This window comes from Panthera tigris, chromosome A3 (genome assembly GCF_018350195.1).
Source record: "Panthera tigris isolate Pti1 chromosome A3, P.tigris_Pti1_mat1.1, whole genome shotgun sequence".
NCBI classification, from domain to species: domain Eukaryota; kingdom Metazoa; phylum Chordata; class Mammalia; order Carnivora; family Felidae; genus Panthera; species Panthera tigris.
In genome coordinates this window covers 102,218,340-102,426,413 of record NC_056662.1, presented here as the reverse complement: position 1 = coordinate 102,426,413, position 208,074 = coordinate 102,218,340, and the positions used below count along the sequence as shown (strand labels likewise).

Sequence of the window (208,074 nt, the reverse complement as noted above, 5' to 3'; positions counted from 1 at the left end):
CAAAAACGTAGCGTGCAATTTCTGAGCTTCACAGACACTTCTATGCGATTCATAGACCCAGATTAAGAACCCTAGTTTTTATACCCCCGCCCCCCGTGTGGATTCAACTGTACAATACCACACTTACAGAAACTAGAAAACTTTCTTGAGCTCTGATCTCCCATTGCATGATATCTCTAGGTTAAAAGTATTGATAGGCGTCCTATTGCGTAAAAAATAGTTCAAGTTCTTTATCCAGAAATGTAAAGTTGGCTGAAACTTTATGTACACTAGGGTTTCCCCAAACACACTTTGCACTTCGTGGTCTGGTATCTCGTCTTTTTATTTAGAATGTTAGCCTTCAGGGTTTGGCTCAAATGCCTTTTCTCAGAAGCCTTCACTCCAACAGGAAAGCGGCTACTGAGGACTGAATGTTTGTCCTGCCAAAATTCGTACGTTCAAACCTAATGCCCCATGTGATGGCATTAGGAAATGAGACCTTTAGGAGGTGCCTAGATCATAAGGATGGAGCCCTCATGAATGGGATTAGTGTACTTTTTTTTTAAATTTTTTTTAATGTTTATTTATTTTTGAGAAAGAGAGCACAAGTGGGGGAGGGAGAGAGAGAGAGGGAGACACAGAATCCAAAGCAGGCTCCAGGCTCTGAGCTGTCAGCACAGAGCCTGACACGGGGCTCAAACTCACAAACCATGAGATCATGACCTGAGCTGAAAAAAGGCACCCCAGTGTGCTTTTTTATGAGACTTCACAGAACTCCCTGTCTCCTGCCACCCACCAAGCGAAGTCACAGTAAAAGACAGCTATCAATGAAACAGACAGCAGGTGTCACCAGACACTCAATCTACCAGTGCCCTGATCTCAGACATCCCAGACTCCAGAACTGTGAGAAATAAATGTTTGCTGTTTGTAAAGCCAGGCAGTTTATGGTATTTTGGTTATGGCAGCCCAAATGGACTCAGACAGAGACTCTCTTAGAAGTTTGAGGAGATCTGCCTTTCACTGTAGTCATTTACTTGAAAACAAAATATCCCCAGACTTCCCTGGCCTGATACAGGGATCAGATTTTGATCAAGGCAAATTGGTCAGTAGGAACGAGGCAGGAAGGAGCCACACAAATAATTCCCTTTTCCTCTCCCTCAAACGACTGTAAGGAGTGGTTTCTCTGCATCACCTGTCAAGACATGTCTGTGGCTGAGTGGGCCACCTGCCAAGGAGACTACTGATGTGTAGGCAGCCCGTTGTGAAGCAGCATCCATGCAGGACTTCTTAGCCTTCCCTGCTCCTTCCCTTCATTCTCTCCAGCTTGGAGGAAAGCATCAGCACTCATCACCCTTGCCTCTGGCTCTATCTTTTAGGGAACACAAGCAGCACAATCCATAAAAGAGTTTCTCATGCTGCTAATGATCCAATCTGTAAACCAAGTCACTGAAAGCATTCACTCAGCTCTCCCTCCTGGGTGTTCCCCTGTTGCTCGCAAATTCTCAAGATGTTTCTCTGTGGCCTCAGCGGATGTCCTCTGTGAGGACACCAAGGTCAATGTGGACATTTCCCCTCCAGTACTCCCAAAGACCATCCTTCCTCAGGTGCACCCCTGTAGCACTGCAGTGTCAATGACAGCATGGCTTGGACTCATGGTCTGACAAAGTCTCCTAAGAGAGGAAATCTTCTAGCTTCTGCCATTAACCTCTGCTCATAGGGGTCCAAACCACAAATCCAGGAGTTTTAGAAAATGGTCATCTGTTACCTCCATTATCCTCCCATTTTCTTCTGGCGTTTGAGGCATCCACTTGGCTCAGAACACAGAGCCCTGGTGTAGACTCCTACAGGCAACCAACTCACCACACTTCTGTCATGTCCTCCAAATGAACATGGATTATCTGTAGGGCTCCTGAGATTGCATTTTGGATACAGATACAGATGTATCCAGTATTATAAAGTAGACCTCTTCTGTTGGTGTACTTACCCAGTAATTAGCAAAATTCCCCATATATAATTGGCACGCCAAAAAAATTGAGTAAAATCCCCATTTCTCACTTTTAATCTATTTGTGACACACAAAAAAATGCAAGTCTCTGCATTAGTAGCTATTGCTACATAATAATATTACCACAAAATGTATGGGCTAAAATAACATGTATTTATTATGTCACAATTTCTATGAGTCGGGCGTCCAGGCCTAGATGGGTCTTCCACTTGGGGTCTAACAAGGCTGCAATAAAGGTGTTGCTTGGAGTATGGTCTCATCCAAGGCTCTACTGGGGAAAGCTTTGCTTCTAGGCTCACTCAGAATTCAGTTTCTTGTAGTTCTAGGACTAATGGCTTCAGCATTTTGCTGGCTGTCAGCAAGAGGCTGTCCTCGGCAACTAGAAGCCACCCACAATCCCTGTGGTATTCCCCAATATCATCAAAGCATGCAAGCCAAGAAGGCAATAGCATTTACTAGCAAGAAATCACAACTTTAGTCACAAAAGTGACATCACCTTTGAGGGTTAAAAGGAATCACACTCAGGGCTGGGGAAGGATTACATAAGGAAGCAGGGATCACTGGGAGCCTTCTCAGAAGCAGCCCACTACAGTCTCCAATATCTATCTGGTAAGTATAAGGCTTTAGACTACCCATTTTGGCGGAGAATGAAATGTATGCCAGGTTCTCCCTCTCTTCTGAGCCCTTACAGCAGCCCCCTCTCTGCCCTTCCTTTCTGGGCCTGCACAGGGCCCTATATCTGCCTCTCTACCAGACCCACCCTGGGCCCACAGCTGACTCTGTCTCACCCTGTAGTTCTCCACAACCTCATAGTCTCAGAAACCACAGAAGGACTTTGGTTAAAGCCAAGTTTTCTGTGTTTTAACTATTGCAGAGGAGACACAGGAAAAACAAGCTGCTTCTCAGACACCTGAAATCATACTTGATTTTTATACAGGTGAAGAAGAAGGACCCAGAAGGTCAGGGGACAGTTAACCAGTTCATTTACATGGTTAAGTGAATAACAAGAGGTATAATTAATGAGCTATCACGTAATATTTTCTGAATGTATTCAATTTTCCAATACATGGTTCACAAACTTGAAGATAATCCAAGCATAGGGGTTAGGATTTATATTTGAAGTAGGGTAACCAATCATCCCAATTTTCCCAGAACTGGGGTTTCCCAGGATACAAGACTCAGTTTTAAAACCAGACAGCCCATGCCAACCGAGACTACTGGTCAACCTAATTTGAAATGACAAAAGGCAGGCTTTATACACATGTGAGTAAACCCTTACCTTCTGGGGTTTGGGGACAATTCAGGGAAATGAACCCCTCAGCACATGAAACACAATGTCTTCTCCATTTCAAACGTATGGCTAGCCTGGCTGGTCCAACTTAAGTCTCACAATGTAGTATGTCCCATCTTAAAGAGAAAGTTCTTATTTCTGATCTAAAATTTTTCTCTATCAAACGGAATGTTTACAATATTTTGATTTCACAATTTAAATGCAACCTTTTCAAAAAATAACCCATGTTCCCCAAGAAAAACACAACAATTTTAGAGAACTGTAATTAGAGATTAAGTTGAGAGTAGGTAGGGACACTGGGATGGCTCAGTTGATTAAGCGTCTGACTTCAGCTCAGCTCATGGTCTCGTGGTTCATGGGTTCGAGCCCCATGTCAGGCTCTGCTGACAGTATCAGGCTCTGTGCTGACAGCTCAGAGCCTGCTTTAGATTCTGTGTCTCCCTCTCTCTCTTCCCCTTCTCCACTCACACTCTCTCTCTCTCTTAAAGATAAATAAACATTTAAAAAAATTGAGAGTAGGTGGCATGTGGAAACTAAATTGTAAAAGATTGGGTTAGACAATCTTTTTTTTGTTTTTTTCAAAGGCAATTCAGGGTAGTTTGATTAGTACATTTTATATCAAGCCCTTCCTTCCCAATTTTGATTTTAACCAGCAGTACTTTCCTATTTTAAGCCTCTGGGTCTTATAATTGCTAAATTAGTAGGCCACAAACCTTGAAATGATGACAGTAATAAATTTCGTCACAGTACAGTGAATATGTTATTGTGTGGTACTGAATGGGGACCTAAAATACAAATAGCACCAAGCTATCTGTGGATGGGATGACAGCCCCAGTAACGTAACAAGCAACAATTAAGGTAGTGTTTTCTAAAATCCCTCCACGATTGGGGCGCCTGGGTGGCTCAGTCGGTTGAGCGTCCGACTTCGGCTCAGGTCATGATCTCGCAGTCCGTGAGTTCGAGCCCTGCGTCAGGCTCTGTGCTGAGTGCTCAGAGCCTGGAGCCTGTTTCAGATTCTGTGTCTCCCTCTCTCTCTGACCCTCCCCCGTTCATGCTCTGTCTCTCTCTGTCTCAAAAATAAATAAACGTTAAAAAAAAAATTTTTTTAATAAAATAAAATAAAATCCCTCCACGATAAAGGTATTCTTAGCCATTGTTCATGCCTAATTGATCTCACGTATGGAGAATTTACCAAGTGAGGGTGAGTAGTTGAGATTAGTAAAGAAGGAATGACACCATATGCTGAGAATGAAGAACTACAAGGCTTGAATTCTCACTTGCCTCCTTAATAGGTTCAGGGGTAATTTTGTATAGTATTTACATTTGCACCTCTGGAAAAAAAAAATATATATATATATGTATGTATGTATATGTGTATGTATATACATACATATACATATATATGCTTTTCGATTTCCACAGGCAAATGTGTGTTCTGCATCATTCTCTGTAACTTTTTTGTCTTTTTTTTTTTTTAATGTTTATTTTATTTTTGAGAGAGCGGGGGAAGGGGCACAGAGAAAGGGGACAGAGGATCTGAAGCAGACTCTGCTGGCAGCAGGGAGCCCCATGTGGAGCTTGGACCCATGAACTGTGAGATTATGACCCAAGCCGAAGTCAGACACTTAACCAACTGAGCCACCCAGGGGCCCCTTCTGTAGCTTTTCAAGAACTCTGAGGGGCCTGCAGTTTTACTCTATCTGCCTGCCAGTTCCATGAATGTTGGTAGAAGCCAGAAAACCACTGGGTCAGAGATGAAGGATAATTTCTTACAGCAGCAGCAGAGTATGAGCATTATTGTGCCTGTGCCCTGAACCCCAGTTTCCACCGAGTGACATGAAGAAGGCCAGATGACATCTGCATACACCTTGGATTGCAGCAGAGGGAAGGCACGGTGAGGTTAGGAAAATCTTTAGTAATAGGCAGAAGAGACATGATCTCTGTCTTCAAAGGCTATAAACAAACCTGCCCTTTGCTCCAGGGACAGACACTATCTCTATCTTCCAATGTTTCCTAACAAAGGAACAAGGACAGGGTGCCCCCCGTGTAAGATAAGAGGAACTGTCTCCTAGTATGGCAAAGTGTAACTCTCTCCAATATCAAAGTTTCTTCCATACCAGTAAATTGTGTACAGAATCTGGGTCACCTGGGTGGCTTAGTCAGTTAAACATCCGACTCTTGATTTTGGCTCAGGTCATGATCTCACAGTCATGGGATTAAGCCCCACATTGGGGTCTATGCCCGGCTCTATGCTGGGTGCGGAGCCTGCTTGAGATTTTCTCTCTCTTTCTCTTTATCTCTCAAAAAAAAAAAAAAAAAGACAATCTAATTGCACAATGGTTACATGTTAGTCGCTTCTCGCTGAGTAACCACATTACTACAAACCTAGTGGCAATCCACATTATTATCTCACAGTTTCTCTAGTCAGAAATCTGAGTGTGGCTTAAGTAGCTCCTCTGGTTACGATTGCATGCAAAACCACACTCAAGATTTGGCCAAGATTGTGGTCTCATCCCAGATTCTACTGCAGAAGGATATGCTTCCAATTTCACTCGGGTTGTTGGCAGAATTCAATTGCTTACAGTTGTAGGATTGAGAGATTTGGTCTCTTGCTGGCTGTGGGTTGGAGATGCCCTCAGCTCCAAGAGGCCTTACCAGATAGGGTTCCCCAACAGGGCCCCTTGGTCCCTCAAAGCCAGCAAGAGAGAGAGCAAACAATTCCAGCAAAATGGGCACTAGAGTCTGTAAGAATCACACAATTACGTATATCCCATCACATTTTACTTACTCTGTTGGCTTGTGTCTTCAGATGTGTTTGTGGAGGGGACTGGCTGTTGGCTACTTCAGATCATTTATCTGACAGAGTGAGGAAAACTCTTTCTGAGGAGAGGACCTTTTGGTTGAGAACTCAAATGATGAGGAGTCAACAGTGCAAAGATGAGGTGTGAGGAGCATTCTGGGAAGAAGGAACAGAAAATGGAAAATGTAGCTACACCCACAGACAAAAAATTACCATGCCCTTATAACATTGTGGTTTATTTGTTTCTGTGTCTGTTTTCTCCAGGACCCAGTGAACCGTACAAATGATCTCAGAAACACCATTACCTATTACACAGTAGACAGCAAATCTGTTTAATAAATGGATGGACTCATTCATTTAGGAATTATTTTATTATGCTTCCATGTACTTGAGAAATACAAAATGACTATGTGGGAGCACCTGGGTGGCTCAGTCAGTTAAGCGCCCGACTTCGGCTCAGGTCATGATCACACGGTTCATGGGTTCAAGCCCCACATCGGGCTCTGTGCCGACAGCTCAGAGCCTGGAGCCTGCTTCGGATTCTGTGTCTCCCTCTCTCTCTGACCCGCCCTGCTGGCACTCTGTCTCTCTTGCAAAAAGAAATAAACATTAAAAAGTTTTAGAAAAAACAAAAAACAAAATGGCTATGTGAAGGCCTGTGCCATCAGTGAACTCACGGTTGTGGGGAGCAGAGTTACAAACAGTTATCAATAGAAGGTGGTCAGTGCTGTTGGGCCTACTACAGCATTGGAAGAAAGAATGGAGTTTCAAGTCTAGGGGGATTTAGGGAAACTACATAAAGGCGGCGACATTGGCCCTGAGTCTTGAAGGATACCTAAATTAGTTGGGGGGCATAAGTAGGAAAAAGCATTTTATTTAATTTTTAAAAAAAAATTTTAATGTTTATTTTTAAGAGACAGAGCATGAGTGGGGGAGGGGCAGAGAGAGAGGGAGACACAGAATCTGAAGCAGGCTCGAGGCTCTGAGCTGTCAGCACAGAGCCCCATGCAGGGCTAGAACCCACAAACCATGAGATCATGACCTGAGCCGAAGTCAGAGGCTTAACTGACTGAGCCACCCAGGCGCCCCAGGAGAAGGCATTTTAGCCAAAGGCATCAGCTTGAGCAAAGGCTTGGAGATGACAAACTGAATGGCTGGTTTGCAAAAGCCTCAAGAAGCTTAGGAGTAGAGAAAATAAAATCAGGAGTCTGTGTGGAAGGAGGAATAGCCCCAGGCTGCTCATTCAAGAAGCCTCAATATACCAGAAAAAAAATAAGGAAGCTCACTCTAAGGTATGCCCCTAGCCCAGTGGGATAATCTGGATAATGATCATAACAGACTAAAACACATCAGAGACGTAAAAATGTGTGTATTTGTAATGATGCTAAACAAACAAAACCTTCCTGGTTGACACTGGAGATTGCCTAGTCCATCAACTCACTTCTCTGAAATTTGATAAAGTGAAAGAATCCAGCATGTATCCAGTCCTTCCTCTGTGATCTCTGTTTCAGAAGAATTAATGGATTGGTGAAAGAAAGTTCTTTTTATAGAAGAATCCCAGGTAATAAAGAGAATTCCTGAAAGTATTAGAAATGCACTGTTCTAGGATAAAAAACTTAAGAGACAAACCAAAATACAGTGTGACAACTTTTCTAAAATTAATTTTATTTCTTTTTTTAACATTTATTTATTTTTGAGAGAGTGGGGGAGGGGCAGACAGAGAGTGGGACAGAGGATCCAAAGTGGGCTCTGTGCTGACAGTAGAGAACTCGGTGAACCCTGCGATCATGACCTAAGCCAAAGTCAGACACTTAACTGACTGAGCCACCCAGGCGCCCCGAAGACTTGTTGATCTTTTGACCCCAAAAACCAACTATTAAATGACATCTTGGATTCGACTAGGGAAATTTGAGTATGTACTGAGTATTAGATGATTTGAAAGAATTATTAACTTTGTTAGATGTGATAATGGTGATTAAGCTTAAAAAATCCTATCAGTTTAAGATGCAGATTAAGGGTAAAATAATATGTCTGGGACTTGTTTTAAAGTACTCAAACAAGAAGTGGGGGGGAGGAGATAGATGAAACCAGATTGGCAAAATGTTGGTAATAGTGGATTCTTTTTTTTTTTTTAATGTTTATTAATTTTTGAAAGAGAAGAGACAGAGTACGAGCATGGAAGGGGCAGAGAGAGGGGGACACAGAATCCCGAGCAGGATCCAGGCTCTGAGCTGTCAGCACAAAGCCCAATGCAGGCCTGAAACTCACAAACTGTGAGATCATGACCTGAGCCAAAGTCAGACACTTAACAGACTGAGCCACCCCTGGCGCCTGATAATAGCAGATTCTTAATGATGGGCACATAAAGGTTCATTATTAAAAGTGGAATCTCTCTTGCCAATGTTTAATATTTTCCATAATAAATAGTTTTAAAAAGCAAAGTAAATAAATAAACAAATGCTCCCTTTTCAAAGAAAACTTCTCTGTCCACCGTATCTAAACTTGGTACCCCAAGTCCTCCTCTGTGATCCAGTTTACTCCTTTTATAAAACTTTTCACAAACTTTTAAACTGTTCTTCTTAAAAATGTATTTACTTGTCTGTTAACCCCCCTCCAGAATATAAACTCCATCTTATTTAGGACAGCGGTACAGCACCTAACCATTCAGCCTGGTACATAGTGGATGAGAAATATGTATTTCTTAAATGAATGAGTGAATGAATGGATGAATGAATGACTGAATGAATGAATAACAAAAGCAAATTTTGGTGAAGGTGGGAGCAATGAGCATTGTTAGAGTGTAAACATGCATGCTTCTCTGGAAGACAGAAAGGAGAGCAGACAGAAATGGACTAGGCTATTTATATCACAGGGGGAAATGGAAACAACCTACATATTCAACAAGAGGGGATTTCTATGTAAAATTAACGTTGAATAAGTGCCCAAAATGGCACTTAAATACAACAAAGGATTTTTGTTTTAACCCAGAAATTTAGGAGGATTGGATACATGGGAAAAGACAATAGCTCCAATATTTTGGAAGCTGTAAAGCAGCAGAGTGATTAAGTCATTTAAGAAAACTAAATATTAACAATGGGGGAGAGGTAAGAATTAAGCCAGATTTTATCATAAAACCTCAAAAGTCTCAGGAATTGGTGGCATCAGATACCCCTAGATGTGGGTATGAACATAGAGATGACAGAGTGAGAAGGTTGGGCTGAGGATCCATTTTTGTAGCCCTTTTCTACTCTGACTGTGGCCTTGACCATATGACTTACATTGGTCAAAGGGACAGTGGTGGTAAGAACACTTAAAAAAAAAAAAAAAAAAAGGAAAATCATTGAGTTGATAGATGTGTTAATTAACTTGATGGAAGAATCCTTTCACAATGTATACATACATCAGATCATCATGTTGTACACTTCAAATATATTACGTTTGTAGTTGTCAACTCTGACTCTCAATAAAGCTGGAAAAAAAAAAAAAAGAGAGTGGGTTATAGGAGAAAGGATAAACACCCGGATCCATGGGGCGTGTAGAGTTGAGAAACAGATACATACAAATAGAGGCAATTGATATTTTTAAATCAACTTTATTTTTTCGAACAGTTTAACAGAAAAATTGCAAAGCTAGTTCAGAGAGTTCCCATAGTTCCCACACAGTTTTCTCTATTAATATTTTACATTTATAAAATGTAAGGTGGGTACATTTAGTAAAATTGATGAAGCAATATCAGTACCTTATTAATATAAAACCATGCCTTATTCAAATTTCAGTAGTTTTTACCTGAAGTCCTTTTTCTGTTAAAGAATCCAATTCAGGATACGCTGTGTTTCCGTAAGCTTCTTTTGTTGTTTTTAAAAACCTTGATAGTTTTGAGGAATGCTGGTCAGGTATTTTGTAGCATATTCTTTACCTGGAATTTCTCTGATGTTTTTCTCCTGATTAGACTGGGGATATGGATTTGGGGGAGAAAGCTTATAGAGATAAAGTGCCGTTTCATCCCATCATGTGTATACCAACCACATGACTTACCATTAGCTGTGTCACCTGGCTAAGGTAGTGTTTGTAACTCATCTACTTTATATACCTGAAATTACTGTTCCCCCTTTCCATATTGTACTCTTTGGAAGGAAGACAATATGTGCAGCCCTCATTTAAGGAGTGGGGCCAATTGATTTTTTTTTTCAAAGTTGCAAAATAATTCAGCAGAGGAAAGATAGTCTTGTTGACAATTAGTGCTGGAAGAATTGGATATCCATATGCAAAGAAAGAAAGAAAGAAAAGAAAGAAAGAAAGAAAGAAAGAAAGAAAGAAAGAAAGAAAGAAAAGAAAGAGGGAGGTGGGGAGGGAGGGAAGGAGAAAGAAAAAAAAAGAGGAAGAAAGGGAGGAACTTGATCCATACCTCATACTAGTTACTCAAAATGGATCAAAGATATAAATGTAAGAGTAAAATGATAAAACATTTAGAAGAAAGCAATGTAGGTGTGCATTCTTGTGACCCTGGATTTGACAATGATTTCTTAGGTATGGCACCAAAAGCTTAAGGAATCAAAAAAAAAAAAAAAAAAAAAAGGCAAATTTGACTTCATAAAAATTTTATGATTTTGTGTTTCAAATGACACTATCAAGAAAGTGCAGAGGCGCCTGGGTGGCTCAGTCGATTAAGCATTGGACTTCAGCTCAGGTCATGATCTCATGATTCAAGGGTTCGGGCCCCGTTTGTGGGTTTGGGCCCCACATCAGGGTCTGTGCTGACAACTCAGAGCCAGAGCCTGCTTCGGACTCTGTGTCTCCCTCTTTGTCTGCCCCTCCCCTGCTCACACTCTGTCTCAGTCTCTCAAAAATAAATAAACGTTAAAAAAATTTTTTTAATTAAAAAAGAAAGTGCAAAGACAAGCCATAAAATGGGAGGAAATATTTGAAGTCATATATCTGTATTTATTATCTAGGATATATAATGAACTCTTATAACTCAACACAAAAAGACGACCCAATTTAAAACTGGGCAAAGGATTTGTTTTTTGTTTTTTTTTTTAATGTTTATGTATTTTTGAGAGAGAGAGTGAGACAGAGTGTGAGCGGAGGAGGGCCAGAGAGAGGGAGACACAGCATCGGAAGCAGGCTCCAGGCTCTGAGCTGTCAGCACAGAGCCCGACGCGGGGCTCGAACTCACGGACCGTGAGATCATGACCTGAGCTGAAGTCAGACGCCCAACCGACTGAGCCACCCAGGCGCCCCTGGGCAAAGGATTTGAATAGACATTTCTCCAAAGAAGATAAATAAATGGGCAAAAAAAAAAAAAAAAAAAAAAAAAAGATGTGAAAAAATGATCAGTATCATTAGTTATCAGGGAAATGCAAATCAAAACCACAGTGAGATACCACTTCACACCCACTAGGATGGCCATAATCCAAAAGTTGTACAGTAACAAATGTTGATGAAAATGTGGAAATATTGGAACCCTCCCACATTGCTGGTGGGAGTGCAAAATGGTGCAGCCACTTGGTAAAACAGTTGGACAGATTCTCAAAAAATTTAAACCTAGAGCTACCATATGACCCAGCAATTGTTCTTCTAGGTATATACCCAAGAGAACTGAAAGTGTATGTTTACACAAACACTTCTATATGACCATCCGTAGCAGCATTGTGCATAATAGCCAAGAAGTGAAAGTAACCCATAATGCCCTTCAACTGATGACTGGGTAAACAGAATGTGATAAATGCATACAATGGAATATTATTCAGCTATAAAAGGGAATTAAGTATTGATATGTGCTACAACATGAATGAACCTTGAAAATATTATGCCTAATGAAAGAATGCAGTCACAAAAGGCCACATATTTTATAATTCCATTTATACGAAACGCCCAGAATAGGCAAATCTATAGAGACAGAAGTAAATTAGTGATTGCCGGGGGGTTGGAGGTTGGGGTAGAGGGTGGGATGGGGGAACAGAAAATGACAGCTAATAGGTATGTGGTTTCTTTTTGAGGCAATGAAATGCTCTAAAATAATGGTGCTGGTTGCACAAGTCTATGAATATAGAAAAATGGCTCCCTTATATACTTTAAAAGGGTGAATCTTGGGCTATGTGAATTATATCTGAATAAAGCTGTTTTTTAAAGTTCTTAGATAAGACACCAAAACCACAATCCAAAAAAGAAAAAAAAAAAAACAATAATGAATTGAATCTCATCAAAACTAACATTTTTTGCTCTGCTAAGGACATTGTCAAGAAAAAGAAAAGCCAAGCTGTAGACTGGAAAAAATATATATATTGCAAACCACATTACTGACCAATGACTTTTTTTTTCTTTTTTTTCTTTTTTTTCTTTTTAATTGACATCCAAATTAGTTAGCATATAGTGAAACAGTGATTTCAGGAGTAGATTCCTTAATGCCCTTCCCCATGTAGCCCATCCCCTGTCCCACAACCCCTCCAGTAACCCTCTGTTTGTTCTCCATATTTAAGAGTCTCTTATGTTTTGCTCCCCTCCCTGTTTTTTGTATTATTTTTGTTTCCCTTCCCTTGTATTCATCTGTTCTGTGTCTTAAAGTCCTCATATGAGTGAAGTCATATGATATTTGTCTTTCTCTGACTAATTTCACTTAGCATAATACTCTCCAGTTCCATCCACGTTGTTGCAAATGGCAAGATTTCATTCTTTTTGATTGCTGAGTAATACTCCATTGTGTGCGTGCGTGTGTGTGTGTATACAATATACCAGCATATATATATAAGTATATAATATATAATTATATATATAGTATATAATATACATATGTATATATATACCACATCTTCTTTATCCATTCATCCATCAATGGACATTTGGGCTCTTTCCATACTTTGGCTATTGTTGATAGTGCTGCTATAAACATGGGGGTGCATGTGTCCCTTCAAAACAGCACACCTATATCTCTTGGATAAATGCCTAGTAGTGCAATTCCTGGGTAGTAAGGTAGTTCTATTTTTAGTTTTTTGAGGAACCTCCATACTGTTTTCCAGAGTGGCTGCACCAGTTTGCATTCCCACCAGCAGTGCAAAAGTGTTCCTCTTTCTCCGCAACCTCACCAGCATCTGTTGTTGCCTGAGTTGTTAATGTTAGCCATTCTGACAGGTGTCAGGTGGTATCTCATTGTGGTTTTGATTTGTATTTCCCGGATGATGAGTGATGCTGAGCATTTTTTCATGTGTCAGTTGGCCATCTGGATGTCTTCTTTGGAGAAGTGTCTATTCATGTCTTTTGCCCATTTCTTCACTGGATTATTTGTTTTTTGGGTGTTGAGTTTGTGACCAATGGCTTTTATCCAGAATATATAAAGAATTCTGAAAACTCAAAAAAAAAGAAAAAAAAGAAAAAAAAAGAAACCTACAGCTTTGTTCCTTGATAAAGCTCTTATCACACTTAAGTGAGATCTTCATCATGATCATGGTTACTAATTGATTTATCCAATTGTAACCTGGTGAAAAGGAAGACAGATTCATATTGAAACAATGCGAAAAATATATATGTATATGGCTATGAAAGAAAAGAACTGGGTAAAGATACTTTATATAATATTTCACCAATACTACCACTATTCTGAGTGGTTTTGTAGATAACACTAATCGATATATATCATTAATCATAACATAATCCTTACTGGGTGTTTTTTTTTACTTGTTAGCTTATGATCTATGTTACACTCTTTTATGGGATTGCTTATTCTGAATTCCAAGGGGTCAGTTGGAATAAGATCCTATTTAAAGGATGTCTTATTCCAGTTTGAACAAATATGGCAATAAGATTGATGGCTAGCGATAAAGAAAAAGCTTTTTAATATGCTTATTAAAAGAAGGATATTACCTATAATTAGATCTAAAGTAGGTTTTGTGGCTCCTGGGTTAAGCAGTGCGCTTATGCATTTGCCTCCTTCTGGACTAAAGAGTCTGCAAACCCTACCCCAGTCCTTTAGTGCAGATTGACAGCAGTCTATGTTGACAATGCCAGTCCATTCTGTATCTATGGTACAGTTCTCAACTGTGGTTCTTTTGATGTTTCTTCCGGAAGACCAATTACTCTCAGGCAAGCGGGGACTCTCAAAAGGAGCTAATAGCTGGATTAACTCCAGCTATTTTGCTATGTGCACTTAGCTGTAGCATTTGTCTAGGTAAATTGTGGCTGAGGTTAGGGGCACAGCTTTTAAGACTTAATAACACTTTATTGTTGTACATGGAGCTTTCCCCTCAAGTTAGGAGACAGAGAGATGCAGAAAGAGGAAAGAGTCATTGACAAACAAGACATTGTAAAAGATTAGCACACTTCGCTTTTGGGAAGAAAAGACTTATTTTCTCTCTTGCGTCCCTTTTTCAGTTTTCATTCCTACAAAAAGAACTACCAGCTTAGATTTAACAACTTCAGCCAAGGGTCAAAAGGAAACATGGAACTCAAAAACACCAACCCAGAAGCTCCAGCACACATACACACACATGCGCTCACACATGCACACATACACCATTTTTGCACTCCCAGTGCCAACCAAACCCCTCAAAGAGCACAGAGAATGCAAGGAGGTAACAGAAGTACAAGTGTCCAAACAGGCAACCAAAAACTATTATCAATCAGATTTCTGTTGTCTGCTACCTTGCAGATCCACCAGTCATCCGTTCCCAAGGAACTACCAGAACGAGCCCCCTGTGATTTCAGTACATTGTTCAGCAAATGGAATCTCATCTACTTACCATCGCCCATCCCGCCAACAAACTGCAAGAACTAGAAACTTCTTATTTCCAGAATGGTTTTGGCAAGCAAAATGGAGTCTTTTACATGCACTATCTCAATTACCCTGCAACTACAAAGGCAAAACTCTTAGACTACTAGTATTTTGTTGAAGGAGCTAAATGGAGTTGCTTACCAGCATCAGTTCAGTTTCTCATTGAACTACAAAATCTAGATCTCCATGCTTACAATATGTTCTGAAGCATGCTGAACAAACCCCTACATCCACCATCTCAATTTCTTCTAATCTTCAAGTGTCAGACACTTGTACTTCCAGAACAGTTTTCAGTGCCTCGGTGAACTCTAGTGTCTGGATATTTGCACATCCCCAATGTTGTTCAGCATGGTGAAAGAATATCTCATCAATATCATCTCAGGTTTCCAAAAGCGTCAAGGGCTAGACACTGGTCCGTCCAGTTTGTCACTCACCCTTTGAAATGCCAGTCACTTACATGCTCCAATACTTGAGCTTCCCAAATGTTGTTGACCTTGGTGATTTGAGCCTTTTAAACACACAGTCTGAATTTGCCTTCCCTGCCCCCACCACACAAGTGCCAGCACATGCGAATACATGAACTGGATAATTTCCAATCTGTTGTTCAGCACATGGAATGAGGCATTTTGTATGCTCCGTTATCATACCCCAGCAAATTCAAGAACTGGGCACTTGGCATTCTGTTACGTAGTTCAGCTTGCTGGCTGAATGAAGTGTCATGCCAGAATTCTCTCAGTCCCATAACAAATAACAAATACCAGATAATACTACTTCCATTTCTTTCCACCGCGGCGAAAACCTACACCATCCCATTTTTATAACAAATTGTAACACTTAAATACTTGCACTTCTACTCTTTCCGGGACACCCAATGGGTTCTCCTAACATGCACAACATCACTTCCCCCAACCAACTACAAAAGCCCAACAATCATTTTATACAATGTTCAGTACACTGAGGGGCATCTTTAAACAATACTATCCCTTTTTTGAGCTAGACAGTTTTGCTTCCAGTAAGTTTTTGGGGCCTGGCAAATGGATTTTCTTGCAAAAGAGTCCCCAAAAACCACAAAAAGAAATGCCTTTATTTCACGATGATAATCACTATGCTGAATGTAAACTTTTATGTACCATTTCATTTTGCAACAACTACAAAAGCTATTGTGCTGTGAGGGTCTGGAATTAGCCTGAGCTATTTTGTTAAAGTTCCTGCATGGCACTGACTCCTGGTCAGGGCATGAAGCATACCGATTAATAATGTTTCTTTGTAATCATGGGTTTGTGGAGGTTTAAGGAGATTTGTACCAACTTGTCAGCATTGCTTATTGAAAACAGTGAGGGGGATAATTTGCACCTGGTCTCAGCAAGACCCCAGAGGGCCCTGCTATGGAGGCTGATTATGCCTCACCAATATGCCTAGGTGACCAGCAAAATTTAAAAATCCCCAGCTGAGCCACTATTTTGTGCTCCCTGTCTCCAAGGTGTCCCAAGTGGTTCCTGACCCAAGAGAGAAAGTGTATCTGGCCACATGCTTTGCGGAGGGAGGACGAAGGACCCTGTACCTGGCCTCTCTGGACCCTTTACCATGAAACAACCTTTAACTGTGATGCATATTCTTACTTTATTGTTGTTCCTATATCGTATTCTCTTTTTGTAACAAACTTTAGGATTTTGATCTGGTGAGTTTTCTTTAGCAATGGATTTCTGTGTACCTGCTACTTAGCAGTTATACAAGTGCAGCGGTAGGCTTGTGTTAGAGTCAGTATTCCCAGTGAATTACCTTCCCTACAACATAGTCACCCGAGAGGTATACACCTGTTGAGCTCACTGAATGGAGACCCTTCCATGCACCATCTATGTTGCCCAAAAAACTACAAGATGTTGTGTTTTCCTTAAGATTTGGAGTATTCTGAGTTGCCTTTTTTTTTTTTTAACTTTATTTTTGAGAGAGAGACAGAGTGTGAGCAGGGGAGGGGCAGAGAGAGAGGGAGACACAGAATCTGAAGCAGGCTCCAGGCTCCGCGCTGTCAGCACAGAGCCCTACGTAGGGCTCAAACTCACGAACCGTGAGATCATGTCCTGAGCGGAAGTCAGATGCTTAACCAGCTGAGCCACCCAGGCGCCCCTGAGTTGCCTGTCTTATTGGCACCATCCCAGTCCCCCTGCAAATTTCAAGAGCTTGGCATTTCTATTTACTTTTTTTTTTTTTTCTAAATTTTTTTTTTTATACGTTTATTTTTGAGACAGAGAGAGACAGAGCATGAACGGGGGAGGGGCAGACAGAGAGGGAGACACAGAATCAGAAGCAGGCTCCAGGCTCTGAGCCATCAGCCCAGAGCCCGATGCGGGGCTCGAACTCACGGTCTGTGAGATCATGACCTGAGCTGAAGTCAGACGCTTAACCGACCGAGCCACCCAGGCGCCCCATTGGCATTTCTATTTACAACATGTTGCTCAGCACACTGAATGGAGGACAAGAGATCAAGGGGCTTAGAATACTAGTGTTGGAATGTCATTATGTGGTACTGAAAGCACCAAGAATTATGACAGGGATAGTGTGAAGGAGTGACTGTGGAGCAAGTACTAAAATCTTCAAGGAGGGGCCCCTCGGTGGCTCAGCTGGTTAAGTGTTTGACCAGCTCGGGTCATGATGGTCTCGAGGTTGATGAAAATTCAAGCCCTGCATCCGGCTCTGTACTGACAACGCAGAGCCTCCTTTGGATCCTCTGTCTCCCTCTCTCACTGCCCCTCCTCTGCATTCTCTCTCTCTCTTTCTCAAAAATAAACATTAAAAATAAAATACAATAAAATCTTCAAGGAATATGAGAGAGAGAGAGAGAGAGAGAGAGAGAGCGCCCTAGGGGTCTGTAGATACCTGCCGCAAACAGGGCTGGTAACATAACATTCAAGCTACAGACTTTAGAGGGGAGGGACAGGAAATGGTCTTAGGGCAGCAAGAAGAACCCCACCTCCGGGCTCAGGGGCACGAGGGGACGTGAGTGTGGGAGCCATGGTTCTGCAAAGGAAAACCAGGGTGCTGGGACTGGAAGAGCATGGAATGGCTGCCGGGTGGGTGAGTCCAGGCTGTAACAAGCACGAGGGGCCATGGGATGGCTCCCTCATGGAGGTGCTGTGCATATGTCCCAGGTATTGGTATTACACTTGGAATGGAGCATGAGCTCAGCTGATTTCTGTGGAATAGTGAATGAATGAATGGCTCTCTGGCACTGAAAGAGGGATGGGGCCATTTCCCAGCACACCCTCATTCAGAGCATGCTGAGGCCAAGCCAGCTGTGTAAATACTTTATCGGGTGGTCTGCACTACGTTAAAGTGGACAGGGGGAGGCCTGCCCTGAATGAGGGGGCCATATGCTAGACTGGAGGGGGGAGGGGGGAGTAAATTACAAGCCACGTCTGGGGACAAGGCTGAAAGGGTAAGAGGGGGGATAGCAGAAGGACAAAGAGAAATAAGACGGCTTTCCAATGGGCTGGTTGAGAACTGAGTCTCTACACAGTTCATGTGGGGAGTTCAACTGGAAGTCTTAAACCTTCTCATTGTTATGTTGAACATGATCAATTTACCGACTGGGATCACAATGCCACTACATTTGGGGCGCAGCCCTTCTACACTCAAGTCATTGGGGGTAGTCTTCCCCAACCCCTGAATGGATGCTACTGCAGGCCCTTGATACTCCTTCTTTTTCTTAGGGAATAAACAATAGGGTTCCTCCCTGTAACACACCAAGTCTTAGGAAATGCACAATACGTTGTGGGCATTCAAGTATGGGTTCCAGGATGGTGTTGCCCTGTTGAAGTTGCACAAATGTGTATAGGCAGAGGTCCTATAAACATGGAAATAGTTGTTTAATATGGGAGTCTGATTTTTTTCTTTTTGGCTCACATTTCCCTTCACATATCTTGATCCTGTGAGGAACACGTTACATGACAATGTCATTTAGGGGCATGGCATGTATGAAACTAATACGATAGAACTGATATCCCACATTTTCACCAAGTTTTCCTATTTGTGGAAGTTAAAAAACATAGCTGCAAATTCTTTGACACTTCCATTATCAGGAGTTGTGGGGGGGGGGTGTGTCTCTGGTTCTTCCCTGGGACAGTGGGGTTGTGACTGCTTCCACGGAGAGAGTCTGGTGAAGTGGAGCTAGGTGACCTCCGAAGCTAGGTTACAAAAGGCCAGACAGCTTCTCCCTCGTTCACTAGAATGAATGCCTGCTTTTGCCAGCCCAGGTCACCATGCAAGACTTCCAAAAGCACTGAAGCCACCATGGAGAAGCCTCATTAAGTGCTCTGGTCTGCGGCCCTAGTCTTCAGGTCATCCCAGGGCAAGTGCCAGCTATGTGAGGGCACAAGCCTTTAGATCAGGGGTTGGCCAACTTTTTTCTCAAAGGGCCATATGATCTCTGTTACAGCTCCTCAGCTGTGCTGTTACAGCACCAAAACAGCCATAGATAACATACACACAAATGACTGTATTCCAGTAACATTTACTTGCAAAAACAGGTGATGGGCCGGGAGACTGTTGTTTGCTGACCCCTGTTCTAGATGATTCTAATCCCCAGCCATTTGAGCCTAAGATCCCAGCAGAAATGGGAGAGCAGAGACAAACTATCTCCCTTGCACTGGTCCAAATCTCTGACCCACAGATTCCATGACTCTAATACAGTGGCTTTTGTTTTATCCCCATATGTCATATGTCACACAGAAATGGATAACTGGAACAGTTTCATGCAAGGTAGAGAAAGAGATTTGAGCAAACTTGAAGGAGTAGAGTTAACCAAGAGGGTGTGAGTCTGGGGGAAGAACATTGTGCACAGTGGGAACAGTTGGTACAATACCCCAGGGTGGCAGAGTGTCTAGGATACGTGAGCCATAGCAAGAAAATTGTAGAACGGCCCCACTGAGGTGTCCTGCCACCTTGCACATCTCCGCATAGGCATGTAGGCAGGACTTGACTGTCGTCTTACCCAGGTCTAGACAGACTGTGTACGGTTCCTCCTGGAGCACGAGGAGGTAAGCCTGATGAGCAGCTATTTGAAGGCAGCTTCATATCCCTTTCTTGCAGGAGACTGCAGGAACGTGTTTTTCTTCCTCCTCCATAGTTGTAGTTGAACACAGAACTTTCCATCTCCTTGCCTCCATGCCGCCTCCTCCCCTGAAGGATACAACTGCAGGCTCAGTATCAGTCTGTAAAACTGCCTGGGAGTATGGGAGTAGTTTAGAGTTGGCTGCTCAGCGAGTGACCCGCTGTTCCCTCTGGCTTGGTGTCCTCCCACGGGGCTGGGGATGCAAGGAGCCGGCATGGTGCTGATCTTGCTTTTGCTGTCAGTGTAAGTCATAACCTGTCTAAATCCATTCCATTTGGGTTGGTTCTCTCTGTACAGCCAAATCTACCCAAAGAGGCCAGCCAGCCTCAGGGTCAGGGACTATTTGACGGGAAACCAGCATAAATTGAAGCAGAGTAAGGAGATGAGGTCAGAGAGGATAGGGGACCAGGTCCCATAGGACCTTGTAGGCCTTTGGCCTTTTGCAGCAAGAAAGCAGGAAACATTGGAGAGTTTTGAGAGTTCTGAGCAGAGAAACGACAATGATCTGGCTCATGTGGTCAAAAAGGATCACATTAAAATAAATTAACCCCAAAAATGTTTCCTTTAAGAAGTTATGTAAGTTACTGTTGTAATTATTAGTAAAAGTGGCTTTGATTTCTTTTATGATTAACTTTCTCTGCTGCTTACCTCTGGGCCCCTCCACACTTCAGAGCTACGGAGCTCCCTCCCTGAGCTTTGCCTCTCTCAGACTTGTCGCGGGCGGGCGCAGCAAACAATTCCTGTCATCACCAGGAACCGCTCCCCTGGAGGCAGTGCGCTCCCCGCCACCAAGGCTGGTCTCACACCTTTGGCCAGGTATCCAGGGAGCGCTCAGTAGGGAGCGGTGCCACGATGGCCTTGGCCTCTGGGAGCGTTGCTGCCAGGGTTTTCTGTGTCTTGCACGTCTGGATTGCGGAATCGCCGCGGACCCTCCTTTTGGGTCTGCCTCGGGAGCCCTCCACGCGTCTCCAACTTTTTCCCTGTCTCAGTCTCCCTCCCACCCACACGTGTTGAACTCCTGGCCAGCCCAGAGGACAGGGCTGCTCTCTCCTCCACACCTCCAGCCGCCCCTCCCCTCTACTGGTTTCTAATTCCCTCCCTTTCTTGCAGTCCCCTCCCTTTCTCTCCACCCCCGTCCCCCATCCCTGGCCGCCCAGCTCGGCCCATGGCCCGCCCCTCCGCACCCGTGCTGTCCAGCTCGGTTCCCTTCCTTCCCCTCGGCGGCCCGCCTCTCTGCCCTCCTTCCCGCCCCCTCCCCACCCTAACTGGCTCGGGTCCGCTCGGACTCGGCCCCCGGCCCGCCCCTTCCAGCACTAGGCGCCTCCTGCCCGCGGCGCGGCCCCGCCACTTCGGCGCTAGCTGCCCCGCCGCCGGGACTGGGCTGCTTAGCTGGCGTGCTCGACCGGGGACTGGGCAGGTTTGGGACGTCCATCTGTCCGTGGATCGGGAGAGAATTTCCAGACGCGCTGCCCCGGGATGGGGTGGGCCGTGCTACCGCTGCTGCCGTGGTTCTTCCTACCCGCGCTCTGGAGCAGAGGTGAGTGCGCGGGGCCCAGAGCCAGGCGCGGGGGGCCGGGGGCTCGCGGCCGGAGCTCGGTGAAGGGGGCGCGCCGACGGGGACGCGCCCGCCTGCCGGGCAAGTTTGCAAACACCTCCGCACGCCCCAGCGGTGCCAGGGCGTGGAGCGCGGGGGTCGACACCAACTCACTGATAGAGCGCCAAGGTCGGGTCGTGGGCGCGTGTCCCGGTGGAGCCAGCTAGGGGGTGGGCGCCGAGGGGTTCCCCTATACTGCAGAGGAGGAAATGGAGCTTGGCCCGGCCCGCTGCAGGTCGCCAAGTTTTCAGCCCCCGGGAACGTTGGTCGCAGATCTGGTCGGGAACGCTCTGAAAACTTTCCCCTAGACAGCGCTGCGTGGTTGGACCCCTGCTCTGTCAGTAGTCCTGGGAGCCGCGGGCTCCATCTCCCAAGGGACCGGTGCCGGGGACGAGCCGCCTGGGGAGTTGGAGTCACATTCTTGGTGCTGCGATCGACCCGGGACGGGAGTCCGCCAGGGAGGGACTGCCTGCCGTCCAGGCTGCTCCCACTGGGCCCTTATGGGCAATGTTAGCACCCCTTTACAGGGACACCCTGTGAGTGTGGGGGCCCTGGACAAAGGGGAAGCATTCTTTTAATCCCTGTTATTGCTGAACAGAATCTAATGTGCTCGGACAGCGTCTGAGTTTGTCCTGCAAATGTCGCATTCTAATGTAAGATAGTGGATTGATAAGTAGAGGCCAAGTAAGGCAGGTTCCATTCTTCAGCAACTGTTTGGAGAATACGTTTTTAACACGCTAGAAGTTTGATTGCTGATGGCATTTTTTGACTAAGCTGGGAGAGAGTAACCAGGCTTTACCCAAAAGAAAAAGAAATGGTGGGGGATGCCACATCCCTGGCATTTTTCCTTAAGCTAAAAGTTTTCTATTTCAATTCAGCATGTGGTTTTTGTCTCTTTTGCCCATGAACATGACTGAATAGCTTTTACCTAATCACAAAGAACTTTTTTAAAGAATACCTGGAAAGTTCGATTAGAGTTAGGCAATTTACTTAAAATTTTTTCCTTTGAGGTTTTCCTTTGAAAGGTCAGTTGCTCAACTAAAAAATTTTTAAGCAGTGAACATTCTTGTTTTATACATTAAATTACATATGCAATTTATAATTTGGGACCACATAGTAGTTTGAAGCAAACATCAAAAGCCAAACCAATCAAAGAACTAAAACAATTCTGCTCTACATCCCCACCAAAACCCTTCAAAATTCGTCAGCATTTCTGTCAGATCCTGCTTTTCATAATCTGCCGCAAATCTCTATTTTGCTACTAGTGAGGATAGCCATACATAGTCTTGGAGGTAGTGAACGTGGTGACAATTATGGGAAAAGTAACAGAAATGATAGTTTTGGTGCTTATAAGATATTTAAAAATGAAGCGTTTCTCTAAATTTTTTAAAAACCATAATCAAAAAACTCTTGTAGCTGACAATCAGCTTTAGTCAGATAATCATAAAACGTCTGCTAAAACCCACCCAGAAGGAAGAATGAAAAATTTCTGTTTTTCTTCTGCCTTTTGCTTTTTATCTTGAATTTACCTGTGAGATGTGTGACAGTGTTGTATATCACTTTGCAAAAGCTTAAGCGATGGAATTAGAACAGAAGTAAAAATGCTATGGGAAGAGAGAAATTAGACTCTGTCCAGTTATAAGATTTCAGAGAGGGAGAGAGAGAGACAAGGTGAGGGATGTGTGTGTCTACAATGGAGAAGAATTGGTAAATAATTAAAATTCACATAGCACTTTAACCCAGGACTGCCCGCCCCCATGCACACACATAAACACCATCCCATAAAGAATTACCCACATGTAGAACTGAAACTGCTGAACCAGAGGCATCAGGCTTTCCAATCTTTCCTTTCCGCTCAGTCTCTGATGGGGGAGCCAGTGAGCAGCAAAACCAGGCAAAGGGTGGCTCTCTAGAGGGCCAGGGAGAGGATAGAAGAGGAAAAATATAAAAGTGGATTAAAGTGAGCGAATCAGCCCATGATAAAACTGTACATGCAGCTGAACACAGTCCTTAGAACAAATTGGGCTTTTAAAACCCTTCAACATTAGCATTTTTACCCCAAACTGATGCCATAACAGATATTACAATATATTGTAAACGTTTTCCTGGGGAGAACTTGAAGTTGTCCTGTTGCTGACAGGCTTTTTGACAATAGCCTTGAATGCTTTTTGGAAGTAAGCAGGGCACATTTTAAAGATAATTTTTTAAAAGGGGCGCCTGGATGGCTCAGTCAGTTGAGCAACCGATTTCAGCTCAGGTCACAGCCTTACGGTCTGTGAGTTCGAGCCCCGCGTCGGGCTCTGTGCTGACAGCTCAGAGCCTCGAGCCTGCTTTGGATCCTGTGTCTCCCTCTCTCTCTGCCGCTCCCCCACTCATGCTCTCTCTCTGTCTCAGAAATAAATAAACATTAAAAAAAATAAAAATTTTTTAAAAGTCATTCTGGGGGCACCTGGGTGGCTCAGTCAGTTGAGTCTCAGACTCTTGATTTTGGCTCAGGTCATGATCCCAGGGTTGTGGGATCAAGCCCTGCATCGGGCTCCATGCTGAGTGTGGAGCCTGCTTGGAATTCTCTCTCTCTCTCTCTCTCTCTCTCTCTCTCTCTCTCCCTCTCCCCCTCCCTCTTTCTCTCTTTCTTCCTTCTCTCCCCCACTCCTCTTTATCTCTCTCTCTCTCTCTCTTAAATGAAAAAGCAAAGAAATAAAGTCATTCTGATCTACTTTCTTTTTAAAAAGAATTTTTTTAATGTTTATTTATTTTTGAGAGAGAGACAGAGCACAAGTGGGGGAGGGACAGAGAGAGAGGGAGAAACAGAATCTGAAGCAGGCTCCAGGCTCCAAGCTGTCAGCACAGAGCCTGATGCAGGTTTGAACCCACAAACTGTGACATCATGACCTGAGCTGAAGTTGGACGCTTAACTGACTGAGCCTCCAGGTGCCCCCGATCTACTTTCTTTTTTTTTTTTTTTTTAAGTATTTTTTTTTTTAATGTTTGTTTTTGAGACAGAGAGAGACAGAGCATGAATGGGGGAGGGGCAGAGAGAGAGGGGGACACAGAATCGGAAGCAGGCTCCAGGCTCCGAGCCATCAGCCCAGAGCCCGACGCGGGGCTCGAACTCACGGACCGCGAGATCGTGACCTGAGCTGAAGTCGGACGCCCAACCGACTGAGCCACCCAGGCGCCCCATACTTTCTTAAAGTGATGACTGAAACACAGATATGTTTAAAATTTAACAGTAACTATGTTTTTCAATTTTAATTTTAGAAATAATTTCCAGATTGGGGTGCCTGGGTGACTCAGTCGATTAAGCATTCAACTTCAGCTCGGTCATGATCTCACTGTCCGTGAGTTCAAGCCCCGCATCAGGCTCTGTGCTGACAGTTCAGAGCCTGGACCCTGCTTCAGATTCTGTGTCTCCCTCTCTCTCTGCCCCTCCCCCACTCACACTCTGTTTCTGTCTCTCAAAATAAAAATAAACATTAAAAAAAATTAAAAAAAAAAAGAATTTCCAGATAATCTGAAGAGCAGGGCCAGTGAGTTGCCAGTCAGAGCTGGTTACGAACAGGTTGAATCTTAAGATGCCTGTGAATTGGGAACATGCTACCAGGTAGAAAAGCTGAGCCAGGATGTTGGTTCCCTCCCCAACCTGCAAATGGACACATATTTGTAACTGCTGCTTCCTATGTAATAGCCAGGATGAGCTTTTGAAGATGAACTGGATTGTGTTGTCCCCTGGTTTAAAATCCTCCAGTGGCTTCCCATTCCTGACCAGGGTTTGCAAAGTTGCCAGGAGCCCCCTCCCCACTCCCCCTGCCTCATTTCTAGTTCTGATGTTCACTCTGCTCCAGCTATAAGCGTCTGTCTAGCATTTTTGCATTGGCTGTTCCCTCTAGCTGGACTCTAACCCAAGATCTCTCTATGCCAGCTCCTTCTTATAGTTTGGGTTTCAGCTCAGATGTCCCCCTTGAAGAGGCCTTCCCTCACTCCCACCCCAGCCAGAGCTGCGCGCGCGCCATTGGGTTTAATTTCCTGATAACACTTTTCACGACGTGATGGTGAGATGGTGCCCTGCTCCACCCATTTCAGATGCTCTGTGAGTGTGTGTGAATGGTATCAGAGAACCAGGACCCTGTGGGTCTCACCATGTGCTCCTCCCCCTCTGTCTTTCTGCTGGCTCACCCAGAAACAGAATTGCTGCAGCTCTCATGCCCTTGTGCTTGGGGCTTGGTTGACAAAAAACAGCCTTATATTTTGCTGTGATGTCAAAGAAAGATTTCATTACAAGGACACTTAAGACATTGAAAGAAGATAGATTTTTGGACTATATTAACCCAATATAGCACTATTAACATTTTATATTCTCTTTACTGTTCCAACTAGAGGGGAAAAAAAGTCCAAATCTGATTTTTCAGTTTAAAAACACAGTGTTAGCAGCTCCTTGTTGGGGGCAGCTTGTCTGATCTCTAGTTAGCTGTGATCCTGAGTGCCTTGACTTTGACCGGTTGTCACTAGTTTAATCTTAACCCAAGCATCTGGGTTGGTATGCATCTCAGCGGGAGGTTAATGAGTAAAAAAACTGAAAAAAGCTGGTTCACCACCTGAGCTTCTTTGGACTGGGATGAAAATGTTAACGGGGTGCTGGGTGGGCAGTGAGCTGGGCTTCATGTCCCACCTACCTGGCCTCTGTGGAGCCCTGGGGGCTGTGGGTAACTGTCAGGACCTCAGTTTCCACTCTGATATTCACAGAACTGGCGGAAGGATGAAATGAGCTAAGGGGACACCAGGAATGCTCCAAAAATGTTCGCGATCACTGCTGATGGTTCCCTTCTGTTCTTTTGAACTCAGATTTTGTAGAACTGTTTTTCCTAGACAAAAGGCATTGGGGGAAAGGTTCTTGTTTTCTAGCTGAAATGAAGCCTAAATTACAGCCCGAAATATGAGAACGGAGCCGTGGATCACCCTCCACCATTCAGAGCACTTTCGTGAAGGGGCTGTCCGTATCATCCTAGAGCCCTATAACAGCCAGCTCCCTGCTACCGCTCTTGAGGGCTTTGTCCCCAGTAGTCCTGCCAGCAGAACCCAGGCTTGTCACTTGTCACCTGAGGCAGGGCCTGCCTGCTGCCACCCCCTCCTGCCTCCCCCCTCCCCTTACCTTCACTTGTGGAGTTCAGACTTAACAAAGTACAGGAATAGCTTCTTGTCCTGTGCCTCTCAGGAAGGTATAAAAATGAAGTCCAATTCCAGCTCAACTTTTCCCACAAAACTCTACTCGCAAGTGGGTATGGTTTGTTTTCATTTTTGCATTTGTCTTAGTTTTGTTGTTTTTGAATCTGAACATCCAGGTAATCCCTTTCCTTTCTATCCCCGAAAACTAGGTCTCCCAATTGATACAACATGGATGCAACATGAGGCTCAGTTTCTTAGATTAAACTGTGTGCGCGTCTGAGCCTGTGTGTGTGCAGGTGGTCCTCAAGCAAATGGAACGGGCAGGGAGCCCCAGATGCACTCCTGCTCCCAGACGCTTCCTGTTTGGTGGTGGCAGGTGTGAGCCATCCCCCAGGCACCCTGAGGGAAGCCCTGACTCCTCTCTGCCTCCTACACTCTGGGCATTTGCTAACCCCTGATGGGGAAGTAACCTGTTCTGTCTCTTCTACACCCTTTCCCTGTTCTACTCCCTCTGCCTCCAGCTGAAGGCTGAACGTGCAGCCTGGCAGGGGGTGAGAATTCCATCAGGGTCTGTGGGCCCCTCTTGGACAGCAAAAGTATTGCAAGTACCTGGCCACCCTGGCACTTCCTCCCTGGGAGGCCTTTGCCTGACTTGCAGCCGTTGAACCGTATACAAGATTCTTTTTTTATTTTTTTAATTTGATATCTTTTTTTAAAAAATATTTATTCATTTTGAGAGAGAGAGACACGCACAGAGCACGAGTCGGGGAGGGGCAGAGAGAAAGGGAGACACAGAATCCAAAGCAGGCTCCAGGCTCTGAGCTGTCAGCACAGAGCCCAACACGGGGCTCAAACTCACGAACTATGAGATCATGACCTGAGCCGAAGTCAGATGCTTAACCGACGGAGCCACCCAGGCACCCCAAACTGTGTAGAAGATTTTTAACTGCAGCAAGGTCCAGGCTTTCCCCAGTTTTGTGAGACCTCTCGACTCGGCCGCAGCAGCACTTGGAATAGCTGGGCATCCCTCTCTTCTTGGCAACACTGCTGTTTACATTCTCTGGTCCTCTGCAGTCTGCAGGATCCAGCAGGCATGACCTGTGACCTGCTGGGGAAGCCCTAGGCTGCCACGTCCAGGTCACCTCCTCAGTTTCTGGTGTGTGGCTTTTTTTTTGTTTTGTTTTTTTAATGTTTATTTATTTTTGAGAGAGAGAGAGAGAGAGAGAGCACTCACAAGCAGGGGAGGATAGAGAGAGAGGGAGACACAGAATCCAAAGCAGGCTCCAGGCTCCGAGCAGTCAGCACAGAGCCTGATGCGGGGCTCGAACTCATGAACCTTGGGATCCTGACCTGAGCCAAAGTTGGACGTTTAACCAACTGAGCCACCCAAGCACCTCCCCCCCCTTTTTTTTTAAATTTAATTTTACTTATTTTGAGAAAGATACAGAGAGCAAGCGGGAAGGGATGAGAGAGAAGGAGACAGAATCCCAAGCAGGCTTCATGTTGTCAGGGCAGAGCCCGATGAGGAGCTCGAACTCATGAACCATGAGATCATGACCTGAACTGCAATCAAGAGTCATATGCTCAACCGACTGAGCCATCCAGGCGCCAGTCAGTTCCTGGTGTTTTAAGGTGATAAATGAAGAAAGGGCAGTGTTTTAAAAATGTTTATTTCCTTTTGAGGGGAGGGGGAGGGGGACAGAGGATCCAAAGCAGGTTCTGTGCTGACAGCAGAGAGCCAGAGGGGCTGGAACTCACCAAACATGAGATCATGACCTGAGCTGAAGTCGGACCCTTAACCGACTGAACCACCCAGGCATCCCAGGGTGATTCTGTCTTATACATTTCATAGAGAAACCTATACTTAATTCTTTCACTTAATGGCAAAATGGATTTTCTGTGAGTTTTGGGGGTGATGGGGGAGGAGCAGAAGGGGAGGAAGAAAAAGAGGAGGCAGATGTTGACTTTAGGTTTGAATCAAGATCATATAGGAGAAGTTTTACGCCCCAGACTTAGAATGTTTGAGAGACTTCTGCTTGGAGAAAACCCGTTTCATTACATATCTCAATGTATGTATAGGTTTTTGTGGCAGGAAATTTTGTGCTCCTATATGTCCCCTTGTACCCATTCGCTAGTGGTGTCTTCTGGGTACTTCTCAGTCGGTTCGTGCACTGCCCTGGCTCACTTGGGGTCTCAGGTTGTCGTTTGACGATCAGGCAAATGCTCTCAGACAGATCTCTTTTTGTGTAATCTGCTGTTTTGGGAGGGGTGGGGGAGCTCCAGTTACCTCAGCATTTAGGGACAACAAACAGCTTAGAATGTGCCTTAGCTGTGGTCTTGCCTCTCATTAGACACACAAAGGAAAGCCTTGTTTATCTTGGAGAAGCGATTGTTTTGCTATTTTAAGCTTCAGGGCGTATTAAAGCTATTAAGAGTAGACTGGCCTCATTATGGTTTTTGAAAATGACCTTTTTTTTTTTTTTAACAAGTCAGAACAAGCTGTCTTGGTGGAGAATATTAGAACATGGACTCAAACTTGCTGAAAGTTGTTTTCTGTCCCGGCACTACTTGGTGAATGCACAGTGAGGTGATAAATATTCATGGGCTCCCTAGTGCTGCCTGTTTCTGCAGGGCTGGTGTTCCACTGCATTACATGGCAGGCTGCCTCCACACAGGAAGTGAAACCCGCTTTTAAGCCTTTTTTTACCATTCTGGCTCATGATTTGAGGATTTGTTGATGGAAACAATGTTCTTTGAAAGTTTTGTAGCAAAGCAAAAAGGAAGTTCATTGGATTTAGTATTACATCTAAAGCATGAGTTAAAAAACATAACCACTTTGGGAGTCCAGAGGTGTAAATTCTCATCTCCGTTTTGATATTAACTTGTAGGGACACCTTTCTGAAACTCCAAATCCCCACTGATCAAATGGAAGGGCAGATAAGGGATTCTGGGGCCCTTTCTGGGCAGAAAACAGATTCCATCTGAAGGGCAGAGGTGGGGTGGGACCCTTGCTCACTGTGGTTCTAGATACAGTGCCTTAGCATGAGTGTCAACCTCTCAACCCGGTGCCAGACTCTGGCTGTGAGTGTCCTCAGGCCCCAGCCCAGAAATGGGGCCAGAGGCAATACAGAGTATTTCTTAAAAATGAGTCATGGCAGTGGGTTCTTTTCTGTGGGCAGATGCCATTCCCTGCGGCCTGAGATGTCTGTGCTCCCGTGAAATTCCCCCTCCAGCCCTGTCTGGGTTAATAGAATAGTTTAGAAACGTGGATGTATATTTCTGAGAATACTGGACCTGTCCAAACAGATTATGGCTTCTTCCTGTCAAATCTGCAGGCAGTGTGGACTCTTGGGTTCTGGAAGGCATGGGGATAATTAGGGAGTCTTTCTGGGCTGGGTAGAGTAGAGCATGTCTCCCCAGGGTGCACAGCAGAATCCCTAGGGTCCAGGGGGAGTTCTGTATCATTTTAAAAAATTCTGTTCATTTAATATCATGATGTCATTTTATATCTGGAAATTAAATAAATATTTTATAATATGAATTGTAGGATGTAAAGCTCCCAAGCATTTTGGCTGGGAGGATAAGGAGAAAGTCAACTAGGAAGCTTTTTCAAAATACAGAAGCCCAGGCCCCACCTAGGACCTATGGACTCAATCTTTAGGGTGCAACCCTACTCAGTAGAAGGCTGAGCCATTCTTTTTTTTTTTTTTTTTTTTTAATTTTTTTTTTTTAACGTTTACTTATTTTTGAGACAGAGAGAGACAGAGCATGAACAGGAGAGGGGCAGAGAGAGAGGGAGACACAGAATCTGAAACAGGCTCCAGGCTCTGAGCTGTCAGCACAGAGCCCGATGCGGGGCTCGAACTCACGGACCGTGAGATCATGACCTGAGCCGAAGTCGGACGCTTAACCGACTGAGCCACCCAGGCGCCCCGAAGGCTGAGCCATTCTGTACACATCTCTTGTTCCACTCCACCAATGCGGTGCATCTGATCCTCAAGGAAGAGTGGGGAGCCTCGCACCTTCCCCCCACTGGAATCCCCCATTGCTCCCCACTCCAGTCTCCTCCCCTCGCCTCACCTCCCCCAGAGAAGACCACTCCCCCACACCGGGTGATTTAATCCCCATGCACCTCTTTACCCTTTGACCACACATAATTGAATTGGTAACACTTTCCAGTGTTGTTTGACACCATGTCAGGTAGGGTCTCCTTCTGGTTGCATGTAACAGAGAACTTCTCTTCAGTGGCTCAACCAAAAGGAAAGTGTTTCTCTCTTGCCATGAGCAGTCTGAGGATGGCCAGGCTGGGGTTGGGACGGAGGCTCCACGATGTGGTCAGGAACCTGGCTCTTCTGGGCTCTTTATTCTGCCTTCTTTAGTGGCTGGTTTTCGTGCTCATTGTCTCCATGTGGATGGTGCCTTCCTGGGCCTTCCATTTGCATTCCAAGAAGAAAGAATCGGGGAGGACAAAAATGCAACCTGTTTCGTACCAGCCCAGTCTGCCCTTTTCAGGCCATAAGAAGATGACGGCTTTATGCGAAGCCCCAAGCGGTGGACTTCAGCTTGGCTTTCCTGGCTGGGCCAAGCTGTAAGGAATAGCAACGTATTTATTATGTGTGTGCTTTCTTTCAGCTTGCTTTCTCACTTTGTGTTAAGTTTGCTAGTCTCCTCTGGGTTGAACAGTGCTGCCCCAGTTTATTTACCTTCATAGGCAACTATGCGGGTAACGGTAGTTTATTTATCCCATCTCCTTTTTTTGGGCACTGAAGAGTTTTGTTGTTGTTGTTGTTGTTGTTGTTGTTTTTGTTGTTGTTTTCTGTTACAAGCAGTGTTGCCATAACTATGCCTGTTTTTAATCTTGTGTTTATAGAGGTTTAATTCGCTATAGTAAAGTGTCCAGTTTGATGAATTTTAGCAAACATGTATCAAAACCACTACCCCAGTTAAGTTAGCCAGGAACTTGGGTGCGTGTCTCACTGTGGACATGCGTGAGTCTCTAGGGGTGGAAATGTTGAGTTGTAGGATAGATGCATTTCAGCCTCAAAGTATACTGCCAAATGATTAGAGCGGAGAAAAGCCTTCTTTCTGCACGTCTTACAGGTATGTTATTGCCGTGGAAGATCTCGGTTGAGGCGTTTCTCCAATATCTTGAGAATTCTCTAGATAGGTCAGGTAATGCTGCTCAGGGCTGGTAGTAGTCAGGTTGCAAAGCAGGCTGAGACCATCTTGGCATCACCCACTGGCCCTCCAGGCTCACCACCCAGCGCCCCATCCCCAGCCTTGCCTCTGGCACACTGGAGCCCTGTTCTGCCCAGCCCTGAGAAACAACCACAAGCAGGGGCTCAGGATCTGGGCTCTGAATGTGGCCGGTGAGGTGAGGATAGGTGGCACCGGGAGAAGTCCCTTCATTTCTTCCTGTGTGTGAAGATCTGCGTGAGTTGTTTAGCACCTATGAGCCTCAGTCTGCTGCTCTGAACTGGGAACAGCAATACTCCCTGCCCAGGATCAGAGAAGATTGTGTAAGTGGAAAGGCTGGCAGAGAGTGAACGTTAAGGAGATAATAATCAAGTGCTTGCCTCTTACCCAATAGAAGATGCTAAACATAGTTGGATTTTTAAAATTAAACTTTTAATTTTGAGATCAGTTTAGATTCTCATGCTACGTCTAAGAAGAAGTAATACAGAGAAGCCCCCATGTACCCATTACCTAGTTTCCCCCAAAGAGTAGCATCTTAGAAAACTGTGGAACAAGCTCACAAGCGAGATATTGACGTCGTGTACTCCACCGCCCCAGGACCCCTCGTTGGTGCCCATGTCCCTCTGTCCGCTCACCTCCCTCACTCCTGGCAATCACTAACCGGTTCTCCATTTCTGTAGTTTTGTCGTTTCAAAAATGCTATACAAATGGATTCGTACTGTATTCATTTTCCATTTGCTGCTATGACAAACTACCACCAACTTAGTTACGCAAAACGACAAAATACTGTATCATGTTGCATTTCGGTAAGTCAGAACTGTGACATGGGCCTCCCTGGGGCTAAAATCAGGGGGGCCGCAGGGCTTCCTCCCTTTCTGGAGTCTGTAGGGAGAGTCTGTTCCCTTGCTTTTTCTCACTTCTAGAGGCCGCTCACAGTCCTTGGCTCCTGGCCCTTTGCTCCAGCCTCAGAGCCAGCAAGCGTGGGCTGGATCCTTCTCGCACAGCACCACTGATGTGAACTCTTCTGCCTCCCTTGGAGGCCCTGGAGATGGCACGTTCTCCACAGCATCTGGTGATGTCACTGTTTTTAATTTTTGCCATCCTGACAGGTATGAGGTGATATCACACTGTGGTCTTAATTTGCATTTCCTTAATGATTTACGACGGTGAACACTTTTTCATGAGCGATCTGTCATCCATGTATGCTCTTTGGTGAAGCAATTTTTCATGTCCTTGCCCATTTTCTAGTCGGGTTATTTGTTTTTTATTGAGTTTTTGAGGGTTAATTATGTAGATACTAGTGCTCTGTCAGATACATGGTTTGCAAATAATTTCTCCTAGTCTGTAGTCGTGTTTTTTTATGCTTTTAACAGTGTCTTGTGCAGAGTGGACATTTTTAATTTTGATGAAATTCAATTTATCCGTTTTTCTTGTTATGAATTACATTCTTGGTGTCAAGCGTGAGACTGTTTGCCTAACCCTAGATCCTGAAATTTTTCTCCTCTTTTTTCTAAAAGTTTTACAGGCTTATGTTTGACATTTAAATCTGTGGCCCGTTTTTAGTTCATTTTTGAATAAAGTGTAAGACTTGGGTCAAGTTAAAATTTTTTTGCCTATACATATCCACTTGTTCCAGCATCATTTGTTTAAAATGCTATCTTTCCTCCATTGAATTGCTTTTGACCTTTGCCAAAAACCAGTTGGGTATATTTGTGTGAATCTATTTCTGGTTCTCTTCTGTTCCATTGAGCTGTGTGTCTATATCTCTGCCAGTACTATCCAGTTTGATTATTGTAGCTATGTAATAAGGTTTGAAATTGGAGAGACTGATTCCTCCCATTTCATTCTTCGTTTTCAAAATTGTTTTAGCTATTCTAGATCCTTTGCCTTTCCACACAAATTTTAGAAATATATTAGTTTTATCTACAAAAAATCTATCTGGGAGTATGTGCTTTTTGTGACTGACATCAAATATGTTGTTTTGACAACAACAAATTCTCCAATTCTTGACATCAACTGGGTGCCCTACAATTCAATTCAGTTCTGACACTAACTGCCTGGAGTTAGTGTAGACCTTACAGGTTAAGGACTCAATCTCATAAGACCACCCCCACTGCAGACACCAACTCAAATGAAATATGTGGGCTGCCCACATTTCTGCCCAGCTGACTACAAATTCAGTGGTTCCCATGCCACTCTTTCCCCTTCAGGTTTCATAGTTCACTAGAATGACTCAGGAAAGCACTCTTCTTATGATTACAGCTTTATTATAAATGATACAACTCAGGAAAAAACAAATGGAAGAGATACATAGGGCAAGGTCGAGGGGAAGAGGTTCAGAACTTCAATACTTTCTCTGGGTGTACCACCCTCCCAGCATATAGACGTGTTCACTAACTCAGAAGCTCCCTAAACCTTGTTGCTTAGGAATTTTATATGGGGTTTCATTACATGAGCATGACTGTTTAAATCATTGGTCATTAGTGACTAAACTCAATTTCTAGCCCCCGTCTCCTACCCTGAGGTTGAGCATGGGGCAGAATATTCTAACCCTCTAATCCCATGTTCTTCTAATGACCAGCTTCCATCCTGAAGCAATCTAAGGGTCCCACCCTAAGTCACCTCATTAGCATGAACTCAGATGTGTTCCAAAGGTGCTCATTATGAATAACAAGAGACATTCCTATCATCCAGGAAATTCTAAGCATTTTAGGCTGTGAGGAACTGGGGACAAGGACCAGATATATGTATTTTTATTATACTGCAGTCTGTGTATCACTTTGAGGAGAATTTATATCTTTACAATGTTGAGATTTCCAATTTATGAACACAGTATGTCTCTCCATTTATCTAGATGTCTTATTTCTCCTATCAGTGCTTTATACTTTTCAGGATATGCGTTCTGTATGTGCTTTGTTAGATTTATACCTAAGTATTTCATCATTTGTGAGTGATTGTAAAAGGTACTGTATTTTTCATTTTGATGTCTATGTGTTCTTACTTAGTATATAGAAGTAAAATAACTTTTGTATATTTATCTTGTATCCTGTGACATTGATGAAATTGGTTTAGTCTCAAGGACCTTTTTTTGCAGATTCTGTGGGATTTTCTATGTAGACAATCATACCTGCAAATGTGACTGTTTTATTTCTTCCTTTCTGGTCTTTCCTTTCCTATACTTTTTATTTCTTTTTCTTGCTCTACTGCATTGGCTAGAACTTTCAGCACTATGTTGACTAAGAATAGAGAAAGCAGACACCTTGCTTTGTTTCCCCCAAGAGGGGAAGTAAAATGATAGCTATTGGTTTTTTGTAGATGTTCTTTATCAAGTTAAGCAAATTCTCATCTCCTATTTTCTTAAAAATCATGAATGGGTGTTGAATGGCTGCTTACTTTATTAAATGGTTGATATGATTATGTTGTTTTTCTTCTTTAGCCTGTTAATATGGTGGATGACACAGATTGATTTTCATATATTGAACGAACTTCCTATCCATGGAATAAATTCCACTTGGTCTTGGTACATAATTCTTTCTATAAATTGTTGAATTCCATTTGCTGATATTTTGTTAAGGAATTTTTGCACCTATATTCACAAAGAATGTTGATCTGTACATTTTCTGTACTGTATTTGTCTAATTTTGATATCAGGGCAACAGGACTAATATATTGGCAGTTGTCCTCTCCTCTTCTAGTTTCTGGAAGATAGTGTGTGGAATTTGTGCTAATTCTTCTTTAAGCATTTGGTGTCATTTTCCAGTGAAACCGTGTGAGCCTGGAAATTTGTTTTTGGGGGAGTGTTTTAGATTATGAATGTAATGTCCTTAATTAGTTATAGTGCTATTCAAATTATCAGTTTCATGTTGGGTGAGTTATAGTAGTTTGTTTTTGGTGGAATTAGTCCATTTCCTCTATGCTGTCAAATTCATGTGTAGAGCTGTTCATAGTATTTAGTTACTTTCCTTTTGATGTCTGTATGGTCAATAGTAATATTCCTTATTTCATTCTTGATATTAGTAATTTGTGTCTTTTTTTTTTCTTTGTAAGTCTTACTAGAGATTTATCAACTTTACTGATCTTTTCAAACAACCAGCTCTTTGTTTCACTAATTTTCTCCATTGCTTTTCTTTTTTCAATTCCATTTCTCATATTTACTATTTTTTGTTTTGCTCTTCCTTGTCGGTGTTCTGAGCTTAGATTACTGAATAAATTTTCCCCTCAGCATTGTGCTGTGTTTCATAAATTTTGATATGTTGCATCTTCATGTTCATTCAGTTCAGTATATATTTGTTTACTTCCCTTGAGACATCCTCTTTGATCCATAGATTATTTAGAAGTTTCATTTGCAAGTATTTGGAGAATTTCCTCTTACCTTTCTGTTATTTGTAATTATTTCTGTTGTGGTCAGAAAGCACAGAGATTTTAAATCTTTTAAGTTTGGTGAGATTTGCTTTACGGCCCAAGATATGGTTTATCTTGGTTTATATTCCAACATCATTTGGAAAGAATGTGGATTCTGCTGTTGTTGGGTGGAATGTTCTATAAATGTAGACTAGATTCTTTTCATTGGCAATGTCATCAAGTTCTTCTGTATCCTGGCTTATTTTCTGCCAGTTATTTGATCAGTTCTTGAGAGATGGTGACGTCTCCAAATACAATTCTTGATTTGTTTATTTCTCCTTTCAATTATATCAGTTTTTGCTTCACATATTTTTCAGCTCTTTGGTTTGGTATATATTTATTTAAGACTGCTATGTCTTCTTGGTAGATTGAGTCTTTTATCATTATATAATGTGCCTTTGTGTCTGTGGTAATCTTCTTTGCTTTGAAATCTACTTTATGTGATATCATGTAGCTATCCTGCTTTCTTTTAATTAATGGTTGAATGATATATCTTCTTATGAGTTCAACTTACCTACATCATTATATTTGGCATAAATTTCTTATAAACAGCAGATAGCTGGGTAATGTTTTCTAATCTACTGTGTTAATCTTGGTCTTTAAATGTATTTAAATCATTTACATTTAATGTAATTGTTGATATATTATGTGTTGAAGTTTTACCAGTTCAAGGGAATTATAGAATCCCTACCTCCTTTTAAATTCCTTTGCTTCCCCATTTAAACCATAATTATCTTGGGGCGCCTGGGTGGCTCAGTCGGTTGAGCGTCCAACTTCAGCTCAGGTCATGATCTCACAGTTCGTGGGTTCGAGCCCTGCATCGGGCTCTGTGCTGACAGCTCAGAGCATGGAGCCTGCTTCAGATTCTGTGTCTCCCTCTCTCTCTGCCCCTCTCCTGCTCACACTCTGTCTCTCTCTCCTTCAAAAATAAATAAACATTAAAAAAAATTTTTTTAAACCATAATTATCTTAAATATCTCTTCCTCATTTGTAGAACTATATCAGATAGTGTTACAATTTTTCTTCAACCATCAAGCATAATTTAGAAAATTCAAGAGGAGGAAGGTCTGTCGCATTGACAAATATTTTTGCTTTGTGTGTTTTTTTCCTCTCTTCTGATGATTCAAATTTCCTTCTTTTATTGTTTTCTTTCTGCTTAGAGAATTTCCTTTAGCTATTTTTTTTTTTAATTTTTAAAAATGTTTTGTTTATTTTTGAGTGTGAGAGTATGAGCGGGGAGGCGGAGGGAGAGATAGAAAGAGAGGCCAACAGAAGATCTGAAGCAGGCTCTGCGCTGACAGCAGCAAGCCCGATGCAGGGCTCCAACTAACAAACTGAGATCATGACCTGAGCCAATGTCGGACGCTCAACCAAATGAGCCGCCCAGGCGTCCCTACTTTAGCTGTTTTTTAAGAGTAGGTCTGCTGTTGACAAATGCTTAGGTTTCCCTCATCTGAGAATATTTTGGTTTCCTTTTCATTTCTGAAGAATTCTGAGTTGACAGTTCTTTTAGTACTTACAACATTATGCCATTTCCTTCTGTCTTCCATGGTTTTTGATGTGAAATACACTACCATTTGAGTTGTTTTTTTCCTCTATTGGTCAGGCATCATCACCCTCTCTCATTTCTTTCAAAATGTTTTCTTTGTCTTTACTATTCAGAAGTTTTGACTATGATGTATCTTGGTGTGGATATTTTGGGGGGGGGCTATCTTATGTTCACTCAGATGTTTGCCTTTGTAGGTTTATAGTTTGTGTCAGGTTTAGGTAACTTTCAGCATTATTTCTTCGAGTCCTTTTTCATTCTTACTTTCTTCTTTTTCCTCTCCTTCCAGGACTCTGATAATATAAATGTTAGATTTTTAGTAATAGTCCTACAGATTCGAGAATCTCTGTTTGTTTTTTCTCAGTCTCTTTTCTCTCTGTTCTTCACATTGGATAATTTTCTATTGTTCTGTCTTCCAGTTCACCGATTCTTTCCTCTGCCCCTCTCTTCTGCTATTGAGCCCATACACTGAGTTTTTTATTTGGGTTATTGTATTTTTTAGTTGAAAGTTTACATTTTTTAAATATGCATCTTTGATTTCTTTGCTGTGACTTTATATTTCTTTGCTGAGGCTTTCTATTTTCTCATGTGTTTCATGTTCATACTTGCTCATTGGAGTCTTTTTATTATTCTTTCTTTAAAACCTTTTTCAGAGGTGCCTGGAAGGCTCAGTTGGTTGAGTGTCCTACTCCTGATTTCGGCTCAGGTCATGATCTCATGGTCATGGGATAGAGCCCCATGTAGGGCTCTGCTGAACATGGAGTCTGCTTAGTATTCTCCCTCTTCCTCTCTCTCTGCCCCCTCCCCCAAAAAGTCTTTTTCAGACAATTCTCTGTCACTTTGGTATTAGTATCTCATTGAGTTTGAGATTGAATTTTTTATTGAAACCTAAAAATTTCCAGTATTATATTATGAGACTCTGGCTCTTGTTTTTATCTTTTATTCTTTTGTTATACCTGGTTTCCTCTCAACTGCTCTGGCTGGGAAGAGGTATGCTGCTTCTGTACTGCCTGGTGAGGGTAGAATTCTGGGTTCTCCATTCAGCCTCCATTGGCATCTGAATGTGAGTAACTGCTGGTCAGAGGTGGGTGGGAGTTCTGGCTGTCCATTAGGTTTCTACTGATACCTTCTGTCTGGGAAGGGATGGAGTGCCTTATTACTTCCCAACTGTCCCCCACCTTACCCGCACTGACAGTAGGGGGAGGGGAGGGATGGCCTCACTGGGTAGCAGTGAAAGCCCTGACTCTCTATTAGGCCTTCTCTGAAACCATCCCAGTGAGGACCGGGAGGCATGCCTCATTACTGGCAGGTGGGAGTAGAAGTCCAGGCTCCCCACAAGCCAGTGAGGATGAAAGTCCCAGCTTTCTACTTGGCCCTTTCTGATACCACCCAGTGGAATAGTTGTGGCACCGCCTTTCAACCTGATAAGGGTGCAAGTCCTGGCTCCTCATTTGACCTGTGCTGGCATGAGTGGAGATGGGACCATAGTTTTTTCTGGGTGGTTTGCCTGAAGGAGAGCAGTTTGTGGTCTGTCTTCTGTCTTGATGGGCTGCCCCTTTCCTGGTCTTTTGACTCTGGAGAACTGGCTTTTGTTTTCGATTTTGTGTTTTTGTTTGTGTGTTTTGTTGGTGGTGGTGGTCTTTGCCTGTGAACATTTCCAACTTGAGACACGTGGAGCCGAAGGAAAACCCAGGGAAATCGTCATCACAGTGTTCTAGCACCTTGAAGTCCTTAGTCAGTTTGCCTTCTCTCCACTTTTCAGGGTTGTTGGTAGTGGCTTTGTTTGTTTAATGTTTGTTTCCATTGTTTTTATGTGTACTTAGTGGGAAGAGTAAGGAAAAGTATATCTGTTTTTGGACAGAATTCTGTGCCCTCTGTCATTTGGGAAAGAGATTAACAAACTATTCTTGTTAGGTGTTTGCTGTTCCAGAAATAGTCACATTTTATTTATTCTTTTTTTTTAAGTTTATTTACTTATTTCGAGAGCGAGATAGTGCAAGTGGGGGTGGGTGAGGGAGGGCAGAGAGAGGGGGAGGCAGAGAATCGCAAGCAGGCTCCACACTGTCAGCACAGAGCCCGATGTGGGGCTCAAACTCACGAAACGGTGAGATCATAGCCTGAGCCGAAACCAAGAGTCGGATGCTTAAATGACTGAGCCACCCAGCCGCGCCTAGAAATAGTCACATTTTTAAAGGAAATAATTGTTTCTTTAAAATAATGCCTTTTCATTAATAGGCATTCAGGTATTGGTGGGCCGGAGCATAGTGTCGGGGGTGGCATGATGGAGGAATTAAACTTGGAGACTGAGAGTCTCTCCTATATGTTGTGAAAGCCACATCTGGTCCTTGGGGAGAATCAGCCCCAAACCCCCAGGGGACAACTGCTTCACCACTCTGGCCAGAAAGCGTTCCTTCAGCCTTTCCGTGATACTTGGTGTCCTGCCAAAGGGGGAAGAGAAGGAAAACCCTTAGTTAAGTAAACATATATTCATATTTCACTGCAGGAGGCTGCATGGTCTAAGTCAGCATAACTGGTCCCATATGTTCAGCACTGATGGTCCAGACATGACTAGTTGCACCTTCAAAACAAGACGGATCAGATGTTTCATGTTATGAAAATCTTAACTGCCATTCATTGCATGTCTGTGCATGCCAGGCATTGCACAGAGCTTTACGTGTAGTGTTCTGCTATTATCTCTGACAGAAGGAGGTGTTATGTGTCTTGCTTTCCAGATGAGGAGACTGACTCTCACATGGACAAGTGACTTGCACAGGTCATTTGGCCTCTGCGCGGGGCTAAATCTTGCTTCTTTGACTTCAGGGTTCTTTTTTTTTTTTTTGAGAGAGAGAGAGAAAGAAAGACAGAACATGGGAGGGGAGGGGTGGGGGGGGGGGACAGAGGATCCAAAGCTGACAGCAGAGAGCCCAATTCAGGGCTTGAACCCATGAACCTGAGCGGAAGTCAGACGCTTAACACACTGAGCCACCCGGGGCCCCCCAGGGTAAAGGGTTTACATTTTTCTCTTATTAAGTATTGTTGTTCCTCTTTATCAATTGAGAAACCTTCATGTTTACATAAAGTGACACAAAACTAAGTAGCAAGGTTCTGTTTGTTCTTGGTTTGGCCTCAGCCGGCCATGGGGGTGGGGAAGGAGCCCTTAAACTAGATGACAGGGAAGCTGCCGAGGGACGTGATTCAAATAGCAGCCAGAAGGACGGGGGTGAGGCTGGGGCGGTGGGGGTCCAGGTATGGCCCTTTCTCTTAGAGGCGGACACAGGGCGCTGCAGGGGAAGGGACGGGGTGCGGCCTCCAAAAGCCTTTTTGTAAACTGCAAACGCACTCCTGAAGGAGGCCTTTCTCCCAACTACAAGGGGGCTGCTTGATAGCAAAGCCCACACACAGCAGACAGCCAGGCCAGAATGGAGGCCTTAGCTCTCGGGCAAAGGGCATCCTCCCCTCTGTCTGTTGCTGCCCCCCTGGGCCACGTAGGTGGCAGGTGAGAAGCAAAGAACCCCCAGGAGTTCAGGAATAAGCCCTCACTCTTGTACCCGCCTCTGGGCTTCCTGATTGTGAGGCTGACCTTCAGAGAGCTTGCTTGATGCCTCTGTCCGTTTTGTTGTTTGAGGAAGAGTAGAAAGAGCGGAGTAGTGGGTCCCACCGGCTGGCACTTCAGTCCTGCCCTTATTCCAACACTCAAGCCAAGGTGCTTCCCTTGTCGCTTTCCAGGCACCCAGGGTTGTAAGGCAGATTGATGGCACCTGACACCCAAGGCAGGGCTGGATAGGCTCGCCCACCCGCACTCTTCCTCCTGCAGGGCTGCTGCCGGCCCAGTCTTCTTCCCGTGGTTTGGAGGGCGTCCAGGGCCTGGGGGCCTGCTCTGCTACCATTCCACCTGCTGCCCCTGGACCTCAGAAATCCTACTTTAGGGTGGCTCAGGCAGTTAGGCATCCGACTCTTGGCTTCAGCTCAGGTCACCATCTCACAGTTTGTGAGTTTGCGCCCCACGTTGGGTTCTGTGCTGACAGTATGGAGCCTGCTTGGGATTCTCTCTCTCTGCCCCTCTCCTGCTTGTGCTCTCTCTCTCCCTCTCTCTCTCTCTCTCTCTCTCTCAAAATAAATAAGTAAACTTAAAAAAAAAATCCTACTTGGGGCTCCTGGGTAGCTCAGTTAAGCATCTGACTCTTGGTTTCAGCTCAGGTCATGATCTCACGGTTCGTGAGTTCAAGCCCCACATCAGGCTCCGCTCTGACAGCATGGAGCCTGCCTGGGATTCTGTCTCTCTCTCCCTCTCTCTCTCTGCCCCTCCTCTGCTCTGTCTCTCAAAATAAATAAACTTAAAAAAATTAAAAGAAAAAAAATCCGACTTCAGGGGTGCCTGGGTGGCTCAGTCTGTTGGGCGTCCGACTTCAGCTCAGGTCGTGATCTCACCGTCCATAGGTTCAAGCCCCGCATCGGGCTCTGAGCTGACAGCTCGGAGCCTGGAGCCTGCTTCGGATTCTGTGTCTCCCTCTCTCTCTGCCCCTCCCCTGCTCAAGCTCTGTCTCTGTCTCTCTCAAAAATAAGTAAACATTAAAAAAAAAACATTAAAACATTTAAAAAAATCCTACTTCAGGTGGCCAACAGGCCCAGTTCAGATGCAATGCAATGACAACAGCATCAGCCAAAATCTGTAGAATGTGCTGGCAGACCCTATACACCCAATCATGTCCTACCACTGAGGCACTCTTATCCTTGCAGGGGACCAGAGAGGCTAAAGAGCGTTTCTGAGGTCATGTCTCAGGCACCAAGGCACTTTGCTGGGCACCACTGAACAATACTGACCACCAGCCCACCTACCATCATGCACACTCAGCAAGCACTGAGCCATTAGTCATGGATTTAAAGGTGGGATGTGCTAGTTGATCGCACAGAAAGTGGCCTATTTACTAACATCCCCTCAGTGACCAATTCTGAGTCTAACAGACTAAGGTCCCTAAATGGCTGGCTCACTGCGGCTATGTGTGCTTGGTGGAAGAGGGGCTGTTTCAGAGGCATGCCAGTGTCCCCCCTCAGTCCCAACCCCAGCCCCAGCAGTGTCCCTGCCTGGACCACGTCTCTTCCCAGCTCACCCTTCAGAACTCGGCCCACGTCATCACACCCATTTTTTCCGTGAATGTTCACTGCAGAGTAAATCCATGTTTCTCATCCTGCTGGGTTCAAAGGATGTCACCTCCAGCTTTCGAGAAAGCTACAAATTTGTTCAGAAAAACAAGGCAAACCTGCGGGAAACAATGGACAGTATATTGAACCAATTGATTTGTGGGATGAATAAGCATTTGCTAATTGTGTCCCATAAGCCTATCCCTGTGCTTGGCACTGGAGGCCGATGACGGAGGCACAATCCCTGTCTGTGCGAAGCTGACGTTGGAATCTGGGCAAGGGCCGAGTAGTGATTGGGAATGGGCAGGGATGCTCCATCATGCAGCTCCCAGGCTGGGGGCTGGGCGGGAGATGGCAGCTTCTGGAACAGTGGGACAGCTGCTGTCCGACCTGGGTGTGAGGCCGTTTATCCAAGGCTGCTTAGTAGCAGTTACTTATGTAAGGCTCAACCTCCCACTTGAGTAGCTTATCCAGTCCACAGATGGAAACAATCTTGAAAGAAGGAAGAGAGGGGTGGGGAGGGTGAAGTTTCTTGTGACTTCCACCCAAATTATAGCCAGAGGCAGCCCACTTTTCCATGTATGCTATGTAGAGAGTACAAAATTCTCATTCAGTCTCTGTGGGCTGTTTTTGGTTTTGTTTTTAATGTTTATTTATTTTTGAGAGAGAGAGAGAGAGAGAGAGAGAGAGAGAGAGAGAACATGAGCGGGCGAGGGGCAGAGAGATAGGGAAACACAGAATCTGAAGCAGGCTCCAGGTTCTGAGCTGTCAGCACAGAGCCCGATGCAGGGCTCGAACTTGTGAACCGCGAGATCATGTTCTGAGCAGAAGTCAGACACTCAACCGACCGAGCCACCCAGGCTCCCCCAGTCTATGTGGGCTTTTAATACATCTCTCACCTTGACTAAACATTGTCTCAAATGTTTATCCATCTAACACCAAGGCCACCACACTCCCTTTTGCCATCGTAAAGATGAGTTAATGGGAGCATGTTAGTGAGAACGAAAAGGTTTGCTGTATAAGCAGGCCTTGTTGGTCCGATCTCCTCCTCCTGCCATAACTCTCCCAAAATAATCGTAAAGCGTTCCACTTCTGGAGGCACCTGGGTGGCTCAGTCCATTCAGCGTCCAACTCTTGATTTTGGTTCAGGTCATGATCTCACAATTAGTGAGATTGAGCCCAGCGTCTAAGTAAATAAATTAATTCGTTTTAAAAAATCATTAATTTTTTTTTAAGTTATGAAAAAAATATAATTTCTGATCGGTCATTGCCCTGACCCCTGGGTCCAAAACCTTGGATTGGTTTTTATTTTGCCCTTTTCCACATTATCCGAAATCGCTCAGGGCTCCCTGTGTGCACTGCAGAGCTCTAGAACAGCATTTACACAGACTGCTCGATGAACGGCACCCCCTCCGGCCCCCAGCAAAGTTGTGCAGCGGAAGCCTCACCAGCACCATCATCCACGAGGAGTTGGGCAGCTCCCTGTATCAACCCTTGTAAATCAGCCCCTCTCAAGTATTGGGCTGTGTGCGGCAGGTGTTTACTGATTAAGAGTAAGCTGGGAAAATAATAAAAAAGTAATAGCTAACAGTTATTGGAGAGCTGACGATGAGCCAGAGATAGTGATACCTCCTTTGTTGCTGACAGCAATACCCTGTGGGGCACCATGGTTACCATCCCCCTTCCCCCTGTGAGAAAACTGAACCGGAAGCAGCCTCCCGGCCTGCCAACAACAACCAGTATAATGACCACTCCTGAGAACTCTCCTGTGTTCTGAGGTTATATCCTTCCTAAATACTTAGTGTTAGACCGACCTTTCTGTTGTGGGATGATGGCCATAGTGGGAACACTGTTGGGGTCAACCTTTCTTCTCTCTCCAGCATCCTTCCTGCTCCCAGCCACTCTGGTAGTTAGGTCTTTGCCATCTTCCTGGTGCGTTCCCTTCTTCCTGGCCTCCTCCTTCCTGCTCCTCGGGCTCCCACTCAGCCAGATGTCAGTGCCGGAGTCGAGTACGGCTCTGATCTCCCTCCCCTGCTCAGAAACTTTCCAGGAATCACTGCTGCCTCGGCCAGGATCCGGGACTCTCCACGGTCAGCTCTATCCACTTGCTCTGGCTCTTTGATGTTAGCACAGGAGCACCACCCTGCAGCTGCACTCATGTTCCCAAACTATTAGGGCCACTTCTTTCTCTGCAATTTCCCACCGCCCCAGCCCCTAGAAACCCTGTCCCCCCTCCCACATCCCTTCTCTAATTCATGCCTTTACTTTTATTCATTCAACACGCCTATTTTGAGCGTCTTCTATGACCCGGCTAGAGTGTGGGTGCTAGCCCTCTTGGGGCTCCCAGTCCAGCAGGAGAGAAAGAACCGAATGAGGAATTCCAGGAGACGTTACGAGGGGAAGAGCCCCAGCACCCCAAGTAGGAGGGCTAAGTAGTCGAGGGTGGGGAGGGACCAGGGAAAGCCCCGCTGACATTTGTCAGGACAGCTCTTTTGCCCCACTTCCCCATACCCCTTCTTCCTTTTAACTCCTGGGACCCTCTGCTGCTCCCCGTCTGGGGCAAGTGCCTCTCTGTATCCCATTACACTATCACAACAAATCTTAGACCCGGTAGGTGCGAGGTAAATGCTTACTGGCAGTTGAATCATTCTGCCAACTCCTGGCAGTTCAGCTCGTGGAGCTTAGCTATCTTTTAAACCAGCCATAGTGATTATAGGGTGGGTTTGCCCCTCCGACCTCTGAGTGGGTGGCCCTGTCTCTAGTTTGCTCACTTAGCAGCTTGGCTCCGAGAAAACTGAAGGCTAGACCCCAGCTGTAACCAGAGGTTATCTTGCAGGCTTGGGATTAAAAACAGGTTCCCATTTTATGTTCTCTGGGCTTCTGTAAACATGTGAATTTTCCACTACCAACTTGGGTTACCCTTATAATTTGACATTTTAAGTGTCTTTAAGTAAATTAAACAAACCAAGGAATTATTTGCTTCTCCCACTCCACTTTTTTTTTTGCCTTTAAAGAAAAACACGGTTATTTGGACAAACCCCCTGCCTTCCCAGTCTCATGGATGTCCGTGAATAAGGACTCTCGATAAATTTGCTGATCTGAGAGGCAAAGGTGAATTATAAGTGCTTCAACGCCTCAAGAAAAAGAGTGTTCTTGCACAGGGTCTGCAGGCATAAGATAAATAGCCAGAGCATTCATAACTGCAGAAAGTATCCCCAAATTCAGAGGAAGATGATGGAGCTGGATGGCGCCCAGGCAGAGCTTTGCCGTTTCCTGCTAAGAGCACAGGCCCACACTTGTGCCTAAGATTTGCCTGGCGTGGTGGCGACAGGAGAGGCAGGGGCCTCTCTCTGCAGAGTCACCCTGACCTCCACTCCCTGGAATAAATGAATGTTTCTATCACAGCACACTCATCTGTCTGGATGGCCGGGCTCAAGGCCAGCCTGCGGCTGACCCACATAACCTCCCCAAAGCATGTGGAGGGCCCCTGCTCTCCCACAGCCACTGAGACCTCAGGCTGAGGACAAGCAGTGAGCTTTCCCTGACTTCTCTCTCTCTCTCTCTCTCTCTCTCTCTCTCTCTCTGTCTCCTTTTAAGTTTTTTTCTTTATTTTGAGAGAGAGAGAGAGTGGGGAGGCGCAGAGCGAGAGGGAGAGAGAGCATCCCAAGCAGGCTCTTTGCTGTCACCGCAAAGCCTGATTTCGGGCTAGATGACGAACCTTGAGATCATGACCTGATCTGAAATCAACAGTTGGACGTTTGACCAACTGAGCCACCCAGGCACCCCTTCCCTGGTTTCTGATAGTGAAATCTCTTTTTCTCCAACCTGGCATTCACCCTGGAGGCAGTTCCCAAATGCAGCAACCACGAGAGCCGACCTGGCATGAAAGAATCACATAGAGAAGACTCCCTAACAGAAGCCGTGACCTTCAGTTGAGGGAGATGTGCAGTCCAGAGCGACTTGGCAGGCAGAAAGCCAGAGGAACAAATTCTCAGATCCTTCCTTCTGCTCCCAGATTTCCTGATTGTATCTCCATTGGCCAAATAAGTGCTTAGTTGACTGTTTATGCTAAAAATTATTTCTTGTTTATCTGAAATTCAATTTCAACTGGGTGTCCTGCATTCTTACTTGCTAAATCTGTCACAACCGTAAGCAGAAACCATCCTACTCTCCCTGCACATACACACCCAGGAGCCCAGGAGGGTGCAACATCCTGAGTGTGGCAGAGGGACAGCTCTGGAGTGGGGATGGGCACCTCTGTGTACCCCCAGTCACTTTCCCACACAATGTCTCTTCCATTCTCTGCCTATCTCAACTGTGGCCAACGTGTTTGAATACGTAACAACCAGCATAGGATGTATGCTCCAAAAGTGCTATTAAAAAAGCCAGAAGTACAACTATTGTGGGCCAATATTTCTAGAAATACTTGTGGGCCAGATGAAATCAACATTGCCAGGTTCATTCCAGCAGGCAAGCATTTTAATGGAAGCTCTAAGTCATTCTGTTGTTGATGACATAAGTGGCATTGATTTTTTATCCCCCCATACCTAGAGATGGGTCATGTTGAGGCACCAGAATTGTAAACTCATATCTTTGTGACCGGTAGCAGCCTTTACAAGACCATTGGTCAAATTTGTGGCATAGTCTGTGATTGAGAACACAGTGAGAAAAGTGATCTCAGTTGCCATCACCTTCCTGCCATGCTGTTGAGTTGGATATGAAGGACTTTGAATGAGTCACAATTTTCACAAATGGGGGAAGGTGGTCAAAGGATACGAATTTCCAGTTATAAAATGAGTAAGTCCTCGCAATGTCATGTACGGTAAGGTGACTACAGTTAATAATACTGTGTTGTACATTTAAAAGCTGCTAAGAGAGTAGATCTTTAAAGTTCTCAATACAAGAGGGGTGCCTGGGTGGCTCAGTTGGTTAAGCATCTGACTCTTGATTTCAGCTCAGGTCATGATCTCACAGTCATAAGGTCAAGCCCCACATTGGGCTCCGTGCTGGGCATGGAGCCTGCTTGGGATTCTCTCTCTCTCTCTCTCTCTCTCTCTCTTTTTGCCATTGCCCCACTCACTCACAGGTGCACACTCTCTCCCTCTCTCTCAAGAAAACAAATAAAAATAAAAAAAAATAATAATAAAAAGTAAAGTTCTCATCACAAGAAATAAATTTTGTAACTGGTAGTCAACTAGTTAATTAGATGCCACATATACAAATATCAAATCATGTTGTACACCTGAAACTTAATATAAGTCAATTGCATCTCAATAAAAAAGAAAAGAAAAGAAAAAAATGGGTGGGAAGAGTTCTATTTCTTAAACATTCTTTAGGAGGTATGTGAACAAATGAATGAATTTGTGAATGAGAATATATGTCCAGATGTGTGTGTTAAATACATTTTGCTCATGTTTTCTGAGGACCCTGAGGATACCCCCTGTCTGTCATCAGAGGCTTAGAGATTGGGAACCTACTTGGAAAATTCCTTTATTTAAAAGGCTAAAAATTAGGTGTTCTGTTTTGCAGCTTTTGCAGAGGTGAAGAAAGAAACCAAGCCTGACCTGCCATACCCAGGAAGCCTGCAAACTGACCACATGCCATTTTCCCTTCCTCACACCAGTGGGTACCAGCCTGCCTTGATGTTTTCACCAACCCAGCCCGGACGACGGCATACGGGCAATGCAGTCCATCCTGGAGTGACCTCTGCTGGGTCAAAGCTCCCGCCTCTTGCATTTAATCATACGATTGGCCACATAATACTTTCTGAACATAAAGATGTCAAATTTAATTGCTCGATCAATATACCTAATATGTACCAGGACATCGCAGTTATTTCTTGGTGGAAAGATGGGAAGGAGTTGCTGGGGGCACATCATGCAATTACTCAGTTTTATCCAGATGACGAAGTTACAGCAATAATCGCTTCCTTCAGGTACGTGTTCTCTCTTCCTTTCTCTTGTTAAATGTTGTTATGTTATTGCTGATTCAAAAGCAAAAACCTCATAAGTTAAAAAGCTTTTTTTTAGTTTCTGGGTTAGCAACTCACTGATCCACTTACAGTGTAGATTAATAGCTGCCGGTCTGTATTGTTGATTTCTTTTACATTGATCTTGGCCTCACTGGAACTGCTGGTTATCAGAGGCTCTGGGTTCTGGGGAACCACTTCCCACCTGACCTACAAGTCATGTCACGCTCTGCTTGACTCAAGAGCTCTCCCAGTGAGTGGGAACGACGGACGTTTCTTACCCAGTATGTGGAGGCGTCTAAATCGCACCGTGGGGGTGGAGGTTTTAAAACAAACAGGCTTCCCACCGCTTTCCTTTGCCTTATCCTCACTTTCCCCCCTCCCCTACACCCCCTGCTCCTGCAGATCATGGTACTGTGGTAGTCCTCGTGTCACCGTGTCACCATCTCATTGTTCCACTTTGTTTTGACAGGGGCCAGCCGAATGCATTGGGGGTGGGGGAGGGGGGGTGACAGAGCCAAGTCAGCAGGTATCTGGAATAACCCATTGTCCCTAGGACTGAGTCATCGTATTTCAGAGTACTGCTGACAGTGAGACAGCTGCTTCTCTTCTCCCCATCCCTTTTTTCTTCTCTACTCGCTCCTCTTCAGCCAGGACGGGTTTGAGTGTTTTGTTTTGTTTGGTCTTGTTTATTTGTCCTTGCATGTGCAGTTCTAGAATTCGGTGGACCTGTGGTCATTAAAAGCTCAAAATGAGGTCAGGGCCGTACAGAGTTGGCGCCAATGCCTGTTCCCTAGGATTCCTGCGCTCTGAGCGAGGGGAGCCCTCTTTGATCTGGTGTGTTTTCACTTTCCCTGGCCTGATGCTTGGGGCAGTCCCGGACGGTCCCGTCTTTTGGTGAATCATTTGATGTTTCCTTTTCAGAAAACTGCCTCAGAGATACCACAGTACTGACAGCTCCCGTTAGAATTTAGTGTGTCAACATTTCCAGAAGATGCACCTTGGGGGTTTGTTTTTTTTTGTTTTTAGGTTGTTTTTTTTTTTTTGCATAGTTTTTCCAAGTTATAGGCTTGGTTAGCATCAAAGCAAAGAACACAACTGTCACGTTTTCCGTTGGTTGATTTAAATTTGGGCTGGAACTGTCAGGCTGCCACCCTCAGCCGGTGGCTGAGACCACTCAGGAGATTTGATTACATTTTTTTTTCTGCATCAACTACAAGACACAGATGTTTTACCATGATAGAGACACAGCTTCTAATGACCCATTTAATAATGAATAAGGAGCAGTTTAATGGCTTAAAAAAACGAAGAGCCGGGACATTGGTCCCATCAGGTATCATTAGGAGGAAAACACTGCCCTGCTGTCTCTGGGCTGGGAGTCCTGAATGGGGGTCCTGCCACTGGACAGCTGTGAGAGCGTGGGTGAGTTGCCTTCTTGCCAAAGAGATAGGTTTGTATCACGTGATCAGCAGCTTCAAGTATGTTCTAAAGGGCCATGGGATGTTTAAAGGACTTAAATTGGAGAGTTTTAATTAAAAAAAAATTTTTAATGTGACACTCAGAATTTTTTTTTATTTGAGAGAAAGAGGCAGTGAACAGGGGAGAGGGGCAGAGGGAGAGAGAGAGAATTTTAAGCAAAATGCTCAGTGTGGAGCCCGACTCAGGGCTCAATCCCGTGACCCTGCGATTATGATCTGAGCTGAAATTAAGAGTTGGATGCTCAATTGACTGAGCCACCCAGCTGCCCCAAATTGGAGAGCTTTTAAACTTAGAACAGACAGTGTCTTATCTTGGACTTGTGTCTTTAGAGTTCAGAAGGTGACCTGGGTCATATTTTCAGAACTTGAGAACAAAAATTTATACTTTTGCATGTACTCAGGTCCAGTCTCATAAACTCATTCTGAAGGGGAAAAAAAAATCTTATTTGACCTCCAAACTAAGCCATACAGCAAATTTAGTGATCAGAATTCTCGTAAACCGTGGACACTCAGCTGAATTGAGTAGCTTTGGGGACAGTACTGAGTCCACCATTACAATATTCTTCAAGTATATTAATGTTCAGGTGACACAGGAGCCGTATGAAGGAAATTGTAGTGACTGAATCAAGACTGTAAATATCTGTGTAATTTCTCGGCAAGAGAGAAGGATGTTGGAGACCCTAAATATGGTATCTTCTAGATGATGACTTTGAGGTCCCTCTGAGTAGGGTGACTTGCCCGGGGTCACTGGAGAGTAAGCTGTTACCCTTAAACGGGGGGCCTGGTTTGCACACTTGCAATGTCGTCTCTTCTCCTATCTCATGGGCCCTGAAAGAAATCCACTCTGGTTGCCAGGAACAGTGAAGAGTTAAAAACTAGTTCTAGGCCTTCAACACATGGAATTCATTAGCTTGTAATTTTCTTGGAGTTGCCCTTAAGAATACCTGTATGGGCCACATGTATTTAAGGGAATGTACAAAATACATATGTGTATATTGGCAGGGGTCAGAGGAATATGGGGAGAAACACGAGGTGTTTGGAGTTAGGACATAAGCCAGTTTTGTATAAGGTGTTATTATAAGAAAGGGTAATGAATTTCGAAAATGGATGGGGTCTCCAGAGAGAGGCCCCCACAATTCGTACCAGCATGCGTCCTTTTTTTTTTTTTAATTTTTTTTTTTTTTTAACGTTTATTCATTTTTGAGACAGAGAGAGACAGAGCATGAACAGGGGAGGAGCAGAGAGAGAGGGAGACACAGAATCTGAAACAGGCTCCAGGCTCTGAACTGTCAGCACAGAGCCCGACGCGGGGCTCGAACTCATGGACCACGAGATCATGACCTGAGCCGAAGTCAGACGCTTAACCGACCAAGCCATCCAGGCACCCCAGCATGCGTCCTTTAAATATGAAGCAGTTGTGAGTTGCTAGAGACTGACCAGGATTGTGGATGTGATTTAACTTTCTGAGTTTTTGTCGGTTCCACATTTCCTCTTTCATATCGGGCAGACCCCACACTTGAACCCCCAAATGCCCCATTCTAAAAATAAGGGTCAGTCAGCTATCTGGTCTTTGACCCTACAAGTAGGTTAGGAGATGTGCATACTTGTAGATTTGGCCTTGAAGTATCGATTTAGGGGAGAGGACCCGGCATCAGGACTGAGGGGGCACTTCTGCCACTCAGGACCCAACCCATCTTTCGGTCAAACCTCAGTTTATTGAAACCGGGGATGGGGGTGGATGTGGAAATGATAAAAGAAGAAGTTCATGTGCATTTAAGTACAAGCCCCACCCTACTTGGGAAAGGTTAAAGCAGATTTAACATCATGAGTAAGAGCGTTCCTAAAAGGTTTTAGAAACTGCTTGGTCTTAGTTCCTCTATGCGTATATTTTAAATTTATATTAAGGGCACCTGGGTGGCTCAGTTAAGCGTCCAACTCTTGATTTCGGCTCAGGTCGTGATTTCACGGTTCATGAGTTCAAGCCCCACATCAGGCTCTGAGCTGAACTTGGAGCCTACTTGGGATTCTCTGTCTCCCTCTCTCTGTGCCCCTCCCCTGAGCCCTCTCTCCCTCTCTCTCTCTCTCTCTCTCTCTGTCTCAAAATAGATAAATTAACTTAAAAAATAGTTATTTTAATAATAATATATGTATTTTGTTAAATACTTAGAAACTACCAAACATGTACAGAGAAAGAAACCATGGCCCACAACCCTGAGAAAACTTTTCCAAGCACATATGAAATTAATATTCCTGAAATGAAATTAGCATTTTATGACACAGATGATTATATATCTCGTTCCCCCCATGTAACATCCTATTATGAATGTTCTCCTATCTTATTAAACGCCTTCAAAATACTGACTGCTCTATGCCACTGTAACCTACTGTTGTAAAGCAGAAGCAAATACAGAAGGATGTATGTGAAATTGTAAAGGGAAAACCTTAAGAATTGTTTTTGCATAATAATGAATAATGGGGCATATACAAGGGAAAAAATAACTGATCAGTTATTTTTTCCCTTGTATATGCCCCATTATTCATTATTATGCAAAAACAATTCTTTGCTAATAATTCACATGTTTTCTTCTTTCACTTGGACGTCTATTGTAGGTGTAGGGAACACTCTGTGTCCGCCAGCAGGTTGGGGTATTCCTAATTGATGGCTTGGTGATTAACACTGAAAATTGCGCCCCTGCCCTCCCCGGACCCCATATTCCTGACCTAGTCCTGGATGGTGCACACCTCAGGCTCTATCTCTCCAGGGCTTGTAGCAATTCTCCTTTGTGGGGCTTAAGCCACCAGGCTTAAGCCAAGCCACCTCGGCTCTCCGACTGGTATCTTGCCTCATTTGCACTTGATATCAGCTTGAAACTGTAGCTCATCCATTTGTGCAGATCCCGGGATGCTGTGTAGCCGGGACCTTTCCCTGGAGTCTCTAAAGGAGGGGGTACTTTTTGGGATACAGTTTGCTCTAAAGTCGGGCATAAGGTATAAGGAGCTCTCTGGCTTGGGTAGAAACACTCCCGGGTCAGGTAAAGCATTCCAGGGAGGCACCAGCCATCAGGCCAGAAGACTGGGGGGACCAAACTCTCAAGCAGAAACAAAAGCCAGTGTTCCTGTAGGCCAGCCGGCCCTGCACATTCAGTTATTGGGGTAATTTGTGGCAAAGGAAAAGTATTTTGACATGTTTTTTGTGTAGTCTAGGGATTCCCCACTGGGAATTCAATTCTAGCTTAGTTCTCTGTAGCTAGAGCTGGAAGGATTTTATAGTTTTCTAAAACTTGTATTTCTCTACAACTGTTTTTTCATTTTTAATATTTTTATCATGGTGAAATATACATAGGATAAAATGTACCATTTTAACCCTTTCCGAGTATACAATTCAGTGGCATTTAAGTACATTCACTTTGGTGTGGCACCCATCACCACCATCCATCTTCAGAACTTTCTCAGCCCCCCAGAGGGAAGCTCCATGCCCATTAAACACTAACCCCTCATTCCCTTTTCCCCCAGTCCTTGGTGACCTCTATTCTTTCTTTCCCTGTGACTTTGACTACTCTACGTACCTCATGTAAGTGGAACTGTACCCCCTTTGTTCTTTTTTGTATTTCTTTTTTTTTTTTTTATTTTTTTTTAACGTTTATTTATTTTTGAGACAGAGAGAGACAGAGCATGAGCAGGGGAGGGTCAGAGAGAGGGAGACACAGAATCTGAAACAGGCTCCAGGCTCTGAGCTGTCAGCACAGAGCCCGACGCGGGGCTCGAACTCACGGACCATGAGATCATGACCTGAGCCGAAGTCGGCCGCTCAACCAACTGAGCCACCCAGGCGCCCCTTGTATTTCTTTTAAGAAGCCTCTAGAATGTAGCTGCTACTTCAGAGCCATGTCTGAGCAGGCCAGTCTACATGTGATAGGTCTGAGAAACAAGGAGGCTCTGTGTCCTTACAGGACGTACTGCGACTCACCCAGCTGAGGCCACCCTGGTGTGATGGGCTTTTGCAGATGCAAAGAGCCCTGGGGCTCTGTCCAGGTGGTTCCTGTCTAGACGCGGTGGCTGAGTCTGTATGGTGGCTTTGGTTTTCCCCGGTTCAGATGTTTGTATTTGACCAGAATCTGACACAATTTTTATACCTTTTTTAAAGCAGTGCATACACGTGGCAAAATACTCCAACTGTTCAAAAATCCTCTCTTCTGCTCCAGCCTCCAGCCCTTCCCCAACGAGGAGCTGTGCTTATCCACTTCTTGGGTATCTTTTGTAGTATTCAATCCTTATGACTCGTGTGTGTGTGTGTGTGTGTGTGCGCGCGCGCCTAGCCTGGAGTTCATCTAATAGAACGTTACAACTCTGGTTAAATCGGTACCCAGGACTTCACGTTTTTTGTGGCTATGTAAATGCTGTTTTCAGCTGAGTCATACAGTAGGCTGTGGTTACATCTTACTTCTTCACAGCTCTTTGATTGTCCTCAGTTTAATAGTTTCCTTGCTTGTTAGTTTGCTCAATTTTCTAAGTGTCACTCTCATTTGTCCCTAAACTCTACATACATCTCCTCTCAAAGTGATGCGATTACCAGGCCTGATCTTTTCCTAGGAGATGCCTGTCCTGTCCTTCTCCTGCTCCAGTCTGGGCAGGTTGCTCCCCAGGTCTGGGGTACAGCTCTGTCATCTTAACCCTTGTTTCTCCTATTTCCTCCTGGAGCCCAGGTTCCGCACCGCCCCCAACCCCGCCTCTTGGCTTTTACTCCTTCGCTTTGGCACAGAGCCCATCCTCCACCAGCATGGACCTTGCATGTCTGAAAATGCTATTGTGTTTTCTATCCTCACATTGAGGTAGCTTGTCTGGATACAGAACTCAAAAAGAATAATTTCCTGTTGTCATTTGGAAGTCATTGATATATTTCCTTTTTGCCCCCAGATGTGTTCTTGAGAAGTGTGGTGGGGTTCTGATTCATTTGTGAATGACTCACTTTACTTCTCTCTGGAAGCTTCTGGACCTCCACTTTATCTTGGAGTTGTGACACCTACTGATGAGAGATGGGTGGTCTTGGTGGGTCTTTTCTCTTCCACTGTGCTGCCCACCTACAGGCCTGGTTAAGAAAGACCTAGAATCCAGCCCTGGGGCATTTTCTTGAATTATGCTTTCCTTCCTGTGTTCTTTCTGGAACTCCTCTTACTCAGTTGTTGGAATGCCTAGATTGCTATTCTGAGCTCAGAGCCTTCACTGGGGAGCCTCTAGAGACTGCACCTGCTGTTTCCTTTAGGAAAGGGGAGAAGTTGGGGACAGCAACTCTTCTCCACCTCACCCCCCACCCTGCTCTCAGCATGGCAGCCTTTACTTGCATGTCTAGGAAGCAACATGTAGAATTATTTGTGGAAAATCTGGGTCTGGACTTGCTAATTAATGCAGGCACGTAACCCATCTCCCCAGGCGATTGCTGACCTCTTCCTGATATGAATGACTAAAGACAAAGTTTTGATCATGTTTCCTTTGAGCTCTCCTTTTCTCCTCCTGGTTGAATTTTCCTTCCTTGCTGGTTGGCTTAAGATGCTCCTAGACTTTTCATGCCCTTTGCGTCTGATTTCTGAAGTCCAAGCTGTGCTGCTAAACTATTACTTCCACCCGATAGTTTCTCAGTCGGCCGTCCCCCCCCCCCCCCCCCAACGCACACAGGGGTACTTTGCATCCTTGGGCTGCCTTCCTCGGCCTTGCCCTGCATCCCTCTGTGGCCCTCACTTGCATTCTGGCTCCTGACTACCTAAGTCATGTGACAAGGCTGCTGCAACACTGGGCTTCTGGACCCTGAGCCAGAGCCAGGTCTTCAGAGGCACAGCTGTCCTCAGCCTATCAGATCTTATCATCAGTCCAGCTCCTGGGCCTGGCCTCAAGACAATGACTCCTCTTCTAAAATGAACCTGTGAAATATGTGGAAAGGACCCCCTCTTTGGTAGCCATGACCTTGTTTTTTGGTTTGTTTTGTTTTATTTTTTTGTTTGTTGGTTTGTTTTTGAACTGCAAAGAAAACTAGACTGCTCAGCCATGCAGAATCTTCAAGAGCTCCTAGAAGCAGGTGCACCATTCAGCCCCTGGCTGATACTCATGCTGGTCCGGGCACCATTCTAGACACCTGCTTCTCTCCCTCTTTCTTCCTGCCACCATGACATCCAGGGAGATTTATTAGAGGAGGGTCAGCTAACCCCTTATTTGGAGATATTTGTCCTGTGAAGTCTCTTTCCATGTTCTCCCAGTGACCTCTAGACATTATGACCTTCAGTCCTGCCCTAAAGCATGGAGAGATCTGGCCTTTCTTTGAAATCCTGAGTCCTCCCCAAGTCCAACTTCCGTTCATCAGGTGCAGTTCCAAAATTATATCACTCCCGCACAGAAGTGAGGGGAAAGGGGAAGGCAAAGTATTCTGAGTCAGTGGGGCACTGCTCAGATTGGCACATCAGAAAGGGCAGGTGACAGACGATAGTCACATTATTGGGCCTTGGGAACAGTAAGGAGGTAATATTAACCCAAGCAGCTCTGGTTCTCCTCATTCTGATTGACACCATTCTTTTTTTTTTTTTTTTTTAATGTTTATTTATTTTTGAGACAGAGAGAGACAGAGCACGAGCAAGGAGGGGCAGAGAGTGAGGGAGACACAGAATCGGAAGCAGGCTCCAGGCTCTGAGCTGTCAGCACAGAGCCCGATGCGGGGCTCGAACTCACGGACCGCGAGATCATGATCTGAACCGAAGTACCAACTGAGCCACCCAGGGGCCCCTGATTGACACCATTCTTGATGTGTATTTTACTTACTCTTTATCAGAAGCTAAAAGGGAACTGCAACATGGTATCACTGGGGAGAAGTTGTAATTTAAAATGTTCTATGTTTGTTCTGAAAACCGTGTGTTCAAAACCGTGTGTTCAACCTCAAGTCCAAGGGGCCTTGCCGTGGCAAATTGGCTCCTGATGCCGCTGTGCTGTTTGTATATCCTGGCAGCTGCCACCTGTGGGCCAAGATGGCGTCCCCTCTGACCTTGCCAGCTTCCTGGTCTCTTTTAAGCATTAAGCTTCAGGCCTTGATGGGTTGAGGGATGGGTCTTATTTTGCTTTGGGATAAATAAGTTGTATCAGGGAACAAGCTACTAGAAAGGAAGATGGACCCCTCCACAGTTTTCTTCTTTTACTTTCTTTCTCTAGCCACAGCCTTTGCTCTGTCTGATCAGCGCAGTAGAAGAAATCCGTGCCTTTGGGTCAGTGAAGGTGTCCCCCCCCTTTGAGAGCATTTGAGGGCATTTCAAAGAGTTCCTTATGCCCTCGCCCCTTCCCACACCCAGCTAAGGGCAGGTTTTGCCTAACTTCTTGTGTGTAAACATGTCTGAAGGGTGGAAAGCAGGATTCTGAAGCTCTTAGAGCTAAGGCCACCTGTTTATAGCAGATACTTTACAACATGTAGTGTTCAAACTATAGTATAAGGAAAACGAAAGAAAGGTGATCTATAATAAAATAATACGAATGTGAACATGTAGATGCCTGGCATGACCACTCTAGGAGAGATCATAGAATACACAGGGACTTGCACCGTGGCACGCCCCTCACGCACGTGGCAGCTGCAAATAGGGAGGTGCTGTCCGTGATCTGAGTCATGGCCAAGTTCCAAACAGGACAAAGGGATTTTCAGGTAATTGCAGTCCTGGGAATTAGGTGGATATTAAGACCAGACAAATTCTTTGTGTGTCTATAAATGGAATTGGGTTCTAGTCTCAGAAAGTCATTTGGGTTATGGAACAGTTGCCCCTAGCCCCTAAAAACCATGGTGCCTCCTAGTTATTGTGCCCACATAAAGCAGCCCTACAGGGGCGCCTGGGTGGCTCAGTTGGTTAAGTGTCTGACTTCGGCTCAGGTCATGATCTCGCGGTCCGTGGGTTCGAGCCCCACATCGGGCTCTGTGGTGACAGCTCAGAGCCTGGAGCCTGTTTCGGATTCTGTGTCTCCCTCTTTCTCTGACCCTCCCCTGTTCATGCTCTCTCTCTGTCTCAAAAATAAATAAATGTTAAAAAAAAATTAAAAAAAATTAAAAAAAAAAACAACCCTACAAATTTGCAGCAAAATGCCTTGATGGGGCAATAACCCAACATAGAGAACCCTGGTACAGAGCCTTCCATAGAAGGCAAGAGGAGGGACAGCATATGTGTTAGTCATGTTTCTTCAGAAAAAACAGAACCAAAGAAGGAACGAGAGAAAGTTATTTTAAGGAATTGGCTAATGTGATTGTGGGTGCTGGCAAATCTGAAACAGGCAGGGCATCAGCTGGAGACCGAGGGAAGAGTTGATATTATAGTCTTGAGTCCGAAAGCAGTTTAGAGGCAGAATTCCCTCTTCCTTGGAGGACCTCAGTCTTTGCTCATAAGTATGGCTCTCAGCTGGCTGGATGAGGCCCACCCGTGTTGTGAAGGGTAATCTTTACTCAGAGTCTACTGATTTAAATGTTAACCACATATGGGCGCCTGGGTGGCTCAGTCAGTTGGGCGTCCGACTTCGGCTCAGGTCATTATCTCGCAGTTTGTGAGTTCGAGCTCCGCGTCGGGCTGTGTGCTGACAGCTCGGAGCTTGGAGTCTGCTTCGGATTCTGTGTCTCATTCTCTCCACCCCTCCCCCACTTGTTCTCTGTCTCTCTCTATCTCTCAAAAATAAATAAATGTAAAAAAAAAAAAATTTAAATGTTGACCACATCTGAAAAATACTTTCACAGAAACATCTAGAGTAATATTTGGCCAACTATCTAGATGCCATGACCTAGCCACGTTGACACAGAAGATTAACACTCAGAGCATATGATAAACAGGTTGAAGAATGTTCTGTTCCTATAGCAGAAACTCAAAGGGTATTCAGTGTAAATATCTCTATGTGTTTTCTTTGAAGCATAACCAGTGTGCAGCGTTCAGACAATGGTTCATATACCTGTAAGATGAAAATAAACAACGAAGAGATTGTGTCTGACCCCATCTACATCGAGGTGCAGGGTAAGTCCAGAGGCTACAGAGTGACCTGTATTTATCGCTTTGCATATAAAACTCTAGAGTTTAGCATGCTCATTTATAACTCTGTAATCAAACTTTGCAAATTCATAAGCACTGACATTTTATAAGGTGATCCTCTTTTTAGACTTTAGGTAATAATAAATAAATGGCGTGAATTCAATTCTCAAAGTTTTAGCTCTATCCTGAGCAATAGGGCTGAGATAAAAAACAGATTATGGACTCCTTTGTCCTCAGGTTATTTACAGTTTAGAAGCCTGGAGACTTTTCTGGAAGCGGTATGCATTCCATTATCCGGTTCTCAGTGCTGGCACCAGGTACCCTTCGCCTGGTCTAGGGATGATTGGCCTATTATTCAACATCGGTACATGTGGATGGTGAAGCCAGGAGGGTGAGTGGTTTTCCTGAACTGGGTCAGCAGCTCAATCTGGGACTCATTTTGGGCCCTAGGATTTGTCAGGTAGATGGTTCAGTGCAGTTCCATGATGTGACATAAGACGGGCTCAGTGTGGGTCCGAATGAGACGTCGACTAGAAGAAGGCGGTCTCTGCCCTCAAGGAACTTGAACTGCAGTAGGGGATGTGAGCTGATGGCTAGGTGAGCCCAGGTCCCAAGGCCCCGGGTCTTGGGGCGCATGCCTGGTTCTGCAATGGCGGTGCCTGTCGAGGAAGCCTTCAAGGAGGAAGCACCTCTATTCTCACCACAAGCTGTCATTCCTCACCAGCCCACGGGCTGCCTCCAGGGCCCTTGCATCTTGGCTTTCTGAGATACCCCTGCCAGCAGAAGCACCCAAACACCTTTCTTTTCTACTTTCTCCTGACCCGCCTTATCACAGGCTTTAGAAAAAACAAGTGGTTGGCTTTTCAGGGAAGTTCAACCAGAACTGTCCCGCAAGGAAAGCCTCTTCTGCTACCCATCCTTTTGCAAACCTAAACCTCATACCCACTAATGCTGTAGGAGGCCTGAGGTGGGGAGGCCCCTCAGAGGAGTCTGTGTTAGCGTTCTGCTCTAGGCCCATCCCAGGCTGGACAGCTAATGCCTCCTCAGGGTTATGTCAGCACCAGCCCTAGGGGAAAGTGGGGGGTGTGGAGGATGGTAGTGTTCCTACATTTGCTGTAAATGTTGGGAAAATGTTGAGAGGACATTTAACTTGTCAGAATCCCAACAAAATGCCCAGGGCAGGATCACATTAGGTCCAAATGGAGTCTTGCAAAACTTTGAAATAGGAATAAAGAAGCCCATTATGCCACTCCCACATCATTCCTTCTGGGACCAGATCTGTGAGTTCCCAATCCTCAAAGAACATGGTTTAAGTGCCTGAGGACAGTTAACTTGACTTGTTAATTTTTTAGCATATGCTCCAAGTACGTAGTCACTGGCTTTCTCTGAGGTATTTCTAAAGTTCCCGTCCTTATGGCCTCGATTCTGAATCACAGTCAAAGATCTTAGGAGTGGAAGTATGTAACTGTGTCTGCACTGTTATCATTAGAATGCACTTTGAAAAATGGCCAGCCCTGTATAAGCCCTGTGCAAGTGTGCAGATGTTTAAATTCATTATCATTCATCTTAAAGGGACACACGCAGTGGATTGTCCTCAAAAACAGGTGGACCTATTACGTGGCTTTGTTTTCACTCCATGTGTAATTTGGTAAGAAACACTGAAAAACGTGCCAGCCTGTCCCAGGAGTTGGAATAATGCCTGATTTCAACACCGCCAGGCCTCCCTTCTGGTAAAACCAGTTCTGAATCACCATCATAACCCCTTTGAGAAAGTGTCCTAGAAAGCCGGCTGGAGCTAGTTGGGTAAGAATTAGCTTCTATTCTTTCTCAGCCAACTTTCAGAAGGTGCAAACTAGCCATTTCAGACCAGAGGTGGTATATAAAGACATCTATTGCCAAGTTCTAGAACAGTCTCCATTCCCCTTGGGGCTCTGCCTTTGCTTGAAGATCTGAAACATTCTTTCACTGAACTCTTTCTCCGCAGGACTTCCTCACTTTACTAGACAGCCTGAGAGCATGAATGTCACAAGAGACACAGCCTTCAACCTCACCTGTCAGGCCGTGGGCCCTCCTGAGCCCGTCAACATTTTCTGGGTTCAGAACAGCAGCCGTGTTAATGAACAGCCAGAAAAATCCCCTTCTGTTCTAACTGTGCCTGGTAAGTCCGAGTCGTGTGACTTATTTATTGCTTCCTTTCTAATAGTGAGAGGGATCACAAGTTTGGTGACCACTGCCTTGCACTAGCAGCGGATAGAAGAGAATGAAACACAGGTGTGGCAGCTGAGGTGAGGGTACGTGGAAAAGAAACCCCGGGAGTGAGAATTCACAGGCCAGGGCTGGGAAGTGGGTGAATGCCCTGAAGGGTGTCTGTGGTTTAAGTTAGTGAAGTGGCCGGAGTCCCTGAGCCCGGGCAGTGGGAGTCTTGCTCATACCTCCCATTGCAGCTGGCGCTTGGCTGGCCTGGCAGGCCATGCACTTCAGGAAACCACTTGACGCAAAGACCCCTGATGTGAGGTTTGACAGCAGGGAACCCCACTGGTCACGCGGCACTGCTGTGGGATGACTGAGTCATTGTGGATTGTGGCCGCTCTGACGGTGGTCATCTTGATTCTCATCCGAATGGAAGTATCTCGGCTTCGTTCCCGTCACCTCCCTGACAAGGCTCTTGGAGTCAATGCCCTTGCTGTTTCCCGTGCTACGAAAGCCGGTGGACTCCTCTCTGGCTTCTCTCATGGCATCTTTTCAGCAACATCTAGCAAGGGCACCACCCCCAAATCCTTCCTTTCTTCGTGCATTCAGCGACCATTTTGCCAGGGAGTGCTGTATCCCAGGGGCTGTTCTAGGTTCTGAGAACACAGGGGTGAACCTCTGGCAACAGTCTTCCTGGCTTCCTTCCCACCCCACCGCTTCTCCTCTGCCCTTGACAGGCGCATCCCTGGACCCACTTATTTTCACTCTGAGACAGTCCCGCCACCCTGGGAGAGTTCCTCTCTGTCCTTGGCTTCAATACTATCTGTGCAACGGTGGCCTTGGGCTTTGTGTCCTGGCCCAGCCCTCTCTTCTGAGGTCCAGACTCATGTATCCAAGTGCCTCCTTGGCATTTTCACTTGCTGGTACATAAGTATCTTAAAATGAAACTCCTGTTCCAGCTCCTCTCCACACTCACTTTGCCCCAGAATTCCCCATCTTAGTAAATGGTATCACCATTGGCCCAGCCTTCCTCTTTCTCATTCTTCATGCCAAATGCATCAGCAAGTTCTGTCCATTCTGCTTCTACGGTGCATCCCGAATCTGTTTTCTCTCCTTCCCTGCTCCACACCGCTGCCAGTACCCTACCAGTGCAGTAAGTAGCTCCCTAACTGGTCTCTTCGCTTCCAGCCCTGTCCCCACTCCAATCCATCCTCCTCAGTGGCTCCCTGTCATCTTAGACTGTCACTCAGACTCATTCCTGTCCCTGCCCATCGGCCCTGTGAGCTCTGGCCTCCGCCCGACTCTCCAACCCACCCCGACGCACCTTCTCCTCCCTGCTTATTAAGCACCGGTCATCCTGATTGTCTGTCATTTCCTCAGACACATTGCCCTCCTTCCTGCCTCAGGACCTTTGCATCCTTTCTTCTGTCTGCCTGCACTGTTCTGCCCTCTGCCCTCTGCCCCATGACACAACTCAAATATTACTTCTTCTGGGAAACCTTTCCTGGTCATTCAACTATTTTCGGACCTTCCCACCTCTTTATGGACTCCCAGTCATGTGTTGTACTCGCCACAGTCTATAATCACCCTATTTATTTCTGTAGCTTCCTTGTCTGTCTTCTCAGAGAGTATATGCTCAGCAAGGACAAGGACTTTGTCTGTCCCAAGGCAGTGCCTGACTCATAGAAGCACTCACTGAATATTCATGGCAAGAATAGACCAGCAAATGAATGCCAGCCCCTCGGTTTTATCTCTGGATCATTTTCCTAACTCCTGACTCCACGAGGAATATTATGGTTTTCTCTCCCTCCATCTGAATTATTTTTGAGTCTCCCCAAGAAGCTGATAATCAAGCTACTTTTTAGTTTCAAAGTCAATTTGGAAAATACACCCCACCCCTTCTAGGATGGTAGCTGTAAAGACATTTGTTTTTATTGAGGTGAAACTGACATACCGTTAAGTTGTGTAGAATTTAAATGCACAACTCAGTGAGTTTTGGTAAATGTAGACACGCATGTAACCACCCCTTCAATCAAGGCATAGAACATTGTCATCACCTCAGAATGCCCCTCAGGCTCCCTTCCCATCAGTCCCCACCTCTCATAGACAATGGTGTACTGATATCTGTCATCACGGATTACTTTTGCTAGTTCTTTTTTTTTTTTTTAATGTTTATTTACTTGTTTTGAGAGAGTGCACGCTAGCTAGCCGGGGAGAGGGAGAGAGAGAGAATCCCAAGCAGGCTCCTCGTCAGCATAGAGCCCAACACGGGACTTGATCTCGCGAACTAGGAAATCATGACCTGAGCCGAAATCAAGAGTCGGATTACTTAACCAACTGAGCCACCCAGGCCGGCGCCCCTGTTTTGCTAGTTCTTGAACATTAAATAAATGGAGTCGCGAAGTGTATATTCTTTTGTCTCAGGCTTCTTTCCCTCAATGTGACATTTTTGGGATTCATCCGTGTTGTTGTAGGAGTACTTTGTGCTCACTGCTAATAGCACTGTTATGGTATGGATATGCTACATTTTGTTTGTCTGTGTGGTGAACGTTTGGGATGTTTACAGGAGTTGGCTATGATAAAGCAGCTACAGATATTTGTGTGCAAGTTTTTTGGGAGACATGCGTTTTTATTTTGTTTCGGATAATACCTGGGAGAAGAATTGCTGGATCGAATACTAGGTATATGTTTAACTTTTAAAGAAACCACCAAACTGTGTTCTGAAGTTACACCAAGTTCTATTCCTAGCAACAGTGGATGAGCATTCCAGATGCCCTATCTACATCCTTGCCAACGTTTGCTATGGTTAGTTTTTTCATTTTAGACACCCTAGTGGATGTGAAATGGTAAATTTTTAATTTGCATTTCATTTCCCTAAAAAATTTCATTTTTTTCTTGTGCTTATAGACCAGTCACGTATCCTTTAGGTGAAGTGTCACTTCGGGTCTTTTGCCTATTTTCATATAAATCTTAGAATCAGCTTGACGGTTTTGCAAGAGTCTGTTGTGATTTTGTTTGCAATTTTTTTTTAACGTTTATTCATTTTTGAAAGACAGACAGTGTGAGTAGGGGAGGGATGGAGAGAGGGAGACACAGAATCCGAAGCAGGCTCCAGGCTCTGAGCTGTCAGCACAGAGCCCGACGCGGGGCTTGAAGTCACAGATTGCGAGATCATGACCTGAAGTCGGACGCTTAACCGAGCCACCCAGGCACCCCGCAACTGTATTTTTTTTTTAATTGTTTTTTTTTTTGAGAGAGGGAGAGTGCATGCGCGTGGAGCGGGGGCTTAGGGGGCAGAGGGAGAGAAAGAATCATAAGCAGTCTTCACACCCAGCATAGCGGGGCTCGATGTCACGACCATGAGATCATGACCTGAGCCAAAATCAAGAGTCAGATGCTTAACCAACTGAGCCAACCAGGCACTTCTGCAATTGTACTGAATTTCTAGATCAATTTAGGGAGAGATCACATCTTAATAATATGGAGACTTCTGATCCCAGAACACACACTGTCCATTTATTTAGGTCTCCTTTAATTTCTCTCAGGAATTTTTTTTATAGTTTTTGATGTAGAGGTCTTATAGGTCACTTGTTAAAGGGATTCTTAAATATTTTATGTTGCTGGTGTTGGTAAGTAGCACATTTGATTCCATTTCCCAATTGTTTACTATTAGTATATAGAAAATAAATGGATTTACGTATGTGGATCTTACATCCTACAACCTTGTGACATTGATGTATTAATTCTAAGAGGGCTTTATTGTTGTTGTTTTGTAGATTCCTTGGATTTTCTATGTAAACATGTCACCTGCAAGTAGAGACAGTTTTACGTCTATCTGTCCAATCCTTGTCTTTTTATCTCTGTCCCTTTCCTTATTTTAGTGGCCAAGACTCCAGCACAATGCCGAATAAAAGTGGGGAGAGTGGATGTATCTGTCCCAGTCACCAAGTATGAAATAAACTGTGGGTTTGGGACAATGCCTTTCACTAGGTTGAAGATGTTTCTTTCTATTCTCACTTTGCCAAAAATTGTATTTTTTTATCATATGATCATAAGAACTCAGGAAATATTTACAATACTTAATGATTACAGTTTTGTTACAAGACATACGCCTTGGGTGATATCTGGGAGGGTCCTCAATGCAGAGCTTCTGTGCCCTCTCCTCTTTGAATTAGGGTGTTTCACCCTCCTGGCAGATCCAGGAAAAGGCCACTCTACTAAGCTTTGGGGAGCAGATTTTTTTTGTGGAGGTTTCCTTACATAGGCACTTCTGATTAGATCACTGGCCATGTGGGGGCACTTGGGTGGCTCAGTTGGTTGAACATCCGACTTCAGCTCAGGTCATGATTTCACGGTTTGTGGGTTCGAGCCCCGCATTGGGCTCTGTGCTGACAGCTCAGAGCCTGCAGCCTGCTCCAGATTCTTTGTCTCCCTCTCTCCCTACCCCTCCCCTGCTTGCCCTCTGTCTCTCTCTCTCTGTTTCTCTCTCTCTCTCAAAAATAAACAAACATTTAAAAAAAAAAAAAGAAAGAAAGAAAGAAAGAAAGAAAGAAAGAAAGAAAGAAAGAAAGAAAGAAAGCCTAAACCATTGGCCATGTGATTGAACACAATCTCCAGACTCCTCAACCCTCTTATCACATGGCTGGTCATTCTCTTGACCAGTTTCTGTAGGGGCCAATTGTGAGTCACCTCATTAGTGTAACAAAGCCACTCCTGTCACTCAGGAAATTATAAGGGACAAAAGCTAAATTCCTTATTGTACAAAAATGCTTATGAGGGAAATGGGCTGTAATTTTGTTTTTGTAGTGTCAGATTCTGGTATCAGGGTATTGTTGATCTCATAAAACTAGTTAGGAAGTATCCCTACCATCTCTGTTTTCTGAGAGAGTTTAGTGATGTTGGTGTTGTTTTGAATATTTATTTTATTTTTGAGAGAAAGAGAGAAACAGAGCATGAGCAGGGGAGGGGCAAAGAGAGAGGGAGACACAGACCTCTAAGTGGGCTCCATGCTCCGTGATGTCAGCACAGAGCCTGATGCGGAGCTCGAACTCATGAACGGTGAGATCACGACCTGAGCCAAAGTCAGATGCTTAACCAACTGAGCCACCCAGGTGCCCCGGTGTTGTTTTGAAAAGACACCCATAAGTTCAGTGGAGGCCGCGGTGATGTGTTTTGGACACAATATTCTTGGTAATGCAGTTTGCATTACTTTTTTGATGAAGGCTAATAGTTTGAGGTTAACTGAAATCCTTAGGTCTTTTATCTCATCAGTTACTCCAAAGTCAAAGCTCTCCTGGTTCTTTTTTTTTTTTTTTAATGTTTATTTATTTATTTTGAGAGAGAGAGAGACAGAGAGAGAGAATCCCAAGCAGGCTCCAGGCTGCCAGCACAGAGCCTGAGGCGGCGCTTGAACTCAGGAACTGTGAGATCATGATCTGAATGGAAATCAAGAGTCAGATGCCTCAGGGCGCCCGGGTGGCTCAGTCCTTTGAGCGTCCGACTTTGGCCCAGGTCATGATCTCACAGTTTGTGAGTTCGAGCCCCGCGTCGGGCTCTGTACTGACAGCTCAGAGCCTGGAGCCTGCTTCAGATTCTGTGTCTCCCTCTCTCTCTGCCCCATCCCCCACTCATGCTCTGTCTCTCTCTGTCTTAAAAATAAATAAAACATTTAAAAAAAAATTTTTTTTAAGAGTCAGATGCCTAACCAACTGAGGCACCTAGGTGCCCCAGAGCTCTCCTATTTCTTGTGTATATATTATTTTTGGAATTTCAGCCTACCATTTATCCTTACAAAAATTTAAGCCATTGACTCAGCCCACTGAGGCCATTTGGAACCTCATTTCCCTCGTTGGTTAACAAATCATCCCCCTGCTTTGTGCCAGCTGCCGTTTGTGTCTCTTTCAAGTTGTTGATGAAAATCTAGATTTTATTCTAACCAAGGGCAGAGTCCAGTGGTCTGTTGATAAAGGCAGCCTCTGAGTTGACATCAGTTCATTAAATCAACTTTCTTGGCCACTGTTTAACCACTAGTAAATCTGCTTTGTTTTCTTTTTCACCCCATTTATTTCTGCAACTTATCTTCTGAGATGTTCTCGATACCTTGGGCTAATAACTATCACAGAATGTCTGGAAACCAGCTTGGAACTCATCTTGAAATCAGACCTGATTTGTTGGTGAGCCTAACTCCTAGATGTGACAGTTTTCTGCATTCTTACAGGCACCAGTTTGATAGCTCTCTCTCCCCCCCCCCATTTTTTTTAATGTTTATTTATTTTTGAGAGAGAGAGGGGGTGCATGTGGGGGGGGGGGCGAGGGGAGAGGCAGAGAGGGAGACAGAAAATCAGATGCAAGCGCTGTGCTGACAGCAGAGAGCCCGATGTGGGGCTTGAACCCAGGAACTGTGAGATCATGACCTGAGCCAAAGTCAGATAGTTAACTGACTGAGCCACTCAGGCGCCCGTTGATAACCCTGTCTTAAGTTTTGCTATGGATTTCTCTCTCTCAGTGATCCTGTCCTTACCAGGATCAGTAGCATTTGATGAAACTAGGGACAAAATCTGTCTCTGTTCCTCTGCAACTTTTCCTCATTTGTGTTTTCTTAGAAAGTAGAAGTGTGTTTCTGTGATAATATCTGCAAAATCTTTTTCATATCCAAGGCTGTATATAATTTGTCTGTGATGGGAGATCTGATTTATTTCTAAATGGTGGTATACTCTTAGAACTACAACCTATCTTGGGTTTCAAGTTCACTACAATTTTTATTTTACTTTTTTTTAACTTGAAGATTTTTTTTCTTTGGTAGAGAAGATAGGAGTAAAATAGAAATAGAGCAGTTTGGGGGCACCTGGGTGGCTCAGTTGGTTAAGCGTCCGACTTCAGCTCAGGTCACGATCTCGCGGTCCGTGAGTTCGAGCCCCGCGTCGGGCTCTGGGCTGATGGCTCAGAGCCTGGAGCCTGCTTCCCATTCTGTGTCTCCCTCTCTCTCTGCCCCTCCCCCGTTCATGCTCTGTCTCTCTCTGTCCCAAAAATAAATAAACGTTAAAAAAAAAAAAAAAAAAAGAAATAGAGCAGTTTGTAGCCTAATAGCGTGTTTTTAAAAATGACATGGAACTGTTAAGCTGCATATGTGATTAACTTACATAGAACTACATGCATGCACACGCACACGCGCGCGCACACACACACACACACACACAAACGAGTCTACGTATGATTGGTAAAATCTAAGTAAGCTTGTACGAATGTCAATTTCCTGGTTTCGACAATGTGCTATGGTTATATAAGATGTTAACATTGGGGAGGTAGGGTGAAGGATACATGAAACTTCTCCCTATATTTCTTTAAATTTTTTTTAATGTTTATTCATTTTTGAGAGACAGAGAGAGCATGAGTGGGGGAGGGGCAGAGAGAGAGGGCGACACAGAATCTGAAGCAGGCTCCAGGTTCTGAGCGTGATGCGGGGCTCGAACTCAAACCGGGAGATCATGACCTGAGCCGAAGTTACATGCTTAACCAACTGAGCCACTCAGGTGCCCCACCTTCCCCCTATATTTTTTTATACCTTTCTGTGAATCCATAATTAGTTCAAAATGAAAAGATTTTTAACTTTATTTTACATAACTATTAAATGCTTCCATGTTTAAAATGTAGAAAATTCAGAAAGTATTTTTACATCTCATTACACATTTATAATTATGACGAAAACACTGATGTGTTTCCTTTCAAACTTTTTCTGTGAATATATACCCTTGGGTGGATGTATGTATATAAATTATTTTCCTTTCAATTGGAGTGATAAGACACGTGCAGATTAATTTCAGCCTTTTTGTTACACAAGTAATATGTGAACACATGTTCACTGTAAGACATTCAAACCATGGTTACATACCAAAGCAAAATGGTCAAGTCTCCCTTGAATCTCCACACATTCACTCTCCATACAGATGTCACACACAATGTGAGCCATTGGTTCACTTCCTTCTAGGCCTTTCTCCCTTAAGTATACTCACATATGTACATATACACATAGATAGATCACCAAGACTTGTAGATCTTTCCATGTAGGTACTCATGGGCCTCTCATTGTTTATGGCAACTGCCTCAGTGCATGAATGGACCATAATTTATTTAACTACTCCCTTGTCGATGAGCATGGAGGTTGTTTTATTCTGGCGGTGGTTGTTGTTGTTGTTACTTATGTGGACATCCGTGTACCCATATATATTTCTTTTCTGAAAACCTTTCTGGACACCCTGTCCTTGTCTGTGTATCCACAGTGCCTCTTCCATAACACTTGCACCTCCTCCCACATGGAAGCACAGCCATCTACATGTCTCCCCACCCCGAATTATTAATTAGTGTGATTATTACACATTAGTTATTAGTTATCTTAGCACCATCACCCAACATAGCGCCTGGCACATCAGAACTGTGTGAATGAATGAGTCAACTAATGAACAAACACATGAACAAACAGACTCTTGAGTCAGAGATCCCTTCACTGGGACAAAGGAACATTGTTATAATGAAGTAACTTGTATTTGCATGATGGCTTTTGCACTTACATACTCCTCATCTCTTCTCATTTATATTTCTAACCAGTTCTGTGACATTAATAGAGCAGATTTTTTTTTTACACCCGTTTTGTAGACACAAAGGGCTTAAGGAAGTCCAGGGAGAAAGGTCCAACAGTGTGGGCTTCCCACCATGGGGCTGGTGCTGGACTCATCAAGTTCCATCAAATCAGCTCTATCTGTGGACCAGTCCCAAGCAGCTGAATTTTGTAACATTGTAAAAGAACTACATAAAACAGTCTTCTTCTTCTTTACATCTGTGTTTAATTTTGAGGACACTTTAGTGATATCTGAATCTATCTCAAAAGTTCATGTTGGGGAACGAGGTACCATCCTGACCAGAGATGTGTGGGGAGTTTTATGCTTCACATGCTGATGCAAAACCGCGTTTGCAGGGAGAGGCCGTTGTATTTTGAAATTAACTCAAGTAAACTTTCCCAAGCCCTTCTACAAAGAGAGTGCTACGTAGATAAGTGGTTTAAAGAGTCTTGATTGTTGATACTTGCTTTGAGCAAGCACATTCGTGAACAAGAAGGCCATGTGCTTTTTCCCTCTTGATTCCACTTGTTTCCTGCCCCCCTCTATGACGTAAGAGCTGTCTTTAAGAGACATGAGCGAGGAAGTACTTTGTCTAAAGGGCATTATTCTGAGTCAACAAAGTCAATCTCAAAGGTTACACGCTGTATGATTCCATTTATATGACATTCTCAAAATGACAAACTTACAGTGATGACTCTAGTCAGGGATTAGCTTGGGTAGGATGTTCCTAAAGCATGAGGGAGCACTTTTTTTTGGTGTTGAGGCAATTCTGTAATTGTATACAAATCTGTACCTGTAATAAAATTTCATGGAACTCTATACCAGAACCCCTCCCCCCAATAAAACAGAACAAAAATTGGTAAAATCTGAATACAGTCTGTATTTGGGTGAATAGTATTGTACTAAAGTCACTTTCCTGGTTTTGGTCATTGTACTATCATTATGTAAGATCTTATCATTAAGGGAAGCTGGTGAAGGGTGTACAAGAACTCTGTACTATTTCTGCTGAAATAGGAAATAAATTGTACTGTCTCTTATAAATGGAAAATAATTTCAAAACAGTTTGATTTTTATTTATTTTTAATTTTTAAAAAATGTTTATTTGTTTTTGAGAGACAGAGAGAGACAGAGCACAAGCGGTAGAGGGGCAGAGAGAGAGGGAGACACAGAATCCGAAGCAGGCTCCAGGCCCTGAGCTGTCAGCACAGAGCCTGACGTGGGGCTTGAACTCATGAGCTGTGAGATCATGACCTGAGCTGAAGTCAGACGCTCAACCGACTGAGCCACCCAGGGGCCCCAAAGTTTTGTTTTTAAAAAGCACTTTGTCGGGGTGCCTGGGTGGCTCAGTCGGTTAAGCGGCCGACTTCGGCTCAGGTCATGATCTCGCGGTCCGTGAGTTTGAGCCTCGCATCGGGCTCTGTGCTGACAGCTCAGAGCCTGGAGCCTGTTTCGGATTCTGTGTCTCCCTCTCTCTGACCCTCCCCCGTTCATGCTTTGCCTCTCTCTGTCTCAAAAATAAATAAACGTTAAGAAAAATTTTTTTAAAAATAAAAAAGCACTTTGTCTTGGGCAAAACCCAATCCCAAAATAAAGAACAGAACTGCCAAAGGTTTTGCTGTATGGTATTTAATGGCAGAGTGCATTGTAGGTTAGTGGTTGGGATTCCTAGCTATGACATATGCTAATACTGCTTCACTGTTGTGTGTCCCTAGGCAAATTATTCTACTTTCTTCTCTAAAATAGGGTAATAACAGTGTCTACCTCATAGAACATTTATGAGAATTCAGTGAAATAATGAGGGTAAGGCCCTTGGTACAGGGGCAACCTACAGGAATAACTCAAATGTTACCTGTTACAAAAATTTTTACATGAGTGGTTACTATCTCATTATATGCAGTGGTTACTATCTCATTGTCAATTCGGAGCTACCTTTCTGTCAAGAGTGGTGGACTTCTGCTGATCTGTCTGGTTTTTATTTTTTAAAAATACTCATTTCATTTTTAAATCCACATTTAGGTAACAGCTAAGGCAGCTTTAGGTTTTAGTGGGATAGAGTTAATAGTATTCATTGTAATAATAATAATAGGAAATAAATTCTAAAATAACTACAATTTATATATCAGTTCATAATTTTCACAATGCTTTCTATAAAGACTGACTTTGAACTTCATAGCAAGTTGGGATACAGTTAGGCATTTTTGATACCCGTTTTCAGATCAGGAAAAAATTTGGAGCTATTAAGGGACCTACTTGCTTTAGGTGTAGTCTGTGTGGCAACTGGAATGATCTTGATAAAACACAAGTTAGATCATGTCAGTCTCCTGCTCACAGCTCCAGGTTTCCCATCCTACTTAGAGGACAGAGCAAAGGCCTTTTCCCTTTGCCTAGAACCCTCCACCCCACCCCTTACATTGGGCCTTTCCCTCAGGAGCCACCTCTGACCTGAATATTTAAAATCACAGCCCACTTCCCCACCCACCCCTGGATCTCTGATCCTTTTCTCTTTTTTCATAGCATTAACCACCTTCTGACAGAGCTTGCAGCTTACTTATTTATGAAGGTTATTATTTCCCACCTACTTCCCTCTGTGAGAATGTGAGCTCTGTAAGGGCAGGGATCTCTTTTATTCATGAATATACCCCAAGTCCCTGGGAAAATGTCTGACACCTAGTAAGTACTCAGTAAATATCTGTTGATTGAATGAATTCAGGGCAGATAGGATGTTCCAAGTTAATGAGCAATTTCCTTTATGCGGGGTCTGCTTCTGTTGCTTTGCCTATTTTGCTCTGGGGGGGGGGGGGAAATGAAAGGGTTGCTTAATCCAGAACTCAAAGAATTGGCCCAACTGGTGCTCTTACAAGTTGCTTTCCCAGCAACACTGATTGTCCTTTCCTCAAGAAAACATCCTGTTACTGAATGTTCTTTAAAATATCCTTCAGGGGTGCCTGGCTGACTCCATGGGTAGAGCGTGCAACTCTTGATCACAGGGTTTTGAGTTCAGGCTCCACATTGGGCATGGAGCCTACTTAAAAAAACGAATAATAATAAAATAAAATATCTTTCAAACCTTATGCCAGAGGCTATCTTTTTTTACAATTTTTTTTAACATTTATTCATTTTTGAGAGAGACAGAATGTGAGTGGGGGAGGGGCAGAGAGAGAGAGAGAGAGAGAGAGAGAGACACAGAATGCGAAGCAGGCCCCAGGCTCTGAGCTGTCAGGACAGAGCCGGAGGCGGGGCTCAAACCCACAAACCGTGAGATCATGACCTGAGCCGAAGTTGGACACTTAACCAACTGAGCCACCCAGGCGCCCCAGAGGCAATCTTTTTTTAAACCAGCAGAAGACCAAGCAAGAGGGGCATGAACAATTGTGATGAGTTAGGTGAGACGTAACAGTAAAGTGGATGGCCCACTGGGAGAGGACCTGGCTCAAGAGAGATTAGAGGCTCCAGTGCTGGAGTCACTCGGGAGAGAGTGGGTGGTAGGGTGGGGATTTAGGGGAGTGGATGATTTTTTCCTCTGGAAAGCCACAAGGACTCAGACTATAAAACTTGAAGGTCTATTCCAGTCTGGTGGTTATTGTTCATCCAGACAGAGAAGAGGAAAGTGACAGGCAGCGGTCTTTCCCAGCACACACTAGTTGTTACATTCAACCCGGGCTTATGCGTGAGTCTCTAGCTGGGAAGCTAGTGCCATTACGTAAAGGAAGTATATATATTTATTTATTTTTGAGGTGGGGGGGGGGAAGGGCAGAGAGAGGGGGAGGACCCAAAGTGGGCTCTGTGCTGACAGCAGAGAGCCCGGTGTGGGGTTCGAATTAACAAACGGTGAGACCGTAACCTGAGCCAAAGCCTGACGCTTAACTGACTAAGCCACCCAGGAGCCCCCAAAGGAAGTATACATAACTGAATACATTAAGCGAAGAAGACTATATTTGCCCTTGAGTTTTGGCCCACCTGCTTTTGGAGAAAGTTAACTTTGGTTTGAACCAGGTTCTACTTTTTCCTGCTGGCGTCTGGCCTATGGGCATTAACCACCCCAGGGCGCAGGAAGTACTGCTATAATAGGTGGTTTAGCTATTTCTGGGCAATTCCATATTAATGTGGATGTCTTGTGCCAGAGAATTTGCTAGAGATTGTTTTCCTGACTTTGTGTGCACTTTGAAAAGAAACACAGAAAGGAAAAGCGACTTCCCACTTAACCTAACATCATGGTCCTGATCAGCGGTTTCACTTTCAGCATTGATAAACCTTGCAGCTCTGAAGGGGCCCCAGTTGTCTTACTTAGGGATCTGTTGCTAGACCACGGGTCTCACGAAATGAATCCACCCTCTTGTTTTTCTCCAGGACCTTCTGACCAGTTTGGAATGTGATCTGTATTTTGTACTCAAGTGTTTCCCAAGCATTTTGACAAGAGTAATTGAAGTCAAATAACTGTGTTTAGCTCAACTGTATTAAAAATATAAATTGCACGGCAGCTCTCTGTATTTTCTGATTGAGCCAAAGCAGATTTTTCTAAATATAAGCCAAGTTTTGCGTGTTCATGGAGCCTGTGAAATGGGCATCTTACTTGAGAGCTTATGACTTGGAAGGTTAAAGGTGATGCTTCAGCATGAAAACCAAAGCGTCACAGTCCGGACTGTGAAATAATGGTTGGCTGTACGGACGCCATGCAGTGGCTTAGAAGGATAAGGTCTAAATCCTCATCTGGGACATGTCTATCCTCTTTTGTAAAATCAATGCCTGACAAGAGTACCCAAAGTCCCAATGCTATGTCAATGCTTCTTTTCCAACTCTTGCTTCCCAGTCATCTCTCCCTCATTTTGCAAAAGAAGAAAGACCTCTCCCTGACTTATCTGGAGTCACTACGGGGTATCAATTCTCAAATGCTTTGGTCTCAAGATCCCTTGACAGTCTTAGAAATTATTGAGAACCAAAGAGGTTTCGTTTATGTGAGTTCTATCTATTGATAAGTACTGAATGAGAAATTAAAACAAAACTTTTAAAGCACAAAAATAAACAAGCCCATACTCCATTAGCTGAGAGAGCTAATGGCATCATCACACAACATACAGCTTCTGGAAAATTCTTCTGGAAAATTCCATCATGCATTTCTGAGAGAATGAAAGTGGAAATGGCAAATAACATCTTACCATTATTATTAGTATTGTTGTTGTTATTATTATTATAAAAATAGTTTTCATCTTAAGAGCTCCTTAAAGAGCCTCTGGGATGCCCAGGAGTTTCTAGACCACACTTTGACAGTGGCTGCTATAGTGTTTTGGCACTATAATGTTAAGAAATTTCCAGATCGTTACATAGAAAATTCCAAATTTTGTTCAGCAAAGGAGTTGCCCCTCCAGTAAAATTTTACTGTTTACATTTAAGAATTATATATATTGTCTTGATGAGTTGTGCCCTAATAATAATGGTAAGGATCATCAATCTATATCTCAACCTGCATGTGTATTTTTGTTGCCAAGAAGTGCTTCCAAACCCTCACACTTATGCCATTAGGGTAAAAATCTGCAGGGGAAGTAGAAAATCATGATGGAAAACTTCTGGCAGCTGGAGGAAAATTGTTTCCGTTTTCCCATCCCAGTCTTGAGTATGCTACATAGGTACCTTCAAAGGAATTTTACTTTAAAATGTCTGAGTACCTGAAATTATATTCTTTGCAGCTGTTTAAATTATAAAAAATTTAAGATGCAAACCTCAAAATATATGAGAGGCTGCATGTATTTTTCAAAATTATTTGAGAGGAATACAAGCAAAATACCTAAAGACACCTAAGGCAGGGTATCCAAGGGTGTCCTTTCATAGATGCGGCTAATGGGTTTGAGGTAAATATTCCTTTTCGGTGAAATAAATATTTCTTAAACGATCACACAAACTATTAGCAGTTTCATCCGTCAGCCAAAAGGGAATGACCAAAAATGTGAAGAGCGATGGCTCCGACCTGGGATTTTAGTTTCTTAGCTCTTGGAATTGTCAAGGGAATCTAAGAGGATTTTCCTCCAGTCTGAAGGCAATACTCCTTACCTCAGAAAATTAAAATACCTGAAGTGGCTGTCACATTCTGACAGAACATTATTTTCGAGAAGTGAAAAGTCACTGTGGGTTTGTAGGACAGAGATACGCAGGTTCGTTTTTTCTTGAGAGATTTGTCTAGTCAGCAGAGTTCAGGTGCCTGGACTAATTTCTGGATGGGAAAAAAAATGAACCCCAGAGGCTCTGATTTTTCATTGCACTTGTAACCCTCAGGAGAAGCACCGACATAAAAGGGATTAGGTTCGCATTTCTTCCTAGAACTTCTTGCAGACGCAGTTCTCTGGCCACTTGGCCCAGCCTTGGCACAGCATTTACCACGTGGACACCCAACATGGCACGGCCTTTCTGAGCTGATGCCCAGCTGGCCTTCCCTCAGCAACTTGTTCCTCTGAATTTTCAAATATTTAATTACTGTTAATGACAAGCTTTGGATTTTAAAATGATCAGATGGAGAATTTCCTATACAAGTAAATGGATAGAAGAAAACAAAATAAGGTTTTCAGGCAAGAAGCAAGTGGAGGTATATTTCCAAGAATTTTTTCTGCCTTTCTCCAGTTCATGATGTGAACTCTGTGCCAGATGACATCTGTGTGCCAGAGGCAGAGAAGTTTCCAGATTCTACTAGATGGTATTTATGACTGTACGTTAAAAAAAAAAAAAAAGGAAGCGTGCCTGGGTGGCTCAGTTGGTTAAGCATCTGACTTCCGCTCGGGTTGTGATCTCATGGTTCGTGGGTATGAGCCCCACATCAGTCTCTGTGCTAACAGCTTGGAGCCTGGAGCCTGCTTCAGATTCTGTGTCTCCATTTCTCTCTGCCCCTCCCCCACTCACACTCTTTCTTTCTCTCTCTCTCAAAAATAAATAAACATTAAAAATTAAAAAAAAATTTTTTTAACGTTTATTTATTTTTGAGACAGAGAGAGACAGAGCATGAACGGGGGAGGGCAGAGAGAGAGGGAGACACAGAATCTGAAACAGGCTCCAGGCTCTGAGCGGTCAGCCCAGAGCCCGACGCGGAGCTCGAACTCACGGACCGCGAGATCATGACCTGAGCCGAAGTCGGCCGCTTAACCGACTGAGCCACCCAGGCGCCCCTAAAAATTTTTTTAAAAAGGAAAAGCAAACAAACCTGTTTTTAAATTTTAGAATAGTTTTAGATTTTAGAAATCATGGAGATAGTACAGTTTTCCCATCAACCCCATTCCAAGTTCTCCTATTGTTAACGTCTTAAGTGTGATATATTCATTACAGTTAATGAACCAATATTGATATATTTTATTAACTCAAGTCCATACATTATTCAGATTCCCTTAGTTTTTACCTAATACCCTTGTATTGTTCCATGGTTTCATCCAGGATTTGGTTGTCTTGTCTCTTTAGGCTCCCCTTGGTTGTGACAGTTTCTCAAACTTTCTCTGTCTTTAATGGCGTTGATAGTTTTGAGGAATACAAGTCGGGTTTTTTGTAGAATGTTCCACCGTTTGAACTGTCTGATATTTTCCTCCTGATTAGACTTGGGTGGTAGGTGTTTGGGAGGAAGATTGCAGAGGGGAAGTGCCATTTTCATTACATCATATCGAGGGTACATTCTGTCAACGTGACTTAGTGGTGTTAACCTCGGTCACGTGGCCAAGGGAGTGTTTATCATTTTCTCCACTCTAAAGTTTAAAAAATAAATAAATAAAATAAAGTTTTGCTTTTATTTCCTTTTCATACTGTCCTCTTTGGAAGGAAGTCATTACATGCAGCCCACACTTAAGGGGTTGGGAGTTACGGTCCTCCCCGCTGAGGGCAGAGTATCCACATAAATTAATTTGGAACCCTTCTGCATGGGAGATTTGCCTGTTCTTCCCCATTTATTTAATCATTTATTTACAGCAGTGTAGACTGGTGGATATTTATTTTATACTTTGGGTTACAATCCAATGCTACTTCCTTTATTTTCTTGTTCAAATTGTTCCAGCTTTGGCTATTAGGAAAATAGCCGTGTGTGTGTGTGTGTGTGTGTGTGTGTGTGTGTGTGAGTGTGTTGCATGGTGTTTGTATTATATTCCATTCCAGGCTCATCTTACAGGTTTCCTGCTCCAATCTGAGAATCAGCCATTTTTCCAAGGAGCTCTGGTTCCTTTTGTTGGCAAATAGTATTAGAAACCAAGATCTGGGTTGCCTCTCTTCCTTTCTATTTAAAACTAATAAACGGACTAATTTTTTCATTTCTAAGATGTCTTCAAACCTCTGAACTGATAGAATTTTTCTTCATTCAGCCCTAGTGTCTTCCCTGCAAGTAATAATAGTGTCTTATGTTTATATAATAATTCTGCATGAACTGACCGATATTTACCATTAAAAAAGGATTCATTACAACAGATCGTCTGAAATTTTTAAGCACTGTGACTTTTCTCCTGCTGTGTTTGGTATTCTGACATGTCATCAGTGTGTGATTCTGTACTGTGTGGCTAATCAGCTGGGGAGTGACCAGGCGAGCCTCAAAAAACATTCTTTTTGATATTGGGGCCAGCAATACCCATACCTCCTGGCAGAAATTTAAAAATCTAAATGTTACTGCTTTGTTACCTAACATCCCACCATCAGGGAAAGATAAAGGATGCAAATGAAGACAGCTGCCTTGTAGCCCCACGGGTGGCTTGCTCCTGGTAGCTAGGGTTTAATCCCAGGTTTGTTTTTCAACCACCCGCATACTTTTCAAATTAACTTGGCATTTATGACTTGAAGCAATGAACCAAAAAGTAAAAGATTGCTAAGACAACCGTAGGGTTCTGGTGAACCGCAGCCTGTTTCTCGGTGACTGGTCTCATGAGTCCCCTTCCATTCCAGGTCTGACCGAGATGGCTGTCTTCAGTTGTGAGGCCCACAATGACAAAGGGCTGACCGTGTCCAAGGGTGTGCAGATCAACATCAAAGGTAAGCACCAGGGCCATGTCCCCCAAGCCCCTGAGCTCTGCAGCCAGCTACCTGGGTTTGAGCCCTGGCTTCCCCACTGACTTCCTTTGTGACCTTGGACAAGTCACTTAACCTCTCTGGCTTCAGTATAAAATCGGGATAATTACAGAATCTACCTGTTTCTGAGGCTTAAATAAGACAGTGCAAGTAAAAGCTTTCATAACAGCGCCTGGTGCTTACATCTTTGATAAACATGAGTTCATATAGTTTTGCTTAGTCTGAGAAGAAACTAGGCTGTGATGTCTACCCTTGATTTTCTTAGCTCCTGTTTTCATCTTTCCCTCTGCCACCTTGAACTAGTCCCCATTGCCCCTTGAAGAGCCTGCAGGGGTGGGGGGGCGGGTGGCTTAGGGCATTGATTGAAGGAATGGGCTCTGTCCTTCCAGGGCAGCTGGAAGCTGGGGCTGAAGCAAGTCTCCCCCGGCTGCTGCCCTAAGAGGGGCAGAAGCAAGGGAGAGCCCAGAGCCCCTGTGCCTCTTCCTCCTAATCTTCTTGTCGCTCTCCCTTCCCCTGAGCTGGGATATAACAACGGAAGAGTTGTGTTTGAAGACCCCTGTGCTAGTAGAGATATTACAATCCAGTCGTCTGCCTCATCCTCCTCTCTCCATGGGGTCAAGGTTATCAAAACCTGGAACCTGAAAGTCAATACTGTCATTTTATGCCTTTTCAAATCATATTTCTTACCTTCTCTCATAGAAACTCAAGCAAATTTTATGTTTATTTGTTCTTCATTTAAATAACGAGAAGCAAATATTGAGTTCATATTCCTTTTGGTCTTAATCTTGGGGAAACAACACAAGCAAAAAGCAGAATGTGTTTAATAATGAGTTAAAAGGTAATATACAGTGGGGGACTCAAAATTGCAAAAGAAGTTACACTTTCATTTTGGCAAACAACTAGATGAAGGTGATGAGGGAGCATTTTCTGAAAGTTCATTGGAACAAAACAAAGAAAAGAAAAGAGCAAACTGAAACGTACTCCCGGAGGAACTGTATAACTTCCTTCCTCATTTCAAGTCTCATTATGACAATTTTCAAAAGAAATGTTGGGAATTTCAGGAATTCATGAGTAGGCGTGAAGTTATAAAGACATTTTCGTAAAGTGCAAACACCTTATAATGTAAAAATTTATACGAAACGAGTGACAGTTTTTGACATTTTCTGTTTCACACAGCATGTCAGCTTTTTTTTTTTTTTTTAAATCAATCCCATTTCTAAAACTTATGCTTTGGGCTTTCATTTTTTAAAAAAATTATGCCAAAGCAACCAAGCCTCCCTTCTTATAATCTATTATTAACTATAATACACATGGCCAAATGATGATCCAGAAAGGCAGACATTTGAGGGTGATTCTACAAATAGTCTATTCAGGGAAGTGAGTCAAAGTGCCGATTCTTTCCTGTTCACGAAGCTGTGTGTCTATTAGTAAACAGAAACTCCTGAATATGGTACCCAGTGCACTTTACATGGTCTCAGCTCTCCTTCCCCCATCTCCTGCCCACCCTGTCTTTGCCTTTATGTCTCCCACACGTTCCCCAACCCTCGTCCCTGTGTTACCTTATTCGGTCCTCACCACAGCCCCATGGAGCAGTGCTGTTACTATCTTCATTAATAGAAAAAGGAACAGAGTTTAGAAAAGGCATTTAAACTGTGGCCTGGGCCATAGAGCCGGCTAGGTGGTAACCAGACTCCCCAGTGCCTGCTGGTGCCCACAGTAATGGGCTTACTGCCCCCTGCGACCAGCCTCCAGTGTTCTGCTGAGGGACAGACAGACCTGACAGCTCTGGGGTCAGACAGACCTGAGTTCAAGTCCCTGTTGTACTGCTTATGAGCTCTGTGATCTTTGGTGAATTTTTAACTTCTGTGATCCTCAGTTTCCTCATCCATCAATGAGGATTGGAAGACTACCTGTCTGATAGGGTTCTAGCAACGAATAGATGAAGCAAAGTCCGTAACTACGATGTACATAACTACTAGGTACATAACTTACTATGCCAGACCATAGTAAGCACTCAAAAACAACAGTCCTCGGGGGCGCCTGGGTGGCTCAGTCAGTTAAGCAACCGACTTCGGCTCAGGTCATGATCTCGCGGTCCGTGAGTTCGAGCCCCAAGTCGGGCTCTGTGCTGACAGCTTGGGACCTGGAACCTGTTTCGGATTCTGTGTCTCCCTCTCTCCCTCCCTCCTTCTCTGACCCTCCCCTGCTCATGATCTGTCTCTCTCTGTCTCAAAAACAAATGTTAAAAAAACAAAACAAAACAAACAACAGTCCTCATTTTTGCTTATAAATGTGATCATCACTACTAATTAAGAATTAAATTTAGCATAAAATAAGATTCCCCAGACTTCAGATCTTTCTTAGATTCTGTGTTGTTTTTTTTTTTTTTTAAGTTTATTTTTGAGAGGGCAGGGGAAGGGCAGAGAGAGAGGAACAGAGGATCGGAAGCAGACATTATGCTGTCAGCACGGATCCCGATGTGGGGCTCAAACCCACAAACCATGACATCGTGACCTGAGCTGAAGTCAGATGCTTAACCGACTGAGCCACCCAGGCGCCCCGGTCCTTCCTAGATTCTAATTAAAGGGCCTACTCATGTCCCCCATGTGGCCAGGATCGTTGCACACCTATGGTATTACCTGCCTCCACTCTCAGGAGATGGAGTTGGCCCTTTTGCCTGAACTGACTCTCCCCGACTAGAAAGCTTCTCCCCACTCAGCCACACACGCACACTCATGCTACCATAACACTCTCTCTCCTCGGCTCGGGGCTCTCTCGATCTCAGGTAATGTGGGTCTCCCCTTCTCAACCCAGAGCTGCACAAGCCTTTGATCCCATGTAGAACACTAGCACCCAGGGACGTGCCCACGTACAGTAGAACAGTGAACACCAGCTCAGTGAAGGAAATAGATGTCTTGACATCCTTCCCCAGCTAAGTTCTCACATCATCAGTGGGTGGGAAAGCAGGTCTCTGCTCCACTCCTCTGGCCCAGGCAGAACCATGCTATCAAGGGAAGCCCTGTCTGTAAGCTCATATGTATTACTCTCAAGCATAACCTGGCTTCTTTTTAAAACTTGGGTTTAATTTTCCTAATCTTAAGAAATGGAAACAGGTTTGGTATTAATGTGTTTGTTTGGTAGCTGTGGCCGCCTGTGGTTTATAATTGTGTTTGTTTGTGTGTCTTTGTTTTTACGTAGCAATTCCCTCCCCACCAACTGAAGTCAGTGTCTACAACAGCACAGCACACAGCGTGCTGATCTCCTGGGTCCCGGGTTTTGATGGATACTCCCCATTCAGGAATTGCAGCATTCAGGTAAACTTCCAGGATGAAGAGGGAAGTGGCCGTTTGGTGCTCTGAGGGTCTACCTGATTCTTCTTCCTCCTGAGGATGGGTGCCGAGGCCTTCAGCACCTCTGTCCAGGGTCCATTGACCTCCTTCCCACTCAACGTCCACCGTACATGCCCCACTTTATGGTGCTCTGCCCCGGGATGCTGTTTCCTTTCTGCTCAAAGTCCAGGGCCCATCCAGAAGGGAAACAGGTTTCCAGGATAGAATGTCGTGAGACCAAGAGAATTAATTGTTTTTAATTAATTTTTTAAATTTACATCCAAGTTAGTTAACATAGAGTGCAACAATGATTTCAGGAGTAGATTCCTTAATGCCCTTCCCCATTTAGCCCATCCCCCCCTCCCACAACCCCTCCAGTAACCCTGTTTGTTCTCCATATTTAAGAGTCTCTTATATTTTGTTTTTATATTATTTTTGTTTCCCTTCCCTTATGTTCATCTGTTTTGTATCTTAAAGTCCTCATATGAGTGAAGTCATATGATTTTTGTTTTTCTCTAATTTCGCTTAGCATTATACCCCCTAGTTCCATCCACGTAGTTGTATATATATACACACACACACACACACAATGGAGTATATATATATATATATATATATATACACAAACATATATATATATATATACACACATACATACATATATGTGTGTGTGTGTGTGTGTGTATATATATATATATATATATATATATATATATATATATACATACCACCTCTTCTTTATCCATTCATTCATCAATGGACATTTGGACTCTTTCCATACTTTGGCTATTGTCGATAGTGCTGCTATAAACATTGGGTACATATGCCCCTTTGAAATAGCATACCTGTATCCCTTGGATAAATACATAGTAGTGCAATTGCTGGGTTGTAGGGTAGTTCTATTTTTAATTTTTTGAGGAACCTCCATACTGTTTTCCAGAGTGGCTGGACCAGTTTGCATTCCCACCAGCAGTGCAAAAGAGATCCTCTTTGTCCGCATCCTTGCCAACATCTGTTGTTGCCCGAGTTGTTAATGTTAGCCATTCTGACAGGTGTGAGGTGGTGTCTCGTGGTTTTGGTTTGTATTTTCCTGGTGATGAGTGAAGTTGAGCATTTTTTCATATGTCGGTAGGCCACCTGGATGTCTTCTCTGGAGAAGTGTCTATTCATGTCTTTTTGCCCATTTCTTCACTGGATTATTTGTTTTTGGGTGTTGCGTTTGATAAGTTCTTTATAGATTTTGGGTACTAACCCTCTATCTGATATGTCGTTTGCAAATACCTTCTCCCATTCCGTCAGTTGCCTTTTAGTTTTGTTGATTGTTTCCTTCACTGTGCAGAAGCTTTTTATTTTGATGAGGTCCCAATAGTTTATTTTTGCGTTTGTTTCCCTTGCCTCTGGAGACGTGTTGAGTAAGAAGTTGCTGTGGCTGAGGTCAAAGAACCTGGTGTAAGAAAGTGGTCCAGGTTCATTCTTCTGCATGTCGCTGTCCACTTTTCCCAGCACCACTTGCTGAAGAGACTGTCTTTATATGATTGGATATTCTTTCCTGTTTTGTCAAAGATTAGTTGACCATACGTTTGTGGGTCCACTTCTGGGTTCTCTATTTTGTTCCACTGATCTGTCTGTTTTTTGTGCCAGTAACATACTGTCTTGATAATTACAGCTTTGAAATACAGCTTAAAGTCTGCAGGAGAATTAATTTTTAAGGTACAAAAACACATCCCTAAATTAGGACTGGCTTGTGACCAGGAGTTTGGAAAGTCAGGTACTTGTCAGCCTGGCTCCTCCTGGGCTAGTGGCCATGAAGGACATACAAGCATGAGATGGGTCATTTTTGCTGTCAGGTATAGCACCTTGGCCCATGGGTCCCTGGACAACCTGGGCACTACAGGCCTTGCAAAGTCTTCACCCTTTTTTTTTTTAATTTTTAAAAAAAGTTTTATTTATTTTTTGACAGAGACACAGGCAGAGCATGAGTGGGGTAGGGGCAGAGAGAGAGGCAGACACAAAATCTGAAGCAGACTCCAGGCTCTGAGCCATCAGCACGACACGGGGCTTGAACTCACCAACCACCAACTGAGCCACCCCAGCACCCAAATCTTCACCCATTTTTAAGCACTAACTAAAATTGGTATAAAATAATGCCATAATAAGTATACAGCCTAGCCATCCTAAAATGGTACCTTTCCATGATGTAGGCTTTGCTTTGAGTGTTCATTTCATTAAAATGGAAAGGGTAGCAATAACACTGTTTACCGAGTGCCCACAATGACCCAGAGACTTTGCGGACATTATCTTACTTAAAACCTATACCATGGGGCACCTGGGTGGCTCAGTCGGTTGAGTGTCTGACTTCAGCTCAGGTCATGATCTCACAGTTTGTGAGTGGATTCCATTGTGTAATGGTTAGCATTCTGGACTCTGATCTCACGGTTTGTGGGTTCGAGCCCCGCGTCAGGCTCTGTGCTGACAGCTCAGAGCTTGGAGCCTGCTTCGGATTCTGTGTCTCCCTCTCTTTCTGCCCCTCCCCCGCCCATGCTCTGTCTCTCTTTCTCTGTCAAAAATAAATAAAAATTAAAAAAAAAACCTACACCAGCACTGCAGGTGCTCACAGAGTGCTCACAGCCCATGAGTGGCAAAATCAGAATTCAAACCCAGAAAGCTCTGATGCCAAAGCAGTGCTCAGAACCATCTGCTCTTCTGTGTCTCAGAAGAGACATTGCTTATGGGAGCAGGTAGTTGAACATGTTTGGATTATCCACTGAAAACATGAATGCATTCTGCCTTGTACTTCCTCAAACAGTAGGGTCAGAAATTGTTCTTAGTTTCATAAGCGTCTGGTCTTACTAGCCAAAAACATGTTAACCTGACATAGGTCACTCGTGCCAGTTCAACTTGAAGCAGTGAATTCTAAAGAATTTTGTGTGTTGACAACCAGATGTTTTTAATGCCAAATGGAATTAGTTTCTGTGTTTTTATTGCCTCCCACTCTTGTCTAACAGCTGTTCCTTCTCTGAAAAGTGAAAACATTCTATTATCCCCAAAATAGCCTCCACCCTCACCCCACCAACTCCAGCTTTTCTTAATTCTTGCCCACTTTATTTGTAAACCTCCCAAGGGCTGGTAAGTGTTAGGAATTCTTGTGTCTACAAAGTCCTCACCAGGGGTATCCTTTTTTTTTTTTAAGCATATATTTCACAGACCATAATATTCGCCCATTTAAAGTGTATAATGTTTTTTTAGTATGTTCACCGAGGTGTGCAACCATCACCACTGTCTAATTGTGTCTATATTCATAAAAAGATGTTGGTCTGTAGTTTTCTTGTGTTAGCTCTTTCTGGTTTTGGTATCAGGGTGGCACTAGCCTTATAAAATCAGTTGGGAGGGGTTCTCTTCTCTTCTATTTCTTGGAAGAATTTGTGGAAGATTGATGTTAATTCTTTAAATATTTGGTAGAAATCACCCGTGAAGCTATCTGATCCCGAGCTTTTCTTTGTGGGTAGTTTTTAAAATACTGCCTCAATCTTTTTACTTAGTACAGATCTGTCTAGATTTTCTATTTCTTCTTGAGTCAGTTTTAGTAGTTTGTGTCTTTCTAAGAATGTGTCCACTTCCTCTGAGTTCTCTAATTCATTGGTGTACAATTATTTATAATATTCCATTACAAGCTTTTTTTCTTCTGAGGATAGTAGTAATGTTCCCTCTTTTATTCCTGATTTTAATCATTTGAGTCTTTCCTCCCTTCTGTTTGCTTTGGGTTGTTTGCTATTTATTTATTTATTTATTTATTTATTTATTTATTTATTTATTTTAAGTTCCTTAAAGTAGAAGGCTAGATGATTTTATATATACTATATATTTCCTTCTAAGCACTGTGTTAGCTGCATTCCATAGGTTTTGGTATTTGGGCGCTTTTTTTTCCCCATTCATCTCAAATTTTTTGGTCATTTTCCTTGTGATTTCTTTTTTTTTCTTCCTCTTCTTGGTTATTCAGGAGTGTATTGTTTAATTTTCACATAGTTGTGAATTTCTCAAATTTTCTTCCTTTGTTTCCAATATTATCCCATTGCGTTTGGAGGATATACTTAAATGATTTCCATCCTTTTAAATTTACTGAGGCTTGTGTTTAATGGCCTAGCATTAGTTCTGTCCTGGAGAACATTTCAGGTGCACATGAGGGGAAGTTATATTCAGCTGTGGTTGGGTAGAGTGTTCCATATGTCTAGGTCCGGTAGATCTAGTTAGTTTATTGTTTCGTTCACTTCTTCTGTTTCCTTGTTGATCTTCCGCCCAGTGGTTCTATCTGTTATTAGAAGTGAGGAATTGGGGTCTCAACTACTGTTTTTGAATTGTCTGTTAGCCCCTTCAATCCCATCAGTTTTCGCTTCATGTATTTCAGGGCTCTGTTGTTAGGAACACCCAGGGCCTGTTTCCTTCTATACATGTAGATGAAACTGAAGCACGGACCAGCTCTTTTTAAAACTGCTGCTGAGCTGTATGAAGAGTTTAAGACCTGAGGCTCTTGCCCATGGTTACCCTCAGGGAGACTTTGAGGACCAGTACCGCCCCCACCTTGAGAGAACAGGTCTCCAGATGGAGGTGAGATAGAGTATGGCAGTAGGAAGATCTGAAAACACCAGCTCACTCCTGAAGGTAGAAGATCACACACAAGCTTCACTTGCTTTCTCTCCTTTTGCCTTGGCTTTGGGAAGCCATAGCATGAGTGAAAAATCATCCAGTGATTGGCAAATGGCAGGCCTTCCTTGCCCATCTTGGATCCTGTGGTGCCAGATGTGGTTATTCTGTCTTTGCCCCACCAGCTAGCTCCACCTCCCTTTACCCATTCTCCTTTCCATCTCTGGTAGGGTTACCAGATTTAGCAAATAAGAATACAGTTATTTTACAAGTTAAATTACAGGAGTAATTTTGTGACACACCTGTACAACTCATTACTTGTTGTTTATCTCAAATTCGGACGTAACTGGCTGTCCTCTGTCTTCTCTGACCAGTCCTAGCAGAGTTAGTCAGGACCGGCTCTGGAAGTTATCCTTTTATATGCTGCAGATTAACAATGTATTCCCACTTTTGAAGGAACCAAGCCTAATTTTGTAGCAGGTCCCCAGTCCGTTACAATTTTAAACTCTGACTTGGTAGCAAATGAATGTTTTGGACACGATTCAGATCCACGCGCTAGCAGGACACACCCTCCCACTTCCTTTGGCCCTGATGTTAGTTCCTTTCTTCACCCATTTTTGGGCTGCATACTCCATTTCTATTTTTAACTCTCCCACGTACTTCTTGCTATTTCGTGCTCTCCTGTCCCCTAGGACCCACTGGGAAGGACGGTTATAGAAACCCCGTCTTCTTCCAGCAGTGTGTGCTCAAAGAGCATCCCTGTGCCTGGAAATGCTCCACATGTTGCTCCGGAAATGGGGCAGGGGTGGAGAGCCAAAGGTTCCCTCCACCTCGGTTTCAGGGATTGGTCACCAGGAAGTAGGTGCATACTCGAAAGCGTAGAAACAAAAAGTACATTCTGCCAACAGCCACCACCAAGATAAGCACGTAGCTCTTTGTTTCTCCTCTGGAGGCTCCTCAGGCCAACTGGTGCTTTCTTGTCACCCAGTGGAGCCTGTGGGTCTGAGTCTGAGGTGAGACTTGGCCCCAACACCACCCTCTTGGTATCCACTAGGGGATTTAGAATTCTAAAATGTTTGTGGCCCCTTGGCCTAAATTTCAACACACGTATCCTGAAATAATGGCATTGTGTATCCACACCCAATGACTACCAGCATGTTATTATCAGGAATACATGGAGGGTTTAAGACTTTTTTCCTCCATTCTTGTGTTTTAGATATCGTTTTCTATTTTCCGATTTTATGAGTACTACATATTGTAGAAATTTTGAAAAACGTAGTGAAGGGGTGCCTGGATGGCTCAGTCAGTTGAGCGTCGGACTTTGGCTCGGGACATGATCTCGCGGTTCGTGGGTTCGAGCCCCGCGTCGGGCTCTGTGCTGACAGCTCAGAGCCCGGAGCCTGCTTCGGATTCTGTGTCTCCCCCTCTCTCTCTGCCCCTCCCCTGCTCGTGTTCTGTCTCTTTCTCTCAATAATAAATAAATGTTAAAAAAAAAATGAAAAAGGAAAAGAAATGTGAAGACCATTTTAGGTATTTAAGAAAGAAAGAAAGAAAGAAAGAAAGAAAGAAAGAAAGAAAGAAAGAAAGAAAGAAAGAAAGAAAGAGAAAGAAAGAGAGAGAGAAAGAGAGAAAGAAAGAAAGAAAGAAAGAAAGAAAAGAAAGAAAGAAAAACGTAGTGAAAAAAGAAGCTCTCCCTTATCCGCACTCCCAGACAGGAGGCATGCTTAAGAAAAAAAGGTAGAAGTTTGGCCCAGGATTAGATTTTTGCTTGTGTGTACAGAGAACATGGATGTGGAGAGATTGGTAGAGCTTATGGAGGGGAGGTTGAAAAGAAAGAACTCAGAGGAAAGAGCTGAGATGTTTTAATAAGATTTGGAGAAAAGTTTGGCGGGTGAGGTGCAAATGACTCCTCCCTATATCTGCTCACCAAATGATGTCAGAAAATCTACCTTCTCTGTCTGTGTTTGGAGTTGAATTTATACTGGGATGGGAGCAGGGGTAAGAAAAAAGGACACACTAGAATTTACCTCAAAGCAAGAGCAGAGGTCGAAATGACAGAGAACCACCTCAGTTCTTATTTCATATTATTTATCTTACTTTGTATTCTCATGATCATTTAGTTGCTCTGTTACCTGCTACAGTGAAAACACTTATTTTAGGCATTTTCCTCAGGTCCTCAGTGGCCGCTCCAGTGGCATGAGTAACACACAGTAATGCTGGGGGGGAAATTAGTGTGTGGCCCAAAAGGAAGCAGGTACTTCCCCCCCAGGGGAGAGGAAGGGCCACGTGCACCGAATACATGAGTGCCCTGTGTCTGACATTCCCCTCACCTTACTAACGCCTGGTCCACATTTTTACTCTTCCTTTAGGTCAAGGAAGTTGATCCGCTGAGTAATGGCTCAGTCATGGTCTTTAACACCTCTGCTTCACCACATCTGTATCAAATCGAGCAGCTGCGAGCTCTGGCTAATTACAACATTGGTGTATCCTGCATGAATGAAATTGGCTGGTCCGCAATGAGCCCTTGGATTCTGGCCAGCACGACCGAAGGAGGTAATCCCTGGAGCTCAGAATAAATATTGCCCCTAATGGCATGTGATTAAACAAATCCTTCCCGGGGTGGCCTGATGGAGAAGTTTAAACTTTGCTTTGTTTGGTCTTTGTCCCTGGAGGAGAATTTTATTTGAGGTAGCCAATGAAAATGGGGGGGGGGGGGGGGAGAGGGAAAAAAAAAAGAAAAGAAAATAGGAAAGAAGATTTTCCCTCTGTTTAGTGACAAAACTTACACTTAATGTGTATAGGTAATATTTTCTTTTACACAGGGAGGCATTAATAGCACACTTTATGACATGTTATTTTAAGATATAATAATATAAAAAGTACTAATCATAGAAATTTGATTTCTTAAATCAAATTTAAGAAATAATGAACACACACACAAAAAAAGAAATAATGAATGTGAAGATGGTTAATATTTACCAAACACCACGTTCCAGGCACCACATTAGGTGCTTTGCATGGATTATTTTATTAGATCCTCATTGAAGCCCTATGAACTAGGTTCTCTCTATGCTGTCTTGCTCATAGCAAACTTTATTTATATCTTTAAACTTTAAGGAATTTTCTGTGTGCTATTTCTGATTTCTGAGATTTTTTTTTATCTTCTGTGAATATTGGAATGGATATTGTATTTCTTTTAAATTCAAATCCACAGTTTCTATTCCTTCCCAACAGAGCTCTAGATCAGTAGAACCTCTTTCCTGCCCTTACCTCTGGCCTCATTGAGTCAGTGCCCTAGTCTTCATACAAACTGTGGGACAGGTCAGGATCAGAAATCTTTAGGGTGTAAGCCTTGCACAAATGAAACTCTGGTGCCAAAATTGTAAAATATCTTCTCTCAAATGATAAACAAAAGCCTTTGAGAACAATTTCATATGCTGTGTCTCATTTTTATCCAGTTCAAAAATACCTTTCTGACTTTTTCGTGGTTTTTTTTTTTTTTTGTCATTTTAGTTAGTTAGTTATTTATTTATTTTGTTTTTTATGAATATAATTTATTGTCAAATTGGGTTACATACAACACCCAGTGCTCATCCCAACAAGTGCCCTCCTCAATGCTCATCACCCATATTTCCTCTCCCCCACCCCATCTGACTTCTTCTTTGACCCATTAGTCATTTAGGTGTGTAGCTTAGTTTCCAAATATTTTGGAGTTTTCCAAAAATCTTTGTATGACTGATCTCTGATTTCAGTCTATTGGTGCCCAAGAACATAATCTGTATCACTCAAATACTTTTAAATATATTGAGATTCTTTTAATGGCCCAGAACATGGTCTTTCCTGATAAATGTTTGGTGTGCACTTGGAAAGAATGTGTATTCTGCTCTCATTATAAGGAGTATTCTATAAATGTCAACTTGGTTGAATTGGTTGATTATATTCTTACTGCTTTTCTGCCTACTTCTATCAATTATTTAGAGAGAGGCATTGAAATCCATAGTTATAATTTTGGGTTTATCCATTTCCTTTTGTAGTTCTAACCAGTTTTGCTTCAAATATTTCAGAGGTTATTTTGTACATAAATGTTTAAGATTACTATGCTCTCCTAAATAATTGACCACCTTCCCATTATGAGATTGTTTTCTTTATCTTTGATAGTACTATTTTTTGTGAGCTCTACTTTGATATTAATATAGCCACTTTAAATGCTTTCTTTTGAATATGTGATATATCTTTGATTCCTCCTTATTTTTAACTTATTTATATTTTCTAATTTAATGGGCAGTGACCTAAGTGTTTTGGTTTGGATACCCCTAAGAGTCAAAATTGGTTTCCTTTCCTCTGGGACCACTTACTTTCTCTAGTAAAGTAGTCTCCTGTTTCCTGCCTCAGGAATGTAAACATGGCTGCCAATATCACGTGGGGAGGAGGACTGAGGTGGAGTCCTCCTCATTCAGTGTACAAACTTACACTTGTTTCCCCAGTTGTCCATCTGCCCCCTCATTGTGTCTTCATCCTGTCCCAAGACCAGAGGCTTTTCAATTTGGAGAACAGGGCATCCTGTCTCCTGTTTTTGTGTTTGCTTTTGTTTCTGTTTTTGTTTTTGTTTTTGTTTTGAGGGAGTACCTAGCAGGTGTGTGGGAATAAGTTAGAGGGATCTTGAGGACTAGCTACTTCCTGATCGCTTTCAATCTTCCAGTTTTAGTACCTGGGTGCACAGCTTCTGAGCCTGTCCATGGTCCTTTGGGGAGAATAGGCTTGTTGAATTAATCATGCCTTCTTCATTTCTTTTTCAGCTTTTGAGTATATGTTGACATTTCTTTTCCACTATCGACTCTGCTTTATCTTATGGGTTAATATTGTTTTAAATTCCTTACTGTCATTTTAGAGGGGCTTCAGGAAAAGCAGACATAAAGACATGTTGAGTTGGCCATGTTTATCCATAAATTCTACAATATATTTGAAACTATACGATTCAGTTCATAGCACAACTGTAGCTGTATGACGTTTCCTAAGCTGAAATTCATTCTAATTGCTCCTAGAATCAGCAGAAATGAAGGTTAGAATACCCTTTTGTTTTCTTTTTAGGCATATCAGAAATAAATAATTTGATCTTCCAGAAATACAACTATAATCAATGGTTTGGTATATATTATTGCAATTGTTTTTATTCTTTCTATACATAAAGCATTTTTTTTATTTCTAAAATGGATAGGTGGTACATGCCTTTTTGCAATTTGATTTTTCCCTCCATTAAATATTTTTTCATATCAGTACCCGTGATCTACCTAATTCTTTCCAGTGGCTGGGTAGGAAGTATTTCATCAGAAAATGTATCAAAATGTATTATGTCATAATTATTGACTGAGCATTACATTTATTCCTTTTATTCACTATTATGCCTCAATGAATATAATACCACCTATAGGAGAATTTTTTAGATTAAATTTCTGGAAATAAAATATTTGGTCAAAGAGCGTATTATTTTCAGTTTGTATAGATATAGTCAAGTTCCTCACTCCCAAAAAATAATCTAGTAATGACCTTAACCTGTTCCCAAATTATTTTGTGTGTGTGTGTGTGTGTGTGTATACACACACACACACACACACACACACACACACATACACATACATATACATATACATATAACACAAACATACTTTTTTTCCAAAGTATTATAACTTTTATCCTCGTATCCTTGTGAGAGATAACAGACATTTTGACATAAGTGGGAATGTGACTTAAGCAGAATTTTCCTATAAACCAGATAGTGAAAACCAGGGTTAAATTCTACATTTTGACATCTAGCAATTAGCATTTGACCCTCTGGTCTTCAATAATAATGAGATGTCTTATGTATACACGTATATGTATATGTATATGTATATGTATATGTATATGTATACACACATATATATATGTACATGTACATTTTTAAAGACTTATTGTCTGATTAACTCTGTTCAGACCATCAGTAACCTGCCTTTGGACTTTAAAATGGTGGCTTCCCTTTGAGCTCTGCCGTGTTCCCTGCCTGGTACGTCTCACCCGACACAGGACTGATCTCCAGTCAGTCTGGTTGCCCTTCCATCCCACAGGCGTCTAGTGGAAAACCCTGTTCAAGTTGTATCTGCTTTGCTTCCCCAGGAGGAGTCCGTGAGTGCCACTCACCTCCTTCCCTGCCTTTCCTCATCTTCGTGATTTTAGTTTAGGAAGTGCTTGCTTTTAAAAACTCATGTAGTATTTCAGGGCACCTGGGTGGCTCAATCAGTTGGGAGTCCGACTTTGGCTCGGGCCATGATCTCATAGTTCATGGGTTTGAGCCCCACGTTGGGCTCTGTGCTGACAGCTCAGAGCCTGGAGCCTGCTTTGGACCCTCTGTCTCCCTTTCTCTCTGCTCCTTCCCTGCTCATGCTCTGTCTTTGTCTTTCTCTCTCTCTCAAAAATAAATATTAAAAAAAAAAATCCAGGTAGTATTTCAGTGCTCCTTAATTGAAAAAAGGGTGAAAATCTGCTATTAATCTCAACCTCATTTGAATGCTTTCCACAGAACACTGGAAAACCAAACATTCAGAAACTGAGAATAAGCCTCTATGTGCTTTTCTCTGTGGTTCTTCATCATTGTCTCTTTTTCCTTTTGTAGCCCCTTCAGTAGCACCTTTGAACGTCACTGTGTTTCTGAATGAATCTAGTCATAAGGTGGATGTCAGGTGGATCAAGCCTCCGATTAAGCGGCAGGATGGGGACCTGGTGGGTTACCGGATATCTCACGTGTGGCAGAATGCAGAGACTTCCGTAAGTCTGAACTCCGAAAAAGTGCACTTGTCTCCTTAGATTTGCTCATTTATACTGTGTTAGAAGCTTTCTTTTTAAAGTTTATTTATTTTTGAGAGAGGGAATGGGGCAGAGAGAGGCAGACAGAGAATCCCAAGCAGAGTCTGATGTGGGGCTTGAACTGATGACCTGTGAGATCATGACCTGAGCCAAAATCAAGAGTTGGACACTTGACTGACTAAGCCACCCAGGTGCCCCTAGAAGCTTTTGTTTTGTCGTGAGAAGACAACAGATTTTTTTTTTTTATTAAAAAAATTTTGTTTAACATTTATTTATTTTTAAGAGAGAGAGAAACAGAGTGCAGGCAGGGAAGGAGCAGAGAGAGAGAGGGAGACGCAGAATCTGAAGCAGGCTGTAGGCACTGAGCTGTCAGCACAGCACAGAGCCTGACACGGGGCTCAAACTCACGAACTGTGAGATCATGACCTGAGCTGAAGTCGGAAGCTTAACCGACTGAGCCACCCAGGTACCCCGACAACAAACTATTATTATTGAATGAGGTCCCTTTCACTGGGATGTGAAGAATATAGTAAAAACTAGAGATGACTGAATAGTTAACAAAATTCCAAGGAATCTTTGGGGCTTTTCTCGCTCACTCACTCACCCATTCGTTTATGCATTCGGTAAATAGGTGAACTCCTCTCTGTCACCACTTGATTCGTGCCTTCTGGGAACTTGGGCTCTTGTAGGAAGATAGTTGAGAACTACCCAGATAACCAGAGCAGAAGGTCCAGAAGCTATATGGCTTAGCAGTCCAACAATTCATAGCCTCTTGGAAATTCCAGAGGATGCTTTTCTGAAGATTATCAGGGAAGAACCCCAGCCTCATAGAGAATGAAAAGGGGTAACCAGACTCCAGAGGACAAGGCTAAGCCAGCAACAGGTTGCCTTAACACAGCTCCACAGGAGTAGGGGTGATGCCCGAATGTGGATGGGTAGGCAGCTACCAGACAGGTCCCCTTCCCACTTGAGAAGATAGTTGAGGTGACACTGACTTCTTTGTGACATAGAGCATCCTTGGAAAGGCAGATGTACTGGTTTCATCATCAGGACTGTCTCTTTACTGCCATCATGCAAAGCACGCTGTTTTGTGTTGTTACATTCCTGATCGACCTAGCCCTGGGGACAGATCAGATTTTAGCATCCTCATGGCATTTGTTGGGGGTGCCACGTGACAGCAGTACAGCTTCTTGGCAGGAGAGAGGGACAGAGTCCACAGCTGCCCCCATTGACGACATCCGATCTTTGCTTCAGTCGTCGTCAGCTTCATGACATCCAGCTCTTACGCAACTGCTGTTGTTTCCAAAAGGACAGGTGGGATTTATTCTTTGTCTTTTCCTGCCTCAGTTTACCTATCAGGACGCTGACTCTTGGAAGCGGTAGGTGATGGAAGTAGAGGAAAAAGAAGAGAGTTTGGAAGTGCATGAGTTTTTGTGCCTCAGAGTGATGATAGGGTGTTGTTTGTACAAGGCACAACCCTGCTTAGGAGCGTTGTCCTACGATAAAAGCCTCTCGTTTCTTGGTCTTTTGTCCCAAGGCACCCGTGCAGGGTCCTTATTAACTGCGTTTCCACACCGGCTGAATCAGGGGAATCAAATGCCTGTCTTAGAGGCAAGCCCCTTTCACCATGGTGAATCGTGAACAGCCCCTGAAGGTGCAATAATTGTGTTCCGGTTCAGTAAGGATTTTATTTTTCTCTGGTTGGCAGAAGATTGTAATTATCAGCAGACACTTGAGAGGTCTAAACAGAAAACACCCCAGTTTGTTTAAAGAGTTCAGGTCATCCTTTCGACTTCTTCTGGCGTGGGTGAAAGCTGCCTCTCCGGAGGGGACCTGAGCTGAGGCGTGCTGAAGGGCAAGAGTGGCGAAAGCCTCATGGATGACGCAGCTGGAGAGCCTCACGCACTAAATGCCACCAGCGCTCCGCTGCACTGTGCATTCTGGTTGCCTTTTGTTCGGCATGGTCCCCTCTGCAGTGAGAACAATACTGCCACAGTGAGAGCTGTGACCTTTCCAGTCATTACCTCCTTGGTGCTGCTGGATCATCCTAGTGAGAACCTCATTTGCGCTGTACTCACACCGCACTTTGTGCATCATGAGGGTCTCGTGACAACAAAAGACTTGGCGGCTTGCTTTCCTTAGGATAACCATTCTCAGATGTAGCCATGCTTCAAGCTCATCGTGGGCTGCAACCAGAGGCAAGTAAAAACGCTGGAGAAGGGGCGCCTGGGTGGCGCAGTCGGTTGGGCGTCCGACTTCAGCCAGGTCATGATCTCGCGGTCCGTGAGTTCGAGCCCCGCGTCAGGCTCTGGGCTGATGGCTCGGAGCCTGGAGCCTGTTTCCGATTCTGTGTCTCCCTCTCTGTCTGCTCCTCCCCCGTTCATGCTCTGTCTCTCTCTGTCCCAAAAATAAATAAACGTTGAAAAAAACTAAATTAAATTAAATTAAAAAAAAAAAAAAAACGCTGGAGAAAAGCTGACCCAGGGAGGATCCTAAAACCCCTGCCCAAAGTGAAGTTTTCAATGACCTCCGTACGCATCACCTCTGTTTCCTGAACTCCCTTCTTTTCAGAAGGGCAAGAGTTAGATACAACTTCATCTCTCAAAATTGTTCTTTCATTTCCATTTTTAGGAAACTGATACTAAAGGTATACCTTCTTTACGCAAGACAATGGAATTGGATATTTTTGAAAGCTATTCCCAGGAGTTACTGTCATAAGGGTGGGTTTTTTGTATGCGGCTTCAGAACTTTCTTGGAAGTGATCTTTGGGTGGGCTATTGTTTATACCTTTATTATCCCCGCATGCTATATCGCTTTCAGACTAAAAAACTCCTGATAGTTACTGTACACACATTTACTATATCTTGATGAAGATATCGACCTTTTTTTGTTCTGTTTTTTTTTTTTTTTTATATCCCTTGCATTTCCTAATCCAAGCTCAAAATCCAAAAGTCAGAAGCAAGTGCAATCTATTCTCCTTGAAGTTGGGGCCATGTCTCGCTCATCTTTGTACCGTCTGAACAGAGGACCTTGAACTTACTTTCTAGGCATTTATGGGGCTTGATGCATGGGCCTAACTGACATCCATACTGGCTGGAGAGTTTCACTCTGTGATGAGACAGGCTTTTGATGAGTGTGGACTAGTGTTTCCCATCTATTCCCGTTCCCAGAAGTTGTCAGTAGACCTTCCATGAGAGAGGAATTCAATGAGCAAATAAGTTTATAAAATATCACATAGTATACTCCTCTCTGGAAGATCAATAAGGTTTATTGGTAAGCTCAAGCCTCTTTGACATTTTACAGTAAATAAGTCTGTTTCACTTTGACCCAGAATGGCCCACATGTCCAACAGATATAACTCATCGTTATATGTGTTACTTATACAAAACTCATTATTATAGGATTGTAGTTCTAATGCTGGTTTAATTGTATTTGGAAGGGCTAGAGATGTTAAATCAGAAGGTAGTTTCATTATGGGCAGATTATTTTGGGCCTAGAGACAACAGGACATGTAGAAATAACTTCTTTAAAGACCTAGAGAAGCCACAGTACCTTCAAGGATTCCTTCCTCAGGCCTAGACCACTGCGTCCTAACAAGCTTGGATTCGGGCATGAGCGCACTGGCTCTTCCTTTCCTTATTGCTCCCTCTCGCTCACTCTCAAAGGAGGGCAGGGCATCTGAAGCAGGTGTCATGTTAAAGTATGAGAAATGGGCGAGGTCCTTGTGGGATAGGTCAGCCAGGGGTCTGGAACACTGCCGAAACCCAAGAATTAATCAAGGGTGATATGCACAGCTTGGAGGAGAAACCTACAATGGACGTAAATCGCATGAACTAGTCAAATAAACTTCTTGGTGTGAGGCATTTAGGCAGCCTTGGTTATTTTCTCTCCTGTGCCAGGACTTGAAAGACACTACAAGGTCACTTCTGTAAGAGGACCTTGCATTTATAGGGAAAGACGATCCAAATATGGCACCTTATAGGTAGAAGAATATAGGAATAATAATAACCACCATTGATTACTTACAGTGTGCCAGACTGTGTGCTTCATGTTGTGCGTGTAGGAATTCATTGAACCCTTACAAAAACATCATGAGACATTAAAAAAAAAAGAGAGAGAGAGAGAAAGGTATTATTACTTTCAACGTTTACTTGAGGAAACTGAAGTTCAGAGATGCTGAGTAACTTACCAGAGTCACAAAGCTTGGAATTGGCAGCACTGGGGTAGGAACCCAGGCCAGACTGACATCCAGAGCTGTGCTTTTCAGAGCCCACTACCCCTTCCCAGATTCCTTTGGCTTTCATGATACAGTGTCTCTCACTCAAATTCCACACTGTGGTCTCTTTTTTTTTTTTTTTAATTTTTTTTAATGTTTTATTTATTTTTGACAGAGAGAGAGAGACAGAGCATGAGCGGGGGAGGGTCAGAGAGAGAGGGAGATACAGAATCCGAAGCAGGCTCCAGGCTCTGAGCCATCAGCACAGAGCCGGACGCGGGGCTTGAACTCACAGACCGCAAGATCATGACCTGAGCCAAAGTCAGACGCTCAACCAACTGAGCCACTCAGGCGCCCCCATACTGTGGCCTCTTAGCAAAAGGAAGTAAGAACAGGACACGTTTGAAGAGTAAGATGTGAGTTTTGCATTGATGAATGCAAAATGAGTCCTGTGAATGTGAAGCCTGTTGAACAAGCTACCTTTGTTGGCGTAGCATGACAGAAGCTCTTATCTGGTGGTGCTTCCCTCGTTGACTGTTACTGTTCTTCGAGGCGATAAACAGGGTCTACATGTATGTCATCAGATGTCATACTGTAAATCTGATTTCGTTACCTGAAAATACTCTTAGATTTTAAGTCCTCAAGGCTACGGGCCTTTGTTGGTGAAGATGAAAACTCACAGAATGAGAAATTGCAGTTCACCCGTGGCGTGTGCCCCAGAACCAGACCACCTCATGCCAGGGAAACGGCCTCACCTTCTATGCTCTGCACCTGACCGTGAGAGAGAGAATACACACCTGGGTGGCTCCTACATGGGTCTGGTTTTAAATGGATTTCTTTGTCAAATTTCAAAATCAAAATGAAAATAAGTATTTGGGGATATAGATATGGTCGGTCCTACGTTTGCTTACGTATTTGGCATCAAAAGAATTTGGATCAATTGCATCGATTTTTAGAAACAGGGATCATCTTTATCATTTAAGGCAATTCCTAGAGAAAACGGTTATGCTCCACTGAAATAGTTATCATGTATCTTTCTAATCACTACTTCAGCATTTATTATAGCTCCACCCCTAAAATGGGAAAATTCTTTATGTATTTCCAAAACATGTTACCTGTAAGCGGTGGCTGCCATCGTTTTCGTACTTCAAGATTCGGAAAAATGACAGCAGTAACCAGGATGATTGCCATTGTTGATGCACTTAAGGAACAGGAGGTGGAAATTTCAAAGTTCCTTCTCTGGGTTTTCACGGTGACTTATTATAGGCCCTAAGCGAATAGATCTTATCAACTACTGTTATGTTTGTTTCCAAAAGGATGATTTTGTGTTAGGATTTCTCTTCTTCTAGGAATTTAATTCATTCGCAATTATGCATGTCCTCTAACTTAGAGATAATTCTCACAAATGATATATTATACATATCTTTTAATTTTTTAAAATGTTTTATTTGTTTTTGAGAGAGAGAGAGAGACAGAGCATGAGTGGGCGAGGGGTACAGAGAGAGGGAGACACAGAATCGGAAGCAGGCTCCAGGCTCTGAGCTGTCAGCACAGAGCTCGATGCGCGGGGCTTGAACTCATGAACTGCAAGATCATGACCTGAGCCGAAGTCGGACGCCCAACAGACTGAGCCACCCAGACGCCCCATGATATATTGTATTTGAGTCCTGGCAGATGAAAAGCGTGAAGCTAGAAGCAGACCCAAAAGCTGTTGTCAGGCAGGACATCTTTTGTACGTTCAGGAGCTGTTAGGTAGTAAATTGTGAAGCAGACATGTTATTTCTCAGTGGCCAGCCGGACTCACTGCAGGGCTCCATGACTGTGTGGGTTCGAACCATAGAGTTGCTCTGCTTGATGAGTTCCTGTCCCCCACCCAAATTAAATAGAGAATGACCAACTAACCCATAATCAAAACTGGGTTTGCCATAACTAAAATGCTCTATTTCTAAAAAAGATATTGCCTGAATACCCCCCCCCAGTTGTTAATTATTATTTTGCTTACTTAATTAATAAAAAAAAAATCTGTGACAAATCTCCTTAGCATACAGTCCAGTGGGGTGGAAAAACCAGAACATTTTAAAGCCATATTTTCCCCTTTTATCCCTTGTCTAAGATTATTTCTGAGTCCTGATGGTCACTGCTTGTTTACATTTAGGAAGTCTGTGGGTGGCTGACCCAGGTTCCCCCTTGGTCACCAATGACTGGCCTGCCCTCTCCGTAAGGGCTGAGCTGGCCCCACCCTGCCCCACTGTTAGAAGGAATCAGAATGACACCAAGTGACCAGGAATAAAGTTACCAACCCAAACCAGGCGCCTGCTCGTCAGTGATCTGTGATATCTGTGCGCCACCTGCGTGGTGTGACATGTCTCTTTCTGTCTGTGAAATCAGGTCTCCAAACTGTAGACATTAAAGACGTGTTTCTGGGGTGCCCGGAGAGCCCACTCAGTTAAGCTTCCGACTCTTGATTTCAGCTCAGATCATGATCTCACGGTTGTGGGGCCGAGTCCCGCATTGGCCTCTGTGCTGACAGTGCAGAGCCTGCTTGGGATTCTCTCTCTCCTTCTCTCTCTCTCTCTGCTCTTCCCCCTCCCTCCCTCTCAAAATAAATAGTCCGAAGGCTGAAATGAGGTCCTAAGACAGTCTTTTTAAAAAAATAATTATTTATTTTGAGAGGGAGGTTTGGAAACAAAGGGAAAAGTGTTATATAAACACTGAGTTCTGGGGTTTTTTGTTTTGTTTTGTTGTTTTGTTTTGTTTTGTTTTGTTTTGTTTTCAAAAATCACTTACTCCTGGGGCACCTGGGTGGCTCAGTTGTTTAAACATCTGACTTCAGCTCAGGTCATGTTCTCGAGGTCCATGAGTTCGAGCCCCGCGTCGGGCTCCGTACTGACAGCTTGGATTCTGGAGCCTGCTTCAGATTCTGTGTGTGTGTGTGTGTGTGTGTGTGTGTGTGTCTGCCCCTCCTCCACTCACACTCTGTCTCTCAAAAATGAATAAATGTTAAAAAAAATTTTTTTTAAATCACTTTCTCCTGTGTTTTAATGGCGCATGGTGCATGGCAGTGGTTATAAAACAAAATAAGTAAAAGTGAAACCAGATTTTTAGAAATTGAGAAAATTGTGCATGTGTCACACTAGAGGGGAAAAAAAAACATGCCAGTGCCCTCCTCAAGGTAGATTTTAGTCAAAATTCTTATAATTGTAAAGAAAAGGAGCCCATGCATGCTGGTTCAGGGGAAGTTGGCAGGTGGTCAATGTCAAGGTATAGTTTGGCTCTTGGGCATTGTACTGTGGGAGTTCTGAGGGCAGGGGTCTCCCAGAGCCAGCCTTGCTCTTGCCCTCTGGCTGCCTCTGCTACATGCTCCCTCTCTTCCAGAGACATCTTCACTGACCATTCTGAGTGCCATGCCTTCACAGACTCACTTGGGCAAGGCCCTAAGGCCAGAGGTTGCAGCCAGCCCGTTCAACATCCCTGCCCACCCTTGGGTTCCGTTAGCTGTGAGCTGAGTAAGGAAGGGATGCGGTAGAGACACAGCCTGTGCCCCCTGGGAGGCGGGTGGGATGACTTCCCTCAGAAGGAATTGTGGGCGAGCAGGCGACGTGCCCCTGGCAGCTCACTGTTTCATCCCCTTTCCCTCCTTCTCTGTTCCCAGAAAGAGCTGTCTGAAGAAGTTGGCCAGAACGGCAGCCATGCTCAGATTTCTGTTCAAGTCCACAACGCCACATGTACAGTGAGGATTGCCGCCATCACAAAAGGGGGAGTCGGGCCGTTCAGCGACCCAGTGAAAATGTTCATCCCTGCGCACGGTGAGAGTCGGGTTCCTTATCGTCTGATAGAATGTGCCAGTCCAGGCAATGCAGAGTGCCAGAGAGTAACCTGTGGGATGGGTCTCTGGTTTAAGAATGAAAGACAAAGACCAGAAGGAATTTTTGCTCTGAGAAAGGTAGTTGATATGTTAACTCACATCACAGAGCACTGATACCTGTGAGTCCTCCCACTGCCATTACTATTGGTGGTACTGAGTTACTGGAAAGATCAGTCCTTCCAGAATAGCAAATTTGACTTGACTTACTGAATTTAGTTTAAATGACGTATACGTGACTGAATGTTGGAGAGCTGTAGTATGGCTAGTCTTTAGGTCTCTGTAATGGGCACTGTTTGTTTATGTGCTAGTGTTTGTTTTGTGTGTTTTAAGCAGTAAAGCTTACCACGTTATTACTCACTCAAGCCTTGGTGCCGTGCTTCGTGATTGATCGGCACAAAACATAAAGTGTTTCCTATTAAAGCTCTCCTTACACAGCATTGGGCTCACTGAGCTAAATGCTCAGCCCTGCATGCTGTCTTCTTTATGTTGTTGGAGTATCCTTTGGCAAGGAGCCACTGTGGTGTCCCATGTGGCCCTAAATGCTGTCCATGCTTCCATAGACCAGTGGAGCCTTTGTTCTGACTCTCACTGCCCTGGGTTGTTTGATATTAAACTGCTGTCGTAGACTGCATGCACAGGCATCTGTATCAGTACGATTTTTGCATTTACAAGGTCTTGCCAGATATGGTCTTTGTATCCATAGCAAATAGGACTTGTAAGTAGACCATCGAGTTCCTGTCTGTTCCAGTGACCCCCAAACATGCTGAACTGGAGCCATATTACAGTTCCTGTAGCCCTCGGCTCTGTATCTGGGGAACATTAGTAACTGGTGATGGCAAGCAAGACGTGTCTACCTGGTTGAAATTCTGAGACCATGAGATTCTGATGCTAAGGGCACAGGTCAAAAAAACATCAGAGTTTGGGAAGACAGGGCTTTCATCTTTATATATAATAAACTCTCCACCATTTTAAAATGCTGTGCTATGCTGGCAGTCCTTGCTTTTTTGCACAATCCCAACATGCATACTTTTCAGCTGCCACGGTTTGGTTACATAACACTAGTTCCCCAATGACATGGTCTGAATTTGAGTTACCGTCATGTGTTACTGTGAGTAATTGCATGAAGTGTAAACTTTGCCGCCAGTGGTCCGGTCCACAAACCACTACCTAAATAACAGATGTTCATCGATGCCCATGACGGGTCTTGTTGCTTGTTTCAAAGTTCTCGGTAGTTGGACACGCACTTCCATTATTCAGATCACATGCGTCTAGCAAGACCCATAGCTGCGTTGCCTCCTTATCTCCCAGGGACACAGCCACATGACACTTCCTAAAAATAAGTAATTGAGGGGCATGTGGGTGGCTCAGTCGGTTGAGCATCCACCTCTCGATCTCAGCTCAGGTCTTGATCTCAGGGTGGTGAGTTCAAGCCCTGTGTTGGGCTCTGCGCTGGGCGTGAAGCCTACTTAAAAAATAAATCAATAAATAAAAATAAGTAATTGAAAGAGGGAGTTGGTGAACAAAGGCGAAGTGCAGAAAAGAAAGGAAGAGTGATAGTGTTGGAAGAGAAATTTGAATTGAATGTGGAGTTACGGAAGAAACAGCTGATATGGGAAGGCAGATATTGCCACCATTGGTTAGACCCGCTATGCAGCCACGGAACAACGGTGAATGAATGAATGAATGAATGAATGAATGAATGAATGAATGAATGAGTTCACATAAAGGAACTCTCAGAGATAGCTCACAACGTGGAAAGCACAGGGGATAAAATGTTGGGGATGAATCCAGACCCAGAGAGGAGGAGGAAAATTCTCCACAGCACAGAAAATATATTCTCTCCATATCATAAGTTATGTGACCAGAAGACAGTACCATTCAAACTCCTCTTGAGACGTTTTTTACAAAGACATACAATCTTTTATTTCTCAATATTTCTCAATGTTTTTGAATTACAGTGTATCAGATAAACACTAGTTTTACCTTTTTTTTAAATTCCTTATACATTCATAACTGATATGAAAAGTGTCACCCATTGATTGTTAAGATCACTTTGCGTGGTCTCAGCTTGCACCATCAGAGTGAGGACCGTCTGCGTATGTAGATCACAGAATATAAAAGGATTAGGTTCTAGAGCTTTTGACTGTCTTCTTCCCTATTACAAGCTAATGTTTCTTATGTGTTTCGGATCCCAAAGAGATGTTTTCAATTGGGTCTGTTGGTATTTTACTAGGTTGGGTAGATTTTGCCCCCTCGTCAACCCCGGCACCTGGCAACACAGATCCTGTGCTCATCATCCTTGGTTGCTTTTGCGGAGTTGTTTTGATTGGGTCAATTTTATATATTTCTCTGGTCATCAGAAAAAGAGTCCAGGAGACAAAGTTTGGGTAAGTTTCCCAGTTTAAACTGTTCTGCCCCGTGTTACCCTGTGCTTCTCATGCCAAGTAATAATGCCTCTCGTGCTGGCCCAGCTCCTCACATTGTACCTGGCTGGGTGCCCCGTCTTATGCACATCCTGGGGACAGGCAGCTTCCTTAGTTAGGCCAATGCTGCAGAGGCAGCCAGCAGTGAAAGCCAGCCTTGAAAGGGCTCATTTACAGAGAAGAGCATCCATAGGCCTTCAGTACTCAAACTTTGTTGCTGTAAAGTGAGGATTTTTGTTAAAACTCTTAAAAATAATCCTAATTGTTAAAAAAAAAATGAGGGGCGCCTCAGTCAGTTAAGTGACTGACTCTTGATTTCGGCTCAAGTCATGATCTCATGGTTCCTGAGTTCGAGTCCTGCATCGGGCTCTGCACTGACAGCATGGAGCCTGCTTGGGATTCTCTGTCTCCCTCTCTTTCTGCACCTACCCTGTGTGCTGTCTCTCTTTCTCTCTCCCTCTCTCCCTCTCTCTCTCTCTCTCTCTCTCTCTCTCAAAAATAAATAAATAAGGGGCGCCTGGGTGGCTCACTCGGTTGAGCGTCTGACTTCAGCTCAGGTCACGATCTCGCGGTCCGTGAGTTCGAGCCCCTCATCAGGCTCTGGGCTGATGGCTCGGAGCCTGGAGCCTGCTTCTGATTCTGTGTCTCCCTCTCTCTCTGCCCCTCCCCAGTTCATGCTCTGTCTCTCTCTGTCCCAAAAATAAATAAACGTTAAAAAAAATTTAAAAAAAAAAATAAAATAAATAAATAAATAAATAAACATTTAAAAAAACGAAATGTATGTATAGATAAAAATACTAGAAGGAAATTCACCAAAGCATTAGCAATTCTGAACAGTATAAGTGTGGATAATTCTGTGTTTTCTTTTTTTTTTTTACTGTATTTTATACATTTTTTCTAATAGAGAAAAGCTTTGTATTTTCACATTCAAGTGTAAAAGAAGATCTTGTTCTAATTTTTCTATACATCTGACTTTTATAACCAAACAGTAGTTAAATATCAACAAAAACGGGAAGGCGTGTTAAGGCAACTTATGATAAGAAAGCTATGTGTAAATTTGTTTCTGGAACTCAGTTTTCTACTCCAGTGACTCTGCAGCGCGTTTGGGTTTCTGTGAAACCCAGTTTATCACTCATGGGGTAGAGGAAGTACTTTGTAAGATGCGGGTTGTTGACAGCCTGGAATAGGACAGAGTGATGGAAGGTGAATGACTGCGTTTTGGCAGGAGCTGAGCAACCTTTATTCATTGCTGAGTCTTAGGAATGCTACTGGAACATTCCACTCCACTCCAAAACTTTTCACTGTCATGGAGAAGAAGCTTGAGAGCAGAGGCTACCCTGCCCATTTTTTGTGTCCATCCTAGTCCTAAGGGTCGGGTACCTACAGTACTTACTAACTCTATCCTTATAATTATTATATCTCAGTATGTAAATTCTAAGAATGCCTATTTTGAAGAAATGACAAAATCTGACCCAAATCCTGAACATATACTTGACCGAAATGCATCCCAGAGTCTAGATGTGGTTTGCAGGCTCTGCAGAAGTTGTAAGAGTAGCACAATAATATGTATTGAGAGCCTTCTAGGTGATAGCCTGGGGTACAACGCTGAACAAAAGCAGGTACTACTTGCCCTCAGGGGTGCTCACAGTTCATGGAGAATCAAGCAATAATCACACAAGTGATTACACATAAGTATAAAATGGCAACTGTGTGGGGCGCCTGGGTGGCTTAGTCAGTTAAGTGGCCGACTTCAGCTCAGGTCACGATCTCGCGGTCCCTGAGTTCGAGCCCCGCCTCAGGCTCTGGGCTGATGGCTCAGAGCCTGGAGCCTGCTTCCGATTCTGTGTCTCCCTCTCTCTCTGCCCCTTCCCTGTTCATGCTCTGTCTCTCTCTGTCTCAAAAATAAATAAAAACGTTGAAAAAAAAATTAAAAATAAAATAAATAAAATGGCAACTGTGTAAATCCTATATAAAGGGACATGTAAGAGTGTATAACAGGAGAATTTGACTGCATTAGGAAAGTCGGAAAAGGCCTCCCTGCAGAGGTGATACCTGAGCTAAAATCTGAAGAAAGAGCAGGTATTAATTAGGTGAAAGACAAAAGGAAGAGCATTGCAGCCAGAAGGCACAGTACATGCAAAGGCCCTGTGGTGGTAGTGGCCTGGCATACAGAGGGGAAGGCACTGGACTGGAAGATGTGACACCTGGGTTCTAGCATTAATTTTGTCACTTGGATGTGACACAGTTATTTTTCTCCCTTTCCTTTTTGGAAACAAGTCAACAAGCGGAGCCCACACAGGTGAGGAGTTATGCTTCCTACACCCTTCAGGGCAGAGTGTCTACATAAAATATTTGGAATTCTTCTGCATAGATTTGTCTCTTCACCTCATTTAACTATTCAGTCATACATATCAGTATGGACTCATGGACATTCACTTTATACTTTGGATTAGAATCCAGTACTACTTTATTTGCTTGCCCAGGTTGTTACAGCTTTGGCCATTGGGAGCTTCTCAGTTGTTTTGTGTTCTCTCTCTCTTTGTTTTTTTAAATGTTTATTTTTGAGACGGAAAGGCAGAGAGAGAGAGGGAGAGAGAGAATCTCAAGCAGGCTCCATGTGAGGCTTGAACTCACGAATCAGGAGATCATGCCCTAAGCGGAAACCGAGAGTCAGATACTCAACCAGCTGAGCCACCCGGGAGCCCCATGTGTTCTGTTCTCAGTGGTATATTGCCAAGTAAGCCTAAAACAGAGCTAAGGAAAGAAGTCCATTTCTCCCAGTGGGAGGGGTCTTTGCAGTCAAAGAGGCCTTTCAACAAGCAACAGCTTGGTTACATCCTTGTGGAATCAGCATCTGCCCCAGCAGCCCTTTCCTAATAGCGGGAGATGTCTTTATTTTTATTCGCCCAGGAACGCCTTCACAGAGGAGGATTCGGAGTTAGTCGTCAATTATATAGCAAAGAAGTCCTTCTGTCGGCGAGCCGTTGAACTCACCTGTAAGTTAATTTTCATCTTCCCTAAAGTAGTTAGAGCAAAGAAAGAACAGCAGATTAATTGATAGATTTCTAACAAAAGGCAAAGGAGTCAAAGGAGTTATTTTTAACATGCAAAATGTCTTCAGAAACCGGCAAGCAGATAGATAGTGAGACATTGCCAAGTGCTTTCCTGCTGGCTCGTGTACTAGAAATCTGGAAGTGGACCTGAGGTAAAGCGGCCTGTGTTAAAGACTCCTAACACCAAGAAATGCGGAAGGAAGAAGGAACTCACCACAGTGATAGGAGGAGATGTGGTTAGAGGTCAGGGATTTAAAGAAAAACAGCAAAGCAATTGACAGAATCTCTGAGCTTATTTCCTGCTTTTTTGTGGCAACGGGCTCAGAGAACAATTTGCCAACATACTTGACAACAATTATGGTTTGAGTTTTGCTGATTCGGAGTGGAGCCTTCCAGTTTGAAGAGCGAGAATACACAGATGGCTGTGTTCTTGAAGAATTCAGAAACCATGTACAAAGTACGTGCAAATATCAAGTTCAAGCTTCAGGATGTTTGCCAAAACAAGAGCACCAAAACAGATATAAGAATGATAGAATGCAGGGTGCCAAGAAACAAAAACTCACTCAAGGTACAATGTTACTGATTTCTTTACGTTTCTGATCTACAAGTTTTGACCTTTAGAGATCTGTTCTTGCATTAAAAAAAATTCTCCATTTAGACCCGTTCTTTCCTTTATTAGAGGACCATCTGGGTAAAAACAAAATTTTTTTTCTTTAAGAGCTAATGTATCTTTTCTAATTATCCACATTTTTTTTTCTTTCAAAGGCTTGCTCATCATAACTATGGTACAAACTGCATCATTTGCCAAAATGTTATTGAATTGGTTAATTCCTCTTATTGATAATGCTTATGGTCAATGCTGCATGCTGACACCTTGTTATAGAAGATCTTCTCCACTTGCCCCCACGTACTCAATTTAGCACGTTCTATGTCATATTAATGAGGTTCCAGATGCCATAGGCAGAATAGGAGGGAGCCTGTTCTCTTAGTGTTTCCTGCGGTTTCTGCACTTCCTTCCCTGGCCTAGGACAGGGGAGGGAACCCAATAGCTGTTTGGTATCCTATAGTTAGCGATAAAATAGCAAGTACTCCACTAGAAAGCAAGAAAGTTCCTAGCGACTCTCTTCCTTACTCCTTTAAATCAAGGGCAACCCCCACCCGCCACGTGAATCTGCTGGCTGCTGCACCATGGGAAGAGAAATATGGTTCTGATTTTTATAAGCCTTCAGAATTAATCTTGCCCTGAAGGATTCATTTTACTCACGTAAATCATAGTAGCATCACCGTGTGATGTTTTATTTACCGACATTGTGCGGGAAGAGCCATGGGTACAAAAGGAAGAAAACGTTTAACTCTTTGATAGGACCATCTGTATCATTTCAATTCTGTTCGAGCAAAAGGGAGCAGACTGGCAACTCTTACACGTACTTCGTCACTCCCTTACAGTGCGCAGCTTGGGAGTCAGCGAGGAACTGCAGAATAAACTAGAAGATGTCGTGATTGACAGGAATCTATTAATTCTTGGGAAAATCCTGGGTGAAGGTAAGCAGTTCATTTCTTTTAAAATGTGAGGTTAGCATAACAGACTCTTAGATACAGAGAACAAACTGAGGGTTGATGGAGGTGGGGGAGAGGGGAGAGTGGGTGATGAGTGCTGAGGAGGGCACTTACTGGGATGAGCACTGGGTGTTGGATGGAAGCCCGGGTGACAATAAATTATGTTAAAAAATAAATAAAATAAAATGTGAGGTTAGAAAGGAAGCAGTTTACAGTAATGTTTTAAATGTGTATTTATTGGGGCGCCTGGGTGGCTCAGTCAGTTGGGCATCCGACTTTGGCTCAGGTCATGATCTCGCGGTCTGTGAGTTCGAGCCCCGTGTCGGGCTCTGTGCTGACAGCTCAGAGCCTGGAGCCTGTTTCGGATTCTGTGTCTCCCTCTCTCTCTGACCTTCCCCCATTCATGCTCTGTCTCTCTGTCTCAAAAATGAATAAACGTTAAAAAAAATTTTTTTAATGTGTATTTATTATGTAAAATACCATTTTGTGACTTCCAGTTACAATACAAGTAGTTCTGTTTTATAATTTATTACAATGAAAAAGTAAATGGTGGTTTTTGCCACTCAGATTTCGCATATGGAAAGGGCCTCTATGGTGTCTTACACGTACCATAATCCCTTGAAAAATATTAATTCCCTTCCTTCATTTGAAAAGCAATTATTTGGGGCGCCTGGGTGGCGCAGTCGGTTAAGCGTCCGACTTCAGCCAGGTCACGATCTCGCGGTCCGTGCCGGTCCGTGAGTTCGAGCCCCGCGTCGGGCTCTGGGCTGATGGCTCGGAGCCTGGAGCCTGTTTCCGATTCTGTGTCTCCCTCTCTCTCTGCCCCTCCCCCGTTCATGCTCTGTCTCTCTCTGTCCCAAAAACAAATAAAAAACGTTGAAAAAAAAATTTAATAAAAAAAAAAAAAAGAAAAGCAATTATTTGTTCGGTTTCCTATATGCTTTAAATACCTCTGGTTCTAAGGTTTACTGTTTGGGGCACCTTCCTATTTAGTTCCATAAGAACAAAAGTGAAAACGCGTATAGGTTTTGTCAAATTGATGTTAGGATGAATGATAATGGTATGAAGAATTTCTACTTTATACATTTCAGTAACATTTCCCGTGTTGTTCTGTAAGTTTCTTGGATCAGTTCTAATGCTTAATAAAATGATGAGCTGAGCCGAGCCTGAGCCAACCAAGCTTGTGACAAATAGGAGGCTAGTGCATGTCCTGCGTCCCTGGTGTGTGAGCGTGGGTGGCCCCGGCAGGCTCTGCCCGGCTGCCGCGTGTGGGTCACTCTCAGGCCACCTAAAAACAGCAGCCCAGGAACTGTAGCATTTTTTATGGTCAGGGGAGATTTTGCAAACTCTATGGAGATGTTGTTCTTCTTTACAGGAGAGTTTGGGTCTGTGATGGAAGGAAATCTTAAGCAGCAAGATGGGACCTCTCAGAAAGTGGCAGTGAAGACCATGAAATGTGAGTTATCACGCATTAAACCCATCCCCCTGGGGCTGGGTAGTTGCTTCAGTAATCTGGTGCTCTGTACGGCCAGTGATGGAGTTCATGTGTCGTGATCTCGGTCACTGATGGGTCAGAAGACCACCCAGAACACTGTGTGGTTACAGACAGAAAGTGAATGTAATGAGGTCCTTATAAGTGCATTATACATTCCTTACCCTCAAGGTAGTTACATTTGTAATTTTTACCATACCTCCCTCTCTGTCTCTTTCTGTCTGTCTCAAACGGTCTCTCCCTCTCCCCTCTCTCTCACCTAGTAGAGTGAATGTCTCCAAAGTAAAATATGAATTCCCGAGACAGAGCTGATCTGGCGGCAGCCTCTGACCCCAGGAGTTGGTCTGGCTGATCTGGCCAGCTTGGTGGGGTCACTTCCTCACTTGAGGATGCTTGCATATTCCTCAGGAAGTTGCGGGCTGCCTGGAAGGTACATTTCCCAGAGAGAGGAGACATATTCCTTGGTCAAAGGCATATGAAGAGCAGTGAGCCGTGATCACAGGCTGGAACTTCTAAGCAAGCTGAGAAGAGAGTTTGCAGCTGGGTCAGAAAGGGCCTCATAAGTCATCACAAGGAATCTGCTTTTATCCCACAAGTTGCAGAGCCACTAGTAAGAGTCTTAAGCAAATGAGGAACAAAAGCAGATTTCATTCTAGAAAGTTCACTCTGGTGGCAGTGTGGAGGAGAATGAATTACAACGTTGACAAAAGTAAAGACAGATGCTGACTAGGGCACTCCTGAATCTGTGCAAATGACTGTCTAGATAAGGAAACTAGGCTCAGAGACATGGCGACTTGTTGAAGTCAAATAGCTTAAAAAGGGGAAGATTGTGCTGGATCTTTTCTATCACCAAGCACTGACCAGGCTGCAGTGGCAGAGCATGATAGCATGTGCCCTCCTGCCCTTCTCCAGGAAGTGCATTTCCAGGGCCTGGGGGACACAGGATTGTGGTTTAAGTTTTATTCTTCACGTGTCAGCTGGGCATCCATAAAATAGACCGTGATTGTCTGGCATTTTATCTACAGTTGTTTTCATGATTCATATGGAGAGAGATGATTTGATGCTTCGTTTGTTAATGTTTTCAACATTGCTTTCTCATTTACCCTTGTATATATTCAATATTGTTTTTGATCAAGGAGTAAAATTGGTTTCTTCCTAAAATTTAAATTCACTTTTACTGGGAATTAAAACATAAGTTAGCTTATAAGCATGTATTGAGACTTTTTAACCAGAACCGGAGACTGAAGTTTTAAGTCAGTGATGAAAAGGAACCCTAATAACCTACAAGTCACATGGACTGTTGTTTTCTGCTCTCTGAAGCTTTTTATGTCTCTAATAATGACCAATACTTATGTAATACTGTGTGCCAAAGGACACTGCAGTCACTCTTGAATTTCATAAGGAAGACAGGAAGAGGAAATCAGTGCAACTCGGAAGCAGGTTCAAGGATTATCCCCTGGGGGTGCCTGCATGGGTCAGTGGCATCCGACTCTGGGTTTCGGGTCAGGTCACGATCTCATGGTTCATGGGTTCCAGCCCTGTGTCGGGCTCAGTGCTGACAGCATGGAGCCTGCTTGAGATTCTCTCTTTTCTCTCTCTCTCTGCACCTCCCTTACTGGTTCGCTCTCTCGTTCTCAAAATAAATAAATAAACATTAAAAAAAAAAAAAAAGTATCATCCCCTGGAAACCAAGACAGCCTGAAGTTAGAGTATTCAGTGGAGCTAAACCCAGTACATAGTCAAATCTGGGTGCCAGCCACATTCAGGACCATTCCTGCCTCTTGCATTATTTTATTTGAACCTCACAAGGGTCCCTGTGAAGGCTCCTTTCCATTGTCCGCATTTACTATGTGGAAGGTTTAGGGGACCTTGTAAAAGGAGCTAGGCCTGGGCTCTCTTCTCTCTGGCCTTGGCTATGCTCTTCTTTGACTTAATTAGAATAAATTGCGGGGCAGCCGGGTGGCTCAGTCAGTTAATAATCCAATTTTGGTTCAGGTTATGCTCTCACGATTCCTGAGTTTGAGCCCTGCTTCAGGCTCTGTGCTGACAGCTCAGAGCCTGGAACCTGCACTGATTCTGTGTCTCTCTCTGTCTCTCTCTGACACTCCCCTGCTCGCACTCTGTCTCTCTCTCTCTCAAAAATAAATAAACATTAAAAAGAGAGAATAACTTGCATATGAATTACATCTGTGCTAATTTTCAAAAATCGAAAGGCTAGTCTCTGGCCTCTGCATTCCAGGCTCATCTGTCTTTGCCTCTGATCTTGCCCCCTTGGGGGAGGAGTTTGAAGGCAGACCCTACCCTTTCAAAGTTCTACCCGCCTCGTTGTCTGAGCAAAGGTATTAAGTGAGAGCAAAGGTGGCAGACATTTTGCAGATCTATATATTTTTTTTTCTTAAATTTGCTTTAATAGGAAAATTAATGTATACAAAGCCCAGAGAATGTACAGACACTATGCTAGATGGCTCTCATCTGGGATTTCAGTCAAAACTTATACCCTATTAAAGCAAATTCCCTAAGGCATGCCCGGCTTTGATTTTAATTGTTTTTAATTGTGGCAAAATACAACATAAAATGGTTTTTTTTTAATGTTTATTTTTGAGAGAGAGAGTGGGGCGCCTGGGTGGCTCAGTCGGTTGAGCGTCTGACTTCGGCTCAGGTCACGATCTCACGGTCTGTGAGTTCGAGCCCCGCATCGGGCTCTGGGCTGATGGCTCAGAGCCTGGAGCCTGCTTCCGATTCTGTGTCTCCCTCTCTCTCTGCCCCTCCCCCGTTCATGCTCTGTCTCTCTCTGTCTCAAAAATAAATAAATGTTAAAAAAAAATTTTTTTTATTTTTGAGAGAGAGAGAGAGTGCACAAGTAGACGAGTGGGGGAGGGGCAGAGAGAGGGAGACAGAAGATCCAAAGCAAGCTCTGCGCTGACAGCTCAGAGCCCGATGTGGGGCTCGACTCATGAAGTTCTAGATCATGACCTGAGCCGAAGCTGGATGCTGAACCAACTGAGCCACCCAGGCGCCCCCCATCCTAACCATTTTTAAGAGTACAGCTCATGGCATTAAGTACATTCACATTGTTGTGCAACCATCCCCACGATCCATCTCCAGAACTGTTTTCATCTTGCAAAACAGAAACTCCCTACACATTAAACAACTTCCCATCTCCCCCGCCCCTCCTTGCCCCTGGCTACCACCATCCTTTCTGTCTCTAAGTTTGACTACCCTGAGTCCCTCATGAGAGTGGGATCACACTGTCCTTATCCTCCTGTGACTGGTTTGTTTCACTTAGCATAATATAGAATTCTAAATGTCTCTCACAAGTTGGTTTAATCCCAAAATGGTACCATGTGAAAGTTAGGAAAGTATATCCAGTTCACAAGGCATGATTGAGCAACCAGTCTTGCAAGAGAGAGACAGAGATGTGAGTTCTTTCTCTTTTTTTCAGTTAAAAATCATTGCAACAGATGATGCATTTGACTTTCATTTTTTAAACTAGTATACTTTAATTTTTAGAGCAGTTGTAGGTTTATAGAAAAATTGGGCAGAAAATACAGAGAATTCCCATATGACTCCCTCTCCCCTCCCAGTCTCCCGTATCCATTACATCTTGCATCAGTGCATTTTTTTTTTTTTACAACTGATGTACCCATATAAGACGTTATTACCTGAAGCCCAGGGGTTACATTAGCATTCACCTGCTCTTGAACATTCCTTGGGTTCTGACAAATACAGTGTCATATGTGCACCATCACAGTATCATACGGAAGTCCCCCTGCCCTAAAATTTCCTGCGTGCAACCCCTTCATCCCTCCCCACCCACCCGTCCCTGATAACCACTCATCTGTTTATGATTGCTGTGGTTTTGCCTTTTCCTGATTTTACTTTTAGAGGACAAAATTGCTATCACCTCCTTCCCCTTCACTGAATAAATCATCAGTGCCTCACGTTTTTCTGTCTTCTCTTTTAGTGGACAACTTTTCTCAGCGAGAGATTGAGGAGTTTCTCAGCGAGGCAGCATGCATGAAAGACTTCAACCACCCAAACGTCATCCGACTCCTAGGTACCTCCGAGAAATGCAGGATTGGGGGGCCGTGGGGCTTGGCTAATCCACTCCACACCACAGGAGAAATCTCTGGGGTAGATAAGTTTATCATCTTGTATAACTCCACAGTGTTATGCCCGAAGTTCTGAAACCTCCCACAAAAGACCACCAGAGTCGTAAGTCAAAGCCAAGCGGCAAGGGTCGTTTATTGCAGGTTTGAACCTGGACCTCTGCGCACTCGTTGCCAGTGACGCTGAGAGGCAAGGCCGACCGATCAGGACCAACACTCTTGATAAGAGTGTGGCTGACCGATCGGGACCAACACTCTTGAAAAGAGTGTGGCTGACCGATTGGGACCAACACTCTTGAAAAGAGTGTGGCCCTGAACAGCCGGGATACAGAGTTTTTAAAGCCGATCACATCGTTTTATCATTATCTGGGAACAGAACAGAGAAACAGTTGCCAGATGAGTCAGAAACAGTTATCGAATGAGGTGATTATTTTAGACTTTCTGTTGCTAAGTTTCAACCAGTGGATCTCCTTGACCTTGTCTCTGATGCTCTTTTTGAGGTTTTGTGTCCTTCATTGGTAAAGCCTGATTCACAAGAGTATGAAGTATGATTTACAAGAGTAAAAGCAAGGTTGTTATCTTTTGACCTTCAGTGTCAGAACAAAGTTGTTATCTTTCAAGCTAAGCGTTAGCTTTACAGTACAATTTAACCCTTACACACAGTAATTTATAACATCATGTTTTTCGCCCCAAAGACATCTTACAGTTATACTTTCTGAGGCTGATGGTAAAAATGGGCCTGCATTTCCTAGACACCCCAAGGGCTCGGGAACATTTAGTGTCCACAGAGTTCTAGTTGACTGTGGATTAAAATGGGGCTCCCCAGTTACTCAAAGGCAAGACCAAAGCTTATGTTAAATTACAATGTTAGTAACTTAAGGTTATCCGTGAATCAAATACCAGTGAGGTAGGGGCGCCTGGGTGGCTCAGTCGGTCAGGCATCCGGCTTCGGCTCAGGTCATGATCTCACGGTCCATGAGTTCAAGCCCCACGTCGGGCTCTGTGCTGACAGCTCAGAGCCTGGAGCCTGTTTCAGATTCTGTGTCTCCCTCTCTCTCTGCCCCTCCCCTGTTCATGCTCTGTCTCTCTCTGTCTCAAAAATAAATAAACGTTAAAAAAAAAAATTTAAAAAACAAACAAACAAATACCAGTGGGGTAAAGCAGTCAAAGTGGACACATTCCATAGATCATCTTTGAGAAACAATTTATTAACATATTCAAGTACCGATTTCCTAGAATCTGTGCTGACCGTTTCATGGGTCATGATTTAATAGAATTTGGTTTTGTGGCCCTGTAGCTATCATATCAAGTGGTTGCTGTGTAAGTGCCACTATTCCAAGACAGAAGAACAACCTAGAAACAATTGTATATTCTGACTTTTTTCTGTCCCGTGATTTGATAAGTGCTCAATAGTTGGGGGAACTTTCAAAGTTTTATTATGATCAAAGCTACAGAGAGATGTGGAAAATAATGCTTGGATACAACATCATTTTGAAAAAACTACTGTTACTCCTTTGCAGCTAGTGATTTTCACAGGCTCTGAGAACAGTCGCCACTTTACAATTGCACTGTGACGTACAGGAGCTTTGCAAGCCTGACTTCAGGTGACAGGCCCTAGTTCTAGCTTTTCATGATAAGTGGTGTTTCCTGTGTTAACCATGAAGATTTAGAGACATGATTGGCCGTCAAAATTCTTTTATTTTTTTTTTTTATTTATTTTTGAGAGAGAGAGAGAGACAGAGTGTGAGCAGGAGAGGGGCAGAGAGATTTGGAAACACAGAATCTGAAACAGGCTCCAGGCTCTGAGCTGTCAGCACAGAGCCCGACGCAGGGTTGTAACTTGTGAACTGAGAGATCATGACCTGAGCCGAAGTTGGCCGCTAAACTGAGCCACCCAGGCGCCCCTCGAAATTCTTTTAATAGTTTTAAGCATTTGATTGCACTGGGCTTTTTCACCTGGTAAGGTTTTTAACTATTACATGAAACTAGTTTGCCCTTGAATTCTACTGCAGTTACAACCCCTCACTTAGGCTCAGTATAACAAAAACTCAGTGGTTTTCTAGATGGCTACACTTGTTACAGATTAATTTTTTGAGAGCTCTCATGCAGGGTGGCACTAATCTAGGGCACCTGGGTGGCTCAGTTGGTTGAGCGTCTGACTTGTGACTTCGGCTCAGGTCATGATCTCATGGTTTTTGAGTTCGAGCCCTGCATCAGGCTCTGTGCTGACTGAGTCTGGAGCCTGCTTTGGATTGTGTCTCCCTCTCCCTCTGCCCCTTCTCTCTCTTTCTCTCTCTTTCTCCCAAAAATAAATAAACATTTTTTTTAATTAAAAAATAAAAAAAGATTGGCATTAATCTGAAAGGAAAAAAATACCGAGAAGTGGGCCTAGGGTGTATTCCATATTCTACTATGTAGTGAGTGTGTGAGTTATGGGTGTTTTTTTTTTCTTCTTTAATCGTTACCTTGAGAGCACATGGTTTCAATTTGGCCAGTGCTCCTGCAATGCTTTTCTGGTTACTGGTAACAAGGGCTCTTTGTAATAACCTTCTCTGGTTTTAATTTCAGGTGTATGTATAGAAATGAGCTCTCAAGGCATCCCAAAGCCCATGGTAATTTTACCCTTCATGAAGTACGGGGATCTGCATACTTACTTACTCTATTCACGACTGGAGACCAGACCCAAGGTAATTTACCCAGTCGTGTTGCCTCTCACAGTCCTCCAGGCTTCTGTGACAGGGCCTGGGGAACCTCAGCATGTAACCTCGAAAATAAAGGAGGGAGGGGGAATACATGGCCTTTGTTCAGCGCTCACTGTGCACCCTGGATGCTGAAGTGTGGGATCTGTCCTCACAGCAGACCTGCTCAGAAGTCTTATTATTCCCATTTTATGGGAGGAAGAAGTCTGGCTTGGCACACAGTCTCCTGGCCCAAGCCTCATCACAATGGAGCCAAGTGGGTCCCCCATGCTGACCGAGTGGCCTCTTTCTCTTAAAGTCTCCTCTTTCTGACTTGTTCACTCCGAAATCACTGGAGGCAGGATCTGTTTCATTTCCAGAGGCAAGCTGCACTGAGCTGTTTTTCTGGACACTGAGCATGAATGTCCTCCATCCACCTTTCCATTTATCAAGGGCCCCTCCATCCTCAGGATTTGGAAAGCGTGTTGTGAATTGGTGGGCCAGCATACTTTCCTTCAATAGTGCCTGTAAGAAGGGCAGTGACCCCACAGGGCAAACCCTGCCCTGAATCCCACAGCACAGGGAAACCAGACAGAAACAGGAGCTTAGATGGAAGCACCATACCCACCGGCATGCAGCCACCGGTCCTACCCGGGTGATTGACCAAGAATGCTGAGTATGGGGCGTCATGGGGAAAGCCCTGGGGGCACCTGGGTGGCTCAGTTGGTTAAGCATCTCACTCTTGATTTTGGCTCAAGTCATGATCTCTCGGTTCAGGGGTTCGAGCCTGCATCAGGCTCTACACTGCACACTCTCTCTCTCTCTCTGCCCCTCCCTTGCTCTCTTTCTCTCTCTCTCCCTGCAAATAAACATTTTTTTTTTTTTAATGGGCAAGTCCTTATCCCAAGAGACAGGCAAATCTGCAGTCATTACCATTTGTTAAATTTGGCAAGGCACTTGAAAAACAAAAACAAAAACTTGAGACCCAATTTAGGGTAAACATATTCTGGAACCTTCTTTCCTATGTCCTGCTGACACTGTGTGTTATGGATATAACACTGTTTGTTATGGATATGGAAGGTTATTTTTTCTTTTCTTTTTCTTTTTCTTGTTTTGTTCCTCCCAGGAAGATGTAAGTGGCCGAAGCAGGAGAGTGAGCCCCTTTCTTTTTTCACTTCCCCTTGGTCTCATGCTCAGATTTTTGTTCTCTTCCTCATGACTTCTTTTAAGTCTTCCACCCACCCAGATACTAACCAGAGTTAGGAAATTGTAGCCACATCTCAGAGCTATTATAAAATCACTGAGGTTCCTCCAAAGAAGTGAAGGGCCCAATCGAAAGTAAGGGACTCGGCATGGCTGAGCGTTTTCCTTCCCTTTTCCACCCAAAAGAAAGACAATATTATAAGAAGCCTAGAAAAGAAGGGAAAAAATACCTACAATTCCCAACATCTTAGCACGTTTCATTGGCAGCTTCAGACATTCCCATCACAACTGCTTATTCTGTGCCTACGTGTTTCACAGGCCGGTGCTCACTATCTGTGCACCTATCCACACGCCATCAAAGGTGCTAACATTTCTCAAGCATAAGTAGAGGCCAGCCTATATTTTGCATATATTAATGCAGTAATAGCGTAACAGCCATAGGGAGTAGTTACTAACAGAATCTCCGGTGAGGAAACGGAGGCACAGATCAGACAATGGTGGAGGCTGGACTGGCCCCCAGGCTGCAGACCCCCTGTCTTCAGCTCTTCTCCGATAGCGCCATCTCCCGTGCACCCTTCCCAGCAGGGCAGCAGCCTCCAGACTGTTGCCTGTGAATGGCTGCACAGCATCCTCTTGAATGGATCTTGTTCCACATTGATGGGCAATTTCACTCATATTTAATTTTCTGGTATATGGGATGATTTTTCTAATAATTTTTGGAGGGATGGGATTATCATGTTGCATAAGAGTGAATTCTATAGTTTAAAATTAAAAAAAGGGGGGTGCCTGGGTGGCTCGGTCGGTTGGGCATCCAATTCTTGATTTTGGCTCAGATCATGATCTCAGGGTCATGAGATTAAGCCCCATGGCAGTCTCCGCACTAGGCATGTAACCTGCTTAAAATTCTCTCTCTCCCACAGTGTGGAGGTTCCTCAAAAAATTAAAAATAGAACTATCCTATGACCCAGCAATTGCACTACTAGATATTTATCTAAAAGATACAAAAATGCTGATTTGAAGGGGCACATGTACCCCAGTGTTTATAGCAGCACTATCAATAATAGCCAAAGTACGGAAAGAGCCCAAATATCCATCGACTGATGAATGGATAAAGAAGATGTGGTATATATATACAATGGAATATTACTCGAGGATCAAAAAGAATGAAATCTTGCCATTTGCAACAATGTGGATGGAACTAGAGTGTATTATGCTCAGTGAAATAAGTCAGTGAGAAAGATAAATATCATATGATTTCATTCATTTGTGGAATTTAAGAAATAAAACAGATGAACATAGGGGAAGGGAAGGAAAAATAAGATAAAAAGAGAGAGGGAGGCAAACCATAAGAGACTCTTAAATACAGAGAACAAACTGAGGGTTGCTGGAGAGGTGGTGAGTGGAGGGATAGACCAAATGGGTGATGGGCATTAAGGAGGGCACTTGTTAGGATGAGCACTGGGTGTTAAATGTAAGTGAAGCATCACTAAGTTCCACTCCTAAAATCATTATTACACCATATGTTAACTAACTTGGATTTAAATAAAATTAAAAATAAGATTCTCCCTTTCTCTCTGCCCCTCTGTTCACTCTCGTATACCTAAGTGCTCTCTCTCTCGCTCTCTCTCTCTTGCCCGCGCGCGCTCTTCCCCCCGCCCTCCCCAAAAAAGTAAAAATACACTGGGCTGTTTGATGGCCAAATATCATCTGTCTTTACTTGTGAAGTTTAACTCGCTTCCCCTTTTGGGTCCCTTTGCAAATGTAACCTCTTACTGGATTTTTTTCCTTGAATTGTTGTAGAACAGATAGAGACCATTTATAATCTTTATAATTTTTTTTTAATTATCATACAGTATTATAGACTCTTTTTCCATTTTGGTGTGCAGTTCTATCAATTTTAACACATGAATAGATCCATCTTCACAGTCAGGATACAGAACAGCTTCATCACCCAAAAACACCTCCTCCTGCTACCCCTTTTGTAGTGATGCTGTGCCCCCATGGCTAATTCCAGGTAGCCATTCATCTGTTCTCCATTACTATAGTTTTGTCTTTTTTTTTTTTTTAATTTTTTTTTTTAACGTTTTATTTATTTTTGAGACAGAGACAGAGCATGAACGGGGGAGGGGCAGAGACAGAGGGAGACACAGAATCGGAAGCAGGCTCCAGGCTCTGAGCCATCAGCCCGGAGCCCGACGCGGGGCTCGAACTCACGGACCGCCACGGACCGCGAGATCGTGACCTGAGCCGAAGTCAGACGCTTAACCGACTGAGCCTCCCAGGCGCCCCTAGTTTTGTCTTTTTGAAAATGTTCTATGAATGGAATCATACAGTTTGTAAGCCAGTTAGAAAATGAACAAGGGGCACCTGGGTGGCTCAGTCGGTTAATCGTCCGGCTCCTGATTTCAGCTCAGGTCATGATCTCACTGTGAGAGCGAGCCCTGAGTTGGGCTCTGCACTGAGGGCGAGGAGCCTGCTTGGGATTCTCTCTCCCTCTCTCTCTGCCCCTCCCCCACTCATGCTTGCTCACATGCTCTCTCTCATTCTCTCAAAATAAATAAATAAATATTTACAAAATAAAATAAAATAGGGGTGCCTGCATGGCTCAGTCGGTTAAGCATTTGACTCTTGATTTTGGCTCAGGTCATGATCTCAGGGTTTGTGTAATCGAGCCCCATGTGGGGATTCTTTCTCTCCCTCTCTCTCTGCCCCTCCCCCACTTGCATGTGCACACTCTCTCTGTTTCAACAATGAACTAAATAATTAATTCATCAAGCAAAAGACTTTGACACTCACCAAAGAGGATATAAAGATGGCAGATAAACCCAAGAAAAGATGCTCAGCATCATTAATCATTTAGAGACCTGTAAATAAAAGCCATGATAAGGTGTCACTACCCACCTATCAGAGCAGCTTACAACCAAATCAAACCCAGCCAAAAAACTACTAATACCACGTGCTAACAAGAACGCAGAACAACTGAATCTTTCATACACTGCTGATGGGAATGCACAATTCCAGAGTACAGCCGCTCTGGAAAAGAATTTAGAAGTTTCTTATAAAACATGGTGTTTTATAGCAACTTCATCCATACTTGCCAAAAACTGGACACAGCCCATGTGTCCCTCAGCAGCTGACTGTGCAAGCAAAGTAGGTACATCCATACAATAGAAGATACACGTCAATAAAACAAGGAACGCAGTATTGATACGGGCAACGACCTAAATAGATCTCAAAGGCGTAATGCTGAGTAAGGAAGCCCAGAGGTGGGACAGCTGCAGAGTTGGTCAGCTGTACCTTGAAGGACAGCATCAGGTGTCCACGGTTGTTTCACCTTTCTGCGTTTTCAGCTACAGCTGTCCCTCCACGTGTTATGATGGTGACATGTCTCCAGGCATGACATCCTCACCCATCAGCCTCTGGAGACAAAAAGAGAAGTCTGTCTTCTCCCTTTCCTCTTCCCCCTTGTCTTTCTTTCCCTGGAAGAGTGATTGTTTTTTTTCTTTTGGTAACAACTTTACTGAGATATAATTCAAACACCGTACAGTTCTGCCATTTAAAGCGTACAACTCAATGGTGTTCAGTACATTCATAGGGTTTTGCAGCCATCACCACAATAAACTGTAGAGTGCTTTCATCACCTAACAAAAAGTCCCATACCCTTTAGCAATCACTTCCCAATCTCACGTCCCTGCCTTGTTTCCAGCTCTAAGCAAGCTGCTTTCTGTCTCTCTCTAGTTACCTATTTCCATTTCAATGGAACCATAATTTGTGGTCTTTTGTATCTTTCACTGAGCCTGATGTTTTCAAGGTTCATCCACGTGGTAGCTTGTATCAGTACTTCATTACTTTGTTATCAGTACTTCATTACTTTGTAAGAGCAAATAATTCTCCATTGTATAGATATATTATGTCGTTTATCTCTTGATCTATTGATGGACATTTGGGTTGTTTCCACTTTTTGACTTGTAGGAATAATTCTAAGAATTTTATACTTGAGCGCTTACATTTAGGTCATTGATCCATTTTGAGTTAATTTTGTATATGATTTCAGGCTGGGGTCCAATTTCACTCTCTAGCATATCCCACTCACTGGTCCCAGCACCACCTGTTGAAAAGACCACTCTTTCCCCCACTGAATGATCTCGGCACTCTGTTGAAAGTCATTTGACCATATATTCATGTGTTTATTTCTAGACTCTCGATTCTGTTTCGTTGCTCTGTGTATCTGTCCTTATGCTGGTATCACATTATCATGATTATAGTCGCTTTATAGTAAATTTTGAAATCAGTAAATATGAAGTCTTCCAACTTTGGTTTTCTTATTCAAGCTTGTTCTGCATATTCTGAGCTCTTGAAGTTTCATATGAATTTTAGGATCAGCTTGTCAATTTCTACAGAAGCCAGCTGGGATTCTGATAGGGTTTATGTTGAATCTACAGATCAATTTGGGGAGTATTGCTATCATAACAATATTAAGTCTTCTGATCCATGAACACAGGATATCTTTCCATTTATTTAGATCTACTTCGATTTCTTTCAATGTCTCGTAATTGTCAGAGTATAAGTTTTGCACTTCCTCTGTTAAACTTATTGCTGAGAAATTTTAATTCTTCTTAGTTGAAAATGATTTCTTTTTTTAATTACTCTTTTTTTATTTTCTTTTTGATTTTTTGTAACGTTTATTTATTTTTGAGAGAGAGAGACAGAACACAAGCAGCGTAGGGACAGAGAGAGAGGGAGACCTAGAATCCAAAGCCAGTTCCAGGCTCTGAGATTCAGCTCAGAGCCTGATGTGGGGCTCAAACCCATGAACTGTGAGATCAAGACCTGAGCCGAAGTAGGATGCTTAACTGTCTGAGGCACCCAGATGCCCTTAATTACTCTTTAAAAAAAATGTTTATTTATGCATTTTGAGAGAGAGAGAGAGAAAGAGCAGGGGAGGGGCAGAGAGAAAGGGAGAATCCCAAGTAGGCTCTGCACTGTCAGTGTAGAGCCTGATGCAGGGCTTGAACTCACAGACCATGAGCTCATGACCTGAGCCAAAATCAAGAGTCAGAGGCTTAACCAACAGAGCCACCCAGGTACCCCAGTGAAATGGTTTTCTTAATTTTATTTTCGGATTGACCATTGGCAGTGTATAGAAATACAGTTAATTTTTGTATCTTAATTGTATATCCTGTAACCTTGTTAAACTTATTTCTTAGTTCTACCACACAGTTATCTTTTAAATGACTTTTGGTCATAATCTACAAGAAGAACATAAATGCTCTAGGAAAAAATAACACAAATGAATAGTACCTAATATTCATTACAGCTTCACAGTGTCAACAGGATTTTATGTCTCGTAGCATCCAAATCCTTTCCTGGAAACTATCATCCAGAAAATCACATGCCTCAAATGTATAGAATAGAGGCAAAAGACTTTCATGCCTGATTTGTTTACACTTTTTTTTTAATTTTTAATTTTTTTTTTTTTTTTTTTTTTTTGAGAGAGAGAGGCAGAGTGCAAGCCAGGGAGAGACAGAGAGAGAGACAGACACAGAATCTGAAGCAGGCTCCAGGCTCTGAGCTGTCAGCACAGAGCCTGACACGGGGCTCAAACTCACAGACTGAGATTATGACCTGAGCCAAAGTCGGACGCTTAACTGACTGAGCCACCCAGGCACCCCTGTTTACACTTTTTTTGTTTACATTTTTTTAACAACTCCAGTATGTAAGAGTAAAGAATGATTAAAGCATATTATTATATATACAGAATGTGATTAACACGTATCTTTGCTGGGAAATATAAACCATGGAATCATTAAAAATTCAGTGTCTTCATGAATACCACTTTGGAAGACTCATGTTCCATAGAGAATAAACCATGACAAGTCCAAAGCTTTGGGGAGGCTATGTCATGGATGGACCCATTCATGACTGCCAGGAACTTGTGGTTTTCTTCGGGGCCCTGACTATGCTAAGACATTTATTTATAGCATAGAAGTCTTCATCAGTCATCACCCTCATCGTGAATTCCATCGTGGCAGGGTTTCTAACATAGCCATGCAGTCTGATTTTTACAGGATAGACTGTTGAAACTTACAGGAGGGCTCTAGAGAAACAAAAATGAAAAGCCCCAAATACTTTCTTGTGGTCCTTTGGTGCTATGATAAGAGGCAAAGACTATCCTAATTTCTGTCTGGAAGAAAAGTATCTTTCCAGACATTTCAAGGTAAGATGATAGCATATGGGTGCATAATTGGAAACAGCTCCTTGTAGGTGGGCTTTTTGTCCCTCCCCCACTGAAAGCAGACCACGCCTCTTTTCCCCTCTTTTCCTGGCACAGGTGCTCTGCCCCACTGCCATTCCAAAGGACACAAAGAATCCTATTTTATCTCATAACTTGCAAAAAGAATGTTATTCACTGTCAATATTTGTATTTTATTTATTTATTATTTTATTATTTATTATTTGTTTTATTTTATTTTAGACAGGGGTGTGGAGTGTGAGCAGGGAAGAGGGGCAGAGGAAGAGAGAGATAGAGAAAATCTCTAGCAGGCTCCATGGTCAGCATGGAGCCCGACTTGGGACTTGATCTCATGACCATGAGATCATGACCTGAGCCGAAATCAAGAGTCGGGCACTTAACCAACTGAGCCACCCGGGTGTCCCTCACCGTCAATATTTTTAAAGACAGAAAGAATGTGAAATTTGCCAAGAGGTTTTATAGTTTGTTGTTGTTGTTGTTGTTATTCCTTTTTTAAAAACCATTTTCTAAAATATTTTTAATGTTTTTTTATCTTTGAGAGAGAGATAGCGTGAGTTGGGGAGGGGCAGAGAGAGAGGGGTACAGAAGATCCAAAGCCAGAGCAGACCATGCTGACAGCAGAGAGCCCCATGCAGGGTTCAAACTCATGAACGGTGAGATCATGACCTAAGCCAAAATTGGACACTTAGCGGTGAGATTATAACCTGAGCCAAAGTTGGATGCTTAACTGACTGAGCCATCTAGGCGCCCCTTAAAACCTTATTTGTGAAAAAAATGATGTGGGAATTAAAGGTGTGTTTCCTTGCTTCAGGGCCCAACTTTTAAGAAATATAAACACTGGGGTGCCTGGGTGGCTCAGTCAGTTGGGCGTCCGACTTCGGCTCAGGTCACGATCTCGCGGTCCGTGAGTTCGAGCCCCGTGTCGGGCTCTGTGCTGACAGCTCAGAGCCTGGAGCCTGTTTCAGATTCTGTGTCTCCCTCTCTCTCTGACCTTCCCCCATTCATGCTCTGTCTCTCTCTGTCTCAAAAATGAATAAATGTTAAAAAATAAAAATAAAAAAAAAAGAAATATAAACACTATTTTCCCACTTCCGGTGGAAATAACGCTCCAAGTTTTCCTTTTATAAAAAAGACTTTGTCTTCTTGTTTCTTCCCTCTTCCCCCACCCCCAGCACATTCCGCTGCAGACCCTACTGAAGTTCATGGTGGACATTGCCCAGGGGATGGAGTATCTGAGCAACAGGAATTTTCTTCATCGAGATTTAGCTGCTCGAAATTGCATGTAAGAGCCCTGGTCCGACTTGGAAGGGGTTAGACCTCATCATGTTAGACATTTGGGGGGACAGGGTAGGAATAGGGGGTGGCCTGTTGCTATGAAAATATGGAGGAAGGGCAGATTTGGGAGGGGAGCGTGTGGCTGGCTCTAGAGATGGGATTTCTATGGTTCTGCTATAAAACTGGGTCTTTTCACAATTTCTGCTTCCAAGAGTCTGGTTGACTTCTAAGACTTTCATCTGTGATTCCTTTTTTATTTTCGCACTCTCAGCTTGGAGTGTGTGCTACTTCTGATCTTTGTGATCCTTCCCCCTTGCCGTCGGCTAGTTTTGGACCCAGAGTTATATGTAAGTCAGCTAATCCTGGAGACAGTAAGGAAATTGATAAAGGTTTTGCCCCTCAAGTTTCATGATGCCTCCTTGTGCATATGTACTGTGAACCCGCACCAAAGCTTTCCTTTTGCAGCAGATAAGGACTTCTATGAAAACTCTGAACTCAAGTTCCTCTATCTCTTCATCCTGCTTCAGCAGAGTCGTTATCTGCTGTAAATCTTCAAGAATAATAACTAGTTCTTGATTTTAAGTTTATTATTGCAAAATGAGAGAGTGTTCCTTAAATGTATTGCTGTTATTTGTTTTTCTGGGCTGCAGATGGGGCCCCCTCACTCCTTACCTAGCCTCCCACCGGCCCCCTACCACCTGCACCTCATTTTTGAAAACCCAGAAGGGGCTTGTTTGTGTTTCTCGTTTAAGTAATTTTTTCTGCCATGGAGGGAAAATCATGAAAAGCTCTCTTTGCCCTTCCTATTTGCTTCATGTTTTTCCCATCAGGTAAGGTGATCAGCTGTCCTCTTTGCCTGAGACTGAGAGATTTCCCAGGACATCGGACTTGTCAGTTTTAAAAATCAGTGCCAGGCAGACAGGAACAAGGCAGTTACCCCACCTCCAGACCACTCATCTCTCCCCCTCTTTCTCCTTCCTCTTGTCTAGGATCTGCCTTAACAACTTGGGCTCTAAATGGAATTGCATCCCTTTCTACATGCAGTTAATTCCTCAAGTACCACCTGGCTACCTTAGCAGGAAGTCCAGGGTCCCCCTCTTAGAGCTTGTACTTCCCCAACTCCCTCAAAGTGGCAGGAGCAGTGCTGCCTCCAGCAGGACGGCCAGTGGGCACTGGATGAGTCCCCCTGGGGGCCCTGGGTTTGGGCTGCTGCTCTCTCTCTCCTGTGCACCATCTGTTCCCTGCACACGGCTCCACCCTCTGTGCACAGATCCCCACACGGACCGCGGGGGCTGCAAGGTCATAACTCTTCTGACGCCCCCGGCACTGGCTCTGCCATTGGTCCCAGAGCAGGACCCTCACAAGCTGATGGGGTCTTTCAGTTACTTATCATAAATGTTTCAGCTGCATCTGGTTTAGGCTTTGCCTCGGAGGTCGCTGAAGGCACGAACTCGCTCTCTGTAGGTTACGAGATGATATGACCGTCTGTGTCGCGGACTTTGGCCTTTCTAAGAAGATTTACAGCGGCGATTACTACCGCCAAGGCCGCATCGCCAAGATGCCTGTGAAATGGATTGCCATAGAGAGTCTGGCAGACCGAGTCTACACAAGTAAAAGTGACGTGGTACGTACAGAGTTTTGACGTGGAGACCCACGTGGCAAAGATGAAGGGTCACGGAAAGGAATGACTTACACCAGTTTGGCAAGACATTTTACTTCTGATTAACTGAGGATTGGGAGCATGGTCACACCTCCTATTTACTGCTAGATGCTCTTCCTTAACTGGAACACTCGCTTCCGGTGAAGCAGCTTGACCTTCAGAAGATCTGTCTTTGCCCAGGCCTTTCATTCATTCCCATCTTTTTTTTTTTTTTTTTTTTTTGTGCTACAATATAGTGACTTACTGACCACCACAAAGATATGTCATATTCACATTAAATTGAATGGGCTCATCCAGTGGCTCTTTGGAAGCAAAAGGTGCTGTGTACAGGCACCTGGGTGGCTCAGTCGGTTAAGCGTCCGACAGTGACTTGGGTCAAGATCTCACGGTTCCGGAGTTCAGGCCCCGCGTCGGGTTCTGTGCTGACGCCTCGGAACCTGGAGCCTGCTTCAGACTCTGTGTCTTCCTCCCTCCCTCTCTCTGTCCCTCCCCTGCTCGTGCTCTGTCTCAAAAATAAACATTAAAAATTTTCAAAATAAATAAATAAAAGGTGCTGTGTAATTATACCCTTCCCCAGAGACTGGGAAGAGAAGACACCTGACAACAGCAGTGGAGCAGAGCATTACACAGAGAAAGAGAGAAGGCTCTATCTGCCTTTGTCACAACAGCTTTTATGCAACTGGGCAAGCGTGGCTCTCTGACCCCCTGGTTCTTGCCGCGTCGGGAGAGCAGCATGTCCCTGGCATAATTGTCAGCTTTGTGCACCACCATCGGGCTTTAAGGAAATGACCTTTCTAAATGAAAAAGTCCATTCAGCCTCTCTGAAAAGACTCGCATCCTAACTTGTTGTTGCTTTGTTCTCAGTGGGCATTTGGCGTGACCATGTGGGAAATAGCAACACGGGGAATGACTCCGTACCCCGGCATCCAGAACCACGAAATGTATGACTACCTGCTCCACGGCCACAGGCTGAAGCAGCCCGAGGACTGCCTGGCCGAACTGTAAGTGAGCTTCTTGGTGACGCGGGGCACTCTGCACGGGCCGCTCGGCTGGCTCCGGGAAGCCCGGGGAGCTGGCGTGTGCGCCTCTCCGGGGAGCCTGCACGTGCCCTGAGGTCCATAAGCACCAGTAGGAGATCTGTCCTGTAGACCAGTAGGTTGACTCTGTAGTGCATGAGGGCATCTGTGTGATTACCTGCCCTCTCACAGCGGCAGTTTCCCTTCTGTGCGGCATTTCCGACAAACCCCATCGTTTGTGACATTGATTGTGACTGACCACAATCGTATCTCCAGTCAGGAAATCTGGAAGCCTGAGCCCGTGACACTGAGGTCAGCCTGGTCCTCGGACTTGCTGGGGAGATAGTCTAGCAAAGAGATTCCTCAGCGCTGTGCCCGGAGATCGCGATTCTGTTGGTACAGAGCGGGCCCAGAAATGCATGTTTTAAAAAACCAACCCTGCGAAACGGGGCACCTGGGTGGCCCGGTCGGCTAAGCATCCAACTTTGGCTCAGGTCACGATCTCGCAGCTCGTGAGTTCGAGCCCCGCGTCCGGGCTCTGCGCTGACAGCTCGGAGCCTGGAGCCTGCTTCGGATTCTGTGTCTCCCTCTCTCTCTGCCCCTTCCCCACTCACGCTCTGTTCCTCAAAAATGAATAATCGTTAAAAAAAAAAAAATCTTTTTAAATAAATAAATAAATAAAATAAAACCTGCCCTGGGAGACTGTGCCCCTGAGGGGCCCCGGCTCCAACGTGCGGGACCACAGCGCACATCTATCCTGACAGGCCCTCTCTCTTCAGGGTGGGCACTGTGGGAAGAGGCCCAGGAGTTGCAGTCAGAGACAGGCCTCTGCCTCCCAACCAGCTACGTGTGTGGCCATCACAACTGACTTGACCTCCCTGTGCCTTATTATCCGCCACAAAAAAAAAAAAGTAGAGTCACATATTCTTCGGAGAGGGATTGGGAAGAAAAGTTGCAGAAGATAATGGGTGGCATGCTTAGCCTGCGGGAGTGTCTCATCATGGTACCCATTATTAGTAGCATCACTGGTGGTTTGAACCTTCCTGATGTGGAGTCTCCTCCCAACACAACAGGGGTCATGGGCCTAGAGAGGGCATTTTCACCGTGGTTAGCGAGAACGCTGCTGTGTCACGGGACACCATGATGGGCCACTGACATGAGGAGGCACGTGTTGGATGCCTTCCGGGGCCCCTCCCCCTCCCCCTCCCAGGTCCCTCCCCCCCCCTCCCCCTCCCCCTCCACATGCATCCACTCTGGCCCTGCTTCCTCAACACGGGTGACAGGGCCCAGGCCAGTCTGCATGCAGGCCTCCTAGATCCCATCCAAGCCAAACAGAAGGAAACTTTGTTGATCCCTCACCCTGCTTTGTGGGGGTGGCGGTGGTTGTCATTGTGGCTGTAAGTATATAACATTAAGAACAGACACAAAAAAAATCAGCCCTTGAGAAATACCACGAAATCCTAATTAAATTACATTTGGGGTTTCATGGTAGTTTTTAAAGGGAGCATGTTAACGAAACGTTTGCTTCTGAAAATGAGGAAGCAGTCTCAGCCAAACATTATTGAATGAAGAGTTTTGTCGCCGTGTCTTTCTTCGCTTCGCTTGTGCTCCCAAAGAGGTTGGTATTTGCAGTGATTATCTGGGGTCTTAGCAAGGTCTAAGCTGCTGTCACATGGTGGTTTTGAGAGATTTCACGTAGAGCCAAATGGGGAATGCTGAGCCGCTTTTCTGTAAGAACTTTTTTTTAAATGTTTATTTACTTTTGAAAGAGCGAGAGAGTGCAAGTGGGGGAGGGGCAAAGAGAGGAGGACAGAGGATCCAAAGCAGGCTCTGTGCTGACGGCAGTGAGCCCGATGTGGGGCTTGAACTCACGAACTGCGAGATCATGACCCGAGCCGAAGTCAGACACTCGACCCACTGAGCCACCCAGGCGCCCCTTCTGTGAGAGCTTTTAGAGGAAAGAGCCTTAGACGCTGCATGTCGGGGAAGTCAGGCAAAGCAGATGACTCCGTGGTCCCCATGCTGCAGGCTTGTGGGGTCTCTGGTGGACCTTCTTGCCACGTCCCCTCTTGCATCTGATGCTGGAGAACAGTGTCTCCCAAAGAGGCCTCTGTGTTTACATATCTGCACGTTTGCTTTTAAAAATGAACAGATACCTCTGAGCTTCTCCATGTTTGCTGTCTAACCTTAGTTGAGATGAGCTCACTCCTGTGTTCAGTCGCCCCTTGGTCTTTTTAAACTCAACTCCGAGTAGGATAACAATGTAAATAACAGAGGGCACTTTGTGCTCTCTAATCCTGCCCCCCTCCCCGAGGACCACCTCTTCCCACAGCATCACCCCCACCTGTGAATGACTAAGCCCTGTTCCCCGGTCACCTACATGGGACATTTCCTTAGCTGAGCTCATGGCCTCCCAGCAGCAGCCCTCAGGGCACCCCCTACCAGCTGACCAGTTTGGTTCATGGCACTTACACTGATTCCCCTCGTCTTCCAGAGAGACACCTGGGAGCCACCTTGTTCTTTCTTTATCCTACCGATATCCTTCAGAGCCCCCCTCCATTCCTACCCCTCGCACCATCAAACCATGGAAGACCAGAGCTGGCCAGCAACTGGGGCCACCTACTTCCACTTTCCCTTCACACATGTGGACACAGTGGCCCAGTGACATCCCAGTGCATTTAAGTGATGAGCGGGTGAGGGTCATTGTTGTTTCCCATGGAATCGCACAGGCCCTTTTGTCTCCTGTCTCGTTTTTCTCCTTACCCCCAGGATCCTACCACATCCTTTGAGTGGCAAGCAAAGCCATCTTTCTGAAATTAGTCTGATCATGGGATACCCTAAAGATCATCGTTCTGTGTACCCCATTGCCCATAGGGCAAAAACGGACCCATGACAGGCAGGGTGGCTGAATGGTTAAGAACATGATCAGTGGTGCTAGATACTCCTTGAGTTGGGCCACAGCCTCACCCTCAACCTGGGGCCAAATATCACCCTCTTAGTGTCCTCGTCTGTAAAATGGGGATATTAGTACCTGCGTGGTAGGGTCATGCTGGTTGAGCAAGCTAATATCTATACAGGTACTTCACAGGACGGCCATAGGGTACAGAACAGAAACAAAAGGTCGGCAATTATTATTTTTACTGAAGCAGGTTGTCATGAACAAGAACAGGGGCCCTGGGGTTGGGCAGATTTGAAGCTGCCACTGACAGCGTGACTTCAATGAGTCCCTCTCCTCTCCAAGCCTCTGTAGCCTCATATGTGAGTGGGAATGCACTTCTCCACAGAGCTGCTATTGATCGAGCAACATCAGAGGGTCGCGGCCCATTAGCCTCACACACAGCCGGCACTTGCAGAGGTGTCATCCACGTCAGCAGCCCTGAAGCTGTGGCCACCCAGCATCAGGGGCTGTCACTGCCCGAGGCTCACCTGCCGCTGTCACAGCACTGCCTCATTCTGTCCATACCTGACCACCCCGACCCGCACCTCCCAGGGCCTGGAATGACAGCAGGTGAAGAGCCGGCCCTGACTTGTACCTGCCGCTCATCTATCTCCTCCAAGGACCCCGGCTCACAACCACCTTCTCCCTCTCAGAAACCCTGCTTTACTTCCCGATCAGTCAGTCCCTCCGCTTCTACCTGAGGCAGCCTAGGCCCTGAGCAGAAGAGAGATGGGAGAGATGGGGGTTGGCTGGCTGAGCTAGGATCAGACCGTGGCTCAGTGCTGTAGAGAGACACGTGCTGCTTAGGAGACTCCCGCCTTCCGAGCATCATTTCCCTGAGCAGACTGGAAACGCCGTACTCAGCTTCAGAGCCAGGGACAAAGCAGGTGCTTGACACATATGATGAATTCAAGCATTTATAAATGTAACAAATTTGCATGATTGCATCTTTTTAAACTCCTTTTTTAAATAGTGGTACAATTCACATAATGTAACCATGTGTAAGTGTGCAGTTCAGTAGGGTTAAGGGCATTCACGTTGTTGTGTCCATCTCTCCAAGCCTCTTCTCATCTGATGAAACGGAAAATCTGTACCCATGAAACAACTCCCCCCTTCTGCCCTGCTTCAGCCCCTGGCAACCGATAGGAGTATCTCTTTTATAAAATCTCAGCCGAAAAACAAAAGGGACCATTTACAAAGGCAACTACCAAACTATTTTTTCTTCTGTCCACAAAATTGAAATTACTAAACCTCACAGTCCCTGTTACTCTCCAGGCCAAGGCTCTCTCTCTTGCTCCTTTCCTTGGTCCACTCATACAGCGTTGCCCTTTTAGGGGAGCAGCTTAGACCATATACATGCTCACATGACTGTAAAAGCCATAGCCCTATTTTTAGGTATTTCACAAAGTACTGAAAGTAATAACAATAATAATAATAAGTTTCAAAGTGACATTGTTACTTTGCCACATGAAAAAATGATAGATTATTGAAATGCTTTCTCCTAAGACCTGGAATAAATGAAAATAAATTAACACAGCGCCTTGGTGAAGTAATGGAAAGGAGAGTATGTCTCCATGGACAGAATTCCTCCAAGCTCATCTCAGAGTGTCAACAATCCAGGCTTTGTGGGGGGAAAAAAGGAAGTCGTGCAAATTGATTTATACCATAAAAACCTCAAAAGTGGAAACAAAAACTGTTTGCCTTGTCTAAGTGACCATCTACTGAAGGTAAAACAGGGAGAGTATAAAGCACTCCTCACTCAGCCTGAGGATCCAAGTGAGGATTGGGATTATCAGAGGAATGTGCTCCTGCTGTGACCTTACTGTTCTGTGTTCAGAGCCGGCCCTTGATGGAGGCTGAAAAAGCAAACAAATGAAAGATGATGTTATATGCCTACATAAATGAGATCTGGACGTGTCTGTGAAGTACCACAAGCCAGCAGAATTAGTCAAAGGATCTATATTATGTGTTCAGTGTAAATATGGGAATTGCATTTTTTTATTTTTTTAATGTTGATTTTGTTTTTAATTTTGAATGGTTATTTTTGAAAGAGAAAGAGAGAGACAGAGCGCCAGCGGGGGAGGGGCAGAGAGAGAGAGGGAGACACAGAATCCAAAGCAGGTTCCGGGCTCCGAGGCGTCAGCACAGACCCCAACGTGGGGCCTGAACCTATGAGCCGAGAGATCATGGCCTGAGCTTAAGTCGGACACTTAATCGACTGAGCCACCCAGGTGCCCCAGTGTTTATTTATTTTTGAGAGAGAGAGAACACAAGCAGGGGAGGGGCAGAGACAGAAGGAGACACAGAATCTGAAGCAGGCTCCAGGCTCTGAGCTGTCAGCATAGAGCCCGACGTGGGGCTTGAACCTATGAGCCAAGAGATCATGACCTGAGCCGAAGTCAGATGCTTAACCAACTGAGCCACCCAGGCACCCTGGGAATTACATATTTATGTTCACAACATCGCATCAACTACATGTGTCAGATGATTTAAATTTGGGTTGTTTTCTTATCTAGTGATGTGAATATGAATTTCTCAAAACAGGAAAGAATCAAAATGAAATGATGGTATAACTCCCTCTTCGTCTCCGGCCAGTGGTTCCTCATTCAGTCATCTCTTTGTTTTGTTGTGCTCATGTAAATGTCCTTCCACTGTAATTCTTAGTTATATCAGACACTGGAAATGAAAAAACCAGAGAGTTGTCTGTACAGAACACAACAGAGGGGTCATGAGCACCTGGGAATAGGAGTTGTCCAGCTGGAGGCTGGTCCCCATACTGCCCCTGCTGCCCACAGAGACATGGTATCTGTAACATCCCTGAGTCCACTCTCATTTTTATTGCAAAGCAACAATGACAGGGCTGTCGAGAAGACTAAATATAGTGATACACAACACCGAGCCCCGTGAGGCACACATCCTTCACCTTCCCCCTCCCTCACCCCCTGGCCTCTTTAGCCCTTGCCCCAGGGCCCTTCTAACTCAGTCCTCCTGGTTACAAACCCAATCTGATGATATGGAACTGGGGTCAGCACGCTTTTTCTGTAAAGTGCCAAATAAATACATTCAGTTTTGCAGGCCATATGGTTTTTGTAGCAACTACACAACTCTGCCACTGTAGCAGAAGCAGCTATAGACAGTATGTAAATAAATAAAGGTAGCTGTGTTCCCGTAAAACCTTATTTGCAAAGCAGACAGCGGGCTGGACTTGGCCCATGGGCCATATAGTTTGTCAACCTCTAGAGTGAAGGAAGACCTGAAATACTCCTACTTTGCAAAGTTCGATATAATTGCCATGAATGTCCTGTATTCCTGGAGCTAGAGAATCACTTATTACATACCCATGGAATATTTATAAACATTGAACAAATACTATGCCACAAGGAAAACCTCAGTGATTTCCCAAAAGTGGAATTCGTGTGGATTAAGATGTGACAAAACCAAAGAATAGGTGAAAACACTGTGTGGATTGTCCTAAGCGCTGTGGGTGCTGGGTCAGGAAACAACTCACTCTTCTGTACTTGTAGGTATGAAATAATGCATTCTTGCTGGAGAGCTGAGCCCTTGGACCGACCGACCTTTTCTGTGCTGAGGCTGCAGCTAGAAAAACTCTTGGAGAGTTTGCCTGAAGTTCAGGACAAAGCTGATGTCATTTACATCAACACACAGTTTCTTGAGAGCTGTGAGGACCCTGGAGAGGGCCCCGCACTTGCTCAGCTAGACATGAACATTGATCTTGACTCTATCATTGGCTCTTGTACTCCCAGCGCTGCTGTCAGTGTGGTCACAGCAGAAGTTCATGACAGCAAGCCTCAGGAAGAAAGGTACATCCTGAATGGGGGCAGTGAGGAGTGGGGAGATTTGGCTTCTGCCGCCCCGGCATCAGGGACGGCGGAAAAGGACTGTGTTTTACCAGAGGACAAACTTGTAAAAAATGGAGTCTCCTGGTCCCATTCCAGCCCCTTGCCCTTGGGGAGCCCATCACCAGATGGACTTTTATTTGCCGACGACTCCTCAGAAGACTCAGAAGTCCTCATATGAGGAAACCTGAGAGACATTCCCAACTCAAGGAAATTCTTCTGCTTTAGGAGGATCTCTGTACGCTCCATGTTTTTAGAATTTGTCTTCCTTACCAATCCAATGCCATGGCCCCAAAGCACCAGGTGAATGTAAGTCATCATTAAAAATACATAATATATATTTATTTAAAGAGAAAATACATTTATATGTATATGATGGAAAGAGACAAAGGTCTATTTTAATAAAAGATGACTTATTTCATGTGCTTACCTTGCAGATCAAAGATTTAAGCTTTAACAGCCTCATCTCTAGCGCTGTTCCTTGATGTTAACATTTGCACAGAGTCAGTGTTGTTTTTTTAAAGTTCTTTTCTTTTTCATGACTATTAAGTGTAAAAATATTTGTAAAATGAAATGCTGTATTTGGCTTTGCTTCTGGTCTTATGAAAAATCTGATATTCTTACATGAATCATCTATTTGATAAGAATGATTTATTTAATGTTTAAAGTTTTATAACTGAGTAATTCTTTGATGTGATTTCCTAATAAAATTTGAATGAGGAAGGGTGTGTTGTACTTACTTGAAAGACAGTGGTCACCGACCAGTGGCCTCCATGCCTCTGCAGAGAAATTCCCTTAATGGCTGGTCCTCGATGCAATTGCTTTGACCCATCTTGGCATTGTTCTGGAAAGATACGGAAAAACCACTCCAGAGTCCAAGGATGAAAAACAAAATATACTGGGGTGCCTGGGTGGCTCAGTCGGTTAAGCGTCCGACTTCAGCTCAGGTCATGATCTCACACTCCGTGAGTTTGAGCCCCGCATCAGGCTCTGTGCTGACAGCTCAGAGCCTGGAGCCTGCTTCAGATTCTGTGTCTCCCCCTCTCTCTGCCCCTCCCCTGCTCATGTTCTGTCTCTCTCTGTCTCAAAAATAAATAAAAACATTAAAAAAAAAACTTAAAAAGAAAAACAAAATATACTAAAGGGTTGACAACTACAATCTGAGTGGAAAGATTAAAAATAACTTATGGAAGAGAGTCTGACAGGTAAAACACTTTTCCGTTTGGGAGTCACAACTTACGGGAGGTGGACCCGGGCAGTGGGCAAGGAACAGGCTTAGAACTCAGTATCTCTGAGTTCACAGCCTGGCTCTGCTATGTCATGACAGCGGTTGTTGGTTGAGCACTTGCTGTGTTTCAAGCACTTTATGTGAACTGCCCTATTTATTTATTTATTTATTTTTAACGTTTATTTATTTTTGAGACAGAGAGAGACAGAGCATGAACAGGGGAGGGGCAGAGAGAGAGGGAGACACAGAATCAGAAACAGGCTCCAGGCTCTGAGCTGTCAGCACAGAGCCCGACGTGGGGCTCAAACTCACGGACCGTGAGATCATGACCTGAGCCGAAGTCGGACGCATAACCGACCGAGCCACCCAGGCGCCCCAATGAACTGCCCTATTTAATCTGGATATCATTACCGTACGTAGCAATGCCATTGTCATGTATGGACCAGGAAACCGAAGCTGGAAACATTGAGTGACGCGCTATGGCCCACATCTAGAGAGGGGTAGAGCTGGGATTTCAGAACTCCGTAATCTGATTCTGGCTGGCTCTGCACATGATTTGGGGGTTTGTTTCGGAGGCTCTCGACCTTTTCGTTTTAGCTAATAAACACGCAGGTAGCGCTTACTCTGTGGCCACACATAGGACTCATTTAATCCTGAAAACAACCCCGGCTGGTAGGTACTGCTATTATCCCCATTTTCCAGATGGGCAGGCTGAGGCACAGAGAACCTAACTCCCTCTGCTGGTGAAGGCAGTAGACTGATGCAGTGTGAGCACTGGTCCCTCAAGCCTGTTGCTCCCCACTTGTGAGCAGGCGCCCCAAGCCACCGCAGCCTGTGAGGCTTAGCACAGGCTGTCCTGTGCCCAGCCTGGGTCCTTGTCCCAGCTGCCAACCCAGGAGCTGCAGTCTCCAACAGGAGCCAGCTTCACTGTTACTGTGCAATGCTCTATACAAGAAAGTTCTGAGGGTTTGAAAAGGATCTGCATTGTTACAGAAAATGCCAGCATCACATTTTATCAGTGAGAGAGCAAAAAGAAAAAAAAAAGGCTGTTAGAGCCTATAAAGATAATTTCTATTGTTAGAAATTTTGGAATGGTTATTTAAAAAAATCCATAAAAAATTTTTATGACCTACTTGTGCAAACGAAGTTTCTTATTGATGGTGACTATCAACAATGTGAAGGGAGGTGCCTGGGTGGCTCAGTTGGTTAAGCGTCAGACTTCGGCTCAGGTCATGATCTTGCAGCTCATGAGTTCAAGACCCATGTCAGGTTCTGTGCTATCAGCACAGAGCCTGGAGCCTGCTTCAGATTCTGTGTCTCCTCCTCTCTCTCTCTCTCCCTGCCCCTCCCCCGCTCGCACTCTCTGTGTGTCTCTCTCTCTCTGTCTCTCAAAAATAAATAAACTTTAAAAAAATTAAAAGGGGCGCCTGGGTGGCTCAGTCGGTTAAGCATCCGACTTCGGCTCAGGTCGTGATCTCGCGGTCCGTGAGCTCAAGCCCCGCGTCAGGCTCTGTGCTGACTGCTCAGAGCCTGGAGCCTGTTTCGGATTCTGTGTCTCCCTCTCTCTCTGACCCTCCCCCATTCATGCTCTGTCTCTCTCTGTCTCAAAAATAAATAAACGTTAAAAAAAAAATTAAAAGAATGTGAATGGTTCATCATTAAGTTCTTGATCAGGAACTGATCAAGAACTTAAAAAAATTAAAACTTCAATGTATAAAGGTTATGTCCACATCTGTAAGATAAATAAGCAAACTGAAAAACTGTTACTTGGAAGTTTCATATAAATTTAATATGAAATATCTAAATTAATATACTTAGTGTTTTATATTTCTAACTTTAATGGTACAGTGTAAACAAATATATAATAAATAGCTCATTGAATTGCACAGCCCTCCAAATCCTGTCCAGTTTGCTCGGTATAGGCCACGTGGCTTGAGAAAGGCCGAGAAGCCTGGACCAGTTCTACTACAGAATAGCGCAGAGAAGTGAGCAAGCTGTGACTTCTGGCTTTTCTTGAGACATCAACAAACACAGCAGAGAAACTCACTTCATCCAACCCACAACAGTGCACCAGGTCCTTGATTAAATGGGATGTGATGGACATCACCCTCCCATCTCAGCTTCCTCTTCCCATGAGGGGAATGAAACTAACTACCATTATTCAGGCATTTCAGTCTCCTCACTGAGAACTTTGGAAACACAGTGGTTCTTCTTAGCCACATTCGAATGTTTCAAAGTTCTGAAAGAACTAACTCTCAGAGGACCCAATCATTAGGAAACTCTTGTACGGTCTCCTGAGCATGAACTGAAAATAGCCTTTTAAATTCCCTTTTTTATAAACTCAAATTACTTTTGTAAAGTGGCTCTTGATGGGCCAAAGAGGGGGAGAGAAAACAGAAACAAATTGGGTCATTGTCTTCAGCCAGCTGGGACAGGGCTGGGGAGGTCAAGAGGGCAAGACAAATAAACAAATACCAGAAATACTCGTGACCTACAGGTTGGGACTAGCTCTGCCTTGTGAGGGTTTTTCTTGCCTTCCTCCTCCACCCCTTCTTCCTTTCCTTCCCTTCCTTTCCCTTCTCTTCCTTTCTATCCTTTCCTTCCCTTTTACCTTTTCCTGGTTTTTTTGTTTTGTTTTGTTTTGCTTTGCTTTCTTGTTTGTTTTCTGAGTAGAGAGAAGTGAAGATCAGAACCTCATGAGCTGAGGAGCACTCGGGTGGCTCAGTCAGTTAAGCGTCCGACTTCAGCCCAGGTGATCTCACGGTTCACAAGTTTGAGCCCCATGTTGGGCTCTTTGCTGACAGCTCAGAGCCTAGAGCCTGCTTCAGATTCTGTCTCTCTCTGCCCCTGCCCTTCTCGTACTTTTGCTCTCTCTCAAAATTTAAAAAAAAAAAAAAAAAAAAAAAAGAACCTCATGAGCTGGGCCATGCAGCCAATGGCAAAGGCTGGAAGGAAACTAGTCGTATGAGTGAGCACTCCTTGAACAGTCTGGGCAGGTCACTTGGCTCTCCTGGAGAGTAAAGATAGGAGTACCTTCTCTGCAACCCCCTAGGTGGTTATGTAGGAAGGGGAGAAAGCAAGGTCTTTGAAAGAACTTTATACTTACTAGAGGATTTCCCCAATTAGAAGCTTCTCCCAATTTCATTTTTTATGCAGTACAAACTCACCATTTGTCATACTAGAAATCTTTTCCCTGATTATGTTATCAACTCCTTCCAAAATAACACAAACTAGCTCAAAAATAAAATAATTTCATCATCGCCAGGGATGCACACAGTTGTGGAAGTTGGCAGAGTGAAGGAAATTGGCCATCATCCCTCACCTCAAGTGGCTCTTGGGCTCAAAGGCAACTCTCTACATCCTGATGCCCAGAGGTTCCTCTTCTGTCCATCTCATCCTGGAGTTTGGTTACTTGTGAGCCTCGGTGCTCATCCCTCCCCATATATGAGTATGGCAAGCAGTAGTGGCCTTATGGACAAGATTTGGGGACCTGGGGTGGGTCCAAGTGCCCTCCGGGGATGGAGAGACTCTTCCTCTGCCTCTGTGACTCCAGACCAAGCAGAAGTTCCTGCTCAGGAAACAAGCCAAACCACAGTCTCTTATCTTGCAAATCAGAATGACTGTGGCCAGACTAATCCTGATTCATGAAAGTTAAGACCTTTGTGACTTCTGGTCAATGGCAAAAACAAGTAGGAACTTCTGCTGAGTCAATGGGAAAATAATTGGCCCAAAAGTAAACCAGCTATGACAGCAACTTAACTTCTCTAAAGACATTTAGTTACCTTGGATGACAAGTGGGAAAACGGGAAGTTTTGTTTTCGTTAACAAACATTTCAGTAATGCCCAGTGTTTCTATATGTAGGTTTTATCTTCTCTCTTTTAAAGCTCCCAGAACAGAAGTGAAACTGCCCATCATCTATTTAACTTAAGCATGTCTTAATTGCTTAAATTAATTGTATTTAAATGTAATGATTATTTCTAGAAGCTGTAACCCCAAGACCACTACTTCAGAATATTTTCATGTACAATATCTTCTATTGAAATGGGATTCCATGTATAGATACTTGAAAGACTAACTTGAGAGTTCTAATATATTAACCCTTCCTACCTCAAGGGTACAAGCATCTTAAATTAATTAGTGGATTTATTGAAACTGCATAATTATAAATTCTAACCAAGACTGTGTTCTCAAACAAGTGTCCGGTGAGGACGCATATAATAAATTCATCCATTTACTGATATTCACTGAGAAGAAGGCTCTTTTCTGGACATTGGGATTTGCAAGGAACAGCCTTGCTGTCTTGATAACAGTCCAGAGGAGGGAACGCATGGCTTCAAATGAATACTTTCTTTTAAAGAATTCTTCAGAATGCTCTGACTTGCACATTTTGTTGAAGCCAAGCCTGCAGATGTTGTTTGGGCTCTAACAAACCTAAGAACTAGAGAGCAAGGGCTTTCCCTGGAAGCAGGCTCTAAGGCCCTGCCCCATAAAACTTAAAATTAAAGGGCCATCCATTGGAGTTTGAAAACCAAAATTCCATTATACCACAAATGGTCTGAGCAGTTCAAGGGAACGTACGCTGCTTCTCTAATGCCATGAGTCCTATGGCCTTTTTTAACATTGTTTCCCCAAAGATAGAAAATAATTTCTTGTGACATAATTTTGCAGTTCTCTAAATCTTTTTCTTCCTGTACTTCAGATTAGACTATCTCTAATGATCTATCTTCAAATTTGCTGATTCTCTCTTCTGCCAGCTCACATCTGCTGTTGAGTCCTTCTAGAGAGTTTTTCATCTCAGTAACTGTACTTTTTATTTTATTTTATTTTTAAATGTATATTTTTTTGAGAGAGACAGAAACAGAGTGTGAGCAGGGGAGGGGCAGGGAGAGAGAGAGAGAGAGAGAGAGAGACAGAATCTGAAACAGGCTCCAGGCTCTGAGCTATAAGCACGGTACCTGATGTGGGGTTTGAACTCACTAACCATGAGATCATGACCTGAGCTGAAGTCAGAGTCTTAACCAACAGAACCACCCAGGTGCCCCTGGGTTAAATATATAAATATATATAAATATAAATATAAATATAAATATAAATATATAAATCAAATTTAAAAATATAAATTTTTGAAGTAAACCCTACCCCCAACGTGGGGCTCGAACTCACAATGACTCTGAGATCAAAAGTCACATGCTCTATAGACTAGGCCAGTGAGGCACCCCTCAGTAATTCTACTTTTAGCTCCGGAAGTGCCATTTGGTTCTTTTAATAACTTGTATTTCTTTGTTCATATTCTCTATTTGATTTTGAGTTTTATATAAATTGACACTTTTTAAAATAATAAAGTGTCTGCTAAATTTTTTGTCTGGGTCTCTTTAGGGACAATTTCTATTGACTACTTTTTTTCCTATGTATGAGCTAACTTTATTGTTTATTTTCATGTTTCACATATTTTTTATTGAAACTGGCTATTTCAGATCATATACTATAGCAACTATAGATTCTAATTTTCCCTCCTTCCAGAAGTGATTGTCATCACTGTTTTCTTTTTTTTTTTTTTTTTAATGTTTTATTTGTTTAATCTCTGCACCCAGTGTGGGGCTCAAACCCACAACCCTAAGATCAAAAGTCACATGTTCCTCCAACTGAGCCAACCAGGTGTCCCTGTTTGTTTTCTTATTTGTTTTTGTTTTTGTTTTTTTTTAGTGGCTTGCCTGAATTAATCCTGTAGACTGTATTTCTCCTGCAGTGTTTTACCACTGATGTCTCTGCTTATTTACTTTTTAAACATTATTCTTGTTTTCATTTTTAAGCCTGGCTTTTAAGAGATCACCTCTGAGTCAGCATGGCTTAGTAATAAGCCAGCCTTTGGTCAGTGTTGTACTTGAACATCTTGAGCCATTAAAGCCTCCACCTTTTGTTTATTGATTTGTGTGCAGCTTGGAGAATATATTCCAAGTTCAGGAAATTTATAAGTGTGCCCTGCATTCACAATGTTTCTTGTTTAGCCAGTGATAAGGATTTCACTAAATGTGAATGGATTAAATATTCTGATTGAAAAGACAGAGATCATTATGCTGGATAAAAAGGGCCTTGTATCTAGAAATAGAAACAATTCTTACAACTCAACAATAAAAAAAAATTCTAACTTTTAAAAGGGAAAGAAAACACGTTTTAAAGGGGCAAAGGATTTGAATATATATTTTTCCTAATGAGCACATGAAAAGATATTCAACATCTTTAGTCATGGAAATGCAAATCAAAACCACAGTGAGGGGTGCCTGGCTAGCCCTCTTGGTGGAGCATGTGATTCTTGATCTCAGGGTTGTGAGTTCAAACTCCACATTGGGTATAGAGATTACTTACAAATAAAATCTTTAAAAACAACAACAGTGACATACCACCTCACAGCCACTAGAATGGCTATAATCTAAAAGAAAGATAATAACAAGTGTTGGTAAGGATGTGGAGAAATTGGAACCCTCAAACATTGCTGATGAGATTACAAAATAGTACGGCTGCTTTAAAAAATAGTTTGGCAGTGCCTCAAAGAGTTAAAACATAGATTTACCATATAACCCATGAATTGCATTCCTAGGTGTATACCCAAGAGAATTGAAAACATGTTCACACAAAAACTTATACATAAATATTCATAGTAGTGCTATTCATGATAGCCAAAAGGTGGAAACAACCTAAATGTTCATCAGTGTATGATGAATGGATAAACAAAATGTGGGATATCTATACCATGGAATGTTATTCAGCCATAGTATACTGATACATGATGCAGTGTGGATTAACTCTGAAAATATGCTAAGTGAAAGAAGCTAATTACAAAGAACCACATATTGTGTGATTCCATTTATGTAAAATATCCAGAATTGGCAAATCCATAGAGACAGAAAGTAGATTAATGTTTCCCAGGAGCTGGGGGAGGAGGAAACAAAAAGTGACTGCTAATGGATTCAGGGTTTCTTTTTGGGATGACTATAATTATGGATTTTTATAGATTTCCAACTAGTTTTTCCTTCACTCATCTTAAACTCTGTTATTAGGTGCATAAGTATGTAGAATTGTTGTGTCTTTCCAGTGAAGTGACCCCTTTATTATTATGAAATTACCTTCATTATATCCCTCATAATATGTTCTGTGAAATCTACTTTGCCTGATGTTAATATAGTCATTCCAGCTTTCCTGGAATATCTTATAATTTTTCATTCTTTTCAATTTTAACCTACTTGTGTTTTTATATTTAAGGTGCCTCTCTTATAGGCAGCATATAGTTGCATTTTTTTCAACCAATCTGACATCACTGTCTTTTAATTAAAATAATTAGACCATTAACATCTAATATGATTATTGGTATGGTAGAGTTTCAATCAGCCATCTTGCAATTTGTTTTGTATTTGTCCTACCTGTTCTTTATTCCCTTTTTCTACTCTTTCTGCCTTCTTTTGGAATAATCAAACATTTTTTATGATTCCATTTTACCTCCCATCATGATTTATTAGCTATAACTGTTTTTATTCTTCTAGTAATTATTTTAAGATTGGTAATTATATGCATAATTTATCACAGTCTCTGTTCAAGTGATATATCATTTAAAATATAGTATAGGGGCACAGGGTGGCTCAGTCAGTTAAGCGACCGACTTGGGTCAGGTCATGATCTCATAGTTTGTGATTTTGAGCCCCACGTCAGGTTCTGTGCTGACAGCTCAGAGCCTGGAGCCTGCTTCACATTCTGTATCTCCCTCTGTCTCTACCCCTCCCCCTCCCCTGCTAATGCTCTCTCTGTCTCTCTCAAAAATAAATAAACATTAAAAAAAAATTTATTAATATAGTGTAAAACCCATACAATAATATATTTCCATTTCTCCCTTCCTGGACTTTATGCTATTACTGCATGGATTTTATTTCACACATGTGATAAATCCAAGGTGATATTATTATATTTGTTTAAATAGTAAAATAACTGTTAAAGATATTCCAATAATACGAAAAGATCTTACATATTTACATGTTGTTACCATTTCCACTGCTCTTTATTCCTTTGTGTGAATCCAGTATTCTATCTGGAATCATCTTCTAGACATTTTTTCCCAGGCTGGTCTTCTCATGATGAATTTCTACAGCTTTTTAAATCTGAAAATGACTATTCCTCTTGTTTTTGAAAGATACTTCTGCTGAGTACTGACGTCTAGATTAAAAGATTTTTTTCTTTCAATTCTTTTAAAAATGTTTCTCCATTGTCTTTTTGTTTTTATTGTTTCTACAAGAAATTTGTGTCATTCTTATCACTTTGTTTTTTGTATTTAACATGTCCTTTTTTTCTGCTTTTAAGATTTTTTTTTTTTATTGCTGATTGTATGCAATTTGCTTATGATATGCTTTGGTGTCATCTTTGGATTTCTTTCGTTTGGCCTTAATTGATCTTCTTGGATCTGTGAGTTTATAGTTCTTACCAAGTTTGAGAAAACTTCAGCCATTATTTATTCAAAAATTTTTTCTGACTCTCCCTTCTTTTGGGATTCCAATCGCACATATATTGGGCCACTTGACTACTCACTGATGCTCATTGCTTACTGATGTTTAATTTTCATTTTTTCATTCTTTTTCTTTTCTGAGATTTTCATTCTTTTCTTTTCTGAGATTTTGATTCATTTTTATTCCTGTGTCTTCGAGTTCACTAATATTCCCTTCTGCAGTAGTCAATATGCCATTAATCCCACCCAGTCTATTTTTTTTTTTGTCTCACATGCTGTATTTTGCATTGCTAGAAACTTAATTTGGTCTTTTTTCTGTTTTCCATGTCTCTACTTAACTTTTGAACATATGGAATTAAGTTACAATGACTTTTAATATCCTTTTCTGCTCATTCTGACATATGTGTCAGTTCTAGGTCAGTTTCAATTGATTTTTTTTCTCCTCCTTACACCTTATATTTTCCTAATTCTTTGCCAAGAATTTAGTTGGATGACAGATATTGTGATTTGACCTTCTAGGGTGCTGGAGATTTTTATATACCTATAAATAATCCTTGAGCTTTGTTCTAGGATACAGTTACTTGGAAACTAACCTTTTGGGTCTTGCTTTTACGATTTGTTAATTGGGCTGAAGAACCATGTTTAATTTAGGGCTAATTACGCCCCACCATTGGGGCAAAAAACTTTTGAGTACTCTAGACAATTGCCCTGTAAATTATAAAATTTCCGAGGTTAGCTGATCAGGACGGGCGCTTTTCCCAGCCCTTTCTAATACTGTTCCTTCTTATTCTTTTTGGTGAATCTTTCCTTGGCCTCAGGCAGTTTCTTCATGTGTAGAGCAGTTCTCTGCTGAAGATTTGAGGAGGACCTTCTCTGGATCTCAAGATTCCCTCATTGTACAGCTGTCTCCTCACCATATTCAGTCCTACCAACTAACTGCCTTACTCACATTGGACTCCTAGCTGAGTCTTCTAAACTCTTGAGAATCTGCCAGGCTCTGCTTTAGTTTCTCCTCCCTGTATTGTGGCCTGGAAACTTTCTTAAGCTAGTAAGCCGAACCAATCATAGGGCCCACCTTTCTTTTTTTTTCCTTAGGAATAATTGTCCATTGCCTGATGTCCAGAGTCTTGAAAACTGTTGTTTCACATATCTGGTCTGTTTGTTGTTGTTGTTTTAGGCAGGAATGTAAATTTGGTCCCTACTGCTCTAGCTAGCAGAGGTCTCTAACGAACCTTTTACAAAACGTTTTATTATGGAAAATTTTAAACTTACACCAAAGTAGGCAGGAGGGTCATGCATCATCTCCACGTTTTAGGAAATGGTCTACTCGTGGCCAATCTTATTTTATCTGTATCCCCACTCATTTCTCTCCCTCTTGTATTATTTTAAAGCAAATCCCAGACATCATGTACACTGCTGTTAGTATTTCAGGGTGAATTTCTGCAGGGATCCCTGTCAGTGCCCTCCCCATATTCCTCCTATCTTTTCACTTCAGTGTGCCTGAACTGACTCTAGCATCTCTTTGCTTAAAGGCTTTCCTCAAAAGTGGAGAAAACTACTGTGCCCCGCTCACAGCAGCCTGGAACTGCAGTCTCTTTGGTGCCCTCCCAGGGGCAGACCCTAACCAAAGACTAACAGGTGTAAATATGTAAATATCTCAGCTCCTTCATCCCTTGCGTGAGGTGATTCTGAGGCTTGTGCTTCACATCTTTCTCCCAAGTTTCTCAATGAGACTGTGTTCCCTTTGCCCACGGTAGTAGCTGATGTGATAATGCCCCATTTATTAACTATATCCCCTCCCTGGCAGATTTGCTCACTCCCTGTATCAGTTTTCCAGGGCTGCCATAACGAGGTACCACAGACTGGGCGACTTAACATAATGTATTTTCTCATGATTCTAGAAGCTAGAAGTCTGACATCAAGGTGTCAGAGTTCAAGATGTCAGCAGGGTTAGTTTCTTCTGAATCTCTCTTCTGGGCTTATAAAAAAATTTTTTTTAATGTTTATTCATTTTTGAGAGACAGAGAGAGACAGAGCATGAGCGGGGAAGGGGCAGAGAGAGGGAGACAGAATCTGAAGCTGGCTCCAGGCTCCGCACTGTCAGCACGGGGCTCCGACACGGGGTTCCGACACGGGGTTCCGACACGGGGTTCCGACACGGGGCTCCCACACGGGGCTCAAACTCACAAACTGAGAGATCATGACCTGAGCCGAAGTCAGACGCTCAACCGACTGAGCCACCCAGGCGCCCCTCTCTTCTGGGCTTATAGATGGCTGTCTTCTCCCTGTGTCTTCACATGGTCTGTGTGTGTGTGTGTGTGTGTGTGTGTGTGTGTCCTAATCTCCTCTTCTTATAAGGACACCAATCATACCGTAGTAGGGCCCACCTATACAACCTCATTTTTACCTTAATTACCTCTTTAAAGGCCCTATCTCCAAAGACAGTCACGTTCTGAGGTATTGGGGTTAAGACTTTAGCATATGAAATTTGGATGAAAAATTCAGCCCATAACCCTCCCCTGCTGGTGCTGCACCTCCCAAATGAACTACTACTCCAATTTTTATCTCAGGGTCTGCTTCTGGGCAAACTCATATGAAGGAAATCGCTAAAAGATAAGGACTCTTGAAAAAAATAACCAACTTACCCCTGTACACCTTTGATATCCACAGTTCAAGGCTTTACCCATTCTGCCTTGTATTATTGGCTTTTTACATGTGCACATCTTTTTTACAGCCTCACAGTGATGATAGAGACTATGTCGTACTGATCTTATCCCTGACCAGGTAATGCCTTGGATGTAGGAGATACCAGTGCTGCTTGATTTGCTCAAGTCAATGACAGTAGTTCTAATCTGCCTTGGAAACTAGGTTTTAATAGAATAGCCACAAAATCTAAATGACAAATAAAAGTACTTGTTCTTTAATAATGTAAAATCCTTGCTAAATCAATTGCCAGCAATCTGTACAAATGTAAATACCTAGCACTAAGGTACATAATATATGTTGCCTGAATTAAGGTTCTAATGATTTAAATTCGAGGTATCTATAGCATCAACTGGACGCTAAAAACTCAGGATTACAAAGCCACGATTTTTATGTAAAATATCTTCAAAATGCTAGTGCCACCTACTGGTGAGGATTGGCTAGTGTTCTAGGAACCTATTTCTTAGGGCCCTTGAATTTTGATGATTGTATAACAAGGGGTCTGTCTATACAAAGCATTAGTAAACAATAAAAATTTGACACAATAAAAACATGATATATAATCACAAGATTCTTGTGAAAAGGAACTATCATACATTCAATCTTCACATTTATCTTTTTTTTTTTAAATGTTTATTTATTTTTGAGACAGAGAGACAGAGCATGAACGGGGGAGGGTCAGAGAAACACACAGAATCTGAAACAGGCTCCAGGCTCTGAGCCCGACGTGGGGCTCGAACTCACGGACCGCGAGATCATGACCTGAGCCGAAACCAGATGCTTAACCAACTGAGCCACCCAGGCGCCCCTCAATCTTCATATTTATAAATACACAAGACTCTCAACTCAAACCTCTCTAGACTAGACCCTCAATAATGATTGGCTGAATAAGTGACTAGGGTGAATGAGGGTGACTGATAAGGCAAACAGAACCTCTTGACTGTAAATCAGTCCTATTTTACATTAGAACAGTATTAATCGAGGATTGTATTCTCCCTCTAGACATTATTTACATTTGATAATAAAGTAGTTCTCTCTGACAGCAAGCTTTCAAAGGCGAAAATGCTAGGTAAAGTACACAGTAAGAAAAATTTAAGTCCTTTTAGGTTTAAGTAATCAGGCGGCTGTATTTGTCTGAAAATTACTACTGTGCTACCAAGTTATGCTTACAACACAACGCCTTGGGTTCAATTGACCCTGACTTCAAAGTACTTTCCAGACCACTTTCCATGAATTAAGAGAACAGTTTGTTTCCCTTGAGCTGTGAGGACTGGGATAGGGGCACGTGCATAGGATACAAGAAACTGAAACACAAGGAGCAGAAAACTTCAGCACGAAACTCCATCCCATATTCTCCATTAAGCATCAGACCACAACCATAGTGAAGTCTGGAACTTGACCTTTCACCCCTGGCCGGTCCCGCCCCCAATATGGTCCCGCCCACGCCCCGCCTGTTCTCCCGGCCCCGCCTCCACACTCCGGCGCGGCCCCAAGCCCCGCCCCCACGCATATCTCCTCCCGCGCCCCACCCCCCATAGTCCCGCCCCTCAGCTCTTCTCCCGACCCCGCCTCCCGACTCCGGCCGGGCCCTGAAGCTCGCCTCCACGCTCTGGCCCGCCCACCCCTCCCACCCCCTACCCCCCCTTGCCGCGCTCTGTCTCCTTCTAGCTCCACTCCTGGGCTCCGCTTCCCGGGTCCGAACCGCGCCTCCCCGCCCAAGCCTAAACCCCGTCTCCACCTCCCCGTCGGAGCCACACCACACGACCCGAACCCGCCTCCCGGGGGCGGAGCCGCACCAGGTGCGGACCCGGGGCGTGGCGGATGTCCAGGAGCGCCAGGTGCGGCTTCCGTGTCAAGATGGCCGCCGCCTGCCGCTTCGGAGCCCGGGTCCCGCCCGGCCGCCGCCTCTTTGCCGGGACCCCGCTGCTTCGCGTCGCCCTCTGCCTCCTGTGCTGGGCCCCGGCGGCTGTGGTCGCCGTCCCCGAGCTCGGGCTCTGGGCAGCGACGATCAGCGACGTAAGTGGAATGTCGAGACAGAGGCGTGGCGCGTCTCGGGCCCTCAGGGTCCTCGCCGGGACTCCTTCAGACCCCGGTTCCCGGCCCTGGACTCGTTCATCTGGTCTTTGCCGGGCCTGCTCCGGGTCCCTGATACGCCCCCTGAGCCTTTCGTCTGTTAACGGGCGTGGAGACCTCCCTCCTCCGGCTGGACTTGGGCTGTGGGGAAGCTCAGTGAAGCTAGTGCGCGGGGTCGGTTCTCCCTTCTGCGCGCTGCTGCTGTTCCTGCGGATCGCCTTTCCCTAAGTCCTGGCTGTGCTCTGACGCGCTCTGGTTAGATCAGGTCGCCGTTTATTCAGACCCGAGCCCCCCGATTCCTTGGCACTCCTGCCGGCATCTTTGCCTTTTGACCCCACCTCGGGCCGGGTGCAGCCAGAGGGCCACACCCGTGAGGCCACAGGAAGGACTTTCCCAGGCTTCGCTCTCAGCACAAATTTAAAAAGTGTGTGTGCGCCGCTTTCGTTTTCTTCTTTAAATGCGAGAGCTACCCCACCCCTCTTTCCCTCTTCTGCGGTTCCTGAATTTCTCGAGGGCTCCTGTCAGTCACAGTTCGGGGAATATGTGTGTGGAGATGGGGTGGGATGTGTGATTAAGGAGCGTTTGAAAGGCTAGGCTGGAGGCATGAGTGTGTGGAAACTTCCTTTCCAGGGCAGGATATTTGAGAACTTGGCATCTGGTTGTTGCATGAGATGATGTAGGAGCGAGGCAAGAGTAGCATTTTGGAAAATTTTGCTAAAGAGGGGCAGGAAATCAGGAAGAGAGGCCTTATCTCCTGCTTTTCTGGAGTCAGATGACTCACCCAGCTCTGTTTTGAGATGATTATTTTCCATATGCATTGAAATGATGTCTAAGTTCTAAAGGCAAAACTTATATTTTGATTTACTCAACCAGAAACATTTAGTACCAGAGGCTGCAAATACTTCCTACAGCATAGAAACTATACAGGAAGGAAAGTTGGTCTCTTTCTCAGTTTTTAAGACCCAGTGCTACCATTTCTTCCAGGGTCCTTCATTATATGCACCAGTGATAATAGTGTGTGCATCTCTATTACTGAATTTCTCTGGACAGTAAACAGAAAAGTCCAAGAGCTACACGCATGGGTTCATGCTGCTTCTCTGGTGAATGAGTGACAGTATCATAGAGACTAAGAGTAGACAATATTGGAAGTGAATGAGCTGTGCACAGATTGTTCAACTCCTTGACCGTATCTGTAAAGATCTTTGCCAACTATACTTTAAACAGTGCAACTCCAAAGGGCCTGCAGAAAGAATGACTTTGCTTCCTGAATGAGGAAGGTAATTTTTTCCTTGGATCCCACATGAGGTCAGTAGCAGTCTGTGAAGCCCTGCTTTGCAGGGAGTAGGCTGATTTTTCCCCCCATTTCAAGTTGTTGGAACTTGTCCTTCAGCACAAGAAAGGAGAGCAAGCCTTTCATTAATCTGTACTGCAGATGTCTCAAGCAGTGCTTCTTTTGATTGTAAAGGTCAACAAATAGTTTGAGCACCTTTGGTATTAGACTGGCTGGCCACTGCTGTTGCAAAGATGAATTTTAGACAACAGTCCCTTCTCTCAAGAAGCTCACACAGTGGTAGGAACAGCAGATTCGTGAATAGTGATTACCTACAAGGCAGCATTCTTAGGATATTGCTGGAGCACTGAGGGGGTCACCTAATCCCGCTTCCTAGAGTTGGTGCCTGGCTGGGTCTTAAAAGATGAGTAGATGTTACCTCAGTGAGGAAGAAGGAGGGAGTAGAGCAGCAGCGATGCAGGAAATTCTTAATATTTCTGCTGAGTGAGGCTCTGGTAGGAGTGTTAGAGTGACTCAGGCCACCATAAACCTTCCAGAGCTTGCTTGGCCCTGGGCCTATGGCTAGGGGTCTAGACTCCAGGACCTGCAGGGTCTGAGGCCAGTGATATTTAGTGCAGTGAGCTAGATTTAGGACTGGAGGGGATGCTGGGGAGAGCGGTGGACTATAGATTACATGCTTCTTCTGAAGAGGGCAGCTACCATTCGGCTCCAGCAGGTGGATATTATATGGCGGTGTAGGCACAGAATTGCCAGGTCTCCTTTTTTGACATGTGAAGCCAGAATCCATCTTTTCATCATGTCAACTAATTCAAACTTTTTTCGAAAGGGTCCTGCTGATTCACAGAAACCCCATTTGAAGGTTGGAATAGGCCACCAGGAACAAATTTTGGGTGTGAATGAGGGAGAGCCATTAAGGATTTTAGACATAAGTACCAATCACTGCGGCTGCTATATCAGGATGAATTACAGGCTCAGATCTGGGGCAGAAATACCAGCTATTGCAGAACTGTAGGCAGAAGATGTTGAGAGCCTGAATTGGAGCAGTGGTGGCAGGGATGGAGAGGAAGAGCTACATTTGGGAAGTGTTTGTGAGATCAAGTAGGCGTGCTTTGGGGATTGGGCAATGGAGGTGAGAGACTGGAAGGAGCCAAGGCTGAGGTGACTGAAGATGGCATCACCTGCAGCCAACACGGGCAGTGTAGGAAGAGTTGGCGAGGAGCAGAGAGGACCGTATCTGGTTTAGGACAGGTTAGTGTGGAATGTCTGTTGAACATCCTCGTGGACATGACCTTGAGGCGGTTGGGTAGGCGGATCCGGAGCTCAGAGGAGGGGTCCGGGCTGGGGGTTTTGTTGTTGAAACTGTGTTGGGGTGGGAGGCTATCAAGAAAGAGCTGTCTGTCATCAGCCTTTTTCTTTCGTTCCTAACCACTTGTTCATTGAACACAATCCCTTCTCACAGCGTTTTTATTCTTGGTGAGGGCATTCATTAAATAACCAAGTGATAGATTATTTCGTTTTAGTTGTGGCAAGGGTTGTGAAGGATGGGTCCTAGAGACCATGGAAGGGAAGGCCTGGCCTGGTGTGGAGCGTCAAGGAAGACTTCCTGAGGAAGGGACTCTTGAACTGGGCTGAGAAGGGTAAGAAGTCACTAACAAGATGAGGAAAGTGACAAGGAAGGGTTTTTTTCAGTCAATTTTCAGGTTCCTGAGGGCAGGAAGGAGTATCCTGCTTTTGAAGCACTGAGAGAAAAGTGCTAACACAGGTGGGCAGGACTTTGACTATGCAGGGACCTGTAAGTGGCAGTAAGAATCGGTCTGTTGTAAGTACACAGTTAGGGAGAAGGATGGTTGTTTTATCAAAAGTACATTCATACCAGTATCGCGAGAGCAACTGCAGATGCACAGGTAGGACCCCTGTCCGAGCGGCAGCGATGGTGCAGGCAGCAGCCCTGACCCTCTGTGTGATGCTGGCCCCCGCTGAGATGCTAGAGGCAGGGGCATTCCGGAGCCTAGTAGAGAGTTAGATACATGGAACAGGATTTTAAGCAAGTGGGTGGTATGACCAGATTTTTAAAATTATTTTGATTTTTTAAAAATTACTTAAAAATTATTTTAAAAAAATCACTCTGGTCACAGGAGTGTGAGAGTTAGAACTGTATATTCTCCAGGGTAAAACTGTACTCCTGAATAGAGAAAAAAATTTTAACTAGATTATTCTGTATTTCCTTGTGTTTTCATTTTAGAAATCAGGACCTTTGATATTTAGGAAAACTGTGTTTAACTCTACAGAAATCAGGTTTTCTGGTAAGTACAATAAACTAATAATATTAATATAACAGTACATTATAAATGAATAACCTCGTGTAATATAACAGAAACTGATATGTTACTAAAACTAATATATATTTTAAACTAGGCTAAATACTTGTTTTTAAGTGGTTCTAAAATTTTCAGGGTTTCTTTTGTTTCAGTGAAGACTTGGTTATTTTCAAGAATAGATTTCTCTGATCCTGTCTCAAAAAATGTAATGTGAATTGATCTTTAAAAATTATAATTAATGTGTAATAAAGTAGGCTTCTGTGAAATTTGACTCTGAATCCCAGCTTTTAAAACTAGATAAATTCCTTTTATGAGTATATGAAATGTCGTGATTGTGGTAAAGCCTTTATGCCCCTGAAATTTTTATAAATATATCCATCATCATAGAATACAGTAGAAATTACTACATACTAACATTTTAATTAGGATTTTAGAGCTTATGAAAGTGAATTTATTTGTTAGAGACTATGTTCTCTATGTAAATGCCGATGTGTGAGAACTACCAGGTTCTCATAGATCTTGAGGTTTTCAAAATATTTTTTTTAATTTTTATAGATTTTTTTTTTAGTGTTTTATTTTGAGAGGGGCAAAGAGAGAAGGAGACAGAGGGTCCAAAGCGGGCTTTCAGCTGACAGCAGCAAGCCCGATGAGGGGCTCAAACTCACGAACCCTGAGATTATGACTTGAACCGAAGTCAGACACTTAACCAACTGAGCCACCCAAGGTTTTCAGTATTTTTGATGAATTTATAGCAGATCATACTTACTGTGGTCTAACTCCTCTTAGTGTTTCCAGTAACTTGACTAGGTAAATTAGCTGCCAAGGTTAAAGTTTTGGCATAAGGAGTAGTTTTTTGTTGGGTAAAGCAAATTGGCTTCCTGGGGATCCAAAGCCATGTCCCTTTTCTCTATCACAGTACGCTCAGGTCATTTGTTGGGTGATTCTGCTGTATGTCCAGCCATCAGCTAGACAGCAGAGGTGGTTCAAAGCAGTTCATTGATATCCTCAGTGGTGATAACAACTTGGTAAGAGGAAATTGAAGTCCAAGGTGGGTGAGGGGAAAAAAATTGGCATCTAACTACTTTAGTGAATTCAGATTTCAGTGGCTAGACAAGTAAGACTTAGGAGACTGTTGCAGACAAAAAAAAAAAATTACATGGGGGGGAAAAGTGATATGGACCAGTGAAACACATAATCTGATTTTAAAAAATCATACCTAATATCTGAGATCAGCTAAGAGTAGACCACACTCAAGACAGTGGTATTAATATATCTAAAGAAAGAATGAGGCAGAAGACAGTTAACAGTAAAAGCATAAAAAATATATATGTGAGGGTTTAGTTAAGTAAAGCAGACAGTGTCTAGTAGCACCGATGAGAGAGAGGTCTTCTTTTTTTTTTTTAATGTTTATTTTTGAGAGAGAGAAAGAGAGATAGAGTATGAGCAGGGGAGGGGCAGAAAAAGAGGGAGACGCAGGTCTGAAGCAGGCTTCAGGCTCTGAGCTGTCAGCACAAAGCCTGACATAAGGCTCGAACTCAGGAAGGGTGAGATCGTGACCTGAGCCGAAGTCAGACGCTTACCCGACTGAGCCACCCAGGCGCCCTGAGAGAGAGGTCTTCTTGAGCTGTGACTGTAGGTGGGACATGTGGCTGATAGATGTAGACGTAGTATCCATCTGAGCCTTCATTCTGGTGCCATGCTCATCAAGCAGCTTTCATCACCTTTGGGTATCCAGGAAGACATGCTGAAGGGAGAGAGTTAATCATTACACAGCCACTTTACAGTTACTGTTCATTTGAAGCAGTAATTGGACATTCCAGATTGTACATTTAAATTGGTATTGTAATGAAGGAGTGAGAATGAGGCTCTGTGTTCTCACAGAACCAATTTTAATGCCTGCAAAAATCTAAGAATTAGTCCCTTGGATATGTGTCCCTGCCGTTTGGTAGATGAGACATCTGACTTTCCTTTAGGCGACCACTCTTTTGGTAGCCCATTCAAGAGGTAGTCTTGTGGAATTGCTGCTGAAAATCTCTCAATGTTATTCACCCCCTACACAGAATAAAAGAAATATGCTATATAGTCATCTCAATATGTACAGAAAAATATTTGAAAAAATTCAACACCCATTCATGATAAAAACTCTTAGAAAACTAGAAATAGAAGGAACTTCCTTAAGCTGGTAAAGACATCTATGAAAACTCTGTAGCTACCGTTATACTGTCTGTTTTCCCAGATTGGTCTATAAATTCAGCTAATTTCAATCAAAATCCAAGCTGACTTTTATGTAGAAATTGACTAGCTGTATCTAAAATTTATATGCAAGTGCAAAGAACCTAGAATAGCCAAAGCAATTTTAGAAAAAGAACAAAGTTGGAAGACTTTTACTATTTTATTTCAAAACCTACGTAAAGCTTCAGTAACTGTAGCAGTGTGGTACTAGCATAAGGATAGATACATAGAACAATGAAACATATCAGAGGGGTGCCTGGGTGGCTCAGTGGGTTAGGCGTCCGACTTCTGCTCAGATTATGTTCTCATAGCACATGGGTTTGAGCCCCATGTCAGGCTCTGTGCTGACCCCTCAAAGCCTGGAGCCTGCTTCAGATTCTGTCTCTCTCTGCCCCTCTTCCACTCATGCTTTGTCTCTCTCTTTCAAAAATAAATAAATATTAAAAAATTTTTTTAAAAAAGATCAGAGAGCCCAGAAATAAACCCACATTTATGAGGTCAGTTGCTTCTCAACAAAGATGCCAAGATAATTCTTTAGAGAGAGAATAGTCTTTTCAATAAATGTTGCTGGAACAACTGGATATCCACACTGAAAAAAATCTCATCTTTTACATTGGATTATGGATTTAGATACTCTGTCCCCACTTCCCTGTCCTCCCTCTCTGGGGCTCAATTTGCATATATGTTAGACTGCTCGATATTGTCTCACGGATCACTGAGGCCTTGTTAATTTTTTTTCAGTCTCTTTCTGTGCTTCATTTTGAATCTTTCTATTGCTTTGTCTTCAAATTCAGTGATCTTTTCTTCTCCAGTATTTAATCTCCTGTTAGTCTCATAAAGCGAACTTCTTACTTGGATATTGTAATTTTTTTAATCTCTAGAAGTTTGTTTTTTAATATCTTCTTTCTCAATATTTTCATATTTTCCTTTACATCTTTCAGCATATGGAAAATATTTATAACAGCTTTACTATTCTTCTCTGCTAATCATCTTTTTCCCTTCCATTTTTATCATAATGACTAATCTATCATGATTATGAGTTAGTTTTTTTCTTTTTCTGTCTAGGGTTTTGGTTGGATGGTGGATATCATGAATGTTAGCTTTTTAAGTGCTGTAATTGTATTATATAGTTGTATTCCTTTGACTTTGTTCTGGCAGACAGCTGAGTTTCTTTTGGGTGAGTTTGATCTTTTCCAGTTTTGTGTTTAATTTCTTTCAGGATGGATCTGGAGTAGCTTTAACTGTAGGGCCAACTTAGCACCACTTCTAAGATGTGACCCTGCTACATTTCTCCTGAATGCTTGGTATATTTAATGAGGCCCCTCCACTCTTGCTAGTGGAAACTCAAAACAGTTACCAGCCCTGTATGACCTCTGAGAATGATTGGGCTTCTTTCTATGCATGGGCTGGCTGCCATGCAGGCAGGCTCAGTAGTATCTCTGTCCAGATTTCTTTTACTCTCTCTCTGTGCAGGTTCCAGCTCTTGAGTATTCTCCCCCAGAAATTCTACCAGCCTCAGCTTCTTGAACTGCAGTCTCGGGGCTCGGTTTGGATTCCTTCCGGTTACCAGTGGTTCCCTTCTGGTTCACAGTGATCCCAGCCTCCTGGTATTCATGTCCTTATGTAGTCCCCTACCATATTGTATCAAGGTTGGTCTAACCAAGAAATATGATAGAGCTAATGGCATATCACTTCTGAAACCAGGTCATAAAAGATACTGTGGCTTCTTCTTTGCTCTTTCTCTGTGATGACCTATTCTGTGGGAAGCCAGCTGCCATGTTGTGATGACACTCCCAAAAGAGCTCTTCCTAATTCTAGACTTAATCCTTTTCAGTCCGTCTAATCACGTTACCCTCCTACCTGAAATATTTGGTGTCACTTTGTAACATTCAAAATAAAGGAAAACTCCTTAGCAAAGCATAGTACCCCTTATGACTTTTCTCCAGCACTCTACTCCAGCTTCAGCTCTTCCCTCTTTCCCCAGTCTGTGTTCTGACCATAGCAAACTATTTTCAGGTGTCATACTCATACTCATGCTCTCACATACCCTGCCCTGAGCATTTGCATATACTGTCTCTACCCTCCTCATCACCTAGCTAACTCCTGCTCTCACATTAGAGGTCTCCTCCACCAGTAAGCATGTCAGCACCCCTTCTTTATGCCCTCCTAGACTATGCTAGGTGCCCTGCTCAGGGCTCCTCTGACTCCCTGTTCTCAGCCCCTTATTCTGTCTAAGGTGCCTATTTCACTGTTATCCCTCCCCTGGCCAATACCTCTAATATCAAGGACAGGGGTTGTTTTCGTTTACCATTATGTCTCTTTCTGGCACACAAGGGGTGCTCACTCAGTATTTTTTGAATGAATAAGTTAGTGAAGAGAAGAGTTTAGAGTGCGGTGAGCAGTGACTTAGCATATTCCGTTACTCAGTTGATTTTAATGCTGGATTTAACGTACAGATTAAATGAATAGTATTTGGTTAACTATAATAATTTAATTTAATGAACTTATCTCATTTTGCAGTGATTTTGGGGAGAAATTAGGTACTATTTTATTCATTGTTTCATTGTAGTAACCTATTTTAAGTTGCATTCTTGAAACCTGAAAGCTTACATAGGAGTACATATAAGATTGTTGTACAATAAGACTTTCTTTTTTCTAAACAGTTAAGTCATTCAGTTGTTCTGGGCCTGTGAAGTTTACCATCGAGTGGTATTTGAAGTATCATACCTGTCAGAATGAATATTCTAAGCTGGAGGTAAGTAAAATGCAAATTTTTAAGGTACGTAAAGGTATGAAGGAAAAATTATGAGTATAAAGATTTATTAGCTCATCAGATGAGGAGGCCAGAAATGTGGATTGTAGTTTTAAAAGTGCCACAGATTTATTTTGGGACTTAGGCAAGAAATGTTTTAATTTTTATCAAAGTATATACCTTCTGAGAAGGAAACAAATCTTTTAGTTTCCTTTTTGTCCTGAGAGAAATGTTAGTAAATATTTAAATCAGTCATGTAGGAACTGTAGGTAAAGATGTTGTGGGTCACATACAAATAAAAATCAACACAGTTTAAGAAAGAAATGTGAAAGTTTTACTTCATTCAAAAAATTAGTGACAGGACACCTAGAACTTTAGTGAAGTCAGGTAGCTTTAGTGAGTAGAAGTAGATCTCCCAAAGAGGTGAGGGGAAAGGAGACCCCCCCCCACCACCCACCCCTGCCAAGGAAAGAAGGGGGAGGGTGTAAGAAGAGGAAAGAGGCCCCACTGGGTTTCTTCTTCCCCTGCAGGGTCCACTGGGCTCAGCAAGGTGTTCTCCTGTGACAGGTCTCCTGATGGTTGCTCACAGTCATTTCCTTCACGGCTTCTCTGTTGTTTGTGTGCTCCTAGCATGAATCGTGTGCATTTCCATACTTTTATCTGTATTGTCTTTCCATTTGCGGTGAAAGGTGCCATTGTCCTCAAATATTGCCTTTGTGACTTTATTCCCTGTTATTTCACCCCTACATACTAAATACTTCAGTGTGTCCTGGGATGCCTGGGTGGCTCAGTTGGTTGAGCGTCTGACTTCAGCTCAGGTCGTGGTCTCGCAGTTCGTGAGTTTGAGCCCGTGTCACGCTCTGTGCTGACAGCTCAGAGCCTGGAGCCTGCTTCAGATTCTGTATCTCTCTCTCTCTCTCTCTCTCCCCCTCCCCTGCTCATGCTCTGCCTCTCTCTGTCTCTCAAAAATAAATAAATGTTAAAAAAAAAATTAAATACTTCAGTGTGTTTCCTAAGAACAAAGGTGTTCACTTAGCTTGCACAGTGCAGTGATAAAATTGAGGGAATTTAACATTGATACAAAATTATTATCTAACAAACAGATCTTATTAAAGTTTTGCCGGTGTTCCCAAAACATCCTTTTTGGCAGTTTGTTGTTGTATTTTTTTTTTCCTGGTACAAGATCCAATCTAGGGTCACAGTGCATTTCTACAGTGTTCTGTTTTGTTTTTGTTTTTGTTTTTTGTCTTTCACGATATGACACTGATATATTTGAAGTATACAAGCCACTTATTTTTATAAAATGTCCCTCAGTTCCAGCACTTCTGATGTTTCCTCTTGATTAGATTCTGGTTATATTTTTGGCAGGAGTACCAAAGAATTCGGGTTTGTCCCATTTTTGGTAATGATAACTTTTGATCTGTTGGTTAAGGACATTTCTGCCAGGTTTCTCCACTGTAGAGTTAACAACTGTTCTCTTTGTTGTTAACAATAACTTGTGAAGAAGTACTTTTGTACTTGTGTGTGAATATCCTGATTTTTCATCAGTTCTTGTCTGAACATCCTTTGACTCTTGCCTGATGAATCAGCTATTGCTCTGATAATTGCTTAGTGGTGATTTTCTCTTTTTTTTTTTTTAATTTTTTTTTTTTGACGTTTATTTATTTTTGGGACAGAGAGAGACAGTGCATGAACGGGGGAGGGGCAGAGAGAGAGGGAGACACAGAATTGGAAGCAGGCTCCAGGCTCTGAGCCATCAGCCCAGAGCCTGACGCGGGGCTCGAACTCACGGACCGCGAGATCTTGACCTGGGCTGAAGTCGGATGCTTAACCGACTGAGCCACCCAGGCGCCCCTAGTGGTGATTTTCTAATTCCATATTTCCTTCTGCTTTGTTAACATTCTTCCATGAAGATGAGCCTGTTCTTTTCCTCTTGTCTTGCCTGTCAGTCAGTCACCTGAGCAGTCATCAGCACGGACTCATTGAATTTTACTTTGTTAGATGGGTTATAATCTGTTACTATTTTGTATTTATTTGGCTCAAACTGTTTCCTACTGGCCAGTCGAAGCCAACTTAACCTTTTATTGATGGCTAGAAGCTGCCATTAGGAGCCTGGTTTTATTCATCTGTCTTTGGTTTATCTTTCCTTATTGTTAATTTTTTTTTTTTTACGTTTATTTATCTTTGAGACAGAGAGAGACAGAGCATGGATGGGGGAGGGGCAGAGAGAGAGGGAGACACAGAATCAGAAGCAGGCTCCAGGCTCTGAGCCATCAGCCCAGAGCCCGACTTGGGGCTCGAACTCACGGACCGCGAGATCATGACCTGAGCTGAAGTCAGAGGCTTAACCGACTGAGCCACCCAGGCGCCCCTATCTTTCCTTATTGTTAAATGCTGCTTTTCTTTGTAAAATCTTTTTATACATGGGATAAAATGAAAGTAGCCTCAGGACAAAATATTTTTTATTTCTCCGTGAACCATCTCCTGCGATAATACCGTATCACCTTTCTTCCTGTAAGATTATGCTTGCATTATGTGTTACTGTATCTGAGCATATTGGAATGGCTAACATGTCATGATAACTTCATCATACTTAAAATTATATTTAAAACATTTTTCTTGGGACGCCTAAGTGGCACAGTCGGTTAAGCATCTGACTTCGGCTCAGGTCATGATCTCACAGTTCGTGAGTTTGAGCCTCGCGTGGGACTCTGTGCTGACAGCTCCGAGCCTGGAGCCTGTTTCAGATTCTATGTATCCCTCGCTCTCTGCCCCTCCCCCACCCGCCCCCAACTCTCTCTCTCAAAAATAAACATTAAAAAAACACTTAAAAATGTTTTTCTTTTCAGTATTTTGTTCTGCATGTTTTTAAGTGCTCCAAACTGAATAAATCTTTGATATCATTTAGATGTTAAGTTTTACTTATCTTCCCGAGTAAGAAGCGTGGAAACAAATTATAACCCAGAATTTTGCCTTGAGTAGGAGGAGCTATCACAAAAACATGAACCTAGCGTTGATGAAGACTTTTGTGGTCATTATTTCAAGAACGTTGAATGTTGGACAACAAAATATGAAAACGTAAATTGCAACAGTGACTTACAGGTGTTTCCCTCATTGAATGTGAGTATATGTGTTGTCATGTCAAAGTAGAATTTACTGTACTCCCACTGAATACAAGTAGTAACTTCCTTTCTATTCTGTCAACATTTTGATAAAAGAAAGGTGCTTAATTAGTTATTTTTAGGTTAAGTTCTTTTGAATGTGTGGTAGTAGGTAATAAGTAAGATACTGGCACCGTTGTTCCATTTCTTTGTACCCCTTTGCAGCAACACTCTTGAAAAAGAACCCTTTTGTCTTCCTATCCTGATCTGTTGTCAGTTCATCTGTCACTCTCTCGTTTCCACTCCAGTCCTACCTTTGCCCCCGTTACTCCATCAGAACAGCTAGTCAAGGTTTCCAGTGACCTCCATGTGAGATCTGGTGGTCTCTTAGTCTTACCAAAGGTCTTCCAGCCTTCTTGGCTTATCACACTTAACCTACTTGAACACTGTCCCCTCCCTTATGCACTTACTTCCCTCCCTGTCTGGAATATTAGATCCCAAAATATTAGATCACTCATCCATGAGTTGTGAGGCTGTGGGTCATTTTATCTTATTTTTGTTCTGTAAATTCTGAAATGAAAATATATCTTTGGTAAAAATAGTAAAGGGTTCTTAAAATTTGTATTGAGGTGTGATAAATGTAAAGTGTACATATCAGAAGTGGATGGCTTGATGAATTTTCAGAACCTGAACACACCAGTATAGGCCCAGATCAAGTACAGAATATTTTAGCACCTAGACTCCCCTTTTAGTTCTAATACCTTCCCCACCAAAGGTAGCCACTATCTTGATTTAAAAAATAATTTTTCAATGGGGCGCCTGGGTGGCTCAGTTGGTTGAGCGTCTGACTTCGGCTCAGGTCATGAACTTGAGGTTCATGAATTTTGAGCCCCATGTTGGGCTCTGTGCTGACAGTTCAGAGCCTGGAGTCTGTTTCGGATTCTGTGTCTCCCTCTCCCTCTGTTCCTCCCCCACTTGCATCTGACTCTCTGTCTCTCAAAAATAAATAGATTAAAAAAACTTTTTTTTAAATTTTTTTCAAAAGCAGGATTTTGTTACTCATGTTTGGGCTACAAAGAGATGTGTTCTCTGGTGTTTAGCTTTCAAATCTTTACTTTTCTCATAACATATTTTTTTCTTGATTGTTAAGACAGCTTTTCCCCCACAGAAATGCAGCAATATAAAATGGAATTATGTTATTTGTTTTTCCAGAATAAGGAACTAATTACAAATATCAGAAATGTTTCCAACCAGGAAGGATCAACAGTAAGTCATTTTATTTGTCTTTAAATCAAATGTATACAAGTTCTAGTAAGCCTGCAAAGAATAGATACTTGGACAGTGATATACAGTAGGGTTATTAGAAGTGGGGAAGAAAAAAGAAGCGTTATATCAAATAGTATATTTTTGTATCTATATGAATTTTGTATGTATTTGTTTCTGTCTTTGTTTAAAAATTCCTTTTAGGTTGTAACTTAAGGTTAACTTCTTTGCAGCCTTTTTTCAAATGCCTAGCATAGCAATGGGCTGGTCTGGATCATCATTGAGGATGGAAATAAATAGATAGAGTCCATGAGTGTAGCACCGGGGAGGAGAGAATTTGGTATTTGGGGGAATTCTGAAAGTCACAAGACCAAGAGGTGGGGAGGGTTGGAAGCAGCTGTGTGTAGGGACTGAAGACAGGTTTAGGAGAGCTTACTTTGCTTTTATCTTGTCATCCTTCGTGTTTCCAGCTTTGCACAGGCTGTGTCTCAGGTGGAGGAGTAGGAAATGAAAGGGAAAGATAGGAAGTCTTCTGGAAGGATGTATGTGAAAAGTTTGATTCAGTTATGTGGGGGCATTGTGGCGTTCACAGGCATTACAATGAGCAGTGTCCTTTCCTGGCAGGACTGCTAGTAACATAGACCTTAATAAGTAATTGAACCTATGTACCAAATCTGTGCAGTCTCTCTATCAATGTTATCTGACTTCTAACTCCCCCAGTTCAGTTCAAAACCACACCCATTTAAAAACTGAATGCTTGAGGGGCGTCTGGGTGGCTCAGTCAGTTGAGCCTCCGACTTCAGCTCAGGTCACGATCTCATGGTTCGTGGGTTCAAGCCCCGCATCAGGCTCTGTGCTGATGGCTCAGTCTGGAGCCTGCTTTGGATTCTGTGTCTCCCTGTCTCTCTGACCCTCCCCCGCTTGCACTCTGTCTCTCAAAAATAAATAAATGTAATAAAAATTAAAAACTGAATGCTTGATATTAGGATAAAATGTGGGAAGGGTAATATTAGGAAAAAATATTTGAATGGTAATATTAAGTAAAACATAGAATGGTAACATTCAGGGGAAATTCTTTAGAAATACTGAAAGTAGAAAAATTGAAGAGTAGAAAAAGCTTTTTCCTCTTCCATTGCTTTGGTTCTGAGAGGCCCATGGTGAGAAAACAGTGAGGGAAATCCTTCCAGTGTCCACTGTCCCTCCACTACCTACCATTTTTTTTCATTGTTTTAAAAGAGTGAAAAGTGGGGCACCTGGGCAGCTCAGTCAGTTAAGCAACCGACTCTTGGTTTTTGGCCCAGGTCATGATCTCACGGTTTGTGAGTTTGAGCCCCATGTTGGGCTCTGTGCTGACAGCAAGGAGCCTGCTTAGGATTCTCTCTCTACCTGCCCCCCTCTGCCCCTCCCCTGCTCATTTTCTCTCTCTCTCTCAAAATAAATAAACTTAAAAAAAATTTGAAACTGAAAAGTAACCCAATTCAGTTACTAAAAGTTGTTTTAAAATGTGGTGAACAATTGTTTATATTTTCTATAGCAATTTTTTAAAACAACATAAAGGATATATATTTTTTTCCTGTTTCAGGATGTGATAGCCAGAACACAGAGAGATGGGTTTCATATATTTATTGTTTCTGTGAAAACGGACAAAACAGATGCAAGATGGAATTTGAATGGTATATTTAAACTGCATGCATGTTTGCTGTCTGCTTTTACTGTATTCTGTGTTTTTGTCATTGACCCAAATCTACATTTTTTGGTTAAAATACATCATTGCAAAACAAATCTCTGTGAATCACAAAAACAAACGACCTGTTTATCTGGGGGACTTAAAACTTTTTGCTTATCTTACTATTATATGTTTTAATGGATTGGAAATTTAAAATTAAGATAAATTTTTAAAATTTCAAACTCCAGTGGGATATAATAAAATTCTTTATCCTTTCAGATTAAAAAAAAAATTCCTAATATAGAGATGGGTAGGCAACATTTTAATTGTATTTGAAGTAGATTATATTCTAGATCAGGAAAATGGCCATCACCAGGCGTTTAAAATTTTCATTTTAAAGCATCTGTCTGTAGCTTAGGAGTAGAAGTAGCCTGTCTGGCAATGATAGCTTCTGTGGTCTGTGAGCTCTGCCCACTCCCCACCCCCAATGCAAGAGTGGGCTTACAATAAGCAATCTTCAAGGGAGTGAATGCTTTCACAGATCGTAGAATTGCTTCGGCTGTCGTTTTGCAGAGTAGCGTCTGTTGGACCAGTGGTAGCCAAACAGCATGTGAGGATCCTGCTCTGATTCACCCACTGGGGACACAGGTGTGAAGCCAGGCTTTGCCTTTGAGAATTGCCCAGTCCAGCGGGGAGGCAGAAAGTACTGAGGGGACATGGGCGTTGCTTCAGAAGAGGCACAGAACTGGTGTACTGCAGGGGAAGCTGGTGGAGGTGGCTGCTCTGGACGAGTGGGCCGTGGGGCTTCCCCCCACAGATGACATAGTGGGCCAGATAAGAGCCAAATAAGAGAGCTGCCACCTGGACTTGTGTGTCCCCCCACAACCCCCGCCTTCCCAGGTATTGCGTCTTTTCCCCTGATAGCAGCAGGCAGTTTTAAGGCCCTACTAGTTAGTAACAGAAGCAGTTACTGAGCTCTGCAAGTCTTGTACTTTATTTGGCACTCTGTTTATTATTGTCACCTTGGACAATGACCCAAACTAGATGCTTGAATTCAGTAATTTATCCCAAGTTACAGTAAGGAAGACAAAGTCCTCAGTGAGGTCAGCGACTCAACATGGGGCCAACCTAAGGCCGGTACTGCTTTACTGTCTGCATAAGGTCAGATTTGGCCCAGCTTTTACAACAGCATGTATACAAGTAAAGGTATCTTGGTAAGATTACATGTTAATGACTGGTAATTAGCCAATACATTGTGTGTCTTAGGTACAAATGCAGATTTGTCGGCTTGGTGTGTGTTCTTGGAACCTTCTGGGAAATGAGCTTACGTTTAAAAATATAAGAAAAGACTGATTGGTAATTTAATTCTTTGATGTCTTTATCCCCATCTTCACCAGTTTCTCTTTCTATGATCGGGCCTCATGGATATATTTCTGCGTCAGATTGGCCACTAATGATTGTGAGTATTTCTCATCATTTTTTCCTTTTTTAAAAATGAATTTTATATCCTAATTGGAAAATCTAACAACTTAAAGAGCTCAGTGGTGGTATCCCTTAGTAGCTAATACTTTGGTATACCCTCTGTTTTTGGCTAGAGTGACAGGAAAATAAAAGACTGGATAGTTGAATGAAGAAATGTCCATTTTCAAGTGATCACAAGCCGTAACTGACTAAAATTGCTCTTCTTCCTACAGTTTTACATGGTGATGTGTATCGTTTATATTTTATATGGCGTACTGTGGCTGATGTGGTCTGCCTGTTATTGGAAAGATATATTAAGAATTCAGTTCTGGATTGCAGCTGTTATTTTCCTGGGAATGCTTGAAAAAGCAGTTTTTTATACTGAATATCAAAACATCAGCAGCACTGGGCTATCAAGTAAGCTGTGACTCTCTCCATAAATACTATATGATCTGGGGCGCCTGGGTGGCTCAGTCGGTTGAGCGGCTGACTTCGGCTCAGGTCACGATCTCGCAGTCCGTGAGTTCGAGCCCCGCGTTGGGCTCTGTGCTGACAGCTCGGAGCCTGGAGCCTGTTTCGGATTCTGTGTCTCCCTCTCTCTGACCCTCCCCCGTTCATGCTCTGTCTCTCTCTGTCTCAAAAATAAATAAACATTAAAAAAAAAAAAATACTATATGATCCAGGAGGCCCCTAGCATTTGTGAGCAGAGCTGCGGGAGGCCTCCTTTGTACAGTGATTTGGGAACAGTTGCGTTATAGATGAAGACGACAAGAGCCAAGATGAGAACGTGAGAGTAGGACTCTGATCTAGGCTAGTGTCTGTATTGTCCTCATTTTCCATTTCCCTTCTTTCCCTCACTTTCCTCCTGGGGAAAAGAAAACTCCCACTTCAGTGATTGGATTAAATCAATAAAAGTTCCAGAGGGGGGCACTTTAGGTGCTCCTGATCCTTTTAACATATTTCTCTGTCATTTTCCCATACTCTTCCTTCTCCTTTCTCCTCCACAAAAGAAAAGAAGGAAAATCTGACCCCACGCAGTAAAATCAGTAGTTCTGGGATGGATGTGCCTGCAGCCTTCTTGTGTTCTCTCTGTCTCTTCGTTCTCACACAGAACTTCATGTGACCACTGGAGGCCCCTCACGGTTTACACAGGGAAGTGTGTGAATCAGAAAGGGCAGGAAGGCGGGCATCCTCAGATGTGTGCCCCAGGTTTCTAGAAGGTGGAATGCAAAAAGGCCAGAGAGGTAAAGGTACAATCCCATCACCCGGCCTTTGAAAAGGGAGGTAGCTCCAAAGGGATGAAAGCACTCAGGAGTGGTCAGTTCTGAGTGATCAGCTAAAATGATCTTTGTGCAGATTTTTATAGGGTGTGATTATGTCGGCTATTTATTTTTATAATACTCCAAAAAAAAAGAAGAGTGAGTTGGAATGTGGATGAAACAGATTTGCCCTAATGTTGATAATTATTGAAGCTGAGTATTGGGCACATGGGAGTTCACTATACTGCTTTTTCTGTGTTGGGGAATGTTTGTAATTTCCCAAAATAAAAGGGTAGGTACAAAAGAAGAAAGAAAAGACAAACATTCAAGGAGGCACATTAGAGGTATTATTATTCTATAAGAGGTTTTAGTGGTGTGTATGTGTGTGTGTGTGCGCACGCGCGTGCGTGTACGTGTGTGCTCTAAATAAAATAATGAAGGAGGGGTGAGGCTGCTGCTCCTGGCTGGAGAGTAGAGCATTCTTGAATGTGAAATAAGGCTGTTCAGCTCCTTTGCTCTGAGTGGTGATCCTCTCTTGTCTAGGGAGCGTTGAGGGTGGCTTGAACTTCAGTGGGGAGCCGCAGAAGCTCTTGCCATCCTCACGGACTTCAAGCCCTGTGTCTGAGATGACACGAGAAGGGCTTGGGAGAGAAGCCCCAGGCTGCTGTCAGCGTCTTTGAGGAGTCCTGTGAGAGGGACAGGTGTCAGACGACATAGCTGTTGCTCTTTCTGATTTTCCCAAGTGGGAATTCTGTAACCCAGGCTGTCTTGCTTAGCACTGATCCTGCAAGGACAGGAAACAGTGATTGTTAGGACCCAACACGGGGACCTTAAGAATAGGTCATATCAGAAGTCATATCAGATTGACTTCTTTTGTGCTTCTAAGCTTAGTATACCTGGACTTCCTCAAGGTATTTGACAACTTTGATTTCTTGTGGACAAGATGGAGAAATGTGCACTGAGAACTGGCTGTGCAGCCGTATCTAAAGAGCCCGTGCACATAAGCACCCATCAGTCTTGTCAGTATAGAGCTGTGTCGTCCAGTGTGGTGGCCATAAACCACATCTGGCTGTTTAAGTGAAGTTAGCAGTTTATTTCCTCAGTTGTACTAGCTGCATTTCACATGCTCAGTAGCCACATGTGACCATTGATTACTGTATTGGACAGCATGGATGTAGAACATCTCCATCATCCTGGAAACTTCTGTTGGACAGCACCGGAGCAGTGGTTCTCATCCCTGGCTGCACATGAGTGTCCCTTGAAGAACTTTCAAGCAATACCAGTGCCAGAGATTCTGGTTGAAGTAGGCCTAAGAATTGGTTCTGTTGAGAGGCTTCCCATATGATTCTAGTATGCATCTAGGATTGAGAACCACTGGGTTAGAAGGGGGCTTTGAATGACACCTGTCTCACAGGTTTTAGACCTTGTGGCTGGTTTATCCTAAATGTTATACCTGACATTTATTGCAGGCCTGTGCATATGTAGAGAGTATTCACTAAAATTCTGTGGATGATGTGAGGCTGGTGGAGTTGTTCATACTGGAGGTATAGAGAATAATTTTAGATGGACCCTTCTCACGTGAAGGTACTTGAAGGGGTGCAGACAGATTTGATATCCCAAATGGAAAGGTAAAACCTAATAGGTAAGACCTTGAACTTGGGGTTCAAGTATAAATTGAAAAAATATAAATGGGAAACTTTTCTAAAGGATTTAAAGGTTGAAGCTGATGAATCAGCTTAACATAGACAGTTATAGGTAGTTGTGCCTACCACTAGCTCCTACAGCGTTAGGTTACAGCAGGAGGGCTAGCAGTCAAGACATTGAGAAGTTCCACCTGCCAGGAAGGTTGTATTCACTTTATTCCAAGAGGGAAATAGTCCAGACTGAGCAGCTCACGAAGGGATTTGAAAACACACTACCCTTAAACATTTGTTATCCTAAACCTCTTCACATTCTGCATCCGCTCTTAGGGAGTTCATCCATTGTTTTCTTCTTAAAGCTCAACTTCCTGGCCAGATGTCTGTCCTGAGCTGCAGACCTAGTAACTGGTCACCTGCCAAACACCTTCTGAATGCCTTGCATTCATCTCTGTAGGGCATAAAAGAAACTCACCTTTCCCACCCTTGTACTTTTGACTCACTTTAGTCCCAACCTAATGCTCCTGCAGGTATTCCTGTCGGTGGATGGCCCTGCCAGTTGACCTTGGTGCCATCCTTTTTGCCACCCTCTTCCTCTCCCTCTAGTTCCACATCTGTCTACAAGGCATTTGATGAGGTCTCTTGTGATTTCTTGTGGACAAGTTGGAAAATTGTGGATTCACTACTTGTTTCTGTATATCTTTCTGGTTCTCTCCATCTTCCCTGCCAGCACTGTGCTCTTATCGTCTCTTACCTGGATTTCTGGAATGACTTCCTGAGCATTTTCCTTGCTGGTAGTCTCGTTCCTCTCCAAGCCATTAAGTAGAGCAATCTTGATAAAATCAAGCTGTCAGTTTTATTCCAAAAGTCAGCAAACTTCTTGTGCAAAGGCCATATGGTAAATATTTTTGGCTTTACAGGCCATATGGTCTCTGTTGCTACTACTCAACTCTGCCATTATAGCACAAAAGCAGCCACAGTCAACACGTGAACAAATGGGCGTGGCTTTCTTCCAATGAAGCTTTATTTACAAAGACAGATGTAGGGCCAAATTTGACCTGTGGGCTATAGTTTACCAATTCCTTTTTTACTCCCTTGTTTACAGTCATTGACTTCCCACTGCCCTTCACATAAAATCCAGATTCATAACATGGCCTAACCACCCTGCGTGATTGTCCCTGCCTCTATCACCAGCGTCTTTTTTTTGATATCCCCCATTACACTCTCTGCTACAGATACACTGGACTTTGATTTCTTGCAAAGTATTTTACTTTTCATCTTTTCTCCTCCATGCCTTTTCATGTGCCATTTATTTTGCTTTTCTCTTATTCCCCCCAAATGTCTAACTTTTACTAGGCCTTCAAATCCTGACTTAGATGTTGCTTCCTCTGAGAAGCTTTTCTGAACCCACTTCCTCTGAGAAGCTTTTCTGAATCCCTCAAGTGTGGATTCAGTTGGCTTCTTCATAGTCCTGGGAGATGCTATGTTGCCTCTAGCACTCACCACACTGAGTTCTGTGTATTTACTTGTCCTCACCAGAGCAGCAGCTTCATGAGGGCAGGGATCATGGTGTCTCTTTTCCTATTGTAGCCACACAGTAGGAACATAAATAAATAAATGATGAAGGCATCCTGGAGAAAAGAAAATTCCAGAGGACCTTATGGTTTTCAAATATTTGCAAGACAGAAAGTTCTTTATAACCTCAAGGGGAAGAACAAGAACAGAGGGAAGCTGGGGGAGATTTTAGATTGATACAAGACTGAGGTTTTCAAACATCAGTTGGATTAGATGACCTTTAAAGCAAATAAGGCTAATTCGTCTGGAGTCAGAATGTACTTAATACACAGTACATCTTTAGAATCTTGGTGGCAGGCCTCTAGATGTACACAGAATGAATTCTTTTCTTTCTTCCCCTCAGCCCAAGGTTTATTGATATTTGCGGAGTTGATATCTGCGGTTAAGAGGACATTGGCTCGCCTCCTTGTGATCATTGTGAGCTTGGGCTACGGCATTGTGAAGTAAGTATTGGCGTGTTGGAAAGATACCGAGCTTCCAGTCTTGTGACTCCTTCCCCTACATTATGAGCTCTGTGAAACTGGACACTTCTTAGTACTGTGATGCAAGCCCCGTGGGGAAATACCAGTGAGGACGTGTTTTCACGGGTCCTCCATGTACTGGCCACTTGACACTGTCCTCAAATAAAGATCTTGAATTTGAAGTCCAGTGTGGCTTTTTATAGTTAGATGAAGAAGTAATCAACTTTAAGGATAATGGAAAATTTTTAACGATTCTTAAAGTTTAAACCATTTTCTATTTCCTAGACACATGGTTCTGCTTTTACGATTGCACTCAAATATTGTAAAAGAGAGAGAGGATTAAGCACCAGGTCAGCAGGATTTCGGACTGAAACCTGGCTGTCCACTGAGGACCCTACTTCTTCCAGGCCCCCTCAGGCTGCCGATCTTTTCTCTCCCATGCCTGTGAGTCACTGTGAATGAACATGGAACAGCTTGTCCTCTTTATCGCCTTTTTAAAAACTCTCTAATTCCCAGAAGCTCAAGCTTTTAGCCTGGATCACCTGCTATATCTTCTTACTACAGTCACCTTTTAAGTTCCAGACTTCTCCCTTCATCCCTTAACTCATGGAGTACTTGCTCCCTGACTTTCTCAACACTGCGTGTGTCAGAATTCCCAGTGATTTCAGTTTCTTCGTGGGCGATCCTGTAAGTAACCTGAACTCACCCCCTCACCTGCACTGCTCTTACCTGTCCCCTCACCTCAGTTACTGAATCCCACTGCTATTTTCTAGACTTTATTGTTATGTATAACTGTACCCTCTTTACAACTGCAAATTTAAGCAATCCACTTTTCCACTGTCACCTTCTCTGTTTCCTGTTTACTTTTCCTAACACATCAGCCCACTTCATTCTTTGACCTTAGTATAGCCTCTGGCCTTTTGATCCTGCTACCTTCCATTGATCCTTCAGGGTGCTGAACATACGCCCATGCCCACAGCCACGCCATGTGCACCTGAAGCCCTCCGCCTTTCTCTTGGCCAGCCTCCCTTGATAAATCCAGCTTTCCATCTGCTTCAGGCTCCTACTGCAGAAGCAGAATCTGCCTGAGAAGAACACCCAACCATACTGCAGGCTCGTGTCGCTTCATGACCCGGAACTTTTAAGTGCGTCCTTAGTGTCCCTGGTAGTTCTTCTAGATCCCCTTGCCAGTCTCTGGCCCTTTTCCCACTGTGCAGAAGACTGTTATGACTGTTCTCTCCCCTCCAGCCTCAGATTCCCTACTCGTATCTGTCTTACCTGATCTTGGTTCTTTTCTCATTGAGGAAATAGAAGCCATCAGAAGGGAATTCCAATGCCTTCCTGCCCCCAAATCTGTACCATTCCTCCCATATCTGAACCATGCGCAGCGTTCTCCTCCTCTTGAAGGAAAGGTACATGGTTTAGTCCTTTCCCTGCTCCTGGGCTCCGGATCCTGTTACCTGTCATCTGCTAAAGAAGCTGTTCCAGCAGCTGCTTCTGTTTGCTCCGGTCTCATCAGTGTTCCTCTGGGTGGGTCACTGCCATCAGCATGCTGTTATTTCTGTCATCTTCAGGAGCAACCCTCGCTTGGTCCCAGCCGGCGCTGTCCTCTGCTGCTCCTTCATTCCCTCGCCCCTGTGCAGCATTATTTCTCAGATGCGTGCTCTGTACTTGCCACTCCAACGTCCTCAGTTTCTCCTGATCGCACCCAAGGAAGTTTTCCTTCCATTCCTCCCTTGAGACTGCTCTTGTCAATTACCTTGACCTCTGGTTGCCAAAACCACATGGCCTTGCTCAGCCTTTGTGCAGGGGCCCTGGCTGCTCCTTCCTAGCCTCCCCTGCTGGGCCCTCTTTGTCATCCTGAGCTCCAGCATTGAAGCACCCGAGACCTCTGCTCACGCGACTCATATCCCTGGGGCGCACTCATCTAGTTTTTTGGCTCTAATGTCAGGACACATCCAGAGTGAACCTACCCCTCCCTTCCACAGCTACCACCCTGGGCCTGACCACCATCTTCTCTCCCTAGATAACTTCAGTACCCTCCTAACTGGTTTCCCAGCATCTGCCCTGGTCTCCTGTTAGTCTTTTCAGACACAGCAGAGGCCAAGATGATCCTTTTAAAGTTTATTTTTATTTATTTGGAGAGAGAGAGAGAGAGCAAGCGGGGGAGTGGCAGAGAGAGAGGGAGAGAGAATCCTAAGCCGGCTCCAGGCTGTCAGCGCAGAGCCCGACACAGGCCTTGAACTCATGAACTGTGAGATCGTGACCTGAGTGGAAATCAAGAGTCGGACGCTTAACCGACGGAGCCGCCCACGTGCCCCAAGATGATCCTTTTTATTTTTATTTTTATTTTATTTTATTGTTTATTTTTTTTTAAGATGATCCTTTTTAAATGTAACTCCTATCTCATTACTCTTCTGCTCATCTCACTCAAAAAACCCGTTCCCTTTTTGTTTTTTCACATGGCCGACCGCACCTGCCACTCTCCCTTTTGAACACTCTGCTCCATCCTGCAGGCTTTCTTGCTGATTGCTCTTCCTTAAATGCAGCAGACACTTCCTCACAGTGCAGTAAAGGCCTCTGTCCATAAGCATCTTGCCTGCGACCCCAGGCGTGGTTTGCTTCCTCACTGTCTTTTTTCTGCTCACCGTCCTCTCCCAGAGAGGCTGGCACTGTCAGGATTCCCGATGTGCACACCCTCCATCACTCTGACCCTCACCCCATTTATAGCTCCAGTTGACACAAATGTTAGGATTTATTGTCTCGTTCCCCCACTTGAATGTGACTTCCATAGAGTAGGAGCTTTGCCTGCAGGTGTCCTGCTGTTTTCTTAAGGCCCAGTGTAGTCCCTGGCACACAGTAGGCACTCGACAAATACACACTGAATGTACACACATATGCTTGGGAGCTTGAGATTCTTGTAGTTAGCAAGGTTTTGGCCAAGACACCTTTTATCCATTGGGTATTTATTGAGATTCTTTCTCAAATGCTTTTTGGGTTTTTTTTTTGGGGGGGGGGTTGTTTGTTTCTTTGTTTTTGGCCCTGTATAGTAGTCAGAACACAGAATCCCCATGTGGAATCTTGTGCCTCCCTTTTCTAGTTATGCACTTCAGAGCACTCGTACTTCTGGCTGTTGGAGGGTTCCAGTTAGCTGGCTGTAAGGAGTCAGAATTTTGATGAACTAAATTAGATACAGTCTTAAATATAAGCTATGGATATTAGTTTAATTTTCAGTTGGATTTTATCTTAAAGTGACTACCTGAAGTATTTTTCCAAAATCAGGGGTTATTTTTCTTCTAATTACTCCAGTAAGAGTGTTTGTGAGCTAAAATGTCTGTGCGATACGATTTGCAAATTTCATGAAGTTTCAGTTCTGTTTTCAAATTACTCGTTGCAAAAATCACTGTCTTTGTATTTTCCCAAGTCATCTATATCTTTAGAGAATCAAAAATGTTATTTTAGTTCTTTTCCATGTAAAGAATGGAAACTGAAATGTCTTAGCACTCTTGTTTGGGCCACTGAGTGAAGAAAGGGAGTGGACTTCGATCTCCTCATACTCCTGTTCTTTTTCTACCCAAGTCAGAAAACTAGTGGATTATCCCTAATAAAATGTATCCCAGAACAGTTTTTAATTGACGTTAATGAAAGAATTAAGTTACTGTTTCTGTCAGTGACACAAGTAGGCCCGGACCCTCCTAGGCGTCACCAATCTAACTGTTCCGCTCTGTGGAGTGAGCACCTGCACTCTCTTCCTTGGGGGGCTTGCATTTCAGCAGCAGAATCCTCTGGCACCTGTGTGGCCTCAGCATGTTGCTCCATGGGCATCTGTACAGCTTCAAGTCCTGGAGGAGACCCATTTTTTCTGAGGCTGTTTCTGCCTTGTTCCCTCCTGGGAAATATGCTGTTTCCTAAAACTGAGCAGAGGCAGGGGCAGGGCAGGCTGATTTGATTAGATAATGACTTCTCTCATATTGGAAAATTGGGCCAGTTATTGTATTCGGATGCATTTTACTTACCCATGCTTTTCCTTTTTTTTTTTTTTTTTTTTTTCTTCTTTTTCCTCTTCTTCATTCCAGGCCTCGTTTAGGAACAGTCATGCACCGGGTGGTTGGACTGGGGATTCTTTACTTTATCTTCGCAGCTATTGAAGGCGTGATGAGAGTTATTGGGGTAAAAACTACATAATTCCACTTCTATCCCTTTTTATTGTTGCTGTGAAATATGATTTAACTTTATATCTCCTGAGATGAATTTTTAAAGATAGGAAATGTATGAAAAAGGCCCAATTTGAGCTTTTTCCCCCCTGTGGAATATTTCCCTTTTTAAATAACTTCCTGAATGTAGTAAAAGAACTTCTTAAAATATGATCAATTATGAAGGAAAATATCAATTATAAAGGATAATATGATCAATTATGAAGGAAAATATGATTGATTATGAAGGCACCATTTGATGTCATCCCAGAATGACATCTCCAGAATGTTCCATCCCAAAAACATTCGTGGTTATTCTTTATACAGAACATTTGTCTTTGTTATCATGCAGTCTGAACACATTCATTTCTTCCTTAACCCTTGGTTTTAAACATGTGGAAGTGAACAGAATTAACCGTACCCTTCACACATGCTGATATTACATCTCATCATGCTTGAGTCTCATCTGGTTATAACTGTTCTCTGACTCTTGTGGAGTCAGTGTTTGGGGATTCAACAGTCTCCACTCTTGGAAGACCCACAAGAAGGTAGTGTCCAGGGGGAAATGACTCAGGCGATGTGGGCGGCAATGCTTTACTCTCTAAGAAGAGGCAGAACATTTACATCTGGGAAGACCCCTCGATTTCTGGCTCTCGGTTTTCCTTAATAATATGGTTGACGACTGAGTGACTAAGCAGCTTATTATAGTTTACTCAATTCAAAGAACCTAGTAATTTTTACCCAGAATGTCTTTTGGATTGGATGTGTGAATCAGATCACTGGGCACAGAGTGAATGATCTTATGTTGCCACGTAAGTTTGCTTCACATATTTTGATCTGAGCCTTACAGCAGGACATTTGTCCAGTAATGTTAAAAGCCTCATTCTTCTATTATCTTCGAAACATCTGCGTTCTGTATTAGACACACTTGCTCTTTTCATCTCTGACTCTCTGAAAGATACATTTATTTTTACTTTTACATAATAGCGAAGTACTGTGCATTTATATATATAATTTACAGGAGCTAGTCTTTGCTAGAAAGAGAAAAGATAAATATCCCACATGTAGACATAGTATAAACATTGTTTTTCTTTAAGGTTTTACATAGACAACATCTTAGATATAACTTTTAAATATGATTTTCTGTCAACTTGTGATGAAAGTGTCTAATCTATGGTTTATTTTTACTCTTCCACAGTTCCTTTTCTTTGTTTTGTTTTGTTGTTTTTTTTTTTTTTTTTTTCATGTCCCTTCACAGATAGTAAGAAAGATCAGGAGTCCCATTTCATTAGTAGCCCTGGCTGTAGGTTGGTGTGGAGAGGGGAGAGATTGAAATGGTTTATCTCAGTGGAGCTGGAGACATGATATGTTTTATTTGCCATTGCATAGTACAGTTTTACATTATCTTTGAATAGGTGGATGGCAAACTAACACCTGTTGCTGCCAAAACAAAAATTTCCAAGTGCATAGACACAATTTTGTTAGGAATAAAATTTTTCTGTGGCTTTTGTAAAATGATGAAATGAGCTAAATTGTTTTTCTTTATCACATAATTTCTATAATGGAATGAAACTTTTACATTCAGATTTTCCCCCCTGTTTTTATCTTCCAGGGTTCTAACCATTTAGCTGTCATTTTTGGTGACATTATTTTGGCAGTTATTGACTCCATTTTTGTATGGTTCATATCCTTTACTATGTCCTAAAGTAGTTTGTTGTGTCATTAAAATCAAATTACTTTTAGTACTGTTCCGTTATAATAGAAGGAACTATAGTTATGCATTGTTATTTTTAACCTCAATACAGGAATTTAGTTGAAGGTGAAAAAGTAACAATTCCCCAAACAAACAATATCTTTCTTTTTCTATTAGTTCAGCAAACTTAAGTGCTCAATATGTGCCCCATACTGAGGAGACCGAAGAAAAAGGTATTGTTCCTGTGTTACTCTGGTAGGGAAGAAAAATACATAACTAGGAACAATAGAGTAATAGTAATTGCCATTGTAAAGAGGTGCTATGCAAATAGAGAAGAGAGAAAGCAATTCTAGCGCAAAACTCAAGAAAGACTTCACAGAGATGGTGACATTAAATTGAGACTGGGAGAACAGATAGAGGCTAACCAGGAAAAGAAGTGGGGAAAACGCATTCTGGGAATATTGAGGGGAATAAATAGTTGGAAGCGTGAAAATACAGGGACCGTGGTAGAATGTCCCAGAGTAGCTTGCCTATAAGATATACATGTGTGGGAGAATCGTGGAAGGTGGGGCCAGAGGGAAAGGTAGAATGATGTGCTCAAGAGTCTAAAGTTCCTTCTTCAGGCGAGAGGAGACAGGAATCAAAGCCGTGCCGGCAAATACCATGATGAAATCTGTATTAGAAAGAACTCGAAAATAATATTTAAAAGTGACCCGGAAGAGACACCTGGCTGGCTCAGTTGGAAGAATGTGAGACTCTTGATCTTGGGGTGGTGAGTTTGAGCCCCGTGTTGGGTGTGGAGATTACTTAAAAACAAAATCTTTAAAAATTAAAAAAAAAAAAAAAAGAATGACCTGAAAAAGGAGGGTCTAGAGTATTGAGACAGGAAGTCTAGTAAAGAGTCGTTTGTAGCGGTCCAACAAAAAGATGGTAAGGGTTAGAAACAGGGCAAAGGGAATGGGAAGGAGACTCCAGATAACAGACTGAGTAGGAATGGGTGGGAAAAGAAGGGCGAGAGGTCAAGAGAAGTCTTGCATATCTCATTTGGGTGGCTAGGGCAGTTTTGCCACCCCACGGCCGTGAACCTAGGGAAGGGACCATCTTGGTGAAGTTTGAACTGACTTGGGCCATTCATGTTAAGTAGAGAGTTGGAAAGCCCAGCCTGGGTTTGTCAGAGGAATTGGAACTGGTGATGAAAGTTGGAGGTCATCTTCACATGAGACAAGGTTGTAGCCTGCAGAAGCGACCCAAGAACACGTAGACGAGTGAGAGAGGAGAGGACCAGGAGGGCGCCTAGTGGAGTGGAAACGTGCATGGAACACCAGCATGGAAGGAGTCAGAGGAACCCAGAAATTGTCCTGGGGTGAAGACTGGGCGAGCTTGGGTAAGGTAGGGTGGTCCACAGTGGCCAGTACTACAGAGAGATGAGCTGCCAAGGTGTACCTGGCTTAGGTCATTCCAGAGGTCACAGCGGGACAGCAGGAGAGCAGGTTCAGTGAAGCCGATGGGGCAGAAGCTACACTGTAGCAGCAGGAGAACTTTTTAGTGGCAAGGGGAGCCATCCTGGAGAACCCTCCTCACTGCTTCAGTGACTCCAGTCGAGTCTGGGAAATTCCATTCTCTTTAACTCCGAAGCAGAGCCCTCTACTACACATTCTTGGAAATAGGAGGAATCCTAAAGAAAGCGTGAGCTGGGCAGAGCAGAGGGCAGTGCTATGCGTATCCCAGAATATGACCTTTATGTTTCTTCTGCATTTATATCCTCTATGAAGCTCTTTTCTATAGATGGATTTTGTTTTTACCAAGTTTTGTTTTTGTGTTTCTACTGTCTTCAATACTTGTCTTTTTTACCTTTTCGTGTTAAATGTTATTTCATTTCCTTGTAATTTCTTTCCATTTTCTCATGTTTGTCTCTCACAGGAAGGCCAGAGGGCTTGAGTTTGCCTGTGTTCCTCCTCTGCAGAGATCCCCCCTTTCTGTAGACGGGCAAACATGCATAGTGCTGCTAACCGCCTTTTCTGAGTCCCCCATGGGTGTTTTCTTCTCAATCCAGTCTGCCCCTTAAACTCCATGTTTGCGAATTTTTAGTATGCTTCCAAGTTAAAAACAAAACAAAACAAAACAAAACAAAAAAACCTTTGACTGTACTCTCCTTACGCTCTAAAGCAGCGGGTCTCAGCCTCCTTTGGGTGCCGGGATCAGAGAGGCCTTTGAAAATTGAATGAAAGCTGTCAAGCCTCTTGTCACAAGGTTCATACACTCCATGGATGTTTTGCCTGCGTTAGGGCATTTAAAAACCTAAATTATATCCATGGATCCTCTAGTGTCTAAGGGGTGTCTAGTTAAGAAATAATACCTGATTTAAAGAGTTCTCACCGAACTTGCTTAAAAATCTGCTGTACTTCTGTTCAAAGCTACTAGTTTGGAATCCAAGTTTGTTGAAAGAATTTATAGTTAAATTTTATAGTTACCTTTTCAGAGAACGCTATAAATCTTACTGTAGTGTCATTTTTATGTTTTCCACATGAAAACACATTTAACGACATTCAGCTATTAAGAAGGTGAAACACCTTGCTCAGTCCTGCCCAGGAACAGTGCCCTAACTATAAGTACTCTTCCCCAAGGGCTGTGCTTCCTTCTCGGCTACACTGCATCCGCATTGCTTGTTGGGATGCTCACCTGACTTGAGGACAAGGGATGGGCAGTGTAGACATACCTGGCACTGGGATCGGCAGAATTGCAGTGAAGATGAACCTAGCTTTTGGTCTCAGATCTTCTATTCTGTCATTTGTGCATTTAGAAAGTGAGCTTCAGATGTCTGCTGAATTTGGAATTGTCTTGTCTCCAAAATTGGATACGCTTGGAGCCTTTCATTAGTTAAGGAGTATGCTCTTCAATTAATTGAGCTGTGGACGCTGCATTTTAAAAAATCTGTATTATCTTTTTTCCTGGTAATTTACAAGATATGTATTTCAAAGATTTCTTGTTCTTAACCAACCATCCACAAAGTAGTTCACTAGGAAAAACAGTAATGCAACTTGGCAGAAAATTCCAAAGACAAGCAGCTCTAACGACCAAATTCCATCTGGATGTGAATGAGGGTGATTTATCACCTTTATGGACAGCATTGGCTTTGGTCCATTTCCAACACATAATGAGCCAAATTGGAGTGGGGAGATAAGGAAAACAAGGCAAAAGACTTAGTTTGCTTAATGATTAATATTTTTAATAAAGATGTTTGTGATAAAAGTCATGAAGAAATTCAGAAATTAAAATTATCTTGGTTAGTGTTTCATGGTGAGAGAAAGGACACTTAGTATCCATTTCAGCTTGAACCTGAATTTCCTATTTGCTTTTAGATGGCTATTTGGCAGTTTTCTTGACTGAAGTGAAAAATCTGCATTTTCTGTACCGACAGAGAATAGATTTCATTTAAAAAAATTTTTTTAATGTTTATTCATTTTTGAGAGAGCACAAGTGGAGGTGGGACAGAGAGAGGAGGAGACACAGAATCTGAAGCAGGCCCCAGTCTCTGAGCTGTCAGCACAGAGCCTGAAGTGGGGCTTGAACTCATGAACTGTGATATTGTGACCTGAGCCGAAGTCCCACTGTTAACCCACTAAGCCACCCCAGCGTCCCAGGAGAGCAGATTTCCTAAATGATTACAAATGGCAGGCAAAAGAAGCAGATCTACATACATCACAGAATTGAGTGCTTGCATAATGACCCCGTTTCCTGTGCTTTGATGAACTTAACATAGCTATCCCCTAAGAATCTGATTCTAAAGTAAAATAGCTTGAAAATTTGAAAGCCATAGCTTTTCTCTTGAAGCCCTCTTCCTGTTTTTTTTATGCTTGTTTTAATTTTGTGCTGTTTTGCTGCAGGCAAATGACTCTGATCTTGTGCTTCTGGCCAGCCTCCCTCTCTCTCTCCTTGACTCTGGCTTGTGCTGGTGGATATCCTTTTCCTACCGCAGAGCACGTCCGCCTTCCCGTTGCTTCTAACTCCACGATAACCGGGCCTGTTTGCTTTTGTAACCACTTTCCTTTACTGGGAGAAATGATTTAAGCTTTGCCGAAATTTAACAGTGTCTTGGTAAGTGGGGGTTTAGGCAGTTTTGAATTTGCTTTCGATCTTTTTATTCCTGGGCTTCGAAGAAGTACTTTAGAATTATTAAATGAGACCAGCTTGCTCACATAGAAAATTCATTTTATTCAGGAATTTTTAAAAAAGCATTTGTCTTGATAATGTTTAATGAATACAGCATATTTGCATTTTTGTAAATTCTAACAATAGCCTTCATTCGTTGAATTGTGTTATTTTAGAAATGGATCTTCTTGCGACTACTCCTTGGTCATTTAGGAAGATTGAGTCGCAGTTTAAAAAAAATTTTTTTTTTTTAACGTTTATTTATTTTTGAGACAGAGAGAGACAAAGCATGAACGGGGGAGGGAGACACAGAATCTGAAACAGGTTCCAGGCTCCAAGCTGTCAGCACAGAGCCCGATGCGGGGCTCGAACTCACAGACCGCGAGATCATGACCTGAGCCGAAGTCGGGCCACATAACCGACTGAGCCACCCAGGCGCGCCTGATTGAGTCGCAGTTTTGAGTACTACACTGAAGTTTCTGATTAATGAAGAATTGGGAATTTAAAATAGGCAAAAATACAAAACGTGCCACTTCCATTCTTGGGCTTTGCTCTGTAATTTTCAGCATATGGTTCATAAAACAAAGCTTGGTGGTATGCTCCAGAGGAAGCACCTTCCTCTTACGAAGAGAGAGCTGCCGCGGAGCTCAGTGAAGAAGCCTCTTTTTACTTCTTCCTACTTGTCAGTGTTGAGCTTCACCTGATCCCTGTACTCCTGGAAGACGGCCACGGTTAACAAAACCCCCACCCTTTCGTGTTCGGGAAAAGCCTTACTACAAAGCACCTCCTTTCTCCGTAGGACTCACCTGAGACTCCCGGATGCCCCCTTGTCACCCATGACCAGGCCAGGCACAGACCTCCTGACCAGTCTGGGCAGAACGCCAGACTGGACCAGACGAAGCGGTCTCCCTCCCCAGGGCCCTGAGCTTTCGCCCACCACAGCCCTCCTCGGTGGCCTCTTCTGAGAATCTGCACACCTCAGGGAAAGTCTTTCCCCGATCAGCTGACCAGTCGCGCCACCCACTTCCCCACACCGGCTTTCCAGTCTTGTTTACCTCTCCCCACAAAGTCAAAGCCCTGTCCAGCCTGACCTGTGGGACTCTTGCAGATCTTAGACTTGGAACATTCTCCCCATTGCAGTGAGCCTCCTCTGCTTGTCTCAGTAATCTTTTGAATGAAGTCTCCCCAGACTTAAGTCCAGATTTGTTTTATTTGACATTTAAATTTTTTAATTTATAAGTGGAATTGATAGATGACCTAATATGGTCATTCAGAGGATAAAACAAGAGGAGACTAGAAAGAACAAAATAAGAAAGAAACAGAGACAAAAGCACAAGCCAAAGGGCATGTCTTAATGTGATCTGTAAGAGTATCTGGCCTAAGGGGGACTCCTTTCCTGTATATACTGGTCTTTCCTGTTCTGGGAGCTTGGCCTTGAAGGAGAACATCACAGGACTTCTTGCTTATTGTCTTCCTCAAAGTTTGTTTAGTTCAGACAATGGTAAATTGTAAAGCAAAATCCGTGATAAAATCAGTATCATGATCATACAGTATTGGCTAAAGTAATATTTTCTGTGTTTTTATTAGCTTTAAATTATAGGAACTATATTTAGCAGTACTAATTTTAGAAATGTAGTAGAGGATTATTATTTTGGTTTTTATTTTAACTGCTTGTTACTGTTTAAAATGGTTTTCCTTAACTTTTTTTCACATATTTATAAGTTTGGCCCAAACTATGAAGACTCTAAGGCTAAGAAAGAACACGGTGAAATTTTCTTTATACAGGCACTTTACAAATACTCTGATCTTTGCCGTACTGGGTAAGCTATTTGATTTTTCTTGTTACAATAAATTATTTCAGTATTGCGTGTTCCTTCAAAGGTGACTTTTTTTTGGTGTGTTTCAGCTTCTGTAGTATTTATGGTGTGGACGACTAAGACATTTAGAATTGCAAAATGTCAATCCGTAAGTATAATCTTCCTATGTAAACAGTTTTCATTTTTAATTATACTATTTTGGGTAATTTTGGGTACTTTAGTTTGTGTTTGTAAATAAAGGTAACTTTAGTGGAGATTGTCAGTTTAGTTTTTTTTTTCTTTTTTAATTTTCTTTTTTATTTTTTTTAATTTACATCCAAATTAGTTAGCATAGAGTGCAACAATGATTTCAGGAGTACATTCCTTAGTGCCCCTTCCCCATTTAGCCCATCCCCCCTCCCACACTCCCTCCAGTAACCCTCTGTTTGTTCTCCATATTTATGAGTCTCTTCTGTTTTATCCCCCTCGCTGTTTTTATTTTTGTTTCCCTTCCCTTATGTTTATCTGTTTTGTCTCTTAAAGTCCTCATATGAGTGAAGTCATATGATTTTTGTCTTTCTCTAATTTCACTTAGTATAATACCCTCCGGTTCCATCCACGTAGTTGCAAATGCCAAGATTTCATTCTTTTTGATTGCCGAGTAATACTCCATTATATATATATATATATACACACACACACACACACACACACACACACACACACACACACACACACCACATCTTCTTTATCCATTCATCCATCAGTGGACATTTGGGCTGTTTCCATACTTTGGCTATTGTTGATAGTGCTGCTATAAACATGGGGGTGCAACGTGTCCCTTCGAAACAGCACACCTGTATCCCTTGAATAAATACCTACTAGAGCAATTGCTGGGTCATAGGGTAGTTCTATTTTTAGTTTTTTGAGGAACCTGCATACTGTTTTCCAGAGTGGCTGCACCAGCTTGCATTCCCATTTTGTCAATTTAGTTTTAATTATTTTACTAGAATTATGTGAACTTTTGCTTCCTTTAAATGAATCTGGAAAAGTTCCTCCTAAATCCACTTTTCCAGGTAAGCTCTTTTCTCAACTTCCCTTCATATATACTGTATATATTTTTTTTTTATTTTTTATTTTTTTAAATTTTTTTTTTCAACGTTTTTTATTTATTTTTGGGACAGAGAGAGACAGAGCATGAACGGGGGAGGGGCAGAGAGAGAGGGAGACACAGAATCGGAAGCAGGCTCCAGGCTCCGAGCCATCAGCCCAGAGCCTGACGCGGGGCTCGAACTCACGGACCGCGAGATCGTGACCTGGCTGAAGTCGGACGCTTAACCGACTGCGCCACCCAGGCGCCCCTATACTGTATATATTTTTAAATGTTTATTTATTTTGAGAGCGAGAGATTGTGCAAGCATGAGCAGGGGAGGAGCAGACAAAGGGGGACAGAGAAAATTGTAAGCAGGCTCTGCACTGTCAGCACAGCCTGACGCGGAGCTCGATCCCACAAACCGTGAGATCATGACTTGAGCCAAAATCAAGATTCAGGGGGCGCCTGGGTGGCTCAGTCGGTTAAGCGTCCGGCTTCGGCTCAGGTCATGATCTCACGGTTCATGGGTTCGAGCCCCGCGTCAGGCTCTGTGCTGACAGCTCAGAGCCTGGATCCTGTTTCAGATTCTGTGTCTCCCTCTCTCTGTGACCCTCCCCCGTTCATGCTCTGTCTCTCTCTGTCTCAAAAATAAATAAACATTAAAAAAAAAACTTAAAAAAAAAAAAAAAAAAGATTCAGACACTTAACAGACTGAGCCACTCAGCCACCCCCCCTTTATATATGTTGAAAAATAATTATCTTCCTTGTAATTTCAGGTAGCAGGAAATCTTTTTTGTCTTGCATACCATGAAATTGGGTTATTTTGTATCTAAATGGGACTGTAAACCTTGAGTCTGACAGGTTTCTAGGATGGTATTATGAATATTCAGGAGGTACTTTGGGTGGGTTCTGTAGGCAGATACATTTCTTAGACTTAAAAAATTTTAAAGGCCCTCTTGGGAGCTTCTTGATCTAGAGCTAGTCTCGATGTTCTAAACAAACAATTACAAACAACCCTCTGAATATCCTGGACTTCTGCCTCAGGGATAATTTAGTGAGAGAAGAAACTGAACTTTCTGGAATTTCTTTTTTCTCCTCCCCTTACCTTAGTGTTTTCACTTGAGAGTTCTAAGTTTATCTTTGGGATTTTTGTTTTTGTTTTCTAAATCTTTCTGTTGACCCTAAGATTTTATGGAAAGGAGTATTTATGATGTTAAACAGCCATTTAGAAATGTTTCAAACAATATGTAATAAAATCTCCTGTCTTACTAAAAGCAAAATAACCTACTGGGAAAAATCCTACATTGAGATCTTCGCATCGGAAATTCTAATGTCATCAACGTCAAAAGTACCCATTGTCGGGGCGCCCGGGTGGCTCAGTCGGTTAAGGGTCCGATTTCAGCTTGGGTCATGATCTCGCGGTCCGTGAGTTCGAGCCCCGCCTCGGGCTCTGTGCTGACAGCTTGGAGCCTGGAGCTTGTTTCAGATTCTGTCTCTCCCTCTCTCTCTGACCCTCCCCCGTTCATGCTCTGTCTCTCTCTGTCTCAAAAATAAATAAACGTTAAAAGAAAATTAAAAAAAAAAAAAAGTACCCATTGTCAACTTGCTTCTAACTCTCCTGTTAACCTGCCTCATGACTGTTCTCATCTAGAAAATAGATGAAATGACCTCTGAAACCCCTTTAAATTCAAATTCAAGATACAGCATTTCTTATTTTTATTTTCTTAAAAAAAAATACGTGCTTATTTGGAAGATTCACTGCTCGGAAAGACTTCATTAGTGTTTGCCATTGTACACCATTCGGGAAAAACCTATGTTGTTTATCAGAAGATTGACATTTCGTGTTTGAATTGTCCTTGTTACAGGATTGGATGGAACGTTGGGTTGATGATGCATTCTGGAGCTTCCTTTTTTCGCTTATCCTTATTGTGATAATGTTTTTGTGGAGACCATCAGCAAACAACCAGAGGTACCTAACGTAGGAAAATTCAAGTTTGGCAAGCATTTGTTGATAACTGCTACTGTGTTCAAATAGAAACACATTTATATAGAAACTGGAGAGGTAGTCCTTGCTTTTAAAGGAGAATACAGTCAAGTAGGGAGACAGACGTAATGCAAGAAAGTGAAATAAGAGATGTATAAACTAGAAGTCCAGGGGTAAGACTGAAGATGGATGAGGAAAACTCCATGAAAAGGCAGCACTTATGTTACGCCTTAAGGAAAGGAGCAGAACAGTGAAAGACTGAGCCGGGAAAGAATGTACATTTTCTGAGGTAGTGGAGACAAACATGGTGTACTTTGGAGGTCACTGAGGCATGCATTTTGGTGAATACTACTTACACTGGAAGGGAATAAAGCTGGAAAGGAAGGATGGGACCAAAATCATAAGGAGCTTAAATGGTAAGTTTGGGTTGCACCGTTGACTGCGTGTGATGGGAAGCCCCCCCTTCCCTTGCCCCCTCCTCTTCCCCAGGGAAAGTACTATGAGGTTTTTTGGTATGCCCTTCCAGGGAAAAATGAAAAAGTATATTACCCATGTGTGTGTTTCTTCCTCTGTTTTTAAAAGCGTACGATAATAATTATACATAGGTACTTATATACATGTATTCACTGTTCTGCACCTTCTTGTCTGAGATCTGTCTTTCCATATCAACCTGTATAGGTCTACCACATTTTTTTTTTTAAGTAGGCTCCATGCCCAGTGTGGAGCTTGAACTCACGACCCTGGATTGAAAGTCGCATGCTCTACTGACTGAGCCAGCGAGGCACCCCAAGATCTACCACGTTATTTTTAATGACTCTGTGGCATTTCATAATATGAATGTAGCATAATTTATGGAAGCAGTCCCTAGTTTTTAGGCTCTTTGTTTCTAGGATTATTGTTATTCTCACCAATGCTTTCTGAATGCTGTTGGGCCTAGTTAATGTGGCTCAGTCAGTATGCTTTGTTTTCACCAGTCAGATTAGCAGTTTATCTTTTGTTAGGGGAGGAATTAACACGTAGTGGGCAAGGAGGGTAACCTGACATGGAAAAAAATGTACAGAAAATTCCCTTCCCCAAACATTGTATGTTGCAGAACTGCTTTCCAGCAAGATCTTATCCAGTTATGCTTTTGTCAGCAGGGTTTGGGTGCTCCAGTTTCACTGTTTGATTGGTAGTAATCTTTCCTAATTTGAGAGTAAAATAATTAAATTTTTGTTATGTGAATTTATGAGAAATTGTAAAAATGTAGATATCTCTGTATGCAATGACACTGTTAGCTATAAACTGAAAACTGAACAGATTTAAATGCACTGATAACACTATTCCTTCTTGGTTTTGGTGTAGATATGCCTTCATGCCATTAATAGATGATTCTGATGATGAAATTGAAGAATTCATGGTAACATCTGAGAATTTAAGTGAGTGATATGTTTTCTTATTAAATGACCATTGTATTGTACCTTTACCTGTGAGGCAAAATCACATACACTGTTTTCTATTAAAATAATTTTCAAACTATATCTGCAAAAACTTCTATTATGGTAGATAATCACAAAAGAAAAGTCAGTAATGAAAATGAATTTTTCTTTTTTTTTTAATTTTTTTATTTTTTTAATGTTTATTTATTTTTAAGAGACAGAGCATGAGCGGGGTAGGGGCAAAGAGAGAGGGAGACACAGAATCTGAAGCAGGCTACAGGCTCTGAGCTGTCGGCACAGAGCCCAATTCGGGGCTCAAACCCACGAACCACAAGGTAATGACCTGAGCCGAAGTCGGACGCTTAACCGACTGAGCCACCAAGGCACCCCAGTAGTGAAATTTTCAAGATTGTTAGTGCAGTGTGAGCTTTTGTTACTTGTTTGCTCTTAAGGCCTTAAGTATTAAAGTAAGTAAACTTTTTCACACTAGTAATTTAGTTTATATTGTGCTTAGCTCCTAATAATCTTCTTAATGATAATTGCTAAATTTCCTTCAATCACCTCCTCTTGCTCTTGAGAAATATACAGATCTGTTAATTCCTGGTCATGCCCAAAGCATTTCTAGTTATAGTTTTAGTGCTACTTTCATCTTTCAATTAATTTCTCCGTAGCATTTTATCATTTTATTAATTTTACCATAATACTTTAATCATTTGTTGAGGCAACATCAACACATAATTCAGTTGCTGAGAATAAGTATAGAGATGTAACGTTTACGAATTATAACTCTCAATATTATGAAGCAGTCAGTTCTACAAATTGATCAATAGAATCTGTACAATCCCAATCATAATTCTAACTGACCTAAAAAAAAAAGAAAATACAAATGGTTAAAATGATTTTATAATGTATATGGAAAAAGCATAGGACCTAGAAGAGTCAAAACATTCTTGTAGTTAAACATGGACAAATCTGGAAAACATTATGCTAAGTGAAAGAAGCCAGTCATAAACATCACAAATTTTATGATTCCATTTGTATGAAAAATCTACAAGGGGCTCCTGGGTGGCTCAGTCAGTTAAGCGTCTGACTTCGGCTCAGGTCATGATCTCACAGCTTGTGAGTTTGAGCCCTGTGTCGGGCTCTGTGCTGACAGCTCATAGCCTGGAGCCTGCTTTGGATTCTGCGTGTCCCTCTCTCTCTGCCCCTAACCCACTTGCACTCTGTCTCTCTCTCTCTCAAAAATAAACAAACATTAAAAAAAAATTTATGGGTGGGTGATGAGTATTGAGGAGAGCACCTTTTGGGATGAGCACTGGGTGTTGTATGGAAACCAATTTGACAATAAATTTCATATATTAAAAAAAAAAAAAAAAAAGAAAGAAATCTGATGTTCAAATCCCAGGTTCTTTGATTTTGAATTTTTTTCTCTCCCTCTCTCTGTCAAAATAAATAAATAAACTTTAAATTAAAAAAAAAAATTTAGGGGCGCCTGGGTGGCGCAGTCGGTTAAGCATCCGACTTCAGCCAGGTCACGATCTCGCGGTCCGTGAGTTCGAGCCCCGCGTCAGGCTCTGGGCTGATGGCTCTGGGCTGATGGCTCTGGGCTGATGGCTCGGAGCCTGGAGCCTGTTTCCGATTCTGTGTCTCCCTCTCTCTCTGCCCCTCCCCCGTTCATGCTCTGTCTCTCTCTGTCCCAAAAATAAATAAAAAACGTTGAAAAAAAAAAAATTTATATGAAAAATCCACAAAAGGCAAGTCCACAGAGACAAAATATATTGGTGATTGCCAGGGGTTGGTGGAAGGCATCAGTAGGGAGCGACTACTGATGGGTATGGGGTTTCTTTTTAGGGTGATGAAAATTTGAAATTAGTGGTGATGGTTGTACAGTTCCGTGGCTATACTGGAATTCACTGAGTTGTACGCTTCAAAGCGGTGCATTTTATAGTGTGGGAATTATATCTCAATAAAATAAAATTAATGGGCTTACACTAATTTCAAGACATAAAAACTCCATGGGGTGCCTGAGTGGCTTAGTCGGGTAAGCCTCCAACTCTTGATCTCACCTCAGGTCATAATCTCACGGTTCCTGAGTTCGAGCCCCACATTGGGCTCCCTGCTGTCAGTGCAGAGCCCACTTTGGATCCTCTGTCCCCCTCTCTCTGCCCCTCCCCTACTCACACACACATGCGCGCGCTCTCTCTCTCTCTCTCTCTCTCTCTCTCTCTCCAAATAAATAAGTAAACATTAAAAAAAAAAAATTAGTTCTTAAAAAGTTAAAACCATACCTGCCGTCCAACCCAGCCATTCCACACCAAGGTATTTACCCAGAAGAGATGATGGAAATGAAAGCAGATGTTCACAAAAAGACACTAATGTACATTATTATTTTCAGCAACTTTATTTTTTTAAGTTTATTTATTTATTTGGAGAGAGAGTGTGTGAGCAGGGGAGGGGCAGAGAGAGAGAGAGAGAGAGAGAGAGAGAGAGAAAATCCCAAGCAGGCTCCACACTGTCAGTGCAGAGCCCAATGTCGGGCTCAAACTCACAAACCGTTAGATCACGACTTGAGGCAAAACCAAGAATCAGACATTTTACTGAGCCACCCAAGCACCCCAGCGGCTTTATTCTTAATAGTTTAAAACTGGATGTAACCTAAAGTCCGTCAACAGATGAACAAAGTATTTGTGGTATACCCACACAGCCAACTACTGTTCAGTAATCAAAAGTAACCAACACTCTACAACATAAATAAATTTCAAAACCTTTTTGTTGAATGAAAGTAATCAAATCCAAAAGATGATAGACTCCATGGATTATGGTTCTATGTATGAAGTTCTAGAACAGGCAGTACTAAGCTATGGTGATTATGTCAGTCAGAACAATGGTTGCTTCTGGTGGGAGTAGGATTGACCAGAAAGGGATTTAAAGAACCTTCTGTGATGATGGAAATGTTGTGTCTCGATTTAGACTATACACTTAAAATTTGTGTATTATATAGGGGTACCTGGGTGGCTCAGTTGGTTAAGTGTCCGACTTCAGCTCGGGTCATGATCTCGTGGTCCATGGGTTCAAGCCCCGCGTTGGGCTCTGTGCTGACAGCTCAGAGGCTGGAGCCTGCTTTGGATTCTGTGTCTCCCTCTCTCTCTCTGCCCTTTCCCTGCTCACACCCTCAAAAATAAATAAACATTAAATTTGTGTATTATATATATTGAACTTAAGTTTTAAAAATCAGTGTTTGCCCCTTTAAAAGAATAGATCTCAAATGTTAGGATTTTAAATGCCCCATGGAAATATTTTTTGATCAAGGAACCTCATTTTCACTCATTATATCAACTTAATATATCATATATGTCATATCAATTGTCCATGTTTATGGAGAAGCCCTATTTGCAAATTATTATAATAACAATATTACAATATTGTAATTATACAATATTACAAAGTGAATACTTACGGAACATAGATTAAGTGTCAGGCACCTTATATATGCTAACTTGTTTAATGCTCGTGAGAACCCTATGAAGTAGCTATCAGTATTATCCCATTGTGTTGCTGGGGACACTGAGTTGCAGAAAGGCGATTGCTTTGCCCAGGGTTGTCCAGGGAGAGCCAGAATCCTGGGTGAGGCAGTCTGCTTCCAGGACTCATGCTTTCAACCTCTGCTGTGCTGAAACTGCTCACAGAAAGGAGAGCCTTGGTCCAATAGGAAAGGAGAAAACCCTTCTCTTTCCTATTTTATACCATAGGCACATTCCAAAATGTATGTGTCAGCGAGGAAAAGGCATAGACAAAGATGTGATTTATTCCTAAATATGATACTGCAAATCATAGATTTTTAAATCCATAAACTTTAAAATATATTGAAACTATCTAAGGAAATATGTGTATATGTTTGTATGTTTGCTTGTTTGTTTAAACTCCTCTAAAATGGGAATTCAAACTAGCATCTTAAAAACCTGGTTGTTATTGCAAACATTTGTGAAATCTATTGATTTTTGCCATCCCTCCTACATTTCCAAGTGGTATGTTAAAGCCAGCCCCCTGCCCAAAGCTTCCACTGTTACCTCTCCTTTAAGGAACGCCTGGGTGGCTCAGTTGGTTAAGCGTCCAACTTTGGCTCGGGTCATAATCTCATGGCTTGTGAGTTCGAGCCCCATGTTGGGCTCTGTGCTGACTGCTTGGAGCCTAGAGCCTGCTATGGATTCTGTGTCTCCCTCTCTCTCTACCCCTTCCTGCTCACACTCTGTCTCTGTCTCTGTCTCTCTCTCAAAAATAAACATTAAAAAAATAAGAATAAATATATATAGTAAATATATAATTAATATTTATAAATCTATATAGATATATATGTGTAGATATAAATCTTTGTTGAGTTATTAAACATGAAGGAAAATAATATTTTATAATTTTAGATATTTATCTCTATAATGTTTCTCGTAGCTGAAGGAATAAAATTAAGAGTCTCAAAAACGGTTTCCAATGGAACAGCTAAACCTGCTACTTCTGATAATTTTGTGAGTATAGTATATATTTAATAGAGTCTGTGTCACATTCATTGACCGTCAGGAAAACATTTTCTACCTTAGTATGAAAGCTTTTTGTATGAAAATCAGTTTTACCAATTAGTGATAGTAGTTAAGTCTGATGATTGTAACTACTGTAGATCTTTGCTTCTCAAGTGCTGTTCTTGGACCAGAAGCATGAGCGTCACCTGGGAACTTGCTAGAAATGTAGTCTCAGGCCCACCTCAGACCCACTGAATCTGAATCTACTTTTTAACAGGATCCCATAGATGACTCATATGTACATTAAAGATCGAGAAGCTTTGTTATAGAAGCTTAATTTTTCAGCATTTTGAAGTGATTTTTGAAGCCGTCTCAGATAACATTTGGTATCTATTAGGAAAGGATTTTATGTGTTGCCTGTGTAGTTGACAAAATTAGCATTTTTTATATAAAGCTGGAAGCTTGAATAAAATGGTTAAATAGAGGGTAGAGATGCGTTTTTAAATATTTTATGCATATTAAGCAAAGTGGAAATGCCTCTCACAGTTTTCTATTCTGCTTTCTTATAATTGTATATGTTGTGATTAATAGAATATAAAAATTTATGTGTGCTTGTAAGTTCTGACAGAACAGATGATATATGAGAATAGGTTAATCTGTTCAGTAAATCTTTTCATTTTTTGTTAATCAATAATTCTGTAAAATGTGTTCTTTGAGTAGTTTTATGGTGATTTAAACTTTAGAAAAATTACAACAGTTTTAATTATCTGGTGTTAGAGCTATTAAACTTCAAATTTTTAAAGATATTTTCCTTTTATTTTAGGGATATACAGTATATCCCACTTTATTTTAAAACTCAATGCTTACCAAAACATCAAAGGAATACTTTTTCATTTCCCAAAATTAAGTGCAGTCAGCTCTTGATCAGAAACCTTATCTCATGAGAATTGGGGTTCCTGTTAATACTGGCTCAGCTGCTTTGTCTGTCTAGGTGAGCAAGATGTGATTGACACTTGAGTATTCCATGTGGCCAGGTAGATCACAAAGAAACATTTTTATTTATTTTATAGTATAAATCAAAATATTCAGTATACCTTTTCTTTTTCTTTCTCCCAATGAGATAACTATAAGCAAGCATCTATTAAAAAACAGATTCCCCAACTGACCTGTTTTCCTTCTCTTGTCTCCTGCAGAGAGATGAGTGTAAATACAAGCGATAGAAATAAATAGGCTTTTGTAAAATTAGAGTATTTGCACTGTCATCTTTTTCGGTTGAAAAATTATAAACTCATGATATAAAAACTTGAACAAATTAGGAGGCATAATGAATGCTGGGAGCAAAAAACCAATACAAATCAATATTCTTGCTATTTTCTCATTAATCGACTCTGTGTTTCTACTCTGTTTTTTCAGGGTAAAAAAAAAAACCCAAAACCCACACCTGTGCATCTAATGTAAAGAAAACCAAGAAGTAAAAAATTCTGAAATCGAAATTTTTGTTTGTTTGCCTTTTTAAGAGCATACTGGCATAATTTCTGTGTGGCATAAGTGCCAAGTTCTTAGGATATGTAGAAATGAAAAGAATCATGCATTTGAATTTAAATGCTTACATTTTATATACATTATATTTTACAATTCTTTCAGGTCATACTAAGCAAATGCTGATATATAAATATTTATTTCTACAGGATGAAGATTTGAAGTGGGTGGAAGAAAATATTCCCTCTTCATTCACAGATGTGTAAATATCTTTTGTTAAAGTTTGAGTCTAAAATTTAGTATATCGTATAAAGAGATAACTTTCATGTTCCGTCATGTGCTTTTCGAACCTCGTACCTCCATATGTTTTGATAGGCCCCCATCACTAGTGAATGGCTAGTGTCATGTCAGGCTATAAGGAGAACACAGCCCTGCCTTGGTCTTTCCTTCTTCTTTTTTCACTGTACAACAACCATGTGAATGCTTGTGGCCTATAACCAACTCCAGCCCTTTCTGATCTAAGTTTTTCAGGATTAGAATCACTTTATCTTGTTTCAACTTTCTATTATGGAAAAGTTCAAACATATGTAAAACTTTTTTTTTAAAACACATGGGACCCCAATACCATGTATGGTGGGGAAGCTTTTGGAGGAAAAACATGAGCTTCGGCAAAGTATAGACCAAGCCCCTCGGGAACTTTGAGCTGATCGGGATCAATGTTCTGTTTGACGCAGTGTTCTGTTTGATAATGTGAAGCAAGAATTCCACGTAGCTGTTTCCACAACAGAAACCAGCAGGATAGGCAGAGAGGATAACATTTTCATATACTGTTCTTTCCTTTCCCTGCTCCCATTTACTTCCACGTAGACAGTTTCTGTTTAGTATGAAATTCTGTTTGCCTGTCTTAGGACAATTTGAACAGATTATCACTTTTCCTTATCTCTGATCAGCCATAAAGGACAGCTTAGCGGAGTTCACCTCCCTCTTCAATGCACTGAATACATCTTACTAAGTTTTCAACAATCATTAACCTCACGGAGGAAGCATTTTTGAGATTGCTAGTGTTTACCTCCAAACAGTGCTGAGCATCCAACGACGGTCTGGGTCTCTCAGGTTCTGGTTCAAGTTTCCCCGAAAGCAGTCCTCTCCCCTGGGTTTTCCTTGATAGTAGTATTCCAGACAGTCTAACGTGGCCCCTTTCTCACACCTAGTTAGTCTCTTGCTTCTCTTTCTTCTGCCTTCACCGTAGACTTCTCTGTAAGTGGCGTTCTCTGGAGTCTCACAGTGAGGGGACTTGCGTGTGGTAGCTCTGGCGTATAGACTTTCCCTTCAGGCTCGCTCTCTGTCTGTGAGGGAGATCTACCACACGGTGGGGCTCTACTCTCGGCTTTTCTTTTTTATCTGTGTTTTCTTTTCCAAGCAAAGGCTGTATTGTAGAACTCTCTCTAGCGCCCCCACCCCCAGTAGACACCCATCAGTGGTAATGATGGTATGGGAATTAAGCAAGTACTTGATTCCATAAATACCTTTCCTAATACGTTTCCGTGTCCCTCTATTTAAAAAAATTTTTTAATCTTTATTTGTTTTTGAGAGAGAGACAGACAAGAATGAGAGCAGGGGAGGAACAGAGAAAGACAGAGACACAGACTCTAAAACAGGTTCCAGGCTCTGAGCTGTCAGCACAGAGCCCGACGCGGTGCTTGAACTCAAGATCTGTGAGTTCATGACCTGAGCCAAAGTTGGATGCTTAACCGACTGATCCACCTAGGTGCCCCTCTCTTTATTGTATTTATTTATTTAGTTAGTTAGTTAGTTAGTTGGGGGTTTTTTAATTTAATTTTTAATTTTGTTAAATTTACGTCCAAATTAGTTAGCATATAGTACAACAGTGATTTCAGGAGTAGATTCCTCCGTGCCCCTTACCCATTTAGCCCATCCCCCCTCCCACAACCCCTCCAGTAAGCCTCTGTTTGTTCTCTGTATTTATGAGTCTCTTCTGTCTTGTCCCCCTTCCTGTTTTTATATTATTTTTGTTTCCCACCCCTTATGTTCATCTGTTTTGTATCTTAAAGTCCTCTTAGGAGTGAAGTCGTATGATTTTTGTCTTTCTCTGACTGACTAATTTCACTTAGCATAATACCCTCCAGTTCCATCCATGTAGTTGTAAATAGCAAGGTTTCATTCTTTTTGATTGCTGAGTAATACTCTATTGTATATATATATACCACATCTTTATGCATTCATCCGTCGATGGACATTTGGGCTCTTTCCATACTTTGGCTATTGTGGATAGTGCTGCCATAAACATGGGGGTGCATGTGTCCCTTCGAAACAGCACACCTGTCTCCCATGGATAAATGGCTAGTAGTGTAATTGCTGGGTCGTAGGATTCTCTTTATTTTAATATACTGTATATATTTAAGGTGTACATGATGATTTGATATACATATGGACACTGAAATGATTACTATAGTCAAGCTTACTCATCCCTCTTAAGTTCTCACAGGACAGAGCCTGATGTGGGGCTTGAACTCACGAACTGTGAGATCATGACCTAAGCAAAGTCAGATGCTTAACCGACTGAGCCACCCAGGTGCCCCTTAACTGAAATTTTTTGAAGTATAGCACACATTCTGGAAAGTACAGAATCCTAAGCTCAATAAATTTGCAATATGAACACACTCATGTAACCCAGATAAAAAATAAATAAAATATCACTAGTGTCCTAAAAACCCCTTTATTTTCCTCCTAAATCACAATCCCACTTTTTGAAAGGTGCTGCTGTCCTGGTGTCTGTAACTGTCAATTATTTGTGTCAGATTTAAAAAATTCATCCCTCAGTAATCCATTCAGCTTCTTTGCTGTGTAGTATTCCATTGTGTGGATACACTACAGTTTACCCATTTGGTTATTTTCAGGTTGGGGGCTATTAAGAACAGTATGAAAATTCCTCTTTGTGTGCGTTGGTGAGCTTCGGTGTTTACTTCTGTCAGCTGTGTCCATCCAGGAATGAGAATTTACAGATCACAGGGATATATGCCTGTACTCAGCCTTCATACATACACTAGCCTGTTAATAACATTGTTACCTGTTTTTGTTTCAGAGCTCTTCCAGTGTTAGTGGATTCAGATGAGGTAAAATACATTTTTTGCTTATTTTCTTGGTGCTGTTATTTTCACAAAGTAGAAATATATTTCAGAAAGAAATTCTGAAAGTTACTTTGTAAAACAATTACAAATCGAGCAGCCTGGAAGACTGCACTGATTTGTCAATGAAACCTAAAGGAGCTAGATCCTCATTTAAAACAGGAGCAAGATAAATGCTTGTTGGTATAAAGGGAGGGAGAATTGTTTCATGAGATTTGGAGTCTGTGATTTTCTAACATCTTCTATGTGGGTAAGAGTTTAGAATACTTTAAGGTGGCAGTTTGTCTGAATTAATTTCTTCTACTTGGGATATTTTGCTAAGGTATTAGAGTTTCTACTCATTCTCATTTACTAAGCAGGAAATTTGAATCGAGGTTGTGGATTTGGGAAGGTTTGGAGGAGAAAATTGAGTTCTAGATCGTCTGGACATTGAAGGGTGGCCCAAGACAGGAAGAAGTCTGAGTAGTAGGAATTAGAGGATGGATATTGGGAACTCTAGCTTATGGGCAGGAACAGTAGGGGAGGAAGTTAGTGGTAACTGAGGCGTAATTCAGGTGGTGGCTATAGAGCAGGAGAGCAGCTGCTGCTCTGTTCACTGAAGGGAAATGACTTTGGCCGTGGCACGTTGATCTGGCAGTAGCGGGAAGTTTTGAGGGGGCTGCCGTAGACATGCACCTGGCTGCAAAGCAATTGAACTTCGGGATTTAGAATTCTACAGAAAGAGACATGATGGAGAATTACTTTGTAAAGGGCACTTAGAGTAATCATTTGGTAAATAGTTGTATAATTTCAAAATACATGAACTGTGTAAAGCAAGGCAAATCCATGCGTGGATGAACCATGCCTGAGAAAAACACGTGAGCCCCATCTCTGCCTCTCACTGGTAACTCTGAACTTGAAACATTTTCCAGCTAGCAGGATGTTAAAGTTTTCCAAACTTGTCAACAGATATTGGCCAGACATCACTAGAAGTGTAGATTATCCAGTGTTTATTTTCTGAATCTACTGTTTCTATGTATATCATGAAATATATGCAGTTCCCCACAAAATTGTGACTGTGAAAGATTAGAGAATTTTGTTATGTTCTGGAAGGAGCATCAACATTTGGAAGTATGTCATCTTTTTTTTTTTTTTTTTTTAAAGGAAATCATGACCAGATCTGAAATGGCAGAAAAAATGTTCTCTTCAGAAAAGATAATGTGATTGGAACCCATATAAATGAAACCCAGTTAACGGTGAAGGACTTCCTCAAGACTGAAAGAGAGCTTTGTTTTGATCTAGTGCAACAAGTTTTTATTGCATTGTCTTGGAAATCTGTGTATTAAAATGAAGAATTCAGGTGGTAGGAGGTTTCTGCACCCCTTTTAAGCTACTTTAAATGTCAGCTTAATGTCCACCAAATTGCCTGGATTTGGAAATAATCTAAGAGAAGTATTATGATAAAGAAATATGCCCGGATGCTCTTAGCTAAAAGGAGGCAGGGATGTGGATTTGGGCTTTCTCTTTTCTCTGGAAAATATGACAATTCCAGATTTAAAAATATTTTTTACGTAAACACTTCTATTCTTCCACTCACTAACCTTTGAGGTAGAGGATGTGATTCTTCTGAAGTGTGGTAAAGCAGCATCTCCATGTCTTAGGTTTCTAGTTACTAGATGCAATAATAATATTCTTTGACTTTTATATGGAAGTGATTTGATATCAAGTAAAACTTGATTAACCGTAGAACATAAGCATGTTTATAGGGTTAGTTTTGGGGTGTGTGTGTCTGTGTGTGTGTGTCTGTGTGTGTACACACATATGGGTCTGCGCAAGGTCCTTTGTAAATATCACCATGCACATCAAATCACAGAGTTAGGTCCTCTCTAAGCTCAGGGGAACAGAAGTACACAGGAATAAGGTCTTGAAGGTCACTTCCAAGGATTTGCTCTCCCACTATCCCCTCATTCAGGCCACGTGTTCACGTGCTGCTGCTGAATCTGTGTGGGGCAGGTGGTAGACACGTGGCCAGATGGGGACACTTTCTCCCCGGCAAGCTGGCAGATTCGTTACCAGTGAGCCTTATAGACCCTAGAACATCCTTTACATAATCTTGGTTTATTTGATTTTATAATAAAACATGTATTTGTCTGTACAGTACATCACTATTAATCTTGTAATTAATTTCTTGACCTTCGACCATGTTTTATACATCATTTTGTTACATATTATATATGTAATGTATGATTTGAAATTTTTTTGTTTTAATATTTTTTTTAATGCAGAACATTCTAAACTTGAAAGGTAGTTGAATGTAGTATGATGGAAATGTGAATGTTTTGCTGCTGTCATGACCAAAGATACAGGGCTCGCGGACATATAGGATAGGAATTAAAGTTAGAATTTTGCATATCTTTCTTTGAAGGAGTTCTAACCTTGGGAATTGAGAATGGCTTCAGAAAAGTTTGAGAAGCACTTAAAGTCTTAACCAGTACAAACACTTAAATATAACCTTTATTATTTTTTTCATTACGAAGCCACAAAATTGTCCTTTCAAAAGCCTACTTTTTCAATTTACTTCTCATTTATTCATTTTATAGGGATTAGTAAGAAAGATCGCTAGTAGTAAGATACTTTCAGATTTATTTTCCATAGGGAACACTGAACAGTTTGGGACATGCTTCCTAGGAAAAGAGTGGCTAACAGTGTGAGTTCCATTCCTTTTTTCTGTTTTTGACACGATAATGGGCCCCTACCTACTACATTTCCCAGCATTTGTGTCCATTCTGGTTTTGCTGTGTTTTACCCCGGGCCCAGTTGTTGCAGGGCTGGAGGCGACCCTGCCTTCTAGGTCCTGCTTTTATCTACCACTCCCAGAGTTAGGAGGCAGACCCCCAACTCCTCAGCTCCAGGTGAATTTTGAAATGCAGAGTCCTGGGCTTCCAGCCAGTAGGAGCTACAAATGTAGCGGAGCAGGAGTGGGGCATCGATGTGAAGTGTGTTAATAAGGGAGACTGCCTCTGGCATTAACCTCAGTAGTGCGTACGAAAACACTGCTTTCAGCTATAGGCTGAAATGCAAACTTTTTTCATCTTCTAGAGAAAGCAGGATTCCCTCCTGACAACCTTATCAGAAATGTTTTTCAAAGGGCATATTCTCTGTCACTTTCAGTGACAATTGTGGCATCAGTTGGTGTTTATGATGACCTGAATTGAGTATTCCTATGGAGGGCCCTCTTAGCCCCCCCAAACCCCATAAACAGAAGGGGGTGTCCTCAGGCTACAGCTGTGGTTCGTACGAAGGGCACCGGGGAGAAGTTACAACCAGGGCTATCGTACAGCTCGTCACCCCGCTTCTGCAACAAGTGGTCAGGAACTGGTCATCAAAGCTTTTGAGGCTATCAGACCAGTTTATTCTTGGGGAGCCAACCAGATGAAAGGATCTGAGGGTGAGTCTAGTTTTATGTGTTTCTAGACAAAATGCTTACGTGTTCTAATGCAACTCGTGTTAGATTTATACGATGTGTGAAATCTGTGTCAAAGGGAATTTTCATGATTTGAGTTAGATTAGGATTTAATTATCTGCTTTAAAGGACAGTATATTTATTTCAAAAATAAGGAAAAATAAATGAATGTATGAATTTTTTAAGCCTGAGAGACGATGTTCCCTTACTTTTCCTGTAAAGAAAATAATTTTTAAATCTTTCGTATCCTATAGAGAAAACCAACTTTTCCTCTGTGATACAGTACATTATGTTTGCACTACCATAATGTCAGGACTGAGAGTATGAAAAATGTACACATAAGACTGATTTTTGTATCTTTTTTTAAAAGGGGGTTTCAGGTGCCCAACTGGCTCAGTCAGTAAACATGCGGCTCTTTATCTTGGGGTCGTGAGTTCGAGCCCCACGTTGGGGGCAGAGTTTCTTTTAAAAATAAATAAAAGGGGTTTGAGTCTATTGCACTAAGCTTTACAAGCTACACATGACTAACTTAAAGGGGAGAGCTGTTGTGCTAGATTTAAAAATCACTAGTTTTTTCGGTACTTGTGTCCCTGTATGGTCAACAGCGTGCACCAAGCAATAGAGCACACCAAGCCTTATACTTACAAAGAGAAGTTTAACATACTAGGTAAAGTTCTAAACATATCAAATGTATATAAGTGACAAAAATAGGATTTTAAGGAAATGTACAGTATATACAGAAGCTCAGTACTTCGTTAAGAAACTAGGGAAACGTGTATTTGAGGAGAAAACTTAGGGGTTTGAAAAGTTATATTTTTCTATTTAAAAGGGTTAAATTATTGTATAATTTGGAAGAAGTTGCTTTGAATGTAGGACAAAACCGTTTCAAAGATTTTTGTTTTAAAAAGTTGATGTATTTTTGTGCCTTAATATTTGTTCTGACTTTTAATAAAATGCTTTCTGAAATTCTAGATGATTGATTCTAATATTTATTACTGCCAGATTATATATATAAATCTTCAGGAAATATAGACCCAAACAGATGGCAGGGCATAAACAAAGTCTTAAAAAAAGGAGATACAACTAATTAACAAACATGGAAAACCGTTCAGCCTCAGAAGTGATCAGAGAAATGCAAAGTGAAAGGGTAAATTTTTAAATTAACAAGTCTGTACTAATGTATTTATAAAACCTGTTTCAGCTTTCAAAGTGTGATGAACACACTCATTAATGATAGTAATGTAATTGATTCAGCCTTTGTGAAGAGAAGGGTATAACCTTTGAATGCTGCCAATTCTGGTGATATTTTTAAAAATTCAAATTATAGGGGTGCCTGGGTGGCTCAGTCAGTTGAGCATCCGACTTCGGCTCAGGTCATGATCTCACAATTCATTGAGTTCAAGCCCCGCGTCGGGCTCTGTGCTGACAGCTCAGAGTCTGGAGCCCACTTTGGATTCTGTGTGTTCCTGTCTCTCTGCCCCTCTCCTGCTCACATTCTGTCTCTCAAAAATGAATAAATTAAAAAAAATGTTTAATAAAAATAAAAATTCAAATTATAGAATAAGGCTTCTGCACAAAAATGTTTATTATAGCATTATTTTTTTTATTCAACATTTCAGAAGGTTAAGACAAAAAGAAGTTTATTTCTTGGCCATGCAACATGGGCCTAGAGGTGGGCGGGGTAACCTTCCTCCACACATCCCCTCAGGGACCCAAAGTTTATTTCTGCCTTGTGAGCCCTCCAGCTCCTAGGTCCTGTCATCTGTATGCAGCCAGCAGGAAAAAGGACAGCCTGGGAAGTTTTGGGGGGCGAAACCCAGAAGTGTTGCTCGTCACTTTGGCGAACAGTCACATGGCCACACAAACTGCCTGCCCGCTACTCTGTGAAGGAGAGGATGGCTTTGGGTGGACAGCTAATGGCTTCTGCCACAGATTATTTGGGAGCAGTGGAGAGGGAAGACAAAAGCTGCCTTTCTATTTTCTAATGGAAACACATGGAGAGATATGTAAAAAACGGTGGTCCACAAGTAGGTTATACGATGTCAAAAAATCTAGAAGCAAGCATGGTCTCAGATCATAGCTTAATCCATTAATAAATAAAATCCATCCTGCCCCAAGTAAATGGAACATGGAGAATATTCTTGGAAATTCTCCCAGCCTTGGGGGTGGCCAAGATGAGTATCCCCCCCCCCCCCAAGGAAAAGCAGGCCTGTTGTAATAACAGTGCTGACGGTTTAGGGAGGGCCGGGAATGCTCACGCAGTGGCAGTGGCACGTTCTGTTAACCGTGTGGTCTCAGTAGCCATGAGGTAGGTCTAGCCAGTGAGTTTACAGAGGCAAAATCAGACTCAGCACGGCCAAATAACTTGCCCAAAGTCACCCTGCTCGCAAATGGAAGGCTGGTATTAACACTGGTGGGAAGCATCCTCGAAGGGTTTCCACAAAGTCCTGGGCAGGAAGGAGGTACATGTTTGCTTGTTAGGGGATTGAGGTCCGGAATCTAAAGTGCCTGGTGCTCAGGCCTTCTCTCTCTCTCTCTCTCTCTCTCTCTCTCTCTCTCTGTCTCCGCAAAGAGAGAGAGAGCTTCACAATACAGCGAAGTTACACAGAATGCATCAGAGGTTGTCAGAGGCCCACTGACAGAGGCCTACTGAGAGAGACCCAGCTGAAATAAACCCCCCCACATGAAATTGAAATTCTAAGATGCGTTTGCGTGTGTTCAAGTTTCCCAGGGCAAGTTATGCCCCTTCAGTGATAGTGGATTTGCAGCTAAATTTCCATTAACATAAGCTCGTATGGTACTCAATTCACACACAAATAATTTTGACACTTCCTTTAAGTCATTGTGGAAAAGTAGTAAACTGCAATGGAAGTCTATGTACAGAGAAACTTTTAAAAGCTACCCAGCAGATGGTGCCAAAGTAATATCTCTGAAGAGTTCTGGTCTGGAATTCTTGCCTTTACAATTATTTTCTTTGATTAACTTACCAAATGCCGTTAAACAAATTTAGAGATGAAATAAGAAACTTTTAAAAAACCCAGTAAGGGTTTCCCTTCCATAGATTGTGCCTTTCAGAAATGCTAAAGTAGGTTTTGCATTTCTTACCTGTGATGTGTCTTCCCCAGCACCTCTGGACACTCACCTTCGGGACCTTGATAAAGTTACTCACTTTATCAGTGTGTTCAATCTGTCTGATCACCCCAAGGAGCATGACTGATCTGCTACTAAAAACCTCTGGGATCTGTAAAAAACAAACAAACAAAAAAACCAACAACAACAACAACAAAAACCCCACCACTTAGCTATTAATGAAGTTCTTCCTTTAAAAAAAAAAAAAAAGTACACAAAGAGCACCACCATTCCAGGAAAACAGTTATCCTTTTGGAATATTTCCAGTTCTCTCAGAATTAGAACTTGGGGGGTGTCTGGGTGGCTCAGTCGGTTCAGCATCCAACTCTTGATTTCGACTCAGGTCATGATCTCATGGTTTGTGAGATCGAGCCCTGCATCAGGCTCTGTGCTGACAGCATGGATTCTCTCTCTCCCTCTATCTCTGCCCCTTCACCACTCACTCACTCACTCTTGCACGCTCACTCAAAAAAAAAAAAAAAAAAAGAATTAGAACTTGGCAGCTGGAAGGGGCCTCTGAGATTATTTTACAGGTGAGAAAATGGGGAACCAGGAAACCTTCATAGATCCCTCAGGCTAGAACTGAAGCCTGTATCCTCATTTGCTTTTCTCACTTATGGATCCTTGGCATCAGAGGGAGGTTAATGCCCTGGGAGGGTTGAACTGCATATCAAAACTTGAAATACACTTTCTGTGTTTTGGTTATTGCTTGCTACATCATTTTGTATGACAGTTGTCTTTCATTCCAGCCTCCAAATTCTGTCTCTACAATAAATAGTTGTAATTCTGATTCTCTGCTTCTTAATTTGGGGAGAGAATTAGTGACAGAGAATTAGTGACAGTGTCTATTTTAGTTTCAGCACTACTAAAAATAAAATACTCCATAAACTTTATCTTCCCTTCTTTAAAAAAAAAAAGTTTGCCCATTAGTGCATCTGCTTCCAAAGGATTATTGTTAGACATTTCTATTAGGGGAATGAGCAAGCTAGCCTTTTCACTATGAAATTGCTTTTTAAATAATGAATCGTATTATAATTCATATTATTGTACTTGTGGATTTCAAGTTCTGATCATGGAGAAGTACCTTCTATTGGGCCAAACTTCCCCACAAATAACAACTCTAGACAAAATTTAACTAAGAACTACTTGAAGACATTGGAGACAGACACAAAGCAGGGAGACGTAGGAAGGGACTCGACACTTGGATGAGGGAAGTGCGCTGGGTGATTTCCCCACTTTTTATGCCTTTTACACTGAGAGCAGGCCATAGTTCTTGCCAGAGTAAACCCAGGTATAAACGTGCGCTTTTACGTGCTGTATTGGAAGAAGACAAATATTAGAAGCGTAGCAGCTGGAAAGCAAAGAATTACCGAAAGAGAGAAAGAAGGTGACCATGTTCTGTGTATAAACCCCCAAATCACTGGCTCACCCTGTACTCTGCATGTGTGGGACAGACTCCATGCAGCCCAGCCAAGGCTAAGAACGTAGAATTGGGATTTCTGCTACCACCAAGTTTGACTTGTGTCCAGCTAAGTAAAACCATCTGCTTAAGAAAATGATGTGTGGGTGACATCAGAGATAGTGAGGGACTAAGGACCTCTGAAAGTTTGTCCCTTCATAGAAACAATGAAAAACTTAAAAAAAAAAAAAAAAGCTTTCAAAATTAACTTTCAGAACTCTGGAAACTAACCAGTCTTGCAGCAACCTAAGAAACATTTACTACAGAATAATGCCTGAATTTCAGTAAGAACACAAGGTTTCCTTTCATCTGCCCCACTCTTCTACTCTGTTCCCCAGCTCAGCAGTTGCCTTCAAAATTCAGGGCCCACATTCCTAGTACTGTAGGGAACAGAATGGAGCTGGAGACCTTTCAAAATCTCATTTTCAAAGAATATTATTCTTTGATTGGTCTAGTGGTTCCTTGGAATTCATGGCTAGCAGGCTTTCCTTTATCTGACCTGGGCCAGAGTTTGCCCAGTGTTAAAAGCCTCTTCCTTGGGAATGTTTGTTAAAAAGCATTTGCAGTCAAGTGTTTTAATGTAGCTGCCTGAGGCAGTAAATAACAATGAAGCAAAAACAGACTAACTGAAAACCTCAAAAGTAAAACCAAAGGGAAAAGCTCCAATGCATTTCCGTATTTCTAATCCTCAAGGCCATGTGCATATGTAGGGCTCTGCTCAGCAAAGACTGCAAGCAGGAAGCGAAGGCTAAGGCAGAGTGGTAAATTGGCTGGATGAGCGTTGAAGATGTATCTTACCATACACACAAGCACCTTGACAAAGACTGGGAGATTTCCTGGCTCCAAGAATTTAAAGAAGATTATGTCTAATAATTAGCTGACTGCCAGATGACTGAGAGATTTTAGTGGCCCTGTATTACAAAAACTACAAATGTTACAGAATTAGTTTAGAGAAGTCACTAAACAAACAAACATTAAAACAAGCAGCAACAACCAATCCTGGGGAGAGGATAAAATATGATTTCCAGAGTTATCCCATTACTTAAAATGTCCAGCTTTCACCAAAAAAATTATGACACAAAGAAATAAGGGGAAAAAAGCAATCAATATAAAATGTTCTTGAGGGGCACCTGGGTGGCTCAGTCAGTTAAGTGTCCTACCTTGGCTCAGGTCATGATCTCACAGTTTGTGGGTTCAAGCTCCACGTCAGGCTCTGTGCTGACAGCTCAGAGCCTGGAGCCTGCTTCGGATCCTGCATCTCCCTCTCTCTCTGCCTCCCCTGCTCGCGTTCTGTCTCTCTCTGTCTCTGTCTCTCTCAAAAATAAATAAACATTTAAAAAGTTAAAAATAAATAAATAAAAATAAAATATTCTTGAGAAAGGCCAGATGTTGTACTTGGTAGACAAGAACTTTAAATCAGCTATTTTACATATGTTCAATGACCTAAAGGAAACCATTCAAAAGAACTAAATAAAGTATGAGAACAATATCTCACCAAATAGAGAATATCAGTAAAGAGATGGCAATTATAAAAAATGAGCCAAATAGAGTATAAATAGAAATACTTTTCTGTTGAAAAATACAGGGGCACCTGGGTGGCTCAGTCGGTTAAGTGCCGACTTCTGCTCAGGTCACCATCTCGCAGTCTGTGAGTTCGAGCCCCACGTTGCTCTGTGTTGACAGCTCAGAGCCTGGAGCCTGCTTCGGATTCTGTGTCTCCCTCTCTTTGTCCCTCCCTTGCTTGCACTCTCTCTCTCTCTCTCAAAAATAAATAAAAACTTTAAACAAAAATTTTTTAAAAAGTACAATAACTGACATGAAAAATTTATTAGAGAGGATCAATAGCAGTTTTAAGCAGACAGAATAAAGAATCAGTGAAATTGAATATAGGTCAATTGAGATTATTCAGTCTGCGGAATAAAAAGTAAACAGAAAAAAAGAAATGAACAGAGCTTCAGAGATCCATGGATCAAACATATCAATATATGCATAGTGGGAAAATCTGAAAGAGAGGAAAGTAGGAAAGAGGCAGAAGGAATATTTGAAGAAATGACAGCTGAAAACTCCCAAATTTGATGAAAAGCATTAATCTACACAATCAGAACGATCAACAAACTCCAAGTGGTATGAACTCAGATATCCACACTGAAATACATCATAATCAAACTGTCAAAAGACAAGGAATTTTGAAAGCAACAAGGGAGAAGTGACTCATCACATACAAGGGATACTCAGTAAGATTAAAAACTGATTTTTCATCAGAAAACATGGGGGCTAGAAGGCAATGGGATGATACCCAAAGGACTGAAAGAAAACAAACAAACAAACAAAAAAAAAACACCTGTCAACCAAGAATTCATTATCTAGGCAAACTATCCATCAAAAATGAAGAAAAAAGAAAGACACTCCCAGATAAACAAAACCAGAATTATTTGCTAGCAGTATCACCCTACAAGAAATACTAATGGGAGTCCTTCAGGGTGAAATGAAATAATACTAAACAGTAACTTGAATCCACGTGAAGCAATAAATATTACCAGTAAAGGTAAGTGTGTAGGTAACTACAAAAGACAGTATCCATGTATTTTTTGTTTGTAACCCCTTTCTGTATTATCATTTCAAAGAACAAACTTTTGGTTCACATCTTTGATGTAGTGTGAAAGCGTGATGTAGCGTCTCACACAGGGCCGTGCCCTGAGTTGGCACTCAGGTAAGAATCTGTGTAGAGTGAATATGACCATCACTGTGTTCCTTCTAGATCACCCCCCACCCCTGTTCCTCCCCTGTTGTCCTGGGTCAGGCTAACATGCTGGGTTTTGTTCCTAAGACCCTCTGTAGGTATTTAGTGGGGGCTGATGACATTTAGAATCACAGATGTGGGGTGAAGGTGGGAAAGGGAAAGAAGCAGCACCGAGCAAGCCAACAGGCAGAATAAGCACATGAAACCCCACAGGGTATGCAACATGGAGTGGGGCACCACTCCATGGGGACCCAGAGAACCCTACAGGACAGCTTTGGAATGGCTGTTTCAGACGAGCTGCTGCTTCTGACTGGGTGTCAAACAGACCTCTATAGCACATTTTCCTCTCTTGTTTTGCATTCCCACACAGGGAACACAAGTGTTTCAGCAAAAGCACTGATCCCAGGAGATGGCAATCGATTCTGTTGAAAAACTTTACAAATATTGGGGCGCCTGGGTGGCTCAGTCAGTCAAGCATCTGACTTCAGCTCAGGTCATGATCTCGTGCTTCGGAAGTTTGAGCCTTGCATTGGGCTTGCTGCTGTCAGCATGGAGCTTGCTTCGGATCCTCTGTCCCCCTCTCTGTCCCTCCCCTGCTCATGCTCTCTCTCTCAAAAAATAAACTTAAAAAAAAAAAAGCTTTACAAATATTTTCTTTATATGTGTAGACCCCAC

General features: G+C 42.9%; 2 protein-coding genes across 4 annotated transcripts; both read left to right on the top strand.

Annotated features, from left to right (window-relative positions):
* Nucleotides 1–21,317: 21,317 nt before the first annotated feature.
* MERTK (MER proto-oncogene, tyrosine kinase) lies at nt 21,318–136,387 on the top strand. Its single transcript, XM_042982008.1, has 19 exons — nt 21,318–21,483; nt 48,515–48,920; nt 59,339–59,439; nt 61,439–61,612; nt 79,143–79,229; nt 82,464–82,579; nt 89,602–89,785; nt 93,879–94,030; nt 101,938–102,091; nt 104,384–104,537; nt 107,484–107,569; nt 109,073–109,168; nt 110,559–110,639; nt 114,640–114,732; nt 117,353–117,471; nt 126,091–126,200; nt 127,658–127,817; nt 128,718–128,854; nt 135,332–136,387. The coding sequence occupies exons 1-19, from the start codon at nt 21,423–21,425 to the stop codon at nt 135,843–135,845; spliced, it is 2,985 nt and encodes a 994-aa protein (XP_042837942.1). The 5' UTR covers nt 21,318–21,422; the 3' UTR covers nt 135,846–136,387.
* A 13,420-nt stretch (nt 136,388–149,807) lies between these two features.
* Nucleotides 149,808–201,042, top strand: TMEM87B (transmembrane protein 87B). 3 transcript variants are annotated; one of them, XM_042982007.1, is made up of 19 exons: nt 149,808–150,097; nt 153,688–153,748; nt 158,659–158,750; nt 161,730–161,867; nt 163,061–163,114; nt 164,694–164,784; nt 166,175–166,236; nt 166,472–166,655; nt 171,053–171,152; nt 175,247–175,340; nt 180,941–181,012; nt 182,917–183,025; nt 183,112–183,170; nt 185,960–186,063; nt 187,423–187,496; nt 191,940–192,013; nt 193,693–193,745; nt 196,587–196,617; nt 197,773–201,042. In XM_042982007.1, the coding sequence occupies exons 1-19, from the start codon at nt 149,903–149,905 to the stop codon at nt 197,830–197,832; spliced, it is 1,707 nt and encodes a 568-aa protein (XP_042837941.1). In that variant the 5' UTR covers nt 149,808–149,902; the 3' UTR covers nt 197,833–201,042. The 3 variants fall into 3 exon arrangements, with proteins under 3 accessions (XP_042837941.1, XP_015393070.2, XP_042837938.1); XM_015537584.2 differs by lacking the exon at nt 180,941–181,012 and adding an exon at nt 176,976–177,047; XM_042982004.1 differs by lacking the exons at nt 180,941–181,012; nt 191,940–192,013; nt 197,773–201,042 and adding an exon at nt 176,976–177,047 and having other exon boundaries at nt 196,587–196,618.
* The last annotated feature ends 7,032 nt before the right edge of the window (nt 201,043–208,074 follow it).

Bases quoted from the DNA above. Each gene is read 5' to 3' on its own strand.
- TMEM87B (XM_042982007.1), top strand. From the start codon at position 149,903: ATGTCCAGGAGCGCCAGGTGCGGCTTCCGTGTCAAGATGGCCGCCGCC. The intron at 193,746-196,586 runs GTAAATATCTTT...TTTTTGTTTCAG, and splicing joins CCCTCTTCATTCACAGATGT to AGCTCTTCCAGTGTTAGTGG. The intron at 196,618-197,772 runs GTAAAATACATT...TTTTTTTTAAAG, and splicing joins TGTTAGTGGATTCAGATGAG to GAAATCATGACCAGATCTGA.
- MERTK (XM_042982008.1), top strand. From the start codon at position 21,423: ATGGGGTGGGCCGTGCTACCGCTGCTGCCGTGGTTCTTCCTACCCGCG. The intron at 48,921-59,338 runs GTACGTGTTCTC...TTTTCTTTGAAG, and splicing joins GCAATAATCGCTTCCTTCAG to CATAACCAGTGTGCAGCGTT. The intron at 117,472-126,090 runs GTAATTTACCCA...CCCCACCCCCAG, and splicing joins GACTGGAGACCAGACCCAAG to CACATTCCGCTGCAGACCCT.